The sequence below is a fragment of the Etheostoma spectabile genome, chromosome 21, assembly GCF_008692095.1.
Source record: "Etheostoma spectabile isolate EspeVRDwgs_2016 chromosome 21, UIUC_Espe_1.0, whole genome shotgun sequence".
NCBI classification, from domain to species: domain Eukaryota; kingdom Metazoa; phylum Chordata; class Actinopteri; order Perciformes; family Percidae; genus Etheostoma; species Etheostoma spectabile.
Window position 1 is genome coordinate 5,516,254 of NC_045753.1, and position 288,358 is coordinate 5,804,611.

At 40.1% G+C, this 288,358-nt stretch overlaps 10 protein-coding genes and 2 long non-coding RNA genes across 20 annotated transcripts; 8 read left to right on the forward strand and 4 right to left on the reverse strand.

Annotated features, from left to right (window-relative positions):
- Positions 1 to 423: 423 nt before the first annotated feature.
- Positions 424 to 11,081, reverse strand: LOC116671543 (probable tRNA pseudouridine synthase 1). Its single transcript, XM_032502913.1, has 8 exons — positions 10,815 to 11,081; positions 10,633 to 10,731; positions 8,406 to 8,461; positions 6,846 to 6,927; positions 6,663 to 6,735; positions 2,788 to 2,927; positions 2,589 to 2,645; positions 424 to 1,559 (listed from the first exon to the last, which is right to left on the reverse strand). The coding sequence occupies exons 1-8, from the start codon at positions 10,960 to 10,962 to the stop codon at positions 1,399 to 1,401; spliced, it is 816 nt and encodes a 271-aa protein (XP_032358804.1). The 5' UTR covers positions 10,963 to 11,081; the 3' UTR covers positions 424 to 1,398.
- A 197-nt stretch (positions 11,082 to 11,278) lies between these two features.
- Positions 11,279 to 32,581, forward strand: lrrc45 (leucine rich repeat containing 45). Of its 2 annotated transcripts, XM_032502867.1 has the most exons (18): positions 11,279 to 11,383; positions 12,879 to 13,186; positions 14,258 to 14,319; positions 14,413 to 14,483; positions 15,941 to 16,119; positions 17,991 to 18,119; positions 19,642 to 19,754; positions 21,123 to 21,181; positions 21,437 to 21,514; positions 22,662 to 22,797; positions 24,111 to 24,188; positions 24,288 to 24,399; positions 24,570 to 24,640; positions 25,971 to 26,063; positions 28,661 to 28,753; positions 29,504 to 29,677; positions 31,055 to 31,202; positions 31,615 to 32,581. In XM_032502867.1, the coding sequence occupies exons 2-18, from the start codon at positions 12,958 to 12,960 to the stop codon at positions 31,812 to 31,814; spliced, it is 2,025 nt and encodes a 674-aa protein (XP_032358758.1). In that variant the 5' UTR covers positions 11,279 to 11,383; positions 12,879 to 12,957; the 3' UTR covers positions 31,815 to 32,581. The 2 variants fall into 2 exon arrangements, with proteins under 2 accessions (XP_032358758.1, XP_032358759.1); XM_032502868.1 differs by lacking the exon at positions 21,437 to 21,514.
- A 32,255-nt stretch (positions 32,582 to 64,836) lies between these two features.
- LOC116671586 (putative protein TPRXL) lies at positions 64,837 to 66,268 on the forward strand. The gene is made up of 2 exons (XM_032502938.1): positions 64,837 to 66,088; positions 66,183 to 66,268. Exons 1-2 carry the CDS (start codon positions 64,837 to 64,839, stop codon positions 66,266 to 66,268), a joined length of 1,338 nt encoding a protein of 445 aa, XP_032358829.1.
- A 10,132-nt stretch (positions 66,269 to 76,400) lies between these two features.
- On the forward strand, positions 76,401 to 81,637 carry LOC116671573 (uncharacterized). Its single transcript, XR_004327306.1, has 4 exons — positions 76,401 to 79,026; positions 79,407 to 79,953; positions 80,731 to 80,827; positions 81,547 to 81,637. It is a non-coding gene; the product is annotated as an uncharacterized LOC116671573 (long non-coding RNA).
- A 3,304-nt stretch (positions 81,638 to 84,941) lies between these two features.
- Positions 84,942 to 99,099, forward strand: rac3b (Rac family small GTPase 3b). Of its 3 annotated transcripts, none has more exons than XR_004327285.1 (6): positions 84,942 to 85,189; positions 87,962 to 88,033; positions 89,407 to 89,737; positions 90,307 to 90,466; positions 94,199 to 96,010; positions 96,042 to 99,099. XR_004327285.1 is itself a non-coding variant. In XM_032502918.1 (6 exons), exons 1-6 carry the CDS (start codon positions 85,155 to 85,157, stop codon positions 94,327 to 94,329), a joined length of 579 nt encoding a protein of 192 aa, XP_032358809.1. In that variant the 5' UTR covers positions 84,943 to 85,154; the 3' UTR covers positions 94,330 to 99,099. The 3 variants fall into 3 exon arrangements, 2 of the variants coding, with proteins under 2 accessions (XP_032358808.1, XP_032358809.1); XM_032502918.1 differs by having other exon boundaries at positions 84,943 to 85,189; positions 89,407 to 89,524; positions 89,675 to 89,737; positions 94,199 to 99,099; XM_032502917.1 differs by having other exon boundaries at positions 94,199 to 99,099.
- Positions 99,100 to 99,226: 127 nt separating this feature from the next.
- dcxr (dicarbonyl/L-xylulose reductase) lies at positions 99,227 to 111,660 on the reverse strand. 2 transcript variants are annotated; one of them, XM_032502915.1, is made up of 9 exons: positions 111,531 to 111,660; positions 111,252 to 111,339; positions 107,940 to 108,037; positions 106,804 to 106,958; positions 106,160 to 106,202; positions 103,836 to 103,935; positions 103,650 to 103,714; positions 101,587 to 101,704; positions 99,227 to 99,468 (listed from the first exon to the last, which is right to left on the reverse strand). In XM_032502915.1, the coding sequence occupies exons 2-9, from the start codon at positions 111,301 to 111,303 to the stop codon at positions 99,365 to 99,367; spliced, it is 735 nt and encodes a 244-aa protein (XP_032358806.1). In that variant the 5' UTR covers positions 111,304 to 111,339; positions 111,531 to 111,660; the 3' UTR covers positions 99,227 to 99,364. The 2 variants fall into 2 exon arrangements, with proteins under 2 accessions (XP_032358806.1, XP_032358805.1); XM_032502914.1 differs by lacking the exon at positions 111,531 to 111,660 and having other exon boundaries at positions 111,252 to 111,506.
- Positions 111,661 to 116,382: 4,722 nt separating this feature from the next.
- On the reverse strand, positions 116,383 to 140,064 carry LOC116671531 (beta-1,3-N-acetylglucosaminyltransferase radical fringe). Of its 2 annotated transcripts, XM_032502893.1 has the most exons (10): positions 139,686 to 140,064; positions 133,910 to 134,318; positions 133,746 to 133,870; positions 126,792 to 126,840; positions 125,867 to 125,969; positions 125,539 to 125,692; positions 125,311 to 125,396; positions 124,067 to 124,232; positions 122,908 to 122,993; positions 116,383 to 116,627 (listed from the first exon to the last, which is right to left on the reverse strand). In XM_032502893.1, exons 2-10 carry the CDS (start codon positions 134,250 to 134,252, stop codon positions 116,549 to 116,551), a joined length of 1,191 nt encoding a protein of 396 aa, XP_032358784.1. In that variant the 5' UTR covers positions 134,253 to 134,318; positions 139,686 to 140,064; the 3' UTR covers positions 116,383 to 116,548. The 2 variants fall into 2 exon arrangements, with proteins under 2 accessions (XP_032358784.1, XP_032358783.1); XM_032502892.1 differs by having other exon boundaries at positions 133,746 to 134,318.
- A 7,899-nt stretch (positions 140,065 to 147,963) lies between these two features.
- LOC116671508 (V-type proton ATPase 116 kDa subunit a) lies at positions 147,964 to 185,522 on the reverse strand. Of its 4 annotated transcripts, none has more exons than XM_032502850.1 (22): positions 185,431 to 185,522; positions 183,861 to 184,023; positions 183,142 to 183,220; positions 182,702 to 182,799; positions 180,747 to 180,875; positions 180,580 to 180,662; positions 178,735 to 178,861; positions 178,474 to 178,556; positions 177,641 to 177,734; positions 176,567 to 176,779; positions 174,691 to 174,841; positions 173,890 to 174,029; positions 173,629 to 173,792; positions 171,827 to 171,917; positions 170,720 to 170,838; positions 169,621 to 169,837; positions 166,556 to 166,663; positions 163,791 to 163,898; positions 161,220 to 161,237; positions 158,558 to 158,675; positions 158,042 to 158,213; positions 147,964 to 149,060 (listed from the first exon to the last, which is right to left on the reverse strand). In XM_032502850.1, the coding sequence occupies exons 2-22, from the start codon at positions 183,975 to 183,977 to the stop codon at positions 148,967 to 148,969; spliced, it is 2,523 nt and encodes an 840-aa protein (XP_032358741.1). In that variant the 5' UTR covers positions 183,978 to 184,023; positions 185,431 to 185,522; the 3' UTR covers positions 147,964 to 148,966. The 4 variants fall into 4 exon arrangements, with proteins under 4 accessions (XP_032358741.1, XP_032358739.1, XP_032358742.1 ...); XM_032502848.1 differs by having other exon boundaries at positions 163,791 to 163,991; XM_032502851.1 differs by lacking the exon at positions 161,220 to 161,237.
- On the forward strand, positions 150,945 to 163,550 carry LOC116671557 (uncharacterized). Its single transcript, XR_004327291.1, has 3 exons — positions 150,945 to 151,041; positions 162,392 to 162,394; positions 163,540 to 163,550. It is a non-coding gene; the product is annotated as an uncharacterized LOC116671557 (long non-coding RNA).
- A 4,694-nt stretch (positions 185,523 to 190,216) lies between the features above and the next one.
- LOC116671527 (caveolae-associated protein 1) lies at positions 190,217 to 221,210 on the forward strand. The gene is made up of 2 exons (XM_032502884.1): positions 190,217 to 190,999; positions 217,421 to 221,210. Exons 1-2 carry the CDS (start codon positions 190,469 to 190,471, stop codon positions 218,258 to 218,260), a joined length of 1,371 nt encoding a protein of 456 aa, XP_032358775.1. The 5' UTR covers positions 190,217 to 190,468; the 3' UTR covers positions 218,261 to 221,210.
- Positions 221,211 to 223,190: 1,980 nt separating this feature from the next.
- On the forward strand, positions 223,191 to 263,884 carry LOC116671513 (signal transducer and activator of transcription 5B). Its single transcript, XM_032502863.1, has 19 exons — positions 223,191 to 223,373; positions 224,742 to 224,876; positions 230,538 to 230,694; positions 232,219 to 232,308; positions 232,756 to 232,933; positions 233,225 to 233,355; positions 236,111 to 236,262; positions 236,532 to 236,687; positions 239,952 to 240,131; positions 240,705 to 240,792; positions 241,551 to 241,673; positions 242,364 to 242,456; positions 245,272 to 245,478; positions 250,652 to 250,746; positions 252,829 to 252,971; positions 253,764 to 253,919; positions 254,029 to 254,080; positions 254,543 to 254,650; positions 263,442 to 263,884. Exons 2-19 carry the CDS (start codon positions 224,749 to 224,751, stop codon positions 263,563 to 263,565), a joined length of 2,361 nt encoding a protein of 786 aa, XP_032358754.1. The 5' UTR covers positions 223,191 to 223,373; positions 224,742 to 224,748; the 3' UTR covers positions 263,566 to 263,884.
- An 8,247-nt stretch (positions 263,885 to 272,131) lies between these two features.
- LOC116671515 (alpha-N-acetylglucosaminidase-like) lies at positions 272,132 to 284,966 on the forward strand. Its single transcript, XM_032502866.1, is given in 9 exon segments — positions 272,132 to 272,487; positions 272,489 to 272,622; positions 272,625 to 272,667; positions 279,489 to 279,636; positions 280,507 to 280,653; positions 281,749 to 281,834; positions 283,093 to 283,349; positions 283,575 to 284,210; positions 284,213 to 284,966. Coding segments are annotated over 9 exon segments (2,235 nt in total). The 5' UTR covers positions 272,132 to 272,269; the 3' UTR covers positions 284,779 to 284,966.
- The last annotated feature ends 3,392 nt before the right edge of the window (positions 284,967 to 288,358 follow it).

The following is a 288,358-nucleotide window of genomic DNA, read 5'->3' on the forward strand; positions in this document are numbered from 1 at the left end:
AACAAAAAGAGAAATGTCTCTTTTTAGATAAAACAGACGTGACAAAGTTTCCTTTTGGGGACATCATTTGAAATTGGGAAAAATTAGAAGTTGGAGAAAAGGTTATAAATATTGCAATATCTTTAAAAATTGCAATAACATCGTATCATGGCATAAGTATCATGAGAAGGACGCTGTGTTCACATGGTCCAACCTGTATATTAGTAGAACATTTACTTATCATTAGCCATGTAAACAGTTTAGTCGGAATATCGTTGTTTTTTTCAAAATAAAAGGCAAAAATGATATATTATGCACATCTAAATGTAGTCAGTGATGCCTAGCAAAATAAAAATAGTTCCTACGTGACAAGAGGCAACTTTATAATGAAATATTAGAAATGTTGTTGGTATGAAATCAAAGTATTTAACAAAAAAAGAACGGTTTCACTTGAATATTGATTTAATATGCAAGTGCAAAACAAATTAGACATGCTGTATTAACACACCAACACATCCAGTGTGGAGTACAACACTCTTTAAAATAAAAAAAATAAAAAATGTATATACAGTATATACACAGTATAATGGCAGCTATTTACGGTGTACTGGAAGAACAGAAATTGCTTTCACTCACATTTATTCAAATATCTTTATCAGGAGCACTGTTGAGGTCATGGCATTTCCACAAACAAACCTCCAGGTATACTGGGAGACCACCTAAATGAAGACAATGGTATCACAGTATTCCTTTTCATATCAGTTAATATACCATTATATCGCAACACAAATGAAGTTAATGTCTCTGCTGATCTTAAGGTTTCCCCGCCGCTGTGACTGAAAGCAGGAACTGTATTTACAAGGAAATTATGCAAAAATGAAACTATTTTAAATCCTTTCAGCATAAATCATTAAAAAAAAAAATCCTGTAATGTGAAATGTTTTTCCCCCAATGTTTGTTAAGTACTGTTTGAATATTCAAGCAATATTCCTTGCCCTAGTATATATGTGTTCCTATTGTCAGATAGTGTAAATGTGTGTATCATCCAGCTCTGTCATACAAAGGGAGGCTATGAACAGGTGAAGGCCAAGGCTGGATGGAGGAGGGAGTGGGGCTGTTCCTAAATACAGAATTATTTACAAAATTAACTAAATCGTTAATAGCAGGTGAGACAGAGACAAGCCAGAAACCACAAGAATGAGGCCTAGAAATCATGAGTCCAGTGTATGATCACACTGGTCCATTTAGTTCCTTAAACAAGAATGTGTTTGGACACGCATCTTGATTGGTCACACTTCATCGACACGACTTTAAAAACACCCTGGAGAAATTGGCACGCCTAGACAGGATGTTCTCCGCGCTGGAAAAGCCATGCAGGTAAGTCAGACAGAAAGTTCCTGTTCAGGTGTCGGGTGCTCCTCAGGTGTCGGCGCCCGGAAGCTCCGCGTCGGAGCAGGGCTGCAAAGAGCGCAGGATGTGTTCCAGTGTCCACTGCTCCTCTGGTAGGGCGTGCTCCTCCAGGGTGAACTGACCCTGCTTGGTCCGGATCAGGTCCTTCACATGGGCACATGATGACAGCGCTGCAGCACACGGGCACTGGTTATTCTCATGGGATAGGGGGAGCAGGGTGGATTCACATCCTTTACTTAAAAGGTCCCATGGCATGAAAATGCGAAAAATATGCGTTCCCCCAGCCTGCCTATGGTCCTCCAGTGGTTAGAAATGGTGATAGGTGTGAACCGAGCCTGGGTATCCTACTCTGTCATTGAGAAAATGAAAGCTCAGATGGGCTGATCTGGAATCTTGCTATAGGGTTACCTCCTATATACTCTGCTTTGCCCACCCGGAGAATTTGGCCCACCCATGAGAGAGAAACATCATGGATTTCAAACGAGCAAATTGGTGGTTGGTCACTAAGGTCTATATAAAAGAGACTTCAGATACAGTATTAGGAGACCACTAAGGTCTATATAAAAGAGACTTCAGATACAGTATTAGGGGACCACTAAGGTCTATATAAAAGAGACTTCAGATACAGTATTAGGGGACCACTAAGGTCTATATAAAAGAGACTTCAGATACAGTATTAGGGGACCACTAAGGTCTATATAAAAGCATCCAAAGAGCACCATGTCATGGGACCTTTAAGGCCTCTTCCCAGGTCCGATTTTCACGACTAATCCAAAATAGGATAAGTTACCATATGCAACACTTGAAATGCAACAAAGCGTCTGTAATGTATTCTCTTATTGTAAATGAATGATTTTCTGTCTCAGCAACATATTCATTGCCACTACATAACCTCCCGCTAACGCAAACTCAGTAATCTACAGTGTTTTCTTATCATTTTAACTGGACTTAAACTATGTGTGTTTTGTGTGATAAAAAAAAAATCTGGATTTGTAAACCAACTGAAGCTGTCAGATGAATGTAGTGGAGTAAAAAAAGTCCAGTATGTCTCTGTAATATAGCAGAGTAGAAGTAGAAAGTGGCATGAAAAGGTATGACTCAAGCAAAATACAAGTACCTCATATTTGTAATTAAGTACAGTGCTTGAGGAAATGTACTTCCACCACTGATACTGATGAAGAAATGAATTATTATCTCACCTTTTCCCAAGTCATCCACCAAGCTTCTGACATAAAATCCACCACCGCACTCGATATCTGTTGTGGGGAAAAAAAACATTTGTTTGTTTGAATGTGCAATTGGACTAAACGGACACCGCAAAAATGCAATTTTGAAATGTCAGAAGTCAGTACTACGCAAAGAAAGAAAGAAATCCTGCATTCTGCAGCGTGTGCTAACCAAGAGTGAAGAGAGGAGGCTTGAACTCCTGCAGGGTCAGGTTGTACACGGTGACCGGTCTGGCTGGTTTGGCCTCAACCTGGTGACCTTTCTTCAGCAGGACAGAGAGGCGCTGGCCGTCCTTTTTCAGCGCAGAGTAGCTGAAATGATGGAAAATCAGTAAGCGCAGCGCACTGAAGATGCCCGTCCTATTAAATTTAACAGATAAGTTGCACTCAGAACAGAGTTTATACATGACGTCCATTTCATATCACTGAGAGATACAGTTAGGCGGAAGTGTTCCCCCTTTCCCTCATTGTCGCAACTTTACTCCTAATTTCCACCGGTTGCAGAACGTCTGCGGATCGGCTCCGTGCTCCGCCGTCCGTCAACACCTACCAGGTCCGGATCGTGGCCGTGACTGACAGCTGAAGTCACGAGGAGCCACGAGATCTCGCAGAACACCAAAACCACCACCAGTTTGTTTCCATCCAGAGGAGTAGAGGGGAAACAACTCTGTGCTGTGTTATCAAGGTGGAGTGCAGGGAGATATGATCCTGAAGTGTAGGGCTGTCCTCGACTAAAGAAATTCTTAGTTGACTAACGCTTCCGTGATTTTGTCGACTAACCGATTAGTTGATTTAACAGACAGAGCTGTGCGCTTTGAGAGGTGGTTAAGACTAGAAAAGCACAATATGAATGTAGTTAATTAACCATCTGTAAAACTGAGTTTCTACACAATTACAATCTACACAAAAGCACCACTTTAAATCTGTACTCAAGTAGATTTTTCAGATATTTTTACTTTCCTATTTATTTTTTGGGCTTCTTTTTACTTTTACTCCTTACATTTTAACACAAATATCGGTACTTTCTACTCCGTACATTTGACAAAATGGGCTGGTTACTTTAGATTTGCACTAAAGGTCGTCTATCAGGTGCGATTGTGAGTGCATGTCGGAGAATAGCGTGGACGTGCGCCTCACTCTGCGAGCGGGCACACACGCCACACGGAGAAAAAAGAAAAAGAAACTAGCAGTCTGGAGGATAATCAGCTGAGAGAGAGTGTGTGTGTGTGTGTGTGTGTGTGTGTGTGTGTGTGTGTGTGTGTGCGTGTGCGAGTCCTTGAGAACTGTAAGTCGTAGAACTGATGTCAGTTCATTTACGACTATTTTATTGGTCTATAGTTCTGGCACATTTAAAGTATGTTGTTGTTTGTGTTCTTTACCTGTTACCTAGGTTACACCTGGCTGTTGATTCCATATAATGGCGATTGTTGAACGTCCTCGCTCACGTTTGTATTTTAGGTGCATTATTTGCATGCTACAGTAGTTACTCTGCATTTAGATAATGTAATTAATAGTGGGTTTATTGTTATTATTTACTATCATAAATGATTCCTATGCATTGGGCATGGTAGCCTTTACAATTGTTTTTATTTCTTTTATTACCACACACAAACACACAGCCATAGCTACCCACGCCCGTGTTTGCACTGTTAGTTATTTGTAATAAAGCATCAAAAGAGAGACGTTGTCTTCGTCGGTGTTTCAACAGACACACCTGGGACCAAGTTGGAAACTAGAATCAGCTTTAAATCCAGTCCTAATCTAGTTCTCACTAACAAGTTTCAATTAATGTCACTGGAGTTACCGTTATTTTTTTGCGTCATCAATACCAAATTGAATGTAATTGGATGGTAATATAAAGACTTCTCACAGAATCACAATTGAATTCACATCTTGCAACTCGGTCCGAATCTTATTAACCTGGAGTCCCAGTTTCGGTCACAATAACAAAGTTACATGTTTTAGGCCTATTGGCAGACAGTCATTTAAAATGTAGCCAATGACATTTAAAGAATAAAGAATAAAGAATAAAGAGCCTTTTTCCATGTCCACTGAAGTTCCTCAGTGTGCTCTCTAGTAACATGTGTCTGGTCCAGGTAACTTTCATTCTTTTTTACTTTTATACTTTAAGTAAATTTCCAAGCCTGTACTTTGTGCTCTTACTTGAGTAAAGAAGTTAAATCCGTACTTCTATTTTTACCAGAGTATTTTTTCTGTACTTCTACTTGAGTCCGGGAAGTGAGTACTTTTGCCATCTCTGTCGACTAATACCAAAACCACAGATTAGTCGACTGATCGATAAGAGGGGACAGCCTTACTGAATTGCCGCGGAGCTCTCCGGCATTCGACAAAAATAGCAGCTCTGCGTATTTGCTCCGGAGGGCTGGGGATCGCCGGAGCTGGGACGGAGTCGGGACGCAGCCACTCAGCAGTTAGTGGAAATACACACATTGACTTTAATAGAACCCTAATGACACCTCCGCCGTTCCGAAGCGGATCCGCAGGCGTTCCGCAACCAGTGGAAATTAGGAGTTAGTGCGTCACTTTTTGATATTAATGAAGGTCCGTTCCATTTAAGCCCTTGCCATATGAGTTGCTACAAAGCGAATTAAGACTATCATCTCCACACAACTCTCTCTGGATTTCTCAGTATGGCTATGTTCATACGATTGTCCACCAACTTTCGCCCACAGAAACTCAAGTGAAGATACTGACTTATTCTGAAGAGTCCATGTTTTTTTTTTCCATCCTCCATGTCCTCCTTGGCTACTAGCAACTGTGTGTGTGTGTGTGTGTGTGTGCAACACGGAAGGCCTGTATCATGTTGACGCGCCGACAGTTTTGCTGTCATTACTTTGAATTCCTCATGGGGGCGACAGAAAGATTTAAATTGTCCTGAACTTTTTCTACGGGAGCGACGCACGGTGCAAATAAATGACCATGAGACGGATTCTTGCAGTTTGAGAGTTGCATAGAATATAAGACTGTTTTCTAAACAGGGATCAGGACCTAGACAGTGGGGGCTTTTGCTTGTCAGATTAACGACACAATACTGGACATATCAAGCAATGTCGCGTATAGTTTGAAATTTAATGAGGCTGTAGTTTTGTGATTATGCTAATTTAGCGGTCAACCATAACAGTATGTGGTTAGGAAAGAATAGGATTGGCACTATTTGGTATCAATCGACCTGTGATTAATGTCATTCAGTTGTACCGGTAGGGATACACAGAGTCTGTGCAGGTTTCACCAAGTCAAATTTAAGACTCTTTAAGACATTTTAAAGGCTATTATAAATAACATTTAAGACTCATCAACTAAGCCCTAAATTCAGTTTTTGTTCAAGCCAAATATCGCTTAACTTGCACATCCCCATAGCTGAAGTTGGAGCTGGGCGATTATATTGATATGATATCGCTATCGTGATATGGGACTAGATATCGTCTTAGATTTTTGGATATCAGAATATCGTAATATTGCACAAGTGTTGTCTTTTCCTGGTTTTAAAGGCTAAATTACAGTGAAGTGATGTCATTTTCTGAACTTACCAGACTGTTGTAACTGTTCTATTATTTGCCTTTATCCACTTAGTCATTATATCCAAATCTCATTGTGTGAATACTTTGTGAAAGCACCAATAGTCAACACTACAATCGTCAAAAATATTGTGATATTTGATTTTCCCCATAAGTATAAAAAACATTTTATGTCTGTGGTACAACTCGAAAGAGACTCGCGCCATAACATGAAAGCTGATTGGCTGCAATATAAGTATATGTTGTTCTCATTTGTAGTCCTAATACAGAAAATATACATGGACTAGCAAAAGAAAGAACTACAACATCATGTAATAAAAAAAGAAGAACATTACACACGAATAGCTGCAAAGCACCTTGAAGCGGAGCGACGCACGCACACGCACACACAAACACAAACACACACCTGCCCATTAGGTCTGCAAATGTAACCAGTGTACTATGACAGTGTACTTCCACATGCACAGATGGGACTGTGATGACGTTTTCTCAGACGGAAGGCTTTACTCACAGTGGAGGAACTTGCATTATATCACCAGTGAAAACTTTCAGTTTCTCCTCAATGTCCAACCTGGTTACGTGTTCTGTGGGCAAAAATCACATAAAACATCCTGTAAAATAGAGACAAAACAACTGCAGAAAAAAGAGAAACGCCGTTTGAATAAAATGATGATATTCTTCTATCAGTATTTACCAAAGTCTTTCTCCAGAATCACACTGCCAGTGGCATCAAGACTATCTGTTGCTTTCCCCAGTTCCCCAACAGCAACATATTTCTGAAAACAAACGGTATACATCACCAGCTGTCAGTGTATAAACGACCACTTATATGGAACCGTTGGAATCTGGAAATATTCATGCAGTCCGATGGATTTCAAACTTGACAGGTATCTTCTGCTACGGGCACAAGTAAGTGCTCTGCCAAGTCTGACATTGTTATTGTTATTTAAAAATCAGATATGCCAACAGAGGAACATGTAATATATTAAAGTTCTGATAAATAAAAGGTATAAAATACAAACTTAAGATATGACACTTAAAGTCCTTTGAACAAAAACATCAGTTCTGATGAATAAAATAACAAAAACACATTAACAAAAAAATAGTGTTGCCAACAGGGACGTTGTTGAGCGTCCTCTGGTGGACAGACTATGCAACGCCAACACTCATAACATGGCTGACAGTCCGTTTTTATTTTTTAAATATGAATTTATCAGAATCATTTATTTGTCATTATAAATGATTATGATGAATGACGAATCCCACATATGCAAAGCACAACCAGAAGTACAGACAGAGCGTGATGGACTCTTTTCCTGCTATCGTATTAAATAATTAAGTAGCACACTGTCTGCCAATTTGAAAATGAAGTCCATTTCATGGCTTTTCAATTATTTGTAAATGGAGTTTTCTATATCCTTTTTCCAAAAAATAAGGTTGGATTTAAGGTAGTAAAAATACAGTTTGGGCAGAAGCTATCCGAATCAAAGTGCAGTGGAAAGTAATTGCATATTACAGTTAAAGTACGGTATTGCAGATGTATGTGTAAACAATTGGTACTGTAAACAAACAGTCAGCAGTGCAAACTGATATACCAGTCAAGGTAAGTAGTGCAAGATGCAGATATTATTTAATGCCACTTTACATTCAATCAATACCTTTTGCTCATTGTCTGTTGATTAGCTGTTGTTTGTGCGTTTACTTGTTTGTTTTTTGCTTTTTACTGTGGGAAACTGCTGCTGCTGTAATAAGGGAATTTCCCCACTGTGAGATGAATAAAGTATTATCTAATCTAATCTGTTAAAAAATATCGATATTTAACTTTCTCCATAATAGCCCAGCACTACTTCTGATATAGTGCTACCTACTGTATGTCTTCATTTTGAAGGTTTGTTTATATATTTTGTGCATGAATTGTTTAATATACCACGTGTTTCCGACTTTGACATTGGAAAATACGACTTATATAACTTGTATTTCTCTCTCTATTGTATTCCCTGGTTATATCTGGACAGTGATACACTACAATCACATATTGTTGCTCACAGCTTTTATCAAATGCGTGCTGTGTTCCTAACTAATCTACAGACGCTCAAGTCTAATTGTTTTGTATGGTATAATAATAAATAAAATTGTTGTGTTGAAAACGCACGTTCCGTTGAAGCCTAACAGTTTTGTTAAGATAGGCCTCGCTCTTTACAGCTTTGTTGTACATATCAATTTAATTTGTTAACATAAGTACAAACAAACTCACCTTAGAACCAGCCAACATTGTACTGAGCATCTTTGTGCCATTCCCAACACCAACAACTGAAAGACAAAGAGACAATGTTAGCAAAGCCCTGCTAGCATCACCTAGAGGTGACAATGGTCACGACACCCAACACAGACCACAACATACAGATGATTCTGCTCACTGTACATACTCAACAGTAGTTGCCCTAGGACTTCTTTTCCTATTTTATTACAATTTTGTTCATACTGGCATAGGGTAAAGGTGTTGTCCAATTTTGGGTAGGGCTGCAACTCATTATTTTTAACGGTCTATAAAATGTCAGCAAAATAAATAGTGGAAAATGTCCACCATAAGGTCCCAGAGACCAAGGTGATGTCTTTAATGTCTTGGTTTGTCTGACAAACTGCCCAAAACCCAAATATGAATCCAGTTACTGTCATAGAAGACTTAAAAATGTGGAATCTGTCATGTTTTGCCAATCTGCTTGAAAACTATTAGATTACCAAACTAACTGCCAATTTATTTTCTGTTGATCTACTTATCGATCGATAGACCAATTGTTGAAGGTCTAAAGATCCGTTCAGCCAATCCCAAAAAGAGACATCACAAATGGCAACAGCTACATGACAACCTAACATGGAGAAATCACCTTACTGATTTAAAAAGGTGCACTATGAGTTCCTGCATGGTCACTTCTGTTGACGCGCCATGTAAATTTCAAACAAAACAGACCCCCATGTTTCCGTAACTGTCATGCCTAACTGACTAACTGTCAATAACCCCCACCCCCTCCCTCAACCTCACCCTCAGCTAGCGGATCAAGGAAAGATTGCTACGATTTCAGACAAAAGGGAAATTGCAGTAACTCATAGTGCACCTTTATGCCCATAAAATAAACGGCCCATAACACATGCATGCAGAGGTCGGTATTTTGCAACACCTTTGCAGTTCACAAAGATACACACAAGCTACAATAGTGTCAACTAGCGGTGGGCGGATTGATCCAAATATCAATAATATATAATACCAATGTCACTCCCAGTGTGAGTCGAGTGCAGATTTGAGTCGCCCATGCACAGATTGAAAAGGTTTACAAAATAACGCGTCATACCCGATGAGAGTCGAGTCAGACCGGCTCTGGTCGAGAGAAGATGTTAGTTGCGCATGCTTAGATTTAAACGGCTTACGACATAACTGTAATACTGAAATTTGTGAAATCTATGCAATAATAAACTTTTCTCATTACAAAAAATAAGATGGAAATCATTTCAAAAACATTTTAGCTATTTATGATTATTTGATTGCTAACGTTAGCTCAAAACACCATTACACTGACAGCCTTTATTGTGTTTGATTGCTAACTTCTAGCCAGCAGCGAACAAACTAACTACTGTATTGACATAACATAAGTCTCTCGTTAGCATCTTGTCGCAAAGTGACGCATGCGCAAAAAGATTTAAAGAAAAAAAAAAAAAATTAATTCATGAATATTTACAAAATAAATACGGACGGTCAACCAGGGGGCGCTCTACAACAGATTTTTTTTTTTTCTTAATGTGTTTTTGTTGTTTTATTTATCAGAACATAAATATATTTTGATGTTCCTCTGTTCTGTTGTGAAAATAAAACAAATTATCATCATATTATTTTAGTGAGATAAATAACTACAAATAGCTAATGTTAGGGAAATCGTATATGTTTTGTAACACGTTTTCTAGGTTATTTTTTTAAATATATATCGGCCGATATATGGTGATTTTCAAAATAACCAAATATTTGTATCGGTATCAGCCTTATCGGTCGGGCTCTAGTAGATATATTACATAGTACAGAGTTACAATTTTCAAACACACACACACACACACACACCACACACACACACACACACACACTCTCAAATGTCTTGTTTTGTCCACAACTCAAAGATAATTAATTTACTGTCACAGAGGAGAAATTAAACTAGAACATATTCACATTTAACATGCTGGAATCAAAGATTTTTTAAAAACTTTTGTCTTAAAAAAATGCTTCAAACCGATAATCAAAATCGTTGGCGATCGATTTTCGTTGCCGCTCTAGCAGTAGTCTAATAACCCAGCCCTAGGAGAAATACAATATCGGAAGGTACACCACCTGTCTGGCCTGCAACGTGTTTAAGTGGAACTTTTCTACCAATATCTGCTCCACATCAACCCAGCTAAGACACAAATGACAACAGTCACACGTGGACCAACAAGCCGCTTACCCAACACCCCACTGGCAGCACTGTCCAGCGTCCCTCCGTGGCCCATCTTCAGGCTCTGCTTCCTCCTCTTTCGTGGGTTTGGGTTTTGTACACCAGCTTCTAAAAGATGAGAGACACAAAACACGCCATGTTAGCTTCAACAAATGACAACAGACACATGACCCCAGCCTCTGTCGAATTACCCTTGAGTAAAACTTCTTTGAGTGTATTCAACACGTCTGCAGATGTCGGTCCTTGTTTCTTATATATCGCAAACAATCCATTTAAAGACTGTAGTTTAGATAGAGAACTAGTGATAGGAGCCGCAGTGTTAGTTATATTTCCTGCCATGCTTGTTTCATTCTTCTTCTACATCTGCCAATATTTTTTCTTCTTCTATTATTTGATCAGTTATCAACAAGCGAACTGTTTTTATTGTACTTCGCCATCTGCTGGTTCAATAAGTGACTCTCTATTTCTCATTTGGGCTCCAACAAGTCACAACATATGCTACCGGTATGTACGTTATAAAGCATGACATTAATACAATTTGTGCCCCTTTGACTTTTGAGTTAGTATTTTTGACTGATTAAGGTTGATGAAGTGCCGTTTTAATTGTTAGAGGGTCTATGCTTGAAAAAAACTATGCTAACCAAGATGCTTTGCGCCGAAATACACTTCCTAGTTACTTTGTCGGTTGGCTTCCTTTGCCTGTCAGCTGGCTATAACAACAATAACTGCTAGAATTTGGATTGTGAAGTCATTCGCTGAGGTTTGTGTTTTTTGTATCAAGATACAGTTTGCATATTCCTAGGAAAACCCAAATACTTATGTAATTTACACGTTGGACGACCATTTGATAGCCTTGAACGAACCTTTACACGATATTTACGCGACACTCCTATTCAAAAATCGGCAAAAAAAATGTTTCTCACTTATTACCAATATGAATGTCTTGTAAAATAAAACGCAATACATTTTCTTAATTAATAGAATCCATATTTTGATTCGGCAAGCATAGGAGTCCACCAAGCAGCGTTTATGTTATTACATGTAGGGCTTTTGCCAACTAGCTAGCTAGCTAGCTAATTAGCTAACATAACAGGCATCAGTTCTTAAAGTTCGAATTTTCTGATCCTAAACTGCTCCTCTTTAGATGGCGCTTGTTACAGCGCAGTACTTGCCCAGGTCAATTCCAGTTGTTGGAATCTGTACTTGTGGGCTGGCATCACTAAACTAGTAGTTACTGTCCATCACAGGGGCTCGGGACACTGTCCTCGGGGTCAAATTTGACCCGTTTAAAAATAAATGATATATCAAAAACTATGACCAAAAGAGCTTTGAAAATAGTGACAAATGTTGGAAAAAGCTTAAAAAACGCCGGGAAAAATCAACAAATACATTTTTTTTTTTTTAAAACGCTGAAAGAATCTACAAAAACATAATAATAGTGACAAAATAATTTGGGAAAAAACGTTGAGAGAAATGTAGAAAAACAACAACATCAAAATGTTGAAATTTCGACCCAGAAAAACACAAAGTTGCAGGTCGACAGGAAGACAACACGAGTTGTTAACTGATTAAGCATCCATGTATTTCAGGAAACACTGACTCTGCTACACAAGACTGTTAGGCTTTTTGGCCCCACAAAGGCATCTGATAACTGCTTTTTAACTTTTGTCCTTCTGCTGACTTCCACTTGATGGTAATGAGTTCCTAGTAGATCTCTGCACATGATTAAAACAGGAGGCTAGAAGAGATGTACTTGATGCAGGACAGATGGATCTATTAGAATGGTAGTTTCTGTTTCCTGTAAAATTAATTTTCATTAGAAAACACTGTTATCAATAGGTCTACAGCTAGCAAATATTTTCTCATTATTACTATTAATAATAATATTTATACATTTTATTTATACTGCGCTTTACATGGTACTCAAAGACATTTAATAGCAAAACCAGCACATATATTAAAATTTTGAATCATCTGATGATTGTTTTTTGGATTCATCTATTGAACGTTCGGTATACAAATTGTTATAAAATTGTGAGAAATGGCCATCATGAATAACTAAAGCCCACGGAGATGTCATTAAAAGTCTGTTTTTTGTCCAACCAACAGTCCAAAAACACCAAATCCTCACAACTAAGAAGATACTAGGGACTGACTTAGAGGAATAATCAATGATTAAATTGCATTTTCTACTTATCCAATAATTGTCTAATCATTTTATCACTAATCTGCAAATTGAGTCTTTTCTTCTCCAGTCAACAGGACAAGTCTTAGCAGAAAGAAGGAAGACAACATTGTTCATCTCAGATGATAAGGAGAGACAGGTGACACACAATGGAGGATTTCAGGCAGGCGTACCTGCGTCTGTGTAAGGAGGGCGGTGTGGAGCCTCAGGAGAGTGTTGTGGCTCAGCTCCAGGAGAGCAGGGCTGCTCAGAGCTCCAGACTGGACCTGAGTGGACACAGCCTGTCTGTAGATACCTGCTCTGTGCTGGCCACGGCCTTCCAAAATGAAACTAGCTTTACAGAGGTGGTGCTCAGTGACTGCATGCTCAGCGAGGAAGGTGTGTATTGTGTAAGTCTTGAGATTGACACAGCCTGTATGGGATTTGGTTTATTAAATTGTAAGTTGAGGCTGTGGCTCAGTGTCTGCCAATCGGAACGTTGGTGGTTCGATCCTTGGCCCTGCAGTCCCATGTCGAAGTGTTCTTGGGCAAGACACTGAACCCCGAGTTGCCCCCGATGCTGTGCATCGGAGTGTAAATGTGTGTGTGAATCTGATGAGCAGGTGGCACCTTGTACAGCAGCCTCGGCCACATTGTACGAATGTTGGTGAAGGGTTCCTGTAGAATATAAAAGCACTTTGAGTAGTCGGACGTTAAGACTATAAAAGCGCTATATAAAAACAGTTAAGTTAAATTAACATTTAAGTTGCTTTCTATAAGAGCAAGAGTCAGTTAGCATGCATATAAATCCAAACACATGCTTGTAAATAAATTTGTATTTCCAAATGGATAACTGTCACTGATGCTGTGGTATGCACAGATAGTCTGGGTTGCTTTTAACAAGTCTTTGCAATGCAGTTGTTATTACTGCTGCTTGCGACCATTCACTGAAACCTGCCGGAGTAACTCATCCAATGCATTTAAATTAGACTGACTTTAAAAAAAACAAAACAAGAACAAGTTTTTTTAAAACTATTATTAAATCCAATTCCAAGACCAAAACCAACAATGTGTTAGTCTGTCTTTCATCTGATTTCCCTACCCTGTCTGTTGCTCACAGCTTCAAACTCATTGGATCTTATAAAGAAAATTACAAATATATAGTTTCATTTTTTTTTTAAGTCTAAAACAGCTGGCCACTGTAGTTTTCAAACACTGCTCAAACAGGAGGAAATTGTGCAAATGTCTGGGACTATTTTCAGTGGCGTATTAATTCAAATTGGAACATATCACCAGTGCAAAAGTGTGGCTCATTGATGTGTTTTTAATAGTTTTTGGACAACAATGGAGCTCTATGGCACACAGGAATAATCATTGTTGGTTTGTCTGCCCATGGGATTTCATGACTAAAAAGTTAAAATCATGTACTCTATGAAAGTGTCTGCTTTTATGCTTGTGTGTGACTCTCAGGTGCCAAAGTACTTCTGACTGGACTGTTTGGCAACACAACTGTAAAAGTCCTGGATCTGAAGGTAACACCTGCCAAATTAGACTGTCTACACTCTCAGACCCTAATGGATTTTAAGTGTATTGAATAGTCTGTTGATGCAAAATATTGTTTACAGGGAAATAACCTGAGATCGACAGGGGCTGAGGTGTTGGGAAAGCTGTTGGCACGTAACAAGACTCTGCATAGGTGAGAACAATTCTCTTCATGTAAGAATCTAGTGTCTGTTGCTGAACACCAGACATGTACATTATTTTTAAAGCGTGAAACAACTGTCGTAATTGCACCTGATGCAGCTTTATGGGGTCATTTTAGTGTGCAACACAATTTTTGTTTCATAAAATATCAAATAAATAATATGAATTCAAACAAAAATCCACGTACTAGGCGTTTCCAGTGCTGTCATCTGCGTCTCATGGTCTTCATCAGCAGGTTTAGTTTTCACAATTGTCATAATAACATGACCTACGATTGGAACCTCCATGACAACTGAGCCAACTCCATTCACTGATGACAAGCCTGAGATGTGGTCAAAAGCTCAAGAATGAGCTAAGAAGGGTACCGTGAGTTAGGATTACTTTGTTAAAAATCCAAGCCAAAGTCAAGACCTATCCTGATCAAATAATATGAACAAATAAAGTAAGTGTTTCGTTTGTTTTGATGAATTCTGAATTTCGCTTAAAGGGTAACTAGCTTTTTTTCAACCTTGACCCTATATGTCTATGTTTTTGTGTGTAAGTGACTGATAGTAACAACAATCTTTGAAATTGGTCCAATAATATGCGTTAATTCTGAAACCGGCAGCCACAGATCGGACTGCAATGTAACCCTATGGGGCAAATGTGCATCGTCAGTTTGATCCACTAAAAGTGCTTTATTTTGCTTCCGAAAAGCTCAGATTATTATTAGAGATGCACCGCTTGACCGGCCTGTGACCGGAATTGACCGGTTTTCACGTGACCGGCAGGTCAGACTGACATATGCTGATTTTATGACATATGCTGATTTTATGACATATGCTGATTTTATGCCAGTCAAAAGCACTCGGGCGCAACTTGTTTAACATCTCGCAACAACAGCGTCACACATGCACACGCACCGCTCCATCAGCTGTTTATGAAATGTCAGAAAAACTCTGCAGAGCGGTCTGCTCTACTGATCTCAGGCGAACGGTCGGCCGCTCTTCCCCCCCTCCCCCTCTGAGGCTGAACAGACCCCAGATGAGACTAGAAGCTAATGCTAGCGAACGCTGCAGTGACGAACCCTCTGCCTCTGACTCCCCGCTGCAGGAGACGCTGTGTGTATTCCTCTGACACGCTGTATTAACATTACTGTTCTAAACCCTTTACAGGTTAGTGGGGATGCATACCGCTCAAAACCAACATCAAAAACATAGTAATCTTCCCTCAGTGTTTGGTTTTGTTGCTAAACTGTGTGTAGAATGACCGGTGACGTTAAATCATCTGTTTCAGGTGACAACACCCTAAATTTGACTGCTAGCGCTAATAACTTAGGTATTTATCTTCTTAGAAAGAATTTTTGATCAGGACATGAACGTAAAAACCAACATAACCCATCACTGCTGCAACAGAGACTGATGTCCCCATTAACACATAATCTTTACATCCTGTGAATGATTTTTGCAGGCTGGTGTTGGAGTGGAACGCTTTGGGAGTGTGGGACGAAGCCTTCTCACTCTTTTGTGATGGCTTGGCGTCCAACAGTGTGCTGACACAGCTGGACCTGCGCAACAATCAGATCAACCACCACGGAGCGTCTGAGCTCGCTCTGGCTCTTAAACGCAACACCACTGTGCAGGTGCTAGGTGAGATGCAATAAAAACAAATATGACCCCTTTACCGCTACAGCAACACTGACGCCGATATTTCGCCTCCTGATTGGGTCATGACGTGTCGTTCTCTGTGACTAAGCTACTATTGTTACTATGGCAACTACCAGCAACGGGCAGAGTATACATGCTGCCTCATGTTTACCCGGGCTAGTGCATGCTCAGTTTACAAGAAGGTTCATGAGATATTTTAGTTTGAGCGTGTTAGTTTAAACAAAGATTAGTTCCTGAAACTAAAAACACTGTAGTGCACAGAGTTAGCTTTTGGCTCAAAACTCTGCTTAAAAACCAAAACGTAGCAATGTAATTGCCGCCAAAGTGTATAAGAATCGGTTGAAAATTAAGTGACAAAGTCCTTGCTACAAGGTTTTTTCTTTGTTTTTTGAGGTGGGACATGCTCTGTACTGGGAGATCCCACATATCTTACTGTGAAATATTTCAGTTTGCTGTGCTTGTTATTAGGGCTGAGCAATTTCCTGAAAATGGGTAATCGCATTGCCAGACCGCGGTGGAGTATGGTCTGGCTGCAACCGTCCTGGGCAGCGCTAAGCCCAGGATGTAGTAAAAGTACCCTTGCAAAATAGAAAGTTGAGATAGCAAAAGAGGAGGGACATCCAACGCATGAATTTTTTCTTTTGTTGATGTTTGACACTTTGCATTAGATTGAGTGACAGTAGTAGTAGTACTAGTAGAACTAGTAGAGAATAGTACTCATAGAAAGTTGAATGGACCAACAGATCCCGTTGCTCAGGACGGAGACAGCTCAGCGTTACTGCGCAGCCTCCAACTGAGCTGGAAGACTTAGATGTGACGTGAGCAACCTGTCTGAAAGTTGTAAGTCTTCTATTAGCTGTGCAAGAGAAATCTCAATCATTCCCAATCAGCAGAGAAGGAGAGCCTGGGTATATGTTAGGAGATAACAAAGGCACAGGCTAATTACTGCTAACTAACATGCTAGTTAACGTTAGTTATTAAACCTAAACAGCTAAAGTAAGTTGCTTTGGAGCTATGGAGTCATAACATGAGGTATAAGGTAATGGAGCCTTTTATACATTGTCGCGTTTCTTTACAAATAAACAACAGAAAAATAGAGTCTTTTAACACTTTAGATGTAAAGTTATTCACTGTCAAAGTGACGCCAAAATGAATGGCAGTAAATGGAATGCTAACGGAAGGTGATGGCTTATTAGCATCAAAATGGCTCCACAACAGCTACGCTTAGAGAGGAGAGGCTAACCCTCTAGGTAGTACTCCACCTGTTGTTTACTTGGTTGCCATGACTTCACGAGATGACGTCCTGTCACTGTTCCAGTTGCTCGGGAGAGAGAGCTAATGACCGTTCGCTTGAGTTCAGTAGAGCAGACGGATTTGCAGAGTTGTGTAATTACGACTTTATGACTTTTCATGAACAGCTGAGGAGCAACGGTGTGCAGCGTACATAGCGGAAACCCTGTTGTGCATCTGCTCTATAACATGGTGGCAGAAATTTTTCCGTGGTGGGCCGCCATCAACATATCAACACTGGAAGAACGCTGAATGACAGCTTCATCCCAGCAATAAACATCCGTTGAGTTAGACTACACCAACCATAATCACAGATTGTTTCTGCATGCAATTAAACTGATCATAAATTACGTGTATTTGAGGTCCTAAAAAGGTTCTTTTATACAAAACAGTAGTTTAATTAAATAGAGGTAGTCTGTACTGATTTTTTGTGGTTGACAAACATGCAGAATGATCAATCTAATACAGGAGTTGGAGGGCTAAAGAACAGGTTCTTGCTGTATTCTGGTATTCTTGACTGACTAATGGTCCACTTTGGCTGTTCTCACTGACTGTACTTACAGATCTGAGGTGGAACAACATTGGTCTGCTGGGTGGCAGGACTCTGTTGGAGGCTCTGCAGAAGAACCATAGCATAGTGCAGCTGGAGATGGCAGGAAACAACATACCCAGTGACACACTCAGAGCACTTGGTAAGGTGTGTGTGTGTGCGTGTACATGTGCGTGTGTGTGCGGTCCACTAAAAGTGCTTTATTTGGCTGCTGAAAAGCTCACATTATCATTCTAAGTGTCTTGTGTGACATTATTGAAAAGATCCCTACAGAGATAGACCCTTAAAACCTCTTTAAGACCTTTCTGTTTAACTAGAGCTAATCCCACCAGACTCCATTTAAAAAAACAATACTTTTAGCGTGTATAGAGCTAACATATTTTCACAGGTAAATAGGTAAACTATGTGTTTATTTCAACCAAAACTAGAGTTGTGATGGTTGGAAAAGTGGAAAGACTGACCCAAAACGGCTTTTCATAGTTGCATTTTGTTTCTGTCGACTTTGAATGAAGTGGGTTTTTTTTTAGGATGCTAAAAATATTGTTTATCTACATGAAGTCTGGTGGGTTTAACGAACGCAATTTCGTGGATGTTTTTATGTTTAAAAAAAGGATCTTACTCTTTAACAGTAAGGTAAGTACATGGTTAAGCACGCATGTCGGTACAAATTACCCTAGGTTTTTTCTACACTCATTGCTTGTAATAAGTTTACCATGCAGCTGCGTCCTGTCTACCTTCTTAAAAGCACGGTTCATTAAAATTACAAAAGAAAAAAAAAGCCTATTTTCTCACTTCCCCCTAGAGGTATCTCTCCATTCAGATAGCATTGTTTTTTGTCGGTCCAGGTTTTCAGAACTGAGATGGATGGAGATCCGTTTGTGCTGAACACAGCATTGAATTAAAATTAAACAGCTAAACTAAACAGCCACTTATTACTGGAAACACTACAGTATATTGTTTCAAGCCTGCACCATACAACTCTGCATATTCACATCCTGTCATACATTTTTAAACATAAGCAAATTAATACAAGAACAAAAACCCTCTTTTTGTTTTTATACTTTCACAAATGAAGAATTGTTAGCTGTGTACATTCACCGGGGTATTTTAGACTTGGGGGAAACCCTGGCAAACATCTTAAGCTATACCAAACTAGAATAATGAAAAGATAATGTTATCACCTAACCTTTACTGCAGAAAATGAAGCCAAAAGATAAGTACAGTGCCTTGCGAAAGTATTCGGCCCCCTTGAACTTTTCAACCTTTTGACACATTTCAGGCTTCAAACATAAAGATATAAAAATTTTATTTTTTGTGAAGAATCACCAACAAGTGGGACACAATTGTGAAGTGGAACGAAATCTATTGGATATTTTAAACTTAAACAAACGCTCTTCATCCAACCTCACTGAGCTCGAGCTGTTTTGCAAGGAAGAATGGGCAAGAACTTCAGTCTCTCGATGTGCAAAACTGATAGAGACATACCCCAAGCGACTTGCAGCTGTAATCGCAGCAAAAGGTGGCTCTACAAAGTATTAACGCAAGGGGGCCAAAGAATTTTGCAAGCACCACTTTTCAGTTTTTTATTTGCTAAAAAAGTTTAAAATATCCAATAGACTTCATTTTGCTTTCTCTTCACTTATTAGCCCCTCTAACCCTTTCAGAGCAGATCACAGGGCACAACACCGACAGACAGTCCACCCTGAGAGAGAGCCGCAGCAGGACCCAGGTCCTCAGCAAGGAGATTCAGACATTAAAGGAGGAGAAGAGCCGGCAGGTAACCCTCACCCCCTTACACCAAAGAATAAAATTAGTCCAAAGGTGTAGATTACAAGGGGTATGCAGGCAGTGGTGTAGTCTAATGTATTGTAGTGGCTATACTGTACTGTATAGTGGTCAGAATCTGACTTTGGGGTTAGAGGGGCACATCATAGTGGGGGGTCAGGGTATCCTCCCCCAGGGAAGTTTGAAGCATCAACAACTTCATTCCCTGTATTCCGATTCACTTTTATGCACCAATTTACAGTGGAAATAAATGTATTTAGCCTATGTCAAGAAGAGAAACACAGATGACACTTATCATATATATATATATTATATATATATATATATATATATATATATATATTATATATATATATATTATATATATATATTTATAATGGAAAGTATGTTGTTGTGGGTCATTGGGCATTTTTAAGTGGTTATATGGAAATCCTGGAGCTTTCTTAGTGGGTATACTGCGTATATATTTGAACAAAATCCATGCCCTTGAATAATTCTGGTACAGAACAAGGACGCTGGTGAAGAAAGGCTGCGCGAAGACTATTAAAAATCATAAATACACTTTTTCTCACTCATAGCCATGTCGATAGATGCGGAGGTTTCCAGTCAACCTCTTTGATCCAGATGCATATATCTTTATCTAAAAAATGGATTAGGGCTGCAACTAACTATTATTTTTATTTATATAATTGATAATTTGTTTTTATATAATTGATTATTTGGTCAATAACATGTCGAAAAATGGTGACAAATGACAATCAGTGTTTTCCAAAGCCCAGCATGATGTACAAATGTACAGAAATTCACAGTAATTTTAGCAGTTGTCATGGTGCAGTGGCACTTATAGTAACAATACAGATAATAGAACAATAAATAGAAATAATAGTTGTAGCAGTGCAGAGCGTCAAGCAGGACCACGGCAGCAGCTGCCAATAAACAAACCACCTAACGACCAAATCGGCAAAGTGAGAGACCATAAGGACTCTGGGGAATATTTTGATATTATATCAATATCGTGATAGGAGACTAGATATCGTCTTAGATTTTTTGATATTGTCATATTGTAATACGTTTTAAAGCATTACAGTAAACTGATGTACTGTTGTAACTGTTCTATTTTTTGCCTTTACCCACTCATTATATCCACATTACTTATGGTTATTTATCTCATTGTGTAAATATTTTGGGAAAGCACCAATAGTCAACACTACAATATTGTATCGAGGTATTTGGTCAAAAATATTGTGATATTTGATTTGCTCCATATTGCCCAGCCCTAATTCTAAGTATTATCATTAAGTTTGACAGATTTCGGATACAGTCTGTGTTGGTAACTGTGGTTGTTCCTCCTCTCTTTTAGTACCTTAGCCTGATGAATACCATAGATAGGCAGAGGGAGAAGATGGGACGCTCCAACGGGTGAGTGAAGGGTGTCATTACCCATAACCATAGTTTTATAACAAAGATGCAAATCTCCATATCAGTCGTTAAGTGTTTATATTTGCACTGGAAAGGAAATAAACCCAGGGAGATGTGGAACTCATTCAGGCAACAGTTGTCATAATAATATTGGTAATATGTGCAACATTTACTTTGCATCTTCCTCAAATAATCACAGTTTGTATCCATAACCTCATGGCAATGGCCTCTTTACCCGTTTTTCTGTTTGATTAGGTCTACCTCCATTCAGATAGGCCAACTCCAGGAAGCTCTGAATGAAAGGAAGTCGGCTGTCAACTCCCTCACTGCGAAGTAAGCATTTCATTTTCCTTTATTCAGTTATTCACTATTGAATAAAGGTATAATTACGTCTGTGCCTAGGTGTTGTTTGTTACATAATTAAGTTACTTATTTGTCAGTCAAGCACAAAGTTGTATGAAGGACTCCAGTAAGAATGACACAGTATCGATGTATTTTAGGATGAGGGGAGAACAGTTCTCTTTGTTCGATAACATTAAAAGTAAAGGAAGACTTTGCTGTTGGCTTCCCAATTAAAAAAAAAAAAAAAAGACAAATGTTGCGCCATCCAACGCTAACACTGAACTGCCGGCTGCAGACGTGTGTTTCGGACAAGCAAGCAAGAGAGTAAGCACTGCGGTGCTGTGAATGACTTTGAATTTTCAGTAACTGTAACAGTTCCAAATTTTGCTGAACAATTAATTGCGATGAACAATATTATTCTCTTTCAGTCAAAAACATATTTATTCAAGATCTTTTGATGACATCACTGTCATGTGACTAGGATCATGTAAGAACACAGGTACACAGCCTATGAAGTCAACGCTTCTTTATTTCAGTAAAACATTGGTACCAACAGTAAAGGTCTTTAGACTGGGGTGGAAGCCTACACACAACTTTGGACTTCTAAAGAAACCTTCTACAGTAGTTCCTTCGAAATAGTTCTGGAGACTGAAAGACCCAGAACCTTGTGTCAAAACACACTTTCTACACAAAGTGTGCCAGGTCATCTGGGACATGTATACTTTCTGCGCTCAATGTTGTTTTCGGCCCCCAACGTCAACTTCCAGGCAGCGCTGCGACCATTGACTTCAAGGCACTTAACCCTAACCTTAACCCTTACCTTAATTGTAACCTTTGCCTAATCTGAGTGCCAACCAGGCAGTGCTGCCTGGAAGACAACGCTGGGGGCTTAAAACACCAAACACTGCTTTCAGATAAGAAAACTGCAGGTTTGCTGCAACTCTGTTCTTTTAGATCAAGACTGTTCATTTCGTATACTATATTTCTACCTGCTCTTAAATGTTATACGTAAAGCAATTTGAATTGCCATATTGAAATAAAATTGAAATGTAAGTATAAATAAAGCTGCATTGCCTTGCATTGCCTTCAGAGGCACATGCAGTAACTCTGATTACAGGGTGTGATTTTTTTTGTGCAGACTTCAGATGACAGAGGCTGCCCTCGCCCTCTCGGAGCAGAAAAACCACAACATGGCAGAGCTGCTGACACGAGTGAAGGCTGAAAAAGAAGAACAGAGGGAACGACAGAGCAGAGAGAGGAAGAAGGAGCAAGAGGTACGGACAGATGAGGAGAGACAACACTGCAAAAACATGTCATTTGACATCAAATGTGATTCGTAAGGCTACCCGCTCCTAGTAGTCGATTGTCGTCATTTTGGGCTATGTCGACTTAGATTTCTTAAGTCAGGTAGTAATTATTTACATTTTTTTAATGCTAAATTACTTAGTTTCATGAAATGCATGAGTATATCTTTGGGGAACACATGACTTCGCATGGTGCTTTTGCACCTACAGTGGCCAGAATAAGTTTACACTCCCATGCTAAAGTTGATTAAAAAGAGGAATTTTCCACTTGGAAAATCCAATCTTTTAAGGATACCAATTTTCTTTGTGAATGAATAATGTATTGTAAATAAATAAATTATCTTCCTTAAAATACAGGGGGCATAAGTATACACCCCCCTATGTTAAATTCCCATAGAGACAGGCACATTTTTATTTTTATAAGCCAGTTATTTCATGGCTCAGGATACTATGCATCCTGATAAAGTCCCCTTGGCCTTTGGAATTAAACTAACCCTCCATTATCACATACCCTTCACCATACATGGAGATTGGTGTGGTGTTATTTCATTGAGAGATGATCTCATGGAAAGTTCCCCCTCTATGTATGGTGAAGGGTATGTGATGATGTGGGGGGTTATTTTAATTCCAAGGGAACTTTACCACATGTACAGTATACAATTGAGTTGCATATTAAACTGGGCCAAATGAATGAAAATAAATTATAATTATAATAACAATAATAATGATGTATCCTTTATTAGTCCCAGAAGGTGATATTACAATTTACACTCAAATTATTATTATATATAGTATATTATTATAGTATAGTATAGTATATTATTTATACATCATGTTTTAACGTTAAAACATACATGTGGAAAGCACAGTAAATCCTTCAGCTTAAAGGTACTCTAAGCAATGTCCAGCGTTTTTCAGGTTTGAATTTTTGTCACATACAGAAAACAACTCCTCACAATCTGCTAGCTGCCAGTCCCCTGAACAAACGCGGTCTCTGTAGACAGCCCAGGCTCCACTAACTCCAACAACAACAAACAGGCCAACCTGGGTTAACAGCATACTGGCCTTGCCTTGGAAAAATCCTGTTGAATCCTCGCTGACCGAAAAAGAACAAGTCAAAGTTCAGTGTTCCAAAAAACTACAATGACTGGTGTCGGTAATCTGAACAATCAGTTCTGCTAAACAATGACACAAACGTTCAGGTTCACAAATGCAGAATCATTTATGCTTATTGGGATATTGCTCTCACTAATGAAAGTACCTCATGTGTTTCTGTCTTGTAGGACAGTGCTCACAGAGAGGGCAAACTACTCAGAGAGATCCAAAACCTGACAGAAACCAACGCCCAACTCATGAATAAAGTAAGAGCAATCTCTGTTCAGAACACACACACACACACACACACACACGGACTAAAGTTGCATTATTAGATGTGATCCTATTTGTCTTGTGTATCTTAGGTTGAGGAGAAGGAGCGGCGGTGTAAGTCTCAGCAGCAGCAGATCTTTGAGCTGAAGCAGGAGCTGACCAATAGCACGGCAGAGCTCAAGCTGCAGCTCACACAGGCAGAAGGTCATACACACACTCATAGAACACACACACACACACACATATTGTACACTCACTCACTCACTCACTCACTCACTCACTCACTCACTCACACACATGTTCCTATTTACAGTTACATAAGATTATTTCACATAAAAGCCAGCATTCATGTCATGTATGTCACCCTCTCTCAGACCGTCTGGAAATAGAGAAGCGAAGGTCCAAGCAAGCCCTGCAGGACATGGACAGTCTCCGCCAGAAAGAGGTGCTCTCAGGTTTTTTCTTGTATACATATATATATATATATATATGTATATTTATACACACACACACACACACACACACACATATTACATTGCACACACACAGGACATTAACTCAAGTACTAGGGCTGAGAGGATATGCTTTTGTCCGAATTCAATTCTTTCACGATATATGGGTGTAGATTAAATTTGTATTATGATTTCCATTCATTGCAATTCTAGTATTGGTAGTATTGAATATTGCGATTTCTCTTCTTTAACAAAAAACAGAAGTTGAATAATACACAGGAAAATATATCACAAGACATTTCTGAAAACTAATTGTTTTCTAAGCAGAATGCACATCACATGTCAGTCAGTCTGACTGCCATTTATTTCACTTGTAAAGAAGGACATAACATGGATTTTCTGCATTTTCTGCTTTCCATCTGTTTTGCTGGAAACAAATATGATGTAGTTGCGGTATTAGCGGTACCATAGAAACCGAAAATATTGAGGTGAATTTTTGGTACAAAAATTCTGGGGGGAAATAACTATATATAAATATATAAATTAGTGTAAATTAGTGCGAGGAAAGCATTTTCATTTTCTCCTCAAGCGAGATGCCAATATATTTGACCCTATCAATATTAAAACCCAGTCAGAGTGGAGAGACAGTATGTTTATTATTGTAATCTATGTATTTAGACCTGGAGAATAGCATACATTCTGTTAAGTACTAAATTAAGATTGAAGTGCATCTTGCAGTGAATTACAACAAACAATGGACTTTGATTGGATAAGGCCCATTATGTCCTATTGTGTTCTTTAATCCTCCAATGTAGCACAACTAGACTGCAGAATTCAATGTTTCCTCTTCCTGTACCGGACTCTCACACCGCCTCAAAACTACATTTCAGAGAGAAATATTATACTTTTTACTCCACTACAATCATCTGACAGCTTTAGTTATAGTTACTTAATAAATTGAGATTTTTTGCACTCAAAGCACATTCATTAAAATCAAACCACCCAACAACATAAAGGCCTACAAGTCCACTTAGCCGATTAAACACTAAGTTGATTGAAAAAACTGTTTTGGATTGTTTCCAGTTTCTAAAATGTGAGGATTTTTTTGCATTACTTTTAATACTTTAAATCCATGGTCCTGATGATACTTACATACTTTTACTCAAGTAACATTTTCAATGCAGGACTTTGACTTGTAAAAGAGTATCTTTTACAGTGTGGTATTAGTACTTTTATTCAAGTAAAGGATCTTTTGTGTTTGTGTGTGTGTACGTTGACTAGATAGAAAAAGATGAATTACTAGAAGTTTAAATTTCTTCACAGGTGGAGCATTTGAATCGACATCTAGAGGAGAGCGAGAGGGCTCTGCAGGAACGCATCTTCAAGCTGGAGGGACAGCGGATACAACTGGAAGAGGTCAGAGTGTCCGTGTTTAAAAGATAAAAACACAAGTAATGCATACATTTAGTCAACAAAGTAACTGCTAATAACAGATAAGGTATTGTTATGGTTCTGATATTTTTAGGGCAGGGTGTCGTCAAAAATGTTCGATACCGATACCAATAACGTTAGTTCAATATTGATACTTTGTACTTTACCAGTTTTATAAAATGACAGAAGAAATGACAACATTACGGCGCAAAGGTTTTCATATGTTTTTAGCGTAATGTAGAGCTTTTTCTGCATGTCTCTATGACGTGTAACGTTAGACAGCCAATCACAAACACTATTATCTTGGGAGAAGCAAGCTGCACTTATTGGCTCACTGAGTCTGATGAGATTTACTCCTTAGGTATTGAATTTGGGTATTAAATGACAAGGCATTTGTTGATACGCAATACTTTAGAGCATACTAGAAATACTGTATATTTTATTAAATGAAGCTGCACATTAAACTGGGCTTACAATAACATTGAGGTTAGCCTAGAGCCTTTACACATACCTTTTTTGCATAGAAAACTAAGCCATTAAAATAGCCTAATAAATATAGGCATGCTTTTATAAATCATGTTTTAGTGTTTGACATACATGGGGAACAGTAAATCCTCAGGATCAACTGTAACTGAGTGACTACCTTGCTTATATGCCAGTAAACCTATCAGCAGTGGGGAGTTGTATTTTCAAATATTTTGTTGGACTCATGTTAAGACTTTTTATTTTTTGAAAAAACTTTAAAAGATTAACAATAATTTGGAGGTCCCCTTTCATTGACTCTGAGGACCCCCTAGGGGTCCCGGACCCCCTGTTGAAGATCCCTGCTTTAAAGGCAATTTGTCAGTGCCTATAAAGTATTGAATTCGGTACCCAGCCTCAGCCATTTTATCTTTATTAGCCAAAAGCCAGATATTCGACATTAAGCGGTTATGTAGCAGCGGAGACTATGCACATAGCCACAGTAGCTGCTGTTTGTTTCCTCAAAAATGTAATCGGGACTACAGTGGCTACGAAGATACCGCATGGAGACATCAAAGAACTGGGATTGTATGGCAGGGCGCTGTATCAGACGCACTGGTATACAATTTTGAATTTTCTATATGATATGAATTTTAAAAATACCGCCATAACAGTGCATAGCTGCTGTAACTCTTTAACAGGCAGAAACAAATGTAAGATTGTTTTCTGCGTAGGGCAGGCTGTGAGTGTAGTGTACGGAGAGTGGATCAAGATTAACTGCATACCCTTCTTACTTATGGTTATGACTAGAGCCCGACCGATAAAGGATTTTTAAGGCGATACAAATATTTGGTGATTAAAAAATCCGAAATTTCAATATATCGGCCGATATATATTTAAAAACAAAATCCAGAAATGCATAACAAAACATAAACACATTTCCCTCACATTAGTTATTATGAGTCCTCAATAAAATAATATAATTGCATGTGGTTTAAAAATAAACTTGTTTTATCGTCAAAACAAAACAGAGGAACATCAAAACATATTAACGTTCTGATCAATAAAATGTATAAAAATACAAAGTTAAGATATGAAACTTAAAGTCCTTTGAACAAAACCTCAGTGTTGCCGAATCATTTAAATGATTCTGATAAAATAGATAAATACATTTTTTTTCATTCATTTATCGGCCATTATAAATGCAGGTACAGATTGGAAAATGCCTAATGTCGGCCGATAATATTTGCCCGCCAATATATCGGTTGGGCTCTAGTTAAAACTTTTAACACAAAAATTAATTACCCACAACTAACTGCATTTTTTAATTATTCTTTACATTGTTCTCCTGACAGTATGGGTCACTATAAATCTATAGTAAGGCCCAGTCAAGCAAAAACAAAAACGTGACCAACCTAATCTTAAACAATACTTTGACAATGTTTTGGTCAAACCCCCCAGCGCTATGTGACTGATGTTGTTTCTGATACAGTTGGAGATTGTTGATAATAAAGAAAATGTTCCGGAAGTTAAAGAAAGACATTATTTTTTTACTTATTCTTTATTCAGCCAGGAATGTCCGATTGGGTTAAGGAATCCACTGCTTTTCAGTAAGACACATCTAGCATATCCAAACGAGCTTACCACAGTCACCACTCTATCACCGTGAATTTTTTCATTACATAAAATCATTAAAGGTAGCTGAAGTTTATTGCCAACGACTGAGTGGGGCCTGTATTTTTTGAAAGGGGAAGTTATTTCTTACCTAACTGTAATTTTCCAGACAGTTTGGTTATTCAAATCCACAAGGTGGCTTCTCTTTCCACGCTGGGGATTCCCCCACTTTTCAGGAAAAGCTGGGACAGAATGTTATGAATATTGTGTAGGTGGACAGGTACAGTTGGTGGACAGGGTAAGATAAACATCTTCCAACCTACTGTCCTCCAACACAGTAGCCTTGTATTTTGGGATCCTTTTCCTACGGAAATTAATTACTATTCCTCACTGTGGTTTGGATCTTCAGGGACCCGTCCAGCACATTGTGTAGGAAGCACAGCTGGACTCTCTAGTCTACCTGTGCTCTGAATGTACAGCCATGTAATAATGTCCATGTGTTGTAGGAGCTGAGTAAAGCTAAAGCAGCGTGTGTGACAGAGAGGGCCCAGGCAGAGGAGGAACTGGGAAGAGTGCGAGCTCAAGTGCGTCTGGAGGAGGTGAGTTTAAAAATCCGCATCATGAGCTACGATCTAAGCCTCAATAGGGATGGGCTGCCATTTAATTCAATTTTGCCGGACGATAAATTGTCCCGGAAATTATTGCGATAAACAATAATATTGTCGTTCTGAGACCATTTTCATCTAATACAATGATAATGGCATAATACTGAAGGTACGCCTTTTCAAAGATCAATAAACTATTATCTCTAGAGAATATTTAACACTTGAACTGGAAGACATTTTAAATATGTGGCACATGGCTGCCACATGGCACAAGACATATGCAACTGACAAAAGGGCTCACTCCTCATTACGCTAAGGAACCGAGAGTGGTCGTCCCGTGTCTTTAGTAGAGAGAAGGAAAACAAACAAGCTTTTTTTTTTTTTTTGTTTATCGTGTGATTAATTGGCATATTGACTATTGCGACAGGCCTAGTTCCGTTACATTTCATCAAATGCAATTTATCAAATCCCTTTAAATCCATTGTTGAATTTTATTGGGGTTAACTGAACAATATACAGTATTATACTGTACACTAGCACATGAACTTGAAAGTCCTGGTTTAGACTAGATAACAGTTAGACAAAGTGTGGTTTTTATAAAAGAAGGAGAGGCAAAAGATAAGTATGACTTTTTAAAATGAATTTATAGGTATTTGAGACATTCCGTTACAGCGTTGTTTTTGAAGTCAGTTGTTGCTCGGTTTCTCCATTGTTCTGACTTCCTGCTTTATTTCCTCTGAGCAGCAGGAGCACGTGTCGTGCCTGGGGGACAAGCTCCGCTCGGTGCGCTCCAACCTACAGGAGGTCCAGCTCCACTGCTCTCAGCAGAAACAGACCATCTCTGAGCTGCAGGCCAAGAACAGCCAGCAGGGCAGCGAGATAAGCGCAATGCGGCGCAGGACGGAGGAGCTCCAGCAGGTCAGGATGTCCTCCTGTCTTCTCAGTGTGGCTGTGTCGTGTCCTGGTTAAACAGAAGACGTGTCATTGAGGGGATTGCTCCGGTGCCGCCACAGTTTCCGCCGGATGTCCCTTTTTTGCGCCTGATGTCCCTCACTAGCCACTTTCTTTGTGTTGCCGTTCAAAACTCGCTGTATAAGCTATTTACCGGTAAACACTGCGGGTTTGTTCAGGACACCCCCCCGCCTTCGTCTGTCGCTAGCAATGGTGACGCAGTGATTTGAGACAATTCTCTCCTATCAGTCAGCAGTCTGCAGGTTTTCACGTCACCTTTTGGTATTGCCTCAGCTCGCTTGGAACCTCGACTGAGGTGGTACTACAAAAAGTACCTGTTAGCAGGTACCGGGGACTTTTTTTCATAATGGAAAACCAAAAAAGTCAAGTAGCGTTGAGGCAAGTTGAGTAGATACCATGCAGTTGAAAAACGCTATATCTGTCCAATCGGAGTTTTCTGTTGCACAACTAAAACTACTTCTGAACGTAAAAGTTCCACCAAAACAAGTTCCTTCTTGAGGCTGTTTTGCAGATCCGCCGTTACTGCACCCAACGCTGAGCCTCGCCCAAGATGATTGGGATTGGTTTAAAGAAATACCAATAAACCAGAGCACATTATTCTCCCATCCCAGAATGCTCTGTGGAGTAGCCAGACCCTCCTCCGCAGCGCTGTGGAGGAGGATCTTGCGATGAGAGACTACTGGTTACACTATAGCTCCATTGACCCTGTGTCATGGTTCAAATGTCCATTATAGACCCAAACATATGGGATGTTTTAAGAGTTAAAAAAAAAATTGGCCGATATTACGTTACATTTACATTACCCTACGCAACCCGTTGTATAGATAAAATATTTTAGAAGATTAAGCAGCTATAATCAATATTTTTATAATAATGTATCACGTGTAATGTGTATAATAATAACAACAGGGTAAAAACATTGTAATTTCCCTTGGGGGATTAATAAAGTATAAATTCTTATTATTGTTATCAAATGAAACTGTGAAAACAAATGACAAAAAAAAGAAAAGGTGTCTTGTGTGGTGATGAACCTACAGAGAGTTCCCGACTTTACAGAGCTTTAAAGCGTCCATATTCTGCTCATTTTCAGGTTCATAATTGTATTTTGAGGTTGTACCAGAATAGGTTTACATGGTTTCCTTTTCAAAAAACACCATATTTTTGTTGTACTGCACATTGCTAGATCCTGTTTTCACCCTGTGTGTTTAGGTCTCTGTTTTAGCTACAGAGTGAGACATCTCACTTCTATCCTGTCTTGAATTGTGTTGTTTTTTGTTGTCGGTGAACTGATGTGGGTGTTTAACTGGTGGTGTGTTGTTGCAGGAACTGTCCTCTAAGGACCAGGAGAAGGTGGCTGAAGTAAGCCGGGTGAAGGTGGAACTGCAGGAGCAGATTGGACATTTACAGGCAGAAAGAACGACACAGGGGGGGCTTAAAGAGAAGATCTGTGCTCTGGAGAGAGAGATTAAAGGTGCACCCCATTGTTTTTCCTCTTATCACTGGACACAAGTCTTTATTTTCCTTTTGCAAAAGAGAGTACACTTTAACAGGTGAATTAGTTTCCTATTTCAATAACAATCCAGTCTGCATGAAGAACTGCTCGGATGTGTAGAATGGGTGTTACACGGCTAAGCTAACCTGGACTCGTATACTAAAAACACACAGCTACTAAAGGGGAAATGCATTGATACCATAAGCATCAAGTTCCAAAAAATATACAGCAAAAGGTTTCACATGTGTAACAACCCAGGTCAACCAGTAATCTGTTTGAGTCCTGTAACCAGGTCAGATATTGTGGATTTCAAAAGCATCATATTTAAAAATTAACATTTATTGTAGCGCTGTCTTTCATACCTTTCTCCCCGTGGCTTGTTGCCCTGCAGTACTAAGCGGTAACCACAGGGAGGTGCTTCTCGACAAAGAGAGTGAGATGGCTTCCATGCTGGAGAAGCTGCGGCTGAAAGAGGCGGAGATCCAGAGGATGAGGGAAGACGAAGCCAACAGGGCCAGCTACCTGCAGAGCGCCATCCTCACCTATGTTCAGGGCTCGCCTCTGGGACACTACAGCAGTCCCAAAAAATGACCCACAGACCTCGACCCTCTCAGCGTTAAGCTCTGAGCTTACAGTTCCTGCACAAGTCGGCACGGTCTGAAGAATAAAAGCAAAATCATGATTGTCTGAACTTGAAACATTTGGAAAACATAGGGAAATCTGTGTTTTCCTGTGAGCTGTAATCATACCTAACACAATGTGCATATCCAGTCAAGAAATGGAGGCTTTAAAAAGTCTGACTGGCCCAACATCCATGACATGTATTACATATAAGATATATTTTTAATACATCTTAAGATGACTTTAGCACATTAATGCTCTTGAGGAGACAAATTATGCTCTGACCTTTCATCTGTTGCTACCTTCAAAACAAACATCAAATATAATAAAAGGGGGTAAAGACAGTATCAGGGTACTTCATTTTACCGTGCTAGGCATCTCAAAATGTTTACAAGTGCACAGAGTGCTTTGTATTTTTATTATAGTCTGTCTTATCCTAAGGAAATATTCGATTTGAGACTCAACTCCTGTTAAAAGGACATTAAATCTACTATGACCACAGCCCTGACATAATGATTAACATGTCCTTAGACGTTTGTCCAACCCATCGGGTTGCACTCATTCTTTTTCTAATCCAGTCTAAAAGAAGGTGCTAATAAACTCTGGATGCATTTTTTTTTATAATACAAATTGTTTTATATTTTGTTTCAGATATGTAATGGAAACTTGTCTTTTTTTTTTCAGGCGTATTTTTGATCACTTAAATGTTGTAATTTCTAAAATAAATGTCTCATTTTTATTTTATTTATTTTTATTTTTATTTGTGTGGATGATTTGATATATAGTAGTTTATTATTATCAATCATAACATTGAAACAAATCAAATTAAGGGCCATAACATAACCTATAGCATTGTTACATTATCAGACTCCTGTGTTTCTTTATTCCCATTAAGAAGGTCATTGAAAGTGGGCTACTCCCACTTCACAACTCTATTGCACTGCTTTTTAAATAACATTCAATCTGAACACACTTTAAAGAATAGATATACAATATCATGTTGCATTGTACAATAGCACAGAGACAGCACTTGTGAAAATTACTAATGACCTCCTAATTGCTTCAGACAAAGGACTTATCTCTGTACTTGTGTTATTAGATCTTAGCGCTGCATTTGATACCATTGACCATTATATCTTATTACAGAGATTGGAACATTTAATTGGCATTAAAGGGACTGCTCTAAGCTGGTTTAAGTCTTATTATCAGATCGATCTCAGTTTTTTAATGTTAACGATGAATCCTCTGTGCACCCAACGTTAGTCATGGAGTCCCACAAGGATCTGTGCTCGGTCCAATCCTGTTCACTTTATATATGCTTCCTTTAGGCAGTATTATTAGGAAACACTCCATAAACTTTCATTGTTATGCAGATGATACTCAATTATATCTTTCAATCAAGCCGGATGAAACTAATCAGTTAGCTAAACTTCAAACGTGCCTTCAAGATATTAAACCTGGATGACCTGTAATTTTCTAATGTTAAACTCCGATAAAACTGAAGTTATTGCTCTCGGACCCAAGCACCTTCGTGACGCACTATCCAAAGATATAGTTACTCTGGATGGCATCACCCTGGCCTCCAGCACCACAGTGAAGAATCTTGGAGTCATCTTTGATCAGGACATGTCCTTTAATTCCCATTTAAAGCAAATTTCAAGGATCGCCTTTTTTCACCTACGTAATATTGCAAAAATCAGGAATATCCTGTCTAAAAATGATGCAGAAAAACTAGTCCATGCATTTGTTACTTCTAGGTTGGATTACTGCAATTCTTTACTATCAGGCTGCTCGAAAAAATCCATAAAGACTCTACAGCTGATCCAGAATGCTGCGGCACGTGTTCTGACAGGAACCAGGAAAAGAGATCACGTTTCTCCTGTTTTAGCTTCTCTGCATTGGCTTCCTGTAAAATTTAGAATAGAATTTAAAATCCTTCTTCTCACCTACAAAGCTCTTCATGGTCAGGCTCCATCTTATCTTAAAGAGCTTATAGTACCTTACAACCCTGGGAGAGAACTACGCTCCCAGAATGCAGGGTTACTGGTGGTTCCTAGAGTCTCTAAAAATAGAACAGGAGCCAGAGCGTTCAGCTATCAAGCTCCTCTCCTGTGGAACCAGGTTCCAGTTTGGGTCCGGGAGGCAGACACCGTCTCCACATTTAAGAGTAGGCTTAAGACTTTCCTTTTTGATAAAGCTTATAGTTAGGGCATAGAATCGAATATTGTTAGGGAGTAGTAGTTAGTCACATTGTTTTCAGATTTATCTATCATATAATATAACTAAAGGGAGACTTGGCATACAGCCCGATCCGGTTGGGGAGAGTTCTGGCCCGGCCGGGCTGGAGCTCTCTTTACCTCGTCTCTCTTGGTTTTGTTGTATAGTTTTAGACAGCTGGGGACTTATTTTGATACACTAGTTAGGGCATAGAATCGAATATTGTTAGGGAGTAGTAGCTAGTCACATAGTTTTCAGATTTATCTAACATATAATCAAGAATAAAAAAAACCCAAAAGGGGGCTTGGCCAACGCCCCCATCCGGTTTTGGGGGAGTTTTTGGCCCGGCCGGGGGGGACTCTCTTTTCCCCCGTCTCTCTTGGTTTTGTTGTTATTTTAGACCCGCTGGGGGGTTATTTTTTATACACTGGCCCTCTCTCCTCTACTTTTCCCTCTTTTTATTTTTGTTTCATCCATTTCCCAAAAAATGCTTGTTACTAAAACCCAATTTTTTGGGGGGTCTTTCCCCGGGGGTCCTTTTGTTCCTTTTTTTTTCCCGCAAAGTTCCCTTTTTTTCAAAAGGCTCCGAAAACATGGTAGCCCTATTGCCATGGGTTTTTGCACACGTTCGGGGATCCATGTTCACTGCTACACTTTTGGGGCCCTGCTATTCCGCTAACTTTTGCTACGTCCCCGCTACTTTCCCGCTATCCTTCTGTGCCCCTTTTAATCCGGGACAGCGTCCCTGTATGCCATAATACCAAAAAAAACTGCTTTCAAACTACCCAATTTTTTTTATTTTTTGTTATTGCCACTCTCATTCTAAAACCCCCAAACCGGCCCCTCAGCCCCCGCCTCCCCAAAAAACCTGGGGCTGACCGAGGTTTCCCGCCTAAAAGGAAGTTTTTCCCGCCCTGTCCCCACTGTTTTTTTGCCTGTAGAAAATGAACTGGTTTTGGGCCTTGTAAAAAGGGGTTTTGTCTATCTGTAAAAACCCCTTTAGATAAATTTTTGGTTTTAATTGTACTATAAAACATTGAAATTTAAATTTAATTTTTAATTTAATTGGGGGGAAGTGTAGGTCCCGGGGGTTTTTTTTTGGGGGCTTGACCTTAAAATGGGACTCAAGGTCTCTGCTGCACTGTTTTTTGTCCATTTTTTTTTACAGTAAATTCTGTCTTTCACTAGTCCCCCCAACTCTAGGAAGTAATGCTAAGTCACTAAGACCATATAGACATTAACATAAAGTCTTGTCGTACTTTTGTCCCCTTTGTTACTTCTGTCCCTCTTCGTCCCCACCATTATTGGTGTTTACATACAAAATGAGATTTAATTCAAATATGTCTTAATATTGTCTCTGTCATACCGGACAGCTGCTCCTGTGCAGCCCAGATACGAAATTAAGTCTGCAGTTTTTACAAAATATTTCAGGAAAAAAGTGCAAATAAACTCTGGCTGCATTTTTTTATAATACAAATTGCTGTTTTATATTTTGATATTTTGTTTTTTTCAGGCGTGTTTTTACCAGTTTGCTGTTTTTGATCAGTTAAATGTGGTGATTTATAAAATAAATGTGTGGATGTTTTGATATTTATTATTTATTTATACACCTCACAAGCACACAATACTTTAATGTTATCCGTGTTGGTGGGGTGGGGATGTATGAGGTCACTGGGTCTTAGAATTACAGCCAGGTCCTTATCTGTCATGAGAGATCACATACATTTAAAGCCAATTAAAGTCGGTATGGAGGAACCTTCAGCATCATTCTGTCTGACATTGCTTTTTTTATTGGAGCATTATTAATCAAGAGTGTTGTTTTGGTAGTCCAATTGTGGTAGGCAATTGAAAAGCAGAAACAAATTAAAAACACAATAAAGTGGAAAATAAAATGGATAAAATAGAATATAGTAAAGGAATGGGGATATAGTATAGGAATGTAGTTCCATTACAGCTGTACAGTAGTGCAGTGATAGATAGCCCCTAAAATGATAACAATAAAAATGGTAAGTCAAAGTTTGGGGAATTACTAGAATTGTTGGGTCTTTATAAAATATAGAGTGTGGTCTACTCTATTTGTAAAGTGTCTTGAGATAACTTGTTATGATTATGAATAAAACTGAACTGAAGTGAAAGTTATTAAGACATGTTAAGTGAGTAGGCTAAGTAAAAATGTAGAAATTATGAGATACTCAGTCAGATTATGAAATAGTAAGTACATCTCGACTCTTCATCATAATTTTATCTTGAAAAGTCATCATTTTGACTTACTGTGAGTAGGCTATTAAATATGTTCTCTATATCTGAAGGGTAAGACCCTTAACACTTCACCATTAAAACAATACTGTATGTATTTCAAATTTTAGCAAAACTGGGGTATTTTACTTTTTTTATATTTTGCTACGGCTCGCATCGCTAAACCCACCAGACTCCATGTAAATAAATAGTCAATTTAGCATCGAAAAATACACTTCATTCAGACTCAACAGAAACCAAATAAATATATGAAAAGACGTTTTTGGTCTTCTGTAGACTTTTCCAACCATGGCAACTCTAGTGTTGGTTGAAATGAACACATACTTTACCGATTTACATGTGAAAATATGTTGCGTGTATACACGCTTAAAGTACTGTTTTGTAAATGGAATCTGGTTGGTTTAGCGCTGGTCGTAGCTGTTCTTGGGAAACAGAAAGGTCTTAAATATATTCTAAAATAGTCTATCTCTGAAGGGTTGTCACTCAACACTTCACCATCAAAACAATGCTGTATGTATTTAAAATGTTAGCAAAACTGGGGTATTGTATTTGTAGTATATTTTGCTACGGCTCGCATCGCTAAACCCACCAGACTCCATGTAAATAAAAAGTCATTTTAGCATTGAAAAACACACTTCATTCAGACTCAACAGAAACCAAATAAAACTATGAAAAGACGTTGTTGGTCTTCTGTAGACTTTTCCAACCATGGCAACTCTAGTGTTGGTTGAAATAAACACATAATTTACCGATTTACATGTGAAAATATGTTTGGTGTATACACGCTAAAAGTACTTTTTTTTAAATGGACTCTGGTTGGTTTAGCGCTAGCTACTTCATAGCTGTTTCTGGTAAACAGAAAGGTCTTAAATAGGTTTTATGTATGTTAACACTAAGTTAAGTTAAGTTTTATTACTATTATGTGCACCAAGGTGTAGGCACACTGTTAAAATTTCTGCGGAATTTTCTAGTTTTATAACTTATATTGTTTATTGATCCCCAGTGGGGAAATTACAATTTACACTCTGTTAGTAATCACTACACACAGGCCTGAAATACACATGCTCAGGACCGATTCATGCACAAATGTAGAGATGTTGGTGTCATGCTCAAGGGCAACTGGCAGTGCCCAGGAGGTGAAGTGGTATCTCTCCAGCTACTGATCACACTCCGTACTTTGATCTTTATGGAAGTAGCTCAGGAGACTATGGAGATGTTTTAACATACAGTACGTAGGCATCATATTAATGGCTTCACTCCTTACACCATGGAGCATTAAAGTTCATTTCAAATATCAGGCTCTGAGTCACCATTGCTCCCTGTGAGCTGGTTGGCCAGCTTTGTCAATCAGGAATCTTAATCACAGGCCTTGTCTTATTTACAGTGGCTAGAATAAGTTAACACCCCATGCTAAAGTTGATTAAAAAGAGGAATAAAAAAAAAAACATCTTTTGAAAATTGATCTTAATGCCTTCATTTAAAAAACAAAATGAAAATCCAACCTTTTAAGGAAACCAGATTTCTTTGTGAATGAATAATGCATCATAAATAAAGAAATGTTCTTCTTTAAAATACAGGGGGCATAAGTATACACACCCAGTTATTTCATGGATCAGGACACTATGCATCCTCATAAAGTTCCTATGGCCTTTGGAATTGAAATATGGCATTAAGATCCAACAGATTTTTTTTTAATCCTCTTTTAATCAACTTTGGCAGGGGTGTGTAAACTTATTCAAGCCACTGTAATTCATACTTCCTTCATATCTATGTACATTTATCCAACTGAAAAATGCTGGAGGCTCCTGTCTCCACTCTTGGACATATTCGCATATCTCTATGTCCTCAACGTCCATCTTGAAATGCAAAAGAAATGCTTCTGTGTATGCTGCTCCTGGGACTTGGAACTTGTTGCTGCACACTGATCTTGGTCTAGTGGAGCTGGTCTTTAAATTTTTTCAAAAGTAGGTTGAAGGAGTAGCAGAAGAGTACATCAGGTAGTAATTCAAATGCTTTGACAGCTATTTGCCTCTGTGTGACCAAGGATACTATCTATCTATATGGATAGATAGATAACAGACAATACAATTTCAAATCACGCCACACACACATATACAAACGAGTGAGCACATCAATTAATTACACACACACACATACTGTATAACAATACATATATATATATATATATATATATATATATATATACATATGTTTTGTTTTGCTGTATGGCATTTGTTTTGTTTTGCTGTTCTTAATTTATGAATTCCTTGTGCTGCGTCCTTGAGTGCCAAGAAAGGCGCCTTTAAATGAAATGTATGATTATTATATATACACAAAAACACACACGTATGTGTGTAATTAATTGATGTTGTGCTCACTCGTTTGTAGTGTGTGAGCATTGCAGAAATGAGAGATTTCCCATGGTTCCCTCCCTGTAAACACGTATGAACCACACTGTGCAGCTACAGTAATGCTAGAGTGGTGATGTGGTCTGTTTGCTAGCATGCTGGAACTCAGTTTGATTTCAAAAGAAAAAGTAGTTCTTAAGCAATATTTTAAGATATATCTTCCGTTTTCAGCAGGCACATGTCATTCATGTGCTTCAATAACTTAATATTGACATATCTGATGGGCTTACATTAAAAAGTGTTATTTATGTGATAAGTACATACAAAAATGATAGTTTAAAAGTAGAATCAATAGTTTTTTGTAGGTTAATATGGTACTTATACCATACCTATAACTTAATACCATTGTCATCATCATGAGCCAAACTGAAATTAAAATGATGAAAAAAACATTTGAATAGATAAATAATAAACACTGAATAAAGTACTTTTGGGTAAACATATATTTATTTTAAACATGCAATCAAAAAAAAATGCACAGTCAACAATGGTAGTGAATATAATGAGCTTAATACTTCATGGATCCCACATCATTTGCAACAAGCCAGTGGAAGGGTGCTGTGTCCTAACGGCCCAAAGGGACTACCAGCTGTTTCAGGCACAGCTGATGCGGCGGTGCAGGGATGCCCTCTACTGGAAGGAGCTTCTCTGCATGTGTCAGGGCGCTGTCCTGGAAGAGCAGCTCCTGTGGAGGTTTAGGGAAGACCATATTTTTCTCACGATAGCTACGGGCCTCTTTAGTCGCCATCCGTACGGCCTGTTGATGGTGGGCAGGGGCCTCTGGGTTGACATTGCTGATTACTGGGGTTGACATCTTCACTTATAGATACTGAAATGCATTTAGACACAGTAACAGCACAACATTAGTATTTTACCATTATTTTAAATGATTCTATATTCAGTTTCTAATATAACAATGCATGTTAGTGTAAAAAAGGTCAGTGATCAGAGCAGGATGACTACTGCTTAACCCTGATTCTTCAGATGAAGATAACTTTGAGGTAGAGGTCAGATAACTTCTGAAGTTGACATTTGATCCACTTTTCTGCCCATTTCCCTCTGGCAAAGTTTGTGTGCCATATCTCATAATCAGTTAAAAATCCTTTGCCCTAAAAGTTGCCAGTAAAACTTGTCTGACAATTTCTATCTAAGTTTTCACACTGATAGCAAAAAAAGCATTTTATGAGAAAACCACTATTTGAGAGAAAACGTTTTCATACCAATAGCATATTATATCTCTCTCAAAATATATATATTTTTGCTATCAGTGTGAAAAACAAATTCGCTCTTTTTTTCTTTCAAAATGTAAAATCTGTCTCAAAATATTTTTTTAAAGATGCAAATATATATTTTTTGCTATCTTTTTCTCTTCTATGTGACTGTGTGTATATATGTATTTAGAGATAGATATACTGTAACGTTATTTGATATAAATATTGTTGTAACGATAGTGTTAGCTAGCTAACAAGTACAATCTGATTAAGTCTAATTGATTAAGTCAATCTAAAAGGCCTGAGTAGCCGAGGACGGAGATTTGACCAAAACACTGCCATTTAACTAACGTTAGCAGTAGCCTTAAGGTACCAGCGTACACTATTAACAATATACCGTAGTGTATGCAGAACAAATACAATTTAACGTATTATTCATAATGACTCAGCGGTAACTTTAACGTTAAGCTAACGTCAACGAGTCAACGCGCTAGCCAGCTAGCTAGTTAACTTAGCTATAGCTAGCTTGAGTTGATACCATTAGCTAACTAGCTTTCCCGTCAATATTTAAGTAATGGGCAGTACTTAAACATTGAGTGTAATAAAGAATTCATTAGTTTAGGCTTAGTAAAAATATGAGCAGTGAGTGTTAAAAAAAATATATTTCATTAAGACTTACCAGAAATACTGTAGGCCACGGTCATCTGACACCTCGGACGACCTCAGCGGCAGGTTCAGCTTTTAATGTCGGCGTGTGATTGGCTGTCTGCGATCGGCGAATCCTACGTTTCTAATTGGTTGTCTACTCTCAAACGGAGGTCCAATCAGAACGTGTAATGCGCGACAAGACGTAACTAGACGTAGACGTAGACTGAAAGGTTTTTATTTAAAATCAAAAACATGACAACGGACCATGGTTGTCTAAGCTACGGTGGAACAGACTTCCTTCTACAAAATCTTTTGCAGAGGTAAGTCGCACTTTACAGCTGAGCTAAAACTAACTGTTTTACTCAACTTTTTCTGTTTGTGTGGGGAAGAAGTACATTTACTTTCATCTGTCAAATAAATAAAAACCTTTTTTAGCAATTATATTCCAACTATCAGATGTGCTGTGATCAGGAGATGCAAATGCACTTTGTCTCTTGCACTCGCTAAACAATTAATTATTATTATTATGTGTGTGATTCACATCACATGTGAATTAAAGATTATTTCTCAAACATATATTATGAAATAAGTCCTGTTTTAAAACGATCTGTGGGTTGTTGATCTAAAACATAAATGTCTTGTCGTGTTACAGTGAAGGTGTGTTTAAGCTAGTCGTAAAAACAGTGCTTTTATTGTAGTGATTTTATTATTTTTTTATTACTAGTAGAAATATTGTCTTATAATATCATTAGCCCAGTGTCGGACTGGCCATCCGGAACTAATATATATATATAATAATAATGAAATAATGACAATAATTTGTGTTTCTCAAAAAGTTATTGTGTCCACTGCCCACAATGCTAAGCGTAACAACGACGTCTTTGATTGGTCCAATAAATCGCTGTTGCCATGGAAATGTTTAAAGTCCATGTACCCGTGTACAATAGAAGTCTATGATAGTTTCAAGATGTTTTATAAGCGCCGAATCCATTATTATTATTAATTATCACCGACCACCACCAAGAGGGGGAGGGAGGGGGCGAGAAAAAGAGAAAAAGAGAGAGAAAACAAAGACAGCAATGTTCCCAGGGCCGGTTTTTGATCCCAGTCCGTCACTGTAGCCTAGCAGTTGCAGCTGTTGTATGTCAGTGGATATATGTACTGTATACAGTGGTGCTCATACGTTTATGAAGCCATGCTAAAGTTGACTAAAAAGAGGAATGAAGAATCATCTTTTGGAAATTGATCTTAATGCCTTGATTAGAAAAAAATCCAACTTTTAAGGACACCCATTTTCTCTGTGAATGAATAATATGTTGTGAATAAATAAATGTTCTTCCTCAAAATACAGGGGGCATAAGAATACACCCCCTATGTTAAATTCCCATAGAAGCAGGCACATTTTTATTTTTAAAGGCCAGTTATTTCATGGATCAGGATACTATGATAAAGTTCCCTTGGCCTTTGGAATTAAAATTACCCCACGTCATCACATACCCTTTACCATACATTTGCATGGTGTTATTTCAGTTAGCCTAATAGCTGGTTTGATTTGCATTGAGAGATGATCTTATGGAAAGTTCCCCATGCCTATCTCTATGTATGGTTAAGGGTATGTGATGATGTTGGGTTATTTTAATTCCAAAGTCCAAAATATCTACCTGCCTCTATGGGAAATTAAGTGTGTACTTACTTATGCCCCCTGTATTTTAAGGAACATTTATTTATTATACAGTATACATTCACAAAGAAATTGGTGTCCTCAAAGGTTGGATTTTTCATTTGATTTTTAATTAAGACATTTCGATCAATTTCCAAAAGTTGTTTTCTTATTCCTCTATTTAGTCAACTTTAGCATGGGTTCTTAAACGTATGACTACCACCGTATGTGTCCATCATACATTAATACTTTACTGATTTATTTTAAAGTACATTATACTGTAGTCTTATGATTATAAGTGACCTTTTGCATTTTTTTTATCACGTACAGTGCAATAATGATGTGTGACCAGATACATATTTCTCAGTTTATTTAAGTTCAGTTAGACGGTTTAGTTAAGTGAAATAACTTCCTTAGTGGGCTGATGGAAACAATAATGTGATAATCAGTGAAGTAATTGCTGTGTTTGTTTGTGTGTTTGTACTTGCAGTTTCAATACATCAGTATACAAACGATTCAACAAGAAAATGCTTAGATCCAATTCTGGACCAAAATCATTTGCAAGACCTCGGCCTTCAGGAGGTATGTACTCTTCTTCGAAGAAGTCCAAACAAAGGTGTGAGAGACCTTTGTCTCCTGAAGACCTCAACCCTCCCACCATCTTGAGGGAGCACGGACAAAGGGGTGAGAGACCTTTGTCTAGTGGAGGCACCAACCCTTCTGGCACCACGAAGGGGCAAGGGCAAAGGGGTGAGGGCCCTTTGTCTTGTGCAGAGAACCAGCCCTCTACGACCGGGCAGCAAGAACGAAGGGATGTGAGCTCTTTGTTCTTCGTTGGCACCAACACTTCTACCACCAGGCAGAAACTACTAAGGGCTGAGAGATTTTCCTCTTCTGATGAAGTCAAGTCTTTTACTCCAATGCGGAAACAAGCATGGAGTGCGAGGTCTTTGTCCTTATCTTCTGAAGACGACCAGCCTTCTACCGCGAGGAGGGAGCAAGGAAAAAGGGCCGAGAGCTCTTCTTCTTCTGATGAAGTGGAGCCTTTTGCTCCAATGCAGCTTCAGGCATGGAGGAGTGAGAGCTCTTCCTCTTCATCTTCTGAAGAAGACGAGCCTTCTGCCACGGAGAGGCAGCAAGAAAAAAGGGCAGAGAGCCCTTCTTCTTCTGATGAAGTCGAGCCTTTTTCTCCAATGCGGCTTCAGGCATGGAGTAGTGAGAGCTCCTCCTCTTCATCTTCTGAAGAAGACGAGCCTTCTACTCCAAGGCAAAAGCAGCATGGAATGGTGAGACCTTTGTCTTCATCTTCTGAAGACGACCTGCCATCTACCGCGGGGCAGCAACAACGAAAGGATGTTTACTCTTTGTTCTATGTTGGCACCAACGCTTCTAACACCAAGCAACAAGAACGAAAGGATGTGTACTCTTTGTTCTACGTTGGCACCAACCCTTCTACCACCATGAAGGAACAAAGTGGTGAGAGCCCTTCCTCTTCCTCAAAAGAAGACTACCAGCCTTCTACCACCAGGCAGCAAGAAAAGAGAGCTGAGATCCCTTCCACTTCTGAAGAAGAGGAGCCTTCTACTGCAAGGCGGCAGCAGTCATGGAGGGGTGAGAGCTCTTCCTCTACTGAAGAAGACGAACCTTCTACCATGATGAGGGAGCAAGAAGAAAGGGCTGAGAGCCCTTCTTCCTCTTCTGAAGAAGGTGAGGCGTCTACCACCAGGCAGCAAAAACAAAAGGACGCAAGCTCTTTGTTTTGCGTTGGCACCAACCCTTCTACCAACATGAAGGAACTCAGGCAAAGTGGTGAGAGCGCTTCGTCTTCCTCTGAAGAAGACAACCAGCCTTCTTCCACGAGGAGGCAGGAAGAAAAGAGGGCTGAGAGCCCCTCTTCCTCTTCTGATGAAGACGAGCCTTCTACCACAAGGAGGCAGCGACAACAAAGTCCTGTGTCCTTCATAGAGATCAATCTTTCTACCACCTTGAGTCAGGATGGACAAAGTGGCAGCAGCCCTTCCTCTACATCTTCATCTGATGAAGATGACGAGCCGGCTAATAGCTTTTTATCCATCCATCTGAGTGAAAGGGGGAACTTAAAGGATGCAAGACAAAATGAGGCAACAGAAAAAGCAAAAAGGGAAAGAGAGAGGTGTGAAAAGATGAAGAAACAGAACGAGGAGGAGGAGAAGAAAACCTTTGGTCTGCGTTCGAGGATTTACATTTGGTGGCTCCACCGCAAGATAGACCGCGTCGCTAGAGAAATCCAATCAACCGTCGTGGGAGAGCGCAACCTCCTGCGTCACGGTAAGAAAGCAAGCTTACATTTATGCTTACCACTATGTAAAAAAACTCCATTGCAAGTAAAAGTCCTTTATTTAAAGTCCTGAAATTTAACTTATTGCTCACTAAATTCATTGAAAGCAAATGTAGTTGGAGAAGCAGCCCATGTGACTAATATAGGCTACTGTGTGATGTTACATTACATTGAAATGTTAGGATGAAACACACAAGGTACAGTGTGTTCATCAGAGGTGTTGCTCTGTGTGTTTTGGAGTTTTGTAGAGAGCCAGGTTAGCAGCTTCTTGTCAATATGACAATTTGTTTAAAATTGTAAAACTCAGTTAAGATAAGATAGCTCTTATCTCACTTAATGTTGCCAGACCAACATGCATTTTTAACAACTTGCGACAAAACAAATCTGTTGATTTTTTTTTTGGGAGGGGTGCGAGTTTACAACTGGACTCCACACTTAACCTTTCATATTCTGTTGTTTACAGGTCCCCTTAATTCAAAGAAAATGGCGGAAAAAGAACGACTGCTTGACCAAAGGACGGAGCTGGTTGTGTACAAACGCAGACAAGAATTTAAGGTGGAGAGGGAAGTGAGGAAGCAAAGACTGAAGATAAAGAGGAAGGAAGAAAAGGTTTTGAAAATGGATAATATCTCAGAGTTATGCGACAACCCAAAAAGGCCAACGCCAGACAGACGTAGACTTAACTTATATAGCATTTAAGAGAAAAGGAGAGCAATCAGAAAAAAATGGCACCAAATAGAAAGAGAGTAGACAAAACTGAAGTAAAGAAAAGTTAAAATTTCATTAAAACATTAGCAACCACCATCACATATCCTCCCAACCACAATAACACCCTAGATGCTTTAATTCCATTACAAAATGATAAGCCCCCCTTATGAAATTATACAAATCTCTTGATTTCTCCATGGAAATGACCATTAACATCAAGTGTTTATAGTATATTTGTTTTCAACATAACAAAGACAAAATGTCCTCTAAGTTTGATTGGGATATTTTATTGAGTTAAAACAAGAAAGGGCAAAAATGAGACATCCAAAATTATTAGCCCCCAGGCCATTATTATATTATATTAATGGCCTGGGGGCTAATATTATATTAATAGTGTACCCTTTCTGAGCCATAACTGACAACAAGCTCTTAGAGTAGTTCTTTGCTAGGTTGGCTCAGGTCTCCTGAGGGATTTTGGCCCATTCTTCTATTGCAAATTGTTCCAGCTGGTCCACATTGCGTGGTTTTCTTAGCATGGACATTCACTTTGAGCACCCGCCACAGATTCTCAACAGGATTGAGCTCCAGGACTTTGGTTTTGGTGTCCTTCAGGAACTGTTGGACCAATTTCAATGTATGCTCTGGGTCATTGTTTTGTTGGAAGACCCAGCAACGACCTAAGGATAAACTACACATTTCTGCATATTATCCCTCAAAATTTCAACATAATTCTCCTTTTCCGTGATGCCATTCACCCGAACAAGGCTCCCTGGGCCTGAGGCTGCAAAACAGCCCCACAGCATGATGCTCTCCCCACCATGTTTAACTGTGGGAACCGTGTTCTTAGGGTTGAAGACCTCTCCCTTTCTTCAGCAAACACAAACAACATCCATGTGCCCAACCAGTTCCAATTTAGTCTCATCAGACCAAAGCGCAGACTTCCAAAACTCATCTTTACCTTTCAAATGTTCACTGGCAAACCTCAGTCTGGCTGTGATGTGCCGCTCTTTGAGTACAGGGGTTCTTCTGGGACGATGGCCCTGAAGCCCACCACGATGAAGAGCCCTCACCTCTGTGTTCCTTGAAACATCAACTCCAGAAGAGGCCAGGTCAGGAACAATCCTCATGGCAGATGTTCCGCGGCTTCTTGCTGACATCTCGGACTGTTTTCCTCTCCAGAGTTCTTGCGTGTGCTTACGACCACGCCCAGGTTTGTTTCTTACAGAATGTGTCTCCTTGTACTTGCAACGTCCAGGAATGGCTATGCTGCCATTTCCAAATGCTTGGAAATGGCAGTATAGCCTTCTCCCTTATCATCAGCCTCCACTCTCTTCTTTCTGAGCTCAAGACTGATTTCCTTTGTCTTTGGCATGGTGAGTATATGTAGTCGTAGCAGTAGTTTTCAGTAGCTTCTCAATGATGTGTTCAAGTGCCCTGTTCATTGGAGTCACTTTTACGCTGATTGAATGCTCAGGTGTTGTTAGGAAGCCAATTGACTGCACAGGTGTACTGATTGGTTAATTAGGTGTGCTTTGAAAGCAAATATTCACACGGGGGACAATATTTTTGACCACCCCATTTTTCACTATATTTGATATAACACAAGGCTTAAATTGTATTTTATATTCCAAAATGTACCAAAAGCTACTAAATAGCATTGGTGAATGTTTGATTATATCAAGTTTTATTGAGGCTTTGTGCCAGACATGTTATAGCCCAATGTGGTATGTTATGTGGGCAGCTGTTGTCTTCCTGTGTGTGTCTCTCCCCGTTCCCCCACTGTGTCTGTGTGTGTGTATGTGTGTACGGACGGTCGATCTACCTCTCTGCACAGCTGCTGGCTATTCCACTTACCAACTCTACAGTATTTCTTCCTGGGCGAAGCTCACCACCGGCTCCAGATGGATGCACCTACCAGAGTGGTAACTCGGCTTAACTACTTAGAAACTACAGTCTCGACTCAATTTTCCCCCCTTTTAACTTTTGTTTTGTCAGGGTTAGGGTAACATACAATTTATAAACAGCAAAAAGTTAGACAATTTGACCATCACCATTATTATACCAACAAGAATGAAGGTATAATACGTCCAAAAACATTTCCAGTACAAGAACAGAGGGAAATATGACTGTACTGAAATGTAAAAAGAAATCAAAATACAGACACTGAAAAAACAGAAAGCGAAAATTCAATGTGTTGCTAAAAAAATAGATATTCCCTGCCCCTCACCCAGACTTAGTCATAGTCTTAGTCTTAGTGTTACATTCCTGGTGCTTTTGTTAACGTGCTGTTTTCCCTGTCCAGAACTACGCCTCCAGACCTACGCCTCCAGACCTACGCCTCCAGACCTAAGCCTCCAGACCTACGCCTCCAGACCTACGCCTCCAGACCTACGCCTCCAGAAGCTCAAGCCTTCCCACCTTCCCGCTTGGATTCCAGAAAGAAAGTTTGGATCCACCACTGCCTGCCCTCCTCGGCCCCTATCCAGCTCGGAGTCCTCCTACCGTGTGTTTTCTGTCCTCGGCTGCTGTAAGTACAGAAGTTACATTAAAAGGTTTTAATGGGGCTTTGTTGGGGACACGTGACCAGCTCATTCGTACTGTAATGGATCACACCCACCAACTGCTAGGTGTGGGAATCACCAGACGTCTCCCGATACGTTATCATCACAGTGCGATATTATTGCGATTTTAAAATTATTGCAATATTCTGCTATCAAATTTATAATCTTTTCTCCAACTTCTAATTTTTCCCAATTTCAAATGACGTCCCCAAAAGGAAACTTTGTCAACATCTGTTTTATCAGAATCAGAATCAGAAATACTTTATTGATACTTTACTGTAACATCCCTGTGTTACAGTAACACAAATAGTAGAAATATAAATAAAGAAATATAAGGAGTGGGGACATTTACATAGTTAAAGGAATATTATGATACAGTATTTACATAATTAACATAATTAAGGTGTTGCAATGGTGAAAAGTAATAATAATAATAATAATAATAATAGTAGCAGTTGAGTATTGCACACATTACAAGCCAGCGTTATTGCAAAAAGAAACATTTCTCTGTTTGTTCATATCACTTCAATTTTATAGCTGCAAAATGGGACAAACTGTCCAACACATATACAATAAATAATATATAATAAAAGATCGATACTTCGCGCCTGAGTATTGATACAGTATTGCAACTGAAAATATGGCGATTGATTTTTTTCACCCACCCCTACCAACTGCTAAGTCAGGTCTCCCTGCCAACCTCTCAAGTTCCTAATATGTCTGTCGTCAGTTCTTCACCTGTCTCTGATCCTCAGCTTCCAGTCCCTCAAGCTGTCTCCTCGGACATGATGTCCACAGCGCGGACTCATTTTTCAACAGAGACCACTGTCGTCCTCCACGGAGGCTTCTAAGGTACATCATGCAGTGGGGTTGCTTGGAGGGAGAGCGTTGGTGGGGGGTGAGGCTGTATGCTCTGATCAACAAACGACTGGGTTCACCTCTGCTGATTTTTAAGTTGAGAACTGACTTCAGTAACTGTTTTAGTCGGGGGGGGGCTTCCCTCACTAGACCCACGTCCCCCCCAAAACCCCTTTCCAATGGTCCCCTGAAGCTGAACAGGCTGTTTGTGTGCTTAACCCTTGTGTTGTCTTTCCCTCAACATGAAAAAAACACTTTTGTTGTCCCTATCTCAATTTTTTGTTGCTTTTCAACATAATAGATATTAGGTTTTTTGCTTTTTTCATTTTTATTGTTTTTTATCCCCAATGTCCATATCCCTTTTGTTGATGTTTTGTCACTTTTTTGACATTTTAGCCAGTTTTTCCAAAGTTTTTGACACTTACTTACAGTGTTGTTTTTCATAGTTTTTGTCCCTTTTTCCAATATATTTTCCCATATTTCTGATGTTAAAAATGTTTTTGAAAACAGGTCAAATTTAACTCTTAGACAACGTGAGGGTTAAGGAGCTGTTTTCAACCTCCCCTGTATTAACACATGCTGACCTTGCTCTGCAGTTTATTGTGGAGGTGGATGCTTCTGACTGGGGGGGAGAGCCGTCCTTTCCCAACGCTCCCCCACAGACCAGAAGCTTCACCCTTGTGCCTTCTTTCCAACAAATTGTCTCCCGCAGAAAGAAACTACAATGTTGGAAACTGAGAACTGCTGGTCTGGACCGACCATAAAAACTTGGCATTCATCCCAGTCCACCAAAAGACTCAACTCACGTCAAGCCAGGTGGGCCCTGTTCTTCAGCAGGTTAAAAAAAATTGTTTTGACATACAGACCCGTCCAACATGTATTCCGTCCCCATAGAATACCTGTGGACATTGTGTCTGATAGAGGCCCACAGTTTACTTCTTGTTACTGGAAAGTTTTTTGTACTGCTTTGGGTGCATCTGTAATTCTGTCCTCAGTCATTGCATTTCTGTGAGCCATTTTTAATTTTTATTTTTTATTCTTAGGCATGTGTGATATATATGTGTGTATGTGTTTGTTGTGTTATGGTTGTCTTGCTACTGTATTCCTAAAATTTCCTTTGGGATGAATAAAGTATCTATCTATCTATCTATCTATCTATCTATCTATCTATCTATCTATCTATCTATCTATCTATCTATCTATCTATCTATTCATTTATCTAGGGTGCCATCCCCAATCCATGGGTAGGACTGAGAGAGCCAACCATGACCTAGAAGCATCCCTTTGTTGTGTGTCTGCTCAGCGTCTGTCCTCCTGGCCCAACATCTGCCGTGGATAGAGTGTGCCCACAACTCCCTGACCGCCTCCGCCACTGGCTTCTCACCTTTTGAGGTCGCCCTGGGATACCAAACCGCCCCCCCCCCCCCCCTTGTTTCCTGCTCAGGAGAAGGAACTGGCTGTTCCCTCGGTTCCAGAGTGCCAGAAAGTGCCAGATCACCGGCGCCAGATCGTTCATCGTTCATCGTTCGTTGTTCATTGAAGTCTAAAACCCGTGTGGACATTTGAATTCTTTACATGGTGTCAGAAGCGTTTGACGGACGCACTGCTTCTTCGAAAGATGGCCAAGTTTCACCCTCCGGAAAGTTTTTCCTTTGATCGGCCGAATGAATGGGCTGACTGGAAGCAACGTTTCCAGCGATTTTGCCTAGCCACCAAGCTAAGTGACGAGGACGGTGTGGTGCAGGTCAGTTCGCTGATTTATGCCATGGGGCCTGAGGGGCCTCCGGGTTTTGGCAGATACCTCTACACTCAGAAAGCACCAAGTTAACCACCTTCATAACACCCTTTGGGAGATATGCATTTAAAAGACTCCCATTCGGGATCACAAGTGCTCCAGAAATCTTTCAACGCAAAATGACTGAAACACTCAACGGCCTGGAAGGCGTGGCTATCTTCATGGATGATGTCCTGGTGTACGGAGACACTCCAGAACAGCACGACCAGCGTCTTAGCAAGGTGCTGGAAAGGATTGAGTCAGCCGGCCTGAAGCTAAACAAAGAAAAATGCAAGTTCAGGCAGGACCAGCTTCACTTCTTGGGTCAAGTCATTGACAAATCAGGTGTGAGACCTGACCCTGATAAAGTCAAGGCGATCCGCGAGCTTCCACCACCACAGAATGTGCAAGACCTGAAGCGTATTCTGGGCATGTTTAACTACATTCCCGATCTGTCTACAGTAGGTCAACCACTTTATGACCTGTTAAAGTCCAAGACAGTATGGATTTGGGACCACCCTCAGCAGGAGGCATTCCAGCGGATTAAAGACATCCTGTCCACTTCTCCAGTCCTGAAGTTCTACGATGTGAACCGCCCTACTGCTGTCTCAGCCGACGCCAACAGTTATGGTATAGGCGGAGTACTGCTGCAGCTACATGATGGGGAATGGAAACCTGTGGCATACTGCTCACGTCGTCTGTCTGATGCTGAGATGAGATATGCACAGATTGAGAAGGAGTGTTTGGCGAGTGTCTGGGCCTGTGAAAGATTTGAAAAGTATCTGTGTGGCCTAGAGAGCTTCAAATTGGTCACCGACCACAAACCCCTAGTGCCACTCATGAACCAGAAGGACCTGGACAACGTGCCAATACGGTGCCAAAGGCTACTCATGAGACTTCCACGTAGGCTCGAGGCCATAAAGACAGCTACAGCTGCGGACTGTAACCTTCAGTTGGTGTTACAGTACATAAAGTCGGGGTGGCCAGAGTACATAGGCCATGTCCCAGCAGCAATCAGAGAGTACTTTCCCATGAAAGCTGAATTATCTGTATACAATGGGATCGTTATCAGAGGCAGCCGCATGGTGATTCCAGATGTGCTGAGAACACATCCTGAACCGAATACACGACGGACACCAAGGTTTGTCAAAGTGTAGGGAGCGAGCCCATGCGTCTGTATGGTGGCCCGGCATCTCATCAGGAATCTATCAAAAAGTCCAGTCCTGTCAGGTGTGCTGTGAGATGAAACCCAATCAGCGGAAAGAACCCCTCATCTCTACCCCCCTACCTGACCGGCCTTGGAAGAGACTTGCTATGGACCTGTGCGATCATGACAAAAACACTTACCTCGTTGTGTCAGACTATTTTTCCCGGTTCCTGGAAATTCTTCACCTGCCGACAACCACTGCATCGCAGGTAATCTTGAAGTTGAAGGCAGTGTTTGCCAGATTCGGCTGTCCAGACGAGGTCGTATCTGACAATGGGCCTCAGTTTTCATGCCAAGAATTTAAAGACTTTGCGAGAGAGTTTGACTTTACACACATTCAATTCAATTCAATTTTATTTATAGTATCAACATAACAAGAGTTATCTCAAGACACTTTACAGATAGACCACACTCCAGAATTTACAAGGACCCAACAGTTCTAATAGTTTCCTCCAGAGCAAGCAACAGTGCGACAGTGGCGAGGAAAAACTGCCTTTTAGGCAGAAACCTCGGTCAGACCCAGGCTCTTGGTAGGCGGTGTCTGACGGGCCGGTTGGGGTTAGAATGAAGAGTGGCAATAAAAATAGAAAAAATTAGTAGTTTGTAGAAGTTCTTTGTAGTAGTTCATGGCATAGCAGGACGCTGTGCGGCATTACAAGGCACAGCAGGACGTAGCAGGACGTAGCAGGACGTAGCAGGACGTTGCAGGACGTTGCAGGGCACCGCAGTGTAGCAGTTGAACATGGCATCACAGAACGTGTAGCGGGACCATGGCGACAGCTGCTACCCTGATTTCGGAGCCTCTCTGATCCAAGGGAACATGCTGGTGAAAAAAGAACATAAGGACTCCGGGGAATGACTCCCCAGAAATAGGTTAGTAACACGCATTTCTGGGACATGGATGCACATAAATGAAAAGATAGAAAGATAGAGGAGAGAGGAGCTCAGTGTATCAAAATAAGTCCCCAGCTGTCTAAAACTATTACAACAAAACCAAAAGAGACGAGGTAAAGAGAGCTCCAGCCCGGCCGGGCCAGAACTCTCCCCAACCGGATCGGGCTGTATGCCAAGTCTCCCTTTAGTTCTATTATATTCTTGATTATATGATAGATAAATCTGAAAACTATGTGACTAACTACTACTCCCTAACATTATTCGATTCTATGCCCTAACTAGTGTATCAAAATAAGTCCCAAGCTGTCTAAAACAATTATTACAACAAAACCAAGAGAGACAAGGTAAAGAGAGCTCCAGCCCGGTCGGCCAGAACTCCCCCCAACCGGATCGGGCTGTATGCCAAGTCTCCCTTTAGTTATATTATATGAAACTATGTGACTAACTACTACTCCCTAACAATATTCGATTCTATGCCCTAACTATAAGCTTTATCAAAAAGGAAAGTCTTAAGCCTACTCTTAAATGTGGAGACGGTGTCTGCCTCCCGAACCCAAACTGGAACCTGGTTCCACAGGAGAGGAGCCTGATAGCTGAACGCTCTGGCTCCCGTTCTACTTTTAGAGACTCTAGGAACCACCAGTAACCCTGCATTCTGGGAGCGTAGTTCTCTCCCAGGGTTGTAAGGTACTATGAGCTCTTTAAGATAAGATGGAGCCTGACCATGAAGAGCTTTGTAGGTGAGAAGAAGGATTTTAAATTCTATTCTAAATTTTACAGGAAGCCAATGCAGAGAAGCTAAAACAGGAGAAACGTGATCTCTTTTCCTGATTCCCGTCAGAACACGTGCCGCAGCATTCTGGATCAGCTGTAGAGTCTTTATGGATTTTTTCGAGCAGCCTGATAGTAAAGAATTGCAGTAATCCAACCTAGAAGTAACAAATGCATGGACTAATTTTTCTGCATCATTTTTAGACAGGATATTCCTGATTTTTGCAATATTACGTAGGTGAAAAAAGGCGATCCTTGAAATTTGCTTTAAGTGGGAATTAAAGGACATGTCCTGATCAAAGATGACTCCAAGATTCTTCACAGTGGTGCTGGAGGCCAGGGTGATGCCATCCAGAGTAACTATATCTTTGGATAGTGCGTCACGGAGGTGCTTGGGTCCGAGAGCAATAACTTCAGTTTTATCTGAGTTTAACATTAGAAAATTACAGGTCATCCAGGTTTTAATATCCTGAAGGCACGTTTGAAGTTTAGCTAACTGATTAGTTTCATCCGGCTTGATTGATAGATATAATTGAGTATCATCTGCATAACAATGAAAGTTTATGGAGTGTTTCCTAATAATACTGCCTAAAGGAAGCATATATAAAGTGAACAGGATTGGACCGAGCACAGATCCTTGTGGGACTCCATGACTAACCTTAGCGTGCACAGAGGATTCATCGTTAACATTAACAAACTGAGATCGATCTGATAAATAAGACTTAAACCAGCTTAGAGCAGTCCCTTTAATGCCAATTAAATGTTCTAATCTCTGTAATAAGATATAATGGTCAATGGTATCAAATGCAGCGCTAAGATCTAATAACACAAGTACAGAGATAAGTCCTTTGTCTGATGCAATTAGGAGGTCATTAGTAATTTTAACAAGTGCTGTCTCTGTGCTATGATGAACTCTAAATCCTGACTGAAAATCCTCAAATAAGCTGTTGCTATGCAGAAAGTCGCACAGCTGTTTGGCGACTGCTTTCTCAAGAATCTTAGAGAGAAATGGAAGGTTGGATATAGGTCTATAGTTGGCTAAAACATCTGGATCAAGGTTTGGCTTTTTCAGAAGAGGTTTAATTACAGCTACTTTAAAGTACTGTGGTACATAGCCTGTTAATAAAGACAAATTGGTTATATTCAGTAGTGAAGTGTTGACTAATGGTAAAACGTCTTTAAGTAGCCTAGTCGGGATGGGATCTAAGAGGCAGGTTGATGGCTTAGATGAAGAAATAATTGAATTAAATTGATAAAGATCAAGTGAAGCAAAGCAGTCAAAACATGTATCTGGTTTTACAGCTGTTTCTAACGTTCCTGAGTTTAGAGATAAGCCAGTTAAAGGCAGGTCTTGGTGAATTTTGCTTCTAATAGTTATAATTTTATCATTGAAGAACCTCATAAAGTCGTTACTACTAAGAGCTATGGGAATACTTGGCTCAGTAGAGCTGTGACCTTCTGTTAGCCTGGCTACAGTGCTGAAAAGAAACCTGGGGTTGTTCCTATTTTCCTCTATCAATGACGAGTAGTACGCTGCTCTGGCATTACGGAGGGCCTTCCTATACGTTTTAAGACTATCTTGCCAGGTTAAACGAGAATTTTCCAGTTTGGTGGAGCGCCAGATCTTCTCAAGTTTCCGCGATATTTGCTTTAATTTGCGAGTTTCAGTGTTATACCATGGAGCTAACCTTCTTTGTTTTATTATCTTCTTTTTTAGAGGGGCAACAGAGTCTAGAGTCATTCGCTTCACACATCACTTCAAGTCCACATAACCTTCAAGGGAATGGACATGCAGAGAGGGGTGTTCAGACCACTAAAAGAATCTTGAAGCAAAAAGACCCTCTGCTCGCCCTTATGTGCTTTCGGTCGACGCCTTGCACCACCACAGGCGTGAGCCCGGCAGAGCTACTCATGGGCCGAAAGATAAAGACAACCCTTCCAACACTGGAGGCAAATCTACAGCCCGGATGGCCTGATCTGGAAACGGTCAGGACTAAGGATGCATTTGAAAAGGAGAAACAAGCGTTCTACTTCAATAAGCGCCACGGGGCTAGGCCCTTGCCTTCTTTAAAGCCTGGTGGTCCCGTCCTCATGAAGCTGGACCGTCAGAAAGACTGGAGAACACCGGCCATTGTCTCTGGAGGCAGCGTCACTCCACGCTCCTTTGTCGTTGAAACGCCTCAGGGAGCAACTTTGAGACGCAACCGGCGTCACTTGCAGCATGTTCCTCCAGCGGCTGATGCCACACACCCCCTGGCTCCAGATAGGCTTCAGTAAGGAACAGTCGCACAGCAGTCTGGGCCTGCAGTCTTCACGGACACCGCATCACCGACCCCCAGTGTCAAACCACCAGAAACACAAACTGGACTCTTCTATACCCGGTCTGGTAGGCTGAGTAAACCTGTTGTGAGGTTGGGTCTGTGAAGGAGACATCACATGTTTGCTGTGACAGTATGGCTGTTTCGTTGATTTTTTTTTGCCATGGATTGTGGGGAGGGGTAAAGGGAAATTTAGGCAAATTTAGGCACATGTTTAGCGATCCTATAGACTTAAAAGTTATTGACTCTGTGAAGAGAGCTTCTGTTCTAATGCTTGTTAGTGTAATGCACAAAGTAATGTTGAGTTAAGCCTATGGATAACGGTGCCTTAATGTTTAATCATATGCAGTACCCTTTCAAATGTTCAGTTATTGAGCAGTCAGGATATCTTTTGTATCTTGTTCATTCTCTGAAAGAAACAAAACTAAAAAGGGGAGATGTCATGTAATATGCCCAAGTGAATGGGGCTAAATACCTTTAAGGGCATTCTGTTACGTCCCTACGTAAATATGCACGCAGCGCCAGTAACGTGAGACACGCGGGGCTGTGAAGTGAAGTTTAACACAGGCATGTATGTTTTCTGCTCGTCTGCTTGACAATACAAGTGTGCATTGAAGTCTAAAACCCGTGTGGACATTTGAATTCTTTACAACTGCCTGCCCTCCTCGGCCCCTATCCAGCTCGGAGTCCTCCTACCTTGTTTTTTCTGTCTTCGGCTGCTATAAATACAGAAGTTACATTAAAAGGTTTTTGAATTGTTACTCTGTGTCTGTGTATGTTTCTCTGTGTTCTGGGTCAGAACCTCTGCCTTAACCCTCATGTTGTCCTTGGGTCAAATTGACCAGTTTTCCTATTTCAATGTTCTTTTTAACATTATTATACATATATGTATGTATGTATATATATTATTATATATCCTATAACTACCCAATTGTAATTACCCAAAATAATATGATTGACACAACGCTCTTTGGCAAGTACAAATCTCTACTTTCATTTATTTTGGCATGTCTTATTCAAATTTATAGCATTTAAAAAAAAAATTGAAGTGGTTTTGAAATAGTATTGTGTAAAAGTTGACATATTCCAGTCTGTGATTATCCATCAACATACAGTCTTTTAATTTTAGTCTGAATAATTCCTAATTTCTGCTTTTTTAACTCAAACATTAGGTATAATTTCTTATAAATGAGGTTTACTGACCATAAATTCCAAAAATAACTGTAAAACTAAAGTTAATAAGTTGGTGTTACGTAGTGTTGAAAATGTAAAAAAAAAGTGACAACATTGAAAAAAAGCATCAAAAGTGATGAAAATAACAGACAAAAACCTAAGAAAAAGTTAAATATAAATGATTAAAAGGTCAACAAATGTACTGAGTTTCAATTTTGACGGGAAGACAACACATGAGTTAACAGAATCGATTAAAAGTCAACATAAAAGTGTAAAGATTACCAACGGTTGAGATAGTAAACTAATCATGCAGTTTTTAAACATCCTAGGGTGTAATCTACTTTAGATCGCACTTGTTTGGGAAATAATGGTCTAGACCTACTCTATTTGTAAAGTGTCTTGAGATAACTTGTTATGATTTGATACCATAAATAAAACTGAACTGAATTGAAAGTTATTAAGACATGTTAAGTGAGTAGGCTAAGTAAAAATGTAGAAATTATGAGATACTCAATCAGATTATAAAATAGTAAATAGCCTACATCTTGACTCTTCGTCATAATTTTATCTTGAAAAGTCATCATTTTGACTTACTGTGAGTAGGCTATTAAATATGTTATCTATATCTGAAGGGATAAGACCCTTAACACTTCACCATTAAAACAATAATGTATGTATTTCAAATTTTAGCAAAACTGGTGTATTTTACTTTTTTATATTTTGCTACGGCTCGCATCGCTAAACCCACCAGACTCCATGTTAAAAAATATTAATTTTAGCATTGAAAAATACACTTCATTCAGACTCAACAGAAACCAAATAAAACTATGAAAAGACGTTTTTGGTCTTCTGTAGACTTTTCCAACCATGGCAACTCTAGTGTTGGTTGAAATAAACTCATAATTTACCGATTTACATGTGAAAATATGTGTGGTGTATACACGCTTAAAGTAGCCTACTGTTTTGTTAATTGACTCTGGTTGGTTTAGCGCTAGCTACGTCGTAGCTGTTCTTGGGAAACAGAAAGGTCTTAAATATATTCTAAAATAGTCTATCTCTGTTGGGTTGTCACTCAACACTTCACCATCAAAACAATACAGTATGTATTTAAAATGTTAGCAAAACTGGGGTATTGTATTTATAGTAAATTTTGCTACAGCTCGCATCGCTAAACCCACCAGACTCCATGTAAATAAATAGTAATTTTAGCATCAAAAAACACACTTCATTCAGACTCAACAGAAACCACATAAAACTATGAAAAGACATTTTTGGTCTTCTGTAGACTTTTCCAACCATGACAACTCTAGTGTTGGTTGAAATAAACACATAATTTACCGATTTACATGTGAAAATATGTTTGGTGTATACACGCTAAAAGTACTTTTTTTTAAATGGACTCTGGTTGGTTTAGCGCTAGCTACTTCATAGCTGTTTCTGGTAAACAGAAAGGTCTTAAATAGGTTTTAAAAAGTTCTATGTAAGTTAACACTAAGTTAACACTTTTATTACTTTTTGTTAAGTTTTAATGCTATTAGGATGTGCACCAAGTTGTAGGCACACTGTTAAAATTTCTGCGGAATTTTCTAGTTTTATAACTTATATTGTTTATTGATCCCAAGTGGGGAAATTGCAATTTACACTCTGTTTGTTAGTAATTACTACACACAGACGTGAAATACACACATGCTCAGGACCTATTCATGCACAAATGTAGAGATGTTGGTGTCATGCTCAAGGGCAACTGGCAGTGCCCAGGAGGTGAAGTGGTATCTCTCCAGCTACTGATCACACTCCGTACTTTGATCTTTTTGGAAGTAGCTCAGGAGACTATGGAGATGTTTTAACATACAGTACGTAGGCATCATATTAATGGCTTCACTCCTTATACCATGGAGCATTAAAGTTCATTTCAAATATCAGGCTCTGAGTCACCATTGCTCCCTGTGAGCTGGTTGGCCAGCTTTGTCAATCAGGAATCTTAATCACAGGCCTTATTTTATTTACAGTGGCTAGAATAAGTTTACACACCACACTAAAGTTGATTAAAAAGAGGAGTAAAAAAAAAATCTTTTGGAAATTGATCTTAATGCCTTCATTTAAAAAACAATTGGAAAATCCGACCTTTTAAGGAAACCAGATTTCTTTGTGAATGAATAATGCATCGTAAATAAATAAATGTTCTTCTTTAAAATACAGGGGGCATAAGTAGTCACACCCCTATGTTAAATTCCCATAGGGTCAGGCACATTTTTATTTGCACAGGCCAGTTATTTCATGGATCAGGACACTATGCATCCTGGTAAAGTTCCTATGGCCTTTGGAATTGAAATAGCCCCCCCCCCATCATTACATACCCTTCATCATACCTAAAGATAGGCATGGGGAACTTTTCATAAGATCATCTCTCAATGCAAATCAAACCAGCTACTAGGCTAACTGACATAACACCATGCCAATCTCTAGGTATGGTGAACGGTATGTGATGATGGGGGGGGGGGGGCTATTTTAATTCCAAAGGCCAATGGAACTTTATTGGTGTCCTTAAAAGGTAGGATTTTCCTAACTTTAATTTAATTTTAATCTGTTTATTGATCCCCTATGGGGAAATTACAATGTACACTCTGTGTCCACACTTTGTTAGTTATCACACACAGTCCTGAACTACACATACACACACACGCTCAGTATCTGTACATGCACTAATGGAGAGATGTCAGAGTGAGTGGCCTGCCAGCTGAACCAGCGCCCTGAGGCGGTGGGGAGGTACGGTGCCTTGCGCAACAGCACCTGGCAGTGCCCAGGAGGTGAATTGGCATCTCTCCAGCCACCAATCCACACTCCGTACTTTGGTCCATACGGGGACTTGAACCAGTGACCCTCCGGTTTCCAACCCAACCCCCTACGGACTGAGCTACTGCCACCCTCGTTTGAATTAAGGCATTAAGATGAATTTCCAAAAGATGTTGTTTTATTCCTCTTTTTAATCAACTTTGGCAGGGGTGTGTAAACTTATTCAAGCCACTGTAATTCATACTTCCTTCATATCAAAAATGCGGGAGGCTCGTGTCTCCACTCTTGGACATATTCACATATCTCTATGTCCTCAACGTCCATCTTGAAATGCAAAAGAAATGCTTCTGTGTATGCTGCTCCTGGGACTTGGAACTTGTTGCTGCACACTGATCTTGGTCTAGTGGAGCTGGTCTTTAAATGTTTTCAAAAGTAGGTTGAAGGAGTAGCAGAAGAGTACATCAGGTAGTAATTCAAATGCTTTGACAGCTATTTGCCTCTGTGTGACCAAGGATACTATCTATCTATATGGATAGATAGATAACAGACAATACAATTTCAAATCACGCCACACACACATATACAAACGAGTGAGCACATCAATTAATTACAAACACACAAACTGTATAACAAATATATATATATATATATATATATATATATGTATATATATGTAAACACAAACACACACACACACGTATGTGTGTAATTCACTGATGTTGTGCTCACTCGGTTGTAGTGTGTGAGCATTGCAGAAATGAGAGATTTCCCATGGTTCCCTCCCTGTAAACACGTATGAACCACACTGTGCAGCTACAGTAATGCTAGAGTGGTGATGTGGTCTGTTTGCTAGCATGCTGGAACTCAGTTTGATTTCAAAAGAAAAAGTAGTTCTTAAGCAATATTTTAAGATATTTCTTCCATTTTCAGCAGGCACATGTCATTCATGTGCTTCAATAACTTAATATTGACATATCTGATTGGCTTACATTAAAAAGTGTTATTTATGTGATAAGTACATAAAAAATGATAGTTTAAAAGTAGAATCAATAGTTTTTTGTGGGTTAATATGGTACTTACACCATACCTACAACTTAATACCATCGTCATCATCATGAGCCAAACTGACATTAAACGATGAAAGAAAACATTTGAATAGATAAATAATAAACACTGAATGAAGTAGTTTTGGTAAACCGATATTTATTTTAAACATGCAATCAAAAAAAATGCACAGTCAACAATGGTAGTGAATATAATGAGCTTAATACTTCATGTATCCCACATCATTTGCAACAAGCCAGTGGAAGGGTGCTGTGTCCTAATGGCCCAAAGGGACTACCAGCTGTTTCAGGCACAGCTGATGCGGCGGTGCAGGGATGCCCTCTACTGGAAGGAGCTTCTCTGCATGTGTCAGGGCGCTGTCCTGGAAGAGCAGCTCCTGTGGAGGTTTAGGGAAGACCATCTTTTTCTCACGATAGCTACGGGCCTCTTTAGTCGCCATCCGTACGGCCTGTTGACGGTGGGCAGGGGCCTCTCGGTTGACATTGCGGATTACTGGGGTTGCCATCTTCACTTATAGATACTGAAATTCATTTAGACACAGAAATGTAAATGTGCTGTATTTATATAGTGCTTTTCTAGTCTTAACAACTACTCAAAGCGCTTTTACATCATACAGGAAACATTCACCATTCACACACTGGGGCCGAGGCTGCCGTACAAGGTGCCACCTGCTCATCAGATAAACACTCACACACATTTACTCGGGGTTCAGTGTCTTGCCCAAGGACACTTTGACATGGGACTCCAGGGATTGAACCACAAACCTTCCAATTGACAGGCAACCGCTCTACCCCTGAGCATCAGCACAACATTAGTATTTTACCATTATTTTAAATGATTCTATATTCAGTTTCTAATATAACAATGCATGTTAGTGTAAAAAAAGGTCAGTGATCAGAGCAGGATGACTACTGCTTAACCCTGATTCTTCAGATGAAGATAACTTTGAGGTAGAGGTCAGATAACTTCTGAAGTTGACATTTGATCCACTTTTCAGCCCATGTCCCTCTGGCAAAGTTTGTATGCCATTTCTCATAATCAGTTAAAAATCCTTTGCCCCAAAAGTTGCCAGTAAAACTTGTCTATCTGACAATTTCTATCAGATTCAATGCATTCATGAGATGGCACATGCTGTTATGGCACCAACAGAAACATGAATTAGGTTAGTAATATGTAAAACGTCAATGCTTTGTTACAGCAACAATAACTTTATTGTACATGATTTTTCAACCAGTAGTTATGGAATTTGATGACAACTAGGCTGACTAAGCTTTGTCTGTCATGACAGTACTATAATGAGGGATTCTTTCACTCTGAGGACTGTCTTTATTATTATTATTATTATTCACTGTCTTTACAGCCATCTGAAGGCAACATTTACAGTATTTGGAGAGAGAGAGAGAGGAAGACGTCCTGGGACACTAGCCAAGTTTAGTAAATAGTGTTGTGATATGGAGCTAAAATTGTTTCTTTATTACATGTGAGAAAAAAAAAGATTTTAGATGTGTATATTTGTATATACTGTAACGTTATTCGATATAAATATTGTGGTAACGGGAGTGTTTAGCTAGCTAACAAATACAATCTAATTTAAAAGGCCTCCGAGTAGCCGAGGACGGAGATTTGACCAAGACACTGACATTTAACTAACATTAGCAGTAGCCTTAAGGTAACCGGCGTACACTATTAACAATATACCGTAGTGGATACACAACAAATAAAAATGTAAGGCATTATTTATAATGACTCAGCGGTAACTTTAACGTTAAGCTAACGTTACCTGTCAACAGTCTAATAGCTAGCTAGCTAGTTAACCTGGCTATAGCTAGCTTGAGTTGATACCATTAGCTAACTAGCTTTCCCGTCAATGTTTAAGTACTGGGCAGTACCTAAACATTGAGTGTAATAAAGAATTCATTAGTTTATGCTTAGTAAAAATATAAGCAGTGAGTGTTATTAAAAAAATTATTTCATTAAGACTTAACAGAAATACTGTAGGCTACGGTCGTCAGACACCTCGGTTGACGTCAGCGGCAGGTTCAGCTTTTAATGTGATTGGTTGTCTGAAATCGGCGAATCCTACGTTTCTAATTGGTTGTCTACTCTCAAACGGAGGTCCAATCAGAACGTGTAATGCGCGACTAGACGTAACTAGACGTAGACGTAGACTGAAATGTTTTTATTTAAAATCAAAAACATGACAACGGACCATGGTTGTCTAAGCTACGGTGGAACAGACTTCCTTCTACAAAATCTTTTGCAGAGGTAAGTCGCACTTTACAGCTGAGCTAAAACTAACTGTTTTACTCAACTTTTTCTGTTTGTGTGGGGAAGAAGTACATTTACTTTCATCTGTCAAATAAATAAAAACCTTTTTTAGCAATTATATTCCAACTATCAGATGTGCTGTGATCAGGAGATGCAAATGCACTTTGTCTCTTGCACTTGCTAAACAATTTTAATTGTTATTATTATGTGTGTGATTCACATCACATGTGAATTAAAGATTATTTCTCAAACATATATTATGAAATAAGTCCTGTTTTAAAACGATCTGTGGGTTGTTGATCTAAAACATAAATGTCTTGTCGTGTTACAGTGAAGGTGTGTTTAAGCTAGTCGTAGAAAACAGTGCTTTTATTGTAGTGATTTTTTTTTTTTTTTATTACTAGTAGAAATATTGTCTTATATTATCATTAGCCCAGTGTCGGACTGGCCATCTGGAACTAATATATATATATAATAATAATGAAATAACACACTCCCCACAATGCTAAGCGTAACAACGACGTCTTTTGGTCCAATAAATCGCTGTTGCCATGGAAATGTTTAAAGTCCATGTACCCGTGTACAATAGAAGTCTATGATAGTTTCAAGATGTTTTATAAGCGCCGAATCCATTATTATTATTAATTATCACCGACTACCACCAAGAGGGGGAGGGAGGGGGCGAGAAAAAGAGAAAAAGAGAGAGAAAACAAAGACAGCAATGTTCCCAGGGCCGGTTTTTGATCCCAGTCCGTCACTGTAGCCTAGCAGTTGCAGCTGTTGTATGTCAGTGGATATATGTACTGTATACAGTGGTGCTCATACGTTTATGAAGCCATGCTAAAGTTGACTAAAAAGAGGAATGAAGAATCATCTTTTGGAAATTGATCTTAATGCCTTGATTAGAAAAAAATCCAACTTTTAAGGACACCCATTTTCTCTGTGAATGAATAATATGTTGTGAATAAATAAATGTTCTTCCTCAAAATACAGGGGGCATAAGAATACACCCCCTATGTTAAATTCCCATAGAAGCAGGAACATTTTTATTTTTAAAGGCCAGTTATTTCATGGATCAGGATACTATGATAAAGTTCCCTTGGCCTTTGGAATTAAAATTACCCCACGTCATCACATACCCTTTACCATACATTTGCATGGTGTTATTTCAGTTAGCCTAATAGCTGGTTTGATTTGCATTGAGAGATGATCTTATGGAAAGTTCCCCATGCCTATCTCTATGTATGGTTAAGGGTATGTGATGATGTTGGGTTATTTTAATTCCAAAGTCCAAAATATCTACCTGCCTCTATGGGAAATTAAGTGTGTACTTACTTATGCCCCCTGTATTTTAAGGAACATTTATTTATTATACATTAAACATTCACAAAGAAATTGGTGTCCTCAAAGGTTGGATTTTTCATTTGATTTTTAATTAAGACATTTCGATCAATTTCCAAAAGTTGTTTTCTTATTCCTCTATTTAGTCAACTTTAGCATGGGTTCTTAAACGTATGACTACCACCGTATGTGTCCATCATACATTAATACTTTACTGATTTATTTTAAAGTACATTATACTGTAGTCTTATGATTATAAGTGACCTTTTGCATTTTTTTATCACGTACAGTGCAATAATGATGTGTGACCAGATACATATTTCTCAGTTTATTTAAGTTCAGTTAGACGGTTTAGTTAAGTGAAATAACTTCCTTAGTGGGCTGATGGAAACAATAATGTGATAATCAGTGAAGTAATTGCTGTGTTTGTTTGTGTGTTTGTACTTGCAGTTTCAATACGTCAGTATACGAACAATTCAACAAGAAAATGCTTAGATCCAATTCTGGACCAAAATCATTTGCAAGACCTCGGCCTTCAGGAGGTATGTACTCTTCTTCGAAGAAGTCCAAACAAAGGTGTGAGAGACCTTTGTCTCCTGAAGACCTCAACCCTCCCACCATCTTGAGGGAGCACGGACAAAGGGGTGAGAGACCTTTGTCTAGTGGAGGCACCAACCCTTCTGGCACCACGAAGGGGCAAGGGCAAAGGGGTGAGGGCCCTTTGTCTTGTGCAGAGAACCAGCCCTCTACGACCGGGCAGCAAGAACGAAGGGATGTGAGCTCTTTGTTCTTCGTTGGCACCAACACTTCTACCACCAGGCAGCAAGAACGAAGAGATGTGAGCTCTTTGTTCTTTGTTGGCACCAACTCTTCTACCACCGTGAAGGAGCACAGGCAAAAGGGTGAGGGCCCTTTGTCTTGTGCAGAAAACAAGGCCTCTACCACCAGGCAGCAACTTCTAAGGGCTGAGAGATTTTCCTCTTCTGATGAAGTCAAGTCTTTTACTCCAATGCGGAAACAAGCATGGAGTGCGAGGTCTTTGTCCTTATCTTCTGAAGACGACCAGCCTTCTACCGCGAGGAGGGAGCAAGGAAAAAGGGCCGAGAGCTCTTCTTCTTCTGATGAAGTGGAGCCTTTTGCTCCAATGCAGCTTCAGGCATGGAGGAGTGAGAGCTCTTCCTCTTCATCTTCTGAAGAAGACGAGCCTTCTGCCACGGAGAGGCAGCAAGAAAAAAGGGCAGAGAGCCCTTCTTCTTCTGATGAAGTCGAGCCTTTTTCTCCAATGCGGCTTCAGGCATGGAGTAGTGAGAGCTCCTCCTCTTCATCTTCTGAAGAAGACGAGCCTTCTACTCCAAGGCAAAAGCAGCATGGAATGGTGAGACCTTTGTCTCCATCTCCTGAAGACGACCTGCCATCTACCGCGGGGCAGCAACAACGAAAGGATGTTTACTCTTTGTTCTATGTTGGCACCAACGCTTCTAACACCAAGCAACAAGAACGAAAGGATGTGTACTCTTTGTTCTACGTTGGCACCAACCCTTCTACCACCATGAAGGAACAAAGTGGTGAGAGCCCTTCCTCTTCCTCAAAAGAAGACTACCAGCCTTCTACCACCAGGCAGCAAGAAAAGAGAGCTGAGATCCCTTCCACTTCTGAAGAAGAGGAGCCTTCTACTGCAAGGCGGCAGCAGTCATGGAGGGGTGAGAGCTCTTCCTCTACTGAAGAAGACGAACCTTCTACCATGATGAGGGAGCAAGAAGAAAGGGCTGAGAGCCCTTCTTCCTCTTCTGAAGAAGGTGAGGCGTCTACCACCAGGCAGCAAAAACAAAAGGACGCAAGCTCTTTGTTTTGCGTTGGCACCAACCCTTCTACCAACATGAAGGAACTCAGGCAAAGTGGTGAGAGCGCTTCGTCTTCCTCTGAAGAAGACAACCAGCCTTCTTCCACGAGGAGGCAGGAGGAAGAAAGAGGGCTGAGAGCCCCTCTTCCTCTTCTGATGAAGACGAGCCTTCTACCACAAGGAGGCAGCGACAACAAAGTCCTGTGTCCTTCATAGAGATCAATCTTTCTACCACCTTGAGTCAGGATGGACAAAGTGGCAGCAGCCCTTCCTCTACATCTTCATCTGATGAAGACGACGAGCCGGCTAATAGCTTTTTATCCATCCATCTGAGTGAAAGGGGGAACTTAAAGGATGCAAGACAAAATGAGGCAACAGAAAAAGCAAAAAGGGAAAGAGAGAGGTGTGAAAAGATGAAGAAACAGAACGAGGAGGAGGAGAAGAAAACCTTTGGTCTGCGTTCGAGGATTTACATTTGGTGGCTCCACCGCAAGATAGACCGCGTCGCTAGAGAAATCCAATCAACCGTCGTGGATGAGCGCAACCTCCTGCGTCACGGTAAGAAAGCAAGCTTACATTTATGCTTACCACTATGTAAAAAAACTCCATTGCAAGTAAAAGTCCTTTATTTAAAGTCCTGAAATTTAACTTATTGCTCACTAAATTCATTGAAAGCAAATGTAGTTCGAGAAGCAGCCCATGTGACTAATATAGGCTACTGTGTGATGTTACATTACATTGAAATGTTAGGATGAAACACACAAGGTACAGTGTGTTCATCAGAGGTGTTGCTCTGTGTGTTTTGGAGTTTTGTAGAGAGCCAGGTTAGCAGCTTCTTGTCAATATGACAATTTGTTTAAAATTGTAAAACTCAGTTAAGATAAGATAGCTCTTATCTCACTTAATGTTGCCAGACCAACATGCATTTTTAACAACTTGCGACAAAACAAATCTGTTGATTATTTTTTTTGGGAGGGGTGTGAGTGTACAACTGGACTCCACACTTAACCTTTCATATTCTGTTGTTTACAGGTCCCCTTAATTCAAAGAAAATGGCGGAAAAAGAACGACTGCTTGACCGAAGGACAAAGCTGGTTGTGTACAAACGCAGACAAGAATTTAAGGTGGAGAGGGAAGTGAGGAAGCAAAGACTGAAGATAAAGAGGAAGGAAGAAAAGGTTTTGAAGATGGATAATATCTCAGAGTTATGCGACAACCCAAAAAGGCCAACGCCAGACAGACGTAGACTTAACTTATATAGCATTTAAGAGAAAAGGAGAGCAATCAGAAAAAATGGCACCAAATAGACAGAGAGTAGACAAAACTGAAGTAAAGAAAAGTTAAAATTTCATTAAAACATTAGCAACCACCATCACATATCCTCTCAACCACCTGATAACACCCTAGATGCTTTAATTCCATTACAAAATGATAAGCCCCCCTTATGAAATTATACAAATCTCTTGATTTCTCCATGGAAATGACCATTAACATCAAGTGTTTATAGTATATTTGTTTTCAACATAACAAAGACAAAATGTCCTCTAAGTTTGATTGGGATATTTTATTGAGTTAAAACAAGAAAGGGCAAAAATGAGACATCCAAAATTATTAGCCCCCAGGCCATTATTATATTATATTAATGGCCTGGGGGCTAATATTATATTAATAGTGTACCCTTTCTGAGCCATAACTGACAACAAGCTCTTAGAGTAGTTCTTTACTAGATTGGCTCAGGTCTCCTGAGGGATTTTGGCCCATTCTTCAATTGCAAATTGTTCCAGCTGGTCTAAATTGCGTGGTTTCCGAGCATGGACATTCACTTTGAGCACCCGCCACAGATTCTCAACAGGATTGAGCTCCAGGACTTTGGTTTTGGTGTCCTTCAGGAACTGTTGGACCAATTTCGATGTATGCTTTGGGAGATTGTCTTGTTGGAAGACCCAGCAACGACCTAAGGATAAACTACACATTTCTGCATATTATCCCTCAAAATTTCAACGTAATTTTCCTTTTCCGTGATGCCATGCACCCGAACAAGGCTCCCTGGGCCTGAGGCTGCAAAACAGCCCCACAGCATGATGCTCCCCCCACCATGTTTAACTGTGGGAACCGTGTTCTTAGGGTTGAAAGCCTCTCCTTTTCTTCGGCAATCATAAACAACATCCATGTGCCCAACCAGTTCCAGTTTAGTCTCATCAGACCAAAGCGCAGACTTCCAAAACTCATCTTTACCTTTCAAATGTTCACTGGCAAACCTCAGTCTGGCTGTGATGTGCCGCTCTTTGAGTAAAGGGGTTCTTCTGGGACGATGGCCCTGAAGCCCACCACGATGAAGAGCCCTCACCTCTGTGTTCCTTGAAACATCAACTCCAGAAGAGGCCAGGTCAGGAACAATCCTCATGGCAGATGTTCCGCGGCTTCTTGCTGACATCTCGGACTATTTTCCTCTCCAGAGTTCTTGCGTGTGCTTACGACCACGCCCAGGTTTGTTTCTTACAGAATGTGTCTCCTTGTACTTGCAACGTCCAGGAATGGCTATACTGCCATTTCCAAATGCTTGGAAATGGCAGTATAGCCTTCCCCCTTATCATCAGCCTCCACTCTCTTCTTTCTGAGCTCAAGACTGATTTCCTTTGTCTTTGGCATGGTGAGTATATGTAGTCGTAGCAGTAGTTTTCAATAGCCTCTCAATGATGTGTTCAAGTGCCCTGTTCATTGGCGTCCTTTTACGCTGAGTGAATGCTCAGGTGTTGTTAGGAAGCCAATTGACTGCACAGGTGTGCTGATTGGTTAGTTAGGTGTGTTTTGAAAGCAAAAATCCATATGGGGGCTAATATTTTTTACCAGCCCATTTTTCACTATATTTGATATAAAGCAAGCCTAAAAATTTATTTTATATTCCAACAAGTACCAAAAGCTACTAAATAGCATTGGTGAATGTTTGATTATATCAAGTTTTATTGAGGCTTTGTGCCAGACATGTTATAGCCCAATGTGTTATGTTATGTGGGCAGCTGTTGTCTTTCTGTGTGTGTCCCTCCCCGTTCCCCCACTGTGTCTGTGTGTGTGTATGTGTGTACGGACGGTCGATCTACCTCTCTGCACAGCTGCTGGCTATTCCACTTACCAACTCTACAGTATTTCTTCCTGGGCGAAGCTCACCACCGGCTCCAGATGGATGCACCTACCAGTGTGGTAACTCGGCTTAACTACTTGGAAACTACAATCTCGACTCAATTTCCCCCCCCTTTTAACTTTTGTTATGTCAGGGTTAGGTTTACATACATAATGGCCTGTGGGCTAATATTATATTAATAGTGTACCCTTTCCTAGCCATAACTGACAACAAGCTCTTAGAGTAGTTCTTTGCTAGGTTGGCTCAGGTCTCCTGAGGGATTTTGGCCCATTCTTCTATTGCAAATTGTTCCAGCTGGTCCAAATTGCGTGGTTTCCGAGCATGGACATTCACTTTGAGCACCCGCCACAGATTCTCAACAGGATTGAGCTCCAGGACTTTGGTTTTGGTATCCTTCAGGAACTGTTGGACCAATTTCGATGTATGCTTTGGGTCATTGTCTTGTTGGAAGACCCAGTAACGACCCAAGGATAAACTACACATTTCTGCATATTATCCCTCAAAATTTCTACATAATTTTCCTTTTCCGTAATGCCATGCACCCGAACACGGCTCCCTGGGCCTGAGGCTGCAAAACAGCCCCACAGCATGATGCTCCCCCCCACCATGTTTAACTGTGGGAACCGTGTTGTTAGGGTTGAAAGCCTCTCCCTTTCTTCAGCAAACACAAACAACATCCATGTGCCCAACCAGTTCCAGTTTAGTCTCATCAGACCAAAGCGCAGACTTCCAAAACTCATCTTTACCTTTCAAATGTTCACTGGCAAACCTCAGTCTGGCTGTGATGTGCCGCTCTTTGAGTAAAGGGGTTCTTCTGGGACGATGGCCCTGAAGCCCACCACGATGAAGAGCCCTCACCTCTGTGTTCCTTGAAACATCAACTCCAGAAGAGGCCAGGTCAGCAACAATCCTCATGGCAGATGTTCCGCGGCTTCTTGCTGACATCTCGGATTATTTTCCTCTCCAGAGTTCTTGCGTGTGCTTACGACCACGCCCAGGTTTGTTTCTTACAGAATGTGTCTCCTTGTACTTGCAACGTCCAGGAATGGCTATACTGCCATTTCCAAATGCTTGGAAATGGCAGTATAGCCTTCTCCCTTATCATCAGCCTCCACTCTCTTCTTTCGGAGCTCAAGACTGATTTCCTTTGTCTTTGGCATGGTGAGTATCTGTAGTCGTAGTGGTAGTTTTCAATAGCCTCTTAATGATGTGTTCAAGTGCTCTGTTCATTGGAGTCGCTTTTACGCTGAGTGAATGCTCAGGTGTTGTTAGGAAGCCAATTGACTGCACCGGTGTTGCGTATTGGTTAGTTAGGTGTGTTTTGAAAGCAAAAATCCATATGGGGGCTAATATTTTTTACCAGCCCATTTTTCACTATATTTGATATAAAGCAAGCCTAAAAATGTATTTTATATTCCAACAAGTACCAAAAGCTACTAAATAGCATTGGTGAATGTTTGATTATATCAAGTTTTATTGAGGCTTTGTGCCAGACATGTTAAGCCCAATGTGGTATGTTATGTAGGTAGCTGTTGTCTTCCTGTGTGTGTCCCTCCCCGTTCCCCCCACTGTGTCTGTGTGTGTGTATGTGTGTACGGACGGTCGATCTACCTCTCTGCACAGCTGCTGGCTATTCCACTTACCAACTCTAGTATTTCTTCCTTTGCGAAACTCACCACCGGCTCCAGATGGATGCACCTACCAGAGTAGTAACTCGGCTTAACTACTTGGAAACTACAGTCTCGACTCAATTTTCCCCCATTTTAACTTTTGTTTTGTCGGGGTTAGGTTTACATACATAATGGCCTGTGGGCTAATATTATATTAATAGTGTACCCTTTCTGAGCCATAACTGACAACAAGCTCTTAGAGTAGTTTTTTACTAGGTTGGCTCAGGTCTCCTGAGGGATTTTGGCTTCTTCTTCTATTGCAAATTGTTCCAGCTGGTCCAAATTGCGTGGTTTCCGAGCATGGACATTCACTTTGAGCACCCGCCACAGATTCTCAACAGGATTGAGCTCCAGGATAGGGGTGCACGATATTGAAAAAAATGTGATATTGCGATATCGATAATGAATATTGCGATATCGATATTAATTTCGATATTTTTAAACATATGTAAAATTACAAAAGTTATGGGAAAACGCATAAAAATAGATTAATAACAATTAAAACAAATTTTTACAACACAAGGTTTATTTCAACAGACAGTCATATTGGACTGGTACAACATGAATAAATAAATAATAACCATGTCTACTACAGAACAGGACATGTTTTACTGGTTGTACAGTATAAAATAAATAAATGAGCGTGTTTATAGAACAGAAAATGTTATTTGGACGTGGGTTAATAGGAAAGATGTGTTTTCAGAAAACAAAGTTTGGTTAAACAACAATGAACAGCGTGTAATTAAACATATGTTCGTTCGCACACACACACACACACACACACACCTCGGCAACGTTAGTTAATGTCCGCTAGCATACAAACGGGCTAACTATAGCCAGTTAGCTTTTTAATAACGTAACAAAAACCCACCCATCTCGTAGGCGCAAAGCTTATTTCATGTGATACAATGATGGCTCAAACTAACGCCACATGTCTTATGTTGACAACGTGGACGCAGATATAGGAAACTCCGAAAACAGCCTTAATATTTACCTAGCGTTAGTAAGCTAGGCTAACGCTGGTGCGCTAACGTTAGCAAACACCGGCGTAGCGTTAGCTAACGTTAGCTGTCTGAACTTGTAAAAAGCCGAACAATATCCCCACCTGGACTGGGTTTCACTTTCCCTCCAATATTATCATCAACATAATAAAGACACTTGGACTCGGTCCAGACCAAAAGTCATATTGGGCCAGACCAGTGGCCGAGTCCGAGACAAGTCCGAGTCCATAGAAAAACGGTCTCGAGTCCAAGACCGGACTCGAGTACTACAGCCCTGAATACATGTATTAGCACTTTGTATCTATTAAAACAAGTTATAGCAACAAATACTAATGAAAAAGAAATAAAGGTTTATTTAAATGGTCTATATTTTTCAGTTTTATTGCAATGTGTCACATAAAATAAATATATGATTGTGTCAGCTTCGAGATCTATACAATATGTCAGTGTATACACTAATAAAAATCCTATCCCTTATACATTTAATGAAAGTTACAAATAATTTAATAATTACCAACAGCATTGTGCAACAGGTGTCCAAAACATTGTAGCCTCTGCTATTTGTTGCGTTCCGCAGCCTTCTTTATATTGCTCCCGTTGTCAGGCGTTAGAGCCACCTGATGCTCTGGACGCAACTTTACTTTTGGCCTCTAAAGTTTCCTCTTCATCCTGTTATTTTGTCTTCTCCCTGAGCAACACTCATTTTCTTACTTTTGTGTTCTTTCTTTTGCTCCCTTTCTTTCGCTTTGTGTTGTCTCTGTCTATTTCTTCACTGATTTATGTTCCAGCGGAGGCGCGACGCTAGCCTGGCTCCGCCCTCCTACGCACTTCCGCTCAATTTTTATTTCCTTCAGAACTCCGTCTGCGTGTCGGACGGGACGCATAAAAAAGAATTATCGCGAGACTTTCGATAATGATATCGAGCAACGTGATATCGCGATAACGATACTGATTCGATATATTGTGCACCCCTACTCCAGGACTTTGGTTTTGGTACCCTTCAGGAACTGTTGGACAAATTTCGATGTATGCTTTGGGTCATTGTCTTGTTGGAAGACCCAGTAACGACCCAAGGATAAACTACACATTTCTGCATATTATCCCTCCAAATTTCAACATAATTTTCCTTTTCCGTAATGCCATGCACCCGAACAAGGCTCCCTGGGCCTGAGGCTGCAAAACAGCCCCACAGCATGATGCTCCCCCCACCATGTTTAACTGTGGGAACCGTGTTCTTAGGGTTGAAAGCCTCTCCCTTTCTTCAGCAACACAAACAACATCCATGTGCCCAACCAGTTCCAGTTTAGTCTCATCAGACCAAAGCGCAGACTTCCAAAACTCATCTTTACCTTTCAAATGTTCACTGGCAAACCTCAGTCTGGCTGTGATGTGCCGCTCTTTGAGTAAAGGGGTTCTTCTGGGACGATGGCCCTGAAGCCCACCACGATGAAGAGCCCTCACCTCTGTGTTCCTTGAAACATCAACTCCAGAAGAGGCCAGGTCAGCAACAATCCTCATGGCAGATGTTCCGCGGCTTCTTGCTGACATCTCGGACTATTTTCCTCTCCAGAGTTCTTGCGTGTGCTTACGACCACGCCCAGGTTTGTTTCTTACAGAATGTGTCTCCTTGTACTTGCAATGTCCAGGAATGGCTATACTGCCATTTCCAAATGCTTGGAAATGGCAGTATAGCCTTCCCCCTTATCATCAGCCTCCACTCTCTTCTTTCTGAGCTCAAGACTGATTTCCTTTGTCTTTGGCATGGTGAGTATATGTAGTCGTAGCAGTAGTTTTCAATAGCCTCTCAATGATGTGTTCAAGTGCCCTGTTCATTGGCGTCCTTTTACGCTGAGTGAATGCTCAGGTGTTGTTAGGAAGCCAATTGACTGCACAGGTGTGCTGATTGGTTAGTTAGGTGTGTTTTGAAAGCAAAAATCCATATGGGGGCTAATATTTTTTACCAGCCCATTTTTCACTATATTTGATATAAAGCAAGCCTAAAATTTATTTTATATTCCAACAAGTACCAAAAGCTACTAAATAGCATTGGTGAATGTTTGATTATATCAAGTTTTATTGAGGCTTTGTGCCAGACATGTTATAGCCCAATGTGTTATGTTATGTGGGCAGCTGTTGTCTTTCTGTGTGTGTCCCTCCCCGTTCCCCCACTGTGTCTGTGTGTGTGTATGTGTGTACGGACGGTCGATCTACCTCTCTGCACAGCTGCTGGCTATTCCACTTACCAACTCTACAGTATTTCTTCCTGGGCGAAGCTCACCACCGGCTCCAGATGGATGCACCTACCAGTGTGGTAACTCGGCTTAACTACTTGGAAACTACAATCTCGACTCAATTTCCCCCCCCTTTTAACTTTTGTTATGTCAGGGTTAGGTTTACATACATAATGGCCTGTGGGCTAATATTATATTAATAGTGTACCCTTTCCTAGCCATAACTGACAACAAGCTCTTAGAGTAGTTCTTTGCTAGGTTGGCTCAGGTCTCCTGAGGGATTTTGGCCCATTCTTCTATTGCAAATTGTTCCAGCTGGTCCAAATTGCGTGGTTTCCGAGCATGGACATTCACTTTGAGCACCCGCCACAGATTCTCAACAGGATTGAGCTCCAGGACTTTGGTTTTGGTATCCTTCAGGAACTGTTGGACCAATTTCGATGTATGCTTTGGGTCATTGTCTTGTTGGAAGACCCAGTAACGACCCAAGGATAAACTACACATTTCTGCATATTATCCCTCAAAATTTCTACATAATTTTCCTTTTCCGTAATGCCATGCACCCGAACACGGCTCCCTGGGCCTGAGGCTGCAAAACAGCCCCACAGCATGATGCTCCCCCCCACCATGTTTAACTGTGGGAACCGTGTTGTTAGGGTTGAAAGCCTCTCCCTTTCTTCAGCAAACACAAACAACATCCATGTGCCCAACCAGTTCCAGTTTAGTCTCATCAGACCAAAGCGCAGACTTCCAAAACTCATCTTTACCTTTCAAATGTTCACTGGCAAACCTCAGTCTGGCTGTGATGTGCCGCTCTTTGAGTAAAGGGGTTCTTCTGGGACGATGGCCCTGAAGCCCACCACGATGAAGAGCCCTCACCTCTGTGTTCCTTGAAACATCAACTCCAGAAGAGGCCAGGTCAGCAACAATCCTCATGGCAGATGTTCCGCGGCTTCTTGCTGACATCTCGGATTATTTTCCTCTCCAGAGTTCTTGCGTGTGCTTACGACCACGCCCAGGTTTGTTTCTTACAGAATGTGTCTCCTTGTACTTGCAACGTCCAGGAATGGCTATACTGCCATTTCCAAATGCTTGGAAATGGCAGTATAGCCTTCTCCCTTATCATCAGCCTCCACTCTCTTCTTTCGGAGCTCAAGACTGATTTCCTTTGTCTTTGGCATGGTGAGTATCTGTAGTCGTAGTGGTAGTTTTCAATAGCCTCTTAATGATGTGTTCAAGTGCTCTGTTCATTGGAGTCGCTTTTACGCTGAGTGAATGCTCAGGTGTTGTTAGGAAGCCAATTGACTGCACCGGTGTTGCGTATTGGTTAGTTAGGTGTGTTTTGAAAGCAAAAATCCATATGGGGGCTAATATTTTTTACCAGCCCATTTTTCACTATATTTGATATAAAGCAAGCCTAAAAATGTATTTTATATTCCAACAAGTACCAAAAGCTACTAAATAGCATTGGTGAATGTTTGATTATATCAAGTTTTATTGAGGCTTTGTGCCAGACATGTTAAGCCCAATGTGGTATGTTATGTAGGTAGCTGTTGTCTTCCTGTGTGTGTCCCTCCCCGTTCCCCCCACTGTGTCTGTGTGTGTGTATGTGTGTACGGACGGTCGATCTACCTCTCTGCACAGCTGCTGGCTATTCCACTTACCAACTCTAGTATTTCTTCCTTTGCGAAACTCACCACCGGCTCCAGATGGATGCACCTACCAGAGTAGTAACTCGGCTTAACTACTTGGAAACTACAGTCTCGACTCAATTTTCCCCCATTTTAACTTTTGTTTTGTCGGGGTTAGGTTTACATACATAATGGCCTGTGGGCTAATATTATATTAATAGTGTACCCTTTCTGAGCCATAACTGACAACAAGCTCTTAGAGTAGTTTTTTACTAGGTTGGCTCAGGTCTCCTGAGGGATTTTGGCTTCTTCTTCTATTGCAAATTGTTCCAGCTGGTCCAAATTGCGTGGTTTCCGAGCATGGACATTCACTTTGAGCACCCGCCACAGATTCTCAACAGGATTGAGCTCCAGGATAGGGGTGCACGATATTGAAAAAATGTGATATTGCGATATCGATAATGAATATTGCGATATCGATATTAATTTCGATATTTTTAAACATATGTAAAATTACAAAAGTTATGGGAAAACGCATAAAAATAGATTAATAACAATTAAAACAAATTTTTACAACACAAGGTTTATTTCAACAGACAGTCATATTGGACTGGTACAACATGAATAAATAAATAATAACCATGTCTACTACAGAACAGGACATGTTTTACTGGTTGTACAGTATAAAATAAATAAATGAGCGTGTTTATAGAACAGAAAATGTTATTTGGACGTGGGTTAATAGGAAAGATGTGTTTTCAGAAAACAAAGTTTGGTTAAACAACAATGAACAGCGTGTAATTAAACATATGTTCGTTCGCACACACACACACACACACACACACCTCGGCAACGTTAGTTAATGTCCGCTAGCATACAAACGGGCTAACTATAGCCAGTTAGCTTTTTAATAACGTAACAAAAACCCACCCATCTCGTAGGCGCAAAGCTTATTTCATGTGATACAATGATGGCTCAAACTAACGCCACATGTCTTATGTTGACAACGTGGACGCAGATATAGGAAACTCCGAAAACAGCCTTAATATTTACCTAGCGTTAGTAAGCTAGGCTAACGCTGGTGCGCTAACGTTAGCAAACACCGGCGTAGCGTTAGCTAACGTTAGCTGTCTGAACTTGTAAAAAGCCGAACAATATCCCCACCTGGACTGGGTTTCACTTTCCCTCCAATATTATCATCAACATAATAAAGACACTTGGACTCGGTCCAGACCAAAAGTCATATTGGGCCAGACCAGTGGCCGAGTCCGAGACAAGTCCGAGTCCATAGAAAAACGGTCTCGAGTCCAAGACCGGACTCGAGTACTACAGCCCTGAATACATGTATTAGCACTTTGTATCTATTAAAACAAGTTATAGCAACAAATACTAATGAAAAAGAAATAAAGGTTTATTTAAATGGTCTATATTTTTCAGTTTTATTGCAATGTGTCACATAAAATAAATATATGATTGTGTCAGCTTCGAGATCTATACAATATGTCAGTGTATACACTATTAAAAATCCTATCCCTTATACATTTAATGAAAGTTACAAATAATTTAATAATTACCAACAGCATTGTGCAACAGGTGTCCAAAACATTGTAGCCTCTGCTATTTGTTGCGTTCCGCAGCCTTCTTTATATTGCTCCCGTTGTCAGGCGTTAGAGCCACCTGATGCTCTGGACGCAACTTTACTTTTGGCCTCTAAAGTTTCCTCTTCATCCTGTTATTTTGTCTTCTCCCTGAGCAACACTCATTTTCTTACTTTTGTGTTCTTTCTTTTGCTCCCTTTCTTTCGCTTTGTTTTGTCTCTGTCTATTTCTTCACTGATTTATGTTCCAGCGGAGGCGCGACGCTAGCCTGGCTCCGCCCTCCTACGCACTTCCGCTCAATTTTTATTTTCCTTCAGAACTCCGTCTGCGTGTCGGACGGGACGCATAAAAAAAGAATTATCGCGAGACTTTCGATAATGATATCGAGCAACGTGATATCGCGATAACGATACTGATTCGATATATTGTGCACCCCTACTCCAGGACTTTGGTTTTGGTACCCTTCAGGAACTGTTGGACAAATTTCGATGTATGCTTTGGGTCATTGTCTTGTTGGAAGACCCAGTAACGACCCAAGGATAAACTACACATTTCTGCATATTATCCCTCCAAATTTCAACATAATTTTCCTTTTCCGTAATGCCATGCACCCGAAAAAGGCTCCCTGGGCCTGAGGCTGCAAAACAGCCCCACAGCATGATGCTCCCCCCACCATGTTTAACTGTGGGAACCGTGTTCTTAGGGTTGAAAGCCTCTCCCTTTCTTCAGCAAACACAAACAACATCCATGTGCCCAACCAGTTCCAGTTTAGTCTCATCAGACCAAAGCGCAGACTTCCAAAACTCATCTTTACCTTTCAAATGTTCACTGGCAAACCTCAGTCTGGCTGTGATGTGCCGCTCTTTGAGTAAAGGGGTTCTTCTGGGACGATGGCCCTGAAGCCCACCACGATGAAGAGCCCTCACCTCTGTGTTCCTTGAAACATCAACTCCAGAAGAGGCCAGGTCAGCAACAATCCTCATGGCAGATGTTCCGCGGCTTCTTGCTGACATCTCGGACTATTTTCCTCTCCAGAGTTCTTGCGTGTGCTTACGACCACGCCCAGGTTTGTTTCTTACAGAATGTGTCTCCTTGTACTTGCAATGTCCAGGAATGGCTATACTGCCATTTCCAAATGCTTGGAAATGGCAGTATAGCCTTCTCCCTTATCATCAGCCTCCACTCTCTTCTTTCTGAGCTCAAGACTGATTTCCTTTGTCTTTGGCATGGTGAGTATATGTAGTCGTAGCAGTAGTTTTCAGTAGCCTCTCAATGATGTGTTCAAGTGCTCTGTTCATTGGAGTTACTTTTACGCTGATTGAATGCTCACCAATTCACCAATGAATGCATTGGTGAATGTTTGATTATATCAAGTTTTATTGAGGCTTTGTGCCAGACATGTTATAGCCCAATGTGTTGTGTTATCTGTGTTATGTGGGCAGCTGTTGTCTTCCTGTGTGTGTCTCTCCCCTTTCCCCCCACTGTGTCTGTGTGTGTGTATGTGTGTACGGACGGTCAATCTACCTCTCTGCACAGCTGCTCGCTATTCCACTTACCAACTCTACAGTATTTCTTCCTGGGCGAAGCTCACCACCGGCTCCAGATGGATGCACCTACCAGTGTGGTAACTCGGCTTAACTACTTGGAAACTACAGTCTCGACTCAATTTTCCCCCCTTTTAACTTTTGTTTTGTCAGGGTTAGGGTTACATACAATTTATAAACAGCAAAAAGTTAGACAATTTGACCATCACCATTATTATACCAACAAGAATGAAGGTATAATACGTCCAAAAACATTTCCAGTACAAGAACAGAGGGAAATATGACTGTACTGAAATGTAAAAAGAAATCAAAATACAGACACTGAAAAAACAGAAAGCGAAAATTCAATGTGTTGCTAAAAAAAAAGTTATTCCCTGCCCCTCACCCAGACTTAGTCATAGTCTTAGTCTTAGTGTTACATTCCTGGTGCTTTTGTTAACGTGATGTTTTCCCTGTCCAGACCTACGCCTCCAGACCTACGCCTCCAGACCTAAGCCTCCAGACCTACGCCTCCAGACCTAATCCTCCAGACCTACGCCTCCAGACCTACGCCTCCAGACCTAATCCTCCAGACCTACGCCTCCAGACCTAAGCCTCCAGACCTAAGCCTCCAGACCTACGCCTCCAGACCTACGCCTCCAGACCTACGCCTCCAGACCTAAGCCTCCAGACCTACGCCTCCAGACCTAATCCTCCAGACCTACGCCTCCAGACCTACGCCTCCAGACCTAATCCTCCAGACCTACGCCTCCAGACCTAAGCCTCCAGACCTAAGCCTCCAGACCTACGCCTCCAGACCTACGCCTCCAGACCTAAGCCTCCAGACCTACGCCTCCAGACCTACGCCTCCAGACCTAAGCCTCCAGACCTACGCCTCCAGAAGCTCAAGCCTTCCTACCTTCCCGCTTGGATTCCAGAAAGAAAGTTTGGATACACCACTGCCTGCCCTCCTCGGCCCCTATCCAGCTCGGAGTCCTCCTACCGTGTGTTTTCTGTCCTCGGCTGCTGTAAGTACAGAAGTTACATTAAAAGGTTTTATTGGGGCTTTGTTGGGGACACGTGACCAGCTCATTCGTACTGTAATGGATCACACCCACCAACTGCTAGGTGTGGGAATCACCAGACGTCTCCCGATACGATATCATCACAATGCGATATTATTGCGATTTTAAAATTATTGCAATATTCTGCTATCAAATTTATAATCTTTTCTCCAACTTCTAATTTTTCCCAATTTCAAATGACGTCCCCAAAAGGAAACTTTGTCAACATCTGTTTTATCAGAATCAGAAATACTTTATTGATCCCCGAAGGGAAACTCTGTGTTACAGTTACACAAATAGTAGAAATATAAATAAAGAAATATAAGGAGTGGGGATATTTACATAGTTAAAGGAATATTATGATACAGTATTTACATAATTAACATAATTAATGTGTTGCAAATGTGAAAAGTAATAATAATAATAATAATAATAATAGTAGCAGTTGAGTATTGCACACATTACAAGCCAGCGTTATTGCAAAAAGAAACATTTCTCTGTTTGTTCATATCACTTCAATTTTATAGCTGCAATATGGGACAAACTGTCCAACACATATATAATAAATAATACATAATGAAAGATCGATACGTGGCGCCTGGGTATCGATACATTAATGCAACTGAAAATATTGCGATACTATGCTGTATTAATTACCAACTGCTAAGTCAGGTCTCCCTGCTAACCTCTCAAGTTCCTAATATGTCTGTCGTCAGTTCTTCACCTGTCTCTGATCCTCAGCTTCCAGTCCCTCAAGCTGTCTCCTCGGACATGATGTCCAAAGCGCTGACTCATTTTTCAAAAGAGACCACTGTCGTCCTCCACGGAGGCTTCTAAGGTACATCATGCAGTGGGGTTGCTTGGAGGGAGAGCGTTGGTGGGGGGTGAGGCTGTATGCTCTGATCAACAAACGACTGGGTTCACCTCTGCTGATTTTTCTACTAAGTTGACTTCAGTAACTGTTTTAGTCGGGGTGGCGGCTCCCCTCACTAGACCCACGTCCCCCCCCCATAAACCCCTTTCCAATGGTCCCCTGAAGCTGAACAGGCTGTTTCTGTGCTTAACCCTTGTGTTGTCTTTCCCTCAACATGAAAAAAACACTTTTGTTGTCCCTATCTCAATTTTTTTGTTGCTTTTCAACATAAAAGGTATTATGTTTTTTGCTTTTTTCATTTTTATTGTTTTTTATCCCCAATGTTATATCCCTTTTGTTGATGTTTTGTCACTTTTTTGACATTTTAGCCAGTTTTTCCAAAGTTTTTTACACTTACTTAGTGTTTTTTTGTCATAGTTTTGTCAATTTTTCCAATATTTTTTCACATATTTCTAACGTTAATCTTTTTTTGAAAACGGGTCATATTTGACCCTAGGACAAGATGAGGGTTAAGGAGCTGTTTTCAACCTCCCCTGTATTAATACATCCTGACCTCGCTCTGCAGTTTATTGTGGAGGTGGATGCTTCTGACTGGGGGGGGGGGAGCCGTCCTTTCCCAACGCTCCCCCACAGACCAGAAGCTTCACCCTTGTGCCTTCTTTCCAACAAATTGTCTCCCGCAGAAAGAAACTACAATGTTGGAAACTGAGAACTGCTGGTCTGGACCGACCATAAAAACTTGGCATTCATCCCATCCACCAAAAGACTCAACTCACGTCAAGCCAGGTGGGCCCTGTTCTTCAGCAGGTTAAAAAAAATGTTTTGACATACAGACCCGTCCAACATGTATTCCGTCCCCATGGAATACCTGTGGACATTGTGTCTGATAGAGGCCCACAGTTTACTTCTTGTTACTGGAAAGTTTTTTTTACTGCTTTGGGTGCATCTGTAATTCTGTCCTCAGTCATTGCATTTCTGTGAGCTATTTTTGATTTTTAATTTTTTAATTTCAAATTTTAATTATTTTTTCTTAGGTATGTGTGATATATGTGCAGACCTAGAAGCATCCCTTTGTTGTGTGTCTGCTCAGCGTCCGTCCCCCTGGGCCAACATCTGCCGTGGATAGAATGTGCCCACAACTCCCTGACCACCTCCGCCACTGGCTTCTCACCTTTTGAGGTCGCCCTGGGATACCACCCCCCCATGTTTCTTGCTCAGGAGAAGGAACTGGCTGTTCCCTCGGTTCAGGAGAACCTAAAGTGCCAGATCACCGGCGCCAGATCGTTGCACCTACCAGTGTGGTAACTTGGCTTCCAGTTGAACTTTGTGCCATTTTAGTCTTAGTGTTACATTCCTGGTGCTTTTGTTAACGTGCTGTTTTCCCTGTCCAGACCTACGCCTCCAGACCTACGCCTCCAGACCTACGCCTCCAGAAGCTCAAGCCTTCCTACCTTCCCGCTTGGATTCCAGAAAGAAAATTTGGATCCACCACTGCCTGCCCTCCTCGGCCCCTATCCAGCTCGGAGTCCTCCTACCTTGTTTTTTCTGTCCTCGGCTGCTATAAATACAGAAGTTACATTAAAAGGTTTTTGAATTGTTACTCTGTGTCTGTGTATGTTTCTCTGTGTTCTGGGTCAGAACCTCTGCCTTAACCCTCATGTTGTCCTTGGGTCAAATTGACCAGTTTTCCTATATCAATGTTCTTTTTAACATTATTATATGTATGTATGTATGTATATATATTATTATATATCCTATAACTACCCAATTGTAATTACCCAAAATAACATGATTGATTCTACACAACGCTCTTTGGCAAGTACAAATCTCTACTTTCATTAATTTTGGCGTGTCTTATTCAAATTTGTAGCATTTAAAAAAAAAGGTGGTTAAGTGGTTTTGAAATACTATTGTGTAAAAGTCCATCTATCAAGATACCTTCTTTTAATTTAGTCTAAATAATTCCTAATTTCTGCTTTTTTAACTCAAACAATAGGTGTAATTTCTTATAAATGAGGTTCATTGACCATAAATTCCAAAAATAACTAAAACTAAAGTTAATAAGTTGGTGTTACGTAGTGTTGAAAATGTCAAAAAAAGTGACAACATCGAAAAAAAGCATCAAAAGTGTTGAAAATAACAGAAAAAAACTAAGAAAAAGTTAAATGTAAATGATTAAAAGTGTCAACAAAAGTATTGATTTTCAATTTTGACGGGAAGACCACACATGGGTTAACAGAATTGGTTAAAAATCAATATAAAAGTGTAAAGATTACAAACGGTTGAGATGGAAAACTAATCATGATGCAGTTTTTAAACATCCTAGGATGTAATCTATCCAAGGGTGAGTGTAAAGAGATCTTGACAACTGATATGACAACTGGTCTTGTTAAAACATCAAATTGTTGGCTGTCACGAAGCTGAGTTAATGTGATTTTATCATACTGAATTTGTGATTAAATTCTGCTTTCATGAGCCATAAGTACCTAATTGCAGCTTGCGATCTTGTGCAATGTCTTTAATTAGCTGCTGCACATAATTTACTTTTTCCTCCAAATCCAAACAACTGGTTTTAAAATTCAATCCTCAGCAACACCCGATTGTCCTTTGTAAGTAAAGGTATAGACACATTTAGAATCCCTTTTTTTGACAGGTCACTAGGGATTTACTAGATGGACTGGTGTCCTCAACAAAACTTGTGATAAGGAAAAGTAAAGATATTGGCATTGTTACATAAACTCTACCCAGTATAATACCGACCCCCAATGGTTGATTCTTATGATGTAGAAGACAAATGTCAGGCTCAACATGTCAGGCATGTAAACTTGTGTTAAAATGTGACTTCAACATATACAAGTCATTAAGTTTAAAGATCTGGTCAAATCACACTTCAGTCCTACAAACTTTCTTTCAGTCACCCATTCATTTCTACTGAAGCCTGCATGATAGACAAATTCAGGCATTCAATGCCTGCCAATTGGAAGGTTGGTGGTTCGATCCCCGCCCCTGCAGTCATTGTCGAAGTGTCCTTGGGCAAGACACTGAACCCCGAGTTTCCCCCGGTGCTGCGCATCGGAGTGTGAATGTGTATGAATGTTTATCTGATGAGCAGGTGGCACCTTGTACGGCAGCCCCGGCCCCAGCGTATGAATGTGTGTGAATGGTGAATGTTTCCTGTAGATGTAAAAGCGCTTTAAGCAGTTGTTAAGACTCGAAAAGCGCTATATAAATACGGTACATTTACAATGGTTTAAAAAAGAATAACAGTACATACAGTGGAATAGTCTTTTCTCAAAGGTATTCATGGTGTTGTTTAGTGGTCCCCTAATACTGTATCTGAGGTCTCTTTTAAATAGACCTGGTCTCCTAATCCTGTATCTGAAGTCTCTTTCCCAAAATTCAGTTTGGTGCCATTTCGTAGTATGTAGCTTCTGAGGACTCTGGTTTGTTTAGTGCTAGCTACGTTGGAGCTGTTCTTGGGAAACTGCCAGGTCTTGTAGTAACAGCAGAATCCTATAGTAGTAGCCTAGTAGTAGTAGTAGTTGTAGGCTTGTAGTAAAAGTAGTAATTGTAGGCTAGTAACGTTAGCAGTCGTCGTAGAAGTAGTAGTAGGCCTAGCAGTAAGAGCAGAAGCCTACAGTAGTAGCCTAGTAGTAGTAGTAGTAGTAGAAGTAGTAGGCTTGTAGTAAAAGTAGTAAATGTAGGCTAGTAACGTTAGCAGTGGTAGTAGAAGTAGTAGTAGAAGTAGTAGTAGGCCTAGTAGTAAGAGCAGAAGCCTATAGTAGTAGCCTAGTAGTAGTAGTAGTAGAAGTAGTAGGCTTGTAGTAAAAGTTGTAATTGTAGCCTAGGCTAGTAACGTTAGCAGTGGTAGTAGAAGTAGTAGTAGGCCTAGTAGTAAGAGCAGAAGACTATAGTAGTAGCCTACTAGTAGTAGTAGTAGTAGTAGTAGTTGTTGTTGTAATAGTAGGCTAGTAGTAGTAGGACTAGTGTTGGACCGATATTAGCCTGGGATAGCAGTAGCCTAGCGTGCTAAGTTCGTGAATAAAAGCGAAGACGGAAGTAGAATACGTGAATTGTCTCTAGCTCTACTAGCTCTTCGGTTCCGTGCTCTGTCCCTTTAAAAAATCTCGGTACTTTCCGGAGTTGCTCGGCACTGCTCGTCATCCCCTTTCACTGCGGCTCCATCGCCGAGCGGACTGGCCCGCTGCTCTCATCCGAGACCTCAGTGCACATTGTCGGATCTATTAAACCACCGACGCCGGTTCCCTGAAAGCCTTCGGCCCCTGTAGAAATGCAGGCTATCAAATGTGTGGTGGTGGGCGACGGGTAAGAGCATGCATACAGACACAGAACAACGAGACATTTTGTGTTTTCGGCGAAGCGTCCACGGATGGATGGATGATGGGAGGATGCTATGTAGGAAAAGGGGCTGGGGCTCACCGATGTGTCGTTTTTTTTGTGGTCTGCTCCCTGATGCTCAATATATTTCCTCAGTTATATGCTTTGTAATCGCATTCGGTTTGATCACGTCGTGGCCTCCGGTTCATTGTGTCGGTAGGAGCGGATGCGGGAACACCTACACGCCTCGTAGGCCACTGGAGGCAGGCTGAAGTGCTGATGCACGCTAAGGAATTTGTGGCCCTGTCAGTAGAAAACAGGCCCCGCTACCATAATTCTGCAGACACTGTGCCTTTCTTACTACACCCGGCTATATAGCTTCATGATGACTGACATTTTTTAACAGGATGTTCTTCATTGTCGTGTTAAAACCTTAATATCATTACTAGAATTAGCCATAAGTGTCAATGGAAAGGGAAAAAAATAGGCCTGAGAATGCTGAAACTAAATAATGTTGAATGCAATTTTTTGCATTCAACCTTTTTTTTTTTTATCTCGATATGTGCAAAAAGAGGTTGGTAATTGGGAATTCTCAATTGTCACAAATGACTTAAAGGAGCATTTTGTCCGATTTCACACATCAAGCTCAGTTGTTTTTATTGTAACAGGGAGTATACTACTCTGTTTGCTCTGGAGATTTCAAAAATCTTTAAAAAAAACAAAAACTGATGATGTCATCACCTTGGGTTGTGAAACTATGAATCTATAACAGAAAGCATGCAATTACAAACTAGGAATGGCATGGGTGTTTATCTGGCAGGCTTTGCGTTATTCACACACATTCTCAGTTTTTATCAAAGAAGAGCCATTTCATAGATTGTACAGATTGGTGTAGAAGATAGGCTACATGGAGCTACATGGAGCAAAATTGACCACTGGACTGCTTGTGCAGTTCATATTCACTAGCTTCAAATAGAAAATGTAGTATATATATATATATAAATATATAATCCTTTCTATGGAAGACATCTTTACACGTGACAGGGGCAAAATCACAGGTGGAAATAAGAAAAATCAATGATGGCTGAATTCCATTTAGCTGCTTCAGTTTCAAGGGTCCTGCTATTTTTCACGCTGGTTCACTGTTACACTGTCACGGTTAGTTCGCAACCATGTTATTATTATTATTATTATTATACTTTTCCAACCATGACAAGTCAAAAGGTCTGCGGTTCATAAGGCCTATGCTCCAACTGCCCAGATATTAGCCGCAGCTTGCAAGCAGAGTACACACTGGCCATGAATGTGGAGGCCATCTGTGTGTGTTTGTGTAACAGCTCACACTCCGACTAATCTCAGAAACTCCACTTCTTTTTGGTATTTTTCTCCAATTTCTCATTTTCTCATTAAACATCAATCTACTGGATTTATAAAGCCTTGGGTTGAAACACTTTCGACTCACGTAGCCTATTTTTTGTTGTTTTCAGAGCAAATCTGCGACAACTTGCTTCTTTAAAATTATTCCGACGCTCTCCTGGCTTAATGATAAGTACAAAAGATGAACAACTGTGTTAGAAAATGTCTGGTTATTTGAGAAAAAAAGTCACAGATACAAGCCTGTGGACATAAAAACAAAAGTGGAGAAGCTAACCACGACTACCAGGGTGATTTTCAGTAAGAAAGGTTTTTTTACAGAAGTTAAAATTGCAACAGCAACGTGTTTACAATTTTCTTACAGCTTTGAATTGCGCCTTCTCCATAGCAACAGCAACCAAGGCTGATGGGAATAGTAATAAGTAGAGCCAACCACTGTGGAAAGCTAATTAAGGAATTAAGGGCCATAACATAAACCTATAGCATTGTTACATTATCAGACTCCTGTGTTTCTTTATTGCCATTCGGAGGTCATTATTCACAACTCTATTGTTTTTGAAATAACATTGCAGTCAATCTGAAGACACTTTAAAGAATAGATATACAATATCATGTTGCATTGTGGGAAGTGTAGGATCCAGTGTTTTTTGGAGCTTGACCCTAAACTGGGACTGAGGGTCTCTGCTGCACTGTTTTTGTCCATTCTTTTTTACAGTAAATCTGTCTTTCACTAGTACCCCAACTCTATGGAAGTAAGGCTAAGTCCCTAGAGACATAAAGACATTAACAAAAAGTCTTGTTGTACTTTTGTCTCCTTCCTTCTTGTTATTTTGTCATCCTCTGTCCCTCTCTGTCCTGCTCTCAATCCCAACCAGAGAAACTCACTGACCTCAAATTAGCCTAATGGCACCCTCACACACATTGGCACTGTGTCTCACCACCATTTTCTGGGTCTACATGCACACAAAATTGCTCATTACTTCATGCACGAGCACACAGCCAATACCGATTCCATGCTACCACCAATCTGGCATCCTGCGCCTTGTGTCAGTACAGTACTGTACAGTATAGCACGGGAGGGGTGGTGTGTGTGCTGAATGCTAGCAGGAGAGACAGGTTAGTGAGTGAGTGAGTGAGTGAGTGAGTGTGTGAGTGTGTGTGGGAGGGGGGTATCATAGAGGTCTACTGTGTCCCTCAGGCAACATGAATGTAGGCCAGTGTATGTGTGGCCCAGTGAAAGGGAGTAGCAGCATTTCTTCTTCACACTCATTCGGACAATACAGTCATACATAGAGTCCTACACAGATTTTTGGTTTTTGTGCGTACTAGTGTGGAACTGTTGTACACATTTGTACTCATGTATCTTCTTTTGTCCCTCTCTCTCAGGGCGGTGGGTAAGACCTGTCTGCTGATCAGCTACACCACCAATGCCTTCCCTGGTGAATACATCCCCACTGTGTGAGTATACCACCCTCTGCACATGTGCTCACGCTTATTTGATATAAGCTGGGCTTTCATGTTATAGGGCCATACCATAATTAAGGGTTGAGTGCTATGATAATACGTACAAGCGTGAGTGAGATTTTGCCATAGTGTTTATACTATGGTAGCTTTTAATTTAATATCGCTGGATGTCTTGGACCCTATTTGGCAATGTCATTGACCAGGGCTGATTTATGGCAATATCGTTATAATAAGATTTTCCTGACTGGTTAAAAGTCATATAACCATTTCAATGACTCCAAAGCTGTTAAGTTAAAACAAAAAAAAGGGTTTGACTCAAGGTTGACTTCCTAGCTATTTCCAGGAATTCCAACAGTATGGCTCAGTTGTTCTGTCTCAATGACTACGTCACAACGCTTGTGATATCTATAATCAGTGGCGCCAGCAGGATTCTATTTCACTCGTTCACATATGCAAACTTCTCAGTGAGCAAGTAGGCAAGACAATGAGAAATTGATTCCTGTTTTTTGGCACAAACGTTGTCGATACAACGACACTAAAACACTCTGGTTAGCCCCCTGCATGCATTTCAAATGGGGTCACTGTAACGTTTTACCCAAACCTAACCATAATTTGTCATGACAAAACTGACTGACACTTACTAAAAGAAGTGTTATGTTATGACCGTTAATGACTTGTTTATAATGTTTATGACACGTTCATGACAGTCATGTCACTCTTATGTAGATACCTTCAAGTTAAGTGTAACCAAAGCTACTAAATGGACCTTGATTTACTACAAATATAAATATACTACACTACCTGGTAGGCCTGCAAGATTAATCCTTATAAAATAAAGTAGTGAACTGATCACTTCACTTGACGAGCAAGTTACTTTTTTTGTGACAATTTGGTTGAAAGAAAGCTAAATTTCAGATATAGAACCTTTTTTGAAAATGGGTCAAATGCGACCCGAGGACAACAGGAGGGTTATGTACGTGGCCCGTGTACGTGATTAGAAAGGTATTTGTGATTCGTCAAAGACAATAAGTACCCTCGAAATGTAATTTAGAATGCTGAAAGGCATTGTAAAGGCATGTTAAATAGTACACAATCAAACAATTGTTTTTCCTTTAAATCAACCCCTTCTTAAGAAAGTGTATCATCCTTCCTGTCCAGATACATAGGACATAGTAATACTATTGATCCGTAATTAGTGCTGTTGTGATTTAAAATGAGGTTTTCTCACTTTTGGAACAGAACCTAGATGTTTTGTTTTTTCTTGATCTCTATCCTGGGTATTCAATTCCCAAAAAATAGTTTTGGAAAGTGGATGCACCCTCTTTTTTAACCACATTGTACTCAGTGTAGTATCCGCCTTCCTGCAGCTTTGACAACTACTCTGCCAATGTGATGGTGGATGGGAAACCAGTGAATCTGGGCCTTTGGGATACAGCAGGACAGGAGGACTACGATAGGCTCAGACCACTGTCTTACCCACAGACGGTATTCAAACCACCACACACACACACACACACACACACACACACACACACACACACACACACACACACACACACACACACACACACACACACACACACACACACACACACGTTTCACTCTCAACTAGCCATCTCTCTGGTTCTCTCCCAGGATGTGTTCTTGATATGCTTCTCCCTGGTCAGTCCGGCCTCCTTTGAGAACGTCCGAGCTAAGGTCAGTACGCTGACTGACCACCCCTTCCCTTTGCCCCCCCCCCGTCCATGCCGAGTCTGACCACAAGGAGGCACATCTATGGCTCCACCTGGCTTATCACACTGCTTCCACCAACCTGTTCAGACCTTGGCTTAGAACAGTCTGGACTTTGACAGACGTGTTGTAAGACGAGGTCTGAGCGAGTTCAGACACTCTACAGAGGGAGCGTGACGGCCGGCTGTGGTTTGGTCTGCTGAGCATCATGAGACGCTCTCATATGAAACCACACTTTTCCCAAAGGTCCAACCTCCCTCTGCAGAGTCTGTGTGCTTTATTGTCTGACAGGATTTTATCATCATGTGATGTGAATAGCGGCTACTTTGCCTGAGCATGTGTTAAGCTTCTATCAGACATATCTATGAAAAACTTATTCTAGCTCCACAACTCACAGAGTCTGCTGTATGTCACAGTGCAAAGGCGTTCATTGCTCTGCTTCTGTATCTTCTAACTGTTGTCTTTCTCCTCTCTCACTGGCTTTGTCCTTTTGTATATGCAAATGTCCACGTGTGTTTGTGTGTGCGGTGCACTAGTGGTACCCTGAGGTGAGACACCACTGTCCCAACACGCCCATCATCCTGGTAGGCACCAAGCTGGATCTGCGAGATGACAAGGACACCATTGAGAGGCTGCGGGACAAGAAGCTTTCCCCCATCACCTACCCACAGGGCCTGGCCATGGCAAGAGAGATTGGTGAGGCTGTGTGTGCCACATGCACAACTAGATATGTTTTAGAAAGATTTAAAGCTGTGTTCCATAATTTCATGAACCATTGTACTCCGAAACAATAACAAGGACCCCAAAGCACTTAACTCTCATGTTGTCCTTGGGTCAAATTGACCCCTTTTCCTATGTCAATGTTCTTTTTAACTACCCAAAACAACATGATTGATTCCACACAATGCTCTTTGGCAAGTACAAATCTCTACTTTCATTAATTTTGGGGTGTCTAATTCAATTTTATAGTATTGGAAAAAAACAATTGAAGTGGTTTTGAAATAGTATTGAGTGAAAGTTGACATATTCCAGTCTGTGATTATCCATCAACATCCATTCCTTTAATTTTAGTCTAAATAATTCCTTACATTAGGTAAAATTTTCTCGAAATGAGGTTTATTGACCATAAATTCCAAAGACAACTGTAAAACTAAAGTTAAGTTAGTGTTACGTAGTGTTGAAAATGTCAAAAAAAGTGTCAAACATTGAAAAAAAAGCATCAAAAGTGTTGAAAAAAGGGACAAAAATGTAAGAAAAAGGTAAAAACATCGGTAAAAAGCGTCAACAAACAAGTTGATTTTCAATTTTGAAGGGAAGACAACACAAGGGTTGGAATGCAACTGTAGGCCTGTACTACTGACTCACTGTGTACTTGTACACATTGTAGCCTACTACTGCATTTACCTGACAGAGAACGTTGCAGATACAGATTCTACTCACAAAATAGCACAATTAAAACATGATGCATTAAAATACCCAGCCATTTATCAGAGTTGAAATCTCCACCTTGAAGTAGCCTACATTGTCCTGATTACACGCCTCTTTTTACTTCTACTAAACATTTGAAAGCAGTACTTGTACTCAAGCGTCCACAGGCGGTTTTACCATCCGGCATAATTAAAGCGCCTTGTGATTGTGTTTTTTTTTAAATATATATAGGAAGAAGACATACTTTATTAATCCCACGGGAAGGGAAAATATTAATTTTTTACTCTGTTGCACACATTACACACAGGCCTGAAATACACAAACATGCCCAGGAGCTTCCTATGGATTGCACTACTGCTTCCTTACCATTAATTTAGCTTAAAATAAGTATCACAAATCAGGTGAAACAGGGTGAATCAGGACAGAAATGTGCTGCATTCTCAATTTCAAAGCAACTGCAGTTCTTATTGAAGTAGGACTGATGAGCTGAAGAGGCTTAAGACTCAAAGAAATGGATACACATTTTTGAAAATGAAGAAGAGTCAGGACGTGGTTAGCCTAGCTTAGCATAAAGACTGCAAGCAAGGGGAAACGGCTAGGGGGATTCTGTCTAAAGCGGGGGTGTAGCAGACTAGGTAAACCCAGCCCAATCTGCCGGTGATTTGATTTCGCCCTGAAACCTGTACATTTTTCTACCCTGCTTCCGTTACAAATCTGCAGGGACCAATCACAAACTAAATCATCCACCTGGAACGCTATTGGTCGGGTTTAACACAGCTTTTTTTTCAGATGTCTTTCTTTTTTTTTAAAAGATTACTTTTGGGCTTTTGCACCTTTAATGGACAGGACAGCTAAGTGCGAAAGGGGGGAAAACAAACAGGAAATCGTCACAGATCAGACTCAAACCCTGGACCTCTGTATCAAGGCATAAGCCTCAAAGCATATGTGTGCCTGCTCTACCCACTGAACCACCCCGGCCACCTTCAGATGTCTTTCAACATGGCGGCCACCGAAGCGTAACAACCCATTGATATAGTACATCACCTGGATCGTTGGTCTGATTGGTTGAAGGACTATCCAGTTGAGTAATTTGAACTATGCCTGTTGATCACACCTCTTGTGCAGAGAAAATACAAAGCAGGCTCCCCAGACTAATCAATCTTAAAAGATTGAGCTTGGTCTGGTGATAGCCAGACTAGAGGTGAAGTACTGTGGGAGCGCACCGGAACGACACTCCAGTACTTTTTTATGTTTCCAAGTAGGACTATAGAATATTGGCTGTTTGCATACACCGACTGCCATTCATATACATTTCTTAAAGGGCTTGGGGATCCAATAATCACCCAAGTGTATATCATGCATGCACTGAGGAACATGCAAGAAGACCATTCCACCTTAAAAGTTAGCGGCAGTTCTTGAACGCTCCTCTAGTCATAGAAAACGAGCCGAACAAAGCTGTCATTTATCTGGCGATAGCAATATGTTCTGTGTGGAAGCATTAAGTCATGACTCATTTAACAGCTGGCTCTCTGCCTCGTTATGTTATCTCCTAATGTAGCTCGTTTGTCTGTTACTGCAAAACCTAATTTCCACGAATTGAAGGAAGTTGGCTTATACAGAAATATATACTGCGACTGCCATGGCAACTGCACACACGAAAAACCCATAAAACTGCAGCTCTGACCATACTGCTACATTGATTTGAATGGGAATGCCCTTTTTTATTTCTTATCTAGGCTATGGAACAGTGATTGCATAACCTTAAGAACGAGCCTCAACATCGGCGTGCAGGGGCGTCGGACTGGGGGCAAAAAGGGGGACTGAGTACCCAGGGGAGGGCCCAAAAAGATGCTAGAAGGAATAGCTGAGGATAGCTGAGGGGGGCCATAGGAAATGCCTTTCTACAGGGCCCAGAATTTTGTGCTACGCCCCTGTCAGCGTGCATGTAAATGCATGTGTGTCATAAGTGCGCTCCCTTACTAAAACAAATAGCACTACACCCCTGGTGTAAAGGTAAAAACCATACACCTACCAAGACCTCTAAAGCTCACTAATTAACATGTTATATCGCTGTGATTTTATCTGCACACACAACATCTTAAATTCCCAGTTTCTGGTTTTAGTGGGAACTCAGTGCTGAAACTGTGTCTGCGTGTAACTTCCGAAAATCTTCATTTTTTGGGGCTTTTCCATCTTTAATTTTTGACAGGACAGTTAGGTGAGAAAGGGGGAAGACATGCAGGAAATCGTCACAAGTCAGATTCAAACCCTGGACTTCTGCATCAAGGCATGAGCCTTGAAAGTACATGTGCGCCTGCTCTATCGCTCAACCAACCTGGCCACAGCTTCTGAAAATCTTGCCATGAAAGTGAGCTTGTCAGGCTTGTGCCTGTACAGAGACCAGAACCTGTGCTCACCAACCATAAGGTTAAGATAGTCAGAGACACTGCAAGTGGCTGATACGTCCAGAATGTAACCCAATAAAATACAACAACAAATCAATTCGTTGGGGGATTTTTAAAAAAAATTTCAGACAGAAGAAGCAAAATTGTTGAAGCAGTTCTTGCAGCAAGTTAGTCAAAGACCTTTGCTTACAATAAAATTAAAGCAAAAAAAAAACTAGAATGGCAGGTGCCTTTTGAGTGTCTTTGTACTCTCAATGCAACAAATGGTAGTCATGGGGACAAAGGTGCACATTTTCAGTCTCTTCTTGAATTCCTTTGTGATGTTGCATCAGACCAATTGTTGCAGAAAGTACATGTGCTTGTCAGATTTGGAGAGTTATTGTTGGTCACTCCCCCCAATTCCGATGACGGAAAAGGTTTTGGGGGGGGGTGGAGGTTTCTGACGCTGTTAAAGGATTCAAGAAACACTTCACTTGAAGCCTACTGAGGCCCTAAGCTTGATATATCTGGTTCTTTTTAACCGTCTCCATTTGAGCCCTGAGTGTGACACTGAAAAAAAAAACCTTTTTCCCATCATCCCCTCTTCCTCCCCCAGGGGCTGTGAAGTACCTGGAGTGCTCTGCACTGACCCAGCGAGGCCTGAAGACGGTATTCGACGAGGCCATCCGAGCCGTGCTCTGCCCTCCGCCGGTCAAGAAGAGGGGCAAGAGGTGCACCATGTTCTGAGGAGGAAACATTGCTAAAACACTACACCACATCACCATATTACAACAACCACTACTTCTCTGAGAGGATTTGAGAGAAAACTAGCAAGAGTGAGTGTACACTGCTGAGATTGCTTTCTTTATATTGATGTTTTTTCAAAGCGGTCTATTGGTCTCGTTACCAATATTTAATCCAGTTTTTTTACCATTACTGAATAGGCTCATAGGTTCTCTGTGAAAGACATTGACTGTCCACCTACTTTGTACTCATAGAACCACATCAAAGTTGCCACGAGGGCTGACAAAAGGTTTCTATTACTCGTCTTCATACTGCAACATCTCTTCTTTTTCAGCCATGCTTGCTTGAATTAATGCAGTGTTGACTAGATAGAAAGTAAAACTATGAATACGCCTTCAGGTCTGAAGTTACCCTCAGCTCCTGGTCTAAGATCAGCATGTGGAGACCAAATGCATACTACTGGCATGCACACAGAAATCGGTTGCTACAGACAGTAAATACAGAGTACTACTGCCCTCATTCACTAAATTTCACAAATAGAGCGCGGTGTCTTAAATGGAAATGATGTGGGTTTTCTACAAGAAATGAGAACTCTGGATGAGGAAATTCTGGTTTTATTACAACCTGGGTGTCCTTGTTGCAGTTTTAGCCTTCATTCAAATCAGTAACAATGTTGCACTCACCAGATTTAGGAAGACAAAGTCAGATGAGTAAAAAAAAAAACACAAGAAAGGGCTTTAACGCAACTCCAGTGAATCTGGGACCAGGTAGTGTTTCAGTTTAGAAAAGATGTATCATTGGACAGAGTCAAAGAAATGGGGGTTTAATGGGGGCCCAGTTGCCTTTTTGTTGTATTTAACCTTAGAGGTTAAGATGGCCATGGCTATTTCAATGTGTGCAATGTAATTGATACTGACAGGAAAGACGGACAAAACTATGAACATGTTCCACTAAAAGGAATATGGTAGAGACTTTGCATAATATTGAAATAGCAGTTAGAGAGTGTTAACTTTTAACTCCGGTGTCTCTGAGTTCACCACGCTTTTGGCTTTTTTTCATTTAGCCAAAAATTAATTCAGTTGCCAAGGCAAAACTTATATTTTTTTTGCTGGAGCTTTCAGCCACACCTTGCAGAAGAGTTTGCTCAATTCAAGATTTCACTATGAGATGCGGCTGCTAGACTTAGCTGTGCGAAAACTAGTTCTGTGGGTCATTCACTGGGTCGCTAATGAAGGCCCATAAGATGTGGTTAAAGGCTCTGGGGGGGAAAAAAACAACTAAGTGAACCTTAAGTTGTTTCTACTTCCGAAACATTTCACTGTTAGCAAGTTGGAAACGGTGCATGATCCAATCTGTGCTATCCTTTTATGGTGGGGAAAAAAAAGAAGAAAAAAGATCTGTTTCTTGAACACAGTTGTGTTCTTACTTTGGACGAACATCTGATCTTAGTCAAGTGTCTTTGGGTAACTTCATCTAACTGTGAACATGTGACAGACAAGCATGCCAAACATGGGGGCTGTACAAACCTTGCTGCCTGAGTTCTGCCTCTGGGGGTGGAGTAGAGCTTGCATGGGTCTTAAAATATTCTGTCTTAATTTATCCCATTGTTTAGATCTTGTCTCTGTTCCTGTGTGTGCGCGCGAGAGAGAGAGTGGGTCACGGGCGTGCATATGTACGCTGGTGTGTCTGTGTACGTGTGTGTGTGTGTGTGTGAGTGTGTGTGTGTGTGTGCGGACGAGCATGTGTCGGTATCAGTGAGACAGCTTTGTTTCACAGTTTGGGGTAGTGCATAAAAGACAGTATTGTTTTAAGCCAAGTTTTTAAGTGTCCCGTTTTTTGGTACTATTTCATATTGTATTGTAGTAATACACAAGACTTTTCAACAATCTGTGGACATAAAGAAAGAAAAAAATGGATATTGATGACATATAGTGATGTACAGAATAATCCTTAGAGAAAGGAATGCGTTATGAATATCTATCTACATGTACCTGAATATTTAGCTCTTAAAACTAAAACAATTGAAACTAAAGGGATTATAGTTGCTTGTGTTGAAGTTAGAAATGTTGCTAACAGTGTACAATAAAGGGGCCAATCTTTGTGGGGGTTTGTCGTTGTGGCAAACAGTGCGGATTGCACCTTTATGAAATGCATTTCTGTATGGCTCCAGGTCTGCAGTGTGTCTGTCTCCCTCGGGTGGTGAGACGCAGCACTGCAGCCCGCCCTGTCACGCTGTCTTTGGTTGGCATAGCAAACTGTGTGGTTGAATCATGTCGTGTGGTCCTGCCTAGCTAAGGTGTTGAAAAGTAGATGAGAAAATGCAGCAAAACCATTCTAATCTACTATTGCATGGAAGTTCTCTGGTTATTTGACACACTGTAATTCTTAGGAGAGGTTGTATGAAATGCATTGGCCATGTACGTATGTAATGTAAGCTGACTTGTATACTTGTTCCGACGGTTTGTCTTATTTTTTATTACTTCACGTCTGTGTGGTGAAATATTTCAATTTTTTGTATACTAAATACAAATGTATATGTATGGTACTCCGCATTCTGTCATGATTTGTTCTTCAGTCTGCCTTTTCTTTCCCTTTACAACCCATAACAACATAATAAGTAAAGTACTTATTGCCCAATAGGCTAATTTAACCCTCCTGTTGTCTTCCCGTCAACCATGAAAAAACAACAACCTTTTGTTGTCTAGCTCAATGTTTCAGTCACTTTCTCCAAAGTTTTGGATTTAACATTTCAGTCTTTTTTTACATTGTTTTGGTCAGTTTTTTTCAACATTTTAATTGCTTTTTCTGGCATTTTTGTCACCTTTTCAGTGTTTTGGGTGCTTATTTTTTACGTTTTTGTCACTTTTTCAATGTTTTGGGTGTTAATTTTTTTTTACGTATTTGTCAATTTTTCAATGTTTTGCGTGCTTATTTTTGACATTTTTGTCACTTTTTTCATGTTTCGGGTGCTTATTTTTGAAGTTTTGTCACTTTTTTCAATGTTTTGTGTGCTTAGTTTTGACATTTTTGGCACTTTTTCAGTGTTTTGGGTGCTTATTTGTGACATTTTTGGCACTTTTTCAGTGTTTTGGGTGCTTATTTGTGACGTTTTTGGCCATTTGAACATTTTGGTGTTTTTTTGATTTTGTTTCTACATTTTTGGCGCTTTTTCAACGTCCCATGCATATATAGGGGCCTGTATTTTTTTTAAAGTTTTATTTTGTGCATTTTAGGCCTTTATTTGACAGGACACCTGGAGACTGGAAAGGGGAGAGAGGGGGGAAAAGACATGCAGCAAATGGCCGCAGGTCGGAGTCAAACCCAGCCCGTAGCATTTGGGCATATGGGGGTGCGGGCTACCAACTGAGCTATCTTTGGGCCCAATGTCCCATTTTTCTGATACAAAAAAACTTTGAAAACGGGTCAAATTTGACCCGAGGACAACATGAGGGTTAAATCAAATTCTGGGCAAATACGATACAATAAATGAGAATCGATAGGCTAAATGAAAATTATGCAAATGAGCAAACAAAAATACTCTGGTAAATGTTAAATAGCTTATTACCATTTAAGGTAGGACGTCTTTGTTTGTTTTTTTGTATTTAGCAGTGCTTATGCTATAGTATTGTTTTAATTAATCTGTTTCTTCAAACTAATATATAATGTTACTAGTCATGCGACTATCTTGTCTTTTAAATTGGTAGATTATAGCTTAATTTAAAAAAAGTTTTGTTCAATATATACACAGAGCTGACACAGTTAGTTGATTGGTTGATAAGTGGATCAACAGAAAATACCTATTTGGATAATTACATACCCCAAGTCATTTTTCAAGCAAAATGACCAAACACTCTCGTTGGACTCTCTTGTCCAACGTGAGGCGTTGCTGCTTTTCTTCTGCCTATGTGATTTAGATTGTTCCTTATAGAACAGGCCATTTAGAGACATAACCTGAAAATAAAGAAAAATGTAACAGACTTTATCAATTAATAGAACTTGATTAATCCAAAAAATAAACAATTAGCTGCTGCAAGTCCTGGAAATCCAAAGCTCTGCGTGCAAGGTTTACCTAAGACTGATTTTGGGCACTACTTTTTAAATGCACCAAAACATTTTTACAATTGTCAGCTGGGATCAGCCCCCCCCAAGACCCTCTAACAAGAGGTTACAGGTAATGGATGGATTTTTATATCCATATATCCAATTCTATATAACACACACTGCGTTTTTTCGGCTTGTGTTCCCTACAAACAAAGCAACGTCTACAGCATCTCACATAAAAGTAAAAAAGTGAAGTTTTGTAGAAACCCTGCTATTTGGCATGTGAACCCTTTCAATTGTGACATCTTTTAGGGGGTCCCGACACTGTCATACACGGGATACAGTTTGCTGTATTTTTGTGTTCTTCCAACAAACTATTCAAACTAAATTATAAATCATATGTATTAAGTCAAGATTATGAAAACCCTGTATGTTGCCTCCTATGCAGGAGGAGTTCCATCTTCAGTAACCTCTGCTTGAGTTACAGAGCAAACCCTGCCCTCCCTGCTTGTTGGACATGTTCTGCTATTGCTTTATCAAAATGGCCGTTCTATATATTCACAGTCAGAGGAAAAACTCCAGTAAATTCCTATTTTATTAACAACCATAGACCTAGTATTAGTTAAATACCATGTTTTGCTAAAGTGATACAGAATCCTGTTGGTGCCTCAGCCATTATGATTGTATCCTCTGTGTAATGCAGTATATGTTAAATAAACCCCTACATCATCAGTTCTCGGAGTCGTCTCTAAACACATGTTCAGCCCTCTGTAGATACCAGTAACAGTCAAAATCATTTCCATAAATAGCAAGGAAACAAGCTCCAATATTACATACAAAAAAAACGAGAAAAGATGAGTTAGAGGTTGGCTGAGTTTAATTACTGGATAGCATTGACCTCTATTTGTGTAATGCAGTGAGGTGATGAGACAGGAAGTTGTCGTTCTTTTTCCTCAGAGCAGATGGGGGATGTGTGCCGAGACCAGGCTGGTGTTGGTCAGCAGGCCAGGAAGCCTCCGTCCACCGGCAGAGTGACTCCATTAGTCATGTTGCTCTTGTCACTCAACAGGAACAGGATACTGTTTACGACGTCCTCCACCTCTGCACACAGACACACAAGAACACATCTATGTAGAAAAAAGTGTGTGTGTATACACTAGGGGTGCACGATATATCGACTCAATATCGGTTTTGCAATAGAGATAATAGAGATGCTCCAGCGGCTGCGTGTTGTGATTCATTTTGAGCCTGAATATTTCATTGGCCAGTCGCCCTGTCACGGAAGAAGCAAAAGGACAGAAAAGATAGAGTGCGAACAGCAAAGCGAGTGTGTGGAGCGAAAGGAAAGAGGAGAGAGAAAAGACATGAGTGTGTCTCAAGGAGACGACGAAACTATGGAGACTGAAGAGAACATGTTATCAGCCAAAAAGTAACGCCTCCTCGCCAGCGTGGAAGTACTGTTGTTTTGATGTTCTTAAAATCTATTTTGATGCGTTTTCCCATTACTTTTGTGTTTGCATACAGTATATGTTTAGGACATCGCAATATCATTATTGTAGTATTACATTTTTTCTGTATGGTACAACCCTATATAGTATAAACTGGAGGCATTTTGTCTATACCCATTCTGACAATATGATAAGATAAAAAATAAGATTAACCCGTTGGCTGCTGACTGTCGATGAAAACCATGATCAGAATTGATGAGTCAGTCTAGTTGGAGTGTAACACTGACGCAGATACGCAGAACGTGAACACAACAGGTCTCTCACCGGTTATAAAAGGACATAATGAACCCTATCCAAGTCCACAAAACACATATAGACTGAGGGTGAATCCACATTCCTGAATCCACATTCCTGAATCTGAATCAACCATCAGCCTCCTTTTCAGTACCATGGTATGTATTGGACGGGTGGGCGTGTGGGGGTGTGGGGGTGGGGTGGGGGGTTATAGGTTGGGCTTCCAATCCCTATCCCATTCATTAGCACTAGCACACAGAAACTATTCCTTACCCATCTTCCACTTAAGGTATAAAGATTTGCTGCACTGTTCCATGTAAAATGATGAAAACTATATTTTGAGAGTGATATCCATCTTCTCATCTCACTCTGAAAAAGAAAGCAAATGGCTGAACCCCCCCCAAAAAAAAACAATCTTTCTGATCTTTCACTCAATGCATGCTGGGATAGGCTCCAGTTGGTATAGATAATTGATGGGGATTTTTTTTGATCAACCCTTGTGTTGTCTTCCGGTCGACCATGCATTTCTTTGTTCTTTTGGGTCAAAATGTAAGTTTATTTATTTATTTTTGAGTTTTTTCCAACATTTTTGTCACTTTTTCTCAGTCTTCTAATGCTACATAATTGTATAAAACACCCAAGCTAAATGAAAGTAGTGAACTGATTATTTATTTTACCTGGAGAGTAATGGTTGTATAAAATTGTGTACAAACTGCCCTAAACAGAGCTGCTAGGTTTTCTAGTTCTCCACCACTTTTCTTATATAATCAAATTGTTAGGTGTGATGAGGTTCATTCTCTGTTGACTAGGTCAGCTGATGATGGCCAGAGGATGTCACCACGCCCAAATAATGTTATAAAGAGAACAGTTATTTTAGTGCAATCAATCATTAGAATAATTGCCCACTGAATATCAGTAAAATGAATAGCACAGTACCATCTGAGAATTGTGAGTGAGGAATAGACATATTTATGTATGAATGAATTAATGAATGTTAAACTTTAATAACCTATTCTGAATAATTTCTGATAATGTTTAAAATGATTTCTACAATGGTTAACTTATTTTAGATTGTCATTTCAGGAAGAGTAGTTCGTCCCACTATGGTAACTAATGGGGATCATTTCAACAATAAACAATAAACCCTCCACCTTTTTTCTTTTTGATAATTTGACAACTTTCCAAAATAGGTCAAATGGAACCCAAGGACAACAGGAGGGTTAAAAGAAAGAAACGGCAATAACCCAAAGCACGTTTTTCTCCCATACTGGAATGTTGTGTGGACTGGCCAGACCCTCCTGCACAGCCCCGTAAAGGAAGGTCTGGCAATGCAAGACTATATCAATAGTGATCTGAAATGGCATGTCGCTGTATTACAGAAGGGAAGAAGACCACAATCTCCTGAGATCAGCTGCGGCCTCCTATTATACGTGGTGTCAACATAATGTACTGTATATATGCAGCCAAAGTGTCTGACCTGCGAAGCGGCCTAGAGGGATGCGGGACGTCATGGTCTTGGCTTTTTCGGGGTCACTCCAGCCCAGGCGACCCATCTCAGTCATCACCACTGTGGGGTTCACACTGTTCACACGGATCTGATCAGAACACAACACTGGAACTTCATTCAAGAACACATAAACATATCTTCTTCTTTTTTTTTGTCACAATTTTAATATGTCAAAAAACACATTGGACAGTCAAGGCTCTGTATACGTAATATAAAAACATACATGTAGGCCTATATGTGCTATAATATGCATGCTAAAATAAAAAGAATGAAATGAAAAAAATGAGGATACAGCTGCAACACATGACTGAATGAAAGTGCAGGGTAGCAGTAACATTATATCTATACAAAAAGATGCATTTGCATGAGAACCCTTGGCTCCTAGATAAAAAAAGTATTTTTTAGTGACAAAATCATGTTGTTTTATTCTGCACCAGCAATTACATGGATGTGCACAACATTGTCTCTTTTTAAACCAGTTGACTTCATAGTCACTCCTTCACAAGCCTGCTGTGCTGAACCACATGACGTGAATATAAAGCTGACATTAAACATACACTGAAATACATTGAAGTACTCAAGTACGTAAAATCAGGGTACCTCAAAATTGTAAAGTACAGCTCTTGAGGGCACTTAGTTACTTTACATTAAACAGCACAAACAAGTAAAAAAAACGGATTTTGGGGCATTTTTAGGCCTTTATCTTAACAGGACAGATGAAGACATGAAAGGGGGGGGGAGAGAGGGGGACAGGCAGCAAAGGGCCGCAGGTCGGAGCCAAACCCACGGCCAGTGCATCAAGGAGCAAACCTCCATTTATGTGCGCCCGCTCTACCAACCGAGTTAACCTGGCCACATTAACCGTGCTCATTTAATATTCTTCATTAATACTGTTCACTGCTCAGTCATTATAAAAGAGACTCTATGTGACTTTTGCTGTGGCTACGAGTATTTGAAATTCTGGGATTATGCTAAATGCTGAACCAGTGTAGCGGTAGAGAACAGACCTCCACATGACCCTGTATTAAATTATTTATTTTTTCGCAGCAAAAAGCGGATGCTTCTGTTTTTTGTGTCATTATTTTGTACGCTCGCGATGACGCTATCACGTTACTTGACATCCAGTGCAAAACCTTGTCAAACCGTTCTATTGCAGATGAAACTATCAAAACGCCTTTAATAAACAGCCTTTAAGCCTTGTGTGCGCTGACTAATTTGCCATGCAGTTTACACACACTAGTCAAAATTGTGTTTTAATGAAAACTCAACTCCTGCCAATTGCCCCTGGTGTTCTTCACGTCTTTTGGAAGAAGGAAATTAGTCAGTAACAGGTGAATCAGCTTAAAAAGTGAGTTTTCTTAAAGTGCTGTGTAGCGGATAGAGACTTTAACCCTCATGTTTTCTTTGGGTCAAATTTAACCTGTTTTCAATTTTTTTTTAAATCTGAAATACGGGATGTTGAAATAAGCAGCAAAAATGTTGGAAAAAAAAATGACAAACAGTTGGCGAAAGCGTGAAACAATGTTGAAAAAAGCAACGAAAAAGCAACCAAAACATCTGGAAAATGCTAGAAAAACGCTGAGAAGGGACAAAAAAAAGGGCCTATGTTTTTTCCGCTGTTAACGGGAAGACAACGACAGCTTTAGTGCGTAACTTTTTGATATAAATGAACGTCCGTTACATTCAAGTCATTGTTGAATAAGTTGCTACAAAGCTAATCAAGCCTATTAGCTCCACACAACTCTCTCTGGATTTCTCAGTATGACTATTTTCAGAAGAGTGTGTCAGCCGGTTACCCCTTCAGGTTTTTGGTAATCCTCCGTGTCCTCCTTGGCTACTAGCAACTGCGTGGAGGAGGGAGGGGAGGTGGGGGGGCGCGTTCACGGAAGGCTTGTATCATGTGGACGTGTCAACAGTTTTCAGTAAGTGTCCTTACTTAGAATTCCTCATAGGGGCGACAGAAACTACTCTGTTTGAGCCAAAATATAGTCCAAATTAAAGGCATTTGTGATGCTGTGTACGCGTAAAAGTACCTGGTGGGGTCCCAGCTCAAGAGCCATCACTTTAGTCAGCATGTCCAGGGCTGCTTTAGTGGCACCTGAACAATGACAGGAACACAAAGAACACAAAAATCTCTTACCCCATACATAGATCTAAGAACTGAAATCCCTTTTCTTCTCCAAGGAAAGGCTCCAGGTGAATGTTGGCACATTACTCACAGTAGACAGCGTGGTCTCGGAGGGCACACTGTGAGGCCTGGCTGGACACGTTCACGATGGAGCCTCCTGATCGTCTGGCCTTCATACCACGAGCCACTATCTGACCACAGAGACAGAGATCGGTTTGATTCGACAGAAGCAGTTAGATGAGGCAGTAGGGGTGCATGATATATTGACTCAATATCATTATTGCGATATCACGTGCAAAATTTTATCGAAAGTGTCGCGATGAGTATGCAATATTTTATTTTGTGGCGTGCTGCGTCCCGTCCGTTAACTGTGTGGCTTAGTTGTGTTGGATTTCATCATTTCATTGGCCAGTCAATGTGTCACTTGCGCAAGTTAGTACACGTCAGTGCACGGCGCCGCTACGTGACAAAGCCTATGGAGCGTACCACTCGTGTGCATATTTCGACAGAGTGACGGCGTAAGTGAAGAAATACATTGAGACGACAAAACGGAACGAATCATAGAAAAGAAAGAAAAGTTGTGTTCTGTTCTCTTTATTTTTTTATTTTGTATTGTCCAACCAGTACATGTCCTGTTCTTTGGACGTGGTCCTTATTTATTTATTCATGTTGGACCAGTCCAATATGACAGCCCGTTAAAATAAACCTTGTGTTGTAAGAAAACTTGTTTTGTTTGTTATGAATCTATTTTGGTGCGTTCTCCCGTAACATTTGGAATTTTACATATGTTTAAAAAATCAAAATGAATATCTACTGTATATCACAATATTCATAATCAATATCATAATATAACATTTTGTCAACCTGTGAGGCAGATATTTAAATTGATGCAGGATGCTCAATAGCTTGTTAGGATTGTAAAGAGACAGTAGATACACTGCTCGTCCATCCCCTTTGTGTTTGATTGCTAGCTTGTAGCTAAGCTAGCAGTCATTTAAAAAAAATGTTTTAGCTATCTATGATAGTTTAATTGCTAACGTTAGCTCAAAACGTCATTCAACTGACAACCTTTGTTGTGTTTGATGCTTACGTGTAGCCAGCAGTGAACCAAATTCGTTAAGTAGATTTATTTTTACTGTGTTGACATTACAGAAATCTCTCGTTAGCATCTTGTATGCTACTTGTCGCAAAGTGACGCACTCACAACTCAAATCTGCACTCGCCTCACATTGGGCAGTGACAATCAGAACGCCCTAGCTTGGCTCCGCCCTCCTACATACAGTAATTCTGCTCAATTTTCATTTTCAGTACAACGTCTGGGTTTGTGGTATATTTGCGGGTTTTCTCCGGTCCAATCAGCGAACAGACTGAGAGTGATGATGTTGAGGTTGTGCGTTAGTTTGAGTTGGAGTTTCTGTAATGAAAGATGCGAGCGAAGCCATTGGGTCCATGGTGGCAACGCTGCCGAATATCCAGAAGTCAAAGCCCGAGCAAGAACAATATTTGCTGAGTTGTGTTAGGGGCCATGATGTTGGGTCCCCCCTCACTACGGGGCTTAGGAAAAGTTAGATTTTCCATCTCACTCCGTTAGTGGTGAAGGAGTTGGCTAAGGGGAACGCTAGCGATGCTAAGCTGACGTCACGTTGGCTGTTTTTTTTTTATTTCTGTAATCTAATCAAATTAAAGTGCAAACCGTTGGTCCAGATGATAACATACAGAAAAGTACACTAAACACACACCGAAAAAGGCACAGGTCACCTTTTCCACAATACTTCCTTGTAATTAAATGTCTCATTCCAAAACAAAGAGAGGAAATAGGGCAAGGAAGGAAACACGACTAAAACAACAACCGCAAGAACAGTGTCCGCAGCTCATAAACAAGACACACACAAACAGACAAATGCAAACACAAACAAATAAGATTCATTGACAGGGAGACCTCATTAACATTTGGTTATGGCAGATCCAGAGTGGCTCTGGGCAGATCCAATAGTTTGAAACTTCAACAGAGGACCCACCTTCAAGGAATTTAACACTTGTCAATAGAGAGACTCTCTCTCCAGACTCTCTTGACAAATAAAATGTACCAGAGTCTGGTAGGACCGGGATAATGGACCATAGCCTGGTAGGACTGGGCTAATGGACCAGAGTCTGGTAGGACCGGGCTAATGGACCAGAGCCTGGTAGGACCGGGCTAATGGACCAGAGCCTGGCTTGACCAAGCTGAAGCATTGACTTGAATGGCTGTGCTCAGAATGCAGCGCAGACGGGCCCGGTGGAAAATAGGCGTGAGGTTACCAGTAATGTTTAGATCAGCCAAACATCTATTACAACCAAAAGATTAAAAAATAAAAATAAAAAATGGAGCCAAGAAAGCAGGGCATGCAAGTGTAGTGATCTGAGCCGTTATTTTACCTGAGACACATGGAGTACAGCCTTCACGTTCACATTAAATGACCTGGGGATGAAAGACATCTTAGAACATATATTGTAATAAACATAACAGGGTGCCATATGATGAAGTTGTTGATTGAAATTGTTTTTTTAGATTATTTTTAGGGGGGATGTTTGCCTTTGTAGACAAGAAAGGGGGGAAAGAGAAGGGGGACGACATGCAGCAAAGGGCCGCAGGTTGGAATCTAACCTGCACTACTGCGGTAAGGACTGAGCCTTAGTACATGGGACGCACTCTTAACCAAGGGAGATACCAGGTCGCCCTGAAATTGTCGATTCTGATTCATATCTAATAATAATAATAATAATATATTTTATTTATAACGCACTTTTCATTCCAAAGAATCTCAAAGTGCTACACAGGAGAATAATAACAATAAAAACAATCAGCACAAAAATGCTTTCCTGAATAAAAAAGTCTTCAGTTCAGCTTTGAAAGTGTCCAGGTTCTGTACTGCTCTCAGGTCACTCGGGAGCTGGTTCCAGAGCCGTGGTGCAGCTGAACAAAAAGCTCGGTCACCCATAGTACAAAGCCTTGTGGTGGGGACCTGAAGTGTGTATCTTCTACATTGGGTTAAATCCCATGACTATCTGCTTTGTCTTACTGTTCAAACTGGTCGGGTGTAACATCCAGAAATGGCTGCAGATTGGCACAGGCGGCGTTATTCACCAGCAGATCGATGGGCCCGACCTCCTGCAGGGCCGCCTCCGTGGCCCCCCAGTCTGCCAGGTCCACACACACCGGGGTGATGGACGCACACTGTGAGAGGAACCAAGAAGCAGACATGTTGGCGCAGATAACAGAGGAGACAGAGCTTCCATTGTTGATATTAAATTCCAGATTGGTGCAAAATAAATAGATAGCGTCTGAAAACTCTTCCTTAAGACATGTAATAGAAGAGTAGAGTGATAGTGCTTAAATACAAATCATGATGACATGATGATCCACAGCTGTTTTTGGAGGTGTGTCCATGACAGTGTTATAATGTAACAAAGTGCAAATATTATGTTACGTTATTGATATTTCTGGAAACTTTCACTTCATTACATTTCACAATACATTTCCCATAAGCATCCTCGTTAATAAAGCAGTTTGGCGAAGCATGGCTCCTAGATTACGAGTTAATGCATGCTCCATTCCATGACATACATTCCTTTAATTTTAGCTTAAATAATTCCTAATTTCTGCTCTTCTAACTTAAACATTAGGTATAATTTCCTATGAATGAGGTTTATGGACCATAAATTCCAAAAATAACTGTAAAACTAAAGTCAATGAGTTAGTGTTACATAGTGTTAAAAATTAAAAAAAGTGACAAACATTGAAAAAAGGGACAAAAACATAAGAACAAGTTAAAAACATCAATAAAAAGCGTCAACAAAAATGTTGATTTTCAATTTTGACGGGAAGACAAGACAAGGGTTGAACTACTTAAACAGCTATTCTGTATGGATTTGTCTCTCCGTATTTATCGTTTATTCTTATTATAGTTTAATATGTTTGTTGGTATGTACGCACCTAATCACCGAGGCAACTTCAATGTACTCCCACTACTGTGGCAATACCAGCTTTCTGATTGTGATGCTGATTATGAAATTACCAAATGTCCTCTGAATTGAAAAGGTCCTTGTGACCGAAATGGCAAGTGTGTGCGGGAATGTTCTTTCTGTTTTTCTTTGAAAATCTCTCTCCTCCCTACCATCCATCACGTAGAACTTGAAGTCAAAGTGAGCGGAGTACCTCTTGCACCAGACTGTTGAGGTCAGCCTGCGTACGTGTGAGCGCTGTGACCTTTGCCCCGCAGCGTGCCAGAGCCAGAGCCGTGGCCCGGCCGATCCCTGAGACACAAAGCATCCATAAACACAAAGACTCATTACAGCGTGGAGCTGCTGCCGTGACACCAGAGCTGACGTACACACACACACACACACGCACGCACACACACACACACACACACACACACACACACACACACACACACACACACACACACACACACACACACACACCACACACACACACACACCACCCCACACACACCACACCCCCCAACAAGCTTTTTCTATTCCATTTCTCACTGTGTTCCCACTGACAAGACTCTTTGAGGGTCTGCAAATTCATGGCATGCCTCGATCAGTCTTCCAAAGTTCCCATGCAATGTCATTACAGTTTTTAATTGATTTTTTTTAATTGACATTCATTTTGATAACCCCCAGCTTTCATCAGGTAATGTTTTTCATGGTGAAACTTTGATTTAAGTCCCAATATTCAGCATTTATAAGTAGTACAAATAAGGGCGTCACTTTGGTTTCAACATTGGGAGGGGGGTTGAGATGAAATTTTGAATGTCAAACACTTTATTTTCTGCATGCTAGTGGATTTTCCTACAGCAATTTGTGCCTTTTTTCATTATCCATTTAAGGTGTTAATGTCTTTATTTATTTAAAGGAAATCATTTTGGCTTTTTAAGGAGGGATGCCCTGGTCCGTTTTGATTACTGGGGGGGGGGTTGTAACCCCCCATCCCCCCTGTAAATTACGCCTATAAGTACAAATAGTTGACAAATGGTTGATAACATTGTAAGCAACCGTAAGGACAGTTTGAGTGTGTTTTACAGTACTTTCCACATTTATAACTTTGAAGGACATGTTTTCTTTCAATTACACTGTGTTTTATTTTGTTGTCATTCAATTCCTTTTTTTATCAAGCACCAATCATAACCATTGTTTCTCCAAGACCGTTACAGATAGGGAGTTCAAACCACATTCTAATTACAAAGACCCAACAATTCCAGTAATTTCCCCCAAGAGCAAGCATTTAGTGCGCGGGGTGAGAAAAACTCCCTTTTTGGGAAAAACCTGGGACAGACTAGGCCTTTTTAGACGGAGTCTGACAGCGCTATTGATCTTTTGGTTGTCCCTATACGTATTGAGTCTTTATTAGACCTTTGTGGTCCCCAAAAATGATCTAAGTTTTTTTTATAACCTTTTGGGCCCTACTGTATCGAATTTTTTTAACCTTAGTGGTCCCCTAATATGTTCTGAAATTTCTTTTTAAACCTTTTGGTCCCCCAAAACTTATCTGTTCTCTTTTATTTGACCTTGTATCCCCCAAACGACGAATTTCTTTTTATGACCTTGTAGTCCCCAATAGTTCTAAAGTCCTTTTATATAACCTTTGTATCCCCCAAAACTTACGAATCCTTTTTCCTTTTGCCCCCAACGAGGAAGGGGGAAACCTTGCCCCTTAACCTCAAAGGGGAAACCCCCGCAATCAGACACGGGGCGCAATGCCAAAAATGCAAAGCGAAAGGGCGTTTCACAGTTGAACTGCAAAAAAAAACTTTCCAGTCCCGCCTGGTCGGACAATTTGGGGGGGGAAAGGCCCCCGTGTGCAAAGCTGCGATATGTTCCGTGTCTATGAGATGCTGGGTCTCAAAGCTCACCGGGGACACCCAAAAACCCTTTACTTATTACTTGAAAAGGTTTAAAGAGATATTTATTGAAGCTGCTTTTGAACTACACAGAATGTCTTTTTAAAAAATTTTTTAAAATTTTTATATAGACCTTAGTAGTCCCCTAATACTGTATCTGAAGTCTCTTTTATATAGACCTTAGTAGTCCCCTAATACTGTATCTGAAGTTTCTTTTATATAGACCTTAGTAGTCCCCTAATACTGTATCTGAAGATTCTTTTATATAGACCTTAGTGGTCCCCTAATACTGTATCTGAAGTCTCTTTTATATAGACCTTAGTGGTCCTCCAATACTGTATATGAAGTCTCTTTTATATAGACCTTAGTAGTCCCCTAATACTGTATCTGAAGTTTCTTTTATATAGACCTTAGTGGTCCCCTAATACTGTATCTGAAGTCTCTTTTATATAGACCTTAGTGGTCCTCCAATACTGTATATGAAGTCTCTTTTATATAGACCTTAGTAGTCCCCTAATACTGTATCTGAAGTCTCTTTTATATACCCTTAGTGGTCCCTAATACTGTATCTGAAGTCTCTTTTATATAGACCTTAGTAGTCCCCTAATACCATATACCATAAGTCTCTTTCCCAAAATTCACCCTTGGTGCAGAATTACAACCACTAGAGCCAGTCCCACAATGAGCTTTCCTTAATATGTGCAATTTCTGAGTCTGTAGCTTTGGAGGATGAGAGGGGGGGGGGGGGGGGGGGTCAAGGTGGAGGCTGGGTGTGTGGCCTTGACCAACTGCCACTTTGCTCATTTGAAAGCCATGATATCTCTCTCTCATGGGTGGGCCAAATTCTCTGGGTGGGCAAAGCAGAGGAAGGGGAGGTAACCTTGCCCCTTATGACCTCATAAGGGATACCCAGCAGATCAGACAGCGGAGCAGCAATGCACAGAAAATGCAAAGCGTAAGGGCAGCTTCACAGTTGAACTGCAAAAAATAACTTTCCACGTACCGTCCTGGTCGGGACAAGTGTGTGGCGGAGTGCACCGTGTGCAAAGCTAGCGCATATGTTCCAGTGTCTAATAGAGATGCTGGAGATCTCAAAGCTCACATGGACACCCAAATACCTTATCTTATTACGTTGAAAAGGTTTTAAGAGATATTTAGTTGAAGCTGCATTTTGAAGCTGACACAGAATAGGTCATATTTAAAACATTATTTAACATTTATCTATTTATTTGAAAAGAGCTATTATTTTGTCACAAGTTGTTGTTATTCATTACATAAGTTAATGTGTACCACTGAGGCATAATAAAGCATGTTCATTAACCTCTGAGAAGCCGGTGTGAATTTGTGTTTCGAAGCCTGCCTAGTGTCTCTTTTTTGGAAATCATATATGGTCACCCTAATTTATTTCGGCCTTTATTTATATTTGTATTTATTTACATATTCCTGTATTTGTTTAAACATTTATTCATGCATGTCTTTATTGGAACTTTTCTCATGTTCTGTCCTCCACAGGGCTGAAGAGGATGGGATTTTTAAAAGCAGCCTGGTGGTGTCAGTGCAAGCAGTGAAAACGTCGTGTGTGTGTGTGTGTGTGTGTGTTAAGTGGAGGGAGCCTTTACCTTTTCCTGCTCCGGTGACTAGAGCTCGTTTCTCTGCAAATGAAATCTCCATGGTCGGGTCGGGTCGAGTCGAGTCCGCCGAGATCAGCTGCAGGGTTACAAGCAACAACACAGACATGTTACAGACCGAAGAGAAGCCCTGCAGCGGTCAGGACTGGTCGATCTGCCGTCAACTGCGCTGCAACTTCCTGATCTTTCTCTTAACTCTGCATCCATTACACTAAGTATACTCAGCTTGTGTTTTGGGGTTCTAAAAACAGCGTGGAGGTGGTTAGTTACCAGAGCAGCAGACAGAGCGGCCGCCGGTCCGGGCTAAAGGAAGCTGGGTCTCGGGGTTTCGGTGTTCCGCAGGGCTCAAAGATTAACAGGAAAGTTATTGGTTTATCTTCCAGGTCAATCCTGTACAGGGTCCAACATTAGCACCATCTGCTAGCCAAATGCTGGTAAAACATGCAAGTGGCTTGTAGATTTGCTTCACTCACCAGCCATAAATGCTATGGTTATCTGTTGAGTGGCAGGTAAAATTTGAAAATTCACTATAGATTTGGCTGGTAGACAAAGTTTTGGACCCTGGTCCTTTCTAAAGAACAGTCCACCCAAATATCATAGGCTAAATGATCTCTCTCATATAACAAAGTCTGTATTTTTTAAGTAAGACATCGGAGTTTGTGTTTTAAAGTACAGTATATATTTTATTTTTACTTACTTTAAAATACATATTTCACATGTGGCCCTAATCCTTTTCTGTACTACTTGTATTTACTTTTGGTTTATTTGTCCAGGTAAATTACGACCAATACAATACAATGGAGGAGAGGGGGCTTAAATCACCACAATAATCCAGAGGCCTCACTATTAACATTGGGACTAATTCTTTAGTGAAAAGTAATGATGCTTCATCAAGATTCATCTTCATCTTCTTGTTTAGTTATGTAGGCCTATTGATCTGATAGTTTCTAATTTTACTCAAAAACATTCAGATTATAAATTGCCACTGTAAATGCCACAAATAGGAACTTTATTTACTTTAAGTACCTAAGTATAATTTTCCAACAGTGCAACGTAAGAAAAACCTCGTCAGACATACGTGCTGCAGATAGACATGTATGCTTCAAAACTGAAAAGAGGACTTATCACACAGCATACAAGTCAAATTATATTGACATTCCCCATATTCTTCATATTCAAACCTACAAGATACTGATATGTTTCCTATTTAGATATTTTATGCAAAAAACATTTACATCCTATTGGTATGATGATCTAGTGACTGAGAAACACGGTTAACTTGTAACACACACCACACACACACGCGCACACACACACACGCACACAGGTTTGGTTACATGGTGTTGTGTTCAATGACCCAAACAAAACAGATGCATACATTAACTGCAATATGCTAGCAATTCAACAATAAATACGATTGACAATGCAGAAAGGGTTTATTGTTATTGGAACAACACAGTAATACATAAGTGGTAGGGGCTTTACAAAAACACTCCCTCTCAGTCTCACCCACTGACCTGCAGTGGAACACATGCTCTGGATTTTGGATTCTAGTCTTGTGTGCAAAAGGTAGAAGAGTGTTTTACACAAATGCTTTTTCACAGGCAGAAATACTGTCGCTGGTTGGTGTAAACAGAGTGGGTGGAGCCAAAGAACCAGTCTATTGGAGGACATGTCAGCAAAAAATCCAAATAAGGAACAGCGGTCTTGATATTTAGTAAAAACAATTGTCACAAGGACTTCCTTTTACAATTATTATTATTATAGATGAGTATTTTATAATTTGGAGGGTCAGCCGAGAATACTTAAAAACCTACAGTATGGCTGTGACTAGTAAGGCATTTCTGCACTTCATGTCTAGATAAGGCATCTTTTCACATGATACTGTAGCTAGAAACATGACTAAGCATCTATGCTGAGACTGAACTGCTTGCGCTAAATGCTAACCCGCTCAAAATGACAATGCACCCTATTCATAAACCAGACTAAGAGTCTGGAGAGTGGTTAACACTAGGACTGCACAAATATCGTTTTGTTTTAATCATCATTGTGATATCAAGTGGTGCAACAAACACATTGTGAAAGGTTGTGACCTTGATTGTTTAAGTTGAAAGAAAATATCAGTAGAAAATCCCCCTTTAAAATATATCCGTCACTTTACTTTAGGGATGCCTCAAATGTTCAATTTGTTCAATAAAAGAATGGTGATAATGATTTCCTTTCATTTGTTTAAAATGTATTGCAAGTAATATCGTTATCGCGATATTCAACGTTATCCTATTCCACATATTTTCCTTATATTGTACAGACGCATGTGTGTCAAATTGAAGGTCATAAGTTGTGTCAGATAGCATTTAGGTCTTGCTTGTGTGTTACCGAGAAATTTAATCTCATTTTTGTAGCTGGGCACCATGACTTATTTTAAGATATTTCATGTGAAAATAACTTACTACACTGGCCGCCACATTTGCTTGCAGAAGAATGCCAACCCCCCCAAAAAACAGGACATTTTGACCTGATGGCGGTGTTAAACAAAAGTCCAAAGGCCATGATGATCATCAACACTTCCTGGGGACCATGAATTCACACACCAAATCCCATAGCAATATGTTTGAGATATCCTTTGGCTCCACTAACACACTGCCTTTCAGCGTGGCTCTGCCTTGAAGAAGCATGTCGAGCTAAACTACAACCTATCTAAAGAAAGGATACATAATGAAGTTCATTCACATTTACACCAACATTGTTTCATGTAACTAGTCGGTAACATACAGGAAGTGACAAGAACAAAGTAGTGCAAAACCATAAAGATGGGCCTGTTAGAAGTAGGCTAATATAAAGAAAAAAGTATTTGGCTGAGAATACGAAGACATCAGAACACTTACAGAAGACTGAAATAACTGCAATACAGATTCAGCATACAAACCTTCCACAGAGATTTTCTGTTTATGGTCATATCAAAACATCGATTCAGTTCATAGACAGATCTTAATCACAATCTTTAAAAGTACCTCAACAATCTTTTATTCTAAAGAAACAATCTTGATTTTATATTGACTTTGGGGAAACCTGTCAAAAGGAAAATAATAAAGTGGTGAAAGGACATTAAAGGATCTGACACACCAACCAGACGGCCAGCCGTCCGCAGAAAAGTCAGACTGAACAGTCGGCGCCCCGAGGTCAAAAAAAAGAAAAAGTGCCTCGGAACACACCGAAGCGGCGCCGACTTGAGCGTACGCTCAATGTGTTCAGGAGACTTAATACGTCTCCATGACAGCAGGCGGGGCTAATCTGTATTGTCGCCCAAAAACTGAAAACCAGAAATGACGGAACATCTGTCTAGACCTCGTAAACACAGAGCATGCGGTCGTCAGTCACTGTTTTCATCAGAGTGTGTTGATAGTGGTCAAGAAGGATCGTTGTTGTCATTAGTTGCTGAACGGAAGAGTAACAAGTAATGGCCAGTAATAGGAAGATACTGTCAACTCCGGTTTTCTCATGCACTGATTCGCTAGTGAAGGGCTAGCACTCCACCAATCAGATTGGTCATTGAGTCTGACCGCCCACCGGCCGATTCAACGGGTCAAATCGGCCAAAATGAACCCCGACGGCGCAGAACACACCGAACAGATTCGAGTCACCGACCTCGCCAGACTGTCCGACGGCCGATTATCGTGTTGGTGTGTCAGAGCCTTAAGAGACGGTGGTTTGTGACAAAGGACAGTGAGGCCTTTCATTAAACACTCAAACATCTATGCCTATCTCATTAACAGAGTAGGGAACTCAGGGCAGTGGTTATACTGCCGGGTTCTTCACACTGTAGCATTTGGCTGAAGTGGTTCTCCACTCAGCGGAAGAAGCATGACACTGACATGCAGAGTGAAGTTTCAGAACCAGTTTTTGTAGACGGGTTATTATTGGTTGCGCCAAAGAGCCACTAGATTCTAAAGTACTTGTTAGCTATATGGCTAACATGAATGTCAAAGCAGCAACTTATTTTTATAGTCATTTAGAACTACGGGGAAGCTTCAGATTTTTAGGATTATCCCTCCTGTAGCCTTGGTCACTAACCTAGCCCATTTAAAGTTAAAACACAGTGGATGGACCCAAAGGATCCAATATTTCCTTCATTGAACCTATGATAAAAGGCAGGAAGTAGAAAAGGTTAAAACTAATTCTTTGACATGCATCACTATAACTGTAGATATGCACGCTATTTTTGAATACTTTATATATATTTTCCTATCCTTTAAGACAACTAGCTTGCTTAGCTCGAAAAAGAACTTTACATCTACCTTTAGCAAGAGTGCTAAAGTACTGGCTTCCATTTGGCCTACTTCCTGTCTCCATCCGCTGTGAGTTAACTTGACCAGCAGAGGACCACCATGTGCTGGTATACAGTCTGTTGGGTGGTCAAGGGTCCAGACGGAGACACTATTTGGTGGCGGCTTAGCTGGGCATGGATTTCCCCTGGTTGAATCATGAACACACAAAAAAAACTGCCTCTCTGAAAATAGCTCAAAGACAAAGGACGTGTCCTTTAACTTTAGGAGAGAAGTTACTGAGTTCCACAGAGCTTTGAGATAAGAAACATCCAACTGCAGTGAGCCTCAAAGTGAGCCGTCACAACACACCACATACACAATAGCGGACGCAATGCAAAAGCTGTTTTTCAACATTTGGCCAATTCGGCAACTAGGGTGCAGTGCTGGATCCTGACTACAGTGGCAAAGCCTATGATAGGATGTCGAAATAAAAAAAATAAAAAAAATTGTTTTCTCAAAAATTAAGTTGAAACATTTCTACCTGATGGCCATGCCAAAACCCTTCCCAATTTGGAAAAACATTTAACCAGATCCCGGGTATCTGTTAAGAACCATTAAAGGGGTTTAGTTTTTAAAAAATTTTTAAAAGTAATTTTTACTTAGGGGTAAAATAGGGCTCTGGCCACAAAAAGGATTCCCCCCCCGGGGGAACGCCCCCCGGGGTAAACCGAAACTAATCATTCTTTGGGTTTTCCCTTTTATTTGGATTGGGGTTCGGGGGTTTTTACTTTCTTTTTTGGGCAAATGGGCTTTGCCTTTGAGGGGTAAAAAAAAAAAAACCCCCCTGGCACGGGCTTTTGGTAAGGTTAGGTTGATCAGCCATCCAAAAAATGACAAAAATTGCCTGGTATATTTTTTTTCAGCTAAACCCAAAACTTGAAAAAAACCAGGGCCCGGGCGGAAGCTTTGGAAATACATTTTTAGCGGGTTTGTGAGTGCTGCAGGATTAAAAACCCAGCGTTTTCAGTTTTTATGGGGCGATTTTTCGGTTTGGGGGGCCCCCATTAGTATCGGGATACAAAAGGCAGGCACCGTCGTGCCCCTGGAGGGGAAGAAAAGGCATCAGGGAAAAATAACTTTCTCCAGGAGCAAAGGTTCAGTGCCCCGGATAAAAACCCCTTAAAAGGGTTTCCTCGCACCCCAAAAAAAAAAAAATTTTTAAGAATGATCTTTTAAACAACAGGGTTTTAAAGGGTTTTTTAAAACCATTTGTGCCCTTTTGGACTTGCCTAAAAAGGTTTTAACCCCAAAAATAAAATGCAGAGAGCCCAAGTTTCCCTTTTATAAGAAAAATTGTTACATTTACACTAAAAAAAAGGAACGGCCTACTCTTGGATTTATGAAATGTTTTTGGATCTTTTCCCCCAAAAAACCTCATTTTTTAAAAGTTAAACGTAACTCTATGGGGAAACCCTCCCAAAATATGCAAAGAGGGAAACGTAAATTTGTTCAGACCCTTTTTGGCATGAAGTGAGTCAATAAAAGCGATGTAATTCCGTGATACCGCACGGGGGACCCGGGTTGGCGCTTTTTTTACTTTTGCGAAGAAGCGGGCCCAACGGTCACAAAAAAAGGGGCCTCGGGGGAAACCCCAACGCCACTATTCGGTCGGTAAGTAAAAGGGTTTTTCTAATTAAATCTGTTGATAAAGTCAGCCAAATGTTTTTAAATGTTTTGAGAGTTAAAAACGTAACTTTAAATAGGCACCGTGAGTTTTCTTTGCCGCGTTTTTATCCCCCTTTGTTTTATTTGAATTTTTTTGGGTTTTTTCGCGGGACCCTTTCCTTTACATTTATTTTGCGGTTTTTCATTTGTTTTTTCTTTTAGTTTTGGTTTCCCAAAACTGATTTTTCATTTACATTGGGTGAAAATTGCACCGGACCGTAGCTTTTGGAAAGTTTTGGCCTTAAAAAGCGGGCCTTTAGAAAAGGGTATCAGCGACTTTAAATTTGCACGACGACAAACGACGACGACCGGCGCCCCCCCCCCCCACCCCCCCCCCCCCCCCCACACACACAACACACACACACACACACAAACACCTTTTAAATTTGGGCCCAAGGCGCGGATGGGAAAACAAAAAACCCCCTTTGGGGGTCTGCCGTGTAAAGCGTGGTAAAGGCCCTAAAAACCCAACGAAGTGAGGGCCTGCCACTACTTGACATGCCTCCCAAAAACCCCCCCCCCTTTTTTTTTTGGGAACCCCAAGCTGCTGGCTTTGCCGGCCCGCCCAGTGTTTTTGAACGGGAAAACTTTGGTTGCCCTTTTTCCCACATTAGAAGGCAATAATCCCCTTAATTTTTTTAAATTTTTTAAAAATGTTTTGTTTCAGTGTACCTAAATAAAGTTGCCAGTGAGTGAAACCCCAAATTGTTTTTTCCTTGAAATATATTTTTGGTAATGATAGATTATTTTTTTTTCCGGTTTTTGCTTCCAGAGTAAGGGACCTCAATTTTTTTAAACCGGATTTTATTTGAATGGATTCTTCATTTTTTTTGGGGTGGCCGGAAACCGTTTTTCCCCTTTTAATTTTGTTTTTCCATTTTTAAATTTTTAAAATTTTTGGTTTTTTTTTTTTTTCCCTTTTTTTTTTCCCAATTTTTGTTTATTTTTGTTTTTTTGCCAATGAATAGGGCTAGAATTAATGTTTTTTTTAACGTGAATGTTCTCGGTTTGAAAAATTTCAAAAAACCGCCCTTTTTGTTTGCAACGGAGGTAAAAAAAAAATTCTCCCTACTAAGTTTTTTTAAAAATTTGGTGAAAGTAATGCTTGCTTTTTAGGTTGGGGTTTTAAAATTAATTCCATAGCAGACCCCAGATAAATTAACCATGAAACATCCCAGGCCTAAATAGGGCGGGAAGGTATAGTTTTGTTTTAAGAAATGTCTTCAAAATTCTGTGAAAAATTTTTCCCATTTTTCAAAAAACCGCAGGGGTTTAAAGGGAGCACCCCAGCCATCCCTTAAAAAAAAAAAGGGGTTTTTGCAAAGGGGCGGGGGACCCGGGAAAAAAAAGCAAAAGTCTACGCCATGAGGACAGAAAGAACCTTAAACCCTCTACATTTTTTAACTAAAAATGGATCTGCTTCCCTTTAGGCCCAAGTATAAGTTTTTGGCAGGAATTGCAAAGGCAACTCCCCTTTACCTGTGAGTATGATTACTGAAAATTTTTAAATCATCCCTTCCCTGCCCCACTTTTGGAATTTTTTTTTTTTCAAATATAAAAAACTTTAATGTATATACATTCACCCCTGGAGTTTATAAAAGTCCAGCCCCAAACAGGTGGGTCCTGTTTTGTTTATGGTTATGGGGTTCCCTGCTAAACTAAAGCCCGCCCTATGTCCCTTTTTCTGTGCTATTTAAAATTTTGAGTTCAAAAAATCTTATTTTCTTTTTTTTAAAATTTTTTAAGGATGACTTTGGGATCCCCAAGAAGGGAGTCCCACTTTAAAGGACTGTTTCTATCTGAAGGGGAATCCCCCCATTTTGGGGGGGTGGATTACCCGGTGAGATTAAAAAAAAAAGGGGGAAAAAAACCCTCCATTTTTTTTTCCCCAAAAAGCCCCCCCCATATAAAATTTGGAAAAAAACCTTTTTTAAAATTTCGACACATTTTTCCTCTTCCATTAGGGAAAAAGGGCATTTTTTTGACAAAAAATTTCCCAAAATTTATTGAAAGAAGGAAAATTCCCACCATCTTCTACACAACACTGACCCTCCCGGGAAAAGGGGGCAAAAATTTGGGATTTAAAAACCCGGGTTTTAATGATAAAAATCCAAGAACATGAAAAAAATTTCCAGAAAAAAAGTGATAAAAATTCAATCTTTAAATTGTTTGTAAAGTTTAAAAGGTCCTCTTCATTTAAATTGGAACCCTTTTTTCCCTTAATTGACCATGTTTGGCAGCAGCAGGGCATTTTTTGGCTGTAGTATTTCCCCCTATGCTGCTTCATGGGTAAAAATAAACTAGCAATTGCTCCCTTAATTAAACCCTTTTTTATTTTTAATTTATTTTTAAAGCTTCAAGAAATTTTTTTTTATCTTTAACCAGGACTGACTGAGGCCACTGGCTGAGTGCAAAATGAAAACGACAGGGGGAAATTTGGGCCCCCAAACAAGGGGCCCCGGCCAAAGACTTTTCTTTATGTTGGCATCAAACATCGAGGGGTGGTGGTTTTCTTCAAGATTTGGACCGGCATGGCCAACAACAGCCTTGTTTTTTGGGGCTTTGGTTTCTCTTTGAAAAAGAGGGGATCCGTCACAGCTCCGTACACTTTTTGAAGGGATTAAAAAAGGGTTTTAAAGGAGTTTTAAGGGACTTAATCTCAAAAAGGAAAACCCAAAATTAAAGGGCAGAACCTCCAGTAAAAAAGAGCTCACTGTTTTTGGCCGTGAGGGGGGAAGGGTTTATTTTTTTTTACGCCTTGGGGGACGGACCCCCTTTTTTTTCCCCTCACAAGACTTTGATTGGAACATTCTTCCTCTTAGTTTTTTATCTTCTTTTCAGTGAAAGGGGTGGAAAAAAACCCCGACACAGTTGAATACTGCCCTCAGGGCCCCTGTGAAAAACCCGGGCCTTTAGTTTAACAGTTGCAGTAAAGATTTTTTTAAAACTTCTGAATACAAATCCGATTTGGTTTTATAGGGAAAATTTTTTTTTGTGTGCCAGCCCCCATTTTGGGACCAAATGATGGTTTTAGTTTACTGTGTAATTTAAAAAACTTTTTAAAAAAACCCCTTTTGATTAAATTTTAAGTTCAACCAAAGGGTTTCCCTTTCCACAACAGTATTGCTTAGATTTTTGACCCCATCCTTAATTTTTATTTACAAAATTTTTTTCATTCACAAAAAAAATTGGTGGGCCTTTAAAGGTTTGGGTTTTTTTCCCCCATTTTTTTTAAAAACGGCATTAAATCAATTTCCTAAGAGTTTTTTTAATCCTCTTTTTTAAACAAGCCAAAAGTTTTAGGGTTTAATTCATGGGGGGCGAAGCAGGCGTAACCCTTTTTTAAAATTTACCCGGTCTGTTTTGACACTTAAACCCTTGAAAGTTATTAATACCAATTTTTTTGTAGTGTTGGGGAAATTTGGCTCTTGAAAAAGGTTTTTGCAAAATGCAAAAGTAAATGGTAAAAAGGGTTTTTTTAAAGATTAAAAAAAATTTTAAAGAGACGGGATTTTTACCTTAAATAAATGGGTTGCCCGGAAAAGGAACTCATGTTTTTTCATTTTAAAACCTTTTATGTTCCTTGAAAATGTTAAATTTAAAAATTTTTACTTAATTTATCTCGACAATTTGAGACCTTGACCCTTTTGTTTGTATTTTCCCTCAAAAATGGTTTTAGAACCCCTTTTTTAAAAAAAAAATGTCCCGTTTCCATTTTGACTGAGTTGGGAAAAAACTGAAAAAAATGACGTTCTTGTTCCTGTTGGTTTGGTTTTTCAGTAAAACGGTTTTGTAAGGGTTTCAATTCTTTTTTGGGCACGGGGAGTGGAAATTTAACCTTTTTTGTGAAAGGTTTCCCATTTGGTTTCAGGCCCAACCCTCTTTTGAGAACAATACAAAAACTTTTTTAGTGCCCAAAAAAATGTGTAATTGGGAAATAGAATATATATATATATTATGAAAAAAATGTGTAGTATTTAAGTGACCAAATAGTATTGGAGTAAAAATTATTGAATAGTGTTGAAATAACGTGATGAAATTGTGAAGGATTAAAATGTTCCAAGAGCACAAATTACTTTATCAAAACATGTTTCAATCACCTCGGTATCAACACAAAATACACAGGTGTATTGAACATGATACCTTGTGTTATTTGACTCATTGTTTAATCTGCTGCCAAAGCAAAACAACTGTGTGCAACCAATGTCACACTATTGAATTAAGTTAATCCAACATGTTATTTTTTTTCAGTGTAGCTCCATCATAGTCCAGGTTGATGTGGAAGAACCTGACTTCAACCTCATCCAACACAACTAGAACGCTGACTGTGAAACCGGCCTATATATATTTTTCACATTCTGCACTCAATCCATTCAGCTATTTGTATCCATTTGTTTTTTTATTCTAAATGTTTAATAGGTTTGTGCAAAGTGCAACCTTTTTTTCTGAATCAGTTGTCCACATACTCCACATGCAGTGTACACTGCAGAAGGATAAACTAAAAAAAAAAGAATTGCCGGTGCAACACAGATGTCTTCTTAATTTATAGTTTTTTACATTTTTTAAGGTGCATAACTGACTAAAGTTTTGATGTAGAGTTACATCTTCATCAGAGTCCTATCATGAAAACCTCTTACAAATATAAAAACAAGACAAAATGTTACAAAAAACTAAGTGCCAACTTAGTACCATTAAAAAGCTTTGATCCCTGGTGATACCAATCCTTAAGATTGCCTCAGAACAATGCTAATGTTCATGGTACCAGAGGTTGATCACCTCTGTGAATCACAACTACTTTACATCCTTAAATATGTTAAAACAAATCATCAATATTATAAATATTTTGTATTTTTAAATTACCTATCGGCCGATGGGTAATTACTATGTCACTTCCGGAGTATTCCGCTGATTTTTTTAATACGTTATTATGGTGCATAACTTACTGGAACAAAACTGAACCGATTCTCTGATATTAACACCTGCAGTGCATTGTGGGATATCGGCTTTGAATGCGCCCTGTTTGAATAATATCTTAGTGTTCTGTCTTACCGTAATATTTCACCGGTAATAAGACCGAAATAATAATATAAAGAAATGAATACCACGATAAACATCTACATAAATGGTGATAGATGTAACATAGTTTTAAAAATATTAACAAACAACAAATCAAACCAGCTTCCCTGGAAATAAGACAAAAAAATAAATAAAAAATACATATAAACCATGATAAGATCTCGTGAATAAATGTTGATTATAACAGCGGTTATTGGGCTAAAAATACCAATAATAGCAAAGCTGTACAGCTTCTCTGCTGCTGACTGGTAGAAGGAATCGTGATGTGATCATGAAAGATGCTTCCCATTGAAATACATTAGTTCAAAAAACGTGCTGACCATTAGGCCTGCACGATTAATTATTATAAAATCACAATCTCGATTCATCCTGTTCACAATTTCATTATTAAATAACTTCTATTTAATTTTACGAGCCGACAGCATCACAAACGCTACTACGTTCTTATAGGTTTTAAAGTGCTCCAAGCGTTGCAATGCTCCCCCTTCCCTTCATTGACTGCCGTGAGTCTGGGTTGTTTGTTGCTTGAGGAACAGAAGGGCCATATTAGTAGTATCGGTAATAGTTATTAATATGCCTACCTCGTGGGGTCCTCAACCAGGGAAAAGCCTCCAACAATGCTGACCACATTTCTTCTGTTTTTAAAGCCTCCGAAGCTGAGAGTCACCTGCCAAACGAACAGAAAATGCACACCGTTAACTTTGGAGAGAGCAAATGATGAAAGGAGCTCAGGAAAAAACACAAACAATAAAAAATAAATTTAGATGCAGACATTTTCATATGAAAAGTGCCAGGTAGTCAATCAATTAAACGTAATTTAATGACAACACTTAATTTATTTAATGGAAAGGATGACAGACTGACATGTACTGTAAGGGTGCCACCCATGGGGTGGCAGTAGCTCAGTCCCTAGGGCGTTGGTTTGGGAACCGGAGGGTCGCCGGGTGCTCTTGAGCAAGGCATCGTAACCCCCTGCCCCCAACTGCTCACTCTGACATCTGTCCATTTGTGCATGAAGAGGTCCTGAGCATGTGTGTGTATTTCAGGCCTGTGTGTACTGATTACTAACAAAACAGTGTGTAAATTGTAATTTGGGGATCAATAAACACTATAAATTATGACTTATTACATGTGCTGGGATTAAGCGAGACGGGTATGGCTGCAGCCTGGAGCGTCCCATGTCATGCCGTCCCGTCTCATGCCAAGGTGTGTCCAACGGTAAATTCAGAGGGTCAAAAGTACGAAGTCGCGAATAATTTTCCAGATGGAATCACGGGCAAATTTGTGACCAGTATTTTATTCTGAAAAGTAGAAGCTCGGGGACGGGACCAGGTGGGATGGCAGAAGGATTTTTTTGCCTAGTTTGCCTATAATCTGCATTTATTTTATAGCCACACATATATTTATTTATTTATTCATCGCATAATAGTCGAAGCGAATTTATTTTATTCCAGATGCGAGCTTTTATTTTGAAAAGTAGAAGCTCGGGGGACGGCATGAGACAGGACGGCATGACATGGGACGCTCCAGGCTGCAGCCATACACTCTTGGATAAAGCCTGACATCGGATGTCCCTGACTTTCCGCTATCTATTTCGTGGTCCACCATGTGGGTTAGCAACGCCCAGGACGGTTGTGATTGGTTAAAGAAAAACAAACAAACCGGAGTAGTTTTTTTACTTAAGCGGTGGACCAGATCTGGCAATCAGAGGCTATACTGTACACAAAACCACACACTCACCTGATCCAGCACCGTGTCTGTGGGCAGCTTCGGTAGGTTCTCCAGGTGAGAGTGGAAGAGGTGTGTGTGTGTGAGGGTCACCTCCAGCAGCGCTTCGATGATGTAGCCGATGGTGCAGTCGTCTGGCAGTCGGATCTTCTCTGCCGTGCTGATAAAATTCCCCAAACTGAAAGCAGGGGACACAGTTTCAGCTTGCGAAGCCTTTCAAAGTGTGTGTTCACACCAACAACAGCCGTTTACAGCAGCCTGTCTTAAACGTAAAGGTACCTTTAAAGGATTTGGGGCCTATTTTTAAGGAACCAACAAGTCAGATAAGGGGTTCTTATATTTACTATGAAGCCACACAGAGGTTTTGAACCAGCAAACAAAGAAATTGTTCGAGTCAATGAAAAGTGTATTTTTGGACTCTGTACGACTGCAAAATATTGACAGTATCATGTCATATTGACAGTATTATTGACAATTGGGGGGTAAGCATTTTTTATTTTCCTATATCTCTTTCCGTAATTTATTTTTCAAATGGTAGCCTATTATAGGCGCCTATACCTGGTGTTCCAGAGCTGCACGTGTGCCAGACTGCCAGTAGACTACATCCATTTAAATTTAAACCTTGCAGTTGCTGCTAAGTGGAGCGTGTGAGCGCTGATCGCGGTTACGTGTCAGTTAAACTTCTCATCTCCAATCCTATCTGTATTTGTGAGAAGTGGTGCTATCCCGAGTTTGAAGATTATTATTGAGTCAATAGACGTGTGTGTTTGTGTTGGCCACTGTCCATTTTTTAAGAGGGTCAGAAGTGCATACATTATTATTATCATTTTTTAGCTCTACGTGGTTGATTTCTCGCGTGAAAAAGTCTCAGAAGTGAATTTAGATGAATTAACAGACGGACAATGGATAAAGTTTCCAGTTGTTGCTGCGTAATGCACGCCATCACAATTGAATTTTCTGATGATATCGTCCGTTGGCACAGCCCTACTATCTATAGGAACACATCAGGGTAAAATGTAGGATTTTGTTGTCTTATTTGGGGTGTTGCAAATTAAGGATTAGATGGTGATATTCTAGTGTGAAGGCATTTTTGGGATGGTCCAGACTTTTGGACCAAATACAGCTTACAGACAGGGTGGTTCTTACTTTTTTTTTGTTTGTTTTTTAAATCACAAAATGCAGCGAAGAGAGTACCCTGGCATCAGAAGGTATAACAGTTTGAATTAGTTCAAAGACCAGGTGAGTGCCTGACCTACCTGGCCCATGGGCTCATTTTTAGTGCCAGGCCTCTGCTGATACAGAAACCTGCTCCACCTGTGGCGAACCAGAACTTGACAGACACCTGAAATGAGACAAAGACAGACAGCTGTTAGGGCTGTACTTGCCTAAAGAAGTTTGCTGCTTTTGTGGCATTGCAAAGATTTTGCTTCATTGGTTTTAGTATGTGAAGCCAGAATCTCTTAACAAGGTACAAGCAGACCAACCGAGCCGTCACTCTTGACCCTCTCTGCAGCCTCTATGGGATGATCCAGGCTGGGTCGGCCCAGGTAGACATCCTGGCTGTGGTGGTAGGAGGAGAGCAGCCGCAGCAGGCTGGGCAGGATCACATAGTTATCATCATCCACATGGCAGAACCACCTACAGCACACAGGGGGACAACAGAAGATACATGAGTACAAATGTATACTGCAGTTGCACACACACACACACACGCACACGCACACGCACACGCACACACACAGTTAAATGTTTACCAGTTTTTTGCAGTTTAACTAGTCTGTTCAGATCAGGTCCAGATGGCATTTAACTCACTTTTTCTGAGACTCGATGAATTTATCGTACTCCACAGACATCTTGCAGCACAGAGCCTGTCGGGTGTGAGCTGCTGAGCAGTTAGTGTTGATGACGTTAGCCCCTGGTAAAGAGACAGCAGAGGACAGCACAGTTCAGTTCCATGCTGTTGTGTATCTGCACTTAAATGTTGGTAGCAGATGATTCACATATAGTACATAAGCACTGGCGATACAGTACATCATAAATGTTTACATTCTTCTTCTGTTTGCTTGGTTTGAAAAATGTGTACTTGCAGTCAGCTTGGGCAGTGTCCAGGCATTATTAGATAGCAGGTTATTAAAGACATCCTCAAGGTATGATTTTCAATACAGTCATAAATACAGACTTTCTATTAAACTGATACGGAGATGCTGTAATGAGGCTGGGTTTCCGTCAGTGTATTGTATTGCAAGTGTGTGTGTGTGTTTATATATATATATATATATATTATAATATATATATATTATATATATATATATATACACACCCACACACACACACACACACACACACAAACAAATACTATATACACACACACACACACACACACCACACTTTATTTTTGAAGTGTCAAATCTCAGGACACTTCACAGAGTACATCTGATACACAATTACACACAATTGTGTGTGTAAAAAGTAGTCAGCAAGCAAACTCTAAAGAGTAAGCTAAAAGTAATTGACAAGCCAGATACTGTTATTGGCTAGCTTGCCCAAAATGTTAAAAATAAATAAATAAAAAGGATTTTTGGTGCCCTACCTATTTCCTATTGTGGATTATTGCAACAAAGGGTTGTGCATGTTTACTCTGATTTGCTGGGTTAATACATAGCATGGCTACACTAAAACAAAGGAACATTTTGAACTCAACACTTTCATTTCCTGTTAGGATTGTCGAGCTTCTTACCTGTTCTCATCCTCAGCTCCTTGTCCTCAGCGTCAGTGAATATGTAGGTCTGAAACAGACAAAAGATGCTCTGTTAAAAAATGCAAGTACAAGCACAAATACACACACACACACTCATGCTCTCCTACTGGGACACAATAAAGTGATCCATTATTTTCTTTTAGATGAGGACACGTGTGCAGTTGCGAGATGAGGAAGCCAAAATCAGACACACAGACAAACACAATAGTGCCAGACAGTTGCAATAAAAGTAGTAGAGGAGCACATTTTCACCGCACAACGCTTAAACTGAGTGTATCTTTTTACCAACAAGCGCGCCGTCGGCAAGGAAACAAAATAAGTTGAGAATAGGGCTGCTATTTGCTATTACGGTATGTTGATTGGTCAAAATGTCTTGACTCAAAAGGTATTTAGTTCCCTGTTGTAAAGGAGTGAAAAAATAAGAAAATATTCACATTAAAGAAGCTGCAGTCAGAGAATTTTGATGTCTAAGCGAGTCATCTTTGCTCTGGTTAAATGATAAGTGAATTGCATGCTCATTATTTTTGCTCTCGTTTGTCTTTAGGTCCTGTTGTGCCAGAGTTTTTACAGAGAAAAGACAGTTTTGGGCCGGTGTGTTTGTTCAGTGATCATCACTCTCATTCCATCTAGATGCCAGTTTATGTAAGAGCCTCCGATAGTGAAGGGTTTTCCACAGACCTCTATATGGACAGTTAGTCGTGTACAGTGTACATCCGACAGAGGTAGACAAGCTCAAGCAAGGAGGCAGGCATTAACCTTCACTCACACACACACCACACACACACACACACCATCTTATGACACGGTCAAGGCTGGTTTAACCTTTGGCTTCTATTAAATAACCACTAACTTTTTATGTGAACGCACAGTCTCTACACAAACCACACAGACTGGTGGAGTGGAAGTGCTACGCTGACATATTTACATGAAAGCAGCTCTCAGTTTTACAGGCAGTAAACACGAGGGGCAGACTTTACTGACCTAAGAGCAGTAAAAAAAAAAAAAAATGGGAACAGGCCTGTACTGCCTGCCAGTAGTGGATAGTACATGGTTAGTTAAAGTTGACCACTAACATAGAACAGACTCAGGGCCAATTCACTGTTTTTTGCAGCTTAGGGGGTCAAAGTTCAACACGGTTCAACTTTGACCGCAGCACGCGCAAGAGCTGCCGCGGTGCGCTATGACATGCATTCACGTGGCGTGAATGTTTGAGGTCATACAGAGACCTCGGACGCAAAACTATGCTGGGGTGCATATATCCATCATAATAGGCATGCCAGATGTGTAGCTAATTGTAGCCTTTTTAATTTAAATCATTCAGGTTTGTTTAAGCTATGCAAAATCAACATGGACATGTCTTCACTGAAATAAAATCAGAACATGTTGCATTTTTTTCCTCAGTTACTTTGGTTCAACACTTGACGCAGATGGGATGTGCATTCAAATATTGGCTCATGTATGATGTAAATGTAGAAAGTCCTGCCTATTTTGCGCTGAACCCGGCGGCAAGCACAACAAATACGTTTTGGGAATAGGACGCAACCTAGCGGCGTGTGAATCGACCCTCACAGTGGAGCCCTTTCACTGCCGACCTGGCCACAGAGCCAGTATGAGCCGAGTTGCTGAGCACCAACTGAACTGGAACATCTCCATCCTCTCTGACCGTAGCATTTGTGGGTGAAGTGGGGGCAGAGTGCTTCTGAAGTTAAACCTCCCTCTCTCCAAACTGAGGCTCTTTGTCCGGCAGAAAGACTTACTAACTGCTTTTAATAGCTCTCAATACAGAGCTGGTCACAGTGCGATCTGTGATCGGTACTTTAAACTTCATATGAGGTACTTAGGACTTCTTTAAAGTACAGCCTCTGTTCATTTACATTTGACTTGGTTGGTTAAACACCTTGAAACAGGAAAACTGGCCATGGAAAGCTGGCTGACTCTTTTTGTGGTGGACAATTTATTTTTTCCACCCCAACCGCTCAAAATACAGCAGAATCAGTTCACTGAATTAATTTAATGGTTGACTGACAGAATTAACTGGCCACTATTTTACTTACTACTGCCCTACTACAACCTTGGGACCGTGGTTGCACATCAAAGCCTTCTATCTCCTCTACGTCATCTGTCAAATAAAGGTGAAAATGCCCACACACAACCTACACACACACAAGTTGTGAGGAGTAGCTGTTTTTTTCTTGTAAGTGATAGTGAATTGCTATTTTTTTACTTCAGTTTAAATATTGTTCACTGTTTTCTGACCTTATGTAGACAATGACTGATCATTAAAACTTTTATCCCAGTTTCCCGTAAAACAAATTCTCAGTGTATGGACGTCTGCAAAGGTTGCTGCACCACGTTAAAACAAGCATATGGATTGATACATATGGAGTCCCAGAAATGTAACAGACCAAATTCCATTACAGGCTCTTAAACCACCCATAACGTCTGTGAAGGTGTGGTGATGTGATGATTGATTAATATCTCCCTGGCTCCTCGGTTAATTCATTTGGGCGCCCTGCTGAAATATGTTGTGGTTTTGGAAGTTGGACGACGTAATGCCTATTTGCTCTATTGGTCGCTCTCTGAACAGTGAGTTCTCGAAGTTATTTCAAGATTCAAAGTTAATTTTAAGGTTCTCTGCTTAAGGCTAATGCTTTGTCATTCAACACACAGGGTTGCACAACAAAATGCCAGTCGTAGTCCCCTTATGCAACACAAAGAATAAAGAAAAAACATGGGCGGGTTGAAGAGTCTTACAGGCTGAGGAAAATGGAAAAAGGTTGATTTGTAGGCTGGTGGTATGACAGTTGATAATTCTCTATCCTTTGTCAGAAGGCCCCAGGGTGAACAGTAAGTGTTGTTTTTTGGTATTCTTTGGACTCTGCGCAGGCACCTCACCTAACCTAGATCACTGATGCTTGGGAGATGGGTACCCATAATGTTCTAGGTTGTTTTAGTCACCCGCTGCAGAGCCCTCCTGCTCCTTTAAGTTTGAGTCCGACCTGTGACAATTTCCACTCCCTCCCCACTTTCCCACCAAGCTGTCCTGTCCATTAAAGGCGAAAAAGCCCCAAAAAATAGTGGAGGTGTGAGATAATCATGTCAGGTTCTCTGTGATGTTGATTCCCATTGATGTATACAGGGGTGTGCAAAAAAAAAAAAAGCATTAATTTCAGCTCACAGAACACAGGAGATCCTGGTCCACCTTTAGCGTTGCCTCACCAGTTATCTGCAGCTGTAATGTTACGCTGCTTATCTTCTGTGACTGTAAACAACTTTAATAGGAGTGGATTCTGACACAAGGCGGTGTCATAAATGTCCTGTGGTTCCACTAAATGTTAGTGAGGAAAACCTAACGGCATCACAGTGGAATCTTTGATGGAAATGTGGCAACACCCTAAAAACCACAACAAACACAGGGTGAATGCAGGCAAGAGCCAAATCCATTAGCACTAGCATCCCTGTATAAGCCTAAATCCATTTATAAAGTGGGGGACGTTGTCGTGAAGCCCTGCTGCTCTCTGTGTCTTGCCTCTCCCGGTCACCACAGGAGCCGGTACATGCTGCAGGAATGTGTTTATATGAGAGGTGCTTATTTATTTAAAAGATGTGCTTGGAATTTTATGACCCGCTGTCAGTATGCAGCTGATAGCTTTAATGATCACAACTTATGAACTAGAACTGCAAGCGGTAACAGGGTCCAAGCCTCCTTGCGCCAGTCACCCCCAATGACCCAGGGTGCGTGCAAAAAACGGGACCCAAAGAGTAACAGTGGGAAGGCAAACGTCTGTAAATATTTACAAGTGTGAGTCGCAAGGTCTGCGGTACATTGTCGTTGCAAATAACCCTTTCACACTGATTGAGTAAAAGGGACGAAACTGGTCTATGTTGGCTAAGGCGCTCCCTAATGACCGATCTTCGCCAAATTTTATACAGTGCCTCAGAGCAGCATGCCGAACACACATCACACGTTTCATGTTGATGGCATTTAATGTGGCAGAGATATCACAATCACAAATTTCCCATTTAAATGCATTGAGTTATTGGCTAAAACAAATATGTTGATTATAACGGCCCACTATGTTTAGAACAGAACATCGTAGTGGGATGGTGAATTATGATGTGCTGTATTTATATAGCTACTTTTCTAGTCTTGACGACTACTCAAAGCGCTTTTACATCATACAGGATACATTCACCATTCACACACATTCATACACTGTGGCCGAGGCTGCTGTACAAGGTGCCACCTGCTCAACAGATAAACACTCACACACTACACACACTACGATGCGCAGCACCGGGGGCAACTCGGGGTTCAGTGTCTTGCCCAAGGACACTTCGACATGGGACTGCAGGGCCAGGGCTTGAACCACCAACCTTCCAATTGACGGGCAACCGCTCTGCCACTGAGCCACAGCCGCCCCATGATCTTGAGTTCTTTGCAGATAACATTTAATTTGGCCGAGATATGATATGATATGATATGCATGTGGTAGCAAGCTAGGAAGATTTGTTTGGTCGTCAAATGCGCATACATTAACCTAGCAAAATTCTTTCCATAAGTTTTGGTCAGGTCCATCTGGAGATGCTATGTACCTGGTTTCGTACAGATCGGTCACACGGCCTAGGACGATTTTGAAAAAGTTGTGTTTTGCGCATTGCAAAAAACATTTAAGCAGACATGGGCGTGGCCTATATCATGCTGTTCAGCTTGATTCAAGGAACACGTGAATGTAAGGTTTTCTAATGTGCAATGTGTAATGTGGGAGTTAAACGCAAAAAAATAGCGCCACCTAGGTCCATGACCCATCTACCCTATTGACTTAAGTGGTGGATTCAAATGTGGGTCCCATATGCCATGCCCACTTTGACCAATCAGTACCCCACTGTAGGTGTGGCCTCAGGAGTGGCCCTAGATCATGGTCCTCAAACTCGTGGCCCGGTGGCTCATTGCGGCCCCGGGGATGAATATTATTGTGGCCCCTACTTGCACATCAAGTTAAGTGTTATGCGGCCCGCGTTTGAAACTTTTTGTCATTGCGCATTGTCACTTATGGGCTACCGTAAGTTAGTCTCGTAGACAGCGGCGTAACGTTGTCAAGCTATCTAATACCCTTTGTGGCAAATGCCGAGGTTTGACAGTGTGAGTCTGTTGTTGTGAAATGCACCAACCATATCAATCTAGGGGCTTAAAGCACCGGCAGTTCCGCGCCCTTTTTGGAGAAATAGAGGTTTTTTTTGGAATACTTGATGCGGCCCAGCCCAACCCAGACTCTACTTCCAGCGGCCCCCAAGTAAGTTGAGTTTGAGACCCCTGCCCTAGATGGTACCCTCCAAATTACATTTAAAAACAAAAAAATCAGATGAGCCATTGATAAGATATATTTTTTTTGTACTTGTAGCGCCCCCTAGTGGCCAATTTTCCATAAATGTGTAGGGGACCTGGAGGGTCATGGCAAACAAGAATCTTAAGTTTTGCGTATTACATTTATTATGGTCGACATATGGCAAAGTTGGTGTTTTCATAGTTAGCGACACACATTTGTCAGCGCGTTATTTGTGCAATTATTATCCTATAAAAATTATTTTCGTAACTTTGTGTCAGATCAGACTAGAGATGCTACGATCTAGCAGAAGTTTGGCAAAGTTGGATTTCAATAAATCACGACGTTTCACACAAAAAAGTCTAGGCAGGCATGGGCGTGGCCTTTATCAGGAAATTCAGTTGGATCCAGGGAACACAAGGATTTGTGGTTTTGGGAGTTATAGGGCCTAACACGTTTTTACTTCTATAGCGCCACCTAGGTCAATTGTTGCGTCTGAGGTCCTTGCAGGGTTCTGGACCAGTTCTGAAAATGCCCCCTCCATGTAAGGTTTAGGCTGTAGTGAGAGTTTTAAGCAGAGAAGAAAAATGGTGTGAAAAAAACAAAAACAAATTCCTTAGGAAATTCCTTGGACCCTAATTGTTAATGGAGGGTTTATAGCTTATGTACTGTACCACACCCCTGGAAGCCATATTAGATGGTTCAGCTCTTGTGTAACAGTGGTTATGAAGAGTTATATTTCTCATCTAACACAGAATTTAGCAAACGCATTTCTTAAGGTGGAGTATATGTAGGAATCCTCAAGTTAAATGCAATACCTTTAAGACTTTTTTTTAAAGCCATTTCCATACATTTTTAGGTTACATCCCCTCCTTTGTCAGACCAAGTGAGTGTTACATATAGGCATATGAAATTCACACTGTTGAGCCAAAACAGCACAACACATGAGCTGGCGACATTGTTTGATACAAACGTGATGGAAAAAAACGCAAGAGGTGGAGGCATTATTCGGCAGAACTAATTTTATAGCTGCTGAGATTTGCATCCCCTGTTATTTCAACCCAAAAGACAAAAGAAGTTTGCCAAAATATATAGTTAGTTGGGTTTCTTTTTTTATCCGCCGAGAGATGCATGTTCTCATGTCTCAGCCCAGGCGAGTTGCAAATGCCTAAAGCTCACACACACACAAGAATAAATTGCCCAAAATATGTGTGCCTTCTAGGCCTCGAGAGACAAATGTTAGGGTTAAGGTTAAAAACAGCAGCTATTAATACTATTCTGCTGAATTAGGAAAAATATTTTTAACACTACCAATTGTTTTGTCCAACAAACAGTCCGGCTCTCTAAGATACACAGAAGCAACAATTTGAGAAGCTAAACCTCCTAATCCAATATTGTTCTTGTTAAATTATTAAAATTATGAATTGATTATTGGCAATAGTCAATCAATACCGGCAATCAACGTATCCTTTTAGCACTATGGTATTTGATTCACTTTGTATAACTGTTATATCTCTTGAGATAGTCCAGCCCTACTGTGAGCACAGCTCAGTTAAGGCCACATCATACATACATAAATAAATAAATAAATAAAATCCAATCTCCTCACCTGGTCTTTAGCTTGGGAAACCCAGGTCTGAATCAACAGCTCCAGTCTGGACTTGTGGTATTTCCTGGTTGTCTTCACTGCAATAAAAATGTCCTTAACCTCTAACCGGTCCCGTGACTTAGACCCTGAAAATTGACCACCCTTTCCTCCAAGGAGAGGTACCGTTTTGGAGTCCATCCCCCTCTTGGGACTATGGATATCATTCCTGGTACCTTGAGTGTCAAAGGATCTCCCCTGCTCCGCTGAGTTCACGTTAGGCTCTGTGGCAGAGTCAGTTTCACCTGCATGGACAGACACTCCAGGAACCTCAACAAGGTGTGATGGGACTGCCTTAGCGGGTCTGACTTGGGGTCGGGGCTGAGGCAGGTCCACATGCCGCGCCGGGGGCTGGAAGGCAGGGATGAGCAGAAGCAGGAGGCCGCAGAATGCGAGGGAAAACAGGAAGCAGAATTTGCTAACACCCACTGAAGCTATGTGCATCCTGACTGGCCAATGGAGCGGGTTCATCAGCCTCCAGGGCTGCAGTCACTTCCAACACCTCCCTGTCCCATCCTCACACCATCACATGGAATTCTGCACAGAAAAAGGGAACGTTTGATCAACATACAGTACAATATATAGACCTCCAATCATACTCTTAGAGCTGTTACAGAGTCAACGCGTCCGTACGCATACGTGTCCGCAGGCTAGCAAACTGTGTCGTCACAGTTTTTGTTACGCGATGCATGCAATACTATGGGTTGTCGGTGGGGGCTACATTGCAAGTATTGTAGATTATTTCAAGTATATGTTATATTTACAGAAGAAGGTTTGAATAAATGTAAATGTAAATGTGCTGTATTTATATAGCGCTTTTCCAGTTTTAACAACTGCTCAAAGCGCTTTTACATCTACAGGATACATTCACCATTCACACACATTCATACACTGTGGCCGGGGCTGCCGTACAAGGTGCCACCTGCTCATCAGATATACATTCATACACATTCACACTCCGATGCGCAGCACCGGGGGCAACTCGGGGTTCAGTGTCTTGCCCAAGGACACTTCGACAATGACTGCAGGGGCAGAGATCGAACCACCAACCTTCCGATTGGCAGGCAACCGCACTACCACTGAGCCACAGCCGCCCCATACAACAGACCGTTTCTGCAGTTACCTCATCGTATTCCCCTACACCCCCCCCCCAACATCATCAGCCTCCCGTGGCAGTGAAAGGAAGCTAAAGCGTCAGGCCGATTATAGATCCAGGATCTAGGATAGGCTGCAGGAAATACGGCAAAGAGAGGGAGGGAGAGAGGGAGATAGAGCAGGTGAGGGAAAGAGAAGAGTGACATACACACCACTTTTTCTAATTACCTGTGCCATTTTTCTACAAAATCTTACTGGCGTTATTTGTTATGTTCACAAAGTTCAGTAGCCTTCATATGAAAATGATTATACCACTGTCACCATCCAATGTTGGATAGACTTTAAGTTCAGCAAAAAATAAGCAATAGGACACACTTCTCTTCAGTTGCCATTTTGAACGCAATATCAGCGATCTCTGCTACCCCGTTGCGTGAGCAGTGTATTGCATTCCACACGTCGCCCGTGACGCTTGCGTCCACTGAGTAGACTATGAAAGGAAGCGCGTCACTCGCGTTGACTCTGTAACGGCCCTTAAGATTAATTCAGCACCTCAAACAATTCTATTCTTTGCACTTCAGCAGAGGGCAAATACAAGTTTGTTTACACGCTCTGATGTTGAAAAAATATATATTTTGTTGTCATACTGTGCTTCTGAATATACCTATAGTCTTGACCTGCTCTATTATCAAAAAATATGGCAATCTCACTTTTGTCAATAAGGAACCTTTCAAAAAGAGAGCGTTTCTAAATATATGTGCCCTGACTTTTAACAGGTATGAGCAATTGACCAATTGGCCTGAACCAAATTATCCGGGATCAACCGGTCAACACAGAGACATGATGGAGTTTCATGCTCCATTGACCTTATTCTGATAGCTTCTTCACAATAAAATAGTATATTTATAGTGAAACTCACTATAAAGCTCTGTAAAGTCAGGGAACTGCAGATTCTGCCTAATTCTGCTTTAAGCAGCTATAATAAATTTTTATAGAATAATGTGAAGTCGGAATTGTTGGTTTTAATTCACGTGTGGTCTTCTTTAGCCCCCCACAAAATGAAACGTTTCAGTTAAGATGTGTGTAGTCTATATCCTTGACGTTCCACTTCCGGGAATGCTCCGGTGCCATGTGTCCTGCTTTCTTTGTTGAGGACTATGGTTACCTGCTCCTCAGATCTCTGCAGGGTAAATCAAGACAGCTAGTTAGACTATCTGTCCAATCTGAGTTTTCTCTCACACGACTATTTTGCAGTGGCTCTGTGGGGAGCTTAGCGCCGCCCGTGACGATTCTGATTGTTTAAAGAAATGCCGCTAAACCAGAGCACGCTTTCCTCCCATCCCTCTGAATACCGTGTGGACTAGCCAGACCCTCCTTCAGCGCGCTTTGGAAGGTCTGGCAAAGCGAGACTAAGATGTGTGTATTATGTGAGTGGTGATCAGCGCAATCACAAACTGTTAACAGTTAGTCTCAACTGTGAAAGCAATGCACCAGTTTCTAGTCTATGATTTGATATTTTTATACATTTTCTCACTGTGTCCACTTCGTATCAACTCCTTTTGTTTTTGAGAAAACTTTCAAACACCCCATTTTACAACTCATTGGAGCTTACCTGCTGTTACGTTCCCCCCAGAATAACCCCCACCACATATCTGTTTCCAATACTGGTTTCTGTCCCCTACAAAAGGGCCCTGTTCAGTCCTGAAATGGATGACAGGAATCCCGATTGACCCCCCCACCAGCAGACAGGCTTTACTCCTGCTGGTTAGTGTTAATAGATTTATTTCACATACAGTCTGGTTTTGTAGGAGTCATCAGTCAGAGCCAGCAGTTTATCAACGAGTTCATAAGAGTGACATCTGAGAGCCAGGCCTCCACATCGACTGGAGCATATGAACCGGTTGCAGCAGGCACACCGCATCAACAGGGAGGCTGTCTTTCAAAGCTCAGGCCAGTGGATGAACTGACTTGAGAAGTATAAATATAATACTTCTTAAAGTGCCCATATTATTCTCATTTTCAGGTTCATAATTGTATTTTGAGGTTGTACCAGAATAGGTCTTCATTTTTATAAAACACCATATTTTTGTTGTACTGCACATTGCTGCAGATCCTGTTTTCACCTGGTTTTTTTAGGTCTCAGTTTGAGCTACAGAGTGAGACATCTCACTTTTATACTATCTTTGTTGGGAGTCGCACATGCTCAGTAGTTAGGTAAGATCCCATCAGCTAGATAATTCTTTCTCCAACTTTGGTCAGTCCAAAGCAGGGTTAGCTGGGAGACTTCTTCTAGACGAGGGCCACTTGTGGAATACCTGCAGATCAGCGACAGGAAGTAGTTCTTTTGGAGATTATGGTCAACTAGTGGGTGTTGTAGCCGTGGTTTGCCATTGAGAATGCGCTAGTATGCTACGGTTAGCCACCTCGTCTCGGCTAGTTAAGTAGAAATCCGTGCAGATTTTGAACAGCTCACACAGAGACTGAAGACAGAGGGCATTCAGAAACCGGATCTCACCCGCATGGATAGTTTTTTTAAGTCAGTTCTGTGTAAAGTCTACGCTGTTGCTATGTACGTAGGTACGTGGAGACACAAACCTACGCCGGACTCTACGCTGTAGCCTGACGCACACTTCTCGAAAAATATAACTACACGTCGCGGCGACGCACATTGCTCGGCCGTGGCCTGGTGGCGTTGCATTTCTACCGACTCATTGCCTGTTTTTCCTTCTCCATAAGCAACATGAAATCAAGGAGAGAGTTAAATTTCCCTGCTGCAGATTTCCCAACGAGACACTTTGTTTCTCTCACAATGCCTCTAGAGTCACTGCTCGTTCCAAAGCTTATTGCCATCACTCTCTCCCTTTTCCCTCGTTCCACCACCCACTCCCCACACACGTGCCGGCTCAACGCACAAGTATAAAGTTCAAGCCACTTCCGTAGGCTACGGCAAAAGCTCTGCATTAACCGGGCACAACCGAAAATCGCGCTTTCGTCCTACACGTAATGTGTTTTTTAGGTTGTTTTGCTAAAGCTCTCTGTCCACACTGAAACGCTGAAACAATGTGAAAACGGTTCAATCTCTTCTCTACAGCCTATTTAGATCAAACAAATACTCAATTAATATATTAACAGACAGAGTACCCAACTGAACACATTTTATTGGCTTAGAATCGCTATTGGCAACAATTGCTAAACACACTGCAAACTCACGGTCCCTTCTTCAATGTGAGTACACAAATGTTGAAAATGCCCGTCCCTAGTAGCCGTGATAAATTAACCTGAAGCTAATGCTTAGCTACCTGTTGAGGAGGAAATTAGCCACCTCTGCATCCTTTTGGGCTCTAAGCTGTCTCAATCTTTCAAGTACATCTCCAATATTTACCTATCTCTGATGGTCCCGTTTGTGTGTTTTCTGCTTTTATCCTACTACTAACGTTACAGCTGTAGCGCACTGGGTTTACGTTTCTACAGGTAGATCTGGCAACCCGGCCTGGCTGTCAAACTGGCTAACACACTGGCCAAAACACAGACAGAAATTCCCGTCATGGAATGGAAATTACAAAAAGGAGAAAATACTGGCAATAGCGTTGTTGTCAGAAAATATAGTATTTCAACTTAGCATGTTTCCTTAATATCTGACTGGGGTAATTTTTTGATTTATTACAGTAAATTTATTACACATAGGACCTTTAATTCCATTTTCCTGATAATAATTACATACTTTTCAATGCAGGACCTTTACTTGTAACAGAATATTTTCACAGTGTGGTATTGGAACTTTTGCTTAAGTAAAGGATCTGAATACTTCTTCCCCCACTGAAAACAGGTTTAACAACAACTGTGCTGCCACATTGGCTACACTGACAATTACAATGTGTAAACACAAAGAGAATTAGAGCCAATAGAAAGTTCCCTTCTTTAAGTTCACATTCATTGTTTCCAATAATCAAAACAGTAAGAAAAAATGAATTTTTTAACCCATTTCGTGGACGTAATTATGTTTTCCTTGAGCAAGACACAGATGTTTTAAGTTTTTTTAAGGGTGCTGTTCTGTAGCTGACCTATGACCTCCAAAATAAAAAGGATATGGAATTGTGAAAGGACTAAGCAATAACTCATAATACAAATTATACTAAAAAAGAAAATTATTTCTAGTGTGCCTAGTGCACAATCAAAGTTTATTTGAAGTGCTTCTAAACTGAGCCAACATCTAATTGTTATCCCATTGTAAAGACCACATTCTCCTTTACATACAGATTTCCAACAGTTTTTAAAGGGCACCTAGAGATTTATACAAGCCAACTATGTCTCCTGATACTTTAGCCATTGCATTTAATGGCAACCTTAAGATAGCTCTGGAAAACTTGCTTATTAAACAGCTGTGTTACTTCCATTTAAAAATGCGAACATTTAAGATCGCCTTGTTTATAGGCAACGTTACATACAGTATTATTATGTCACAAGTGGTATTAAGAGTCAAAGAGACATACTATTGAATTCGGCAGACGTATTTCCCAGGTTTTCTCATGTTATCTGGGTTACTGCTTGACTAGCAGCGTAACATTGAAAATGTGAGAACTCTGAGAGAAACCGTTCCAAAAGTAGAATTTGCATTCAATTAACGTATATTACATCTATGACGAGTAGCATAGTTTTAATTCCTAACGTTATACATGTTATCGTCTTGTTATTCGGGACGCAAAAAGTCAGTCTTTGACGAGCGCTATCTAAATAGAAAGATTTCCAAATGGAGTTTGGCGTGGTGAAACAGCTTTGGAAATAATGGCATTGGGACCTCGCTGCAGCACTTACCATAACATTCTGGAGGACACATTTGACGTTATTTTCCATTATGACGAGGACGGAAGCATATAGCTTTTACTGAAAAGCAACTAGCTTACAGGAAAAACAACCGTTTCGAATGGTTGAATGATAACCTGAATGCCACCGGATCCACTGCTCGACTCGCTTTCTTTTTGTTCCGACGTGACTTTAAATTTACCGTTCGGCGGTTTTCGTAGGTCCTATTCTGCCTTTTCGGAGTAGGTCAAGTAGGTTAGCGTTCAGGAAGTTATTAAGAAGCCTTAAACCAGCATACGGTTACTTTCACTGCCAGCCCTTCCACTTCTAGTTAACCAAACATTCCACAAACCACTAAAACTCATGTCGGAAAGCCGTGTCAAGCTAGCCATGATAATAAAGTTGCTATTCTGGTCACATCTTTCAAAATAAAAGATCATCGTCGTCAGAATGGCAGAAGCCAGGCGGCCTGAGTTTTATGACGGTCAAGAAAATAAAACTTAAACGGTGGTAACTTTTTATAACAGCCTATTGGTAGGCCCGTTACAAATAAAAACGCGTAGGTCTTATTTAGTAAAAAATCTTATGATAATTCACAATGTACAGTAGGCCTAGTCTTTGCACTTTATTACATTATTGTTACAAAATTGTAATTAGGCTACATAACTAAATTATTTGTTACAATTTGTTACAATTTCACTCAGTCGTATTGCCCATTTATTTAACATTAGGTTATTTTCTTTCTTTTATACGTTCATAACCACCATTTCGGCCAATACGATACTGATAATGCCATTGTTTACAAATTAAATGTCAGACCGCGACCACGATTAGGCTGCAATGCCTAACGTTTTAATGTTGCGAAAGTGTAATGCTTTTATTCTGAAAACCATCCATGTCTGCTATTGATTGATATTACTTTCGTCAACTTGACGCAGCCTCAGTCACTGCTGTATTCCGTGACTAGTGTTTGTTGCTGAAGTCAACTCCTTTCAGTCGTAGCTCAGCGCTCTCTGCCGGTCGTCGTAACCCAGTGTCTGCTCGGATTTTGCTTGAATGATGGAAACAATTCCGACCATTCTGGTGCCTCAAGAGCAGGACTAACAGATTTAAAAACATCTTCTTTACCTGCGCCATCAGGTCCCTGAATTCATAAAGTGTGAGCGCGTTATAATGTGTAAATGATGAATTGCTTACTTCTCTCCTTTTATTGTCTATATTTATTATGCACTGCAATTTCATTGCAAACCTAATGTGCAATGCCATCTAAGACATCTAAGAAGATGAGAACTATATCACAAATCAATGAGACATTTTTACTGCACACATGGGTTTTAAAGTAGCCTATATTTAGAAGTGTGTGTATATATAGGCTAGTGGCACTTCTACTAGAAAAAATCCATTATGAAATATTTATTTGATTTGTTGCTTTCCAACAATACTAACATCATCACAAATACTACATAGGGCTATAGGCATGCATGTAACATTTTGTAATTTTCCTAGTAACATACTCCATGTGTTGACACAAACGTCAATATCTACCAACAAGTAGTGTGTGTGTGTGTGTGTGTGTGTGTGTGTGTGTGTGTGTTGTGTGTGTGTGTGTGTGTGTGTGTGTGTGTGTGTGTGTGTGTGTACATTTCATGCCTGTGTGTAAAGATTCCTAACAAAGTCTAAATTGTAATGTCCCCACTGGGCATCAATTGAAAAAAGAAGCATAAAGTAAGTATAAATTTATTGATGAACAGTTTTTTAAATTTATTTCTCTTTTAATCTGATTGTAGATTACTATTCACTGTTTGTGAGGTATGCAGCATCATTGTGCCCAAAATGAATTCCTCCTCAGGGACAATAAAGTGTATCGTATGTCTTATTTCTCTGTGCCATATGCAGCTCCGTTATTGTCCAAAAACCATTCAAAACACATTGCTGAGTCACACTGTTGCACTGGGTGACATGTTCCTTCCTTACCATGAATCCTTAGTGTAGTTTACTTTGACTCAATCCCACATACAAATACTCATTGGAGTCTCCCGCCTTTTGTACCTGTTGCCTCAGGTGTGTGTTTCACTGTGTCTAACACTTGATGGGATGCATGCAGATTTTCTAACAGCTCTGATCACATCATGACAGTGCTCATTTTGACCACAGCTGCTTGTTAATTGGTGAAGCATTATGCTGCCAGCCAGCCAATTCCTGGTTTCCGCAAGCGTCCACGTGATTTAAAGTACTGTCTGAGCAAGGATTCAGAAAAATCTCTGTTTTGGTCTGTTTGGGTGGAAAACAATGTGGGATTGGCTCTAACTGTCCTTGAGTCCCTTGCAAATTAGGCTTCATTTTTTGAAAATGATTTCATGCAAATGAAGTTTGAGTATGTTTTCCACTAGTCTGTGTTAGATTGGGACCAACATTAAAAGACCTCTACTGACCACTACTACATCGAAGGATAAAACCATTCCCCTTTCCACTAAGCAGCGCACATCAGAAAAAGGTGTCCTCATGTCCATTTAGCTGATGAGATAATCACATTGAGATTAGTCTATATCAGCGACATTCCACTTCCGGGATTGCACGTTTTTCTCCCATCCCGGAATGCTGTGCGGACTAACCTGACCCTCCTCCGCAGCACACAATTAACCACAGTCATTCTTCCAAAGCTGACCAGCCAGCCTGATCTGTATATGAAAAGATTTTCAAAACAGAATAATGTGTGTCCATTTGGAGCTACATTCATTCTGGATATCAGTACATCACATCAAGATGGAAGTACTGGCAACCTAGTACTAGCTTGTTGATTCCAACATCTGGTTGGCGTCTAACAGCTTTCACCAACTCTTATGCAACACAGAGTGCAGCTGCTCCCAGGCCCAAAGTATGGAGTCAAAATGCATGAGTAGTTGGTAAAGAGAGTGGAACAATAAGCACTCAAACAATATATTTTGATTTGGTTGACCAAATCAGAACTTAAGGAGCATTAATAGTTTTTTTGGGTAACAATTTACTTGTTTTCTACATAAGAGTGACATGACACAGTCATGAACACATGATCCCTAACCATAACCCATAACTTGTCATGACAAAATCGAATAACACTAAGGGAAAAGTTATGTTGAACATTTATGACTTGTTTAGGTTTTATGACACGTTCCTGACAGTGGCATGTCACTCTTATGTAGATACCTTCAAGTAAAGTGTAGCAACAAGCTGTAAATTGTAAAATAAAATAAAAAATGTTGACATAAAGTTGTAATAGTGAACGTGTTAGTTGACCGTTGCCTATTCACAAAGCGGGTGTTTTCATAAAAAAATAAAAGCTGCCTACTGTCCTTGGAAGTGAGTCATGAGACTGAAATAGAAACAGTTAAGTTGTGAAGTGTAGAACCAAAACAATGAGCTGAAAGACACTAAAAAGCTGGGAGGAACTCCAGAGTTGCTGATAATTCTGTGCGTTTGTCACTATGAGCAACTTCTTACATTAGACAGTAATTTGATCTATTGTTAATATAAAAATATTGATTACTGCAGCTATAAAAATCAATGAATACAATGTTTGGATTTGAGACAATTGAACCCAAAAGTACAAATCCCAAGCCCACTAAAAGTAGTTCTTTACATTGAAGCTCCAGGCAGGCAAGAGTACAAAAGCCATAAACTAGGTAACAATCCATAGTAAAGATAAATGCTGGAAAGCTAGGCAAAAGTACTGAGACAATCTGGCAGGAGGCTAGTGGAAATGAGAGGTTGATATACTCTGGAGCCAATGAGAGAATGGAAAACAGGTGTGGGGAAGATGGAGCAGGTGATGTGAAATGATGGGTGATTGATGTTGAAAAAGCATCTGACAAGTTATGGAAAGCAAGACTTCTCATTTGAACTAAGTCATTTGGGTATAAATAGAAGTAAAAGTTGGTACATAATATCTTAATTAGTACTCCGTTGCAAATGGAACTCCGCAAGGTAGTGTATGAAGACCATTGTTGTTTAATATAATGATCAATGACATCTTTGAACAGGTTGAACATAATGTAGGAAAATCCCTTTTTGCTGATGACGGGGCTCTTTGGGCTAGTGTTCGAAACCTGGAGTATTTAAAAAACAAATCTATCTATCTATCTATCTATCTTCTATCTATCTATCTATCTATCTATCTATCTATCTATCTATCTATCTATCTATCTATCTAGCAGTACTGTGAAATTATTGGGGTTTTATTGGATGAAAAGCTGACTTGGTGTCAATGTATTAAAGTGAAAAACAGCCGATTGGGGAACAAATTGGGCATCATTAATAAATGTATATAGGGCGCATATGAGAGCAGTACCTAGGTACTGAGCAATTATGGTTGCACAGCACACGTATCTGCAGCAGAAACTATCTCCAATCACCAGTAGCTGCATTACAGATTGAAATGGTGGACATGCCACTGCGGATTAGGAGAGTAAAGTTTACAATGATGTATTGGATTAATTTACAAGGTCATTGAATATTTCATCCTACGAGGATCATTTAGCAGGATTATTGGAAAAATAAGTCCAATTTGTTTTGTTTTGGGTGGACAGGAATTGTAAAAGCAGAAAATATAGGAAATATAAAATATAGTCCAACAGTTCCATCATCAACTATTCCTCCCTGGTTGTTTGTGATGCCATTAGTAGATTTAAATATCCAGCAATTAAGAAAGAAGTCTGTGCAGAGATTATACAGGGAATATAGTACAGCATTATATTGAGCAACACTTAGCAGAGAAGATGTTGATATTCATAGATGGTTTGGAGGATCCTGATCCTGGACGTACTAAGAAGAGACCCACAGGTCATTTATCAATTTATACTGATGCACTTCTAGTTATTATACTAGCATTGGAATGGTTGGAAGAAAATAACAAAAGGAATGCACTAATTGCTTTAGATAGTCTGGCAGCGCTTACAAGCATAAAAACAGTAAACTCATGCAGATCTAATTTTTGGAAATACGTAATTTATTATACAGAATGTACAATAAGAAAGTGAAGGTTTGCTTTGTGTGCTTAAGCATCAAATGGAATTAGTTTGGCAAGAATACTGGGACATAAGAAGAAGAATACATCTGTATAACATTCAAAGACATTGAGTGAGGAAGATATTGGGCAGAAATAGAAGAGAAGTTGCCATTTTTACACGTCTCAAGATAGGACATACTGGACTATGTAAAACCCCTCATAATAGGTCAACACCCAACTGGTAGATATATACAGATGAGTTTGTGCAGCATGTGGTGCTGGACTGTAGAGGCTATGAAAAGGAAAAGAAAAAACTGAGACTAGCATTAAGAGAAGCTAAAATAAGCTTTACTTGGAGATGCAGCATGGGGAATGCACGCTCATACTATTACATATTTGAAGGAAAAAGGGCTGTTAGAGAGAATTTAGTTTAGTATATCCTCATTCAAAAGTGCCCTCTAGGGTGCCTTTAAATGGACAAAACCTGATCTAGGGTGCCCCTCCAGTAGAGAAAACATGCTGCAATGTCCTCTAGCCTGCCCTTAAATGGAGACAGCATAATGCAGTGCCATATTTCTGCACGCGTATGCCCCACTGCATGCAGCTGGTGCCCGTTTTAATTTTTTTCACCCCTTTCCCCTCAGACAGCCTCAGACTGACACTACTGTCAGCCACAGAGAAGAAATCCTAAACCAAAGCACATTTTCCAGAGAAAAGTGGAACTGCATCTCTTCATAGTTTTAGATTAATCTACCAACCCTGCTGGACCAGCTCTTAATTATGATGTTATAGTTTTAGACTGCCAGGGCACTTCCTTTGACACACACAAGTGTGATCTAGACCTACTTTAGCTATAAAGTGTCTTGTGATTTGATGCTATAAATTAAATTTTATTTAAATTGAATGGAAATTGAAAGCTGTGGAGAGCGTAGGTAATGTTGATCTGGTAACAGTACACACAAAAGCATGGCATTATAACAGCAATTTTTCAATCTTTCCATATGTTGTCAGACCCATAATAACAATCTGAGCCTGTCAGTGGCACTGGACCAATTTCAAAAATTGTTGTTCCCATTATTCACAAAAGCTATGGTGAAATAGGCTTCATGTTAAAAAATATGCAAGTTTGAGGTCCTTCATTTTATGCCATGTAATGCCTATTTTCCCCACAGTTTTTTGGAAATTTTAAATCATTTATAATACAAACAAATTTTGGCCACAGAGGGGAATGTGCCTTTTGGCGAGAAATGGGGGAAAAAGAAAAAATAAGACAATGGATGAATCCCCAGGTCTTTTTTTATTATTGATAAAAACACGTTCCCTTCAACCCGTTGGAGGGGTTTTTTTTTGCGACTTTTTCTTTAAAACCCTTTTTAGAATCGGGACCGAAATAAAAAACTTTTCATTTTAAAACACTTGTAACACGCAAAAATTATAATTATTCCCAAATAATTTTTTATCAGACGGGACATGATCTTTTGGGGGATCCAAACGGACGTGTTTGGGCAGCCAGCCCCCTTTCCCTCTTGCCCTGAACCTTTAATGGGGGGTAGGACCAGATGGGAGTAAGTGGTGAAAAACTATTCCCAAAATGATTTTAAAAGGGTAAAGCAAAGGATTGGGGGAAAAAGTATTGTACAAAAAAAATAAAAATAAAAGAGGAAAACAGTTTCAAAAATTTCTTTAATGGGGTTCCCTTTATCCCCCAAATTTTCGGGAAGCCATGGAAGGGTTTTTAAAACAATTCACTTTTATATATTATTTTCACCCCGAATGGGCGGGGGAAAGGGTTCCCAATCCACAAAAAGAGGGGAAACAGGGTCCTTTGACTTTTTAGTGATTCAAAAATGGGTTTACGGGAAAAAAAAAATTATAAAAAAAAAAAAAAAAAGGGACAATAGGAAAAACCGAGAAATGGGAGCCTGTTTGCCTTGGGAAAATGAAAGCTCAGGGGCCGATCTGGAATTTTTGGGCCCCTTATGAGGCCAAAAGGGGAAATTTCCTCTTAAAATTTCCCCAGACTAAGAAAGGCAATACTAAGGAAAGTCATTAGGGACTTGCTTAGGGGTTTTGTAATTTGCCCCAAGGCTAAATTTTTGGGTTTTTTAAAAGGGGGCTTCAGTTTTGGAAAAGGGGTTTTTTTAGGAGACCTAAGTGCCTAAAAGTCCACTGAGGTTATATGAAAAAAGCATCCAAAGAGACCATGTCAGGGACCTTAAGCATGTGCATAGGAGAATTTAAAAAGTTTCATTTGTCATTTCATTTTCCAATAGTTAAAGGGGTTTTGTCCAGAAAGGTTTACAGGTTTCTTTTAAAAAAACCCCCCTTTATTTTTGCGCCCTTTTTTCCTCGGTGGGGTTTTGAGCTCCTGTTTAGCTACAGGGTGTCATTATCTCACATCTATTTGTCTGACTCAAAAAAGGGAAACAGGGATAGCCAAATAGATAATATGGCCATAATTCATTTTATTAATACTTGGTTTGATTTAAGTAACTGCGGGATTGGGACACTGTAAGTCAAAATTGAGATAGTTGGTCTCGAACTTTAATAATTAAGCTTTGTTTAAATTTTCCCTTCCAAAACATTTCAAGACGTTATGTTTCAGATCCCTTTTTGGTAATGGCCTACAATGAAATTTTTTTAAGCCTTTAAAAAGACCCCTTTAAAAATATGGTTAACAAGAAAGGGATTTAAATGACACCAATACTGGTGGAAGAGTTTTTGTATTTTTTTCAATAGTTAAGATTTGCAATTTTTTGGCTGGAGAAAAGAGGGGCAGTAGCGAAGTAGCTTAGGTAAAACAGAGTTTTTTAGAGGTTTGGGTGTAGATCTCTGATGACAGGTCCCCAGTTAATTCCCATAAGCAGGTGGACTCTTTAAAGTTTTCCCCCCGCCAACGTTGCGTTAAATACTGGGGTTCTTTCACAGAACTCAGGATTTTGGTTCCGTTTGTCTGAATAAACTCTGGTAGATTTCTGTGGACTATGGTGAACTGGTCCTCAGATCTCTGCAGGGTAAATCCAGACCGCTAGCTAGACTATCTGTCAAATCTGAGTTTTCTCTCGCACGACAGCGGCTTCATGACGATTGTGAGTAGATTAAAGAAATGCCATAAAACCAGAGCACGTTTTCCTCCCAGCATGTGGATGGTCTGGCAAAACCAGACTAGTCTGAACAGACACCACTGAACCACACTGAGAAAACTTGGTTCCTAACCCTCCAACAAAACTATAGTGCAGTTTCTTAGGAGAAGACATGAAACCGAAATGCTAAGGTTTAGGGGTATAGACGAATCCAGCAACTGATTTATGTTATCAATCACCTCTGGAGCTGCCGTTACCGCGGTGACAGAGTAGAACTGAATTCACTGACAGTGAAAGCAGAGATGGGTTCATCCCAGCCAGCAGTCTGTGTGAATGTGGAAGCTATTCAGTCACAAAGCACTGGCTGGCCAGTATTTAAATAATCAAACTCCGTAATTTCTTGAATTGTGATCAGAAGAAATGTATAACTTAATAGAAATCGTAAATCCTAGATAACTTAATTTAATTTAATTTAATAAAAAAGGGGAATTTTGTCCAGGAAACATTACTAAGCTGCCAGCGAGGTGGCGGCTCACCAACGGCCCATTGTAGGCAGATCCCTCGGCCTTTTGATGACAAGCTGCTTAGACCGTGACCCAAACATGAGGATTTAATAATATTGGAGATTTAGAAAAGTAAAAATAACTTCATGGTTGGAGCATTTTAGTTAGTCTTAGTTTGTTGGAGCGGTGATTAAAGCAAAGGTGTCTAGTCCTGTGTTAAAACTGAGCTGAACTTAAATCTATATTACAGGCTCCACTGGACAGATTTTATGGAACAAGCGCCTAAAAAGTCCAGTCCTTTGCATATGTTACAGTGTTAAAGCCGTTACTATATGTTAGGTGTCATCGGAATAGTGACGACTTGTCTACTTCTGCCTACAAACCACATTTGTCTACAAGAACACAGACCGTGCCAAATGTCTTTGGTAATGGATGAATTTGAAGGAAAGCTGGCAGATGTTATTATAGAGAGGGGAACATGCTAAATGTTGAATACAGTGGTGGTACTGTGCCACAGCAATAGAAGCTCCAGTATGGGTACAGCTTGGCACATGTGCCTTGGAAAAACCCTTTACAAGGACCACATTATAGCTCATACACAATACAAGTTTCACAAATGACCACTAGAGGGTGACAGAGGGCTGCATTTGGGCTCATGCACACAGCGCACGCACACACAAACACATACACAGAGGAGGGAAGGCTGGGGACCCTGCTGAGGTCTGATCACTCGTCGAACCGTCCATCCAGGATGCTCTCAAACGAGAAGGGGAAAAACTTGAAGCCCTGGCCGCAGTAAAACTTGTTCTGGAACTCCACCCTGAAAAAGGAGGACACAGGAAGAGATTGGTGGTGAGAACTGTGGTTTAACAAGTATGGTTAAATATATCAACTCACCCGCGTATTAAGTGTTTCCGTCAGGAAGTAACAAATCAATAGATCCATTTGACCCATACATTGATTATATAAACAATTTTTTTTTTGTATTTTTTGTATTCTCAACTTGTATATATTCAAATATTTGTTCTTGTATTTTTTCCTATTATTATTATTTAATGTATATTGTATGTATGTATATAGTGTCCTAGTTTTTCATTTATATTTATATTCTGTGCTGTGTGACTGATTTTGCTACTGCAACACTGTAATTTCCCATTTTATTGGGATCAAAAAATACCTATCTATCTATCCATCTATCTATCCATCTATCTATCTATCTATCTATCTATCTATCTATCTATCTATCTATCTATCTATCTATCTATCTATCTATCTATCTATCTATCTATCTATCTATCTATCTATCAAATGAAATAAAAAAAAAAGTTTTTTCTCAATATACAGATCAAATACTGGGGGGGGGATTATATTGCTTTGTAGTCATAAACGTTGTATCATGCCCTTACAGCTCCACATTTTTATCATTTTATGGCAAAAACTGCCCTTTACAACACATGGAGTGTTTCTAAGTGGTAGATATAAGACTCTATATCTACCACTTATAGGGCAATAGGTAGGTAGGTAGGTAGGTAGGTAGGTAGGTAGGTAGGTAAATTGAAGCAGAAAGTTTGTAAAATGATATAATCTGACCTCTTTTTCTCTACTGAAAACCAACATTGAGCCCTACTACTTGAGCCGTAATCGGCCAGGTGTGGTAGGTAGGTGAGAAAGTAGATGGGGGTTGAACACAACTAACACTGTCAGTTTTCATGTGTACAACCAAGAGCAAAACCATGAGTGTTTTAAGGAGTAACTGCCTATGTGTACACAATTATCCCCATTTGTATATGTGTATTTGCACTTCTGCCTTAAGACATGGTTCTGTGAGGCTATGAATCAATGCGTTCATTGTAAAAAAGAAAACTGAAAGATGGACAAATGTTGAGATTGAAAGCTTGTTTTTGTTGATTTAAGCAGGTATAATGTCTACCGGCCTCGACATATTGTATTGTTTTCACCTTGTGAGTCTGTGTGTGTGACATCATGGCAAAATGTGGTCCTGGAGGCCAATTTTATTTTCCAGGATGGCAAAGTCATGACCTGCTTTACTCTGTCTCTGACTGGCTAGGACTTGTTGTCTTTGTTGGTTGGGATGGTTAGGTTTAGGCATGAGGAGTGATATTGGTTAGGGTAAGAATACAAACCAATCAGAGACAAAGTAGGGCGGGTCATGCCTTCGCCATCCTAGGAAAAGAAACTTTGCATCCTGGAGACACCTACTGAAGCTCAAACTACCATAGCAGTGTCCTTGCCAGGTGTTTTCATTCCTGTCTGTCTGTTTGACACATCTTGTCACTACAATTGGTAGGTAGGTAGGTAGGTACTACATTGAGATCAAAATGAAGGCAGAGTTTGAAGATGGGTGTGGTCCAAGCATGGGTGGAAGCAGGGAGACTTTACGCCCTAGGCACAACTTGGCGTCGCAGCTGTTGTGATCCCATTGCAAGATAGTCTCTAGTTTAGCATGTTAGCATGCTAACGTTTCCTAATTAGCACTCAAGCACAGCTGAGCTCAGGCAGTAGTTTTGCAGATGTTTGGTCAAAAACTAAAGATGGACAAATTAAATGTTGACCCGATAATGGCGCTTAATGAAAAGTCAAAGGATCCCCAGAGGTATTGCAAGTTATCCTGAGGGAATATTACATTACATTCATGTCATTTAGCTGATGCTTTTATCCAACGGGACTTGCATTTGGGTGCTTTCAACCTCGAACGTGCAAACTCCAGACAACAAGTAGTAAGTTCAAGTACATTACCTTAAAATAAGCAAAACTAAAAAGAGCCATATGAAAGTGCAGCTGTAAAATTATAAATAATTCTTTTTGGTGTAGTGGGATGAGATGTGTTTTTAGCCTTTGGCGGAAGATGTGTAGATTTTCGGTCTTGATGTCATTGGGGAGCTCGTTTCACCATTTAGGAGCCGGGATTTTGTTGAGCGACACAAATGTCTGAACCAGATTTCATTTCAATTATCCATTTTATTTATTGATTTAATTATTTAATTTTAAACAAAACTGGTGGAGCAAACAATTGACCAGCATTGTCATCCCCTGAACCAGGCCACTAAAACATTTAAAGTAACTATGTAAGATTTACTACAAGAGGACAACAAAAAAAAAAGTATTTTTCCAAGCTTGGGCTGATATTGGATACCTACAGCTTACTAGTTCGAAATACTGTTACCTTACAATGACACCCTGGGTGAGCTGACTTAATGTCTGACATGCCCAAAACTCTTTATTCTGATCAGGTAACTTTACTTATCTGTACACTAACAGACCCACAGATGTGCTAACGATTCTTTTATGAATTACTTTGACTTTTCGAGTCAAACCAAAGACAAAACAAGACAGGAAGACACCAGCAGATGGTCTGCTAAAAACCGGGAGAGTTGGCATGTAGGATTCAAGGCTAAAGTTCACCTTCAGTGATAATATTCTTATTCTTGCCAGGGTGAAAACAACCAAGGTTGATAAAAACGGTCTCTTATTTCTTTAAGGCAGGGCACATTCCATTAAAGTAAGTCAAAGTAAAATCCTCCTATACAACAGTGGAATTATTCTCTGCTCAGCCCTGTGAAATGGCTGATAGTGTATAAAAAATAAAGATGAAAACAATACCAACAGATCTGTCTTATCAGCACTCCATGACTGTGACTGGCTGATATATGTCTTTAATTAAATACCACTGACAACCTTGTTTGTCAGTGAACTCACACCCATAGAACTCACACTAGTACAGGTTGTACCGCAGAGTACTGGTTCACTCCAGCAGAAACAGGAGTATTGTTTCCATGTGTTGTCTGGGCTCTGAGGCTCTGAGCTTGCTTGTTATTCTGCTGATGTAAGATTTTGAACATATTTTGTTCAGCGAGACTCATACTATAGTGTTAATATAGTTAAAGTCACACTCTTTTGAGATTAAAAGTTGCAACTGTTGACAGGGCTGGACTGGGGTAAAAAGTCAGCCTTGTACTTTTGAGACCCAGACCAGCCCACCAAAATCGGTCGGACACCAATCATCCATGCCCTCCCCTTCAACACATGTTCATACCCGCAGGGTTCAACATCTGTAGAATGGTAGATTTGCTTGACTCATCAGCCTTTTACATTCACTAGCCATTTGGATGATGGCCAAAAAGTTCACTTTGAACCCTGCATACCAGCCCCTAGTACTCTCGATTAGCTCAGTGGTAAGTAGGAGAGTATGACTGAGTCAAAAAGGCTGCCTGGCTCCTGATGGAAAGATGGCAAAAGTTTAAGGATGTCCACACAAATTCCTGGCCCACTGAGAAATCTCCCAGTACTCCCAATGGCCAATCCATGCCTGACTACTAACTATTTTAATCGTTAATAAATCACAGATCATGAATCAAAACTCAATTGATCAGTTATTAGCATTAATGAAAACAACTTTTTGGCTGCCAGTGGCAAATGCCATTCACTGATTTGGACCGATTGACCACTTAGATTGGACCAAAATCCATTTAGCAACGACTTATTAATGACTCAATAACATATATAGCTGGATATTTATTGATTAAAAAACCTAAATAAATGTATTTTTAACACTTCTAACTGTAGACTCTTTAGATTCTTAGGAAGTGAGAAACCCATGGAAGTCTTTCTAAATGCAGGAACACACATTTCAGGCTTTAACAAGCTTCATGTTCCACAGTGAACAGGCTAAATGCTAACCAATAAGCTAATAGAAAGCTCAGCATGTCTCAGAGTCAGACATTTACATACACATACCAATCAGACTGCTTCATAGAGGCTTCAATAACGCGTCACTGATACCTCTCCTATGTCTCTACCAATAAAACTAGACTCTGATGTGCTGCCTGCTCATTTGGGAAAAGTTGTTTGTTAAATATGTGACAAACTTTATCAGTTTTAGAAATGAAATCCATTCTGGGGTCTTTGGTGTTTTAGATAAGAGGGGAGTTGGAAACACATGCAGAATGCTAACAGCACTTACTCAAGTACAGTTTTTGTTCATATCCGCCCATTTCCCCCAAATTTGATTATGAGGTTTTTAAATTAAGGGGTTTATATCTTAAAATGAAAAGGTCATCCCACAGAGACATCAAAGTTATTAATATTTCACAATGATATCCTTTTTGATAGCAGCAATAATCTTTCATGAGTGTCCACTATTTTGTAAAAAGGGTTAGTTAAGTTCAAGTTGAATTTGATTAAGTAAAATCCAGTTACAGGTCGTAATAAAAACTCTACCAGGGAGCTGCACTTCATGTTCTGATTTATTTGCTGATTTATCTGCCAGTGTCATTACATATTTATTTCTCTGACTTTCTTCTCTGTAGAGCACCATGTTTTCAGAATTTTCCTCAGCACACTAAATTTACTTGCATCCACAGTTAGGATACTGTAATTCCCAAAATCCAGACAACTTCTGATGTCTTCATCTAAGAGGAAAAAAACTAAGGGTGGATTTTCAGTTCCTGCTGGTTCCTGGCCTCTGTGAGTGAGGGGAGTGCCCAGGAATGTCTCCCAGTTGTGGCAAATATTTGGCCTGACAGAGCTGTGAGAGGGCAACACTTAAAAAGAGGAAAGAAATGAGAGATCGCTCATCTGCCTTTGCACACAGCTTTGGAAGTGGAAAAAAATGCTCGTACCTATCACACACTAAACTTGACTTACTCTGGTGTTAGTGTATGTGTTTGTGCAAAAATCTCATCAGCATGTGTGTGCGAAGAGCAGACAGCAGAGCAGAGGGTCCAGGTTGACTGCTGTTTACTTTGAACATGACTATTTTCCATTCCCTCACCTCAGTGAAAAATACTCCACTAGTCTTTTTAACCTTAGCGGAGACCTGTTGAGCCGACACACTGCTGCTTTATTAACCAAGTGCCTCACATTCATACAGTGGAGCCTGAGAGCTGCCCAGTATAATCACAGCTTCTTTCTGTGGGCCACTGGACACTTAAGCATTCACTTATGTTAGAAAAGATCATTGATTGAATCACTTTTAGTTCTATTCATGTAATGAACTTTCTAATTTGAATTCCCTGTCAATGTTGCAGCTAATTTTTAAAGTTTCCCTGTGTATAAGAACTACATCCAACCAACATTGGATTTTTAAAGGTGATAAGAATAGCCCGCGATTCTTTACATTTGTGTATTGTGTATTAGTCCGTCTCTCAATGCTTTCTGACTTCTCTACTCGGTCTATAGCTCTCAGCCACATGCCCCATTGGTTCCCACTGAAGACATAAATCATTATAATAGATTTAAAAAAAAGTTGAGTAAATTCCTAAAACCGCTGGTCACTGTTTTTTTTTTAACAAACTTTACTCTAACAGAAGGAATTATTGAGGACAATTTTCAGCGGTGGATTAATCCACATTTGGTGCGGATTTGGAGGGTGACAAAAATTTGACTGATTTATTTCTTTTTTAAATATCAACTTTAGATGTGGATTTACAGTTAATTTTAGCACGAGGACATATGAGAAAAAACCTCAACCAAGAATTGATGTAATAACTGCTACAAATGTCAGGGTGACATCAGTTTAGGGCACTCAAATACTTAAATAAACTCATCGGATCAACATTAAATGACCTATTTTGGCTTCATAACTGCGTGTTTCTGCTTAAAGGTGACACTTTTGCACCCCTGAAATAAATCATTTATTATTTTCTTTGTTATAAACAAATATGCAGTGATGATTGCTGGCTAATATGCATGTTGATGTTGTCCATTGTAAAGTCTAAATTTGTTCATGTGATGAGAGGATACGATGTATGGCAGCTAGTTTAGATGCAAAATCTGTCAAGACGGACTGAGTACACCGAATGCCTAATGGTGTGTCTGCTTGTTTCATAACTAGTAACTAGCCTGCACTGGGGCCCCTCGTAACTATCTTACGCCACTAGCAAGAAAGCTTTGTACAACACGACCTCCGGCCTGGAACACAAAGCTGGCCCATGTGTAAGGCAGATAGGTGGGATTATACAACACATAGTGTAGATTTCTTGGAAGAACAACACAGTCTAGATAAAAGACAGCTGAGATCATATTTGAAAGGTGGTCAGATCACTTTCCACCAGTTTACATGAGCAGTAGACAGACTGAGCACAGACGGCGAGTTCTCTTTAAACCTACTTACAACAATCAGTGGAGAGCAGCATTAACACCATACCTCTGTCCAACAAAAACACACAGGATATTCTCTCCCTGTTTATCCATCTCATAATCATGACGTAAGGCTCTGTGCTCTGAGCAGGAACCAGACCAGAAGGATTAAAGGAAACACGCTTGTTGCTTTCACTTAATAGATTAAAAAGGAATGGTCTTTTAAACAGAAATGCAGCAGGGTACACCTGATCTCCACTCTATTTTGTCACACATGAGCCAATATTAAATGGCTTGTTAGTGAGAACAGACAGAACTGTTTCAATGCCAGGCAACAGACAGACCTCTGAACTATGGGAGGCCTGAATAATATCCCTCCTTTCATTCCACCCTAATATATCAAATTGTATTTTTGTGCCACTGTAAAGCAGGACCAAACACTCAATTCCAGTAATAGATAAAAAGGTACCAGAATTGCAGGACCATTTTTTGTTGTCAGTATCAATCTCATGTTGCATGGACAAGATAAAAAGCTGAAATTTTGGTGACAAGTATTTCACTGTGAAAAACCCTCACTCCCTCACAGTCTGAAGCTACATTTTAAACCTGACACATAGACAGCAAAGCTGTCCCTGTGGGCTTATAACTGTGGAATCAAACAATTATCTACTCTGTTCTGAAAGGGATGTTTCTCTTGTGAAATACTGAGAGTTTATGATGACGGGCCATCTGGGACATTATTTACAATTACCTCACAAACATACAAATGAAATGCTCTTACACACTATACTGAAACCTCTCACACACACAACAGTGTTGCTCATAAACACTACTGAAATGCTTTGATAAACACTACTGTAACACCTTACCCACCACACTGAAAAGCTCTCATAAACACTACTGAAAACCTCTCATGTGCAATACAGAAACGCTCTTATAACCGCAACTGAAACATTGTCATAAATGTTACTGTAACCCACTCATGCACAACACTAAATTGCTCTCATATACACAACAGAAACGGGAATTCACTCTCACTTAGTGTGCATTTCAGTATGCTTTGCACTTTTGCTTATTTGTTAAAATAAAAAAATTTGATTGCAAAAATAAAAGTTAGGCAATTCGGTGTAACAGTAAGGTGGCTGGGAATTCATTGTCCAGAATTCAAACTTGGATCTCCCGCATGAAAGTCAATGGTATTACTTATTGAGCTATTCAGATATTGTAGGTAGTAAAAGGGGATCTTAAATTTATGTATCTAAACAAGCCCTTATTTTATAGTAATACAGCCACTTAAGAAACTGTTTTGCTTGTTTCTGAATTCCTCCTTAATTCAGAAAAACAGAGGCAGAAATACAGAGCTCTGTATTTTTGGAATTAATAAGCCAATGACTCATTAATTTAGAAAGACAGGGCCTGTTTAGATACATGAATTGCAAGCTCACTTGCAACGAACAACAACTTAATAGCTTAATGGTTAATATCACTGACTTTCATGTGGGAGGCCCAGGTTTAAATCCTGGGTTGGGATTTTTTCCCAGCCACCTGTTCCACCAAATCACCTTCCTGTTCAACATAAAATCCTCTCACACGCAGTACTGAAACAGACTCATAAACTCAACTAAAATTCTCTCATAAACACTACTAAAACACTTTCATAAACACCACTGAAACGCTTTCATGAACACCACTGAAACACATTCATGCGCTGTACAGAAATATTCTCATTACACTATTGAAAGGGAATTCCTGTTTCAGTTGTGTATATAAGAGCGATTCAGTATTGCGTGTGAGAGGGTTTCAGTAGTGTTTATAAGGGCCTTTCAGTATTGCAGGTGAGAGCCTTTCAGTGGTGTTTATGAGAGTTTCAGTACCATTTATGAGAGCATTTCAGTATTTTTTAAGCAAATCATTTGTGTTTGTGTGGGTGTGAGGTATTAGTACAGTTTGTGAGAGTATAATCTTTCACTAATATGTATGACAGCATTTCACTAGAGTGTGTAAAATCATTTCACTTGTATGTGTGTGAGTTAATTGTGAATAATGTCCCAGATGGCCCCTTATAATTTATCATCCTTCATTTTCACAACAATGTCTTAAAACACTTGTTACTGAGAAGAAAATGTGTTCATTACTGTAACATGATCCATGATAACTGCTGCTATTTTCTAACATGTTAAAATGTATCCTAATAGCTGTAAATACCTGCTTTTTATGGAGTATAATTACTTCATGGCTGTATCTTACTATGGTAATCCTATAGTGTGGTCCTGTGGGTAATCAATCTTGTGTCAGTGCAGTTTACACTGGTGCAGGCTGGATAAGCAGGGTGGAGGTGGTGCTGGGAGGCGATGGAGCTGGAGGATGTTAGCTTATCTCGAAGCCTGTATGCTCACAGTTAAGTAAACCTGATTGAGCCAGGAATGATTCATTATGCTAGCATTCCTCATGTGCATTTAAAACTAAAGAAGTGCCGTTTTGGCAGAGATACCTGGTTTAAGAGATGAACAATGACAGGCTGCCGGGTGTATGCTTTCTATAATGTTCTATTAACAAGAGGGTTTCTACATGTGATGTGTTCAAGTGCTCACTTTGCAAATACACACATATACAGAACATGTGGAATGTTTGTGTGTGGGTATTTCATATACAGTATACACTGTATATATTTATGTGTGTGGTGTGTGTGTGTGTGGGTCTAACCAGTGCAGACGCAAGGCATGCAGGAAGGCTGACAGCCCCTCCATGATGAGCAGGATGGCAACAGTGAGGGTAGCAAAGGCCGAGAAGATGATAGACAGGCCGAAGAACCCGCCCCCGCTCCGAGAGGCCAGACCCAGGTGCATCACCATTGTCCAGAGCACCTCTGACAGCTCTGCACACAACACACACACACACACACACACACACACACACACACACACACACACACACACACACACACACACACACACACACACACACACACACAAACACACAAATACACATACACAGACAAGATATGACAAAGATAACAACAAGTTTTAGATCCAAATACTCATGTCAAGCATCTTTGAATTCATTTATTGAACCGATGTACCTACGGTATATTGTCAAATAGGGTACAAAAAGGGTCTGTATCTACAACCCCTTTAAATAATGTTTTACAGAATTTGTATCATACAACTGTGTGTGTTTGTGTGTGCGTGTGTGTGTGCATTCATGCATGCTTTTACTCACGTGCATGAGCCAAGCTGAGGGCCCAGAGGCGCAGGTAGGATGCTGTGTTGGAGATGCACCCCAGACAGTACTCTATGGTGTGGATGGCCTGGTTGACAGCTACATCACCAAAGTCAAACTGTGATGGAAAGATCAGCTGGTTAGCACACACACAGCAAGGGTATAGTATCATGGTTGTATAAATTTTTTGTTGTTGCTGTTTTGACATCTAGTGGCCTTGAGCCAACAACTTCCCTAACCTCCGGGCCACCACTGCATCCACATCCAACTTGAAACTAACTTCTGTCTCTGCTTCTTTTAGTAGCCGATGTATCTGTATTTTCCATGGTCATAATAGGAGCCTTAATGAGGCTCTACTGTGTTTAAGTATTACACTTGCATACATCTAAAAACATTCAAAAGTGGTTGAAATTGGTGCAGCAGAAGCCAAGCACCAAAAACACTGAAACACACAAGCAACTCAATAGTATTTTTCATTAGACCCTTCTTTGACAAATAACACCCCCAGTTGGTAGCGTGTAATAAATGTGTTTTCGGTCTCCAAAACCCAAACCAACATACCTGGCTTATGTCACTTCTCAGAGGTAACATAGCTTCTCCAGAGCCACAGAAGACATTGCGCAACTGTTTTCACAGGCTAGGTAGTACTAACTGCGAGTAATTTGACTTTGACATTTAAAATTGATGGACAGCCCCTTCAGGGATAATGTTCTTTTGTTTGCAACTTTGGTGCAATCACTAAACTATCTCCCTTTAAGAATGCATATTTCTGTTTAGTTTAGCTTTCACTAAAACTACAATTATCTGTTTGTCTAAATCAATCTTTTAAGATCCTGTGATTGTTTAAATATAAAATCAGTATTGATTTCGACATATTGACTACAATAGTAAACATTGCAGGAAAAAAGACTAAAACAATAGAATTTCCAGGATGTCATTACTTACAGGGCACATACTTCATCACAGCTTATCAACTGACATTCGTAAAACGAACACATTACTGTCTACTTAACATTGAGTGATGACCATCACCCAGCTGTGCTATTCAAACTGTGTCCAATAATAATAACTGTATCGTCAGCATGGCATGAACCATGGAAACGACTTGGAATGGAAATTCCGTTTTCATCCTAATGAGCGGCTGTTTTGACCTTTGACCCCAGCCGGCGCCTTTAGCTCTGATCAGGCAGAAAACAAAGAGCAAAGACGTCTGGCTTGAGCAAGATCACAGCGCAGGGACTTGTTTGTGTGTTGTAAAGCCAACACAGTACCTCCGTTCTCCCCTTCCTAGAGCAAGACTAGCCTTTCCTGTATTATGTGGGCAGGGAGGGGAAACATGGGAGCCTATTCCTCTAAGTTTCTCTTGTTGGGTTTGGCTTTGTGCTGGTCCGGCTTCCTCTTTCCATGCTTCTCTTTTGTCCTTGGAGCTGTGAAATAGAGTTCATGGAAGCAGCGCTCATTGTTTCCATTCAAAGGGCCTCCGGCAAAAGTGGCTAATGAAAACAACACTGGCTAACGTGCCGTGATGGCAAAATGAACGGAGGCCAGTGCCTCTCATCAGAAAAGTTGTGAACAAAAATTTCAGCTGAGTAGAGTCATGTGATTTCCCAACGTACACTTACATTGGACAAGACTTAGACTTGATGAAATGGGTAAACAACAACAAAGACAAAATACAGTTTTCAGCATCCACACATTTCTTTCACACTGATTGCAGGACAAAAGAAAACTCAGGTGCAAAGGTAAATTACAGGATATATATGGACTATTTCAAGAGCAGAGCGGTTGAACTTGGACTTGTGTCAGTCTCGAGATTGTTATGACCCAGACTTGTGTCAGTCTCATTGGCCTTGGTCTTGTGGATGTTTTGTTGCCGATTTGACTTGTCTCCTGGCTGTTTTAAGTTGGACTTGTCTCCGTCTTGTGGGTATTTGCCTTGTAATTGTGTTTTGACTCGTACTTGTTTGGATGGAAACACACTTTAGAACCGCCTAATCGGACACAGTGACCATATTAAAAGGCTAGTATATAGTAGTATGATTCGGTCATTAAGGATTTTGAATGGACACTATTTTGTCTATTTTGTTTTAGACTCATTATGACTCATACTCAACCCTGATTTTGACTTGATCATCTCTGGATCTTGAAACTGCTCATACTTGGATTTGTCTCAGATTCTACTGGTCTTGGCATCAGCTCTGTTCAAGGGTACCCTCCAAAAATGTGTATAGTAAAGGCCTTAACCTTAACCTTGTTTTAATAAATAAATGTCAAGAAATTCAAAACTGTTGTCATTTTTATTGATACTAGAAGAGTGATTTAGCTTATTCTGTGTTGTTTCAACACATTGGACTTGCCACAAGACATCTTGCTACCAATTAAAACTGCACTGAAAACAAATGTAACTGTTGCATCTCAGCAGTTCTTTTGCACTTGTAAAATGTGTAGAATGAGTCTCTGACTAAATGACCCATAGTGGGACTTTTTACAGATTTACAATCACACACATAAACATGCCTGGTGCCTGGGGGTGGACAGTGGTTTAGACAGACCAACCAGAGTCCAAAGACAGAAAGACCACCACTTGGTACTAAAGGCACACACAGATCAGGCAAGAAAGCATCCAGACATGCTAATGAGATACCAAAACTCAGGCTCTTACCGGCTCTTCTTCCGCGTGCTTAAAAGTAAGCAAAGGTCAAGGGTTAGTAGCAGAATTCAGGAATTGAATCGACCCACATGGTTGCATCCTAATTTTACCATCATTTTTTTACAGTTTATTTCATTACTTGGATTAGATAAAGCTTTGGGCTCAGGTTGGGCTTCCTTTTCGGTAGTTTCAAATGTATGATATGATAAGAAATTTCTCTCTTTCTTTCTCTGACTGTTACAATCATCTGCATCCATTTGTGTCGTGTGTGCAAATCGTTAGCCTGGTAACCTAAGCTAACAGTCAATAAGGGATGAAATAAAGCAACGTAGAACTTTAGGTCTTCGGTCAGGCTCGTATCTCTAATATGGCACCACCTGGTGTCAGCTGGTTGGATCTTAAAGACTAGGTTCAGATGTTCTTGTTATTACAATACCATGCCATACTGTATGTATGCTGAAAGAGTTATGGATCACTGTAATCAACAGAAATCTAGTGTGTATTTTCTAATGCTATAGTCTTTTAATACTATATTTCTCCTTTGCATTTTGTTGTTGAGCCACAAAGGATAGTGTGGATACAGTACGCCCTAGATGTCACATGTAGGTTTGCTGCCAAGACACAGCACAATTACACGGTACTGCCAGGATGAAGATTAATTAATAGATTAATTAGACTGAATCAGATTGTCAAAGCCATATATTACCTTCAGCTGAACTTCAGAATGTCTTTTTAAACTAAACAAGGGTTGTGGATTTTGACCCCCTCTCTTAAGGTGTAGTCTCATTACAATGGTACCTCTTCATAGCAAGTATGAACTGGAGGAACTCTAAGGTGCTGATCTTATTCAGTGCTACAACAGCTTAATCTGACTATGAATGGAGGAATCTCTGTATGTATGTTTGCATGTGTGTGTCTGTTGTCTTCCAAATAATACTGTATATTCAATCTACTCCGCAATATGCTTCCTGGGTACCCAATTAACTTGGCGTTTAAAATTTGGAGCAGTTTGGACAGCGTTGGATATTAGATAAACACTGTGTGTGTCTGTGTATTGACTCTGTCTGTGATTACTTCACATTTTAATTGTAATATTTTGTGAGTAAAATCTCTGTCTGCAATGTTCTCTCTAAGGTAAATGTAGCCGTACTATGTTTTCCTCTGAAGTAGAAGTACACAGTAAGTCAGTAGTATACAGTGTGGTTGCATATTAAGTGCTTTGCGGTGCCTTTGTAAGTCATTTTGGGATACAATGGTTCTGGAGAAAGCTGCAAGCAACAATACAGGAGGCCAAGCAATCAGCCCGTTCCAAAAAGGCACATTTTGAACGGGCACTGCAGTAATTAAAATGAACAGCCAATTAAAATTCCCAATAACTCATTATAAGTTCAAATGTCAGTGTATTTAATTACACAATTTGAATAAGCCAGAAAAAACACAAGAGAAAAGGAGAAAAGACAGACCTTACATACATGCATCAGTTTACCTGGATATAAAATGCCTAGTATTTACTAGTAAATTGTTTGACCTGATGCTCTTACAACTTACTATTCAATTAAACATTCTGCAATACAAAGATGCATAACCCTCTTGATAAGTCATGGAATATCATACACTTGGAATTATAATTACAAAATGCAGTCTTACATTACAGTTATGTAAGATGTTATCGCAACACTAACGCTCAAAGATTTATGATGCAAGGAGAAACCAAACCTCTGAGTCACAGATAGAAAAAATCTAGGGGGTATTTTCATAAATTCCACTCGCTGGTTCTCATGAAAACATCCTCACTGTTTATGTTTCTGAAATGGAAAATCCATCTCTTATGTGCTCCCTCCCTGCCTTGCCTTTCCCTCTACACGCTGTTGTGCCCCATCGCCCTCATCTCTTTTTACTAGTAGGAGAAAAGCATGACAATTGTGATTCAGCATGATTTAGATAGTTAGTTAATTTGTTAGTACGTTAGTTAGTTAAAATATCCATAAAATGTCACTATTGACCAGGTTTTTTGTTGGTCAATGGCGCAATCACTTCCTGCTGCCTCAAGATAGCAATACGCCAAGAATTCACCTGAACACACCTTCCCTGTAAGACCAGCACGCCCATGGGCGTACAGATGGGCGCAGGTGCATTTGCAATTTAAACGACGTGGGCGCTGGACGGTCAAAAAAAAATAGCGAAGACACTTGCATTGGGCTTTGGGCCGCGCTGCACCGGGTGCAAGATAAGGCCTAACAACTAATGAAATGATCTCTGGTTGCAGCTCTACACCTATCACTCCCTATTTTTACCTTTTGTAGTACATTTGATATTGTATTAGCATACTAAGGGAAATATATAGTTCCCTGAAAAAAGTCTGTTGTTTCTATAGGTTTGGAAAACTGTTCATTTTCAGCAAATAACGTAAAAATCTTGGACTATCTCAGTGCCCTTCTTCATCTGTAACATACAGAGAACACAGCAAATAGTCCATATATTATAACAGAGCATCATAATACTACTAAAATCAAAGGAAATCTCAGGTCTGGAAGAGGGTGGAATTAGAATGAAGTCATGTTTGGTGATATTGAATGAGCTCACCTCATCTCCTTCCTCTGAGTGTTGGGAGAGCTGGTCATGGTCCATGATGCCAGCCTCGTCCTCCGTGGGTCCGTTGCCCACCCGCACCCCTCCGAACTTCTGCGTGCCCTGTTGGGTGAGTCCGGTGCATGATGAGGACACGCCTGTTTGCTTTAAAGACTGCTCTAGATTCTCTGCAGCGGTTTCTTCCCTCTTCTGGGACTAGATACAAAAGCCACAAGAGCTGTGTCTAGCTTAAAGCAAGCCTTGGAACGCTTTCTTCTTCATTTACTTCTTTTTTTTAAATAAAAGGGCACCCAGTACAGTAAGTGAAAAATAAAATTCATCCACCCCTTTTGAAACAGGACACTCCTCACTGGTTGAGTTGAGCCTCAACAAACACTGTTAAAGACTCTATTTATAAAGTATAGCTTGTAACAGTAACTATATAACTTTAAATGGCTAAGATTACATTCTGGTCTGAATTTGACTACATTTCCGGTTGGGTCATTGAGCTACCAGCAACATCCAATCCCTTCTAGAATATGGCAAATTAAGGTAAGCAAACTATTATTATTAATTTTTTTTTTTAAATTGCATCACAACAATATTAATTGACAACCCTTTTTTGAAAATGAAACAAAAACAAAATAAAAAGTATCTTTGAAATCAAAAAGTATAACAAAAAGTATAACAATTTTCCAACAACTATAATATTAAAGACAAAATAATTGACTCAATTACTTTTAAATACAAAATCGGACCTAATCTGCATGCATCGTTTGCTGCTGATTGGTAGAGCAACATACTGAACCACCCAAAATCCTAAAAGGTTGGTTTGCTTGACCTGCTGCACTGAAGCGTGTTCAATTCTGTAACATTATCTCTCACAATGTAACGCAATGTCAGCTAATGTGAGTAAACCACAAATGCGTACGTGCAGAAAACAAGCATTATGATAAGCATAGTAGGAACATTAAATGTTACATAACATACAAATGGCTGTGGATGTAAGATTATGTGGATGCTTAGAAAACTTTAGTCATAGATCTATTAGCGGTATTGTGACTATTATTGCCGCTGTTCATCGTACCCCCAACCGTCAGACAACCATGAGCCTGGGTCGGTCCGAGTTTTCTGCCTAATAGCCGTGACACACCAACCAGAGGGCTGACCGTTGGCAGAAAAGGCAGTCTGACTGACTCCCCGAGTTGGCCAAAAAAAGTGCCCCGGAACAAACCAAAGCGATGCTGTCGGCAGCTGATTGGACGTCAGCGTCACGTGGGTCTGGTTTCACTGGAAATTCAAAGCCAGACCGTCATGGCGGCTTGTTCAGACTCCAACCTCATATTTTCCTGAAATTGTTCACCGAAACGTGTTTTTGCCGGCAGTGGCCGCCTTCCGACTGAGCATGTCAGGTCTGCCAAAATGAAAACCGCCGCCCCTCCAACGGATGATTGCAAAGAACACACCAAACAGACTTGAGTCACCAACCTCGCCAGACTGTCCGACGGTTGATTATCGGGTTGGTTTGTCAGGGCCTTAAAATAAGTTTTTCCTTACCACTATAATCAACTTACTAAAATGTAACAAAAGCTAATACAGTTTTGTCAACAGACCAGGTGCCAATATTTACAGTAGTCGTGTTTCCATCTAATTGTAAAACAAATTTTATAATATTGCAAAAAAGAAAGAAAAAGAAAATGTGAATTAGGAGCATTTCTATCAATTGGCTGTGAATAAACCACACTACGCAAAGCGTAGTTTTGTCACACGTTGACATTACGCATGGTTGCAGATTGCAAACCGGCTTACTAAATCAAAACGTTTAGAAGCTAAGTTCTTTGGCTAAATTGAGAGGAAAAGCATTGTACAAGGTGGCCACCTGTGCAGAATACAGGGTTGTGGCAGCGTGACAACCGTTCACCGCTGTTTATACGCTGTGTGCGCGCCGTACGATTCAAGCAGTTGAACAAATGCGTCAATTTACCCGAAGTGGCTGTGGCACAGGCTGTAGACTTGTATACTTGTGCCACAAATGTGCGGCGCGCACTAGATGGGACCCATATCCCGGCATGTGAGTTACATGTTCGCTAAGTCACAACTTATTTGGCAAAGCTCCCATTTTGCGTAATAACTGTTTTTCAAAAAAGGCAAAAACCACCTTGAGCGAGAAGTTTTTTTCCTCAAATTTTGCCATTTCCATCAACATTTTCTAATGTGATACTTACAATTTGCACATAAAAAATACGTTGATGGCAACATGACTAGTGACTGGCACTCTACTTACAAAGTTAATATGTAGGGCTGTTCTCATGAACATGGTAAACACAACCATGGATTATAATTAGTACTAATCTTTAGTCCGATAGTTAGTCTGATAGGACTGCAGTTTTTTGAAGTTTAAGACAACCAGTGAGAGCAATGAGGCCATGAGGCTTATTCATCAGTTATTTCGAGTACTTCATATTTGCTGGCTGTTCAGCATTTTGGATAAGAACTGTATAAATATATAAATTGAATAAAAGTGTACAAGTGGTAGAGCTTTAGCTGTTAGGGTGTCCTTAGTCTGTGCATTATTTCTATAAAACTTTTTACTACAATATGAGCGTTTCCAAGGCAGGCTTTAACCATTTTTCATGGCAACACAACCAACCACATTACACAATACAATGCATTGAAATGAATGGCAGAATAAGAGTAGAAAAAAAAGGTTATACCAAAGGTTATAAATGTTATTCATCAAAGGTGGCAGTAAGGTTATAGGTGGGGTCAGAGCCACATACCAGGTGCTTTTTCCACATGTGCTGACGCCGAAGCACCATAGTTTTCACAATCAGCATACAGGGTACACATGCAAGGGCAATCAGCACCAACAAAATCTGGATCCCCATCTACAGATTCAAACAGAAAGAGGTTAACAAGGTGTTGGTCATGTGTAGCAGTGACCAGACAATGCTAATTTCCTAAACATATCCTGGTGAGGGCTAACTCTCAGCTGGTACGGAAAAAAAGACAGCACTTTCTTTTGTTTGTCTCATTCTCAACTTATTACAAGCAGTTACAGTTACATTACAGTTATTTGTTGTTTTAAATATAAAAAGTAATATTCTGATCTGAAGACATAACATACAGTATATATGAATAAAGGCTGACTGATTACCTCTATGCTTACAAATTCAAGCTGTTAAAAGGAGACTTTTATGCAAGATTGTTCTCTGTGGATATAATCTTCTCATGTATACATGCATTTACTGTTCATAACCATGTACTTCACATGTTGATGGTATGGGGGTGCTTTGTTGGTGCCACTGTTGGGGATTTATTCAAAATTGAAGACATATTGAACCAGCATGGCTACCACAGCATCCTGCAGCGACATGCCATCCCATCTGGTTTGTGTTTAGTTGGACCATCATTGGACCATCATTTAGTGCTAAGTGCTAAGCCTTTCTGAGAACTCCTTCAAGACTGTTGGGAAACCATTTTTGGTGACTACCTCTTGAAGCTCATCAAGAGAATGCCAAGCGTGTGCAAAGCAGTAATCAGAGCAAAGGGTGGCTACTTTGAAGAAACTAGAATATAAGACATGTTTTCAGTTATTTCACACTTTTTTGTTAAGTACATAATTCCATGTGGGTTCATTCATAGTTTTGATACCTTCAGTGATAATCTACAATGATTATTGATTTCATAGTCATGAAAATAAAGAAAACGCATTGAATGAGAAGGTGTGTCCAAACGTTTGGCCTGTACTGTATATATAGTAACCTATTATTTGAATCATTTAATATCTATTCCAACATAACGCTGATTCTGGTTTATCTGCACAAACAAGAGCAGGACATAAACACTATGCTGGTAAATTGTTGGTCTGACTAAATGGATGTGGTCCTTTGGAATAAACCTCCCTTTGGCTGACTTAGTTTGTTGTCATTTTTCATCGTTCATTCTCCTTTCCAGTTTATTTTATTGCTTCAAGGGAGTGTGAACAAGAAACCTCTTGATGAGGGCTGGGGGATACCTTAATAACTATAAGTAATCTTACATGATTCTGAGAAAATTTACTGATGATTGCGTGATGGTATTCTGTACCAACAGCCAATCACATTTCAGAAACACAACTATTTCTAACCAATCATATCAGGAACTGACACCCGTCATGCCAATATAGTCATAGTAAGGTTGGTTGAGTTAGCTGAAGACGCCACATGTTTTTGTTTTGGTATCAAAAGCCACACAGATGGAAGAGATAGAAATATTGTAGGTGTCAGCACAAAAATAGCAACAACAACAGTACAGCACCCTAAAACGTTGAGAGCTGTTGTGGATAAAAAGTTATTGGGAAATTGGTGGTATGGTAATATTTTGCCCACCCCCCATTTGGCCACACAATGGTTGAAACAATCCAAAAAAAAGGGCTTGGTGACTTAAAGTCCTGTTTGGAAGTGGAAAAGTTAAACATCTGTTTTCTAAATGGAACACTTAGTCCAAATCCTTAAAGTCTTTTCTCTTGTAAAAGCAAAACACAATAAAGCATAATTCTGACCTTTGATTAACTTGTCAATTTTAGAATGGAATTGAATGGCATCATTGCCGACCCTTGTGGCTGATGGGAGAAAATAACCCACTACCACTGCAGTTGAGTGGTGTGTACAGCTGGTAAAAAAGTAAGAGCAGTTGTCATCAACAGTAGATGTATTGGGTGTTTTATTGCCATCAGCCACAGAAGCTGTAAGACAGAAACAGAGTGGGGCTCAAACGATGCACTCGCAACTCACTTCAGTAAAAAGGTGAGATTGATGAAATGTTTTCAAAGCTGTGTATTACATTTTTTACAAGAGAAAGGTTTCATATGATTACCTAATCCCACCTTTCAAAAAGTGTTGCGCACAATGTAAAGCATCAATGTGAAGCTTTTGTCTACACACGAAGATGAAATGGGGCTAGGCTACTCATAGTCCCAATTTGGAAATGATTTTGATAAAAAATAAAAAACGCCATATCACCCAGCCCTAATCTCGACCTAGAAAATGAAGATGGAAAACTTAGACCAAACTAGGTAGTATGGTAACTAGCAGGTAAACTAGCTGTGCAAATGAGTTCTCCAACAATATCTCCCTCTGACTTTTATATGTATCAAGAGCCTGAATGTTTTATACTCAAAGCTTAACTCCAGCTGGAGTAGAGCCAACAAAATGTAAAACATTCCACTGTCCTAATACTTTGCGGCTGCACTGTAGGTCTGGTTAGCAGAGTAAATGACATCACGGTAGTTTGAAAGACTGCCCTTTAACTGAACATTCTGAGTTTATGTCTGCAAGAATAACTCCTATAACTTCCAGTGCTACTGTTTTATAGCTGACCTCTGACCAGAAGAAAAAGTAATGTATACAGTATATGTAATTACTATTACATAGTAATATATACAGTATATGTAATCACCTGATGCGTTCTGCAGCTATGCATGGCTTACAAAAATAAATAAATAAGGAAGGCTTGTATTTCTGTGGCTGTGTGTGGTGTCTTTTTAATTGCTATGTGTATGTTTTAACCTGTATTGATGTTTTTTATTTATTTTTGTTGCTTCATCTGGCCAAAAGACTAAGGTTGAAAATTAGCTGACACTTGGCTAACACTGGCACATTTACAGAAATGTTGATTAATGTGTGTTGTCCTTTATAAATAAAAAATAAAAAATACTATATAGTATATATATATATATATATATATATATATATATATAGTATATATATATATAGTATATATATAATATGCTATTATTATTGTTTGCTATGAGGGAAGGGCAGGAAGCTAGGAGAGGCAGAGGGGCGGATGATGGAAGGAGCACCTGTCCCCTGTAGAGGGGCTTGTTGATGGGGTCGTTGTAGTTGAAGAGACACATGTTGATGAAGTGGATGAGCAGGCTGGGTGCGTCCTTGGAGGTGGCGGCGTCATAGGCTGTCCACTTGTAGAAGACCAGCAGCGCGAGGTAGCCAAACAGGCTCGCCATAAACACGATCTCTGGGATGAAGCCCAGGAAGATGTTCAGTGGCTTCTTGAAGTACCTGAAGTCAGTTAACAACACAAACAAACAGCTATGTTGGTGATGGAGAGTCTAGTGTGGCATTTGTCGAGCAGTTTCACTGATTGGCCTGCAGTGAAAATATAATGAAACAGCGGGTGAATTTTTATATAGTGTAGCACTGGAACTGTCAACTGTCAGAACAGTTTCCATCAAGGGTAATCGTTTCATCACATTCCATCAGTGTTATTGTATGCATTTGTATTAATATCATAACAGTCTTTCCTATGGAATGAGAGGTTTGTAGTGGGGGCAATGTGGGCATTGTTTTCCTTTGGGATTTTTTTCTTTTTGCTTTAGCAGATTTTGCCATGGTGTAAAACATTTTCATCCCAAATGGAATTAAGAAAATAGAAAAATGGAGAGAGACAATCCAAGAATATTATCTGCTTGTTTACACCATCCTTTTTTGTGGACATATAGGCAAAAACCTCAAACAATTTCAAACTACATAAATCCTGGCATAGAACATGTATGGTACAATTTGCATGCCAAGTGATGGCAGGTCTGAGTAGTTTTAAGGCCTCAGTGGACTTCAAATGAAGTTTGTTTCAGATCGTCTTCCAATAGCATCTGCCCATTCTTTGTAGGTTTAAACTTCTCTCTCAAGCTTGTTTTTCTCATTCTTAACAGAACAATTTTCATCACTTTTTGTGCAAACAACCGAGGAGAAGACTGAAGCGTGCACCATTATCACTATTTGTATGATTCATCATCTCGCTCCTTTCTTTATTTTATGTCTTTGAGTGTGGCCATTCAAATCAGCTTCAAACCCTTTTGCATGTAGTAACTAAGTAAAAAAACTGAGAAAGACCCAATGGTTTAGGTGTTCATTTTCAGCATTCCCGTTGAGTGTAATACTTACAGGTGGTTGAAGAGACTGAGAGACACTCCAAACAGCATGTGGATGACGCCCAGGATCACAGACATCTTCATCTTGAATGAGTTGAGGAAGGTCAGCTTGTTTGAGGCAAGATTCCAGATCTGCAGATATTACACAACAAGCTCAAATTTTTGAGACCAACCAAGGTGTGACTGTCCCTTATTGCTCTTTTCTTTTTGTGTTCTAACATTATGCCAAATATATAATTTTCTCCTTTTTGTTAATTATTTTAGTCATTAATGCAGATGTCAATCTGTAAAAACAGCTCACAAATAAGTAAGTAAGTAAGTAAAATGTATTTATAGCATTTATAACAGAGTGCTTTACATAAAACATATGGGATGCTACTTTTTTTAAAGGCTCATTAATGTCCTATAACAGAACAGCAGGGTACTGTAGCTTTTTAGCATCCATTACTCAAACAGGAGGAAATGCATTTGTTGGGGAATATTTTCAGCGTAGATTCATCCACATTTGGTGCTCTAGTGAGTATTTGGGGCCGCAGGGCGGTGGATTTGAGTTTCATTCAAAATAAACTACAAACCCAATTCCAGTGAAGTTGGGACGTTGTGTAAAACGTAACAAAACACAGAATACACATTTTCAACCTATATGCAATTTACACTACAAAGACAAGATATTGAAAAACCTCACGCAGTTGTTCACAAAGTGGTGAACCATCCTTGCTTGTGAACTTTTTCTGTAGATGCTCCTTTTATACCCCATTTACCCGCTCACCTGTGGAATATTCCAAACAGGTGTTTTTGAGCATTCCTCATTTTCCCCAATCTTTTGTTGCCCCTGTCCCAGCTTTTTTGGAACATTTTGCAGGCATCAAATTCAAAATGAGTGAATATTTGTAAAAAGCAATAAAGTTTATCAGTTTTATCATTAAATGCCTTTGTAGTGTAGTCAATTGAAATCATTGTATTCTTTTTTAATTTTGATTTACTCAACATCCCAACATCATTGGAATTGGGGTTTGTACGCTAACATGTCCCCCAGTGCAGCAGTGTGGCTGTGATTCTTACCAGAGCAACAACTGCCAACTACTGTTTTTGTTATTTTAGTGAGGGTAACAGATTTTACCGGGTCAATTCCAAGAGGATAAGGCCCGTTGAAGACACCAGGAACTGCTGGATCTAACTGTAGAACTGCATTTTCATCAAGTGTCTCATACCTAGAACAGATCAGCAGGAAATGAAAGAATGTATTTTAATAAAGCAGATTATTTACTCGCTGCAGGTTTTAGAGGGAACAGCAATACATTTTAGAAGATGAGTCTACCACACAGAGTATTTAGATTAATAAAATCACATGTATGTCAATAGTATGTTATATGCTTAAAGAACAGAGAATGGGTGGATAACACCTGAATGGATCTGAGTGGTGTAAAAGGATCCTACATTATCAAACACAAATTAATTTCCTGACACTATCTGAATATTTTGGTCAGTTCTCTATATGCTCAATCTGTGACAGTTTATTTTACAGGTGTATAATTTCCAATTTTTTTCCTAGGAAGTTTCTTTGAAAATTAAGTCAATGTTTAATTTAGTTTCTAGCATAGCTTAAAGACAGAGCACAGCCAGGAAGACTGACTATGCAAAACTGTGCATTGTTTCTTGACAATCGACAGTTAAAGGGTAACTAGTGTTTTTTTCAACACTATTTTCCTGTTTTGGTGACTAGGTGACTTATGGGAACAACAATCTTTAACATTAGTCCAGAATTAAACTAGACTGCTGCAGTCCGCAACAAGCTATAATGCAAGGTAAAAGGCCAATTGTCCAGCTAGTATTTACGTCCACAAAAGTGCTTGTTTTTTCCACTGACAGGCTCAGATTGATATTCTTGGAGCCTGACAACATTATGGAAGGATCAGTTTAGATTTAGACCTTTAAAACCTCTTTGAGACCTTTCTGTTTAACCAGAAACTGCTCTGAAGTCGCTAAACCCACCAAACTCCATTTAAAAAAGCAATACTTTTAGCGTGTATAGAGCCAGCACATTTTCACATGTAAATTAGTAACTGTGTGTTTATTCAACCAAAACTAGAGTAGTGATGTTGGAAAAGTGGAAAGACTAACCAAATGTGGCTTTTCATAGTTTTATTTTGTTTCTGTTGACTTTAAATGACGTGTATTTTACATAGATTGCATATATTAACAGTCTATGGTATTTTACGATGTTTATTTACATGGAGTCTGATGTTTTTATGCTTAAAAAAAGGATCTTACTCTTTAACTAAAGGGTTGACCTCCATACAAATCCTTTCCATAATGTTGTCAGACACTTAGAATATTAATCTGAGCCTGTTGGTGTCAAAACAAGCACTTCTGTAAAGGTAAATACAAGATGGACTTACGTACATTGTAGCTTGTTTAACCGCTGACGCTCAAGGTTGAAAAAAATGTTTTTTACCCATCCAAACAATTTTTTTCTACAGTATCTTTCTGTTTTTGTAAAGGCATAACGGTGCCAAACCAGGCCAAACTCACTATGACAACACGTCAGGTAAATGTTGTTTTTACATTTATGTTTGTGTTCAGATTAAACAAACATGTAACATGTTCATTAGTTTATTACTTTATGCTAAGCTAGAATAAACACGCCCAGACTCCAACCCTGTACATGTGAGATTGATATGGGATACATGATAATATATGATAGATATTAATATTTCCCAAGATGTTGAAGCATTCCTTTGATATTTTTTGAAAATTTTCATGGAAAATTTAAGAAAATACCAACCTTAGGCATGGTGCTGAACTTCATCTATTGATTTGTGGTAGATAAAGTAGACTAACTTTAAGAAAACATTGGTAAAAAACAGGGATGTGGGTAATCTCAAACAGTATCACTGCAAGCAGAGCTGGTGGCTGACTTACGTCCAATTTGCTCCTTTGGGGCCAAACATGGGCCTAACGCTCCATCCAGAGCCGAACATGTTGAGTGACTTGGAGAAGCAGTCGTTGTAAATGATTCCGGTGTAGACGGAGAACATCCCCATCAGGAGGATGATGTAGCGACCAGCAAACACCATGTTGAACATCTACAGAGACACACAACAACTTGGAAATATAATGTGTTTCTAATTGTGGAGTTTGAAAGTTTTAATCAAGGCTTTTTTTCTTTATATCTTACTGTACCTCGTTGTCACTCTTCTGGGCGACGAGGCGACTCTCGCGGATGACCAGGTAGAGGGCAATACAGGTCATCAGCAAGCCGTGACCCATGTCTCCAAACATCACCGCAAACAGGAAGGGGAAAGTAATGATAGTGTATGGAGCTGAAACAGGTGACACAGAAAGGGACCATCACACAATGAGGCTACAACAATCAAAACCACTCAAATATTCAGTAAGTTGAATATCAATCAGTATGGACTGTTGAAGTGTCTACAAAAAGCTGAAAATGTTTTGTAATATCAAGGACTTCTCTTCTCAGGTGCCGAATGTCTGGTTCATTTTTTAAATAGCAGTTGAGCTACTGCCAATGAACAGAAGAACGGAGATAGGAAAGGTGTGGAGCAACAGTTCAAGCAACTGCAGCAGCTGGTGAGAGACGAGTCGACAATTGATTCTTCCAGCAGACATTTCACAGCAAAAGCTTACCAGGAAATGGAGGGAGTATGCACTTATAAAGAAGCTGAAAGGTTTTTAAGCGGTTGTATTATTCATGGTAGCCTTCATGTTTTCAAAAAACAACAAAATGGAAGCCACTTCAAAATAATTAGGGAAAAAAAACAGTATTACTGTTCAAAAAGAAAAACTGAGAACAGAAGGGGAACAGGGTGAAATTAGAAAGAAAGCACAAACATTCAGAATATTTTCATAAAATAAGATCTTTTTGCTGCTACACTATTACAAGTGTCTGTGATCATTAATTTATATGTTAACTAATATGAAGAGTAATTAATTAAAATAAAGATAAACAAATTCCTGTATAACCTGGATTGATTTCCCGGTAGTTCCCGATGCCGTAGGCATCCACAATGTTCTGGAAGCCGGATGTGAACTTGTTTGTCTTATTGAAGGTAGGTGGAGTTTGCTTGGTCTGCATCCTGTTGAGAATGGACGGCACTGTGGAGCCGCTCCTCTCCTGTCAAATAAAGCCCTCACTTATCAGTCAAATACTGCCCATGTAAAAAGGGTAAGACCAGATGAATTAAAGAGGCCACCACTCAACCTCATGGCAATAGAAGATAGAATAGATTTTCCCACTTTAGCGTGTAGCTTAACATCGGCATGGCCGCATCATTTGCCCCTGGTTGACGTCACGTATGCTACATCTATTAATTTTACGGTCTATGCTCATGACCTTAGAACATTCATGTAAATTAAAAAAGTAAGACTGCAATTAATACTGTATAAATACATATGGTTGGGTTTTTGTTTTGGCTTTGGCACTTTTCTATTCAATTTTACCTTTTTTTTTGCAGTGATAGCACCTGTACACGCATTTGTATGACTGATACATGATTGTATTGACTGTGGTGCAGTTGTTTTACAATTTAGTGGCAGGAACTACAGCCTTGTGTGTTATCAATTCCAACAGCCTAGCTAGACCTCTCACCCTTTGTACTGTGTGATGAACACAGCACTTGGTGCCAAGGATTCGGCAAGTGTTGAAATAATATAAAAAGGATTGCAACTTTGTGTGCTAATTTTTGCAAGCTAGCCTTCCCAGCTTCCACTGTCTAAGTGGAATACAAACTTAAAAGCACAATGGGTCCTCACAAAGGCTGAATGATGTAAAAAAGACAGTCAGCTTAGATCAATAATTGTCATCATTCATAAGAGAAACAGTATAATGCTCTCTCCAGTTTGCAGCGAAAATCGCCACTCAGAAGATCTAGGCTTAAAAGCTAGCTAAAGAATTATGTGCAAATGTAGTATATCCTCTTCTGAAATGCAAAAATATGCAGCTATAGGATCAACATCATTTATATTTGCTTTTTTTTTTAAAGTGAGGAGAATTGACATTTCAGTTTAGCTTTATACCCATATTTCTCCAGCAGCAGCCATATTTATATTATTTTACAAAGTTGCTGTTGTCCATACAAATAAGACAGTGTTTCTTACAGTTTCATCACAGAAAAGGAAAAGCCAAAACATACAAGTGTAAGTGTATCACATTATTGTTCTATCTTGCAGTACTTGGTGCAATTTCAAATGTGTCACAACATTGTAATTTCCCCTTGCGGGATTCATAAAGTATACATTGTTATTATTATTATGAGTGTGGAGTGACAGTTCACAACAACAGGAAGCAGAGCCACAGGGAGCTTTGGATAGACAGAGTCAATAGAGTCTGCATTTTACTCTGGTAGAAGTAAAATTGCTGGTAAAAGTCAGCCAAAATAAAAGCATACGATAGGTCAATAATATCTAAAACCATTTTTTAATTGTTGCCCATGATTTTACAGTTGCAATGTGTAAAGCAGTGGTTCTCAAACCTTTAAACAGCAAAGACCTCTAAACTGACACAAATTAGACCGTGGGCCCCCATCTGATAAGACTTTGTCACAGGGTCCCCCACCTGATAGAATTTCTGCTTTTAGATGTTTTATTACAGAAAGTGAAGAAACACATGAGCAAAATAGTCATTAAATCTGTCATTGGGCTACTCTTGGATGAAATTATAGTGAAAACTAATTATATCCCTTTTTCTTGGGGACCCCTGGAACCGTTCAAGGACCCCGTTTTTGAGAACCACATGGGTGTAAACAACAAGAAGAGAATAATATGTGATACTTACACCACACAACAAAAACAAGAATATTAAATACGCAACCAAACCAAAAAAACAACAACAACAACTTACCGTCCCTCTTCGCAGAGCAAACTGGATGGAGTCCAGGTCTGAGACAGGACACCACACCTCAGCAATCAGACACTTCTGGGTCACGTCGATGTTGCACAGGTTGAGTGTGTGGTAGATGGCCTTCATCTTCCTCACCTTGATGAACCACACCCGCATGGTCTTAGAGGCGGCCTGGAGTACTCGCTGACGGTGGTCCTCTGTTTGGTTCAGCACCTACAGTAGACGTGTGGAGCGATTTGTTTTAGATTGTAGATCCTGGTCCAGTCAACACAGGATATATGGATAGTGTAATTCTTGACAGTGTCATAGGTTCACCTGAGGTAAAATGTCATAATGACATGAGTGGCAACCATAGCACAAAGCCTGCTGCTTTGAAATTTTTTATAGTTTTTTAAAGTTAAAGTTCATTTTTCACATGCTGTTTTTTTGTGTTCCACCTGTGTGTGTTGTATCCAATGGCCTTTAAGACTACACTTTTTGCTTATTTTTTATTTTGTTATATGAACATAATGTGAGATACACATCTGGAATGTGTAGTATTTGTGATGTATTTATTAGATCAGAGTAGTTTTTCTATGTAAGCCTGAGTAAAATTCTCTATATGGTATAAGAGTGTTGCCTTTGGTTGGAAGGCTGAGCCTACAGCAGACCTTTCAAGCAGAACCTGGCTTTTTTCCAGGCTTAATAAGGGCAAACTTTAGGAAACCACAACACTATGAGACGGGACTAAGGTCTTTCACAGATAAGAACTAATGCACAAGAAAACACCAACATCTTATGTAATTTGGAACACTGACATCCTGTTGTGTAAAGTTCCTGATTAATTTCTTGTTTAGTGAGCAGTAGTTTAACAAAGAGTACAAAGACCCATTGAAAGAATGAATTAATTAATTGAAAAAAAGAACAGAACTGCTAATGATAATTTGGCTTAAACAATAAGCAGACTTTACTCCAAGGTCAACCATCTCTATAAAAACTGACTCTTACTTTACTCGATTTACATTTTTTGCCAACCTGTTTTGAGTGATATAATGTGTGACGGGAGCTAAAGATCAATTATAGCGACAAGCGTACCATCTGGAGGTCTTCGATACGGCTGTTGACTCCAGCCAGCATTTCCTTCCTCTCCTGTGGGGTCTCTGGACATGGGTAGAGTGAGGCACGGAACCTGGAAAAACCAACAGAGTCGGCTCACAACATCTAACACATACTTTACTGTACTTTGTTCATGTTTCCATCATGTTTCCTTCTTTCTTACTCTGTTTATTTATGATGCACACATGAAAGGGTGCACATCTTGCATGGTGGAATTGAAAAAGGTACTCCAGTGATATAGTTGAGCACTTCAACAAAGTTGGGGACATGCAAGTGACAGATAAAAGAGAAAGAACTAAAAAATATCCTTACTAAAAAAACAAAAATAAAAGGGTCAAAATCAAAGCAGCAGAGGCTGAAATAAATCGATTTTTTCTTGACATGACTCAAGTTCCAAATACACTGGATCCTTTATTTATCATTGCTAGAGCTTTTCTGTCTGGTAAACACTAAGCTTGTAAAACAGACATTATAAATACGTAGTCTCTAAGCCCAACCCAAGATAACCACGTGTTAAATCAATTGCCCTGTTGTGACATCAAGCAAAAACCACCAAAGCAATACTGGGAACCTCAATTCGTTAAATGGCTGGACGTTAGCTCCAAGAAAATGTTGACGATATACCATTGGTCAAAGTGTAGACCATTCTTGTCCCTTACTTTCTATGGTCTATTATGGCACCATGTCCCCTTGTTTGCTAGTCTGGATAAACAGCATTTGTATGGATCCCCCTGTAGTTGTGAACCAATATAGTCCTTCCTATTTCTATTCAGCTTGAAAGTATTGTAGCCATCTTCTTCAGTAACACCCACCCCTCACAGATCTTCTTCACCCTGTTCTTCAGCTGGTCACCTTGGAAGAAGATTATGAACACTGATTTGTGGACTTGGTCTCCCTGTTGGGAAGAGAAGAGGTTTTTAGAAACCTACACCAACTTACACAACTCACAGATGAGTCGTGTATCTGTTTCTAAAATGTAAAAATGTAGGACTGATTTTAGCTTGCTTCTTTTTTTTCTTCTTCTTAAAATGTTACTTTACTAGTTGCTATGATTGTGTGTCATGTGTGCTGACCGTGGCGGGGTCTTCCAATGGGTCCTCAATCTCTGCCTTCCTTAAGAAGACGTTACCGCGACACACTCTCCACAGCATCCTCTCAAAGGTCGGAATCCTCTCTCTGCTGATAACTCCAGCCACAAACCTGCACAGACAAAAAATACAAGTTCTCCAAGTTGATAACCCAAAACAAACGGACAACTGTATATACGCAGTCACACTAAACGGTGGCAAGAAGGACAGGTTTTTGTTAAAAAGAGTGATAAATAAATGGAAATGACCATTTTGAATCATACTTGATCAGCAGGCTAGCTAACTAGCTTAATTGGATATCTTCCTGATATTATGGAAACCCAACACAGTGGTAACATAGTATATAAAAATGGCAATGTTCCAAATAATGTTTGATACATCATAGAGCACAATTCTATCTATCCAGAAATGCACAATGGTGACCAGTGTTGGGCAGTAACAAATTACTTAGCAATATATTACTGTAATATTAATACAATCCAAATTAACGAGTAGTGTAAGGGATTACAATTTCCAATACCGTAATTATATTACTGTTACTAATCCAAGTAATACTGCATTACTGCATCACACAAATGTGATTTGATTATTGTCCCAGGTCGGCTTTCTTGTATGATGACGTGACGTGTATGCTTGTTGTAAGGCAGGTCAGGGCCAGGGCAGGTCACGTCATGTGGCTAGCCAAAAAGCTATTCAAAGGATGACAGAGAGAGAAATACTTGCAAGAGCTGAAAGTAGTGTCATTATATAAAGGCTTTGATCCGTGTTGGTTACTTTGATGACATCCACCATGTCACTGTGAGCAGAGCAGGGCAGCGTCCCTCACTGGAGTTACTATGGTTATGGGGATCTGCGTTAGTGCTGTAATCAGGCGCTAAACGTTAGGCCCGACAAGGACTGAACCCGACAAAAGTACATTTTGATTGACAGCTTTTTAAAAGCCCAAACCCGTTTACAGCCCTACATTATTCAGATGTACGCACGCACACAGCTCTTTTGCCTTTTGTCAGGAATTAGTCATTTATACATTTATACATTTTGACATCAATTAGTTTAAAGTTTTCCACACCAGACTTGGCTTTCTTTGAGGTGCAACCAAAATGTAATCACCAGGGGCCAGCCTCCGTTTCACCTCCTCAGCATTCATTTTTGCGCTAATCACCTGAACGCTCATTTACCGCGCAACCCGGAGTGCAAGCCCAAGCCTGGCCCGAGCTTGTGTAAAATGATAGAAATTAAGGCCGAACCCTTCGGGTCCGTTGGGTCTTCCTATATGGGTAATTATTGTTCCAATAAAGTAGAATGAATTCTTAAAGAGCTCGAGGTTGTGCATTTGTTTTGTGTGTTTTTATAGGGTTTTGTTTTGTTTGTTGTTGTTTGGGGAGAAGTAAAATAGCAATGTAACAATTAACGCAACTAATTACTTTTAATACTAAGTAACAAGTGTTCTTGAGTAACCTGCCTAACACTGATGGTGAAACATTATATATTTACATTCCTGTCAATGGTTTCCCTTTGTTACACAAATCTACATGTGGTAATAAACCAAGAAATGCACTAATGCACTATAGTCATTTTTCATTGCTAGTAAATTTTCAAATTATTTGAAGTAAAACACTGTTATCTGAATATATGGCTGCTTCATCTGCTGAGGGACAATACATCAGGACAAAATATGACAGATGTTTTAAATAAATCACTAAGTAGTTGAGGACATCCTAATGACCCCCAAAATGTGTTTTTATGTGATGTAATGTCTCATTTGAAATTCGTGTGAGTATTTCAGTATTTGCCAAGAGAATGTGTATGAAAATGTAAAATATGCCTTACCCCAGTCTGAGCGGGGCCCCGCGGCCCCCCTCACTGCCCTCCATCAGAGCTGATGACTCCTCCAGCAGGTTGGGATCCTCCATCTATCAAAGACATTAGGATGACCCCTATTACCTTATTTAGGGAAGCACATTAATTGTGCGTCTCAGAGGGTGAAATGAGCAAACCTCATCAAAGAACTGCTGTGTCCGATGGAGGATGTGTTTGAGCTCCGTCAGCTCCAGGAAGTTCTTCTTCAGGGCTTCCTGGTTGGTGTTGATTTCCTTCAGTTCGTTCTCCAGCTTCTCAAAGGTGGCCTGCCAGTCACAATCAGCAGTATAAATCCCACATGCACATTGTGCTGTAACATGTACGCATCATCACATATACTGTACACAACCACCAATTCATGTATAGCCATTCAAGATTTACTTATTTATTTGGACTACTACATATTTGTTTACAATTTACATAAGCACTTGACTTATTTCAACTGGAAGTGTGTGTACACTATGTGTAAAGTATGTGTACACATACTTGACCAATAAAGCTAATTCTGATGAGGTGGAGAACATAACAATCCATACAATTTGAGCTTTGAATTTCTATCCCATTATCTCTACATGTTAGGCCGGCCCCTACACTGCCTGTTTTTAAATCCCATCTTAAAACACATTTTTATTCTCAGGCTGTTAACACACTATGATGTCCTTTTGTCTTTTAAACTGGTCTTAAGTCTTTCTATATGGGCGCACACTCTACCAGGTGATCTTGCTAGCTGCCCATGTTTTGATTGTACAGCACTTTGGTCAGCTGATGTTGTTTTTAAATGTGCTTTAGAGATACATTTGGATTTGGATTTTGATCCTCTTAAATCAAAACCACAAGTTATTTTAAAAATGAAACCCTACGCTGGACACTATGTGTGACACCTCCAAGCTCAGTTTCTTTGGCTACTCTCTTTTAAAGCCCTGGCAAGGGCCATATAAGCAGTACGTCAGAAGACATACTTTACAACACAGAGCCACAAGAGTAGAATTTGGCCTGTCTTGTCATGCTGTGGGTTATTCTGTGTGGGGGGTTTGTGGATTATCGACCATGCAATTGTTTTTTTACCTTTCTACCAAGTCATCAGTATACATGGGTAAACTCAAAGTCAGAGGTGTCAAGTAACTTACTTAAGTAGAAATTTTGAGTTCAGAGTTTTTACTTCTACTCCTTATATGTTCACACAATTATCTGTACTTTCTACTCCTAACATTTTAAAAATAGCCTGGTTACTTCTATTTCAGTTTGACTTGTTTTTATTCCGGCTTGTCATCGTTCAAAAAACACCAACCATTTACCCTCCGAATAGAGTGAATTTGATTGTGGTTGAATATGAAGTATAAACATCTACCATTCCAACACCCTATTGGTTTGTACGCAATCCAAACACAAATCATGTCACACTCCAGCAAGGAAATATTTTTTCAAATTTTTGTTGATTTCTTTCCTGCGCTTTTTGACATTTAAAAAAAAAATCTTTTTCCTATATTTTTGTCACTTCTAATTTTTTTCAAATGCTATAAAATTAAAAAAAAATAATAACAATGAAAGTAGTGAACTGATCATTTATTTTACTACATACATGCAAATTGGTAGCTGGAGAGATGCCAGTTCACCACCTGGGCACTGCCAAGTGCACGTGAGCAAGGCACCATTCCCCCCCCAAACCGCACAGGGCGCTGGTCCAGCACTGGCAGCCCACTCACTCTGACATCTCTCCATTTCGTGCATGAATAGGTCCTGAGCATGTGTGTGTGTATTTCAGGCCTGTGTGTAGTGATGCTAACAACAAAACAGAGTGTAAATTGTAATTTCCCCACTGGGGATCAATAAACAATTTAAATTATGATATTATTATAATTAAATTATTATTTAAGTAGTTTTGTAACAGTACTTTTACGCTTTTACTTGAGTAAAAAGCTTGAGTTGGTAGTTCAACTTCTACAGAAGTCTTTTTCAACCCTTGTATCTATACTTCTACTTAAGTAATGAATGTGAATATTTTTGACACCTCTGTTGTAAGTCATAAAATACATGCTATCAATATAGTAATGATTTATGATTTGATGAGCGATAATGACTGATGATGTATTACCTCTAGATCGATCATGTCCCTGGGGAAAGGGACCTCTGGATTTTCTCCAGTGTCAACAGTTGGGATATTAGCTTTCTTGATCTCCTTCTCCACAAACCCTGTTCAGCGAAGAGAATCAATGATTCAATACCTTACCAGTGTAAAACTGAGTTCTTTACATTTTTCTATATGAGATGAAAAAAAAATCATCATTTTCTCATTGACACCGCTGTCATTTAAAAAAATGTTTTACAGGTGTACTACAGGTTCTCAGGCCTGGGAGTGGTAAAGTTCACTCAATACATACGTAAAAACAAGTATATCCAAATCACATTTACGTGGGTTTACGTAATCTGAAAGGAGCAGTAAATTGAAGATGGACTGAATCATTCAGTTGGTAGGAACTACACTGTGAGTTTGGCTGGGCATGAATGTTACACGCAATTTGTCTCATTACTTACTCAGTTTCCTGTCCATCTCCTCACATCTCCTCACTTCATTCACAAACTTGCGCTGGAACACGTTAACGTCTGGATTCAGCTGTGGGTGGACAAATGTATCATTAATACATGTGTAATTTCATTGAAAAGAAAGCAAACAGGTAATGCCACATGTCCTCTGTGGCCTGTAACACTATCCCTGGCTTTAACTACCAGCTGCAACAGTAACACTGATATTGTGTGTGTGTGTGTGTGTGTGTGTGTGTGTGTGTGTGTGTGTGTGTGCGTCTGCAGGGGCGTCAGACTGGAGGGAAAAAGGGGACAGAGAACCCAGGGCCCAAAAAGATGCTAGAATAAATAGCTGTTGATGCAGGGAGGGGCCCATAGAAAATGCCTTTCTACAGGGCCAGGATTTTGTGCTATGCCCCTGTGTATGTGTGTGTGTTGTGAGATTAGTGCAAAATGTCCTGGAGACACCAACTATAGGGGGAACTACCACAGAGGCAGTTTTGAGTACTTGAGCCAAGTGTTTATATGTATGTCTGTCTGTCTGTCTGCGGTCAAGTTTTGTCACAGAGATAGCGTCACAACTGTGCAAGATGCATTCAAGAACCTTTACAGGTTAAGATCTTAGTAAGGAAAGAGAAATCTTCTCACCGCAAGATGGTTTCTAGTTTAATTAATGAGATTATTTCTGCCTTCAGAGGAGCTCTACCACCAAGAAATGGCATGATACTCACATCTCTAAACTGGACCATGCCCAGTTCTCCCAGCTCACTGACACAGCAGTAAGCTGCCTCTGACTGGAGAAAGAGCTGGGCCAGGGTCATCTCCTCGCTCCTGAACAGTTCCCCCATGATGAGACTTGCACTCCACCACAGCTAGAACAAAGAAACAATGCACCTATAGGAAAGGAAGTCATTAGTTTTAAATATATTTTTTTTAAAACTGTGTATTCATACATATTTTACACAGGAAAAAGGTCAGGTTGAAGAACATCTACAAAACCTGTATTTTTCTTAAAGAACTGTTGTAATAATTCAATACAAATATATATACAGTATACAGTACTGTATTGTAGTGTCTACAAAAAAGGACAACACATACTATACTATACTATACTATACTATACTGTACTACACTATACTGTGCAGTCCAGCCTGATGTAACAGAGTAGTGAGGGTGAGTAGAACATACAATAATATAGGCCTACTATGCTATTATACCACGCTAAACTAAAAGTATGTACACTGTGTTGTATTGTAATCAAGGCAAGATCAAAATCACAACAAAGTAAGCAACTGTACTGCTGAAAATGGCAATCATCTTTTATAATCGATTAATCTGCCAATTATTTCCTTGATTAACGTATTACTTGTTTTATGAAATGCCAGAAAACAGTGACTCAAAGGTCACATCTTCAAATGTCATGAATTTTTTGAATCTTTGCTTGAAAAATAACTGAAATGATTTAATGATTGATTACAAAAATAGTTGAAAATAGATTTATGTTCTTTAAAATTGACAATGATCAGCTCCAGTGCTTCATTATTTTTTTAATTACCTGATGAAGATGCCAAATTGAAGCTCCTGTAATTTTTCCTGATCTTAAGACCCTTTCCTGTAGCTGTGCCCTTTTTTATTCTTAGAAAATTAATTGACAATTGACAATAATTGACATTGACATCAATTAAAGCACCAGAGACATTAAACACCATAAGAATCTAACACTGGTCAGAGAAAATAAACTATTGAACATATGAAACAACACAGTACGATTAAAATATATTTATAGACTGGCAATTGATATAGACGAACAGTACTGCTCTCATTATACAGCAGTCCAATATCCACGCATTACTCATAGGCTACAGTAGCATAGGTTTAAGAAGATGCGTAAGCTAAATACGGAGAGGAATATGGCGCTTATGGCCAAGTATATGGACAAGCCTTTATAGAAATAACTCATACACAACGCAGAGACTAGCCTAGATATTACGCTACTGAATTGCGAGCCATTAATATCATTATAAAACAGTTCTGCGTTCTAAAATCGAGCTTCTCGCGAGCCTAAGCTAGCACGCGGAGCATCGCGGATGTCGCAGCATCTCCTGCTGCCGCTGCCCTTCACTGCTCAAGGACGCCATGATGCTGCTGCTGGAGTCCGGCCTACAGCGACGTTCAAATAACCTATCTTGAATCGTCGAATTAAGGTTCATAATTCCCTTACTGGCACAAGGCTACGTCTGAAACACAGAAAGGACTAGTTTTACATTAAAGAGTCTTAAAATAACTATTTAGGCTACTCACCTGTGTAAGATGCAGCTGGTCAGCTCTCCGGCCTCCTAAATGATGGATGCTGAGGACTAGGGCGGTGCATCAAGTTACATACAGTCGGCCGGAAACATACCCCAAAATAAAGAATTCCAAAATAAAAGCAAGGTTTATTTACTTGACATACATTTTCTTTTTAAATGTGATCCAAAACAATAATCATATAAACGCATATCAAATACTTTGTATTAATAATCACTCGCTGTGGTGCATTAGGTTGCTCACAATCATGATTATAGAATATTTTGCATTGTCCTTTACGTTTTGAAAATCTAAGCGGAAGCTTGCTTTAAATAATCGTCAACTTGACAGGTTTGGTCCAGGACTTTTAATCATTGTATTTTGATTTTTTTCAGCTTTGTTTATCAGAGACAATGCACACAAATAATGCATAAAAGTAAAAATGTGCCAGAATTAGCCTGGAGGTTATTTTACATCAGCTGTCCCTGGACTGTGACCCCTTATGAGAGGGTGGAACAGAGCATAAAGCCCCTTGTGGTATATTTGTGATAATGGGCTAGGCTATATTGATTATACAGTATATTATATATTTTATAAATAAAATAAACTATAAAGCACACAGGAAGTACCCTGGAAATCCAGAGATCCCACGAAAGCACAATTTTTTACAGTTTTTTACAGTCTGTACCAAACTCTGATTAGATGATTATCATGTACTAACTTGTGCCTGTGGGATGCTTATGACACCTCATTTCTTATTAGTACCACCTAAAATAAAGTGCCACCCAAACCACTCGTCTAAGCGTTCTGAGAATAAGGTCTACCAGATGTGGTGGAATAGTCCACAATTGGCCAAGCGTTGAGTCCGTACAAACAAGATCCTGTCTAATTTTTCCCCTTGCAAACAGCCACAGCAGAGTTTCACTCCCTCTAAGTTCCACATGGTGCAGGGTTTAAACCAGGACACTGGCTGGCTGCCAGCGAGCAATTTTGAGAGCATGGAACTCCCATAATGCACATAAATTACTGGGGCAGACTTCTATGAGAAACAGCTTTAATAGCTTTCTGCTTCATTCCGGGTTGCCATGTGGTTTTCATAATTTGTACATATTAGAATGTTTTTTCCAAGTGTTTGCTTGCTGTGCAGAAGGAAGCAAAACATGCCACTTAGATGCACATAGAGTAAATATCGAGGTAATGACTGGTAGGTGCTCTTCAGAAATGGCTTTCCATGGATTCCAAATAAGAGATTGACTCTTTAAAATCTTTTTCCAAAAATATTTCTCTCCTGCTGGATACACTGACCTTTGATACTACTAATACATAAAAAGACAGTGCTGATAACCCAACAAACAAACAATCACTTTTTACTGTCCATTTTGAATCAATGCCATTGTCCAACGGCTTAGTAAAGTGGTTATGTTGAATCTTTTTCTTTCTTAAAATGTATAAAGCAGGGGTGTCAAACTCAGTTTCCCTAAGGGCCACACTGGAAAATCAGAATCACAACAAGGGCCAGACATGGAGTTTATTGACATGCTTGTTTTTAAGTGAAAAAGTCAAATATTTTGACTGTATTATTGTGTGTCTCATATACTGTAGTTATCTCACTTACATGTTGCGCCTCATAAAGCCCAAAAAAGTTTGGCAAAAAAAGTTCAAAACTGTCAAAAAAAGTGACAAAACATCAAATGCGCCAAACATTTCGAAAAGTGGCAAGACATTTATTAAAAGTAAAAAACATTAAAACAAAGTGCCTAAAGTACTGAAAATAGCACATAAACCGCCAGAATTGGAATCAAAGTTGTCAACAAAAAAAACACCAAAAATGTAAAAAAAAAAAAAAGAAATTGGAAAAAGAAAAAAAAAAACAGTGGGCCCGAATTTATTGGGAACCTATATTGAATTGTGGGCTGGATCAAAACCTGCGAGGGGCCGGATTTGGCCCTTGTTTGTTGACTAAAGTACTGTACGCTCACTATCGAGTAAGTCTAGCATTGGTGAGGTTGTATTGGCTTCTTTCATGCGCGCTAATGCAAACAGTTTACAGTACGCCTGTTTTGTTTTTTCAAAACCTTTATGTATTAATTTGTCAGTCTACATAACGCATACACAACGACACAGCGCTATGTCAACGCTGGAGAATGAGCTGACTACACCAATTTATCATTCTGGGCCAGGGGGAAAATTCTCTAGCTTGTTTGCATTTCTTTAAACAGATCACAATCTTCTTGGGCGGCGCTAAGCTAAGACAGACGATAATAATTGATAATGATTGATAGCACAGTGCCCCTGCAGCTACATCTAAATCTTTATTCATTCTATGAGTTGAGGCGGCAAAAAAACTTTTGAGGCAAAAACGTATTTTTAGTAGTAACATAATTCTTGATTAATGCATTACATGAAACAGTAGGAAACCTCCTACACAATTTAAGGTCAGTGGGTGGATAGAAAAATTCTAAAATGGCGTTTTAATTGTGCTTTGCCAAACTATGCATGCACGAAGCCTTAAGGATTAACCCTCATGTTGTCCTTGGGTCAAATTGACCCGTTTTCCTATATCAATGTTCTTTTGAACTACCCAACTGTAATTACCCAAAATTACATGATTGATTCCACACAATGCTCTTTGGGGTGATTTTGATGGGTTATTTTAGGGGGTCTTATTCAATTTTATAGCATTTGAAAAAACAATTGAAGTGGTTTTGAAATAGTATTGAGTAAAGTGACATATGCCAGTCTGTGATTATCCATCCTGTAATTTTAGTCTAAATAATTCCTAATTTCTCCTTTTCAAACTCAAACATTAGGTAAAAATTCCTATAAATGAGGTTTATTGACCATAAATTCCAACAATAACTGTAAAACTTAAGGTAGTAAGTTAGTGTTACGTGTTGAAAACGTCAAAAAAAGTGACAAACATGGGAAAAAGCATCAAAAGTGTTGGATAAAAAAGACAAAAACGTAAGAAAAAATTAAAAACATATGATAAAAAGCGTCAACATGATTGTTGATTTTCAATTTTGATGGGAAGACAACACGAGGGTTGAAGTCAAGTGGGGCAGCTTGCCTGTCGGCCTGCTGCAATTTGACTGGCTGTTTGCCAAATACTCGTAACTTGCTCAAGGTTGCCAAACGTTGTAATATATGTTTTAGAGAGGATAGTAACTGGTCACCATGAATAATAGTGACAGTTCTTTGTTGACATTGGAAATAGTAGTTTGACAAAATAATTTTAACTCAAGGTCTACTTATTAACTTTTTCCCTGAACTCATGACCACATTTCATGGCCTTCATCAGTGAATGGCTTGTCATGATAGCAACTCCATGACTACTGGAACAACAACATTCGCTAATGAAGATGTAGTCAAAAACTAGGAAGGACTTTAAGTTATTATTTTTTGTTATAGGTCCCATGACATGGTGCTCTTTGAATGCTTTTATATAGACCTTAGTGGTCCCCTAATACTGTATCTGAAGTCTCTTTTAGATAGACCTTAGTGGTCCCCTAATACTGTATCTGAAGTCTCTTTTATATAGACCTTAGTGGTCCCCTAATACTGTATCTGAAGTCTCTTTTATATAGACCTTAGTGGTCCCCTAATACTGTATCTGAAGTCTCTTTTATATAGACCTTAGTGGTCCCCTAATACTGTATCTGAAGTCTCTTTTAATATAGACCTTAGTGGTCCCCTAATACTGTATCTGAAGACTCTTTTATATAGACCTTAGTGGTCCCCTAATACTGTATCTGAAGTCTCTTTTATATAGACCTTAGTGGTCCCCTGATACTGTATCTGAAGTCTCTTTTAAATAGAACTTAGTGGTCCTCTAATACTGTATCTGAAGTCTCTTTCCTAAAATTCAGCCTTGGTGAAGAATTACAGCCACTACAGCCAGTCCCACAATGAGCTTTCCTTAGTATGTGCCATTTCTGAGTCTGTAGCTTATGAGAATGAGAGAGGGGGGTCAAGGTGGAGGCTGGGGGTGTGTCTTGACCAACTGCCACTTTGCTCATTTGAAAGCCATGATGTCTATCTCTCATGGGTCGGACAAATATTCTGGGCGGTCAAAGCAGAGAAAGGGGAGGTAACCTTGCCCCTTATGACCTCATAAGAAACAAGATTCCAGATCGGCCATTCCAGAGCAGGATACCCAGGGCTCGGTTTACACTTATCACCATTTCTAGCCACTGGGGGACCATAGGCAGGCTGGGGGAACACATGTTAATGTTAAAAAAAAACTCATAAAGTGGCATTTAATGCCATGGGACCTTTAAACCAAAGGTACTAGTTCACTTCTAGCAGCAAAGTACCCAGATATTTCTCTGTGTTTGAAAGAGAGACATTCCAAATGTTAATTTTACAGCAACACCGTAGAATTCATCAAAAGATAATTTTGATGCCAGTTGAAGCTTATTTATGTCCTTTTCCTTCCTGGTGTCTTTTATCCATTATAAATCTGACAAGCCTTCAATGAACTGAACATGCTCTGCATAGAAGGGGGAAAAGAGTGGAAACAGGAACAGATCCTGTCTGACATTCCTCCTTTTGCTGTGCCTGAGCTTGTATACAAGCAGATCAGTGCGGCTCTGCTCTAACTATTCCAACCATGCCGATGGGAAAAGGCTGGACCAAAGGGGTGTGTTACTGAATCATCGAGGGGCTGGACCTACCAGCTGGAGTTGGAGTCTCACTGGTATGTGTGTGTGTGTATTAAAGGAGGAGATAGGGAGGAGTTTAAAGAGAGGGGGAGAGTCCAATGGAAAAAGAGGGGAGTGGAGAGAAAATACCCTGCCAGCTGTAGCTTGACTGGAGGGTTTCTCTGCCTGGTGTGGGATTCACATCCTAACGCTCATGTGGTAACATCCAGCATCGCTTGGCTCCCCCTGCACGCTGGCCTGATTCCAGGGATTTGAAGTAGACAAGAGATACAGACAGAGATAGAGAGTGCATACACGCTGGAGAGAGATAAGTAAGAGGAGGGGTAAAGAAAACTGTCGAAGAAGAACCAGTGGTTTATCAACTGACTGAACACTACAAATCCACTAACATGGCAGCCATGGAAGCACTCCAATCCACAAGTGCCCTGCTAGAGCCTCAAACCCTCACCGAGATCTCAGACGATGAGGTCAACCTTCCACCCTCAGACGACGAAGACGATGCCCTTGCCGCAGTCAAGAAAGAGCTCTCCATCATGGGTACGGATGGGGACGCGGCGGAAGACAAGGACGACGCAGTGAAGCTGGACACACAGGTGAACGGGGTCATGGTGCTGTCTTTGCTTGATAAGATCATCGGGGCGGTGGACCAGATCCAGCAGACCCAGAGCGGGCTGGAGGCCAGGCAGCAGGAGATGGAGCGCTCGGTGACCAACATTCAGGGCGATCTGACCAAACTGTCCAAGAGTCACAGCACCACGTCTAACAGCGTGAATAAGATGATGGAGAAAGTGCGCAAGGTCAGCATCAACGTCAAGACGGTGCGGGCCACCCTGGAGAAGCAAGGAGGCCAGATCAAGAAACTGGAGAGCAACGAGGCTGAGCTGCTCAAGAGACGCAACTTTAAAGTCATGGTCTACCAGGTGAGAGAGTGAATGTGTGTGTAAACACACGTGTCAGTGTGTGGTTGTGGTTTGTCTGTTTGAGGTGTAAGGCAGAGTATGTAAATGATATGGCACCCTATTGGTTCAGTGAAGGGTGTGGCCCTTGGGTGAACGTTTGGGCTCTTGAATGGGAATGAAAGTCATCTCAATGCCACATCCCTTTTTTTAAAGACTAATTAGTGAACAGGAAAGTGTTTGCCAAAGATGTTTCTCAATTTGCTGAGGTGCAGAGGATTTCAGGGAGTGGCTAGAGTTACCTCAAAGTGTTGCTAGCAAGTGCTCAAATAACAGGCTGGACTATGTCTCATCACTGAACCCACAATACCAAAAACATACCACTCGGAAGGTAATGCCATCCCAGAGTGGATAATATTTATCAAATAGGAATTTTTAAATTTTGACCTCTCACTTTTATACCTTTTGACTTTCTCACATAAGCACCCTCTTCACTTTGAGACCCTGTTGTATCCCTCGGGTCAAACTGACCCGTGACTTTAACAATTGAGATAACACATATGTTTAGGGAATGCAATCAGTCTCTACTAGAACACAATTAAAAATGGAAGTATGATTCGTTATTTGTCATAAGGTTATGATTCATGTTAAAAACCCACCATGTGATCATTCTTATCTTGGAAAAAGTGGTCATATCCAGAATAGTTTACTGAATTGAGTCAGAAATACATGTTTATCACAGAAAATAAGGTTAGGCCATTAATTTTCAGGTATAAAAAATGTATACTTACTCACTTATTTTTCTTCTTGTAAAAATTTGAAATGGGTCAATTTGACCCAAATACCATATAAGGGTTAAGTTAAGCTTTGATTCTTGTACACTTTATGTGAAAAATATACCCGTACCCATAACTAAACTCTTACATGGCAACCATCCGCCCTAACCCCCTCCCTATGATTGCTGTAAGGTAGGAAAACTTCATTGATTGGAATAATGTCTGTGATCATAATCCAGGCAGAAATTACCTTCAACAAATTAGTAGTAATTAACATGTATATAAATTGATACACATCCACACATATGGTAACAATTACTGGATACATTACTCATGTTTGTATAAAGGAAAACACTTCCAGTCATTTTCCAGTTTGGTATGTAATACCTTTACCATACCTGTTAGAAAAAAGTATCTAGATACAAACAACGTCTGTTTTCACATTAACTCTTTGTGGCTGTGTGTAGAAGTACAACCATTTGTTTTAGCCATATCTTATTCTTGTTAACGTAATTCATTATGTTCTTTAACAAAATACCAAAACATTGATCATGGGTGTATTTCTGTGACTGTAAACCTTCCAGATGTTGCTCTGTGCCAACCCTGCCCCACCCTAAATCTACTGTACATTGGTTCAATACTCAGTATACACTAAAGGTGGCTTCCAGATATTTTCCTTACAAAGCACACTATATATAGGACTAAAGAATTCAAGCCAAGCTCGCCGGCTGCCTAAATCATACGGAATCCATTCGCAAAGTCATTTCACTCTTTTTCTTCTTTTTTTTTTTTTTTAAACATAGATGGAAAATACCACAAGGACGCTCAAGGACCTGTTTAAGGCTGAGGGGTGGTAGCAGAGAGGAAGGGACAGGAGAGAGGAAAGCCCTGAAGGGCAGATGTTTCATTTGAAAAGACAGAGAGAAAGCTTTTTATTTGAGGGGAGTTGAGGAGAGCCCCTGTTTCTTTTTTTAGCCTCTGAGGCTGCTGTGTGATGTGTAATAGCTTGCAGCTTTTTGCACAGTGGCGCGAGACATTCAGAGTTTCCACTCTTGACTCAGACATCATGGCTTAGACCGACCTCACTCTCTCCTTTTTCTTGGTCTCTTTTCCAGTTGGGCAAAAGTCAAATGAGAGCTCCATCTTAAGCAACCCAGACTGTCTGACTGTGAATGCGTATGAGTAAATGCTGTGTTTACACAATATATTTGGCTTCCTTGACCTGGCGTATTAGTTTCCATTCATAATGATCTGCAGATGACCATGTCACAGCTTTTAGCAAGAACATTCTAATCTCTACCATCACATCTGAAAGAATCTGATGATTCTCAAAGATGATAAATCAACATTTTAATGAGTATCTTAAAGCTGAGTGTTGCAAGTTTCCAGTACAATCTTCTTGGAACACCACAGAGCGAAAAACAAAACGGGTTGGGATTTTGATAGTGTTAGCCAACTGCTTAGGCCCTGTGGCAAGAGAAACTCCCCCTGAAATGCCTATCTCTGGCTCCCTCACTAACTCAAAACACTGGCTTAGTTTATTGTTGCCAACTATGACATAATGTCAGATTCATCTTCATTAAAAAAGCAAACCACAATGTGTTCTGTTTTCAATTTTCTGTGCTCCTCTGTTGCCCGTCAAGGGCAGATTCTTTCAAAAGCAGCACCAGACAGTGAAAGACTCCAACACCCCTTAAACTGTGGCATTATCTTTTTAGTTTTTTGTTAGGATTTATTAGTAACGTTGACTTATATCATGAACAATGGGTCCATCATTGCCACCCACAACAACCTTGTAAACACTGTGGATGTACAAAGATGTCTGTAGCAGTACTAATAGTGGTAGTCAATCAATCGAAATTGAACGAAAATCAGGAACCATGAAATACAGTAAAATACAGTAAAATGTATTCCCATCAGCTCCTTGATCTTGTGCATGATTCAGGTCAGTTCAGGTCAGGTCGGCATACATAAGAAGAGTCACCCGGTTGAATGGCACCTGCACGCCAGGATCCTGGGAAAAGGACACCACAGCTCCCGACATCACAGCTCCTGAAATCGGTGTTAAAATCCTCCACGCTTGCCTCTGTAGCCCTGTAGAAAATCAGAAATCTGAACATAGTTTTTTTGAATACACCCTTCAGTTTCAAAGCAAATGAGCAGCAATTTTCTTCTTTTGTTCACACCGGCTGTGTCTACCTTAGCTAAAGTTTTCTTATTAGCAGAGTAGCAATGTAGCAGTAGTCGTAGGCGGACCGGCTAACTGGCAGTTCTGGCGAATGCCAAAAAGACTGGTGAACTCAGTTTGGGCCACTGAAAAAAAAAAGAAAATGCAGCAATATTCATATTTTTGACAAAAATATGTAAAAGACGGCTGCAGCAGCCTGCAGCCAAGCGTCTGGTGAATGTCATAATACGTTTTAAATTTGCAAGCATTTCCATTCTATTCACTGCTCCAGTGTGTGTATTATTTTATTGTGAAAGCCTGTAAGTGCGCCTCATGCTCACGGGCCATAATCTCACATGAGCCTGGTTTTTGCTATTATAAAGCAAATAATGTCCTCGGCAGAGAAGGGCCGGAGAACAAAGTGTATCTTTTCCATAGCTCTTTGAGGCTTTGACCAATGTCTTTTCAGGGACACTGGAAGCATTATATTACATTTTGGGCAATTAGCAGATGCTACTTTCAGAACAATGTAAAACAATAAATAGCTGTATGTTTGGCCTTACTCCAGCAGCATTTTATTTGTTCTCAAAATGGTCTGGGGATTTTCTGAGGCCTTGATGTTGAATGTGTTCAGGGGGGATAGGAAAAGCGGGATTAAGGTTACATAGTTTTAATTCACATGGTAATATTAAAAAAGAACTACTGAATACATTTTCATTCCCACTAATAGGATCTCCCATTTACAGTGTTGCCTTTTCAATAAAAAATAAAAAAATCAAATTCCCATTTAGGGGTCCCTTGGTAATAATCTTATCCACTGGGGGTTCATTAGCTAATATCAGTCTATTTTCATATGTTTGTGACACATAGCAAATCATAATATTTTCTGATTCCAGATATTTTTCCCAAATGCTTCTCACTTTTCACCTTGTGTCGGGCAGGAAATGAGTTTAGGTTCAGACAATCCTGATTTACACTCGTGCTGTCTGTGCCCCGAGGAAAAACCCCGCCCGGGTGCTCTGCAGATAATAAAAACACAATGTTACTGAATCATGTTTATCGTCACATAGGGCCAGCTCACACAGGGAGGACACAGCACGAGGGCTTTGTAGTCTAACGTAGGCTGTTTAAGCTCTGCTTTATTAGCGGCTGTTGGCCCACCAGTCTTCCCTCCCCTCCCTCCTGGGCCCCCTTCACAAGTGTGGTCCTAACCAGGCGTAGACTGATGGGACACATGACTTTGTTCAAAACAACTGTACATATGTATATATACATTTGAATACATAGTTCTAAACGTTTTCTGGTAGTCTACGGCAAGACTTAGTGACCTGATTCTACACAAGCATTGTTTCTCCCTGGTTTCAATTGAGTTTTTTTTCATTATAGGATTTTTTTTATGGCATTGTCATATATCAAATTACATTCAAATCAGAACCAATTGTGATTGATGCCATCGAAGCAAACAATATCACATAATGCCACTGGACAAGCTACTGTATGATGTGTAACACAGCAGCAGATCTGTCAGCACATCTGTTGGAAGTGACTCTCTCCCTGTTAGCATGAGCAGCTGTCCTCCTCTGTGGATTATGTGTGTGTGTGTGTGTGTTTGCGTGTGGGTGCATTTGTGTATGTGTGTGTGTGTGTGTGTGTGGGTGTGTTTGGCTCATTTAAGGCTGAATATCCAGTAAGCCTGTGATCTACTCCCTTACATCTGTGTTCACTTCCTTGACAGCTGAGGCCATGTGTTGCCAGATAACAGAGCTTACAACACGTACTGAGGATCCAACCTGGAATGTGACAACTCTACCTAACAGTGTGGGAGAGAGAGAGAAACAGAGGGAGCAAAGCAGAGAGATAAAAAATTTAAATGAGCATTAAAGACCAGCTAAAAACTTTCATTAAAGAGAATATAAAAACAGCTGAAATAGAAAAAGACAGGTGTGCAAAACAGGAATAAAAGGTTCAGTGCATGGTATGAAATGATAAATGACTTAAGGCAGCATCAAATGGAAAAGTCTTCCAGATTGTTCCAGATACTGTATGTGGTGCTTAAAAACAGTAGCCAATACGCTTTGACCCAGGAACAGAGAGCAGACTTGGGAGGTCTGGATGGTTTCTAACGTAACAGCAGATCAGATATGTGTTTTGGCCCTATCCGTTAATATTTTGAAATCAATTCTTTGAGAGACAGGAAGCCAGTGTAAAGACCTCAGAAGAAGGAGAGACTGTCCGACAATGTGTTCCATCATCCATGTCCGTGTCTTCATTGCATCTTCTCTATAATGGCATTTTTTTTTTTTAACCCGCATTCGAATACATCCACTTTGGAACAGCTATGAGCACTTTCGCCGTCGACATGTCATTAGACATGTTGTGTGACTTGGTTCATTTAGGGACCATACAGTATGGGGACAATTAGTGTGTAGATCAGGTACATGCCTGTTTGTTTTGTCCCTAGTCTAGCTTTGCCAGACCTTCCTTGACAGTGCTGTTGAGGAGGGTCTTGGAAGAAACAGTCTTTACTTGGACTACATACTTTGTAGTGAGAATAATGACTAACTAAATGACCCATGGAGCATCATCCATCTCTGTGAGGAGGGTGGAATGACTTATGTGGGTAAGAGCAAAATATGAGAGAGAAGTTCATCCACTTTGTGCAGGGAGCGTATGGGTGTGTTGAGACGAAGAGCAGGGACCATATTTAGACAGCTGATTCATTGCGCAGGCATCCCGGGCTCCCCATGCTAACCTCCTGCCTCCTCCTCCACAGTCACAGCCCTGTTCCTCCCTCTCCCTTGCTCATCCACCCACCAGGAGAATTCACTCCACTTTGTGTCCTCCTCACCCCGCCCCACCCTAAACACCATCCCTACCACTTTTTCCTTTTTCTCCTCTCATTTGATTCTTTTTCTTTTAGAATCCGTCCCTTTTGATAAATCAGATCTTCTAACTGAGATCAAAATGTACAATTAAAAATAGATTTGGAATAAAATATATGTAAAGATCAGCATGTTCATGAGATGTACTGTATGTGTTTAGAAAATAAAAGAGTGGATTATTTAACCTCTAAAATATAAAGGGTCCAGTCAGCAAAACCTTAGCAAGGACGTGTCATTGTGTGTTTAAGTCATTTTGATATTTCCCTGGTTTGAGCGAGTTATTTCTTAGTCTGTTTAGGCAAATAACTCTTATTCCAGGGTTACACTTGTTGTGTGACTCTTTAAAATCATAATTGGCATTTAACAGCAAAATTAACCCATTTCACATAAATTTAAAGTGTATAGTACAGCTTTGGTAAACTTTGTCAAGGGGAATGGCTCTGAGCTAGGATAGCCCAGTAGCACTGGTCCTCTGGCCCTCCAACAACATTTTGTGGTCATTGGCTACATCTAAATCACTCCAAACTGCAGATCCAGTCCAAGTAAATCCACACTTTCTGTGTAGGGTACAACTTTACAATTTGCACTGCTGACCAAAATGTAAGCCGTCTTGGTATTACATGGTATTTATTTATTTATACTCTATATTGAGCATCTATGAGGAAATTACAATTCACACTCTGTTGTTATTACACACTGTTGTTATTAGGCCTGAAATACACACACTTGCTCAGGTCCTATACATTCACTAATGGTGAGATGTCAGAGTGAGTGGGCTGGACAGGCGCCCTGAGTGTTTGGGGGGGTTTTGGTGCCTTGATCAAGGAGGTGAACTGGCATCTCTCCAGCTACCAGTCCACACTCCCTACTTTGGTCCGAACGGGGACTTGAACCGCAGACCTTCCGGTTCCCAACCCAACTCCCTATGGACTGAGCAGATGAGAGGGTTACTCCACATCAGAAATTGTGTGGAATAGCAGTCGGTAGGCCCACAAATAGACCTTTGGCTCTTGAATGAATTGTGTTGACTTTTTGTCTGGTTAGCTATCAGGCAGATCGCAAGCTTTGCTAGTGGGCTATTGTGACTAGGGTTGTCACCTGTCCCTTATAACATGGGATTGCCCTGTTTTGAAAAACAAAAAGCACTGTCCTTTACTGAATCAATACCGGACACGGTTTGTCCCAAATTTTCAGAACACCCTACTCTATTGCATACACTATGTTTTCACATGGACGCAAATGAGAAATAATGAGACCAAAACAGTTTCACAAGACACAGCGGTGAAGTAGGCAGCTATAATCCGGATGGCAGGTATGTGCGTCTGTCACCCAACGTCATCATAGCCCTGGTTATGAAAACTAAGACTGCAAATATCTGTACATAAAAAACAAAAATAAAAGCGTTGCCCAAATACAAGTACTTAATGGAAGACAAGTGGGTAAGCCCATTAGAGGAATTAAAGCAATGACCAGTAAGCCTAAAAGGGCTATTTTCTGTCCGACCTGAATCAATATTCAGCAAGGGACCACTAAAGGTACAGCGGCATAAGCAGATCCACGAAGGGTATAAAGCTTTAGTGCATAACTTTTTTGTATTATTAAACGTCCGTTACATTCAAGCCATCGCCAAATGAGTAGCTACAAAGCTAATTAAGACTATTGGCTCCACACAACTCTGTCTTTATCAGTATGGCTATGTTCAGAAGATTGTGGTGTTCGGTGACAGAAGCTCAAGTAAAGATAATTACCTCTCCTGGAGAGTCCATCATGTTTTTCAATCCTCCGTGTCCTCCTTGGCTACCAGCAACTGTGTGGAGGAGGGGTGGGGGTGGTGGCTTGTATCATGTGGATGTGCGTTTTGCTGTCATTAATTCCTCAGCAGGGCAACAGAAACTATGCACTATAGCTTTAAAGGTTGGTTTTGCCAAACATGTTATCATTGCGGTCAGTAAAAAAATGTTCACTGACTCACAGATTAAAAATGTGAAGTACTGAGGATAATTCATACATGGGGCAAGTAGCCCCATTTAGCCAATAACCAATTAGCTCACCTGCTAACTAGGCTTTCAGGTAGTTACTAAACCACCACCATCTACAGCATAAAGTGCCGCTTTCTGGTCTCACTGGAGCTCAAAGCCATTTTTTTATCAGCAAAATGCTTAAAATACAAATATCAATATATATTTTTCCCCTTATTGTACCACAACTTAATTATTTTGTCTATGTCTCCTGACATTCAAAGGAATCAGGATATTGGACTGTGGAAATTAACATCCAACAAACAATCTGTCGTATTCTATACTTTTCCTCCAGGTATTATGAATGTTTTGCCCTCAAAAGACCCAGATCTGGAACACTATAAAGTACACATTTCACCAAGAGCCTGAGAACAATAAGACTCCAAGTAATGAATTGTGTGTGAAGGAATCAAGAGTGAACCCATTCTTTTCACACAGGTCCATCCAGGTCCATATAAGGACATGTGAGCCAGAAATGTTCCCAGCCCAGCGTACATATTGTGTGTAACATTGTTTCAGCTGGGAGCAGTGCTTTTTTTGTGGAGTGTTTTTGGCTTTGGTTTATTTGGTAGGGGGGGGGTGAATGTCAGGCAAGATGGTCAGGGCATTGATGATAGCTTGTTGATAAAATGGGGAGGTGGGTAAATAAAAAAGGAGAGGAGGAGCAAAGATAAAGGAGACAGAGGGAGGTAACAGAGTGCTAATGGAGATGGAGAAAGAGAAGAGGAGAGCCATCTAAAAATAGCAACTATCACATACTTGTTTGATTGTGAGAAGGAAAGGACCTTTAGGAGATTGTGTTCCTGTTTGGTTTTGAAAATCAGAGGTCGGGCCAGGACTGTGTGCTGACGTTCAGGCCACAACATCAGCTTGTTTGTTATTTCATGTCGTCCAGACAATTGTCATCCGGTCATGGACACATGGGTGTGTTATGCTAGTAGAGGCTAATGCAGCTAATGGAACCTCTAGCCTTCAGCAGAGATGAGGAGGGGGCTCGAAAGGTCTAGTAAACTCAATTCTTTCAAACTCCACACCGTCATATTATTTATAGTATCAAAGGTGGAGTTTTCAGCCCCAACTCATGCTGACTCCATTGACATCACACAGCTCCTGATGGAGACACTAAAGGTTTTATAGTACTTTCTTGTTTTACATAGAAAGTAGTATTACACACTTTGAAATTTGTCTTTAAGAGACAAATCAGGTGCATAATGAACCTAGGGGTTTATAACATGTGTGCAGAGTTTGACCGTTCTCTGGGATATTCATGCTAATCGAATGTGAATGTTACCTTGTAACGCCAGTGCGCTACAGGTAAAGTTAAAAGAAATTGCTATTTCTTTATCACTAACAAGGCTCAAAACAGCAACACACTTCCACGGTAGCATAATGTAAACCGAAGCACTGAGAACTTTGTAAGTATACAGACAGTTTGTTAAAAAGATATGGGAAAACGGTCACGACCAGTTGAACGACTAACGCTATGCAACCAGATCTGAACTGTCACTTGAAATCTCCCATGGTCCATGGTTTGCCAATGGGTTGATGGGAATTACGTTTGTGAAATGTAATTACATGGAAATGCATGAATTATATCGGTTTGTTAAAATATATGCTCATCACCGGATTGCGCATGTGTCCTAAACTGCAGTTCCTCTAATAACCACATCATGCTGGTTCCAGGGCATGTTTGCTTGACAGACAGGTGCCTCGGCCTAACAGGATTAGCTGTGGTGGTTGCTGCTTGCTCTGTGAACCAAACTTGAATTTCCTGGCAGCAGTAACTTGGTAATGTTACAGACATTACTCTCTTTCAGTCTGTGGTTTCAGGGCAGGTTAGTTTATGCCACCTGATTTGAGACAGGAATCAAACACAAACATGCAAAACTGTAATTGGAGTAGTTTAGTTTTGCTTCAGGGGGTTAAAACTGGAGTGCCTTCCCCTGGTTTGGAAACTGAACAGTTGCTGATTCATCCCGGCATTCCCAACATTTTCAGGTAGTGGGCACACAATGTTTATGTTGCTAGCTATTGTGGCTCAGGGCCCTGACCCCCACCCCACTTAGCCTCTCCAATTATATCCAAATACTTACATTTTTTTGAAATTCTCTCTCTTTGGATCCCCTCTTTCACACATACACTACAACTAAGGACCCAAACCGGGATGCAATGTTAACCTGCGGAGCAAAAGCAAAGGTCAATGAATGTCCACTAAAAGTGCTTGTTTTTGCCACTGACAGGCTCAGATTGTAAAAGTTTTCTGACAACATTAAGTTTTATTACAAGATGTCGTTATCCTGCAATGCTTTCGTGCGTGACTTACCATATCCACGACGTTCCACTTCCAGGATTGTTCCGCTGCCGCAGGAATATCCGGATGCATGTTTTTTCTCCAATGTCTGTTTCGTTCCGCTTTCTTTGTGTTGGAATTGTAAATTCAGGTCGATTTATAAGGACTATGGTTAACTGCTCCTCAGATTTCTGCAGAGCTAGCTAGACTATCTGATCAATCTGGGTTTTCTCTCGCACGACTAAAACCTTTGAACGTACACTTGATGCCAGGTCAACACATTAACTCCAATAGAATCAGGTGGCCCCTAGAGTGTGTTCTTTCTTTTGGCAGGCAGTAGTCAACCTTAGTCAAAATGGCCACTGAAGGCCGCAGTGTATATTAGAATCCAGGACCGGACCGGAATATTAGAATCCATTTGTCATAATAACAGTGCACAATGAAGACAAATGGAGCAGGCCATTCAAAAGACACCTTTGTCCTTTAAATCTGGTTTGGATCTAGTACATGGATAGCATTACACTGGTTAAATCTTTTGTGTCAACTAAGTGCGCCCCCCTACTTGAGCTTGTTTACAATTTAGATTTAGATTTATAGTATAGTACAGTATGTCTTACCCACTGCTAGTACCGGCTCTGTTAGGCTTGATTCGGCTCAACTGCAATGCCCCATCCTCCATTTTCTATTGCAGATTTAGTACCACCTCATGTGTGAGGCGAGCGTGGCTGGTTGTCATAGCGACGCCGCAGGAAACTGCGGACCTAATTCGACACACGCGCAGAACGTTGAAGCTGTGTTGTTTGTGATTCTCGGCTCTATTGCCGCAGCCAGAAGACACATTTTGTTTTAAAAGAAGCTGGAAGACACAAAAAAAACACTGCTGGCTACTCTACTTAAAAATGGCGGGTTTGTTCAGGACCCCCCCTATCTGTCACTAGCGCTGATGACGCAGTGATTAGTGATGATTCTCTCTAATCGATCAGTAGTCTGCCGGTTTGCACGTCACATTTTGGTATCGCCTCAGCTCGCTTTGAACCTCGATGAAGGTGATACTAAATTTTCACAATGGAAAAACAAAAAAAGTCGAGTAAAGTCAAGGCGAGTCGAGCAGGTACTATGTAATGGAAAGACGCCATATAGAGGGTTTTCTCGACGCGTCATCAGACCGGAGGTCGCCATATTGGAGATACTCCACATCACAACCATGCACAGGCACTGAAGTACCTAAATCCCGAACATCTCCAAGGAAAATGGTTATTATTGCCGTGTTTTAGGTTGTAACCATAGGTCAGACTGAGAAAAAGCACTTTTATGAACGTAAATACAAGCTGGACAATTACCATATTAACTTACAGTACATCGTAGCTTGTTTCTCTGCTACCGACTGCAGCGATCTCGTTTAGTACTGCATCAATGTCAAAGGAAACTAGTTCCTCAATAGTTTTGATTGCATCCGATACTCAATGAGCTGTTGCAGAAACAAGCCTAGTTCAGTAATCATTACAACGTTCCACTCTGAGGTGTAGTGGAGTACAAGTATGAAGTAGCAGCAGGGGTGATTCTAGGATCAGACCTTTAGAGGGGCTCAGCCCCTAACGAGAACAGCTCTAGGTCTAGTGTCCCCGTTTTAAGTTTTACAAAAACAAAGACATGACGTGTTTTGGAGGTATATGAGCTTCTGAGCTGAAAATGTCCCCGGATTTTGTCTGAGAAATGTGGTCACCTTACTATATCGGAATATGCAACTGAAGTTAGAATCACCAGGTCATCATGGATCTAAGAAGAGAGAGCCCACTCGTAGGGATCTGCACCACCAATAAACCTTTTCTTGTGGTCCAAGTCCTTCCCTATATGCCTTTGCATCTTGGATGATTTTCTGTTGTTTAGACATGGCTACATTCACTTAAAGTATCCAAAGTGCACAATACTCCACTGTACTCCGTTCAGTTGTTTACACCGAGTGCCTCCAATGTGCAGGTTACTGCCCAGAACATGACGTCGGTCAAATCCCTCTAAGGTTCCGGTCCCACTGCACTACCTTCAACTTTACATAGCTTGTTTATAACTTGTTGTTGCAAAAATACCATGATAATTTTTCAGCTGTGGTGAAATGCATGACAATTTTTTTTTAATGCTGCTCACTTGACATTAATAAAGCAATTATCTCCTTCTATCTTTCCGATCCTTGTCTTGCCCTTTTCATTTTTAATTTCTAAGTAGAAGTAGAAGCATGAGTCAGACGTCAATGTAAAAATCAAAAAAGAAACATTAGTGTGTTTTCTCAAATGAGTCACTCCGTCATATGATTCCAGCTTTGAATCCTTTCATTGTTACATTATTGGCTCTGAATAGTGATAAGGTTTGTGATGATGAGTCACCAAATCATCTAGTTCTACAATGATTTAAATCCTAGGATGACTTTCTTAAACTTTAGTATCCACAACATTTTTAAAGTTTATGGCTTGTTTAGTGACAAGAAGATCGGACAGAAAAATCTGAATCATTACTCTCATCAGGCTAATATCATTTAATGTAGGCCTACTTTTGTTTCAATCAATGAATTTTTACTTTACACAGAAAGATTTAATATATTTCATGTATTACGTCCACTTACCAGATTCTTTTTCCTAGAGTGTACATGTGTTGGTCTTCATCAGCAGATGGAGTTTGCTCACATTAGTTGTCATAGAGAGTTACACCCGGTGGAAAATCGGGGTTAAAAAAAAGTGACTTAATTCTGATGCATTGGTCATGTGATGCAAATTATTATCTTTAATCAATCCCCAGTGGGGAAATTACAATTAACACTTTGTTGTTACAAAGCTCAGGAAGAAAACTTGCAAGTGGATCTTGAGTTGAGAATCTTTGAGGAAAGTAATAACTTCAAGGGTGAAGACGAACCTTCAAGTATTGCAAATTATGTTATAGTTACATTTGTGTTTTTTTGTTGTTGCTTAATTCTCTTCTGGGATGCCTCTTTGTAAAATTACATGATCATCTCTATGATATAGTACAGATGGATGTTATCCTGCAATTATGCACACACAGACACAGTCATGATTCCTGAAAACAAAACTGCGTGTGTGTGTGTGTGTGTGTGTGTGTGTGTGTGTGTGTGTGTGTGTGTGTGGCGGTGTGTGTGTGCTTGTCGGGTGTGGTGAGCTCGTGGAGCTGGTAACTAAACAAGAAGAACGTGGAAGTGAGGAGACAAAATGTGCACATAAATATAACTAGAAGCAATGAAATAACTATAAAATCAAAAATCAAGAGCAATAAAACATAAAAAAAAGATGAAAAGAGACAATAAAAAATGACAATAAAAAGAGATAATTAAAAAGAGCCAATAAAAAGGGACAACGTCACATGAAAGCAAGTCTATAAAAATGGGTTTTGAGATGTGATTTAAAAGAGTTCACTGAGTCTGCGAGCTCTATCTCCTCGGGCAGGTCGGTCCAAAGTTGAGGGTCCTTGACGGCAAAAGCACGGTCACCTTTAGATTTCCTCTTTTTTTTTCAAATGCAGCATCGCCTTCCCAGGATGCTTTGTTAAAGTGGCATGACGTCACCCATGGGAATAAAGTGGAGCGCGGGGCGACAGAAGTGTTGCCCGGATAGGTGGATCAGCACTGTGAGGGCAGATGGTGATGCTGTGTGGGTGGCGCCATGGGGGGTGGGATAGGGTATGTGCCTCTGGTAACCCACCGGGACTTCAGAATCAGAATCAGAAATACTTTATTGATCCCCGAAGGGAAACTCTGTGTTGTAGTTGCACAATATTATAAATAGAGTAGAAATACAAGAAATAAAGAAATATAAGGAATTGGATACGTACGGTATTTACATAAAGGAATGTTATTATACATTATTTACATAATTCACATAATTAAGGATTTGGAATGGTGAAAAGTTAAATAATAATAATAATAATAATAATTGGTCCATAATAATTGATAATAACTGGTCCATGCTTTCATCTTCAGTAGACTTGACTACTGTAACGGGGTCTTTACAGGTCTCCCTAAAAAAATCAATCAGACAGCTGCAGCTGATTCAGAACGCTGCTGCTCGAGTCCTCACTAAGACCAAGAGACTGGATCACATCACTCCAGTTCTGAAGTCTTTACACTGGCTTCCTGTGTCTCAAAGAATTGATTTCAAGTACTCTTGCTAGTTTATAAATCCCTTAACGGTTTAGGTCCAAAATACATTTCTGATCTGCTACTACACTATGACCCCCCCAGACCTCTCAGGTCATCTGGGACAGGTCTACTTTCTGTCCCCAGAGTCAGAACTAAACAGGGTGAAGCAGCTTTCAGTTTCTATGCTCCTCATATCTGGAATAAACTCCCAGAAACCTGTAGATCCCTGCTACTCTCAGTTCTTTTAAATCAAGGCTGAAGACCTTTCTTTTTGATGCTGCCTTCTTTAAATTAATGCTCATTTCTTTCTTATGCTGACTGTAGCTTTTATTCTGTGTTTTATGTGTCCTAATGTTTCTATTTTGTTTTTAACTGTCTATTCATGTGTCTTATTGATTTTTAATGCTTATGACTTTAACTGTTTGTACTTGTGTTTATCTGTTTTAATGATTTTGTGTAAAGCACTTTGAATTGCCCTGTTGCTGAAATGTGCTATACAAATAAAGCTCCTTGCCTTGCCTTGCCTATTTGAGATTGCACACATGTCAGGCCAGTGTTATTGCACAAAACAGATAATACAGATAATATTTTGCCCGCAAAGATATGGAACCCCCTACTGTAACAAATGTGGTGCCTCACCCTGGCCATCCTCCACGCACCTCCAGGTACCCAAGTCTCGTGGTACAGATAAATCCATTAATTTGAGTAAAAGCAGGCTTGTTGGGTGTGAATGCAACACAAAAAACTCAGATGTGGAGGTGGGGGGGGGGGATTTCTAAATCACACAAATCCCCAGATGATACTAATTGTGTGCAAATAGGGTTCCTTACAAGACTTTTTTTGAGCTAGTCTTTGCTGTATCTTTTTAGTCTGTTGCACATGTCCCAGAACCTTTAGATTAGATAATACTTTATTCATCCCACAGCGGGGAAATTCCTTTGTTACAGTAGCATTCTCTGCAATAAGAGCAAAAAAACAAACAAACAAACAAGTAAACACACAAGGAAAAACAGGTAAACAGTAGACAACGAGCAGAAGGTAGACATGGGTCTTAAAAGTGCGGGCCAGGGGCAACAATTGCGGAAGTAGGATTAAACTATTTATGTGGCCCATTTCTTGACATCAAATAATTTAAAGGTAGTGCGGCAGCGCACGTCGAAAACTGTTTGTCATTGCCTTGTCCTTATGGCCCTTCGTATTTAGTTTGTACAGCGGCCGTAATACGTTGGTCAAGTTGGCTAGAAAGCACCCATTGCGGCAAATGTGGAGGTTTGTGAACAAAAAGAAAGGTCTGTTGTTGTGGAAGCACAACACAATAATGAGTGCTTATCTGTGAAAGACGTGCTCAGTCCGCCCTTTTTTAAAGCGAAAAGAGGATTTTTTGGAATGATGCGGAGAAAAACCCAGACTTCATTTCAGTCCCCCCCCAAGTAAATCGAGTGTTGAGACCCTGGGTGACGAAGAAGTGGCGTCTAATAAAGGTATTGTAAAGTGCGGTTGCCATGGTACAAAAAAAAAACAATGTTGCAGTGTAAGTAAGTGACCTTAAACTTAATAAAAAAAACTTAATGTAATGAAAGTAATAACGCAAAAGTAGGTAACCATAATATAAGTTATATTCACCTGTGACCATAAATAATATTAAAAAAGGAAAAAAAGTTTGGGAAGTGCAACACAAAATCACTGTACCCCCTTAACCCTCAGGTTGTCCTTGGGTTAAAAATGACCCATTTTCAGTTAATTTTATTTTTTTGTCACAAAAAATGGGCCGTCAAAATAAGATCTGGAAAGAAAAAATCAAAAAAGTTGGAAAAAGCATCAAGAAAAGCACCCGCAACATTGGAAAACGTGACAAAAATGTGGGAAAAAGCGATATTAATGTTGAACAAAAAAGACCAAAATGGTTGTTTTTTTTCATGGTTGATGGGAAGACAACACAAGGGTTAAAAATGAGTGGCTTTCATACACTGTGAAAGACTGTGGCCATCAGTAGCCGAACATTCCTGTTATCTTAAAGCGAAGGATGCATTTTGCAGAGGACAGGAAGGAAGAAAACACTTTTTCTGCAGGCTTCATAAATCTCTCTCCAACCTCCTCCATTGTTAGTGGAAAGAGTAACACAGGGTGGCTATGGGAACGACCACTGTCATCCCTCGCTGTCTGAGTTCATGTTAGTCAAGCATGGGGAACTGTATATGGACCCAGAGCAGGCCAGCGAGGTGGAGTACAGGGCTGCAATGCTTCAGCTGCTCACCCCACAATAATTAGATCCCCTTTGACTAGAAGCTGAATGCTCAAAGTGTGCAAGGAAAATTCAAGATTTCTGAATAGTAAGCTCATCTTGTGGATTTGGATATGGCACTGGAATGTTATTTTCCATCGGGATGGCATCACATTGAATTAATAATGATGGGGTTCTGTGTTTACTCACTACAAAGGATTGTGTGTCTATAAGACTGCATTTGTATGGTGGTGTGTGTGTGTGCTTCTACAGTACATGAAAGTACTTGATCAGAATACCCGCAAACCAAAGGTATGTCGTAAAAACAACTGCCACTGATAGTCGACAATGGCAAGCTGTGTCTTGCAGTGAGAGCTGAAAGGAGTGGGAATGGGCTGCCTCACACACACGTGTCTGCAGCCTTGGAAACCCTTCAAGAAATCATTATTTGTGCTAGATTCATGTATGTATCCTTACAAAGCTCCTCTGTTTAACCAGAAAAGAAGGTCATAGCTGCTGAAAACAAAAAGAAACATGCTGTGATGGGAAATGTCATCAGATGTTGGCCACAAAATAACACAGGGAGACACATCTAGGCCACGAGAGGAGAGGAAAATATTAACAAATGATGAGATGGAACTATATAAAGGAATAGTTCAACATTTCAGAAAACTCGGCCTATTTGCTTTCTTTTTGAATGTGAGATGTTCCGATGTTAATTTCAACGCTGTGTGTGTTAACCTTTGTGTTGTCTTCCCGTTGACCATGCAACTTTGTGTTTTTCTGAGTTGAAATTTCAACCCTTTGTTGTTCTTTTTCTGCACTTTTTGACGGTTTATTCCAATTTTTTGGCGCATTTTGGATGTTTTTTTAATCATGTTTTAGTCCATTTTTTAACATTTTTTTTGTTGCTTTTTTCAACGTTTTTGAGTTTTTTTGTCACTTTTTTGATTTTATGGTCACTATTTCCGCATTTAAAAATAGAATGATTTTTTAAAATTTTTTCCCTGCATTTTTGTAGTTTTTTTTCAACATTTGTCAATTTTTTCAACGTTCCTTTGTCAAAGTTCTGGTATAGAATGTTTTTGTAAACATGTCAAATTTGACCCGAGGACAACAGGAAGAACAGTTATGTACAGAGCTGGAGACAGGCTGTGGTTAGCCTGGCGTAGCACAAACATTTGTAAAAAGCGGAACTACCAACACCTCTAAAGCTCAATAATTAACGCGATTTATCAAATTTATTTAATTCGTACACAAACAGAATTGTGTGGAGGATGATGAGGGAGAGAGATGCAACAAAGGCTCACGACCTGGACTCAAATCATGGATGTTGCAGATCTCCGTTGGCATCTTAACCCCCAAGCCACACTGAGACTTAATTAACTAGGACCAGGCTATTTCCAGGAAAAATTCTGAAAGTTACATTGCTGATGCCTGACATGTTTGAGTTTGTTACAATATAACATCTCCGGTCTTTCTTTCTTTATCTGTTTTTTAATGTACTGTAGCAAGCAATGGAGAGCGAGCTGTACCCAGCATGCCATTTGGTGGTATCATAGGCTCCACTCTTGATACACTACATAGTGTGTACATAAATCCCAAGAGCTTCCACTTGACGCTTTCCTGGGTTCCAAAATTTAAGGACAGACGTACAGTGTTACTCACAAAAAAGAACCCCCATAACTTTAAAGCAAAACTGTGATGTGCAGATGGGAGAGCAGTCTATGAATTAGGATCATTTTACTAATTTCAATGCAAACGGAACTGAATAGAAAACAATCGAGATTATCTGACACACATCTGGCACAGGCATATTTTGGTTTCCCTTTGTTTGGTTGCCATGGAGCTGTGACGCTGATCTGTCTCATTCCTCAGGGATCTGAGAATCTAAGTTTACTTTCCGACCACTCACTGTAAGGAAACCACGTCAAGTAGAAAACAAGGAAGGTAGAGAGAAACGAAAGAAAAGGGGCAAGGCCCAGGAATGAGGGGCTGGAAGGAATTAATAGAGAATGGAAGGAAGTGAAAAAGGAGGAAAAAGGAAAGAAGAAAGGTTGTCGCTGTGCTCCATTGCAACAACAGGCCTGGTGACTCATCCCTCTCTCTCCCCCCTCAGGGACCTGTGGCATGCCATCACTTTATATAGCAATCTCTCTCCTCTCTCTCTCTCTCTCTCTCTCTCTCTCTCTCTCTGGTCCCATGTCTCTGATTAAAGGGGACGAGTGGAAAACAGCAGGAGAGTATGGAGTTCTCTAGAGTTTTATGCTGTGTGCGACCATCACACTCTTTCCCATGGCACTCACATGAGAAATATACTGAAAAACACACAGTCCCTTGACTGTTTGGAGCGATGTATGGCTTCCCATCCATCACCCAAAGGAGCCAGTCTGACAGGGCGAGCATTAAGATTAGACTGATATATCAGCAAGTTGATATTGGCTTGGACAATGTAAACCATCTCCCATACTGTAATGACAGAGTCGGGTTGGTGTGTCGGACCCTTTCCTTGGTCTGTTCTGAACAGCAATTTACTATGGCTAATGTTGGACAATGTACCAGCGCTTACTCATTCACTTGAATGGGAAAGTGTGTCTAAACTTTTATCTGGTACTGCATGTGGTTGATTTATCAAGAGCTCCAGAACAGCTAAATGGACCTTGTGTAAATTGGGATTTGTAATTCCATTAAAAAAACAACCAATGTATTCATTTGCTTCTTAGACTTCCCCAGTCCTATTTTACACCAGCAGTTATATCATGAGGATTCCCTGTTTTTGTGTGTCTGTGTGTATGCGTGTGTGTGTGTGTGTTTGCAACTGTCTGCGCAACACATATTAGACTAGTAGTATACTTTACCGGCTTGGAATAAGTGAGTATTCTATGGCACACACACACACGCACGCACATACACACATGCATCTGGCCTTTCCACAGCAGTAGGGGACTTCTTTGTGGACGTTGAGTTTATACAGGAAAACAGAAACAGAGAAGGGTGTGTTGCAGCGGGATTCCTCTCTCTCGCTCTACATAAGTCTGTTGAGTGGTTGCAGTGTGGGCTGAGAGTGGAAAGCTTCCATGGTGTGCTCCTTATCCTAACACATACTACACACCAACACTCACACACACATACAGTCAGCGAACTGCACAAATGCACACATACAAATAGAAAACAATACACAAACACATAGTCATGTACAGTAATCATACCTACTTGAACACACCAATACACACACACATTTCCACAGCTGTACAAGCACGTGTTCGTACAAGTTAACACGCACACACAGATACACAACTGTGTGCATGCTTGCACATACAGACCTATGGTGCACACACACACACCACACACACACACACCACACACACACACACACACACACACACACACACACACACACACACGTACACACACAGGCTATGACTCTGACGTAAAAAATCTCTTTCCTTTTATCTGGAAACTTTACAGTTCCTGTTAGGCTCACCACTGTTACCATGGAGACACAAGTGAATGTTTTTGACTGCTAGTGGAGGCAATACAATTGAAAATGGTTAGTTCTGGCATGAGTTTTATTTGTAGACTTTTTTACAAAAACAGTCATCACAAACTACACTGTAAAACCAATGACATGAATTACACTTACTTCACCCTTCCGCTGGAAGTGTATACACACTTGGCACACACTTGGCTAAGGCAACTGCTCATGGCATTGTTGCTGCTGCCATGGTTTCTCTGTGCTGGTTAATAGTCACTGTGGCTCACCACTGGCTACGCCCAGAAAATCCAAATATGCCTACATGAAACATCCCCAACATCTTTGAAAGGAGACTTCCAGGAAACACAGACAGAATAACAGGCTTAGTGATAAGTGTTAATTGTACAAGAAGGTTCATGTATTATGATGATGAAAATGAAGAACACATTAAACTCCTAGGACAAAACTAAATGCAGACTTGGCTTCACTTTGATGGACTACGCAACTGAAGCAAGTTTCATATGGGACAGAAATGAAACAAAACTAATAGATTCTTGGGGAAAAATGAATCCAAGTAAGCTTTAAATCATACAAAATTAAAACATGCAAACCTCTCATATTTGCCTTTTCAATCCCCTTTGAGTAGAGTTTGAACATGTCTGACTTTGACTCTCCTAGTGGTGACTAAAAGTAAAACCAACTTTGTGTGTGTGGCCCAAACGCTTGTGTTGGGCTGTACAGCAGCAGAGTGGACGGTCACCGTACACACTCCTCATGAAAGAGAAACACTGTGTTGTGCTGACAACACACAGCATCTGCCAGCTGATCTCAGCAACTCACACACGCACACACACACACACCACACAAAATGATATGATAGGCTTTTGTAAGAACTATCACATATTACAGTTTTTAACAACTGCATACACACGTTTTTAAAACTTTTTCCTTTTTTTCAAAAAGTCTACGGACAATTCCCAAAACTGCACACACCAAATGTAAAATAACTTCAAAATGAAATATATTGCAATAATTGATATATTGACATTTTTAACCTTTTTTCCAAACTCTAATTTTCCCCAATTTCAAATGATGTCCCCCAAAAGGAAACTTTGTCAACATCTGTTTTATCTAAAAAGATAAATTTCTCTGTTTGGTCATATCACTTCAGTTTTTATTACTTCAAATTGGGATTGTCAAGCAGACAAACGGACCAACGCATGTATAATAAAAGATCCTTACTTGCCTCTACTACTCCTCTTACTCTCAACAAATCTGATCTGGTAATCTGACCTTTGACCTGTTCACAGGCCACCTATGTGTCTGTCTGTCTCTCTATCCCCAACATGTTGACATATAGTGTAATTACAATAAAATGTATTATGCCAGAGAGGAAGAGCGCCACAGTAAAATCAACCACCTTTCAAATTAATAACTTTTCCACTAGCCATGAGTCACTGCATGCAGCAATCTGTCCAACCCTGACAGACTGAGGACTGAAAGAAAGAAAGATCCGACCCTCTCTCCATCGCTCTCGCTTTCACTCCCTCTCTTCCACACACACACACGCCTGCATTCACCAAACACACACACACATTGTGGTTCAATGTGTTTCGCAAATTTCTTCTCTTCTGACTGTCATTTTGTAATTCAAGTGCGAACCAGATCTGGAACTTATCTCCATGTGCATATCTTGCAAAAGCTAAAGGCAAAATGTAGTCACTGCCACACACAACACACACACACACACACACACACACACAACACAACACACACAAACACCACACACACACACACACACACACACAAACACACTCTATCTCACCGAACCATTACATACCTCATTCGTCTATTTTCCATGGAGTGTACTGAACCTTCCTGTCTTTTGTGCGGCAGCCTCGTGGAGAACAATGTCCCATTAAATTAGGAGGGTCAGGAAGTCAACACACTAAGGTGAATGCCTGAACTTCCCCATACCCTCTTTCCATGTACTTGGACACCCACACACACACACACACACACACACACACACACACGCACGCAGCACAGAATTCCGTGTTGAATACCTCTGAGTACACATTAGCCTGTGACTTCCTACACTCTGAACTGACAGACTGGGCTTTCCCCAGCACACACTGTATCTAGGCTCCAAGATCCAGCTACAACTAATTTTACCGTTAAAGCTTCTGGGATTCAGCTCTTTTGCTGGCTTACAGAGTAGCTAAGTTTGGCTTACAGAGTAGTTAAGTTTGGTAAAAAAAAAAGTCATGTGAATAAAGCTGGTGAAAGTGTGTTTCCATCCAACAACTTTAAAGCAAATGAAAACTTGCGTAATGACGTCACATGCTGTTTTCAAATTAGTTTATTGAGTTGATTTGAGACATTTTAAGGTGTTTCCATTCATTTTCGCACCGAATCGCAAACATTTAAGCAAACTTTTGGGAACAACGTTTTTTTAGACAAAAGGGATCGCGCCGTCTACCAACACATGATCAATATTGGACAAAATGTCATAAGGCTTATGTGCCAGCTGATAGCAACATATCAAGCGATAATAGGAAAACAACAACACATTGCTATGATGATCCATATACTTGGCTTTTATTTTACCTCCAGCACCACTGCGAGACAACTCTTTTTTGAGACATGTCGCTCTGTTTGAGCGCCTTCCATTCACTGCGAGTTCCTGATAAATTATGGAATTTCTTAGATTTTTGAACTAAAATGTCTTCTTCTTTCGCACTTCATTATTTGTTCGGCAAATAACATTTCCATCAGCGTTTATCACATAAGCCGTGTATTGATCAAGAGAAAATCTGAGGAGACCGATGTATTTCCTTTGAGTCGATATTCATGAAATTCAATCAAATTTTACTGTTTCCATAAGGCATTTTTCATTCAATGTCACTTAATTCGGATAAAAACGTGTGGATGAAACATAGCTAGTGTATTACTGTAACTAGTAAATATTCCTTTAGGCCTAAAATTACACTTATTTATTTCTGGTTTTATTTTCTGGGCTCCAAGGTTTCCGTTCCCTAAGAACCATATGGATCTTACAGTATTGAGAATGATTCCAATAAGATCCATGTGAGACAAGGCTGGACTAACTATTGTAATGTGTGTGTGTGTGTGTGTGTGTGTGTGTGTGTGTGTGTGTGTGTGTGTGTGTGTGTGTGTGTGTGTGTGTGTGGTGTGTGTGTGAGTGTGTGTGTGTGTGTGTCATCATGGCAAAATGTGGTCCAAGAGACAAATACTACCACATAGGTGGCTTTGAGTTCTTTTACAGGTGTTTATGTGTCCCTGAAAATGTCTATTTGTGCACAAGATGTATCAAAGTTGCCATGACATGATTGACTTTTACCTTAATGGTCTTACTTTTGTTTTGGACAAGTCCTTTCTTCTAGCAATACTCCCAGGACAAGATGTCAACTTTGCATGTAAAAGATCTCATACTCTGATGGGCTGATGTTAATGATATTTGCAATTTTCCTGTTTCCATTTCACTTTGCTGAACTATTCCTTTAAGATATGGTGGTAAAATCCATTCTCTGTGGAAAAAAGTGAAATATTCCTGCAAGAAATAGCGGCATGCAAACATTTGAACCTAAGGTCCACTTTCAATAAATGCTCTTTTGACAAACTGTGAGGCCATATCAGAAACTTGGACCACACGTTGCTTACTGTAAGCGATTTACAACACTCACTGCATTGTCTTTGAGATTGAAACAAGATGTAATGAACTTTAGCGAGGCAAGTATTTTCCAGCACCCATGCCTGTGAACACATCTGTTCAGGAAAGCCAAGTTCCCTCATCCAAGGTCAAGTTTACCCAAGATAGTACAATACCTTCATAAAACCACCATTACACTGTAACACAACACAATAGACAGGAGCCCCCCGCCCCCCCCAGCTCTCATACCTCCACTTTCCAGCCAACACTTTGATGCTATTATCTTCCTGCAGAGCAGATGGTTTTCCAAGACTCTGAAGCATCATCCCCCTTGTGCTATTACTCGATTCATACGACAGAAGACAAGAATCTTCCCTTTCCACACCTTAACCCCCCCCCCACCCGTGGTCCTTTGTTCTGGCTCTGCTGTGTTCCTGTTTGAACATAGAGGCGGTGTAGAGGGAGAGGAAAAGACAATACGTACATGTATTGGCCCTCATGCAGACATTCAGGAGCCCAATTGGATTGGTTGATTTGCTGTGATGGAAAGAGGAAGACCCCCTCCCATCACCCCTCCTTCCATTCCTTTCGTTAACAAGCTGGAGCATTGTATTTACGAGGTGAACGAGGCACATGAGAGAAAGGGAAAGAAAGGTTTCCTCATCTGCAACGCAAACAGGGAAAGGCAAGAAAAAAGGTTTATGGTATGGGAGATGGAAAAGCAAGAGGAATGGAGGGATCGACGATGTTAGAAGGAGAAAAGCATACAGTGGTGCTGTGCAGCAATGCATTATCAGAGCGGGCTGGGGTCAGGCCTTCATACTTACTTGGGCTTTATACACATCGACCAAAGCCAAACTAGTGAGCCCTGAAGCCTGCAGGATTCATTACACAAGGAATAGGGGAACTGCTATTCTTAGACACTTGCATTTAGTAAGACTACTTAGTCCTCATGGGGTTATTAAAATCCAAATTTGCATGGAAATCGTGTGTGAAAAGTGGCGGCCTGTGGTAGACAGGAGTTCTCCAAAATGGAATGGGTCCATCTTTTGGGCAGTGGGAACCTGTTTCACGCTGTTCTGCCTATTACATTTTGGGAACAAGTTGACATTTTTAAAGGTGGCCCCATAGGGAAACATCAAGGAGTCACAAATCTTTGTATCATAAAAGTATAAAAACTGCATATATCCCGTCTACAATATTTGTTTAGTTTTTTTAACAATAACATGAGTTTCCCCAGCCTGCCTATGGTCCCCCAGTGGCTAGAAATAGAGATAGGTGTAAACCGAGCCCTGGGTATCCTGCTCTGCCTTTGAAAAAATGAAAGCCCAGATGGGCCAATCTGGAATTTTGCTCCTTATGAAGTCACAAGGGGCAAGGTTACCTCCCCTTTCTCTGCTTCCCTTCCCTTTGTTGGCCCAGGGAATTTGGCCCACCCATGAGAGAGAGACATCATGGGGCTTTCAAACAAGCAAAGTGGCGGCTGGTCAAGGTCACACCCCCAGCCTCCACCTTGCCCCCCCTCTCTTCTCCTCAAAAGCTACAGACTCAGAAATGGCACATACTGGGGAAAGCTCATTGTGGGACTGGCTCTAGTGGCTAGAATTCTGCACAAAGGCTGAATTTATATATTACATATACATATATATTAAATATTCTGGATGAATACAAGATATGGGAGAATCAGAGAATGTGTCAGTCTGCAGAGAGAAACATGATTAAACCACAAAACTTCAATCCTACCTTATCCCAATGGGAACATTGTGGACCTGTGTGTGTGTGTGTGTGTGTGTGTGTGTGTGTGTGTGTGGTGTGTGTGTGTGTGTGTGTGTGTGTGTGTGTGCGTGTGTGGTCTTGTTGAACTAAATTCGTGGGGTCCAAAAACCCGGATTTCAGTATACTAGTGGGGTCCCGACATCTTTGTAGGGGCCAGAATGCAGGACCCCACAACTTTAAAGGGCCTTTTGAGGGTTAAGATTTGGTTTTAGGATTATGATTATAATTAGGTTATGGTTAGGGTGAGGGTTAAGTTTAAGATTAGGCATTTAGTTGTTATGGTTAAGGTTAAGGTAAGGGGCTAGGGAATGCATTTTGTCAATGAGTGAGTCAATTAATGTGTATGTAGAAGTAGAAGGGTATGTGCAATTTTGTTGCGTAACTGTTCAACATTTAACTCACACACACACCCGCCCCACACACACACACACACAAACACACCACCACCACCACCACCACCACCACCTATTTCCATTTTAATGTTTCCATCCCTTTGTCTCTGAGACAGTTACATTTTTCTCTGTCATGTCTTCCTGGAGTCTTGTGTGAGCCCTGGAGTCCTGTTTCAGATTCCACTTGGTCTTGGCCTCCACCAGACGTAATCTACCCACATCTCTAATGTCTCTATTGTGTAGCAAACCTGTGGTGATTCATGTTTCTCACCACAGTTTACTTGTTTGTACCTGTGTGCACAGAAAAGAGAATGAAAAAATGCACAATATAACATGCATATACATGCAAAAATGTCAACTTTACAAGTTCAACTTAACATGTATGTGCATTAATTACAGCTTGTGCTAGCAGTCTGAGTTGCTGGAGATCTCAAGAAAGATCAGTTTCTCTGTGGCTTTCCATTTTACCCTACTATTATTATTTCTACATTTTGTGGCTTAAAAAATAATATGTATTGTATTTCTCTGTCTATATGTTCATTGACCATATGTAAAACTTGAATTTCATCAAGGTTCACTTCTTGCTGGCTTCATTAAATCACATTAACGTGAATTCTTCATGTTCTCTTCTCCATAGGATGAAGTGAAGGTTCCCTCAAAACTAAGCATCTCAAAATCCATGAAGGTTTCTGAGTCTGTGTCAGGAAGCAAAGGAGGCAGCCTACTGGAGCTCAAGGAAGCTGTGGAAGAGGAGGAGAGAGGAGACGGAGAGAAGGAAGACAAACCCCACATAGACCTCTCATCGGATGAAGAGGGGGTGGAGATTGAGGAGACCATTGAGGAGTCCCGTGCAGAGCGCATCAAGCGAAGCAGCCTTCAGCGCGTACAAACCCTGAAGACGGTCTTCTCAAAGGAGAAGATGGATAAGACCAGAGCAAAGACCAAAGAGAACCTGGAGAAGACAAAGCAGAAAACCAAGGAGAACCTGGAGAGGACAAGGCAGAAAACCAAGGATAATTTAGAGAAGACCAAGCAGAAGACCAGACAGAACCTGGAGAAGACACGTCACAACATTGAGAAGAAGATGGGGAAGCTCGGAACACGGATGAGCGTCAACCCTGAGCACAAACAGAAGATCCAGACATCCCGCGACAAGGTGAAGAAGGCCTTCACGCCAGACCATGTTGTTTACGCCCGGTCCAAGACTGCTGTGTACAAGGTGCCCCCCTTCACCTTCAAAGTCAGGAAAGTCCGCGAGGGCGCCGTTGAGGTGGTCCAAGGCACCGAGATGGTGGAGGTGTCCCAGGATGCTGATCCCTTCAGTGGAGTGGAGGATGAGGTTGAGGAGGGCGCAGTGGAGGTCGAGATGGAGATGATGAATGGAGGTGGAGATGAGGAAGAGGCTGAGGAGGATGAAGAGGACGACAGCCATGATGCTCTGCAAGAGAATGAAGACAGAGATAGAGACAGTGACTAGATAAAGAATAAGGAATTTCCTAACATAATCCCTGAGGTTCTTTTGTAAAAATTGAATAATTGTGGGGATTGGGAAGATTGCTACAGAGTAATTATGGTTGATTACAACTTGGGTCTCATTTTTTGTTATCATTTTGGCCATTATTCCTATCAGTTATGATAACTTTGTACTGACAAGTCATTGCTGAGATCTGGGAACATAGCCTCATCGCTCCAAATTTGACTGGTCATTCATACGATCATACAGGTGGTTAGCCAGCCATCATTTAGTCCAGATGATCTAATCACCTTTATTTGGACTTAACATTTAAAAGGGATGACCCAAACTGTCGGTCATAATCTTTCATCATACAGGAAAATAGTGTGCAAAGTACTAGTGTAAAGTGTATTGTAGGTCAAAGTTGAACCAGGATGTTGGCAATGTAACACCGTGTGTTTTCTCCTCCAATTAAGTTTGTTGTTTCCATCCCGTCTGATAGCCGGACTGTTAGTGTCTCTCAACTCGTCAGACTACTTAATAGCAAGGTCGCCTATGGCTGGATTAGCAACCAGGCAGAGCAGGCAACAGCCCCAGAAATACACGAGGTGTGTCAACTGATTTGTGCAAGTTTGCTTTGTTTGGGAATATACAATATCAAAGCTTCAGTGCATCATTCTTTTTACATTAAATGTCCCATGGCATGAATATTTCACTTTACTTTTTTAGTTTTTTTAACATTAATATGAGTTCCCCCAGCCTGCCTATGGTCCCCCAGTGGCTTGAACTGGCGCTAGGTGTAAACTGAGCCCTGGGTATCCTGCTCTGCCTTTGAGGAAATGAAAGCTCAGATGGGTCAATCTGGAATGTTGCTCCTTATGAAGTCATAAGGGGCAAGGCTACCTCCCCTTTCTCTATTTTGCCCGCCCAGAGAATTTGGCCCATCCATGAGAGAGAGACATCATGGCTTTGAAATTAACAAAGTGGCAGTTGGTCAAGCCGCCTCCTCCTTGCCCCCCCTTCTCAGAAATGGCACATACTAAGGAAAGCTCATTGTGGGACTGGCTCTAGTGGCTGTAATTCTGCACCAAGGCTGATTTTTTTTTCAGATACAGTATTAGGGGACCACCAAGGTCTATATAAAAACATCCAAGAGCACCATGTCACGGGACCTTTAATGAATGCCTGTTACATTCAAGCCATTGACTTCAAGCCATTTAGCCAAATGACTAAATGACAAAATTAATTGAGAGCTCTATACAACTCTCTCTGTATTTCTCAGGGTGGCTTTGTTTCGAAAATTGTGTCGTTTGGCAACATTCACGCAGATACTCGAGTGAAGATAATGACCTCTTCCATCATGTTTTTTCAATCCTCCGTGTCCTCCTTGGCTACTAGTAACTGTGTGGAGGAGGGGTGGGGTTGGTGCACGATTACGGAAGGCTTGTGTCATGTGGATGCAACAACAGTGGTGTTGTCATTACTTTAGTATTTCTCATGGGGGAGACAGAGACTCCGCACTCTAGCTTTAAAGCACACTATCAACTGACATGATGACTGACTCAAGCTTGATTTAGGGTGGTGCAGATCTTTTGCCATAGCCTACGTAAGTGGCCTGAAGTTTATACTAGTGCGTTGGTATAAATCACGCTTTATGGTAGGTCTGGCTTTATTGAATACTCATGAGGCCCTGTCTTGAAGAGGGTCCCTATATACAAATGACTCACAAGTAGTTTGAACACTGTCGCTTGTAGTGAGGAATTATCACCTGTCCCTGCAATTCCCTGTGGATCTAGGCAAAGGTTTTGCATCTTCCAGTTCATTGTTTAATGGCCAAAACATAACCAAAGAGCAAAGCCAGGGCCAGGTACAGTTGTATTCTAGCGTATAAAAACTGTAGCCTACACATTGCACAGAGTTGGACCCTTAGCAGGTTAGCATTCCCAGATCTTCAGCCGATAGGAATGATGGACAAAAAAAAGACCCAAGTTGCGAATTCTTTTTAACAACTTAGGTTTTACTTTATTCGACTACAGATTGTGTGCTTAAAAGAAAAATCAGAAAAGGCTTCATTTAAAAGGGGCTTAATGAAAAACCCATCTTTGCAATCACACTTCAAGGGTTGTATACAGTCCATTTGTATTTGGATAGTGTAGATGATCATGACATCTGAAAGAAGAATAAAATGGGAAGAGGCAACTGAAAATAACACTATTCTTGGTTGGGAAGGGTGGCGGTCCAAAAACTGACATGATCAAGAAATTATTAAAAGGGGACACCATCATTCCCATTGTAAGAAAGTGTAATTTGTCATTTCCTTTCCTGTTTCACGTTTTGTTTTTATTAAAACCACAACCACTGACAACTAGTGGGATGAGCTAATAAAAATAAATCATCTCCTGTCACTGATTCTTCAGTAGTATTAGGATAACATAAAGAAAATGATCCCACAGACTGTAAAAAAGCAGATTCCCAAAGGCCAATTTTTTCAAAAACACAGTACATATTGGTGCTTAAAATATATAAATTCTTTCTGTATTACAAACCACACATGCATAATTATTCCTTCCACCCCTTTTTGTTGTTCAGCTGTTTAAATGCTGTTAAGTGTTATGTTACTCTGCTAAATTTACTCATTTTTTTTAGAAGCACAGTGATTTGCTTTGTAATTTCTAGGTTTTGATGAACTCACATTTAGGTATTTGTGTATGATTTTGTATGTGACCACAATTTACACTTGGCGGATGTCATCTTCTTTTCATTACTGACAGAATGTAGCTTAACTGCTGTAGTTTTAGCAAACCTTATTGCATGTTATACTCTTACGCAACGTTTTACTGCCAAAGAATAACCATGAAAATGAAGGTCTGCAAAATCTGCACCAAAAAAAGAAAAGAAGAAGAAGGCAGAAACAGCTCATCCATAGGTCCAATGCATTTCCCTCACTATTGGTATCCACTTTCATTATCTTCTCTTACAAATGTTCTTCTTAAAACACGCTATGTGCTTTTCTAATATGTATTTCATAAATGAACTCAGATAAGGACCCCTACTTGCAGCGAGTCTCACAAACCTCTGGTAGTTTAGATTCTTATCAACACTGTGTACACTGTGTACGGGAGCTTTCCATTCCCAGGGCTAAATTTCAAAACAAGAGTGTGTGTGTCTCCTGTGTGTGTGTGTGTTGTGTGTGTGTGTGTGTGTGTGTGTGTGTGTGTGTTGTGTGCTGTGTGTGTGTCTGTTGTGTGTGTGCTATTGCAGCGGTCTGACACTGACCCCTAGTGTCCAATCATCTCACTATAATTTCCTCTGCTCCAGATAAATTGTGTATTTCACCAGGTCTCTAAGTGACAAATGACCATTATATTTTACATATTTCCCCACAGGTTTTCTCTATTGTCCACATTTACTTATTTGTAATACAAGTTATAAATATGTTTTATATATTCCCCGCTAGGCCTACTGCCGGTATTGAACGAGTGAGAATTAATTCAAGAAAGAATAAATAAATAAATTAACTCTTTTTTTTACCGAATGGGGCGTACACCCTGGACAGTTCAACAGTCTGTCAAATGGCTAAAACAGAGACAGACCCACAATGCATTTGTGAATTCAAAAAATAGTTTTACATACTGTAACTGTTGCCAAAGTTTCCCACATTGCCACAGTATGTGTACTGTCACAGTTTAGTTTCCAGCTCAGACACATCACAGCTTTATTTGTGCTTTTGTGTATATAATGTGAATCATTCCTCATCATTTTGCAGCTTCTCGGGACAAATCCTTTCAATATTTGCACAGGTTTCACAGTGATCAAAGAAAACATATTCTAGCTGTTTGATAATTGTGATAGATAATTCTTTCAGTGGTTGAGTGCTCAGCCTTTCAAAATGGATTGACAAAGTCATGTTTTAGCAGTAACAACACACAGATGTGCGGAGGGAGGCCTATGTCAATGGAACATAAAATCTAGTTCAAACTTTACTGTTTCCTTGCTTTTTTGTTGTTGATTACTGGTTCCTGTTTAATGTTTCATTGCTTAACCACTAATGATTTCATTAATAAAAGCTATTTGGTTCACAGTTTCTGGTTTTCTGTTTTATGTTAGCAGAAAAAGTGAAGGACTGGACACCAAAAAAACCTTTTGATTACATGCTGTGTGACTTTTAGTTTGGTTGTGTTTTTTTATTATTAATTAATTATTAATTTATTAACGTATTTGTCAAACATGGGGATCTATAGTTGTGGATCATGTTAAAGTCTAACAAGTAGCTTAATGTCGGATGCAAAGAGAAACATAGGTACAATGCAGAGGTAGAAAAAATTGTTCTGCTCACCGTTTTGATGCCTCACAATAGTGTTTATGTATTGTCACTGGGATACCATAGATCGGTATTTCCACAAGGACCACATCATATATCATATATCATACATATCTCAAAATAATATCAAAAAGTAGCAGGTGCCCATTCTTACAAGTAATTGTCTACAACCCAAGGCCACATGACAGAGTCCATAAATATCATAATTTATCACATCATATGTTCTATGTAGAGTCAGACAAACCCGAACTGATAAAAAAAAACTATTTACAGATTTAAAATATAAAATATAACATAATAATTTCATTTTATTATTATTATTATTTTTATTATTTTTTTTATTTTAATTGTTATTATTTTCATAACTCCCCTAACCTGTTGCCTCGTTCTGATTTTATCAGCACAAAGGTGGGGCTGTTAGCGGAAATAGTAGAACTGCCAAGACTCTACAAAGCTATCTGAAGTTAGCATGAATACGACCGGAAATGTCGTTTGTAACTCAATCAAAAACGTAGAAATATGGATTGTTCGAAAACACCAATAAACTTACCTTAGCAGATTGTATGTACAGTATGTGTGTTATCTGATATTAGACATTTAGTTATTTAATAACACTTTTATTTTGAAATCCTAAATCGGAAGCTGTCATCTTTAACTTAACGCTGGTCAACAACAGCTGCTTTGCAAGAAACACGACTGAAGTAGTTGGCGATGTGACGTGCACGTCAACCTACCTGTACGAGGTTTGGAAAGTTGTGTGTGTGTGGTGCTACTCGTCCATGGTGTAGCTCTAAGTGTGGCGCCGTCTCTGAATAGGTGAGTTAGTTAAAGACGTAACTAATGTTAGGTGTTAACATAATTAATTAATGGCGAATGAAAGTGAAGTGTTGCTCGCGCGCTGCAAGAGTTACTTCATCCCTGTGCTTTCCTATTATGCTAGTTTGTAGACTAGCTTACTTTCGCTAGCTAGCTAACATTACGTTGTCTGGTAACGTAAGGTACATTAACTACCTTCCCAATGAGCATGTTAATATCTTTTTAGCAATACTCGGTGATCGCCATTTTCAAGTTCGCTGCACATAATGCTTGCCAACGAGCCTATTTTAATGTACAGTAATGTTAGCAAGCTAAGCTATCTCCTAAACTTTTGGGAGAGCAATACTACTAAAGACCCGATGGGTTCTGCCCTCTTGTGTAGCTGAGAATGTAACGTCAATCCCAAAACTACAACACCACACACACAAATACAAACATATAAAATGCGGTTCTCTTTTTTTTAATACACATTACACAATAATTTTTTTTAAAGCACATTTTCTGACAATGTGTTTGGCCAAATTTAGCATATAGTTTTACTATCATCACGAAGTAATGTATAATTTTATAATTACACTCACTCTATTGAATTACAGTACACACAGGCTACACATGCTCAGGTCCTATACACAATTTGATCCCAATGGGATTAGTAATTACTACAAACAGGTCTGATATTTACACACACATGCAGTACCTACAGTATACATGCACAAATGGGGAGATGTCAGATTGAGTGGGCTGCCAGTTGGACCAGCACCCTGAGCGGTTGGGGGTGTATGGTGCCTTGCTCAGGAGGTGAAGTGGCATCTCTCCAGCTACTGATGCATACTCCGTACTTTGGTCCAGTTCAAGTCCATACGGGGACTTGAACTGACGACCCTCTGGTTCCCAACCCAACTGCCCTACGGACTGAGCTACTGCCACCTCAAGTATTATTCTCAGATGTTCACGAACATATTACTAATATTATATAGTACTAGTACTGGTATTGTTACAGGTTTGACATGTCTGGGCAAGTTTTATTTTTTGTGTATCAGTATGTCAATTAGAAGTGTCGGTTTCTAACAAATGAATTGTAGGAAGTGCACACTATTTGTGATGCATTTTCTGTATTTTATCTGTTGCACTTTAAAGTAACCTAAAGAGATTTGTTCTAACACATCCTTTTGAAAATGCTCACCTGTTTGGTTATTTATTGCTATTTACTGAATTCCTTTAAGCAATTCCTTAAACATTATGGTAACTCTTTCCTGCTCTCCATCTCCTTCCCCATCATCTTCCCTTTATCTCTTGTTGCTGTTTATTCCCCTCTCTCTCTCTCATCCTCTCCTGGCTTCTTCCTTTTGCTATCCTCCTGTTCCAAAGGAGCACCATGGCAATGTGGATCCAGGCCCAGCAGCTGCAGGGTGAGGCCTTGCACCAGATGCAGGCGCTGTATGGCCAGCACTTCCCAATCGAGGTGCGACACTACCTGGCCCAGTGGATTGAATGTCAGCTCTGGTATGCAGTAGACTTTTATCTTTATTTCTATTCCAATTTCTTTTTAATGACAATCTCTTTAGATGGAAGGTACATTTGGCTGGATTTATTTTTTATAATATACAATCAATTTACATTCTTAATCGCATGAGATTCCTCGTCAACTCACGATTAATCGCAAATTAATCAAATTGAATTGAATCTTTCAAATGTACCTGAAAAAGGGATAGTCTTCAGGTTTTAAGTTCACAAAAGGTTGGTATCTCATGAACACCTTTACACAATCCCCCATTTAAAAAGTCCTATAAAAATATTTTATATTCTGAATACAATGTTGTCAGTGTGTTAATGTTGGAGTCCTGACCCTTGGCAAACAAGCGATTGCGCCGTCTTTAGAAAGTTAACTAGTCGCAAGTTTGCGATAAAATGCAGTTGGGTTGTCGAGACAAAAAACATTTATGTAGCAGCTGTAATTCAAATAAACTAAATGTCATTTTTTTCTTTACTCTTATACTAAATGTTTGCCAGTGTCGCTCAAGCAGAACAACAGGGTCAGGAAGAGAAAGAGACAGATTTGTTCGTTTATAAAGTTATTTCTGATTGGCATAATATACATATATTTTTTGTTAAAAACAGCCTTTCGTCCTAATTGTAATCACTGCCCTTTGCAATGGCGTGGCTGAATTATCAACTATTTCCTGTTTGGATGAAACAATGTACTTGCTTTTATCACACTAAAACCCTCACACAAAGCTTGATCTTACTTTACAGCACCACAAATTCCAAGACAACAAATACATAAATGTGCTGTATTTATATAGCGCTTTTCCAGTCTTAACAACTGCTCAAAGCGCTTTTACATCTACAGAAACATTCACCATTCACCACATTCATACACTGTGGCCGGGCTGCCGTACAAGTGCCACCTCTCACGATAAACATTCATACACATTCACACTCCGATGCGCAACTCGGGATTCAGTGTCTTGCCCAAGGACACTTCGACAATGACTGCAGGGCAGGGATCGAACCACCACCTTCCGATTGGCAGGCAACCGCTCTAAACCCTGAGCCACAGCCGCCCCTTTACATAGTACCTAATACCATGACACTTTCTATCTGGAATCCAATGGGTTGTCTGTATTTAACCCTACTCTCCTTTTTGTAAGATCTAACGTAAATTCAGGCAGTGTAGATTTTTGGTACGGCCTGTGGATTTTTTTAGAGGTAAAGAAATTTGAATAGCGTGTGAATTTTGTTTTTTGTGAATTTTATTTTTTGTGAATTTTTGTTTGTTAAATGTGCGGATTTTGGGTTGGGCGTGTAGACTTTGTGAAGGTGTGAATCATTTTTTATATTTAATATCATGAAGTTCTGTGTAAAGAATTATTAACAAAGGAATTATTTTGTTTGAATTATGAAAGATACAGTGGCTTGAGAAAGTTTACACACCCATGCTAAAATAGATTTAAAAAGAGTAATAAAAACCATCTTTTGGAAATTGATCTTAATGCCTTAATTAAAAAAAAAATTGGAAAATCCAACCTTTTATGGACACCAATTATTGTGAAGGAATAATGTATTGTAAATAAATAAATGTTCCACCTTAAGATACAGGGTGCATAATTATACACACCCCTATGTTAAATTGCTATAGAAGCAGGCAGATTTTTATTTTTAAAGGCCAGTTATTTAATGGATCAGGATACTATGCATCCTGATACAGTTCCCTTGGGCTTTGGAATTAAAATAGCCCCCCCAATCATCACATACCATTCACGATACATAGAGATAGCCTTTATTATTAGACTCACGGTCCATAAGATACAACAACAACAACAACAACAACAACAACAAAGATACAATTACACAAGACAGACAACAGACATTGGCATGGGGAACTTTCCATAAGTTCATCTCTCGATGTAAATTAAACCAACTATTAAGCTAACTGAAATAACACCATTCCTATCTCTAGGAATATATCAGATATATCAGCGAGCCGATATTATCGGCCGATATTAGGCATTTCCCTATCTATCGGTATCAGCATTTATAACCAGGGTATTACCTGGTTAAATAAAGGATAAATAAAAAAATAAATAAAGGATAAATAAAATAAAAAAAATATAACGGCCGATTTATCCAAAAAAAAAAAATCATTCATCAGAATTATTTATGACAAATAAATGATTCTGATAAATCAATCAAAATTTTATTTCAACAGTTAAATGAATGTTTAAAAAATAAAACGGACTTTCAACCTTGTTATGAGTGTTGGCGTTGCATAGTTTGTCCACCAGAGAGCGCTCTACAACGTCCCTGTTGGAAAGACTGATTTCAAAGGACTTTAAGTTTCATATCTTAAGTTTGTATTTTTAATCCTTTTATTTCTCAGAACTTTAATATATTTTGATGTTCCTCTGTTCTGTTTTTTATTATCATATTTTAGTGAGAACTCATAAATACCTATTAATAACTAATGTTAGGAAAATCTTTGTTTTGTAACGCACTGGAATTAAAGAAAAAACATATATATATATATATATATATATATATATATATATATCAGATTTTTAAATAACCAAATATTCGTATCGGCCTTTCAGTCGGGCTCTAGTTTGTGAGAATTTACGCAATAAAGTTACCAGGAAGCAAGAAATCTGCTCTTTTAGGCCTACACCACCCTCTCCAAATGGGCACTGCGCTAGATCAATTCAAATTGACTAGAAATTTCAGTTGACTAAACTACACTCAGTTAGCTAACCGTAAAGTATGTAACGTGCAGTATTTCACTAAAAACAATGTATAGACTAAAACAAAATAAATCCATCTCAACTGTCACTCTTGACCCACTCAATTCTATAGTGGTGTCTGTATAGCAGAGGATGAGAAAGCTACAGCTTAAAGCTCTGCATTCACTCATGATGCGGCACCTTCAAGCAGAGGTGTGGCTGTGCTTATTTGTGTGTTTTATTTGGAACACGCGGTGCCGTTTGTACTTCTCTGATTCACTGCTTTGTACAGTCCCTCTCTTCGTTGACTCTCTAGCTCGACCATCACTGCTCTCTGCCTCGCTTTGAGCCAGGGAAGGAGGGATGGGGCCAACAAACAGTCAAGTGATACTTACTGGCTGTGTCTCATTCCACATACTTCCGTCAGTACACTGCCAATGTGCACTGACCACTAATGGTGCGTTCATGCCACCTGGGAATATAATAATAATAATGTATACTTTATTTATCCCGCAAGGGGAAATTACAAGGGGAAATATCAGGGACCGCCTCTGTGATTACGTTGTTTTTCCGACTGCTGGCATTCACATGATGTGTGTTCTTCTTCGATTATATTGGTGTAGCAACTTGTTGCATGACTGCCACCAACTGTTGGGCGTAGCCTAGAGCATCAGGTGTGTGTAAACATGGAGGCCACAATAATATGTGTCAAATGTCTATGTATGTTTCTTGACAGAGGTGTTTGTCCACAATAAACAATTTATCAATTGAATATTTTCAGTGAACTCAAACTAGAAATCAAACGTGTGTTCTCAATAACGCGTCACCAACTGGGAAACTCTGTTAGCAAAATCTAGCCCGATCTGATTCCCACAGGAAGTGACATGAATGATGACGTTTTCACTGGGTTTCTCTTTTTCCCATGCTCATGAACGCACGCTTACTGCCATAGCGCCCACTTTTGATGGTTAGTGTTGTCCCAAAAGGAACTCTTAGGTCAAAAAACTTAGCGGAAATGACAAGCGGTCGATTCGGCTCGCCGCCTCTCAAAATCAGACAAAAATCTATTGAACTGACCTTTGTCAATCAAAAAAAAAAAACAGATTCAACAACTGTATGACCTACTTAAAATGTTTTTTAGAAACACGTTTGGGTGAACTATTTTCGATAAACTCAAGATCGTATTCCCAACAAGCATGACAGCATGGTGGCTTTCATGCTCGGTTGTGAAATCCATGAGAAGCCAGACCCACGTGACGCGTTCGTCCAATCAGCTGCCGGTCGACATCCCTGGTCCATCCCCTTTCCGCTTTGTAGTCAAGATGGCGCAGGTTTAGTGCGCACAGTGTCCATTGTTCCACACAGAACGTTTTGACCGTTGTTGGGGGACATCTGGGTACTTTCAGTGCACTGACTTTTTGTGTTATCTACACTATATACTTAAAATTAAGTGTTTGAAGTGTGCAAGTAGGCCGTTCAAGACACAGCCACTACTATGCAGCTTAACAACAGGGACGTACAGTATATGAAACTATTTTAGCGAGGTGTTGATTTGACTGTATGAGCAATTTGGAGGATGTAGTATAGGGGTGCTGTTGAACCCTATTGCATTGTACAGAGATGGGCTTCTGTTATTTAGCCCTCGTTGATATAAATGAGGTGGTGGACTGTTGTATTAGACCCCATCAGTTTTAGCTAGGGTGTAGCTAATAAAATGGCAGCTGATTGTAAATCTATTAAATTGTTATAGGTGACCTTGTCTGTCCATCCTTTCACAATTTAAATCTTATTTTCATGGTTTTGGCCATCATTCATAATAATGTACTCCCAAGCTAGTAGCTGTATTTTATGGCAACATTAGTAAAAATAAGTCTGAAAGGAACAGGTTATTCTTTCATTATTATTATTTTTATTATTATTATTTTTATAAAATCATGTTTCTTGTGATTTGAAAATTGCACTCTTGCAAACCGTTATTTAGATTTTAAAAGGATGAATAGTTTAGCACTCCCTGAGACAACTCTGGGTGAACAGTTTAACCACTGTTCTAAATCAGTGCTCAGGATACAGCACATTAAACTGCAGGCATAATAGTACACCATCAGCACATTACAAACACTCACGAGAAACGAATGCTTCTGTGTGCTTCTGTTTTTTTACTACCTGAACAGTCTTACTGAACCTGATGATACTCTTATGTTTCACTCTTTTGGGTTGTCATTTTTTGTGTTTGTAATGTACTTATTAGTAGTGCTCTCACCGTTAATAACGTAAACCAATTTTATCGGCGTCAACATTCTTTTTGGCCTAGAAGACTTTGTAGTTTTTGCACATGTTGTTGCAACAACTCGTAACGTTAGAAAAACTACAACACCACACCGGATCTAGCTAGACCGGAAAAAAAACAGGCACGCTGCATGCACGCCGTTTGGGCTTGCGAGCTGGCCAAAGAGTAGTAACGTTACGTTTTGAGTGGATGGCGAGCGAAAGATGCCGAAATGGATGCTAACAAGAGTCAGAAGGGAAAGTTTTCTTAAGCAATGAAGCAAGCAGATCCACTTTTCCCTGTTAAGAGCATTCAAATGAAAAAAGGGACAAAAAGAAATCAAGGGACATTTAGAATAGATAAATTGTGCTTTAACTGTGACATTCATGCGATTAATCGTGATAAAATATTTTAATAGTTTGACAGCACTACTAATTACTTCTTTCACCTTGTGACCAAAAGCACAATATAAGTAGTGTTTTTATTGTTATCACAACATCCATTATTTGTTTGTTTTATTTCATGTTTTATAGTCAAAGTTGATAAGATTTGTGACTGAGATTTATGTAATGATGTACTCCTGTGACAGCCGAAGCGGCCATCCACAGCTAGTCTTAGTGAAGCAGCACTAAGACTTTGGATTGGTTAAAAATGTGCCTTGTGTAACCGTGCCTTTCCCAGGGATTCAGTGGAGTTGGACAACCAAGCAGAGGAAGCCAAAGCTAAGCGTCTGCTGGACAGCCTGGTGGCGGAACTGCAGAAGAAAGCCCAGCTACAAGGAGGGGAGGACGGCTTTCTGCTGAAGATCAAGCTGGGCCACTACGCCAACCAGCTCAAGGTACCAGTCAGCTACTGCAAGATGAGGGGAAACAAGCCTAGCCTGAGACCTTGTTTTACCCACCAGTCAGACATAATGAAACCATTTGGTGCACTTTACATGACCATGTTTCCAACAGATTAGAATGCTGTTGAATGCTGTCCTTCTCTGCTACTCTTTCTTCAATGCCTAATGAATCTATCTCTTTCTCTCACTGACCCTGTCTTTCTGCTTGAGCAGCACTGGTTGACGCCTGAAAATATTATAAACAAATTAATAAGAAATTACACTGGTCGGACTGTTCAGCTCTGTTTCAGACTGATACCTCCGGTCCAGGCTGTTCCTCGGCCTCAACACAGTCACGGAAAATACTTTTAAATACTCATAAATACTCATAAACACTAAATAATATAATTAAATGTAATAAGTTTATCTGAATTAAAGCTGTTACATAATATGTTTTGACCTCATTGACCATTTTACCGCAAACTAACTAGTTAAATTTCTAAGACGGCGCAATCGCTTGTTTGCCAAGGGTCAGGACTCCAACATTAACACACTGACAACATTGTATTCAGAATATAATTTTTTTTATAGGACTTTTTAATGTGGGATTGTGTAAAGGTGTTCGCGAGATACCAACCTTTCGTGAACTTGGGAATTTTGCCAGCCGTCTTCTCTCGTTTTCATGGAGACGGACGCTGAGTGCACAGAGGGGAGGGGCTGTGGGTGAGTTGCGTGACTGACAGAGAGACAGAGGAGGGAAAGGAAAGGAAATGGAATACGTTGCATGTTTTAAACAGAATAACTCAACGCAATATGTGGGGGCCGGTGTTGATTGTGTGGCACACCATCACAAATGAGTCTATGTGTGGGAAACACTGCATGATGCAGGTCTCATTTCATAGCTGTAGTAAAACTCTGCCAGCTCAAGCAAACCTTTCCTGGGGTTTTTAGCCTGTGGGATTCCTGTGTTACCTTCACTCATGTATTTTGGCAATCAGGGCACGCAAACATCCGAAAATGAATCTTATTCTTCGTCTTCTTCTTCTTAATCTCATTATTATTATGGTGCAAACAATACACCGTATAGCTCACAAAAGCTGTATCAATAAATGATTTAATGGCATGTGTGTGGCGAGCCAGAAGACTGTAATGCATGCTTTATGGGCCCTAAGATGGAAGCCTAAAAAACGTCTGTCTTGGTATCCCAAAAGCAGCCAATGTGTGATGTTTTGAGGTTATTTGTTGGATGAAAAGATGGACATTTTGACTAAAAACCAACATTGTGAATAACTCCCGACCTAATTAAAGTCCAGTAAAATCATTTCTTCAAACCAGTTGTCATTTGTAGCCTACCCCTGTGCCAGTTGGAGCCTGGGAATTAAAAACCAACATGTAGGGCTACTCAAATATGACAAAAATTCCCCTAAAAAAGGACTGATCTACATTCAATGTAATAAAATAAGAAATGTGAAGCACTGGTTCAATTATAATTAGTTTAATCTTTGGATAAAGTGTGTGTTGTGTTGTGTTGCGTTGCAGAGCACTTATGACCGCTGTCCTTTGGAGCTGGTGCGCTGCATTAAACACATCCTGCACTCGGAGCAGAGGCTGGTTCAAGAAGCTACAAATGTAAGTGTTAAAGAGGCTGATGTCTGTCATCATTTACAGGAATCCTGTGAAACCAGTGTACATTGCCCTGGTTGTGTTTGGGTTAAGGTGTATGTGTCGGGACGAGGATGAAAAAATGCTGTTGGTCAATACCAACACCAGCATACAAACAGACAATAAATTACACATATTAGTAAAGTTGGGTCAATTTCCAGTTTTACTGGTCCAGTCTATGAGTTTTAAACCAGTTGTAATTTATACTAACCGGCTAATTCAGGAGCAGCTGCTATTTCACTTCATTTTTAATTTTTGGTAGTCCGGTGTGGTGTCTGGCTTAATATCAAACAGGTTTGAAAAGTGACCCAATCCTACGTATGATAATTGTTTAACCAAACTAAAGGTTACAAATTAAACAAAACGATAACACGCAAGCAACATCTGTAACTTAAAAAAATGTTTTGTGTGTAGGCCAGCACTGGCAGTGGGGTGCAGGCCATGGACAGCCTGTCACAGCGACACCAGCAGATCAACCAGGCCTTTGAGGAGCTCCGTCTCTCCACACAGGAGACTGAGAATGAACTGAGAAAGCTGCAGCATAGCCAGGAGTACTTCATCATCCAGTACCAGGAGAACCTGCGCATCCAGGGTGAGGATGAAGGACGCATTGACGGACTTAGAAAGTCCCATACCAATCTAAATGATACGGACAAATGCAGACAGTTACAGACAGCTATATTGATGTTTTGATGTGTCTTAAGTGTGCGTCCCATGTAGGCTGAGTCTTGACAGCGTCTCAGATTAGACTTTGACTTGATGATCGTCTGTTTGACTCCTACGTGTGTAGAAAACAACCTATAGTTTGGCAGGTCAAAAGTTACCAAATGTTTCCTTCTTTTTGTAATGCCTTTTCTGTTTTCCCACTTGCTGGTGTTTCTAGCCCAGTTGAGCAGCCTGTCTTCACTGCCTCCAGCTGAGCGCACCCAGCGGGAGACCGCCCTACAAACCAAGAGGACCACTGTAGAGGCCTGGCTCACTAGAGAGGCCAGCACACTCCAGAAATATAGGCTTGTATGAGACACACACACACACACACACACCCACACACACACACCACACACACACACACACAACACAAGGGTCACAGTGTTGTTATGGGTGGGCATTCCATTTGACATATATTGGACATTTTTTTGTTATTGCATTTGAGTTTGGCCAGACTCAAATGCAATAACACCTACAAAGCACCAAATGCGGGAAGATGTTCTGATTGGCGAGTTAATCTCGGAAAGTTATCCACTAGGGGTGTTCAAAAAAATCAATTCACATTCATGAATCGATTCAAGCTCTACCAATTCAAAATCATGTTTCTTTCATGTTTTTTTCTTCTTTTTTTATAATGCCGTGTATACTATAACATGAGAAAAGTAAGTACATTTACATACTGTGAATCATTTTTAATTGAGTTTTTTTTTTAATCAATCGCTTTTGAATCAAATCTTGGGCCTAAAAATCAATCTAGAATAGTGACATTTTCTGAATCATGCACCCATAGTTTCCGCCCCACCGGCTGGTAAATGTTTGAAAAAAAAATGGTCATGTTAACACATTACTACAAGGCAAAAAAACAGATTAGGAGTCACTGCATAACAAATACGGCGACATATTAAAGTGGTACCAGGAGAAGTATTCATTGCCTATAAAAAGTGTTGTTTGATACGTAACCAAAGATCCACCTCTATCTTTTCTACGCACACACACACTTTTTTTGGGATCAATATCCATCCATCCATCCATCCATCCATCCATCCATCCATCCTCTCACTCAAACAGGCAAATGTAGATCTGGTCCAGACAGGGATGATTATGCAGAATCAACACGTTGGTAATAACGACACCTGGATACTGACTAAATAAAGGCAAAGCAGGTATTAAATTGTTTTCTCTGTAACTAGTTGGGATTGCATTACGAACGGATGGTTTTTAGAACTTTTAGAAATGTTATATTTCTCACTGTGAAAGCATCGTAACAAAAACAAGATAATGTGTAAAAACTGTAAATTTGAAACAACTACTGACGTTTAAAGAACATGTCATAATATAGTTTGGAACCAGGAAGATGGTGATGGACTTGTCAATGATGACTGAAACAACTTAGTCCAAATATCTTCCCTTTTTCCCCCCTTCACTCAGATAATACCACATAGATTCTAATTTTTATTTGGACATTCACAGGCGCCCTCCTTTGTGTTATGTCTCCTTCCACATGCAGACGCAGTCTTTCGCTGAGGCCGATTTGAACATTTAAAAGTTCTCCCCATTCCTCAGGAACTACAACTTCATTGATAAAATAATCCCAGCAGGCACTCCCTAACCTCGCCCAAAGCATGTAGACAGTAGTAGCATTATTAAATGCAAATTTTAACTGCACAACAGCTGCTAACATTAACAAGGTCAGAAGCACCTGTAATTTGTTATCCATGTTGAAATCACTCCAGGTTGTAGCTTGTTTCTTGTTTTTTAACCGTGAGGGGCCTGAGGAATCAGGAAAAGACAAGTCCGGACTCGGCCTGCACAACTCAGGGAAAAATTTGAATCCTGATTCTTTTTTATAAAGCTTTTAATTGATATCATGATTCTCTGTCACTTTTTTTTTCTCACAAAGTATGTTTATTACACACCTGAACCATAACAAAACAAAACAAATTGGCAGTACCAAACCTTTTTTTTGGCATCTGTAGCAGATTGCTCATCCCCACAAGCCTGTAAACATAGAGGCTTCAATGAAGAGAAGGGAGAGCATTAAGACCTATTTTATACGGTCTATGTTTAAAAGTCACAGAAGAAAGTAGTAGTAGTTGTGATGCAGTCGGCTCGTAAAATGAAATGAGAATCAAAGAGTTAAAACAAAAAAGAAGATAAAAATCGATAAAAATTGAAAAATTATTTTTTTTTAAACTACAATGCAACCCCAGAGATTTAAAAAAGAAAGAAAATGGATGTCTCCATTTTTGTGAATGAGAAATGCCAGAAGTGTGGGGGCGAGGTGTATAAGTAGCAAAAGATATTGCACAACAAAATATTGTGGCTGTGGCCTCAATCATTTCTTTTATTTAGTTTTTTTATTTTATAGACCTAATCTTTTCTAAGCTCTTTTAAAACCTACCAGTATTGAATTTTCGTCACCTTTTCAGTGGTCACTGGTCTTTTGTTGAGCTGGTGACATCTGTGCCATTTGGCTAATCCTATCTCACATATCAGCCTTATCTTGCTAGATGAGTGTACTCTTGGAGTTCAAAAAGTGTCTCTTTTTTAAGATATTTTTTGGGGCTTTTCCCTTTTTTGGGATTTGATAGTGGATAGATGGGTAAGGGGAGAGAAAGAGAGGGGATGATATGCAGCAAATGGCCGCAGGTCGGATTCAAAACCCGGGCCCCTGCATGGGGCGCACACTCTTACTGGGTGAGCTAGAGGCCGCCTGCAAGAAGTGTCTCTAACCAATATTCCAATTCCAGCAGAAGAACACACTTTCATTTGCGCTTCATTACTTTCCAGACATGTGCAACATGGGTCAAAAAAACCTGCACAATTTTGCAGCAGGCATAGTAAGTAGATGGCCTCTTTTTGAGCTTTAATAACTCCGCTTCCACTGCTCAATAGTAAACACAGTAGTATGTAAATGTGGATTTTACAGTAATTGAGTTCCTACAGTGTACGTAGTAAACATGATGCCCAATATCTTGTTGAGCTCACTTCTCCCTGTGTATCTTTTTATGATGTTAATATACTGTCACATATTCAAATGCGGCTGGTGGTGTGTTTGCAGGACCTGTCAGAGCAACACCAGAAGACCCTGGCCCTGCTAAGGAAGCAGCAGACTCTGATCCTGGATGAGGAACTCATCCAATGGAAGAGAAGGCAGCAGCTGGCTGGCAATGGGGGTCCTCATGAGGGGGGGCTGGATGTCCTCCAGTCTTGGTATATAATACAAGTATTTTAACTGGCATATTCTATTAAAGTGTGGAGATTTTATTAAATGGTTTTCACGCACTAAGCAAATGCATAATGTTTTGTCATGTAGAGGAAAGTTTGAATTGTTTTCTTTCACTGAAAGACTTTTGAGAAAACATGAGTCACATAAAAAGCATAAATATATAAACAAGATGTGTATGCACTCACATGGAGGGACTCTTCCCTTTTATTTCCACCCTGTGGTGGTATCTCCACCTCCTGTCCCTGTCCGCCAGGTGTGAGAAGCTGGCTGACCTGATCTGGCAGAACCGGCAGCAGATCAGACGGTGTGAACATCTGACCCAGCAGCTTCCTCTGCCGGGTCCAATGGAGGAGCTGCTGAGCAAACTCAACGCTGACATCACTGATATCATCTCCGCCTTAGTTACGAGGTGAGAACTGGACTTCACCCCTTCAGTGTGAATGTTGTCAACAGTGCCTGTTAGCTGGTCAGATAGGTTTGCTGGTTCCCACTCCCACAAAAGAAAGGGTTCTGAAAAGGAGACTCCACCCAATTGATTCAGGAACAGTGGAACAGTGACTAGTTCTTTACTCTTGGTGGCTATGGGAGTTTGTCCATCCAGCCTACGTATACTTTGTGGAATTGGATATAGCTTATGCCCATATGCCCCCTGGAGTATATTGTGGGGGGTTGCTGTGGGTTGCCAGAGCTGCAACTAAGAGCCATCCCTTGTATACCCGGAGTGATAACTCTGTTCTCAGTAAGTGGAGGGCTCCTCCAGGATTGTGCCTGTTTGCAAATTCTGAATTTTATTGATTTTTCTTTCTGGCCGTAGGCAGGCTGAGGTGATTGTCTGACGCGGTGAACCCAGGATTGCATATTTACTTTGTGCAGATAATCTAGTTCAGCTGGTTTTGTCCGATTGTTATCTCCAGTGCATTCTGGAATGGTTTGCAGTGACCGATTTCAAAAGTAGAATTGATTGAAGTATTTTTTTATTTTATTTAACCTTTATTTAAGTACTGCCTAAAGCAGTGACTGACCAGCCCAAAAATATTTCTAATAAAAAAAAAGGATGTCTATATAAAGAGCCACAGTCATGTCAGCCATGTCACCGCCATCAGTGTCTGATTTACTAAACGACAAAATTGTAACTGAAAACACAATGCTACATTTCAAATGTTTAGAATCAATCCCTAAATTAAAGCTATAGTGCGTAGTTTCTGTTGCCCTCATGAAGGATTTAAAGTAATGGCAACAAGGCAGTCGGCGCACCGTCCCCACTCCTCCACGCAATTTCAAGTGGCCAAAAAAACATGATGGACTCTTGAGAAGAGGTAATAATCTTCAACTTGAGTTACTGCGCACGGAAATCACCAGACAACATAATTTTCTAAACAAAGTCATACTGAGAAATACAGAGTGAGTTGTGTGGAGCTGATAGTCTAGCTTTGTAGCAACTCATTTGGCAATGGCTTGAATGTAACAAACCTTCATCAATATAAAGAAGTTACGCACTAAAGATAGTATTATTGTTTTGATTACCATTTTCTTTTTTTTAACATACTCCCTGCAGTATTCCAAAATACCCCTAGGGGCATGCAGACCCTGATTTGAGAAACACTGGTTTTGAGAGTTTGTCTTCAACCTCCTTAATCTCTGGTTATCATCTTTACCACACACTCAGTCTTAGTTTTTCTGTGCATTTTAGGCCTTTTCAATACATTTGACAGCTAAAGACAGGAAAGGGGGAGAGAGAGGGGGAATGACATGCAGCAAAGGGCCGCAGGTCGGAATAAAACCCGCTGTCGCTGCAGTAAGGACTGAGCCTCATTATATGGGACGCATGCTCAACAAGGTTAGCTACCCAGGCGCCGCACATACTTTCTGTTTTAAGTTGTAATTACTTCACTTACTTAAATAGTCATCAAATAATTACCTAAATACCTTTCACTTTATTTCAAAATTATTGTAAGTGAATTTCCATGGTCCAAAAGTAACCTTTTACCGTCAGCTGGCAGCACACAGTTAAAGGTCTGCCTTTCTTTTGTGATTAAAGGTATTTGTCAGGGACCATGTACAACAAAAGGTCTCTCAAGCAAAAAGTAGTTCTGGAGATCAAGTTACTAGCTGCTTTCCATCTGCAATCTCTTGTCCTTATATACAAGAGATATACCTGTCACTATGCCATTTTATCTTTCTTGTTCCACCGGCTGTTATACTGGTGGTATCCCATGCTCAACCTCTATGAGAATGCTTATGCAAAGTTGCTGGAAAGAAAACTCAGACCAGTCGTTCAGCCTCAGATTTAAAGAGGAGAAATACAGATTCTTTCCTGCCCATTGAGCAGTGTACCCGATTTTTACTCTTGTAAGGATACTAGAGCAGGGGTTTTAAAACAGGGGTTTTAAAATTCTGAGACAGCGGGTCAGTCTGAGACAGTGGGTCCTTTCAGACAAAGTTTGGGAAAAGTGCCCCCTGACTCCACCCCCAGTGTTCCCTTGCTTAGTTTCACTCAATTGCAGGATGCAATCAGGATTATGTTATTTGATGCCACAGACACACAACAATTGAGTTTGATATAACTTTAGACTACACCAAATACTGTGTGTTGTGTGTGTGTGTGTGTGTGTGTGTGTGTCACATCACTGCCTTGATTCTGATATACAGTAAATTTCGTTTCTCCACCTACTTGAACCCAACCTACAAAACCCAACAACATACAGACAACGCAGCATAGTTTACCAGCAGGTAGCATGTAGCTGCACTTTTACAGACACCATGGCCACTGCTGGAGGAAACAGAACTGGAAAATCCTCTTGCTTCCAAGAAGTCACCAGCGTGGCAGCAGTTTGCCTTCCCTGGAAGTTACAGAATGTAAACAAACAAAGAACGGTTACACTTGTGAAACAGAACGCGCCAGGTGCACCTTGTAAAGATGTTGCCTTTTGTTAAGGAAAAACTCCAGAGCAGCTCAACTCATTTCACATATGTGAAGAAAGTTCAGGAGACTTTGATGAATTACACAGAAGCATGTAATGGACACTCAATTAAGGATAGTTTAGGATTACACAGTACAGTGTAGGTGTCATCCCAACTTCTGAAGTTCCTGTCCTCCTGAAGGTGTACTCAAACTAATGCTGGAGGTGTTAAGTTTAGCTGAACTTTTAAAGTAAACAAAAAGTGTGGCAGGCCACTGACCTCCAAAAGTAGACAGCCTGAAACAAAACATCCCCTCATCATGCAGCCGCATCAATTTTCTAAATCTGTAGAGACACCAAGTTGAAGTACTTCTTTGCCTGGAAAGGTTATGACCACTTGCCAACACAACCTCATAACTTTTCCATAAAACATAAAAAACATAAAAGTCTGTTGCTTGTTTCATGAAAAATACGATATTATACAACATATCCATACGAAACAATGTCCGTGCGTCAAGGTAGGCATGTCAGCAGAAAAGTGGTTGCAAATGTACAGCGTGGCACAAAAGTATTGAGGGCTGAAATAAAGTCGTTTTTGGAGGGCATGTTTGGATTACAGCCAGACTTGAACAGTAGAATGGCCACTTGGCCCAGGTAGAAGTAGATCAAATGCTTTGTCTTGTGTGTCACGTAGGGTACCACTTGTGTACCACTGTCTCAACTCAACAAATTGTTGACCAACCCATCATGTCATTGTCCCCTCTTCTCTTTAGTACCTTCATAATTGAAAAGCAGCCGCCCCAGGTGTTAAAGACCCAGACCAAGTTTGCAGCCACAGTGCGCCTTCTGGTGGGCGGGAAGCTCAACGTCCACATGAATCCACCTCAGGTCAAGGCTGTCATTGTAAGCGAACAGCAGGCCAAAGCTCTGCTGAAGAATAAGAGCACACACAGGTGAGGTGCACATGCTAGCATGCATACTTGTAATAATGATGAATGCACTAATCAAACACATTATTGACTCTTGGCTGATACAAAGCTAAAATAATACTTAAAAGCAGGTTGATTAAAGCAGGAACATGTTGGATATTCATTCATTCATTACATTTTCAGTTGAACAAATCAAAATTATTCCATGGTGGTTACATCATTATGTGAGATTAACAGTTGACAGCTACAGTCACTATGTAATGCAATGGACTGTATTTATATAGCGCTTTTCTACATCTACTCAAAGCGCTTTTATACACTACAAGAACCATTCACACACATTCAAACGCTGGTGGATGAGGATGCCATACAAGGTGCCACCTGCTCATCAGATAAACATTCATAAACATTTACACTCCAATGGCACAGCATCAGGAGCAATTTGGGGTTCAGTGTCCAAGGACACTTCAGCATGGGACTGCAGGGTCAGGTATCAAACCACCAACCTATTGGTATGCCACAGCTCTACCACCTGAGCCACAGCCGCCCACTGTGTGTGGTAATCCCTTTTTTAACTGCTTTCTTCTGCCTTGGTAGTGAAAGCAGTGGAGAAATCCTGAACAACAACTGTGTAATGGAGTATCACCAGGCCACTGGCACCCTCAGTGCACACTTCAGAAACATGGTAAGCTCTACTGTTTAAGTTTGAGTGATACATTACTGTTTAAAAAAAGCATAACATTTTGTATATAGTAATTGTATAATTGTTTTACGTGCAACAATATTTTTACATTATTTGGTTAGAAACCTCATGTAGTTTTGTGAGGTAAAACTTGAGCTATTGGTCCAATAACCAGACTAAAATTTGGCTTGGAGTGCGTCAGGGATCAATTCTAGGTCCTTTTTCTTTCTTTCTTTCTTTTTTTACCTCATTTTATTTTTATACAGACTTCAACTAGTTATACCTTCCAATAAAGACTACTGTTTTTGGCGGGCTACTTGTATTACAGGTCATCCATCATTTGATGCTAAAAACTGGATGGCAAATTATTTTCTTCAGTCAAAATGGCATAGGCATTTATTTTTATTGTTGGCCCTCAACATATTTCTAAACTGTTGCCAAATCTAAGATTTCTGTCCTTTTGAAGAATTGTTCTATTTCAACTTTGATTTTATTCACCCCATGACTAAGGTAGTTTAATCTTATCAAATTTATAATCTTGCAAAGATTATACTTTTGCTCAATTTGATTACTCCGATTTTATTTTTCACCTGCGATATTGATTCTCATGTTTTTCATAGATCGAGTAGTCATGTAATAAACTATGTTCCAGATTGAATTCTTGCACAGAGATGAAATCTACCGTATTGGCCTCAATATTTGGCAATCTTGATTATAAGATGTAAAGGAAGCCTCTAATCTCCTTCTATGTCTTTTTACAGTCACTGAAGCGGATCAAGCGGTCGGATCGTCGAGGTGCAGAGTCAGTGACGGAGGAAAAGTTCACAGTTCTGTTTGAATCACAGTTCAGTGTTGGGGGCAACGAGCTGGTCTTCCACGTCAAAGTAAGATATAGAACATTTGACCTTTTTATATTTGTAAATATCACCTATTAAGCACTGGTTCTCAAATGGTCAAAGCTTAAAGGCACTGGTAGCTCATCTGGTGGAGCGTGCGCCCCATGTACCAAATTTTAATATATAAAAAAAAAAATGTAGGCCTTTATTTGAAAGGAGAGCTTAGACGTGAAAGGGGAGAGAGAAATGGAATGACATGCAGCATAGGGCCGCTGGTCCGAATTGAACCTGCAGCCACTGGAACCCCAACCTGTGGCCCTTTGCTGCAAGTTGTCCCCCCTCTCTACCTCCTTTCTTGTCTACAGCTGTCCTATCAATTAAAGGCAAAAAAGCCACACAAACAGCAGCTAACACTCTTATAATTTTCTACGTACATCCCCCATATCAGCAGCTAGGTGCTTTGTGGCAGTTCATCTTCCTCTCCTCACCTTTTTTGAACTGCTTTTAATGTTTGATCAAGGTTATGTAATATTTTTAGTGCGATGTGTGTTTTTTAACTCTGTAAACGGTCTTTGAGTAAAATGAAAAGCACTATAGATAAAGGTCTTATTATTATTATTGTTAGTCCTCAGCTATCTGCTACTGAATTCATCTCCACTGTTTTGGGTCTCCTTTTGATTGAATGCCAATAAATAAATTCAGAAGACTTGAACCTCTTGTCGTGTCTGTAACCTGCAGACCTTATCACTGCCTGTGGTAGTGATCGTCCACGGCAGTCAGGATAACAACGCCACAGCCACTGTCCTGTGGGACAACGCCTTTGCTGAGCCGGTAAGTAGGCTCCTTATGAACGGCATGTTTTCCAAAATGGCCTTTTTTACGTTACCACGTAAGGTGACTGTACCAAGTAGTAGTTCCCCATAACATCATACACAGTGTCAGCCTGTGAGGTTTTACTTGGCATAATATACATTTGAAGGACAATCTTGTCATATTCTATATTTTCAACAAATCCCACACACAGATGCAAACCAACAATGAATGTATCTACTAACAAGTCTATACTTGTTAGTAGATAGTAGGTGTAGTGGGTGTGTGTCAAAGCCTGATATTATTCCTCTGTTCCATAAAACTCCATTGTTCTACAAAAACTACTAAAAACACATCAATTAGCTACACTGTACTTGGTGACATGTTCCTTCATTACGATGAACACACACACACTGTAGTTTATTTTGACTCAGTCCCACACAAACCGGTCCCGCTGCCCCAAATACTCACAGAATATGTTGATTAATCTGCCACTGAAAATAGTCTCTGCAAAGGTTTGGAAACTTTTGCTGTAGAAAAAAAATGACTAAAATGATTACTTGACTATCAAAATAGTTGATTAATTTTCTGTCGACTGATGCCATAGTCCACGCCATTTAACATCATGGTTAAGCAATTTGAATGATTCCCTCTTTGTGTAAAATATGTTTCCCTCCTGACTTTCCCTTAATACTGTACCTGTTCTGCAACTGCCTATTTTGTCATAATAATAGATACAGATGGGTTTGGGTGTTATTTTTCACACAAAAAAAACTTTTGTTACCAGGAGAAATGCCAATTAACGTTAGTACTTTCCTCTGCCTCATTTTAGCAGCATAATTGAGCATTTGTATGATGGTGCATTGAGACAATGAATTCAAGATTCAAAATACTTTATTGATCCCACAATGGCATGGACACAAAACACTGAAACAAACAATAATTAAATGTAAGTAAAAAGAATAAAAAGTAAAATAGAAAAGTGCATTTACAGTATTGCACAGGCAAATATACAGTATATACTGTATATATTTTTAGTTTATCAGTACTAAATACAAAAAAAAGAAAGTTAAAAAAAGAAAGTATAAACAGAAGGAAAATGCTTATAGGTGAGGAAGAGCTGCTGCAACATTCTGCCCCCTCAGCGGCTCCGAATGGGACACATGAACTCATTTTCATGACAATAGTAATTCAGATGCACTTATAATCACCTATAAATACTGTTAAAAACCAGGTCCCTGGCAACCCGGATAAGCAGGTTTGTGTCAGCTTTGCATTGTGCATTAAAATACAAATATTTAAAACTCTAGTCAATATTTGACATGCTACACATTGTTAGATTGTTTAGGTTCTCCACAATTTAATCGTTCAGTGTAGTTTACGGAAGTGGTTTGCACTAAAGCATGATTTGTTAAAATTTACCGGAATAATAATCACAAGAGATGAGAGATTCCCTACCTTTTGATCTGTCCAAAAACGGCTAACATGGGTCCATTCAGTTTTCAGTAAACTATGTTGTAAATATTGTTGTGTTGAGTCCATTGCTGACTGTGACTTTGTTGAACAAACGGTAAAAGAACTTGTTCCAAGTAAAAGAATACTTTGTCTTCTTTCTGTAAAGTGTTGTTGGGTATGCTTGTTTTTTGGTTACGCCTAGAATAGGAAAGTATTCTGACCTCTTTCTATTTAGTTTTAAGCCCCAGGACAACCTATGAAGTACAGCAAGGTCTCCCAGTGTGGAAGGCCAATGCGCAATGTCTCTTCACAGCTGAAGTAGAATAAGTGGTCATTGGCTACCAACACGCAAATCATGATGATTGTATTCAGATTCCCTTTCCGCCTTTAATTGATAGGACAGTTAGGTGAGAAAGGTGACAGAGAATGGGAAGACATGCAGGAAATTGTCACAGGTCGGGTTTGAACCCTGGACCTCTGCGTCGAGGCATATACCTCTCAGTATATGTGTGCCTGCTCTACCGACTGAGCCAAACCGGCCACCGGATTCCCTTTCCAATGGTGTATAAGCTACCTGGCTGTGGATGGTTTGTGTGGGCTGTGAATTGATAGATGTCTTCGCTGCTATTGAGATGGAGACTTATGCTTTAATTTGCCTTTAGCATCGGGTTTGGCAGTTTAGTTGTTGTTGTTGTTAAGACTGGAAAAGCGCTATATAAATACAGCACATTTACATTAGTTCTAGCGACTGTGAGTAACATATGGTTAGTTTTGGTCTTTTTATTGGATTTGTTGACACTAAGAAACATAGACTAACATCATGTCAGGGTGGGAGTCTTCAGTGGTCTTTGGATTTGATTACAATTATCCTGTCAATGATTCAGTCCGATTCAATATCCCGAAGCGTCACCTCCTCAATATTATTATTAATTGTTACACAGTTTTCATTGAAAAATTCAAGCAGTTAAATATGTGTATATGAACTGTTCTTTTATCTGCTTTAAAAAAAAGACACTTCCTGAATGTAGCGGACCAGACAAATGACAAAAGGCTAAAAACAAATAAAGTCAAGAAGTAACGTTATCAATTATCGATTTATGTTCTATCACTGCATTAAAGCTTAATCTTCCTCGACCACATTGCAATGCAATGATAATTTCAACACCCCACATCACAGTAATTCTTTAAAGATACACTCTGTGTATGTGTAGTGCCACATGTCTGCATTTTGACTTTGTTTTTCTTTACTAGATTGAATATATTCCATTATTCTCAATGACCTGCTCAGTGTAATTTCCCCATATTTTGTCAAAACAACCAGGTAAATATGGTGAGAGACAACTGAGCAGACTGACCATGTCTTTCACTCTTGTTGCCTTAGGGCAGGGTGCCATTCATCGTGCCAGACAAGGTGCAGTGGCCCCAGCTGTGCGAGGCCCTCGATATGAAGTACAAGGCAGAGATGCACAGCGGACGCGGCCTCTCAGAGGATAACATGGTCTTCCTGGCACAGAAAGCTTTCACAAGCAGCAGCAACAACCTTGAGGACTTTCGCAACATGACTATATCCTGGGCCCAGTTCAACCGGGTGAGGCCAGCTTGTTTTTCCACAGTTGAATGTAAAATACTGAAACATCTGCACTGTAAGAGAAAGCTGACAAGGACATGGAAACAACCAAATGCACCAGAATTACATTTATGGTAACAAGTATTAGAAATGGAAAAGCTCACTTCCATAGCTAGGAATAGCTTAGAAAAGTGTAAAAAGTATATCCCAAACACATAATAGACAAAATAACAAAGTACTTTAATGGCTTGATGCACACATATCAACATATATTTTATCATTTTTATTCGGTATGTCGTCAGTGTATGTTTAATTTTTTGTTCTTTTGTATTATTAAACAATATAAAATTGACGAAGAAAAAAATTGTAGTTGCACACAGGAAAAACACACAACATGTGACCTGATAAAAAATATGACTCTTCAGAGCATGTGCCCTTCTCATTCCAATGCTCGACACCCACACCACACACACACACACACACACACACACACACACACACACACACACACACACACACACACACACACACACACACACACACACACACACACACACAACACACACACACAACACACACACACCACACAGTACAGGCCAAAGGTTTGAACACACCTCATTCAATGGGTTTCCTTTATTTCACGACTAATTATACTAAAATATAACTATAAATAACTGAAAATATTCTTATATTCTAGTTTCTTCAAAGTAGTCACCCTTTGCTCTGGTTACTGCTTTGCACACTCTTGGCATTCTCTTGATGACCTTCAAGAGGTAGTCACTTGAAATGGTTTCCCAACAGTTTTTACGGAGCTCCCACAGATGCTTAGCACTGTTGGCCCGTTTGCCTTCACCCTGCGGTCCAGCTCTCCCCAAACCATCTCAATTGGGTTCAGGTCCGGTGACTGTGGAGGCACAGCACTCCATCACTCTCCTTCTTGGTCAAATAGCCCTTACACAGCCTGGAGGTATGTTTGGGGTCGTTGTCCTGTTGAAAAATAAATGATGGTCCAACTAAACGCAAACCGAATGGGATGTCGCTGCAGGATGCTGTGGTAGTCATGCTGGTTCAGTATGCCTTCAATTTTGAATAGATCCCCAACAGTGTCACCAGCAAAGCACCCCCACACCATCACACCTCCTCCTCCATGCTTCACGGTGGGAACCAGGCATGTAGAATCCATCCGGTCACCTTTTCTCCATCACACAAAGACATAGTGGTTGGAACCAAAGATCTCAAACTTGGACTCATCAGGCAAAAGCCCAGATTTCCACTGGTCTAATGTCCGTTTTCTTGTGTTTCTTGGCCCAAACAAATCTCTTCTGCTTGTTTCCCTCTCCTTAGCAATGGTTTCCTAGCTGCTAATTGACCATGAAGGCCTGATTTGCGCAGTCTCCTCTTAACAGTTGTTCTAGAGATGTGTCTGCTGCTAGAACTCTGTGTGGTATTCATCTGCTCTCTAATCTGAGCTGCTGTTAACTTCTGATTTCTGAGGCTGGTGACTTGGATAAATTTATCCCCAGCAGCAGAGGTGACTCTTTGTCTTCCTTTCCTGGGGTGGTCCTCATGTGAGCTAGTTTTGTTGTAGCGCTTGATGGTTTTTGCGACTGCACTTGGGGACACATTCAAAGTTTTCGCAATTTTCCGGACCAACTGTTGTGCTTCCGGGTTTTTTTTTTAATCCTGTTTCCTTTCTCATCTCTGTGTTCCCTTCCTGGTCTTGTGTTTGTGTCTTGTTTTTCCCCGGTCTTGTGTTGTTGGTCTTGTCTTGTGTTCCCCTCAGTGCCTGTATGTTCTGTTTCCTGTTTTATTTTGAAGTCTTTTTTGTCTTGTTTTGTCTCTAGTTTTACTTCTTGTGTCTTCCGCTCTTGTGATTAACTGATGTTTTCCACCTGACTCCCTGCACTCCTGTCACCTGCCTCTCATGACCTTGTTACGTGGTGTATTTAATGCCTGTGCTTCCCTTGTCTTTTGTCAGATCGTTCTGTCTTGTTGCTGCATGGAGTGTTGTTCGTCAGCCTGCCTGTCCTGCGTGTTTTCGTCATTGTTCCTGATCTTCCCTGTGACTTTTCCCAGTGTAGTCTCCCTGTTTTTTAATTCCCTTCCGCCCCTGTGCTTGTCTATTTTTGGGATTTTTGGACCTGTGAATTTTTTATATTTCCTGAATTTCGCCTTGTTTTGTTGCTACCTGTGTTTTCTTTGGACTGAATATAAATAAACCCCTGTGTACCTGCTCCTGCCTGCCTCCTCATCTCTGCGTTTGGGTCCTCACCTCACTCCCATCGTCACACCGACTGACCTAACAGTTGTCCAATATGGCTGTCGGCTGTGTATCAACCTGACTTCTGCACAGCACAACTGATGGTCTTAACTCCATTAATAAGGCAAAAAAATTCCACTAATTAACCCTGACAAGGCACACCTGTGAAGTGAAAACCATTTCAGGTGACTACCTCATGAAGCTCATTAAGAGAACAACAAGGGTTTGCAGCACTATCAAAAAAGGAAAATGTGGCTACTTGGAAGAAACTAGAATATAAGACATGTTTTCAATTATTTAAAAGGTTTTGTTAAGTACATAATTCCACATGTGTTCATTCATAGTTTCGATTACTTCAGTGAGAATCTACATATGTAAATAGTCATGAAAATAAAAGATACGCATTGATTGAGAATGTGTGTTCAAACTTTTGGCCTGTAAAATATATATATATATATATATATATATATATATATATATAATATATATAGTGGAACGAAATCTATTGGATATTTTAAACTTTTTTAGCAAATAAAAAACTGAAAAGTGGTGCTTGCAAAATTATTCGGCCCCTTTACTTTTCAGTGCAGCAAACTCACTCCAGAAGTTCAGCGAGGATCTCTGAATGTCTCAATGTTGTCCTAAACAACTGATGGTGATAAATAGAATCCACCTGTGTGTGATCAAGTCTCTGTATAAATGCACCTGCTCTGTGATAGTCTCAGGGTTCTGTTGAAAGCGCAGAGAGCATCATGAAGACATCATGAAGGAACACACCAGGCAGGTCCGCAATACTGTTGTGGAGAAGTTTAAAGCTGGATTTGGATACAAAAAGATTTCCCAAGCTTTAAACATCCCAAGGAGCACTGTGCAAGCGATCATTTTGAAATGGAAGGAGTATCAGACCACTGCAAATCTACCAAGACCTGGCCGTCCCTGTAAACTTTCAGCTCAGACAAGGAGAAGACTGATCAGAGATGCAGCCAAGAGGCCCATGATCACTCTGGATGAACTGCAGAGAACTACAGCTGAGGTGGGAGAGTCTGTCCATAGGACAACAATCAGTCGTACACTGCACAAATCTCGCCTTCATGGAAGAGTGGCAAGAAGAAAGCCATTTCTCAAAGATATCCATAAAAAGTCTTGTCTAAAGTTTGCCACAAGCCACCTGGGAGAAACACCAAACATGTGGAAGAAGGTGCTCTGGTCAGATGAAACCAAAATCGAACTTTTTGGCCACAATGCAAAACAATATGTTTGGCGTAAAAGCAACACAGCTCATCACCCTCAACACACCATCCCCACTGTCAAACATGGTGGTGACAGCATCATGGTTTTGGCCTGCTTTTCTTCAGCAGGGACAGGGAAGAGGGTTAAAATTGAGGGGAAGATGGATGCAGCCAAATACAGGACCATTCTAGATGAAAACCTGTTGGAGTCTGCAAAAGACCTGAAACTGGGACGGAGATTTATCTTCCAACAAGACAATGATCCCAAACATACAGCAAAATCTACAAAGGAACGGTTCACAAATAAACGTATCCAGGTGTTAGAATGGCCAAGTCAAAGTCCAGACCTGAATCCAATCGAGAATCTGTGGAAAGAACTGAGAACTGCTGTTCACAAATGCTCTCCATCCAACCTCACTGAGCTCGAGCTGTTTTGCAAGGAAGAATGGGCAAGAATTTCAGTCTCTCGATGTGCAACACTGATAGAGACATACCCCAAGCGACTTGCAGCTGTAATCCCAGCAAAAGGTGGCTCTACAAAGTATTAACGCAAGGGGGCCGAATAATTTTGCACGCACCACTTTTCAGTTTTTTATTTGCTAAAAAAGTTTAAAATATCTTATAGATTTCGTTCCACTTCACAATTGTGTCTCACTTGTTGGTGATTCTTCACAAAAATAAAATTTTTATATCTTTATGTTTGAAGCCTGAAATGTGTCAAAAGATTGAAAAGTTCAAGGGGGCCGAATACTTTCGCAAGGCACTGTATATAGTATTAACTGTAAATAATTGTCTGAACAGAGTAGTTGAATGATAAATTGTATTATAGATGCAAAACTCGTTCCAATAAGTCTAATGCACATTGCAATAAACCAAATAAATCTTATGCATCTTATCACTAACCCACATAAAAAATTTCACTTTGTCTCTCCTCAAAAGCTACAGACTCGGAAATGGCACGTCCTAAGGAAAGCTCAATGTGGGATTGGCTCCAGTGGCTGTAATTCTGCACCAAGGCTAAATTTTGGGAAAGAGATTTCAGATATGGTATTAGGGGTCCACTAAAGTCTATATAAAAGAGACTTCAGATGCAGTATAAGGGACCACTAAGGTCTATATAAAAGAAACTTCAGATACAGTATTAGGGTACCACTAAGGTCTATATAAAAGAGAATTCAGATACAGTATTAGGGGACCACTAAGGTCTATATAAAAGAGACTTCAGATACAGTATTAGGGGACCACTAAGGTCTATATAAAAGAGAATTCAGATACAGTATTAGGGGACCACTAAGGTCTATATTAAAGAGAATTCAGATACAGTATTAGGGACCACTAAGGTCTATATAAAACGGACTTCAGATACAGTATTAGGGGACCACTAAGGTCTATATAAAAGAGAGTTCAGATACAGTATTAGGGGACCACTAAGGTCTATATAAAAGAGACTTCAGATACAGTATTAGGGGACTACTAAGGTCTATATAAAAGAGACTTCAGACACAGTATTAGTGGTCCACTAAGTTCTATATAAAAGCATTTAAAGAGCACCATGTCATGGAACCTTTTAAGATGAGAGAAAAATACACAATAAACACTGGAACTACACAATGAGTTGTGTAAATTAAGTGTTACAGTTATCAACTAGAGTAACCTGGCATCTTCTGTGCATGTAACATACTGATGGAGTATGTCTAATTTGTAGGAGAGCTTACCTGGACGCAACTTTACCTTCTGGCAGTGGTTTGATGGAGTCGTAGAGCTCATGAAGAAACATCTCAAGCCTCACTGGAATGATGGGTAATGACTTAAGCTGACTTTTTTTGTTTGGAACTGTTTTATGTTGGTAGACAGCAATGTCTGATCCAGATAAGATGGGGGGAAAAGGTAGTAGGGGATTAACAAAGGTGAATAGCAATAATAATTTCATAAAAATGCGCCAGAACTTTACAAAGGTTGAAAATTTACTTGTTGCGGTCGACTTCCCGGGAGGAGGGAGAGGAGGACTGTTTGTATTCTTAAGAGTAACAGCTGACCAGAAGAGATCATGCAGAAGTTGAAGGAGCCGAATTACATTTCACTGGAATTGTACCTCATACAATTTAATGTGACAAATACAATCAATTGATAGACTGTGAAGCAGTGTCTCCCCCCCTCCCTAGTTACTTAATATGTCACTACTACTGGCTGTGGTTGGTTTTGATCAGAAGCGTGCTTTGTTGCACCTGTATCCACACCCAGCAGTGATGTCACTGAGCCTGCACCATTGTGAGAGGTTCATGATGATGAACCATTTTATTTTGGGATCATTTTATACATGAAAGAAACAATTATTTACCACAATTTGCCACCGTATCTAACCAAAAAAGGAATAAGCTAAAGCCAAGGCTTATTTTTGCCTATCCTTTCCCAATAGAGGACAGCAAAATAATATATTTTTAGAGGGTTTTATCAATTAGTCCATCGATTTGTCCCATGAAATGGCACAGTACTCACAACCGCAGACCCCGTTTAACTGAACCATCCCAGGACCTCCAAATCCAGCGTCTTTACCTACAGGATCGTCTCAGACCAGCTGAGGTAACAGTTGGTTTGCACAGCCGAAGAATGTCTGCAGAAAATGTCTCAGGGACGCTCACCTGCATGCTTGTCGTCCTCACCAGGGTCTTGACCTGACCTGTGTGACTGGAGTGGGCAATTTTCACTGTACCGGGCATATGGCAGAGAGCATGCTGGTGTTGTGTGGGGTGCAAGCGGTTTGCTAATGTCGGTTAATGTGCCTCATGGTGGAATTGGGGTTATGGTATGGGCGGGACATTGAACACAGATGCATTTTATTGACATGCCATTCACCTGCAACCATCATCTCATGTTGCAGCATGATAATGCAAAGTACCATTTTGATGAGATCTACACTCAATTACTGGAAGCTAAAAGAAAATCCCATTTCATGCATACTCGCAATACACCCATTGAGCATGTTTTGGATGCTCTGGATCTGCGTGTATGACAGTGTGTTCCAATTCCTGCCAATATCGAATAACTTCACACAGCCATTCAAGAGGAGTGGTCCAACATTCCACAGGGCACAATCAACACCTGATCAACTCTATGCAAAGGAGATGTGTCACACTGCATGAGGCAAATGGTGCGTGCATGCGTCCGTCCGTCTGTCTTTCGGTCTCTCCCTCCGTGTGCTCGATTTAAAATGTTTTTTATTTTTTGCAAAGTTTCTGGCTGCTCTGTGGTATTTCTGTATGTGATTACCTGCCTGGCTTGACACTTTCACTGGCGTCTCGCGCCAGAAATAGAGGAGATGCTGAAACAATCACTGCAGCGCGGTATGAATGAACAGATTGAATAACATGGGCGCTGAATTAAAAATAGCTCCGTTATGCAGCTTTACATGATCCTTTTGTGCCACTTGTGTTTTCGATTTGACTCTCCAGGGACACATGACCTCTAAAACAATATGTATATGTATCCCTCTCCAAAAAGCTTTAATAAAAGGGCAATCACAACAAACATGGTATTCTGCTGTCTGTTTAAAAAGTGGTGTTTGTACAGCTCACAGCATCTTAATATGAAATACAGTCTCTTTTGTTTGATATCTAGCGTTATTGCAGCCCTTTTTATCCTCAACCTTTATTGAAATGCAGTTGTTAACTTGTATTTACAGTTTGTTAATAACAATATCCAACGCTGTCCGAACTGCTCCATTAAATGTTACTGCCTCTTTCAACAGAAGACTATATATTTGATGTTTTGAAAAAAGGAGGCTTATTAGTAAAACTTTATTGGAATTCTTTAAACTTACCTTTTAAGGAATGGAACACACGAAAAGTTGAACTTTGTGTTTGTGTGTGAATATGTGTGTTCTAGGGCCATCCTGGGCTTTGTAAACAAGCAGCAGGCACAGGACATGCTGCTGTCCAAACCCAACGGCACCTTCCTGCTGCGATTCAGCGACTCTGAGATTGGAGGCATCACCATCGCCTGGGTGGCTGAGAACCCCAACAAAGCAGGTACCAAACTGCTGTGCTTTTAATACAATACAATGTACAATACAATGTATACCTGTACACTCTTTGATCCCCATATGGGGAAATTACAGTTTACACTCAGTTTTGTTGTTATTACACACTACACACAGGCTTGAATACACACACATGCTCAGGTCCTATATGCACTAATGGAGAGATGTCAGAGGTGCCCTGTGCGGTTAAGGGGGGGCAGTGCCTTGGCAGTGCCCAGGAGGGGAACTGGCCTCTCTCCAGCTACCAGTCCACACTCCGTACTTTGGTCCGTACGGGGACCAGCAACCCTCCGATTCCCAACCCAACTCCCTACGGACTGAGCTACTGCCATCCCAATAATTCATTCTAATTAATTATTCCTTCATTAAAACATCTAACTGAACGAAACGCTTAGAAAATATTAAGTTCTGCCGAAATGCACCATTCATTTGGTTTTAGTGCCAAGTTCAATTTGATACTGTCAATATCGGCCCTGAATTCCATATATGTGCTTATATGTGGCAAAGGTTGCATAACCATCTTTTGGAAATTGATCTTAATGCCTTAATTAAAAAAAAAATACACAAATTTTCTTTTTGAATGAATAATGTATTATAAATAAATAAATGTTTTTACTTAAAATACGGGGGCCATAAGTATTCACACACCTATGTTAAATTCCCATAGAGGCAGGCAGATTTTCATTTTTAAAGGCTGTAAATCATCTTAATCTCTGCTACAGTATTATGTTACGCCTTGGTAAATACAGTGACTATAATTGTTTGTTTCTGTCTTCGCTAGGTGAGAGGCTGGTCTGGAATCTGTTGCCTTATACAACCAAGGACTTCTCCATTCGTTCCCTGGCTGACCGCATCAGTGACTTGAACCACCTTCTGTTTCTCTACCCTGACCGGCCCAAAGGCGAGGTCTTCGCCATGTACTACACCCCTCCACTCTGTATGTATCTGAAACATTTGTTTCAGATCAACACTAAATTTAAAGTTGAAATGATTTACTAAGTGTATGTTTTTTATTTATTTTTGAATGCCGTGTGTCTCTGTTTCAGCAAAAGCAGTGGATGGATATGTCAAACCACAGATCAAACAAGTTGTGCCAGAGTATGTAATGTTTTTATTTTCTTAAACTGCCACAGGAAACCTAAATCCCTTCGACTGATGTTTTTGAAGTCTAATGATAAAGTAACTTTATCAGGATGCATAGTATCCTGATCCATGAAATAACGGCCTTTTAAAATAAAATGTGCCTGCCTCCATGGGAAATTAACACAGCGGTGTGTATAGTTATGCTCCCTGTATTTTAAGGAAGAACACATATTTATTTACAATACATTATTCATTCACAAAGAAAATCGGTGTCCTTAAAAGGTTGGACTTTCCTAAATATTTTCAATTACGGCATTTTGATCAATTTTTAAAAATGGTTTTTTTATTCCTCTTTTTAATCAACTTTAGCATTGGGTGTGTAAACCTATTATAAGATGTGGTCAGTCAGCAGGGCTAGACATAAGATTGTGGACGTATTAATTACTGAAATAATGTGTGGGTATGTGTCTCTGGTAGATTCACCACCCCAAACCCTGAACCCAGTGGAGGAACTCCTACGTTCATGGACCAAACAGCTTCTCCGTCTGTGAGCCACCCCAACAACTTTGGCGTCTACCCTTCTATGTAAGCCCACTCGTTTTTATATGTAAAAAGATTTACCAAAGATAAGACCTTGTAAACAGTACACTGAAAGCTGGCATTATTCCTTCATAAGAGTACTTTTGATGACAATACTTGCATACTTTTGCTGAAGTTAAGTCATCAATGCAGGGCTTTTACTTGTAGGGAGTTTTTGTTTGGTTGTGGTATTGCTGCTGCTACTTAAAATGGCTATAATCTATATTGTTATGATGATGTATTCAATGACAATGGGAAGACAATGTGAGAGGTGTCTCGTAGTGATGAACCTACAGAGAAGTAATACCAAAATCTGCAGCTCTCGACTTTGCAGTGCTTTATTGTGACTTTCGGCTCATTGTTGAGCTGTGCGGTCTTTAAATTTACTGTTTTGGTTCCCTCTTCCGCTTTTCAGCTACAGCGGGCAGCTGTTTGAGAGAAAAAGCTAACTTTAAAACCCCACTGTATACTACCAGTTCAGCAGCAAACAGCAGATGGACACAGTTAACCCTCTGGGGTCTTTAGGTCGCCTGGTTTCCTTGGGTAATATTGCTTGTATAACCTCAGCCCTGTAATGCACAAGTTATGTTTTTTTCAGGACAACCTGGGCTATTAGGATATGTATTCTGTAGGGATGTCACATGAATGTATACATTGTTATGTGACCATAAAGACAAAAAAAATGGAAATTGAATCTCAGAAATGTATTGTCCCCTCACAATAATGAACAAGAATTTTTGCTTTTGAAAATTGTTCTCCCAAATCTTGGCAGTCAGGGGAAACAAAAATGAACACTGTGACTAACAAAAAAGAACATACACTCTTATCCAAAAAGTTAGTTTACACACTGTGGGGGGGGGTAACAGATCACAATCAGACATACAGTACATTTAAATGCCCTCTGTAAATAGATAGTATTATATGGCTATGCTGTTGCCTTCCAACTTGACCCACTTTCACGTAACTACGGTGCCATCTAGACTCAATCAGAGCTCCGTGATCTGCGTAATGACAGTACAGTGGAACGTCTAACAAAGCGACAGTAATAACCTACTATACCATCATTTCAGAGATGAAACTACATTCTTGGTTATATTTGCACTAAATAACGTATTCAATAAACAGAAACATAATTCTTGCAGTGCACATGAACAGATGGACAATATTAGCTAACACATAAAATAGCACCCTCGTGAATTAGCATATTGTTGCTAACGTACATTTATAAATCCTTCATAACATCTTCCCGTACCCACAAGAAATCAGACTTACTTATTGATGCACGCACACAGTAGCGTCCACGAGAAAGGAAAGTGTGATAGTGTTCCACGTTTACTCCTTTTCTCTCTCGCTCGAGAGAGAGGCTGTGTCCAAGCCGAGGCGCTGAAATGGTAAGGGGAAAAAATCGTGCACCCTGCAAAGCCTGACCCAAGTGCCTCTGCTAGTATAAGACCAACGCAGTTGTCAATTTCCCGTCCAGCGCCCGCGGGGGGCGTGGCATCACAGTGGTGGCTGTGCTGTGCACTCAAAGTTCAAAGTCACCTATTCTCGGGTAACTGAACAACCAACTACCGCTGACACGGAGGAGCACCATGCGGAGCACCATGCGGAGCACCATGCGGAGCACCGTTGTCGGTGTCACAGACTTCTGTAGTGGCTAAACCCATCTGCTAACTGCCGCTGATATAACCGAAGTGTGACCACTGCAATAACAGGTTGGGGTCAAACTTGAAAAAAACAGGTTACTTTGCATTAAAAAAATAACACATTCATATTTCTAATTAATCAAATAATACGTTCATTTTTTATTTTTTTATAGACTAATCACATGCGTTAAGTTGACAGCCTTAGTAAAAACCCAAAACAAACCATTCATCTATGCTCAATAAGCCCTGGGTGAACGCCTTTTAATACTATCCAAATGTTTGAATGAGACACTTTCTATTATTTATTAACATTTGCGCTGATATGTCATTATTTTGACTTGTTTGTTCCACATTTAGTATAGGTAGTAGCAAAAGAAACACATTTCTGGTGCTACCTTTTAAATAATAGAAGGCATAAATCTGACAGAAAATGAGGATGTCAGCAATGGAGCTGGGTCACATCCATAGAGTACCACTGCTAGTGCATTTGAAGATCTGTAGTCAGGAAGACGGCCTCTGATTGGTCGACACACTCCACTGTATTCTGGGAGTCAAAATGGCGACAAACAACAAATTGAGACGTTTTCATGCCGACAAATAAAATAATAACCATTTTTGATTCATCATTTTACCTTCATCGCACAAAGGCTTTTAGCTTCAAGGCACAAAATAAAGGACGTTGCTAGGATGACGGAACGCGGAGATATATTGTTTCATGTAATATCATAAATGATTCATTAAATTCATTACATGACATTATGGATTTATTGTACAAATGCTGCAAAAAGACTGCAGTCCCAGTTGGATTACGAAGCTACTGGCCTACAATTGCAAGAGAGACCTCGTTGAAATGCTGCAGATCTCAGCTCCCGGATGGAAAAAAGTAAGTCTACCCCGTATTGATCTGGAGTAGGGATGTGAATGATTAACCGTTAACCGACAATAAGAATTTTGACAGATTTAGTACTATGGAATATTTAATAAAAAAAATTAAAAGTTATTAAAAAACGTTTTTTGCATTGTAAAAGAAAAATGAGCTGTACAATCTATTTCTTAACAACTAGTTATCGTAGTAGTGTTTTAAGCCGCTCTTTTTTCTTCCACGTTTGTGGCTCTCTGCTGGACCCACAGTGGAAAGCTATGTGACACATGCTACTAAATCAATGAGGACTGGCTGGTTAAATCGGCCATTTTACACACACAGAGCATGCCAGGCAGACACGCAGCTGTGAACCTCTCAGTGTATGCAGTGGGTGCGTGGCGTGTGTGTTGCTAAGCAACTTGTTTTGGTGGAACATTTGCACCCCACAAAAGAAAATGTCCAAATTTGCCATTTTCAGCATGTAGCCTCCCCGGGGAACCATCACCTTATCGTGGGGGAGGGTTTTTGCCCTTAAACCTGAGGGCTTGTTTTGGAGGGCTTGGGGGGTCCCCTGGTGGTCTCGGGAGGGCCGGGATGGCAAAAATGGAAAACCCGGAGGAAGGAGGGAGGACCCTCCCCGGAGGGGCCCGGGGCCCCGTTGGACCAGGCCAGACGGGGGCTGTCCAGCGGGGGGCCTTTGGGGGTTGGGCCCCTGTGGCCCCTAATTCCTCCCAGGGGCTCCCCACCTGTGGGGGGGAACCCGGGGGGGTCGGGGCGTGCCAAGGGTGGCGGGAAGGTCAGGGGCCCGACGGACCCCCCCGGGCGGAGAGGGGGGCCTGGGGGGAGTGGCTATCTCGTGGGGGAGGAGGGGGCTTGTGCGGGAGGTGGACGTTACATTAGATTGGTGGGGTTCCCTCTACGCACGTCTCGGTTCGGGAAACGACCCGGAAGGGTTGGATCTGCTACCCCGGATTTGAGGGTGGGGGCGCCGGGGGGGTTTTTGGGGTACTCAAACCCCCCGGGCGGGCCCGCTGGTTTGGAGTTTCCCCCCGGTGGACGAAAAGGGCCCCCTACCCTGGGGTATGGGGGGGAAAAAACCGACTTTTGTTTGGTATGCACCAAACGGGAGTTCATATTCGGCCTCTTTGGAGACCGGGAAGGGCTTATGGGGCTCCTGGGATCCTGTTCTTGGGGGACAACGAAAAACGGGGGAATGGGGAGTTTTGGAGGGCGTGATTGGGGGGAAAAGGCCCCCCTATCAACAGAGTGGTTGTTTGTTTTTTGGGATTCGTGTAGCTGGGGTCCATAAAAAAACCCATTTCAACAAGGGGAGCTCAAATTAGGGGTACCAGAGCACCCTAGGCCAAGGTAAATGTCTTTTTTAATTTTTTTTCATTTATCTGGGGCCGGTTGTTTTGGAAAAATCGGGGAATAGGGGGAGCTGCAACTGTCACCATCTGGTTTTTTTTGGGGTCAGGGGTGGGGGGGAAATTTTGGCCCGACCGGGTAACCCAAACCGTAGTGGGGTAAATGGGAAGGGCTGGAGGGGCCCCTGTCCGACGGACTTTCAACTCACCCCTTTTCCCGGAGTTTTTCGTGCATCCCTGGGGAGGCGGGGGGCCCTTTTAAACCCTGAGGGGAAAATTTTAAAAGTTTCCATTGCTGAAGCTCCCGCGGGGGAGCGGGTTGGTTTTTGGGGTTTGGGTTGTTTAAAGGGGGCGGAAACCCACAACACCCTGGGGAAACCCCGGGGGTTCAGGGAACCCGTCCGATGAAAAAGGGAGCCCCTTCCCGGGATATGTTTTTTCCCAGAGGACCCCGGCCGCATTTGCAAGGTCCCGGGAGGGGGCCCAAGGGCTGAAACCTTGCCGGGGCAGAGGAAAAGCAGCGGGTGGGGGAAAGTTCGGAGAAAAAATGGAGAAGGTTTTTTCGGTCGGCACCAAGGTCTTCGGAAACCCCCTTCGCCACCTCAGGGGGGGAAGCGGGGACTCCCAAGCTGACCCAGTAGGATGGGACTTTTTGCCCTAAATGGGGGGAAAAATTAGAGCGGTGGAAGGACCCATTTTGGGGAACCCTCCTAAACCCGTTTACACTTCCTCTTTGGGGGAGGCAACTGGGGATGTGGGGGATTATTTAAATTTCCCCCTGGGGGAGGTGCTAAATTGGTCAAACAATCCACAGGGGCCAAAGCCCCCGGGGTTGAGGAGACCCCGTCCAGAAATGCTAAAGGGCCCTCGGGGTTGTGGGGGGGCTGTCTTTTTGGACACCCCTTTTCCAACTTGCGGGGAAAGCCCGGGGAAAGGGGCCAAAAGGAGGGGAAGGGGGGTGGTTTTTCCCCCCTTTTCCCAAAAAGGGGGAGGGGGTTTTTTGCCAATTACAGGGGTATCACATTTTCTCAGCCTCCCTGGTAAACCCCCTCCGCCAAGGTGCTGGAAAGGAGGGTTCGGCCGTTGGGCAAAACCTCTGATTAAAAGGGGGAAAAACGGGGTTCCGTCCTGGTCGTGGAACAAGGACCAGATCAAAAAAACCTCGAAAGGGGCCCTGGAGGGGGGCCTGGGAGTAGGGAAAAAACCAGTTTTTTACATTTGTTTTGGGGCGGAGAAGGCTATAAACCGGGTCCCCAGGGGGGGGGGGCTGCGGGGGGTTGGAGTGGGGGGTTCCCTTCTTGGGGCCACCCAAAATCTCTGTATGCCCAAAAGGCGGGGCTGTGTCCCTTTCTGGCGGTAAGTCCTCGTTCCGGTGAGGGTTGGCCCCCCAACAGGGTCGCTTTGGTCACCAACCCTGTTAAATATTTAGGACAGGATATCGAGGCGAAAGTCGGGGCGAGGGGGGGTTTCCCGTTGGGTTTGGGCTTGGACCCTCATCGCTGTTTTTTGCAGATGATGGGCCCGATGGCTCTTTGGTCTTACCTTCACCTCTCTGATGGGTTCGAAAGGGGAGTGGGGAAAGGGGGCTGGGATGAGGATAAACACCTCTAAATCTGGGGCCAGGGTTTCCCAAAGCAGAAACCGATGGAGTGCTTTCTTGGGTGGGGAAAAGTAAACCTTACCCAAGGGAAGGATTTAAGTCCCCCTTGGGGGTTTTTTTTGCGAGTGGGGACTAGGGAGCGTGAGATTTTGGGGAGAATCGGGCAGCGGGTGCGGTATTAATTCGGGTTTACGCACCGTTGTGACGAAAAGGGGCTGACCCAAAAAGGCAAAGCTCTCTTTCCCGGGGAAAATTTTCTTCCTCCCCCCCCTAGGGGCCCTGAAGGCTGGGTCATGACCGAAAAAAAAAACGGGGAAATCCAAAAAAACCCAACCCGCCCAAATGGGTTTTCCTTCCGGGAAAAGGGTGGCTGGCGTCTCCCTTAGAGTTTTGGGGTGAGAACCTTTTAATCCAAAGGGGAGTTTTTGGGAATTGGGGCCCTTTTTGCCTCAAAAGGGAGCCATTTGAGGGGGTTCCCGGGGCATCGGAAAGGGTTTCCTCCGGGCGCCTTTCCCAGGGGGTTTTCCGGCACGTCCAGCGGGGGAGGGGGCCCCCGGGGAAACCAAGGCCAGGGGGGAGAGTTTTAATCCCCAAACCGGGCCGGGGAACGCCTGGGGAACCCCCCATTCGGGAGGGTTATGTGGCTGGGGAAAAAGGGAAAGTTTGGGGCCCCCCCACTAAACTGCCGGCCCCCCCCCCCGAAAAGGGAAAAAGCGGTTGAAGATGGTTTTCATCTAAAATTTTTGGGGGGTTTTTTCCCAAGGGGGTTTTTGGGGAACAAAAACCAGAGAACGGAAGGGGAGGGAAATAATTTTTTTTGGTACCCGGGAAATTATCCGGTTTTTATCCGGTTAGTGTGTCAAATAAAACCATAGTCAACCCCAGAGGGTTTTTAAGGGTTTTGGGAATACCATCAGGTTCCGTGCCCAGCGGGAAAGACTTGTTTTCATGGGGAATCTGCGTTTCTTTCCATCCTAAAATTGGGGGTCTCCCTTGTTCGGGACGTACCAGGGGGTTAATTTCCTTTCGGCCCCGCTCCATTTCAGTTGATGGCACCAGGAGTTCAACACTATTTAGCTGTCTTTGTATTTCTTTAAAGATGAATTATATAAACGTGGGAAACGGCGATACGCGTGAAGTATGAAGCGTGCTTTAGAGACTAGCTGGTGAACATAGTGGAGCATATAGGTCCATCTATCACAAAATGTGTGTAACAAGGAGCAAGTCAGATTTGATGCTGGATAGGACGTCCTACAGTAGTATGCCATACAGGTTCTGGTGTGGATCTATATAGAACCACATCCATCTTAGTCCAGCTAAGTTACAGTGGGGTCGAAAGTTTGGGACCCAGGGAAAAAATTTGTTTTAATGTGCATAAAGAAGCCAAGAAAAGATGAAAAAATTCCAAAAGGCATCAAATGACAAGTAGACATTCGTATAATATGTCACAAAAGTTAGTTTTATTCCATCATTTACACTTTCAAAAAACAGAAAACTAAAAATTGGCTCTGCAAAAGTTTGGGGACCCTGCAGAGTTTTTTAAAACATGCACCGCCCCCTTTGGAAAGCTGAGACCTGACAGTGTCATGGATTGTTCTCACTCATTGTCTGGAAAGACCAGGGTGGTGTCAATCTTTAAGGTTTAAATGACCCGACTCATCGACCTTGCCCCAACAATCGCACCTGGCTTCTTTAAGCAGTTGTCTAGAAAACCAAACTGAAATAGTTGACGCTAACAAAGCAGGCAAGGCTCTAAGAAGATAGCAAAGCGTTTTCAGATACCAATATCCTCTGTTAGGAATGTAATTAAGAAATGGCAGTCATCAGGAACAGTGTAAGTTAAAACAAGATCTGGAAGACCAAGTCCAAAACTACATTTGACTTCACGATCCATCCAGAAAGACCTGGCAGACACTGGAGTTGTGGTACACCATTTTACTATAAAAAGATACTTGTACAAATATGGTCTTCATGGAAGAGTCATCAGAAGAAAACCTCTTCTACGTCCTCACCACAAAAATCAGCGTTTAAAGTTTGCAAATTAACACATAGACAAGCCAGATGCATTGTGGGAACAAGATCTGTGGACCGTTGAGGTTAAAATATAATTATATATTATTGACCGTAATGAGCAAAGGAAAGTTTGGAGAAAAAAGGGCACAGAATTTAATGAAAAGAACCTCTGTCCAACTGGTAAGCATGTCAATCATGCTTTTGTTTTTTTTTTTGAGCCAGTGGCAACCCGGGAACATTTCACGAGTAGAAGGAAAAAGGATTCATTAAAAGTTCCTCAAATTTTTGGACGCCTAACTGATCCTATCGTAAAAAAGCTGAAGTAAGAGAGGATCGGCTTTGACACATGGGTAATGATTCCTAAAACATGCAAAATCCCGGTAGATACATCAAGGGAGTAAACTGAAAGCTTGTTATGGCCTTCACAATCTCCTGACGAAACATCAATTGGATTGTTTTTTTGATATCTATGGAAAGACCGTAAAAAGAGCAGTGCGTGGACAAAGACAGCCAGAAATCTAAAAAACTGGAAGAATTTGTGAAGGAAGATGGGCGAAGATACAGATACTTCCAACAATAATTGAAAGGAGCTCTTGGCTGGATTACAAGAAGCGGTTTCCAAGCTGTGATACTTGCCAAAGGGGGGGTGGTACAAGGTATGAACTCTGCAGGGTACCCAACTTTGCAGACCCCATTTTTGTTTTTCTGTTATTTTGGAAAGTGTACAATGAATGAAATAAAATCTAACGTGTGGTACAATATTATACAAAAGATCTAATCTGTCATTGGATGCCTTTGGGAGATTAGATTTATCTTTTTGGCTTCTTTATGCACAGGTAAACAAACTTTTTACCTGGAGTGCCCAAACTTGAGCCCACACTGTCTAAGGCCCCCGCTTAATCACGTCGTAGAGACTTGAAAAGGTGGTAGGATGTGAAGGTATCCAGACATTCAAAAGCATTTCGTTCCCACCCACTAAACCCAACAGGAGGCTGCTGTCTTGAAATCATTTTAACATACATATATTAATATATATATATATATAGAGATATATTTTATATATATATATATAAATTATACAGACATATATAAAAAAAAAACGCTGCAAGGACATCCCCTGTATTTATTCCATTTCTTGAAAAGACGGCAGGACATATGCCTGTTGATTTGACCGATATTTCCGGGTTTATAAGAATGTTTTTGTTATTTTGATGTTTCTTGACCATTCGCCATTTTTCGCCCAAAAATCTTTTTCCCATGAACCTCCGTCATGAAAGTGTGGCTTGTGTCTCTGCTGTTGTCCTGTCAGGAGTGACACCATGTTGGATGCAGATGGAGACTTCGACCTGGAGGACACGATGGACGTGGCTCGCCACGTGGAGGAGTTGCTCCGCAGGCCTATGGTCAACCAGTGGAGCAGTCCACCGTCGTGAACCTGAAACCTGAACCTACTGCACACCTTCGGTTTCCCACCGATTAACAGAAAACCACAACTGCAACCAAGGCAAAACATCTTCTGTGTTAATCAGTCACTCTCAGATCCACATTACAATTCAGTTTTTTTAGCCGTCTACTTGCTTCTGTCAATGTTACCGACATTTGACAGAGGCAGGTTGTTTCTCAGGGTTAACGTGTTTAGTTGGTTTGGATCAATGGGTTTTAGACAAAAAGACATAGTCAGGTTGCAGGTAAGCTTTGCAATTTATATATGCCTAAAGAGCTTTTAGCTGTCAATCAGAGACTTTTGCATTTAAAAAAAAAACAAAAAAAAAAACAGACTTGCTTATCTTAAAAATAATTTTAACAAGGCCGTGAGTTATTACTTTCAATGTTGTGTAAGAGGAATTCTTTTTTTTTTTTATGTACATAGTCGGTTTAGATGTTACGAAAAAATGGAATTTTAAGTCTGCCATTGCTATTGTTGCGTTTGTCGTGGTGCTTTTTGTATAACATTTTATATAACCGCCAATATCATTGTTCTACCTTGATTTAAAGCAAAATGTTTAAATGGCCATTGATGTCATATTTGTTCTCATAAAATTGATAACTGCTTACTGATTTTAACACTTCCATAAATCATTTTTTGTTTAGTCAGATTAAGTTTAAAATACATTTCTGGTATAATATGATCATTTTCAAGTGAATGTTGTCAGTATTTGTACCTTAAATAGTAAGCCAAACCGAGAGGATTTACGGACCGATACAAATATTTGTTACTTAAAAATCCAATATGCCGATATTTTGGCCGATATACGTATATTAAAAAAAGGAATTCAGACACAATAAACAGATTTCCCTAACATCGGTCTTGTAGTGATTTGAGTTCTTAATAAAAATATCTATAATTTGTTTGTTGTTCGCACAGAACCGAGGCACACAAATATACTAAAAAATCTGTAAATAAAATGTAGAATATCAAAAAATCAGTGTTGCCAACAGGAACGTGGGAGAGCTCCTTGGTCGGACAAGATATGCAACGCCAAACCCGCATAACCTGGTTGCCGTCAGTTTTATTTTTAAATATTTACTTATCAGATATTATTCATGCGTGAACGCAGTTACAGAATGTAATTGGCATTCTCCGTCCAAAACCGACCAAGCACAGCCCTAATGTTCATGTGTCGCTCAGAGCAATGTTAATTTGTTGTACTGATTGGTGAGGTCTATTAGTCAAGGCAGAGGCATGTGGTTTTGCGCGTTGATAATGCACTTCAAAATCAACTTGGCATGCAAGATAGGAATGTTTGTCTACTATTTAGAGATTTATTTTGGTCATTATAAAATATTGAAAATATTGAAAAGATCCCTGACAGTCGCCAGTTTTTACTGGCTTGTCCCGAGACACCCAAAGTACGTAGACAAGTATTGATAAGTTTTATTAGTGTGAAGGTGTACTCCAGTGATGTAAAGATATATTTTTTTTTTTTAAAGTTGTGAGAATCAATTTACCACTGATTGCCAAAATTTCCTGACTTTGTAAAGATCAAGCTCCAAAAACAATGGATAATGCTAGTGGTATCTCTCTCCCTGGCATGCCCATGTCTTTCAGACTCTACAAGCCGTCCGTTCAACTGTGTCGCCAATCCATACAGTTTACTTGGATATTTCTTCAACGTGACGTGCCTTCATAGGCTGTACAGAGCAAAATATACTGATGTGAGAATGCATGAACACAGATTGCTAAACCGAAAGGGTGCGTGGGTTTTTTATAATTGGAGAAATATTTTAAGGACATGCATTCATTGCAATAATAAAACTTCTGACCTTCAGAATAAAACGTGTGGGGGGATAGTTAGTGTTATTTGTACTGTATACCCGCTAAATAATCAGCTAGATTATAAAAACTTAAACTAAAAACAGAAGAATACAAATAGGGTGGGGTACCAAAACCCGATTGATGAGATGGCACGTTGCCTAAAAACCGGTATACGGACTCGAATAGCCATGCTCAGATTTCGGTGCAATTTGCTGTCACTAATGCCTGCGATTCTCTCTATGCTCGAAACAGACTTAAAGGAATCAGAAGCATTTCTGCTTGTGTACCGGAGTAACATTACACTTGACAGCAGGTAGCGTAGCCTACGGTAGATACACAGCGGCTTAAAAACGGTTAAAGTGTGAACAAGCTAAACAGTGTAAGGGTGAAAGTATTTCACGTGGGAGGTTCCAAGAGCGGGATGTACAACAGTCGCCCCAGCAGCCGGTTAAAAGTTGTAAAAAACCCTTTTCCATCGGGGTGGTTGTTTGTTGTTGTTTAAACAGCAATTACTGGAAAATAAAGTTATTGTTCTAAAGTTTTCTTTATACTGGTATAATAAATCCATTGTCATTGGGACCTTAGCCAATAAAACAATGTTTTGGTTTATTTGTTATGTTATTTAAGGACAGTTTCAGCACCTTTTTGAACCCTCATGTTGTCTGTTGGTCACCCGTCTTCCTATATCAATGCTTTTTTTAATACAAAAAAAAACAGGATTGATTCACACACGCTCGTTGGCAAATACAAATTCTACTTTCATTATTTGTGGTGTCTTACTTAAATGATGGGTTTTGAAATATAATGAGTAAAAGTGAACACTTCCCTTAAATTGTAGTCTAAATAATCCTAATTTCTGCTGTTCTAACTCAAACATAGGTATAATTTCATATAAAGGAGGTTTATGAGGAGACATTTCCAAAAATAAACTGTAAGACCTAAAGTTAATAAGTTAGTGTTAGTGTTTAAGTTAAAAAAGCGTGACAAACATTGATAAAAAGCGCAACAAAAGTGTGATTTGCACTTTTTGACGGGAACACAAACAACGGTTAAAATTATCGCTTTAGCACCGGTATCCTAAAAAAACCTAAATGACACCCAACCCAATACTAAAACACGTGTTCTCTCCTTTGTGCCGCATGTATCAGAGTGACCATCTGCCAATCAGCGCAGAGTATAAATAGACACTGTGCAAACCCTGTTTGAGTTGTAAAGTGTGATTAATATGTGATAAGTCAGAGGATATATTTAGAGACAGAATAACAATCGAAGAGGAATTGTACAATGGCTATAAAGACTTATTTACCCACTTTTATTCTTATTGTCAGATGCAGCTTCCAATTTAAAGAAGTTAAAAACGTACCCCTAAATTTTAGATGACATTACTGAGCGCATTATTGTTTATCAATCTGTGTGGACAGTGTATTAATATTTTTGGCTGTGCTTGGCCTTCCCCCAAAAAAAAAAAAAATGATATTGTAAACAATCTGTGGTCTTGGATTTCCACACCAATAAAATTCTACTCAATGTCCACCTCCAAGAGGCGGAGTTGTCTACCCTAGAATCAGTGGAGTTCCCCTTAAGCCCCTGACTCACCAACCAGACGGCTGACCCTCAGCAGAAACGGCAGTTGGACTGATCTGTCCCCCTGAGTTGGTCAAAAAAGTACCTTGGAACACACCAAGGTAGCGAGACGTAATACCTCTTTTAACAGCAAGCGGCGCGTAATATGTATGTCGACCAAAAATGAAAAACATGGCAGCTGAATAGGGCTACACGCCTCCCTTCACTGGGTCGAGTTTCTCTGGAAATCAAAGCCAAGCTGTCATGGCGGTTTTTCAGAATACAATTTCATATTTTACAAAATATTTTCCAAACGTGTTTCTGAAAAAATTTTAAAAAGAAAAAGGCCGTGCAATTTCTGAAACTTTTTTATTTCAAAACAAAAAAAGGAGTAAAAAATTTTGTCAGTTTTTTAGAGATAGAGCCCGCTCACCCGCTCCCCGCTTTGGATTTGCCTCTCCCCAAACAATTGGCATTTGGTGGATCCCGGGAGTGCCCCTTCCGACGAGATTTCAGGTAGGCCGAAAGAGGGCCTCGCCCCTCTGAAAACATTGGTGCGAAACACCCAAAAAGACTCAAGTCAACCCCACCTGCCGACGGCCCCAGCATTTCGGGTTAGTGTGAGGGCCCTTTAAATGCAATTCGGGCCCGAGGTTAAAAGGGGGTATTTTGTTTTTGGGAACCCCGGGGAGGGTTTTCAGGGCTGCACTCCCCCTTTTACCATATTTTAGTCCGATCAACTGAAAGAGGAAGGGTTTCGTTTCTAACGTACCACTGCATAAGGCCGGGCACTTTTTGCTTCTTTAACCTAAGCTTAAATAAAACCTAAAACTTTTAATCTTTTTCAACAAAACTAAAGAATATTTGAACCCAAATTGGCTAAAACCCCTGCCCCTGGGTATGTGGAAAAAACTAGAATGCAAAGTTGCCATTTTTCTTAAAAAGTCCAGTAAATTTTTCTTTTTGAAAGGGGACGTGCAGTTTTCATGAAGACAGGGGAATTTTCAAGAAAATCTTAGACAACCATGAATGTTTATGTTTCAAAAGGGAAAAGGGCCTTTTTGGGTTGCGCCAAGCTATTACTTCAAGGGTTTCCCTTGGGAGTTCCTCCTCAACGGGTAACTTGAAACCGCTTCAAAAGTCCCGAGAACGAATTGATGACGCACCCCCCCGGGGATGAAATCACACAGGTGGGCAAATTTACCTTTTTTAGTTCTTTTTTAAACGGGTTTTTAAAACAAAAGACTCCACCACAAAAGGGTACTCCGACAGAATTCCCCCCCAAAACCAATCCTTGACCTTTTGCACCACCAGGGGCCCGCATCCGGGCGGGGCGCATTTGAGCCCCGCCTTTTTTAGAGTGTAAAACACTTAGTTGGGGAGAACACGGGGCTAAACAAAACACATTTTCAAACCAAAACGAAGTAGTTAATGTACTGTTTTTGGGTTTTGCTAAAAGCTTTTCAAGATCTTAGAAATAATTTCATAAAAAATTTTTTTTTTGTGAAGCTTTGAAGGAGATACAGGGCCTTAAAATTTGTCAGTGCCTTGGGTTTTTTTAAGGGCAGCACTGTCCAACGGACTTTTTAAAGCCTTTGCCAGAAACGCGCACTACACTACTTAAACCAAGGGAAGCTAATCCCTTGTAGAAAACAAGACTCACCCAGAATGAAAGTTAACCATAAACCCCCCCAAAAAAATCCCTGTGAAAAATTAATATCAAATCAATCAAATAATATTGACGACTCTAATAGGAGTACCTTTCTAAATCTTAGCACTCTTGCCCCTTGTGCTTTTTGTTGCTTTTTTAATAAAAAACTAAAAACAAAACGTTTAACTCAACATCCAAAAAAAAACCTTTTTCGCTCACACAACAGTTTTTTTGGGTTTTATGCTAAGCAGAATTCTCCTGCCCTATTTTGAAGCAAATTAAAGTATTTTTTCTTCATGGGGGTTCCCCCTTTTTTACTTCTCCGCTGTGGTTTGCGGCACTGTGCAGCCTGTGGCCTGTTTTGGGAAATTGTATTTCTTTTCCCTTTTGCAAAATTTTTTTGGGTTTTTGTTTGGGTTGGGGGTTGAAAAAAAAAAAAAAAAGTTTTTAATCTTCCCACGTGGTTTATTTTTATTGTTTCTATTTTTCCCCGTTCACTTTTTCCAATATAACATTAATTCATGATATTTTTGCACAAAACGGGGTGGCCCCTATTTTTCATATATGATACCCCGTAAGCACCTTGTGAAAAAAGCCTGCAGGGTTTTTACTTTTTAATAAATAAATGTTTTTGATTTTTTATAATATTTAAAACTAAAAACTTAAAAAATTTCAGTTTGGGGCTATTTTAAACCGCGCACCACTTTAAAACCCGACCCCCCACACGTGATTTTAGTTTTTTGGTGATGAGACCTCTGCCCTTTTAAAGTGGACCAAGCTTTTTGGGTGTTTCGGTGACACTCTTAATCTCCAATAAAATTAGAATTAAAAATTAAAACACCGGTGAGCCTTTAAGGCCTTTAATTTAATAAGGGTTGAAGAATTGGAGCAAAAGTTCCGCAACTCAAAAATTTAAAGTTTCTAAACAAACATGATCAGAATCCGAAAGGGCTTTATTGCCAAGTATGTTTTTATATATATATATATATATATATATATATATATACACATACAAGGAATTTTTCATGGTGATCTGCATCTGCATGCATTGTTTTAGAGTTCAAAATCTCCAGAGACTCTTCTTTTGGTTGTGTGTCTGTTTGTCTGTCTGTCTCTCTCTTTAACACGATTTTTTTTTAATAAAAATGAAATGTGAAGTGTTTACCATGATGAATGTTATTGAATTTCCATACACAGATTATACAGTATATTTGCGTTATTGGGAGCAGGCTGCCATGCTGTGTTTTTACTGACTGGTATGAAGTGGTGCCAACAGCATCCCCAACTGGACATTTTTGTGTCAAATGTAGAAAAATGTAAATGGTAAACAAATCTGGCTGCAGTCTTTGTCAGTGTGACTGAACAGTCGGAGATTCAACTTCATATTTTAAGTTTATTCTATCAACGTAAGTTAACTAAACTCAACGGGTTTTACAATTTTATAACTCATAAGTGACCTACTTATTATACTGAAGTTCAGTTAATTCACATTTTTAACGCTGTTAAGTTGAACAGCTTCAAAGCAACATTATGTAACTATTTTATCTTTATAACGGCTTCAAAATGATTTCATGGCGCCTCTGTCATATGTAATAATATGTAGTCTGCATAACAAGTACTTTTAAAGCTTTTTAGCTTGCAATACTTCTGTACTTTGAGTTTATTAAGATTTTAAAGCAGGACTTGAACTTGGAATGCAGTAATTTTACAGTGCATTGTTTACTAGCAGAGTCACAGCTACCATGGAGGACTCTGTGGTGATGTTTTCAGCATCTGTTCTCATAATGCAAGGGTATTAATAACACAGAACATCACATTAGCATATTAGTAGTGAATTTTTATTATGGTTCTGTCAACCCGAGTCTACAGCAGAGTCCGACCGATAAAGGATTTTTAAGGCTGATACGGATACGAATAAAAAAAATAAAAAAATCTGATATTTTGATAAATTGGCCGATATATATATATATATATATATATATATATATATATATATAATATATATATTAAATCCAATAAACGCGTTACCAAACCCTACATTAGGTATTTGTAGTAATTTATGAATTCTCACTAAAATAATATAAAAAGGATTTGTTTTATTGTCACAACAGAACAGAGGAACATCAACATATATTAAAGTTCTGATAAATAAAATGTATAAAAATACAAACTTAAGATATGAAACTACTTTTAGTTTCATATCTTAAGTTTGTATTTTTTTTATCCTTTGAACAGAAACACATTAACAACAAGCAATCGTGTTGCCAACAAGGACGTTGTAGAGTGCCCTGTGGTGGACAAACTATGCAACATCAACACTCAGAACATGGTTGACCGTCCGTCTTAAAAAAAGTTTTAAAAAATTTATAAAAATATATATATTACAAATGCCGATATCAATTGATCGGGAAATGCCTAATATGGGGCCAATAATATTTTCCCGCTGATATATCGGTTCGGGATCTAGTTATAAATGTTAGTTAATTGTTTATAAATGGATATTGGTTCAAATGCTCTTTTTTAGGTTTAATTTTTATTTTTATTTATTTTTACAACTTGGCAACCCAAAAGTGTTTCTCAAGGATCAAAGCCTTAGTACATATTTCTTAGCCATTAATTAGCTATTAGTTAGAAATTGTATACAAACCTTTATAAAGGTTGACTTATTAGAATTTTGCACACAAAAAAAAACTTCTTGAAATATCCACTTGATTTTTCTAAATGAATTAAATAAATCAATTGAAAAACTCATATTACCTTCAAATTAATTTTGGAATATACATTTTACACAAGGACGAAGGGACCTCGTATAGGCCTATATGAGCAATTACAACAAGCAATACCTGTTCCAATGATCATATTGACACCTTACAAATATTTTGGGACATACTTGAAGAGGTTTGATACTTAACTACACAGGTTGCAACCTAGGGGCCCGGATTGGCTGTTTACTTGGTAGATTGAGTGTCCCATATGTGAGGATGCCCACAAGATGAGAAAAGGCCCTCAGTCTGTTCCATCAACAGCATCTCTTGGAAATCAGTCAGGACTATGTGTTTAACAGCTTGGGAAATAGTATCATTTAGACCTGAACGCGTCACATGCTGCTTCCACACCACACTTTGAGAGGATTTACAGTTACAGTGATAACACATTTTTGTGTGCATCAGGTTAGTGAGTGTGGCTTCTAGATAACAAGAGCAATGAGCTGAAAACTTCACTGTTGCAAAATAAGGTTAAATTATGATAAAGATCAACGTGATTGCTTGTAAAGAACCCTGTAAAGAACCCTTTACAGCAAACATGTTAACCATTTTGTCCTGGCTGTGTGTGTGCGCGTGTTGAACTTTCGGCACTGTCAGCAGTGATCAGTCAGGGATTCACACCTTGTACTTTTTAATTACATGATCACATGACATGCAAGCTCGTATCTGAAATCCAACCGCTTCTGTAAACATCATATGACAGATTGATCCCATGGCTTTTATGGGAACTGCATCCTCTGATTGGCTGTGCGGTATAATCGAGGCAGCAGCTCTCTCTCTGATTGGCCAGCAGCACTTCAGTAAACCATCAGCTTCCTGGTTATCTGCAAATGGACAAATAAACTTGTTTTTAAACCTGCACTACGGTGGGAAACTCTGGCTTCGTTTTACCAGGGACCAAAATGTCACCCAGAAGCGGCTGTAGCCTGGTTCTGCTCGTCGTGTTCGGTCTTTTTGTAACTGCCTGTTGTAAGTTTCCTACCTTAGACCACATCAAACCGAAAGCCGGCGACAAGGCACAGGGGAGAGCAGTGGTCGAGCTGCTGAAACGCCTGCTCGGGACCAGATCTACGGAGTTCATAGTGGCAGTCAACAGGAGTCTTTCCAACGACAGCCGAGATGTGTGAGCTCAGTCCCAAAAAACGATAAATAGTCGAAAGGGCGCCGGAGGGGCCTGGTACTGGCATTTACAACTTTTTGAAAATTTCGCAACTCCCATTTTTTCCGGGTTTGGGTGACCAGGGCCCTCCCTCGCCCTGCCAAGGCTCACCGGCGTCCTGCGCATCAACACCCAACATAGGTCAGAACCCAATTTTGGAATCTGAAAAAAGAATTAAAAGTTTAAATTGTATCGAAATCAGCATTTTAATCGGCTACACCCAGTACACAAAGCAGCCCTTTATTTTATAAAATTTTTAACATTTTCAACTTTAAATTATTTTTAACAAGGGCCAGTTTTTTGGGTGCGAGTTATTAAACCCAGCTACTTTGGGTTTTTCATAAATTAAAATTTAAAAATTTTGGGGGGGGGAAAAAAAAAAAGGGGAAAAGTTCATAAAGGTTAAATTTGGGGAACGTTCTTAAAGGTAAAATTTGGGAAAGTTTTTAAAAAACCGGGGGGAAGTTTTCTAAAGTTTTAAACGCAGAGGAAGTTTAAGGGGGGAAAATTTAAAAATTCTTGGGTTTAAAAGAGGAAAAATTCTTGGGGAAGTTTTGGGAACCAAAGGGAAGTTGGGGAATTTTTTAAATCAGGCCCTTTTTGGGGGGGGGTTAAGGGAAAGTTCTTACACTTTTTAAAAAATAAAAACTTCATACCCTTTAAAAATTAAAGGGGAATCCTAACAAAAGGGGGGTTCCCAAAGGGGCGGAAAAAATTTTAATGGGCTTTGGGGGAAGTCAATAAAAAAACAACTTCCAAAAAAATTTAAAAAATTTTTAAAAAAAAACCAACCTACCTAAAGGGGAATTTTAACCCAAATGAATCCCCGGGGTTTGGGAAAAAAAGTTACGGGAGTTTTGGTATGTCAACTCCAAAAAAAAATTGTTTATCTTTTAAAGTTTTAAACAATTTAAATACCAAAAAAATTTTTAACATAATTGTATTATCAGGGGTGAAAAGTAAGTAATTTACCTAAGTAGCTACTAGGGATGATGTATCTGTATCTGTATCTGTTTACCACATGAATTATCTGTATCCGTATCCGTACTCGGACTGGGCGGGGCCTAAACCGGAAGTGGTCAGATTTAACCCGGAAGTATGTTAATTAAGCATGCAATTGAATTGAGTTGATCAAAAATTGTTATATTTATTGCTGATTTGAAAACTATTTACATGACAGCATCAAGCTTCAGATCAATGGTGTTGTCATGGTAACAAAGCAAACTATAAACAGAACGTTTTGCAACAATGAATACAACACATGCGGTTGCAATTATGAAGTAAAATGTAGTGAGCAAGAGTTTTCATACTCAATACAACTTTATTTTTTTAACTTATTTTTTTTATGATCAGTGGGATTTTTTTGGTTTTTGTTTCTTTTTTATTTTTGTATTATTTTATTTCCACACAAGGTGTGTGTGTGTGTGTGTGGTTGTGTGTGTGTGTGTGTGTGTGTTTGTGTGTGTGTGTGTGTGTGTGTGTGTGTGTGTGTGTGTGTGTGTGTGTGTGTGTGTGTGTGTGTGTGTGTTGTGTGTGGTGTGTGTGTGTGGTGTGAGAGACACAGAGCATTTCCATGTTCTGTGTGTGTGATAGAGCCGAGCGGGTTTGTAGGCGGGGGGGGGGGGCGCTGTGATTATCACAGAACGCTGCACGGCCAGTTGAGGAGTTTTATTCAATCCGAGCACGGATATTGACTCGTATTACTCGTATAATACTTGTACTCGGCAAAAGTGCTTTATCCGTATCGGATACTCGTTTCAGCCGGATACTCGGATCACCCCTAGTAGCTACAATTGTGAGGTAGGCTAACGTTTCCATTATACGCTGTTGTGCAATTTTTTTTAGTTACTAGTTACTTCTCAGGTCACACAAAACAAATGATCATGCTACAGATTAAACTATACAACAGTATGTAAAGAAGTTAAAAAGGAGCTTCAAATTGACCAGATATATAAATGCTGTTTAGATGCTAGAGTGATTTAATGATATAACACGTAGATAGATAGATGGGCTACATAATTTATTTATTCCCAGGGGGAAATTCTCAAAGTAAAGGATCTTAAAACTTTTTGCACTATCATTTTTTTAAATGGAAACTTCGTTCCCTGCTGGAAGAGAAAGTATTAAGCTTTCAAAATATCAGCTAATGAGCTATAAAAACATAACATGCAGACTCTATATGGTATTCTAAATTCAAATCTCCCATAAAAAAAAATGAAACAACAATGTCTTTTATGTCACATTCATTATTAAGAAGTATCCCCCTCGTGTATGGTTGTTTGTTTTATGTAATCAAAGGCAGACAATGAGGGGTGTGGCTGCACAATATATTGTCATTTTGAATCGACATCGCGATATCAATTGGCGCAATAAACACATCAGGATTGGCATGCAGAGATTTGTTTGTGTTAGTTGAAAAAAAAAAAAAATCTGCAAAAAACTGCACATTAAAATGTATCAAAATGTGTTTTTTAGCTGTGCATTTTATATTTAAGTCAATGTTCATTTTTTTTCAATAAAATGAATGTTGGAAATTATTTCAATTTGTTTGGAATTCAATTAGCAGTTTGTTTTTTAGCAGAATACTAAAAGCAACAGAAATGCAGAACTGTGTACACTCTTAATATCTTTTTACTTATCGCAAGTAATATTGTTATTACAAAATCCAACAACTCTTTAGCATATTGCATATTTTCCTCATATTGTGCAGGCCTAGTGTGTGTTGCATTTGTAAAAACTCCCTTCTTTTGAATGGCCTGTGTGTATGCTTTGTTTGCAATTTTTGCTGACATCAGCAAAAGACCTTTTGAAAATGTTGTTTTCCCACTTCAGACTGCTGTGTGTTAACTCCTCTCAGTGGCAGCCACCAGAAGCCGCAGCTCATTTTTTTAAAATTATCAGCAGCTAAAAACATCTAACTTCCCAGCACATAAGACACAAAGTACTGTATATACATGACAACTTTTGATTATACACTTTACAAAAGAGGATGCCGTGATATGTCTGTGTTTAAATACTATGGTGGCAGTATTTGGGTGCAATGTAACCCCCACCACTTGCAACTAAGCATCAAAACCCATGGGTGCGTGAGAAATGGAGCGTTATTTTACATTGTTTATTGTGACCACTATGGACACTTGTACTGTGGCCGGGCCCTTTTTAAAGGACCCTTCCTTTCAATTATCTGCTGTGCATTAGACCCGCATCAGCTCACCCCAGTTATGTTATGTGCAAAGTCGATTGAATAAGCCATGGCAAGCATGGCACGCTTTAGTTTTCCCATGAGTATATCTTGGTGGCAAAGAGCAACTCTTAGCGGGAAGGAAGCGTGAGTCATTTACCAGCTGCCTAAAACTTAGGCACTGTTGTTTTTTGAAACCAGTGTAAATAAGCCTATGTTATTTTTTTTAAATTTCTTTTATATTGTTTTTTTAAAGATTATATTTTGGGCTTCTCCACCTTTTAATTTTTGACAGGACAGTTAGGTGAAAAAGGGGGGGAGGAAATCGTCACAGGTCAGATTCGAAACCTGGACCTCTTGCTTCGAGGCATGAACCTCTCAGTACATGTGCGCCCGCTCTACCACTGAACCAACCTGGCCATGCCAATGTTATTTTTTAACTGGCTATACTGTATGTTATTACAGCAATGCTTTACAACAACTACTTATAGAAAATGACTTCAAAGTATTTGTTTTTTGAAGTACTTTTTCTTAAATCTCAAGCAAAGAGGAGTCATCATGCTAGTATTGTTAATAGGTAGAAATTACAAATACGTTGGCAGGGAGAATTCTGTGAAGTGAAAACACATAGACCTTGGGGCAGAAGTGTTCAGGCACTTTATTCTCCACAGCACTGAGTTTACACTGTTGAGAGTACATAATGAAATTGCCTTGACTGTAGATGCTGGGAATCCTGCTGTTTTTGTGCTTTTGGACCTCAGCGGCGTTTGATACAGTGACCATGTTACAGTCCACCATACAGTCCTCTATCTCGCCTTGATCATTGTGTAGGCATCTGAGGCTCGGTACTTCAATGGTTTAGCTCCTATTTGGCAAATAGGAGCTTCTCTGTCATGATTGGTGACGTCTCCTCGTCAAATGCTCCTCTCTCTTGTGGGGTACCCCAGGGTTCAATTCTTGGCCCAATCTTGTTTTCTTATATATGTTGCCTTGAGGGGTAACATAGAAAAGCACAACCTGTCTTTTCATTGTTATGCAGATGATTTGCAAATTTTTTGCCCATAAAACCAAAGGACTAAACTCCCTGCTTAGTTGTATTAATGATATTAAATTGTGGCTTTCACAAAACTTTCTTAACTTGAACAAAGCTAAAACTGAGTGTATTATCTTCAGTACTGCATGCACGTCAAACGGTCCAGCTTTGAGTTTGGGAGCATACCTTAAGCCAGCTGTCAGAAATTTGGGAGTTACATTTGATTGCAACATGAAATTTGACAAGCAAATCAGCAATGTTGTTAGAATGAGCTTCTTCCAGCTTTGTCTGCTGGCTAAAGTTAAGCCTTTCCTTAACAGGCATGAAGTAGAAAAGGCGTTTCATGCTTTTACTAGTTCAAGGTTGGATTAATGTAATGCTCTTTATGTTGGTTTGAATCACACCTCCATCTCACGTCTTCAACTTGTTCAAAATGCTTTTTAACAAATACATCTAGACGTACACACGTCGCTCCCGTTCTCTACATCGGCTCCCGGTGCATTTTAGAATCAATTTCAACATTTTATTGTTTGCCTTAAATGGCCTGGTATTTGTCAGACTTTAACCCTGCATGAACACAACCAGTCCTTGCGGTCTTCAAATCAAGTGGTTTTAGAAGTCCCAAGGTCCCAGTATAAACAGTGGGGTGATCAGGCTTTTGCGGTTGCTAACCCTAAACTCTGGAACAAGTTACCCCCAGATATTCGGACTTCGGACGATTGCAGATGTAGCTCCTTTTAGGTACAAACTCATAACTTATTTGTTTAGAATGGCTTTTAATACCTAGTAGTGGTGTGACAAATTTCCCTCTGCTGTTATTATATAACTTTTCAGATTTTACTGTTTTCTATGTTTTATTAATTTTTGTGTGATATGTTTTTATTCTTGATTTCTGATGTGAAGCACTCTGGATACCGGCTGGTTACTGTCAAGTGCTGTATAAATAAATGTTGGTTGATTGATTATTCTAGGAGTGCATGTTACAGTTTTCTCAGTCGCTTTGGTACATTTCTCGTATCATTCTTGACAAAACTGTAAGTGCACTTCTAAAAACAATTCATACAAATAGCAAGACACCGTGGATTACCTGCAAAAGCCAGTGTCTTGTTCAGAATCCTTATTTCATCTCTCAAAAGTAAATATCTGTGTCAATATCTATGTCAGTGCCATCAAAATGACGTGTCATTGACAAATTGATAAGACAAATTGCGTAGTCATGTTATTAATATAACTGTGTACTCCCATGCATGCTCATGATTGAGAATGTGGTCTACATTCTCAATCTCTTATCTCATCAGGAATGTGCATATATCCTCGGCCTCTTTTGCCTCTTCCTCTGTTTTGCCTCCCAACTCCTCCCCCACGCAGCGTCACTCCTCTTCATCTTCTTCTTCTCTCTGGCTGTTGACCCCATCCAATTCCTTGTCCTTCCGTTGTCAGACATTGTAACATTGTATTGTGCTCTGGCTATATTTTACACTTGCTAGTTGATGGTTCATGAGTTGCACCTTTTGTTAGAGAAAGTCAAGATTCACCTGAGCGCAATTTAGCAATTCAGGACCAATGTAGAAAAAAAAGTCTAATGGTAATGTATAGAAATATGCTTGACATATACAGTATATGACAACTTGACCATTTTGCATGTAAAGACTTATGCTATGAACTAATGCCTAAATGTTGTGGGGGTGAGACTGTTCAACAGAGACCCATTAGAATACATTATGATCAGTATGACATAAGCAATTGATAATGTACATAATCATTTGCATGGATCTACCAAATAATTTGCAACTTGTTCAAAGAAATGAGAAACTGCTTTTTGATGTGCACAAGTGACCCAATGATGTGAAGATTGAACAGGTAGGTAGCTGATGTGAAAAATGTACCAAAGTGACAGAGAAAAAATGTAATTTTCTCTAAGACTAATTTGCCGCAGATTAGTATTATATCTTCAAGCGCTTCCTGCTCATACAGATTAAATAAAACCAAGAATCCAGCTGAAGCAATGAAAAAAAATGTATTAATGTAGCTGGTTTGTTCCAATGATGCGAGTCATGTTATCTTTCAGGTCTTTTAACAACACTTAACTATGGTTTGAATTAGGGCTGAGCGATATGGAGACAATCAAATATCACAATATTTGTATACAAATATGACACATGAGGTGGTCAAATGTAATGTGTTAAAGTAGATGAACTATATGTGTTTTACTTAATTATATTATGCATGTCTTATTAGATCATGTTACATGATACATCATTACATTATTTTTCCTTTTGGCCTTTTTTGTGTGTTTTTTTTCTTCACTCTTGCCTAAACAAAACATGTTTCTTGTCATTTTGTTTCTCTTTGTTGACTTACAGCTTGATGTCTTTTATTTTGATGATTGTGATATTAGGATTATTATTTATTCTTTGCGTATCTGCATTTTCTCATTTCAATTAAATTTCATTTATAGTATCAAATCACAACAGTAATCTCGAGACACTTTACAGATAGAGTAGGTCTAGACCACACTCTATAATTTATAAAGTCCCAATAATTCTAGAAATTCCCCCCAGAGCAAGCATTTTTAGTGCGACAGTGGCAAGGAAAATCTTCCTTTTAGGAAGAAACCTCGGACAGACCCAGGCTCTTGGTAGTCGGTAGGCGGTGTTTGACGGTGCCAGTTGGGTGTGTGATGCACAGTGACAATAAAGAACATTTCATTTTTGATGATAAACTATGTAATTGTCTGTTTGTATCTAGATTCCGGTATTACCAGAACGTCTGCACCTTTAGCTATTCCTCTGTGTGGTGGGACTGGCCAAGGTGGGAGAGAGAGATTGACTGGATGGCACTCAATGGAATAAATCTGCCGCTGGCTTTCACAGGACAAGAAGCCCTGTGGCAAGAGGTAAGAGCTGTTAAACCTGATTTACTGAGACTCCACGCAGAGCTATCACCGTTAGCTACGTAAGTAGCTTGAAGTTTATACTTGTGTGTTGGTGTGTGCGTAGAGCCGGCATGTGTGTGTGGGGAGTGTTTGGTACGGCGAGGAAGAAAGAGACAGTGATGGTGATTACAACTCTAGAGTCGTAGTGAGAGGAAGCTACGACCACGGTGGAAAATCTGTCGCAGGAAACGTTAACCTTCTCCTTGATTTTAATGATCTCTATGGAGGAGAACCAGGAACTGAGTCGGGGGAAATTCCTTAAAAAATTTATATTTTACACACTTGAATGTATCAAAATACTGTACCATTATTGGCTCCTCTTAAGCCTGATTTCTGGAACAGATGTAACCGCAAACACAGCAAAATAAGATCAAAATGCAGGGATTTCTTTACCATTATAATACGTATGGCACCACCTAAGCTGATGAGTGTAAAATCAATGTGAGCAAAACTAGCAAAGTACTTTTTTTTGTTTTTTTAATTAGATCTTAGGGTTGTAGTAGGTCTGCTAGTCTTTAAGCTTTTTGATTTCTTTTCTTTTTTAATGTATTTTTAGACATATATGGTAACAATGTTTTTTTGGTTTCATTGAAAACCATAATGTTTTCTTCAGGTAGGACCCCTTAACCCTCCGCAAAATACGTGCACCTAAAGGCTGTTTTATGTTTCTGCGGAGGCTCCATGTAGAGCTTTTGCCGTTGCCTATGTGAATATAAACTTGTGTGTGTATGTGGAGGTTATTTTGTGGTAGAGGGAGAACATGATATACACCTTGATTGATATGTAGCACCATGTGAACATCACCTTAACTTGTTGTGTACCTTTTTCTAGGTCTACCGAGCTCTTGGGCTAAACCAGTCGGAGATTGAAGAGTTCTTCTCTGGCCCGGCGTTTCTTGCCTGGAACCGAATGGGAAATGTTTTCAAGTTTGGTGGGCCTCTGCCACAGTCCTGGCACGTGAACCAGCTCTACCTCCAAGTACTGAAACCGCCATGCTTGCCAACACAGTTGGAAGCCACTATGTGTAGAACGATGACATGTTTGACTTTGGCACAACCGAGTGGTAGTATCAAACACTTCAAATCAAACACCATCACTTCGGCCATCAGACAAATTTAAAGATTTATTTTATCACATCAAATTTTACATATAGTGGCTTCAGTTTGTTTAGGTTTTTGAGGTCATTCCCATTGTTTATGAAAACATTGAACTCACAAAAGTAATAGTTGAGATCTTGAAAGAAAACAGGGACAACAAACCCCCAGGTTGGCCAGTTTATGGAAAGCACTATTATTTGGAGGACAAATTAAAAGAAAACACATCTGAAATGCTGCTAATAATCCCTCATTTGCACACAACTACTCTAAGTACAGTAGGGGTGGGAATCACCAGTTTAAACATATTGCAATATTCTGCAATATATTGCAATTTATAACCTTTTTTCCCAACTTCAAATGACGTCCCCAAAAGGAAACTTTGTCAACATCTGTTTTATCTAAAAAGATACATTTCTCTGTTTGGTCATCTCACTTCAGTTTTACTGCTGCAAAATGGGACAAACTGACCAACACATATATAATAAATGATCCGTACTTGGCACCTGTGTATCGATACAGTATTGCCACAGAAAATATTGCGATACAATGCTTTATCGATATTTCCCCCCCCACCCCTAAAGTACAATAGCTCAATGTTAAAGCTAGTCTGCCTATCACCAGACCAAGCCAGGCTCAATAGATTTGAGATTGAGCATTGGTCTGGGGAGTCTGCTCTGTACTTTCTACTGCACGAGATTTACCCAGTCTACATTGAAGCAGGAAGTTGGTGCAGACTATGATGTATGTTTGCAAACTGTTTAGTTCATAGTTTCAATGTTGTCTATGTTTTTTATTCCAAGTATCTGACTGATCTGGGGGTTATTTTATGAAATAGTTACATAATGTTGCTTTAAAAGCATATTTAGTCCTTTTTTAAAAGCCATCCATTTTTTGTGGGTGAATTTGTATATTTAAAATGTTAACTGAACTGCACTGGAATGCATCCTGTCACATGACATTTGCTCTTTTTTTGCAGTTTAAAATCTTAGAGCGAATGAGATCCTTTGGTATGATTCCTGTGCTGCCAGCCTTCTCTGGGAACATTCCCAAGGGAATCCTCAGGTGACTCCTGCTAGTGATAAATCTGAATCTGACACACGTTATCTCTAAGTTATAAGTACTGAAGGTCCTGGTTCAAAGGTTTTTAAGGATGATGAAATAACATCTGATATGAATGAAGAGTAAACAAGAGAATGTGACTCCAGAAATTGGCATATTGGATGTGTGTTGGATCTACAGTTCTTCCGTCACAAAGGATCATTGACTGTGTACAGCCACGGGCTTATGGAAAGTACTTAAACCAGACAACAGAGAAGTGTAACGCAGTCCAAATTACCCACTGAATTAACGTTAAAGGTCCCATGACATGTTTCTTTTTGGATGCTTTTATATAACCTTAGTGGTCCCCTAATACTGTATCTGAAGTCTCTTTTATATAGACCTTAGTGGTCCCTTTTTACTGTATCTGAAAACTCTTTTATATAGACCTTAGTGGACCCCTAATACTGTATCTGAAGACTCTTTTATATAGACCTTCGTGGTCCCCTAATACTGTATCTGAGTCTATTTCATATTGACCTTAGTGGTCCCCTAATACTGTATCTGAAGTCTCTTTTATATAGACCTTAGTGGTCTCCTAATACTGTATCTGAAGTCTCTTTTATATAGACCTTAGTTGTCCCATAATACCATATCTGGAGTTTCCCAAAATTCAGCCTTGGTGCAGAATTACAGCCACCCTAGACAGTCCTACAATGGGGGGGGCAAAGAGGAGGCTGGGGGTGTGACCTTGACCAACTGCCACTTTGTTCTCTCTCATAGCTGGGCCAAATTCTCTGTGTGGGTTAAGCAAAGAAAGGGGAGGTAACCTTGCCCCTTATGACCTCCTAAGGAGCAAGATTCCAGATCGGCCCATCTGGGCTTTCATTTTCTCAAAGGCAGAGCAGGATACCCAGGGCTCGGTTTACACCTATCACCATTTCTAGCCACTGGGGGACCATAGGCAGGCTGGGGGAACGCATATTAATGTTAAAAAAAACTCATAAAGTGAAATTTCCATGCCATGGGACATTTAAGAATATTGAGTTGGGGCTTAACCAGACAATTCTCTCCAACTCATGTTGCTCCCAGTGTCTGTAGATTCATTTTACTGCACTTCTGTGTATCCGTTCAGTTCCAGTCAATAAAACGCAGCTTAGCTGTCAGCGTGTATAAAATTTAATCAGTACAGTAAAGTGATATTTCAGTCAAAACCATTTTGAATTCACTTTTTGAGTCATGTGTTTTCTATAAATTTTTGTTTTTTTAAATTATATTTCAGGTTGTATCCGGAAGCCAATGTAACCAGATTAGGGCCTTGGGCTCACTTCAACTGCAGCTTCTCATGCTCCTATATCTTGGACCCTCGTGACCCACTTTTCCTCCAGATCGGTTCCCTCTATCTGTCCCAGGTAGTGAAGCAGTTTGGTACAGATCACATCTACAACACTGACACCTTCAATGAGATGACTCCACCCTCCTCTGACCCCACCTACCTGTCTGCAGTCAGTCGTTCTGTCTTTGCCTCAATGACCGCAGGTGAGTGTCTGGGGGACTAATATCATGTTCACATTGCGAGTTTTAATTCTGTGCCTGTCAGAATGCAGATGGGTAACAATAACAATCATTTTCCCTAGTCTGATGACCCATGTATGACCTGTTGTTATTGTGTAATTGTCTTACACAGACAGCCCCCTCCAAGCACAGAGAACTGTCCCTTTCTTGTCCCTTATCCAAAAAAAAAAAAAAATTCTTTCTCCCCAGTTGATCCTCAGGCAATTTGGCTGATGCAAGGCTGGCTGTTCTTCAGTGACACAGCGTTCTGGAAGCCGGCCCAGATTCAGGCCCTACTACACGGAGTGCCCCTCGGAAGAATGATCGTGCTTGACCTGTTTGCGGAGACCGAGCCAATTTTCTCTTACACAAAGTCTTTCTATGGACAGCCTTTCATCTGGTGCATGCTGCAGAACTTTGGGGGCAACAGTGGATTCTTTGGCACAGTAGAGAGCATCAATTCAGGGCCCTTCAAAGCTTTACATTTCCCGAACTCCACTCTGGTTGGCATCGGCATGACCCCTGAGGGCATTGAGCAGAACCCTGTGACGTACGAGTTGATGAGCGAGCTGGCTTGGCGCAAGGAGCCGGTCAACTTGTCAAAGTGGGCGTCGCTATATGCAGTACGCCGTTACGGCAGCACACAAGAGAACCTGACCGCTGCATGGAGGCTCCTGTTTGCCAGCGTCTACAACTGCACAGTGCCACATTACCGAAACCACAACCATAGCCCGCTGGTGCACCGGCCTTCTTTTCACATGAATACTGCCATTTGGTATGACCCGGCTGACTTGTACAAAGCCTGGAAACTTATTATTGAGGCAGCTCCATCTCTCATGTCCAAGGAGCTTTCCGGTACGACCTTGTCGATGTAACTCGGCAGGTCCTACAAGTCCTGACAACGGTCTTTTATCAGGATATCGCGGATGCCTTCCAGAACCAAAAGCTGCCGGAGCTGCTGACTGCAGGTGGGGTGCTGGTCTATGATCTCCTGCCTGAACTCAATCGTTTGCTCAGTAGTGACCGCAACTTCCTGTTGGGGACGTTCCTGGAGCGGGCCCGATCTTTAGCCCTAGATGAGAAGGAGGCCCAGCTCTACGACATGAACGCCAGAAACCAGCTCACTCTTTGGGGTCCCAGTGGTGAGATCCTGGACTACGCCAGCAAAGAGTGGGGAGGCCTTATGGAGGACTACTACGCCCAGCGATGGGGCCTTTTTGTTCAAACCCTGGTAGAGTGCTTGGACACCGGTCGACCATTCAAGCAGGACGCCTTCAACCAGGCAGTTTTCCAGGTAGAAAAGGGATTCATTTACAACGGCCGAAGGTACCCGACCAAGCCTCAGGGAGACTCATACGAGATCGCCCGCAGAATCTTCCTCAAGTACTACCCACAGGCCTTGAAGAGACTATAGTGAGCAGAAACTACATTTTGAAAAAACTTGTCTCAAGTTGCAGCAAGAAGAATGTCTTCCTCCACCTCCAATTTCCATGGCTATCCCAAAACATTTTTTAGTAGGAAATCTAACAGCCTGAATCTACAGGATGAATCTGTTTACACATGTAGTAAAATCAGTAATGCATAGTTACGGATGTTCCAGGGGGGGAAAAGGATTTTCAAGCATCATAAGATGTCTTACATGTTGGATCTCTGGGTACTGTTTTTAATTCCACTGCTCTTAAAGAACTAGTTGAACATTTTTTTATATACATATTCACTTTCCCAGAGTAAAATGAAAAGATGGATTTAAATCCCAATGCCTGTGTGTTACGTATGGTGCTGGAGTCAGGGTGTGGTTAGCCTAGCTTAGCATAAAGACTGGAAGCAGGTAAGTTTAGGGCGTGTCCAAATCTACTTTTGCTTGTTTGGCAATGGAAAAATTGGCTGGGCACATAGTCCAAAAGGGTTGTACTTGGTAGGGGGGAAATTAACAACTGCGTTGGGCTTTGTGCCGCACCAGGTGCATAATAGGCCCTCCAGCAGTGTTATTTACCCAGTATATATGGATTGTTTCAAGCTGGAACTATTTCTTGACGGACAACAGTGTATCCATCCATCAGCTAAGCTAACCACGTTCTGACTCTCATGTGATTTAGAAATCGGAGGCGAGACTAGAGCCCGGCCGATAAAGGATTTTTAAGGCCGATACCAATACAAATATTTGGTGATTTTTAAAATCCAATATTTTGATATATTGGCCAACTATATATAAATAAAACAAAATCCAGAAACGCTCCACTAAATATAAACAGATTTGTAGTTATTTATGCGTTCTCTCTAAAATCAAATGATAATTTGTTACAGAGGAACATCAAAATATATTAAAGTTCTGATAAATAAAATTTATAAAAATACAAACTTAAGATATGAAACTGTCTTTTTGAACAGAAACCCATTAACAAAAAAATAATCAGTGTTGCCAACAGGGACGTTATAGAGCGCCCTCTGGTGGACAAACTATGCATTGCCAACACTTATAACATGTTGACTTTTTTTTTAAATGTTCACTTATCTGAATCATGTATTTGTCATTATAAACAATTCTGATGAATGAATATCTAAACTTATTTTTATTTATTTTTATGGCCATTATAAAAGCCGATACCGATTGGGAAATGCCTGATATCGGCCAATAATATCGGTTCGCTAATGTATCGGTCGGGCTCTAGCGCATACCTTATTGGGATTAAGATCACAGACAACCTCCGTAATTATTACAAATGACTAGAGGTCACCAGGTAATACTATAATAATACCCGTTAATACACAGACATGAGATTGATATCCACCGGAACACATCATAAAGATTGCACAAAACATGTTTGAATAGTCCTTTAAATCCGAGACACTACACTCTAACTGCAGATGGACATTGAAATGTTTGACCTGCAGGAAACCTTTAGTAATTAATGACACTGACACTATCATGCTGATCAGTTTGAAGTAGATCTGGATCTTGTGCCTTATTCTGAGCGAATTGACTGATGTGATAGGCTGTGCTTCATAGCCATTGCACTAATTAGCATCAGGACAAGTGGTCTCGCATAGTTACCAAACAATGTGGATGGCTTTGATCTTGCGAAACAATTTTCTACTTAATTTACAATGTCATGCTTCACTGTCATGGCGCTGAGATTGGACTATTAACCAGTGAGTTTCTGTAAAGGGTTTATGAACAGAGGGATTTGTTTATGACAAATTGGCTCCCGGATAGCAGATAACTTCATGTCTTCTTCCAAGCATTTCTCCTTTTTGAAGAATATATTTTTTACTTTTATATGAAAATTTTAGGTGTTAAACTAAGATCTAATACACGTCCAATAATCACCTTCTGAAAACAATTGTCTATTTTAATGAGTCACATTTTAGTCTTGAGATTTTTCTTTTTGATAAATTGTAGTTTGAGTTAAAGATAATCAAAATATGTTGATGGAATAATGATTTTTGTTGTTGTATTTAGCAGTGATGGCCAAATGAAACTTTCTGAACCCTTTTCTTTATTTTGTGAGCTCACTAGATGGCGCTCTCTGTTCAAAGAAAAAGGTTAAAGGAATGGCAGTTCACTAGAGCCCCATCACAAAGCTTCATTTGGCTATCAATAGTAGTTAGCACTATTTTAGCAATCACTACATTAACACAGCTTACACTCATAATGTGCCAAGAAACACCTAATTGTACAATATTAGTTTCTTTATTGTATAAATGCTATTTTTGTATTGTGATGAATTAAGCTGTTGTCATTCTTCAACTCAGGCATGTCATAAAAGTCTTAAGGCTATGTGACTAATAATACAATGATTTCATTCTCCACCTCTGTGTTGTATTAAATCCACGCGTTAACCTCACTCTGTAACTTATAGGACTGGGCTGAAGACTATCCCAGCATGCTTTGAGTGAGACGTCTGTCACCGAGCTGACAGACAGACAGACAACAATTCCGATTCATTAGAGATTCCCTGCATGTGTTTTGGACTGTGTAAGTACTCAAAAAAACAAAAGAAATGTCCCATATGACAAATATATTAATATATATTGTTGAATTACTCATTCTGATGCACCAATGCGGCATTTTACTGTTTATTTTAGAGCTAGTTTAAACTACTTTTATAAGCTAGGTTAGTCATCTAAACAGTTCCCAAAATGGGACCAGGCCCCTCCAAAGGGTCACCAGATAAATCTGAAGGGCCGTGAGATGATACATGGAAGAAGGGGGGGGGGGGGGGAGTTCCACAGAAGTCAGTTTTAATTTTTCATGCCTTTTCTCTAGTCTTTTTTTTTTTTTTTTTTTGTGAAATATTTGATACGTTTTCTTCTTTGGGCCGAACAGAGTCAATGAGATCAAACTAAGAGAAGTTCAGAGAGGAACATCCCCCCCCCCCACAGGGCAGAGCAGGTTAATTTCCATTACAAATGTGTTGGATTTCAGTTGGACATCTTTCTATTAGCAGATGATTCACTGAATATAATCTACAAACATATAGACAAGGATATAGTTATTAATAAAAAAAATTGCGAGGACAGGGAACACAAAGTAGAATACTGATGCTAGAATATTTAACGTGAATTCATTCAATATAGATTCAAGATACAAAAATGCTTAGAATAATATTTAGTAATTGTCTTTGTAGACATGTACCTTTTGTCTGAAAGAACCCATATAGTTTTCTTTCATACTCGCTTATTGTGGTTTATGTGTGACCATTAAAGGGGCAGGAGCGAGGCTGCGCAAAGATGGTTGATATTTGACCCCCCCCCCCCCCGAAGCTACATTCCCCAGATTCAGGGACAGATAACTACTAGCCAGCTGGCACATTCACATGCTGGGGTAAGTCAGCCTCGACATTGCGTAGCTCCCATGCCATTTTGATGCTATCAAGCCATCACCCACCGTTAGCATCCCATTGACTCCCATTCATTTTGACGTCACTTTGACAGTGAATAACTTTACATCTGAGGACTCTATTTGTCCGTTGTTTATTTCTTAGGAAACACAA

Coding starts and splice junctions, on each gene's coding strand:
- LOC116671543 (XM_032502913.1), bottom strand. CDS start 10,962: ATGGCAGGAAATATAACTAACACTGCGGCTCCTATCACTAGTTCTCTA. Junction 10,732..10,814: donor CAAAGAAGTTTTACTCAAGG/GTAATTCGACAG, acceptor CTCATCTTTTAG/AAGCTGGTGTACAAAACCCA. Junction 1,560..2,588: donor GGTGGATGACTTGGGAAAAG/GTGAGATAATAA, acceptor CGTGTGCTGCAG/CGCTGTCATCATGTGCCCAT.
- lrrc45 (XM_032502867.1), top strand. CDS start 12,958: ATGGAGGATTTCAGGCAGGCGTACCTGCGTCTGTGTAAGGAGGGCGGT. Junction 16,120..17,990: donor CACCACTGTGCAGGTGCTAG/GTGAGATGCAAT, acceptor CTGTACTTACAG/ATCTGAGGTGGAACAACATT. Junction 24,189..24,287: donor ACGCCCAACTCATGAATAAA/GTAAGAGCAATC, acceptor TGTGTATCTTAG/GTTGAGGAGAAGGAGCGGCG.
- LOC116671586 (XM_032502938.1), top strand. CDS start 64,837: ATGTACTCTTCTTCGAAGAAGTCCAAACAAAGGTGTGAGAGACCTTTG. Junction 66,089..66,182: donor TTCTTCCTCTTCTGAAGAAG/GTGAGGCGTCTA, acceptor GAAGGAACTCAG/GCAAAGTGGTGAGAGCGCTT.
- rac3b (XM_032502917.1), top strand. CDS start 85,155: ATGCAGGCTATCAAATGTGTGGTGGTGGGCGACGG. Junction 88,034..89,406: donor GGTGAATACATCCCCACTGT/GTGAGTATACCA, acceptor GCCTTCCTGCAG/CTTTGACAACTACTCTGCCA. Junction 89,738..90,306: donor TTGAGAACGTCCGAGCTAAG/GTCAGTACGCTG, acceptor GCGGTGCACTAG/TGGTACCCTGAGGTGAGACA.
- dcxr (XM_032502914.1), bottom strand. CDS start 111,369: ATGTCTGTGTTGTTGCTTGTAACCCTGCAGCTGATCTCGGCGGACTCG. Junction 108,038..111,251: donor AGTCACCGGAGCAGGAAAAG/GTAAAGGCTCCC, acceptor TTTGTGTCTCAG/GGATCGGCCGGGCCACGGCT. Junction 99,469..101,586: donor CCCTCTAGGCCGCTTCGCAG/GTCAGACACTTT, acceptor GTCTGTGTGCAG/AGGTGGAGGACGTCGTAAAC.
- LOC116671531 (XM_032502892.1), bottom strand. CDS start 134,252: ATGAACCCGCTCCATTGGCCAGTCAGGATGCACATAGCTTCAGTGGGT. Junction 125,397..125,538: donor GGGTCAAGAGTGACGGCTCG/GTTGGTCTGCTT, acceptor GTCTCATTTCAG/GTGTCTGTCAAGTTCTGGTT. Junction 124,233..125,310: donor AAAATGAGCCCATGGGCCAG/GTAGGTCAGGCA, acceptor CCCTGCTTTCAG/TTTGGGGAATTTTATCAGCA.
- LOC116671508 (XM_032502848.1), bottom strand. CDS start 183,977: ATGGGGGAACTGTTCAGGAGCGAGGAGATGACCCTGGCCCAGCTCTTT. Junction 180,663..180,746: donor CACAGCAGTTCTTTGATGAG/GTTTGCTCATTT, acceptor TGTCTTTGATAG/ATGGAGGATCCCAACCTGCT. Junction 171,918..173,628: donor CCCAAAGGAGCAAATTGGAC/GTAAGTCAGCCA, acceptor GATCTGTTCTAG/GTATGAGACACTTGATGAAA.
- LOC116671527 (XM_032502884.1), top strand. CDS start 190,469: ATGGCAGCCATGGAAGCACTCCAATCCACAAGTGCCCTGCTAGAGCCT. Junction 191,000..217,420: donor TTAAAGTCATGGTCTACCAG/GTGAGAGAGTGA, acceptor TCTTCTCCATAG/GATGAAGTGAAGGTTCCCTC.
- LOC116671513 (XM_032502863.1), top strand. CDS start 224,749: ATGGCAATGTGGATCCAGGCCCAGCAGCTGCAGGGTGAGGCCTTGCAC. Junction 224,877..230,537: donor TGGATTGAATGTCAGCTCTG/GTATGCAGTAGA, acceptor TGCCTTTCCCAG/GGATTCAGTGGAGTTGGACA. Junction 240,793..241,550: donor GTGCACACTTCAGAAACATG/GTAAGCTCTACT, acceptor GTCTTTTTACAG/TCACTGAAGCGGATCAAGCG.